The sequence below is a fragment of the Elephas maximus genome, chromosome 6 (assembly GCF_024166365.1).
Source record: "Elephas maximus indicus isolate mEleMax1 chromosome 6, mEleMax1 primary haplotype, whole genome shotgun sequence".
NCBI classification, from domain to species: Eukaryota; Metazoa; Chordata; class Mammalia; order Proboscidea; family Elephantidae; genus Elephas; species Elephas maximus.
Genome location: NC_064824.1, coordinates 114,041,952 through 114,330,309, shown reverse-complemented (window position 1 = coordinate 114,330,309; position 288,358 = coordinate 114,041,952). Strand labels below are relative to the sequence as shown.

The 288,358-nt window shown below is 40.1% G+C and overlaps 1 long non-coding RNA gene and 1 pseudogene across 1 annotated transcript; one reads left to right on the top strand and one right to left on the bottom strand.

Moving 5' to 3' along the window:
* The first annotated feature begins 51,993 nt into the window (after window positions 1-51,993).
* Window positions 51,994-253,144, top strand: LOC126078063 (uncharacterized). Its single transcript, XR_007517950.1, has 3 exons — window positions 51,994-52,176; window positions 184,350-184,464; window positions 253,054-253,144. It is a non-coding gene; the product is annotated as an uncharacterized LOC126078063 (long non-coding RNA).
* On the bottom strand, window positions 213,436-213,999 carry LOC126078062 (protein tyrosine phosphatase type IVA 1-like; annotated as a pseudogene).
* Window positions 253,145-288,358: the final 35,214 nt, after the last annotated feature.

Genomic DNA, 288,358 nt, shown 5'->3' with positions numbered 1-288,358 from the left:
AGCTAAAGGATTCGGATAGAGAGTTTTACATGTCCTGTCTATGGTAGAAATGAAGACTTCTATTATTCTTAAACAGGGATAAGTTTGTTAGAGAATTGAGCAGAGACTAGCACAGTGTCTGCAATGTGGGGTGGCAGTATCGGCCCCTGGATGGCATTTTGGAGAATTACGTAGTGGGGAGGGGAGAGATTAGCTGTCACAAAAATTGGCAGAGGCCAGTGATGCTATGCTGGGGCTTGTCCTGTGGAAGGAAGAATTGTCCCCTGTCTCGCAAGTCTATGAACTTCTTCACAAACTTTCACGTAGATGTAAAGTTTGTTTGTAATTATCTGAGTCTAAACCTTAACTCTATTTTACATATAAAGGCAAAAATTTTCCAGATAGTGTAAATATACACTAACTTTTCTATGAACGCAATTACTGTGCAAGCAACAAATACTGCACTTGTTGTTTGGACCTCAACTATGAGAAGTGTACCATTTTGGGTGCATGTCCAATGCCCACAGGATCTGAGACGGGAGCAGCATTCAGTGTTTCTATGAAGAGAGGTAGCATGTCTACGAGTGTATGGAGCTTCCATCTTCTAAACGATGTTTCCTGTATTTCTCATTGACATTTCAATTGGGTCATTGCATTTATCTATTTTTTAGTTTTTGTTGTACAAAAACAGTTGCTGCTGAGTTGATTCCAAATCATGGTGACCCATATCTATCAAAGTAGAACTATGCTCCGTAGGGTTTTCAATGGACATGATCTTTCAGAAGTAAATCTCCAGGCCTTTCTTCTGAGGTGTTTCTTGGTGGATTCAAACTGCCAACCCTTCAGTTAGTTGCTGAGTGCTTAAACATGTGTGCCACCCAGGGGCTCTAGTTTTTGTTGGCAGATAGGATGTTTTAGCTATGAATTTTCCTTCAGGATAATAAAAGGGATATTACAAAGTATTTATTAAAAGGAGACATTAGATGTGATGGGTGGGGTTGAGATTTACTGGACTAGCATCAGTCGAAGGAAGTTGGAACCCCAAATGGCCTCAAAATTAAATGAGAAAGATACTTAAACAACTGTCCATGATCTGGGAAGAAAACACAGGGGTTTTATTTTTGGCTTAATTTAGTAGTAATAAACTAGTTGCATTGATAAGAAAGGGCCCAACCCTTTTCCTTTAAATCTTCCTAAGCACACTTCTACATTCATAGTATTTCTAGTCTATAGTGTCAGATGGGTTTATTCTACATTGTAAATGCTGTCAGTCCCAGGCCCAAGAAAAGCAAAGTACCTTGCCTTATGTTGTCTGAGCCCAGGGAGCTACTTAATGTTAGGCAGAGCTTCCTTCCAAGGAGATGTTACCGGCAGCCACAGCATAGCTAATAGCTCCAAGGCTGTGATGGCCTATGAATGCCACAGGCTTCTTACCAGTCGTCAGCCCTTCTCCTTCCAATTTATCCCATACTCAGTGAGAAAATGAGAAAATCATTTAGTTTGTGTTCACAGTTATTGCCATTAGAGCAATAGTCCTGAGAATAAAACAAACAACAACAACAACAACAACCCATGGCCGTTTAGTCATAGAAACCCTATAGAACTGAGTAGAACTGCCCCAATAGGGTTTCCAAGGCTGTAAGTCTTTATGAAAGCAGACTGCCACATTTTTGGCCTGTGGAGAAGGCTGGTGGGTTTGAGCTGCCAACTTCTGAGTTAGCAGCTAAGCATGTTAACTGCTGCACCACCAGGGCTCCATAGTCCTAAGAAGAGGGGAGATGATTCTAAAAGCTACCTGAGGAATAGGAGATCAGGGCCTTTATTCTTGGCACTAATGCTAGAAAGGAGCAGTTGATAATTCAATGAACTTCATGACTGAATAATCATGAGCCATCCCTAAGGTCATGTTCCAACAATTTTTGTTGTTTGTATTAGAAGTAGAGAATTTTGCATGCATATTTGTTTGTGGTCTGCTTTTTTTCTTTTATCGTGCTTTAAGTGAAAGCTTTCAGTTCAAGCCAGTTTCTCATACTAAAACTTATACACACATTGTTATGTGACCCTAGTTGCTCTCCCTTTAATTTGACAGCACACTCCTTCTTTCCACCCTGTGTTTCCATGTCCATTCAACCAGCTCCTGTCCCCCTCTGCCTTTTCATCTTGCCTGCGGACAGGAGCTGCCCACTTAGACTCATGTACCTACTTGAGCTAAGAAGCACACTCTTCACAAGTATCATTTTATGTCTTATCGTCCAGCCTAATCTTTGTCTGAAGAGTTGGCTTTGGGAATAGCTTTAATTTGGGGCTAACAGAGAGTCGGGGGCCATGTTTTCTGGGGTACCCCCAGTCTCAGTCAGACCATTGTCTGGTCTTTTTACTAGAATTTGAGTTCTGTACCCAACTTTTCTCCTGCTCCATCAGGGACTCTGTTGTGTTCCCTGTCAGAGCAGTTACTGGTGGTAGCTGGGCACCATCTAGTTCTGGTCTCAGGCTGATGTGGTCTCTGGTTTATTTAGCCCTTTCTGTCTCTTGGGCTAATATTTCCTTGTGTCTTTAGTATTCTTCATTCTCCTTTGCTCCAGGTGGGTTGGGACCAATTGATGCAACTTAGATGGCCACTTGGCTAGCTTTGAAAACCCCAGATGCCACTCACCAAAGTGGGATGCATGTGGTCTGCTCTTTTAATTACATAGATAAAAGGAATAAATAGTGAATTCCTAGTTATTACTGGTATTCTTTTGAAAGGGAAGAACACGCTTGGCATTTCTCAGGGTGAAAGAACTGAAGAAAAAACTCAAGCCTCGAGTTGCAATATTGAAGGATTCTACTGGGAAAATATTGAACGATGCAGAAAGCATCAAAAGAAGATAGCATATACCAAGTCATTGTACCAAAAAGAATTGGTCAACATTTAACCGTTTCAGAATGTAGCATATGATCCAGAATTGATGGTATTGAAGAAGGAAGTCCAAGCTGCACTGAAGGATTGGTGAAAAACAAGGCCCCAAGAGTTGATGGAATACCAATTCAAATGTTTCAACAAATGGATGCAATGCTGGAGGTGCCTATTCCTCCATGTCAAGCATTTTGGAGGACAGCTACCTGACCAACAGATTGGTAGAGATCCATATTTATGCCCATTCCAAAGACAGGTGATCCAACAGAATGCAGAAATTATTGAACAATATCGTTTATATCACACGCAAGTAAAATTATGTGAAAGATTATTCAAAAGTGGTTGCAGCAGTACATCGACAGAGAACTGCCATAAATTCAAGCCAGATTCAGAAGAGGGCACAGAATGAGGGATATTATTGTTGGTATCAAATGGATCTTGGCTGAAAGCAGAGAATACCATAAAGATGTTTACCTGTGTTTTATTGACTATGCAAAAGCATCTGACTGTGTGGATCATAACAAAGTATAGATAACTTTGCAATGAATGGGAATTCCAGAACACTCACTTGTGCTCATGCGGAACCCATGCATAGACCAAGAGGCAGTTGTTCCAACAGAAGAAGATGATACTGCATGGTTTAAAGTCAGGAAAGGTATGCTTCGGGGTTGTATCCTTTCACCATACTTACTTAATCTGTATGCTGAGCAAATAATTCAAGATGCTGGACTATATGAAGAAGAACAGGGCATTAGGATTGGAGGAAGACTCATTAACAGCCCGAGAGATGCAGATGACACAACCTTGCTTGTTGAAAGTGAAGAGAACTTGTAGCACTTACTGATGAAGATCAAAGACTACACCCTTCAGTATGGATTGCACTTCAGTATAAAGAAAACAAAAATCCACACTACTGGTCCAAAAGAAACATTATGATAAATAGAAAAAAAAAAAATTGACATTGTCAAGGATTTCCTTTTACTTGGATCCACAATCAATTCTCATGGAAGCAGCAGTCAGGAAATCAAAAGATGTATTGCATTGGGCAAATCTGCTGCAAAAGACCTCTTTAAAGTGTTGAAAAGCAGAGATGCCACTTTGAGAACTAAGGTGCGCCCGATCTAAGCTGTGGTGTTTTCAATCGCCTCATGCATTCAAAAGCTGGACAATAAATAAGACCAAAGAAGAACTGTCACCTTTGGATTATGATATTAAGGAACAATATTAAATATACCATGGACTGCCAGAGGAACGAACAAATCTACTTGGAAGAAGTACAGCCAGAATGTTCCTTAGAAGCAAGGATGGCAAGACTTCATCTTATATACTTTGGACATGTTATCAGGGGGATCCAGTCTCTGGAGAAGGACATCATGCTTGGTAAAGTAGAGGGTCAGTGAAAAAGAGGAGGACCTTCTATGAGATGGATTGACACAGCGGCTGCAGCAGTGGATTCAAACATAGCAAAGATTATGAGGATGACACAGCACCATGTAGTGTTTCCTTCTGTTGTAAATATGGTCACTATGCGTCAGAACTGACTGGAAGGCACCTAACAACAACAAGACATTCTGTTCTATTGTCTTTATATCCTATTTTTGGAATACGCTTTTCAAAATGTTTTTAGAGTGCTCAATATTTTCTTTTTTCAAAGCAAAGCCAAAAGCTGAACATTGCAAACTTAATAAAGCAAGGGTGAGTTGGGCAACAGTATCAACCTTTAGAGTATCACAGTGGACATTTCCATTTTCAATATTCCCTTTATGGCTGTTGGTATGTGTTGAGCAATTTTGAGGTAATAAAATTGTAATGAACTTTCTAAATGAGGATGCCTTTGCTGAGTGCCAAGAAAAAATGGGAGTCATTTGGGAGAATTGAGGATAGTTGCTGCTTTCTCTCTCTCTCTGTCACACACTTGCATTCTCTGCTCTCAGTGTTGGCCTGCCAATACCCCTTTGTTCTTGAAAATCTCTTATCAGCTTGAAATCCTAGGCCTATGAAATGATGCTTTTGTCATGCTATATGTAGTCTGTTCACTGGATTGTGAGAAGACAGGTTCTCTTTTACCTTCAAGTTAGAAAAAAAAAAAAAAAAGATAGCTGGATTTCTTCAAGGAAAGGGCAAGAAGTGGAAAAGCTGAATTGCTCCAAAAACGATCCAGGGAGGGGTGTTACGTGGATTTTTCCAGGGAAACGCTGGAAGAGGATTCTAGTGAGCATGCACATTTCCAGATGAGAGGACCGCTCCCTGGACTGGAGGGTTCCCTAGAGTCTTGGATGGCAACTTCAGGTTAAGGCAATGGTTCTGTGCTTTACAATTTCCTGAAAGGAATTACTTTGAAGTTATACCTTTCAAAAATTCCACCTAGATCCGTCTAACATGATTATCAGGTATGAAATCAAAGACCTTTCTTCCCTTCATCTGAGTCATTTTTGCAGGATTGGGAGTAGTTGTCATTTCAAACAGGCAAAGGATAGAGGTCTAGATTTTGGCTATGAAAGGGGTGAGAGTTCTGTTAAAAAGCTTTGAAGTGGCAACATTCTTCTAAAAGGTGCCCTTTCTTTGATTAACAAATATAATGCTTCTGAGGAAATGCTATCTTGAATTGCTGTGCAGACATTTTCTGACACAGCTGCTGGAGCCAGCAGGATTTAAGGTGGGTGAACTCCCCCCTCCTCATTACTCACTGTAGCCTGTCTTGAACTCGTACTGCTCTGCACTCTTTCAACCTATGACACCCTTTAACACTTAATTATGAATCACCTGGAACTGCTGCCTGTACTAGGCATAACTCTTTCAGGTAAGAGATAGAAACGTAACTCAATCCACTTTTAAAAAAGGAAACTTAGTGACTCCATAACAGAAAAGTCCAGGGCTCAGCTGAAATCAAGCACATTTAGATTCATGGGCTCAACTGAAGTGCCCAGGTTCCATCTCTCCTAAACTCTCAGCTCTGCTTTCCCCCTTCGACACCTCCACAACAAAAAGACAATCAAAGGATAGGAACAGACACTTCACCAAAGGAGGCATTCAGGTGCCTAACAGGCACATGAGGAAATGCTCGCACATCATTAGCCATTAGAGAAATGAAAATCAAAACTACAGTGAGATACCATCTTACCCTGACATTACTGGCACTAAAAAAAAGAAAATAACAAATGTTGGAGAGATTGCAGGGAGACGGAAACTCTTATGCCCTGCTGATGGGAATGTAAAATGGTACAACCACTAGAAATAGAAATAGTGTATGATCCAGCAATCCCACTCCTAGGAGTATATCCTAGAGAAATAAGAGCTGTCACACAAGTAGACATATGCACATATGCACACCCTTGCTTATCACAGAACTATTCACAAAAGCAAAAAGATGAAAACAACCTAAGTGCCCATCAACGGATGAATGGATGAACAAATTATGGTACATACACACAACGGAACAGTACCCAACTGTAAAGAACAATGATGAATCCATGAAACATCTCAAAACATGGATGAATCTGAAGGGCATTATGCTGAGTGAAATAAATCAATCACAAAAGGGAAAATATTGTACAAGACCACTATTATAAAAATTCAAGAAAAGGTTGACACACAGAAAGAAATAATCTTTGATGGTTACAAGGGAGGGAAGGTGTGGGGAGGAAAATCACCCACTAGATAGTAGACAAGTGTTAACTTTGGTGAAGGGAAAGGCAACACATTATAGGGGAAACCAGTACAACTTGACCAAAGCAAAGTCATAGAGGCTTCATAGACACATGCAAACACCTTGAGGGACTGAGTTACTGGGCTGAGGGCTGGAGACCATGGTCTGGGGATACCTAGGCCAATTGGCATAACATAGTTCATAAAGAAAAATGTTCTATGTCCTATCCTGGTGAGCAGCATCTGGGGTCTTAAAAGCTTGCGAGCAGTCATCTGAAACAACTATTGGTCGCATCCTATTCTGGAGCAAAAGAGAATAAAACCAAAGACACAAGGAAAATATTAGTCTCAAGGACAAATGGACCACATGAACAATAGCTTCTACCAGCCTGAGCCCAGAAGAACTAGATGGTGCCTAGCTACCATCACCAACTGCTCTGACAAGAGCCGTGATCAGCAGTCTCAGATGGGGCAGGAGAAAATGTAGAATAAAACTCAAATTCACAAAAAAAGATCAGAGTTACTGGTCTGACAGAGACTGGGGGAACCCCTGGACACCCTGCTAACTCAGAACTGAAGCCACTCCTGAAGTCCACTTTTCAGCCTAAGATTAGACAACCCAGTAAAAACCCAGTGCCGTCGAGTCGGTTCTGACTCATAGCACAGACAGGCCTGTGCGGAAAAAAAAAAAAAATAACGCATGTGAGGAATGTTCTTATTAGTTCATTCAAATATACAAGACCAAATGGGCAACTCCTGCCTAAAAGCAAGATAAGAAGGCAGGGAGGGACAGGAAAACTGGATGAATGGTCATGGGGAACTCAGGGTGTAAAGGGAGAGAGTGCTGACACATTGCGGGGATTGCAACCAATGTCACGAAACAATTTGTGTATAAATTTTTAAATGAGACACTAACCTGTGCTATAAACTTTCACCTAAAGCACACACACATGCACACACACACATACACAATTCAGAGCCAAGAGATAACTGAGCTAAGGTTTGAACCCAGGCAGTCTGACTTCAGAGCCTGTTAGCTTAACCACTATGCTATATTGGAATTGAATCATGTTGCTTGGCTTGGCTTATGTGCCCATCCCTGAATCATTTACAGTATCTATAGCTAGAATGCTCTGATTGGCCAAGCTTGTGTTACTGACTGCTTCTGGACTGTGGGTAAGGTCAATTCAACACAGAATAAATGGATTGAGAGTGCATAAGAGATGTGTTTTCCAGCTTGGTGCTGGTACAACAACAGATATATAGACCAATGGAACAGAATTGAGAATCCAGATGTAAATTCATTCACTTGTGGGCAGCTGATATTTGACAAAGGCCCAAAGTCTGTTAACTGGGGAAAAGACAGTCTCTTTAACAAATGGTGCTGACATAACTGGATATCCATCTGGAAAAAAAAAAAATGAAACAAAACCCGTACCTTACACCACACACAAAAACTAATTCAAAATGGTTGAAAGACTTAAATATAAAATGATAAAAATCATGGAATTAAAAATAGGGACAATGCTAGGAGCCCTAATACACAGCATAAACTGGATATAAAACATTACTAACAAAGCACAAACACCAGAAGAGAAACTAGATAGCTGGGAGCTCCTGAAAATCAAACACTTATCCAAAGACTTTACCAAAAGAGTAAAAAGACAATCTGCAGACTAGTAAAAAAATTTTGGCTATGACAAAATCTGATCAGCATCTAATCTCTAAATCTACAAGATACTGCAAAACCTCAACAGCAAAAAGACAACCCAATTAAAAAATGTGGAAAGGATACATACAGGCACTTCAGCAAAGAAGATATTCAGGCGGTTAACAGACTCATAAGGAAATGCTCACGATCATTAGCCATTAGAGAAATGCAAATCAAAACTACAATGAGATACCATCTCACCCCAACAAGGCTAGCAATAATCCAAAAAACACAAAATAGTAAATGTTGGAGAGGTTGTGGAGAGACTGGAACACTTATACACTGCTGATGGGAATGTAAAATGGTACAACCACTTTGGAAAACGATATGGTGCCTCCTTAAAAAGCTAGAAATAGAAGTACCACATGATCCAGCAATCCTATTCCTTGGAATATATCCTAGAGAAATAAGAGCTGTCACATGAATAGATATATGCACACCCATGTTCACTGCAGCACTGTTCACAATAGCAAAAAGATGGAAACAACCTAGGTTCCCATCAACAGATGAATGGATAAACAAATTACGGTATATTCACACAATGGAATACTATGCAATAATAAAGAACAACGGTGACTCCTCAAAACAACATGGATGAATGTGGAAGGCATTATGCTGAGTGAAATTAGTTAGTTGCAAAAGGACAAATATTGTATGAGACTGCTATTATAAGAACTCAAGGAAAGGTTTAAACACAGAAGAAAACATTCTTTCGTGGTAATGAGAATAGGGAGGTAGGGAGAGGGGTATTCACTAACTAGATGGTAGGAAAGAATTAGGTAAAGGGAAGGACAACACACAATACAGGGGAAGTCAGCACAACTGTACTAACCCAAAAGCTAAGAAGTTTCCTGAATACATCCAAACACTTTGAAGGATAGAGTAGCAGGGGCGAGGGTCAGGGGACATCTAGATCAATTGGCATAACAAAGTTTATTAAGAAAATGTTCTGCATCCCACTTTGGTGAGTGATGTCTGGAGCCTTAAAAGCTAAATATTGACCATCTAAGATGCATCAATTTGTCCCAACCCACCTGGAGCAAAGGAGAATGAAGAACATCAAAGACACAAAGAAAATATTAGCCCAAGAGACAAAAATGGCCATATAAACCAGAGACTCCATCAGCCTGAGACCAGAACTAGATGGTGCCTGGCTACCACCAATGATGGCCCTGACAGGGAATACAACAGCGAGTCTTTGATGGAGTAGGAGAAAAGTGGGGTGCAGAGCTCAAATGTTAGTAAAAAGACCAAACTTAATGGTCTGACAGACTGGAAGTTTCCTGAAGCCAACTCTTCAGACAAAGATTAGACTGTACTATAAGACATAAAATGATACTTTGGAAGAGTGTGCTTCTTAGCTTAAGTAGACACCTGAGACTAAATGGGCAGCTCCTGTCCGCAGGCAAGATGAGAAGGCAGAGTTGGACAGGAGCTGGCTGAATGGACACAGGGAATATGGGGTGGAAAGGAGGAGTGTGCTGTCACATTATAGGGAGAGCAACTAGGGTCACGTAACAATGTTTGTATAAACTTTTGTATGAGAAACTAATTTGAGCTATAAACTTTCCCTTAAAGCACAGTTAAAAAAAAAAAAAAAGAAGTGAGTTTTCCCAAAGCAAAATCAGAAGAATGGAAATGGCTTCTGGGTAGGAGAAAACATCTCATGTCCTCTACTTTGTCTATTGTTTCACATGGGTTGATTGTCTTTTCATAACACACAGCACAGTATTAGGCACATATTAGATGTTTGTTGATTGATGAATTATTCTTTTAATATTTCTTTTAATTGAGGGAAATTCTTTTAATCACACGGGTTTTGAGATTAACTCGCTGTTTTTGAACTTGTGATATATCTGACTGGAGGTCAAAGACGTTAAGTCACGTTTGATTTCACAATGGATCATGTTAGGGACTAAGAGCTTGGCAATCAGTGTTTTGTAGGAAGACTATAAATAACATATTTGTACATATGCAAGTGAGAATCCTGGTATGTTCAATATGGAGTTTCCTAAAATGTATGCAAGCAAGCCAGTACTGAGTACAGTAAAGATATTCCTGGGAGAAGGCCTATGGAAGGTTGAGGGAGGAATTGTAGGACTGTGAGAGAAAAGTGTAAAGGATTATGGAGAAAGCCACCCTGCCTGGGGCTGGGAGGGGTGCTGGTTGATACAAGCTGGGAAGGATTGAGGGAAAGATTCAACAGCAGTCTAGAACTGCAGCAGAGATTCATGTTCTGGCAACAGGTCAGCTGTGTGATTTGGGTTGGTCGTTGGCTACTTCTTTCTTGTTGTTGTGTGCTGCTAAGTCAATTCCAATGAATAGTAACCCTATAGGACAGAGTAGAACTGCCTCATAGGGTTTCCTAACCTGTAATCTTTGTGGGAACAGATGACCAGTTCTTCTCCCAAGGAGCCACTGGGTGAGTTCGAACTGCCAACCTTTCAGTTATCACCCAAGCTCTTAACCATTGTGCCATCAGGGCTCCTTCATTGGCTGCTAGAAGACTAGTGATTAGTGATATAAGTGTAAATATGAAATATGGGAGGATAGAGCCTACTGGCATACTACAATTTCATCACCCATTCACTCATTTATTCATTCAGAAAGGAAGTATAATAAGCATATTAAAACAAACAGACAAACCATTGCCATCGAGTCAATTCTGACTCGTAGTGACCCTACAGGACACAGTAGAATTGCCCCATTGGGTTTCAAAGGGGCGGCTCATGGATTCAAACTGCTCACTGTTTGGTTAGCAGCTGAACTCTTAACCACTTCGCCACCAGGGCTCCAAACATACTAAAGATGAGTAGGACTTCACCAAATCCAGGAATTAGGAGGACAGGAAGAGAAAACAGTTCTTTATTCTGTGCAAAGAGAGTGGTAGGAATGGCGAAAACAAAATCCAGATTTTCTCACAAAAGGAAAGCAGGTATATTTACGCTGAGTTTTTTCATTTATTTTGCATATCACACATGGTCATAAACTTTTAATACCTCCTGATACATTTTGCACTGAACATTATTTTAGCTGATCCTTCATGAACTATAAACTCTTTACAATTTTTCTTCACACAGGCTTTTCTTCCCAGTGGGATTCTTGCAGATAATTTTTCACAATCAGCTCTTTTTCATTTGTTCTGTGTGATGTTATCTTGAATAATAAACAGCTACATGGACTCAAGGCAAGTACATTTTGAAGACAATATTTTGCCCTTTCTTAGCTTTGTAAAAGTAAAATAAAAAGTCCCAAGCCCACAACCTCGTTTAGTATTAAAAATAAGTTAAAACCACCAAGTAGGCAGATCAGTTTATACTTTTCTCAACATGGTATTAATTCACTTGTCATCTATTTTTCGGCTTTTGTCTTTGTAGCTCTTTTTACCCTTCTCCTCCCCAGTTTTCCCTCAACTTTTGGCAGCTGTAGGAACCAGCAACAAGACCTGCTGCAGGTGGTGTCAGTGGGTGGCAGGTCTCAGGAAATCCACCAAGGGTTAACATTGCCTTAGAAAAAGGCTGGGAAACCCTGGTGGCGTAGTGGTTAAGTGCTAAGGCTGATAACCAAAAGGTCAGCAGTTTGAATCCGCCAGGTGCTCCCTGGAAACTCTATGGGGCAGTTCTACCCTGTCCTATAGGGTTGCTATGTGTTGGAATCGACTCGACGGCAGTGGGTTTGTTTTTTTGGTAGAAAAAGGCTAGTGCAGTGATCCCAAACTCTGTTGTCCATCGAGTCCCATGAGGAGCTTGTTAAAACCACAGATGTTAAGCTCCACCTTTTGGGGGCCCTGAACTGGACATCTGGTGTCAAGTCTGGGAAACTGTTTTAACAACCTTCCATGTAATTATTCTGCATGCCTATGTTTGAAAACCACAAAGTTAGACATTTTTTTTAAATCAGATCTTGCTTGGATTCCAACTATTTCATTTCTTTTTCTACAGCTGATAACTACTGTCTTCATCTTGCTTATCACTTTTAACTATGGGTTCAGGTCTTCCTGAATGTGAGGGGGTGTGTGTGTTTGTGTGCATATCTAGGGCCAATCCTGGCCTGAAAAGAAGAGATTTCAGAAGGGGTGATGTTCAAAATATGTAACAACTGGTAGATGACTATAAAAAACCTGGGTCATGCAAATGGTTAATGCACTTGGCTGCTAACCCAAAGGTTGGAAGTTGAAGTCCACCCAGATGCACCTCAAATAAAAGGCCTGGTGATCTACTTTTGAAAAATCAACCCCTGAAAACCCTGAGGAGCACAGTTCTACTCAGATACATGTGGGGTCGCCATAAATTGGAATCAACTGGATGGCAACTAGTGTATATATCAGATTGTAAGCTCCTTGAAGACAAAAGCTCAATTAAAGTGTCTTTGTGCCCCTTTTATCCAGCATGATGCCTGGCGTACAGTAGTAAAAAATATATATATATATATATTAGAATAAAAAATTTGTGTAAGGTGGATACAATGAATGAAAATTCATGGTCACTGAATGAAAGGGATTTGTTTATAAACTAGGTGAAAGGAAAAAGTAAAAACAAATTATAGGTAAAATTACATTCAGGCTATAAAAGGAACTCAAGACAACAATGTTGTCATATTTTAGACTCTTTGTGACTGACAAATGTGAAATATAGATATTTAGTTTCTTGGGAGTTTAGAAGAGTAAGAGAGCCTTTCAGACCAGGGGAGAATTTCTGTGGAGAAGCCAAGAGTTAATTTTATTCTTGAGAGATGAGTAGGATTTAGATAGTGTTAATAAAATCTACCTTTGGTTGTTTTGCAACTAATGAGCTCTGCCTCTGTGATATATTGATTTTTTTTTTTCCAAAACAGAAACTACTTAAAAGTCTTTAGATTTCTAAACTGGGTAGCATTTTAATTGGCAGCATTGTCAAATTAAGGAGTAACATGAACAAAAGCAAAGTAAATTAATAACTGCATACTTGAAACAATTTTATGATTTATTACCCTTTGCATATAAAGGGTATGATCCATGAAGTTTTATAAGATAAAAAGATGTGATTATCTTCTTTCTATCTCAAGGGAATGAAGAAAGGAATTGGTTTGGGTTTTGATTATTTCAAACTTCATTTGGAGAATTCAGATTCAAATTTTAAGTCCTTTTGTGCTGTGAGAATAAAGTTCTATCTAAGGACGAAATTCTCTGGATGCATATCGGGTTTATTTCTTAGGGTGCTAATGACAAGTGAATATTTTGTGCTTCACATGACTGAGAACTTGCACCAGGAAATCCTGCCGGCAAATGGAGAAGCTTGAGTGATGCAATTTCTCAGAAGCCTTGAGATTTTCTAGGACTAAATCAGGTCACTAAAGTTGTTCAACAAATTGAAGAAGAAAAAGAACATCACAATCTCTACTCTTTGATTCAGAAATTATCTAAAATTAGCCTGACCAGCTCCAAAGGGGGGGAAAAAAAAAAGTATATTGGCTCATAAGGCCATGATGTATATTTCTAAGTCAATATGTTTGCAGGATGTATATCGAGGAAATGTTCAGGTTCAAAACACATCAGTGGAGCTGACTTAGGGGAGTGATGATGGGACGTCACTACAAGTTCAGGTTAGGGGTAAGAGGAACCAAGTGGACTGGGCAATGCAGGGAAGGGTAGAGATTTCTGCCAACTAGTGAAGAGGACCCGAAGCACTTACTGTTGAAGATCAAAGACCACAGCCTTCAGTATGGATTACATCTCAATGTAGAGAAAACAAAAATCCTCACAACTGGACCAAGAAGCAACATCATGATAAATGGAGAAAAGATGGAAGTTGTCGAGGATTTCATTTTACTTGGATCCACAATCAATGCCCATGGAAGCCACCAAAAAAAAGCAGCAGTGAAGAAATCAAATGGTGCATTGCATTGGGCAAATCTGCTGCAAAAGATCTCTTTAAAGTATTAAAAAGCAGAGATGTTACTTTAAAGACTAAGGTGTGCCTGACCCAAGCCATGGCATTTTCAATTTCCTCATAATGCATGTGAAAGCTGGATAACGAATAAGGAAGACTGAAAAAGAATTGATGCCTTTGAATTGTGGTGTTGGTGAAGAATATTGAATATACCATGGATTGCCAGAAGAGCAAACGAGTCTGTCTTAGAAGTACAGTGAGAATGCTCATTAGAAGCGAGGATGGTGAGACTTTCTCTTACATACTTTGGACATGTTATCAGGAGGGACCAGTCCCTGGAGAAGGACGTCATGCTTGGTAGAGTAGAGGGTCAGCAAAAAACAGGAAGACTTCCAGTGATGTGGACTGACACAGTGGCTGCACCAATGGGCTCAAGCATAATGATTGTGAGAATGGCACAGGACGGGGCAATGTTTTGTTCTGTTGTCCATAGGGTCGCTATGAGTTGGAACTCACTCGACAACACCTAACAACAACAACAAGTAGCCCTTGTTTTGAGGTCATTTTGTCTGTGAGTGGCCCAAAGTTTAAGCACTGGACTACTAACTGAAATTTTGGCAGTTCGAACCCACCCAGAGGCACCTTAGAAGAAAGCCCTGGTGACCTTCTTCTGAAAAGTCACAGCCTTGAAAAAGGTTTGACTCTACAACACACGAGGTTGCTGTGACTTGAGATTGACTCAGTGGCAACTGGTTTGGTTTTGAAGTCCTTGGGTGGTACAAACAGTTAATATACTCAGTTGCTAAAAGAAAGATTGGAGGTTCGAGTCTACTCAGGGACATCTTGGAAGAAAAGATTGGTGATCTACTTCCAAAAAATCAGCACTGAAAACCCTACGGAGCACAGTTCCACTCTGACACACATGAGATCGCCATGAGTCGGGGTTGACTTCACAATTGGTAAACTGGTAGGGGCTTTTAGCTGCTGCTCTGGCCTTCTCTGGGCACGGTCCTTGGTGTTGCCTGATACTGTTGCCTACAAACAAACAAAATACTGTTGCCTAGCCGTTACGTAATGGGCAGATGGTGTTTCAGCAAGGGCTCCTTTATCAGACGCTAAGCCACCACAAATTGCAAAGGGAAAAGAAAACACAGCTCAGGAGAAAGAGTTAGGGATCAGGTAAGTGGCTTATTTGTTAAGCTCAGATGAATGACTTGCTGAATTAAAAACATATTCATGGAGAACTTGTCAGAAACAGGCCACCTCAAGACCCCAATTTGTACCACACCATGTTATGTTTTGATTTAGGTGGCAGCCGGTTTGACATATCTATGAAAACAGCCTATTTGACATGTCTGTGAAAAGAAAGAGTGTTGATTCTTTCACTCATGAAACCTGCATGAACTTCCAGAGCTCTCAAATCCTCTGGTAAACAAAAGAGTGTCTCATGTTATTTTTTCAGCTGGAGTCTGTTTAGAATAAAATTCAGCTATTTCTCCAATGGCTAAAAAAGAGTCACTGAACATTACTCAAACAAGGATGAACACGTGGTCTCAAGTTAAATGTATTAACACCTATGTTTTCTTGAGACGTTAGCTTGTGTTTAGGCCTATTCATCATTTAAAAAACAAAAACACTCCTTAGGTAAGTCATGCCCATTAACAATGTCCTCACAGTGTTTTTAAATGATTCATATAAATGAGTGAGCTTCATGCATTAAATTTTAATGACAAAAATATACCTGATTTTAAGTAAATATTTCTTGTTGTTCTGGGCAGGTAGCCTAATTCCTGTTTTCCTTTGGTCCTCTAAAGTATTTTTTTGTTTGTTTTTAATGTTGAAAACTGATTTTTCAAAACATGGCATATTGTTTTGTTTCAGCACGCATATGCCTAGTTAGATAGCTTCTCACCAAAGGATGTTGCATCTGTTGTCTGCAGTCTTGTCAAATTAAGTTCAGAGATATCAGCCTGACTGATGTTTGGTATTTGTAGGCAAAAAAGCCAGTAGATGTACTAATTTCTTTTTCTTTTCTTTTACTTGTATAGATAGAATCTGAGGAGCCCTGGTGGTGCACTGGTTAAGTGCTACAGCTGCTAACCAAAAGGTCGGCAGTTCAAATCCACCAGCTGCTCCTTGGAAACCCTATGGGGCAGTTCTACTCTGTCCCATAGTGTTGCTATGGGTCGAAATCGACTTGACGGAAACAGGTTAGAAAAAATCTGGCCTAGTCCAGAAAAAATAAAGCCAGGTTAGGAAATATGGTCGTGTGGTTTGCCTCTGATTTTAAAGGATGTCTAGCCTTCCTTTAACCAATTAAACATCTTGACCACTAAGTCCATACTGAATGTATGAAAATCAAGGGCTGGTAGTTACTAATGATAACTTTCATTTATTGAGTTCTCAGACGCTTTATAGACATTTTTCATCAATCCTCACAAGTGATGCTAGGAAAAAAGGTATATCGTTCCTATTTTGTATACGAAGGCATTGCGGCTTTGAGAGGTTAAGTGATCTTCCAGTTAGTGGTGGAACCTCGGTTAAAATCCCATTTTCCCTGTCTGTAAGTCACAGTCCCTTGTTGTTACTCAATAGTTCTCCAACTTTTGAATTTCCCGCACCAGTAAAACTTCAAAAAGCCAAAATAAAAAAAATCCTTAGAACCAAAATAAAGTTGACATTTTTTAGTATAGCTAAATAAAGAAAAAATAAAAAGAAGCTACTATCATCTACTCTTAACATCATTTTGCAAAAGGGAGGGCATTTGATTGTACTTATTATATTTAAAAATGTTAGCATGTAATGATATTTCCTATTCCTTTTTGGGTTTGAAAGGCCAGAGGTGGTCGTATACCTGATCCCGATCTCTGGAAGAAAAGCCTGCTTTGAGCACGTGTGTAGATAATGTAGCCTGGGCTATTTCAATCGCAAAAAAAGAAGAAGGTCTCGTTTCAGAATAAGGTGAATTCTTCCTGGGAAAGGACAGTTGGTAACCTTATACCAATATACTTAGAGAAACACTCTGTCTACCTTCTGGAGCCCTGGAGACATAATGGTTAAAATCTCAGCTGCTAACCAAAAGTCAGTAGTTCAAATCCATCTGCCACTCCTTGGAAACCCTCTGGGGCAGTTCTACTCTGTCCTGTAGGGTCGCTATGAGTTGGAATCGACTCGACAACACCTAACAACAACAACAAGGTCTACCTTACCGTCGTTAGGATCCATTAAGGCTATTTTGACTCAGCAAGCTCGTGAGACAGAGTAGAACTGCCCGATAGGGTTTTCTAGGCTGTAATCTTTATGGGAGCAGATGGTCAGGTCTTCCTCCCATGGAGACACTAGGTGGGTTTGAACTGCCAGCCTTTTGCCATAGAACAGTGCAGGTATGAGAGCAAGCATTTGGGTACCATGCAGAATAAAATGGCTTTCATCACCTGTGTTTTTGAGACAGGGAGGTAGAGAATCCTCAGGTGTAAATTTCATTATCACCTTCTAGGTCTACAACATTAAAAAAATGAAAAAGGTCTGCTCCCATGCCTATGGGACTTCAATAGGCCCTTGGTATCTTCTACAGATTGCCCTGTGTTATCAGGAAACACAGACGTTCCCTATTCCCTAAGGCAATGGACTGATTTGGGATTGTCTTTCCATTGTATTGTTTTCACATGTTTGCCAACTCTCAACTGGCCGTTTTCTTTCACTGATAAATTTGGAGAAAATTATAGTCTCTGGCACACAGAAGGCCAGAAGTGTCCCCTCAAGCTTTTAGATAACAAAAAGGGACTGTTTCTTTCCACTCTGGGATCAAAGAAACAATTGAAAAAGGGGTAGCTCCATCATAGGAGTTGAAATGATAACTCCAATGCTAGGAACAGCCACAGTAATGTAATAAATTAGTTTCCAAAGCTCGTAAGAACCCGAGAAGTAGTTTTCCTCAGACTGTCATTGCTGATTTAAATTCATTTAAGGACAATGTTACTTACATATGTGCAAACATAAAACTTGGTATAAAGTCCTAATGCTTATAGCTTTTCTAATTATAAAACTAAAACAAATTTACAAACTAAAGAATAAGACTCTAAAACCAATAAAATTCAAATTAGCAACATTAATTTAATGTGACAGATGAAGTTTTGCTGACAATTGCTACTCACAATATGAACATGTTACTGATTGCCTTGGTGCAAGGTTTTTGGAATTTGGCATGCCTGTTGTGGTTAGGTGCCATCAAGTCGGTTCTGACCCGTAGTGGCCCTGTGTCCAACAGAACCTACTGCCCAGCCCTGCACCATCCTCACAATTGTTCTTTCGTTTGAGCACATTATTGCAGCCGTTATGTCAATCCATCTTGTCTTCCTCTTTTTCGCTGACCGACTTTACCAAGCATGGTGTCCTTCTCCAGGGACTGATCTCTCCTGATAACATGCCCAAAGTATATGAGACAAAGTCTCATCATCCTCACTTCTAAGGAACATTCTGACTGTATTTCTTCCAATACAGATTTGTTCTTTCTTGTGGCAGTCCATGGTATATTCAATAGTCTTCACCAACACCATAATTCAAAGGCATTCTTCTATGGTTTTCCTTATTCATTGTCCGTCCAGCTTTCACATGCATAATAGATGATTTAAAATACCATGGCTTTGGTCAGGCACACCTTAGTCCTCAAAGTGACATCTTTGCTTTTTAACACTTCAAACAGGTTTCTTGCAGCAGATTTGCCCAATGCAATATGTTATTTGATTTATTTTGTTTTTATCGTACTTTAGATGAAGGTTTACAGAACAAACTTGCTTTTCGTTAAACAGTTACTACACATATTGTTTTACGACATTGGTTAACAACCCCACGACATGTCAACGCTCTTCCTTCTCAACCTTGGGTTCCCTGTTACCAACTTACCTGTCCCTTCCTGCCTCTGGCCCTTGCTCGTGAACTGGTGTGCCCCTTTAGTCTTGTTTTGCTTTATGGGCCTGTCTAATCTTTGCCTAAAGGGTGAACATCAGGAGTGACTTCATTACTCAGCTTAAAGGGTGGCCGCGGGTCCTACTCTTGGGGTTTCTCCAGTCTCTGTCAGGCCAGTAAATCTGGTCTTTTTTTGTGAGTTAGAATTTTTTTACTACATTTTTCTCCAGCTCTGTTTGGGACCCTCAATTGTAATCCCTGTCAGAGCAGTCAGTGGTGGTAGCTAGTCACCATCTAGTTGTATTGGACTCAGTCTGGTGGAGGCCATGTCAGTTGTGGTTCATTAGTCCTCTGGACTAACCTTTTCCTTGTGTCTTCTTCATTTTCCCCTGCTCCTGAAGGGGTGAGATCAGTGGAGTATCTTAGATGGCTGCTCACAGGCTTTTAAGACCCTAGACGCTACTCACCAAAATAGAATGTAGGACATTTTCTTTATAAACTATGTTGAGCGAGATGTTCCCTGAGACCATGGTTCCCACAGCCCTCAGGCCAGCAATTCAGTCCCTCAGGGAGTTTGGATATGTCTATGGAGCTTCCATGACCTTGGCTTGTACAAGTTGTGTGAGCTTCCCCAGTATTGTGTTCTGTCTTACCCTTCACCAAAGTCACCACTCATCTATTGTCTAGTTAGTGTTTTTCCATCCCCGCCCCTCCCTTCCCTCTGTCATTTGATTTCTTGACTGCTGCTTTCATGGGCATTGATTGTGGATCCAAGTAAAATGAAATCCTTGACAACGTCAACATTTTCTCTATTTATCATGATGTTGCTTATTGGCCCAGTCGTAAAGATTTTTGTTTCTTCTGGTGGAGTTGTAATCTGTACCAAAGGCTATAGACTCTGATCTCCATCAGTAAGTGCTTCAAGTCCTCTTCACTTTTAGCAAGCAAGGTTGTGTCATCTGCATATCACCCGCAGGTTGTTAATGGGTCTTCCTCCAGTCCTGATGCCCTGTTCTTTTTCATACAGTCCAGCTTCTTGGATTATTTGCTCAGCATACAGATTGAATAAGTATGGTGAAAGGATACAACCCTGACACACATCTTTCCTGATGTTAAACCACACAGTGTTGTCTTGTCTATGTACAGGTTCCACACAAGCACAATTAAGTGTTCTGGAATTCCCATAATTTGCAATGCTATCCATAATTTGTTATGATGCATAGTCCAATGCTTTTGCATACATAGTCAAGAAAACACAGGCAAACATCTTTCTGGCATTCTCTGCTTTTAGCTGAGATTCATCTGACATCAGCAATGATATCCCTCATTCCATATCCTCTTCTGAATCTGGCTTGAATTTCTGGCAGTTTTCTGTCAATGTACTGCAACAATAGTTTTTGAATTATCTTCAGCAAAATTTTATTTGCGTGTGATATTAATGTTATTTTTGGATAATTTCCACATTCTTTTGTATCACCTTTCTTTAGAATGAGCACAAATATGGATCTCTTCCAGTTGGTTGGCCAGGTAGCTGTCTTCCAAATTTCTTGGCACAGATGAGTGAGCGTTTCCAGTGTGGCATCCATTTGTTGAAACATCTCAATTGGTATTCCATCTATTCCTGGAACCTTGTTTTTCCCTAACACCTTCAGTGCAGTCTGGACTTCTTCCTTCAATACAAGGCCTATACCGTTGCATAAAAGGAGCCCTGGTTGTGCAGTGGTTAAATGCTCAGCTGATAACAGACAGGTGGATGGTTTGGATCCACCATCTGGTCCAAAGGAGAAAGATGTGGCAGTTTGCTTTTGTAAAGTTTACAGCCTTGGAAACCCTATGGGGCAGTTCTCCTCTGTCCTATAGGGTTACTATGAGTTGGAACCAATTCGATGGCAATGGGTTTTACACTGTTGCATGCAGTGCACTGGTCCCAATTCTTCCACTGTATCTGTTTGAATTACTGAGAAGCTTTGTTATACAAAGGCTTCCAACTGGTTAGTTCTGGTTCCAACCCCTACTGAGAATTTACACTTCTAACAAGCTTCCAGATGATGCTAATGTTGGTGATTAAAAATCAGGGACCAATTATTAGAACCACTAGTAGAGCCAAACCTGAAAACCAAACCCATTGCTGTTAAGTTGATTCCAACTCATAGCGACCTTATAGAACAGAGTAGAACCGCCCCATAGGGTTTCCAAGGAGTGCATGGTCAATTCAAACTGCCGACCTTTTGGTTAGCAGCTGTAGTCCTTAACCAGTATGCTACCAGGGTTTCCATTAGTAGAGCAGGGGTTCTCAAAATTTATTATACATAAGAACCACTTGGGAATCTTGTTAAAATATAAATTCTGATTCAGTATATCTGGGATGGAAATGCAAATTCTTGGCCGGGGTTCGAAGCCCTGGTTATACCCTGACTTCATTTGCTTTCATCTGGCATCTTTTACTTAATAAGTCTGTCTCTGTCTTTATCTCATTAGCCTATGTCAATTAAAATACCACTTGGCAGCAAAGTGATCTTAAACACAAACACAAAACCAATGAAATCGGGTTTAAAAAAAATTAGCACAAGGGCCACCTTCTTTTGCAGCCTTTCCTGCTGCCTGGTCCTAGAAGAACTGACTACTGCTGTACTTTTGAGCAGGTTTCTATGCTGGCATCTGTAACAATTTACATGCTCATCTTCCTCTGCTACCTAGGTCCTCCTTGGAAGAAGAGATTGTTTCTGCTTTCTCTTTATACATGGTGACCCAGTGGGTTATAGAGTAGAACGACCTCATAAAGTTTCCTAGGCTGTAATCTTTAAGGAAGCAGACTACCACATCGTTCTGCAGAGCAGCTGGTGGGTTCGAACTGGAGACGTTTCAGTTAGCAGCTGAGCACTTAAACACGTTGCCACCAGGGCTCCTTACAAGGACTCATATTTTTTGCATCCGTTGAATTTTTTTTTTAAGGAAGCTTCTGGAAGATAGGTTTGACAAAAATGAGGCAATAAACCGTGAGAGAGAAAGACATGGAATTTAAGGGATTCTATACATGGTTTTTTATACATGGGAACAGAGAAGGGAATTCCCAGGATGTCAGCTGTTCACCAGACCAGGAAAATGGAGGGGCGTAGGAAGAATTGCAAGGAAAAAAAAAGGCCCTATTTCCGGTATTTGGAAAGTTATTATTAGGGGCTTGCTAAATGAGTTACGGCATTTGAAAAATTAGTCTTTTTTTATTTTAATGTCTAGTTTGAAGAAATCTGTGCCTCCTTCAAGGTCAAATTCGTAGCAATTGAGTAGGTCCTCACATGATTTACCGATTCAGTTGGGTGCTTTGATTTTGCTGGTAATTCTTTCAAGTATTTGCAGAAAGCAGCTTTGATTACCTGTTAATCTAGCTTCTTTATCAATTAATAACAAGCAAACAAAGAAGCAAAAATCACCTTCCTTTTGTCAGTATTTGTAAATGCTTGTTTCTTCATTCCCTTCAGTTTGGCTGGTATGTCACTATCTGCTGTTTTTATTTTTAATCTTTGTTCTTTTGTAGATGGTGAGGTCTGGACCTGTTCATTTATTTGTAACTCTAGCCCTTCAGAAAGTCCAGCTGATAAAATTTTTTAAAAACCACCAAAAGATCCAATAAAATGTTCAGTTCAATTTTATCTCCAAAAGGGAGTGGTGGAGCAGCTTTTGGAATGAGGCACGTGGTATCCTCACCTGCCCTGACCAACAGGGAGGAACGGCTGCCCGTTGCACTTGTGGCGGCCAGACTGCTCTGATGGCCAGCGTGGGTGTGGCCCAAGCAGTGATCTGGAGCCAGGGAAATCACAAGGGCTACAGCCCAGTTGGGACCCTTCTGCCATTCTGCAGTTAGGCCACTAGGCAGCTGCTTCATAGGGGGAAGCCTGAGGCTTGTTGCAAGTCCCTGAAGTGGTATGAACCTTTTCTCTGCTTCCAAAGCCAATTATTTAAGAACATGGCTAGCTCCCACTTACAGAGTGGGTTCCAACAGTTTATTTCAAAGTCAGTTGTTTTGAGCTTGAAAATAGTTTTTCTATCAAAAATAATAAAAGAAAAGGAAAGAAAGGTCAGCCCTTAGAAATCTTTTTAAATCCAAACCTAGATGAAAGAATGTACATTTGCAATGAAAAGCAGTAGAAAAACTAAACCCTGTAGCTTAGAAATGAAGGTTATGTGTGCAAATGCATAATTATAACTGGAAATTGCCAAATGAATAAAAATAATTTCTTATTTGTGATTGCATGGTTTTGACAGCGGCATTTTTAATCAGAAGAGGATGAGAAGGACGTTGGAGACTTGTGGAGGTTATCATGGGGAAATTCGAAGGACTCTCAGAGGCTTTAGAAGTTGAGTAATTTCACTTCAAAACGTTGACACTGTGCTTTACTAGCATCAATAAACTGTCATAAGGTTTATTTTTAGTCACAAAGAAGGAATGAACAACAACAAAAAAAGAGGGAGAATGTTGTAGGTTGGATTTGCTGGAATTCAGACTCTAAGAGATTGGTGTACAAGAAAGTTACTGGGGAGGGTTTTCTGGATCGATCCTGTGGGGGAGAGCAGGAAGGAGGTCTAGGGAAAGGGGGAGGTTGGGCTGAGAAGCAGCCACAACAGAGGACTCAGCTGATACCATGGGGAGCTCCGGTGCAGGCATGGCTCTTCAGAGTTGTCACCTCTGGAGGCAATGGGTCAAGGTTTATATCTCCTCACTGACCAGTCACTAGATATGGACCACCATCAGGAAGAGATGGTGATCTTGAGCAAGGTAGCTTCCCAGCTGAGAGCTATTCTCGGAGAGGGACTCAACTGCGAGCTGTCAGCTGCCAACACTCCCAGCCATTGAACAGACTGGTCCTCAGTCCTGAAATCACATAGCCACTACAGAGCAAGGTGTCTCTTCTCTGAGGTAACTGGGCGAGAATTACATGAAAGTGGAAACAATGTGTTTATGCAGATGTGTGTATATAGCTCATTGCTGTTGATTCTGTTCTGACTCATTGCCACCCTATAGGACAGAGTAAAGCTGCCCCATAGGGTTTCCCAGGAGCCCTTGGTGGATTCAAACTGCCGATCTTTTGGTTAGCAGCCATAGCACTTAACCACTAAGCCACCAGGGTTTCCAAATAACTGTATGGCAGGCAGTTATTTTTGATGCTAAAGTGAAATTAATTGTATTTGTTAATTTTTTAAATTAACCGTGTTTTAAGGATTTTGTGATATCTCTGAGGCAACTGGACATACCACATGTTGTTGCAAAATATATTGGAAATTTTTTGATTCTCTTGTACAGAGCACTGACTGTGGGAGATACAAAAGAAGCAAACATAATGGTCTTTGCTTTCAAGGAGATTATGACTCAAATGAGAAAACACAGAATGCAAAGTACACCACTACTCTTAATGTCAAGGAGCATTTTATTTTCCAGAAAAAGCATCTTTTAAATACAGAGAACACTCAGGGGGAGACCGAAGAGAGAGGATCGTGAACAGATCCTTCTTTCCTTCTATATCTAGAAGGATAAACAGCCTGAGCCTTCCAAAGTGAGCCAGCATGCCATCATGTACAAATCCCTGAGCTTCTCAGGTTTTTAAGTATTGCTTTCCTATTTATTTAGTCCGTGTGGTATTTGGGGATGTGCGTCCCTCAGATATCTGAGAGGCATTCTGTAACCTATATTCCAGAAGTTGTCTTTGAGGTTAGTTGATATATAATTGCCTGGGAGGCTTTTCTGAAATCCAGGTTTATCTGTGTTTAGGAAACAATTGCTTGACATATAGGCAACTCTACTTTTTGCTTCTTTGTACTATTTTGTAAAAAAAAAAACAAACAAAAAAAGCCATTTGTACTTTTTTTTTTTTTTAATTTTACCTTAGCTCTTATTACCTGACAAATAGCATACTTGCTGCCTAGGAAATGACTTTTGCAATTCAGTTTGGTGGGAATGGCGAAGAGAAAACATGACTGTGGCCAAGAAGAGGTCTGTTTCTCTTTATCTCTTGCTCCATTCTTTCTGGGCCCCAGAGACTCCTCAGAAGGAACCCCAGACCAGTCACTTTCCATTTCTCTCCACTGATTATGCTTCAAGCAGATGTTTATGTTTTTATTTCTGGTGATATGGTCGGGGGCGCTCTTGATAAACACAAGATGTGGGAAAAGCTTATCTCTGGGCGCTTGCAGCCTTCTTACAGAAAGCTTTTCTTCTTGTCCACCCCTTGAAACTCCAGTCTTGTTACTCTTTTTCGGCCACAACTTCCTCACTTGTCCTTCCATCCGGACCCACTTTTGTAGGGGGTGTTGCAGCCTCTCTACCGGCTTCCTGTCCCTTCTGCTGTGTTCGGTTTCATGACTGCTGTTTGATTCCATTACTTCAGCACCTTGTTGGAAGATTGGCCATTTCTTCTCATAAATCCAGTTCATGCCAAGCTGGTAACAAATGATAAAACTCAACCAAAAATAGGCGTCCCCTCACAAAGAGCCTGTTTCCGTTGTGCCTGGCTACGGTCTTCAGTGCTTGAACTCCAGGCTTCCCGACCTGGCCTGTGCTAGGGAAAAATTCACAGGATAAACATAGCACATTTTCTTGGACCTTCAAATTTCTTGAAGATTTGGAGTGGGAGGGTACCCAGATTATTTTCATATGAAAGCAAATATAGATACATATATTAAAAAAAAAAAATTTTTTTTTTTTTTTTTATTGCAGTAGAAACCAAAATTCCTTGTATTTTAAAAATAAAACATGAGACCACAAGGAAGTTTTACTTTTGGTAAATTGCTCTGAGCTAGGTCTCCAGATACCCTGGGATTTGTTTTCACTTCCATCTTCCATCAGGGATTCTTAGATGAAAATTTTTGAGGGGAGGCTAAAGCCAAAGGAGTTTCCATATGTCCGAATTCTAGGCATTTTAGGAGGTCAGTGGGAAGGTTTTTTTTTTTTCTTTCTAGAAATTCTGTGATCGTTTGCCCAGATATGGGGTGTGTTTGGTGGGCTAGTCATGTGGGCAGGGACATATTTTTCAGGCCTGGACATTTCTTGAATCTTTCTACAAAGTTGAGCTTGGGTTTATCTGTGTTTTTGCCAAAGTGTCTTGGTTGGTGAACTAGAGATTTGAATGAAAACATTTAGCAAAAAGGTGACGTGGAGGGCTTTAAAAATTGCTGAATTATTTACTTAAAACAGGCAAATCAAGGCCAAACAAAAGAATATTCAGGCAACTTTGAAGGCAGGTTTAAACTTTTAAATATGCACATTTGTTTAATTTTATAATAAATTGTGTTCTTTAAAGAGGAATTGCAATGAGGAGCTACAAAATTAATGGGAATTTTCTTTTTTAAGTGAGAGAATTCCCTAGATAGGACTTATTGTAGACTTGGACAATAGCTGGAATTACTCATGCTTTGTTGCTTTAATGCCCATTATGTCCAGCTGTGACTTCATAGCTCATGTGCTTTCTTTACAAAAGAGATCAGCTTAATAGTAAAGTCAAAACATTACAAAGTCATTTCCTTTGTAGGAAATTTTCCATTTTTATATTGTTTTCAATAAATAATTTACTGTAATTATCGATTGAAATATGCTCACCATCTTTCGCCAGAAGTGTTGGGGAAAAAGTATATTTTATCTTCCTGTGAAACTACACAGTAAGCATTTCCATAGAGATTATGGGGGGTTTTGGGGAAAAACCTTACTTCAAAGCAGTTTTCCTATTTTCATGCTACTTCATGAAATCTACTAATGAAAAAGCCCATCGAGTTGCTTCCGACTCAGAGTGACCCCACAGGATTTCCAAGGCTGTAAATCTCTATGGGGCAGACTGCCACATCTTTCTCTGGTGGAGCCGCTGATGGTTTTGAACTGCTGAACTTTGGTTAGCAGTCAATTGCTTTAACCACTGCACCACCAGGGATCCTTATACCTATTCCCTGTTGCCATCGAGTCTATTCTGACTCATAGCAACCATATAGAACAGAGTAGAACTGCCCCATAGGGTTTCCAAGGAGCACTTGGTGGATTCGAACTACTGACCTTTCGGTTAGCAGCCATAGCTCTTAACCACTATGCCATAGGGTTTCTAGGCTCCTTATACCCAGTGCCATCGAGTCGAGGTTTATTATTCCAAATTAAGGGACATTCTGGAAGGTTCAACCCCTCAAATCACTTATTAATCATTCAAACCTTAGTCTTAATTTGTTTATCAGCAGCTTTACCGTTGACACTTCAGAGCTATTATTAGGACTATCTGTTGCCTAGTCAAGAAACAATATTATTACAACATTCAAGGAAATGGAAAAAAGTCAGTTGATAGAAACAGTAAATAACCTAGGAGCGTACCACTCTAATATAGAAGTTCACCTTTGCGGTTTCCTTCCTGTCTTCGTCTATTTTCACACTCATTTTGAACATTGATGTAATCTCAGTGTTTGCTCAACTGTACGCAGTTGGGGAGTGGTCGGTGCTGTGTGGCGGACTGTGGGCCGCACAGGAAGACAGAGCGACAACAGTGACTGCGGAAGCTTCCTACCACGGACTCTGGCCAGTCTTCCTTTTTGCTCTGCTTTCACTTCATCCTCCTCCCCATTGTCTGTGCCTTTAGGTGAGAGTGAATTCAAATTATTATTATTTTTGAATTTAAATATGTTTATAATTATTGGAGTTTTCAAATTGAAATTGCAAATCAAACCACCAAATCCAACTCCTGCTCTAATTGTCCTCTTCTCACTCCGCCCCCAGCTGAACACCACCACCACACCGATTGCCAGCAAGTCAATTCCAACTCACGGAGACCTTGTGTGTCAGGGTAGAGCCGTGCTCCACAGCGTTTTCAGTGGCTGGTTTTTCAGGCATAGATTGCCAGGCCTTTCTTCTGAGGCAACTCTGGGTCGACTCAAACCTATAACCTTACAGTTAGCAGTTGAGTGCGCTAACCATTTGCACGACCCAGAGACTCCTATCTTTGCAGTAGATTACTAGCAATGGGACAGCTGGGTCAATATTTAGCAAAGTATCCCCAAATTTGCCTCCAGAAAGGCCACAGCATTTTGTATTCCCAGAAGCAGAGTGAAAGTGCCTGTTTCCCAAGGCCTTACAAACGGTATTGTGCTGTCAAACTGTTGGGTTTTCCCCGTTTGATAAATGAGAACTGGTATCTCAGTGAGGTTTAAAATCATAATTCTTTATTGTTACCAGTGTTGAGCTTTTTGTAGGTCCCTTCCATTTGCCTATAAACTGATTCTTAGTCTCTTTTGACAATAGAGGGTTGTCAGTCTTTTCTTCTCAAATTATAGAAGCTCTTTTTATGTTATGAAAATTTACTCTTCATCTGTCATGTAAGTTCTCATATTTTTTCCCAGTTTGTCATTTGTCTTCTTTTTACACTACTTGTGGTGCTTTTTCACATGTAGAAGTTTTTTTTTTTTTGGTCATTATTTTATATAATCAATTTTATGAATGCTTTCTCTTTCTGCTTCTGGATTTTGAGTCATGGTTAGGAAAAATTTTCCCAGTCTAATGTGATAAACTAATTCACTTGTGTTTTCTTCTAGTAATATGTGGTTTTATCTTGATAAATTTCTGATCCTTTGGAATTTATGGCATGAGAAATGGATCAATTTTTCCTTTTTTACATAGCTATCAGTGCCACTTATATGAAAGTCCACTCTTTTCCCAACAATTTGAGATGCAATTGTGCTCACTTCAGGATTTTCTTTATAGATGATATTACTAAGTGTTTTGACTGATGTTCAAATTCTAGTTAAATGAGTATGCAGACCCCATGTTGCTCAGAGCAGCAGGAGGAGGGGTATAAAATGGTGTTAGCCGTTGACCCGCTGACCGAGCAAGATAAAAGACCTGAACTATTGTGGGTGCCTGATGAATATCTAGTTCATGAATGACTCAGTAAAAAATAAATTAGTGCGTGGTTAAAAAATACATTTGAGATATATATTTTGAACAAGACAAGGCTTCTATGAAATAGCCATTAGTACGGTAAGGAGCCCTGGTGGCACAGTGGTTAAAGTGCTCCGCTGCAAATGGAAAGGTCAGCAGTTGGAACCCACCAGCCGCTCCACGGGAGAAAGGCGTGGCAGTCTGCTTCTGTAAAGATTTACAGCCATGGAAACTCTATGGGGCAGTTTTACTCTGTCCCATAGGGTCGCTATGAGCCTAAGGTGACTCGATGGCAGCGGGAATAGTAAATGGGAAGAAAACTAACAGTGCGATTTATAACGAATCTATTTAAACAAAGAATACATTTGTTATACAATTTTAAACGGGAAACTCTGAGAACTTGTGTGCAAATCTTAACAATCAGATCATTTTAATTATATTGGAAAGCCTCGCTACTGTCTTTAAAAGAAACCAATGATAAATCCTTTTGCGAAGAGAATAATCCTTTTGGATTATGGATAATTATGCTTTAAATGAGATACTTGGTTCAGATTTTGATGTGTAAGACCCTTTTTATAGTAAGGCACATCGGCATATCTTCACAAGAGAGCGTAACAAAAATCGTGACCAGTAAAACAAAAACAGTGACCATTTCTCCTTCCAAGAATGAAAGTAATGAAATGAAAAAGTATTGATCTGGGTTTTCATTATACCAGGAAGACAGTTCCACAGGGAGCGCTGTCCAGAAAGTCTTGGACAAAAAGCCTAATTAGTGTTTCCAGTGTCACTTAGGAGTAAGAGCAAGAACGCTGAAGATGTCGTCGTCCTAAGGCTTTGAAAGATTTTCCCAGGTAATGCAACATCAGCTCCCTCCTCACACACACCCCTGCAAAGGAAGTTGGTTAATGGTTTTGTAAATAGATCACTCTAGGAGGTGCACAGGGAAATTAAAGGCCAGGAAAGGAAGGAAAAGCATTAAGTGAGAAGCGAAGCTGACAAGACTGAGAAAAGACTTCTCCATCTGGCTAAAGGCTCAGGGCTCAACATTTTCTTTCTGGCTGTGGCTGAAGTGTGTGAAAGGAAATTACAAAGCCAGTTCTAACTAAGCACTTGGAGAGGACGACTCTTCATAGAGTGTAGTTTTGCATTAGGTCACTGGTTTTTCTTGCTCTGGGATGTTTAATCAAGAAGTACTGAAAGAGTAGTTTCTCTTTTTATAATCTTCCAAGCCTGAGAACCAGCAGTAAGAAATGCAGAAAGCAGTGAATTGAAAAATAGCTTGGGAAGGGCAGCCTACTTTATTTTCAACTGAAGCTTGAAAATATTTTTAAGAAGAGGCCCAGGTTTGAATTGGCTCAGTTCATATTCATCTGGGTTTACCACCCTTCCTAAGTGTATTTAACCTGTTTGTTGGACATTTTCCACTTCTTTCATTTCTTTTCCTTGAACCAGCCTTTGGATTCAGGACACTGGCTGCTCACCCTTAGGGGATGAAAGTAACTTGAATTAACTTCAGTGTTTGAACGTACAGTAAACCTTTTAGATTTGGCCACATTTGCCTCTGGGACACTGGTCATATGACTAAATGCATGCCAAAAAGGTTTTGAAAAAATATTTCCCCCTCTCATTTCCCCTTATATCAAATGGATAAATGAATTTGTACGAAGTATTATCATCACCCATACTTGTTCTCCCTGAAATCTGAATTGTAATCCCAGCTCTCGAAAATGGGAAACTTCTTCATAAAAAAAATTCATACTTCTTTGCAAATTATAATTCATATCTGTGAACAATATCTTGGCAGATCATGAGGGAATTAGATGGCTTACCGTCCTGATTAAGCTTATGTGCTGTATCTAAGGCGAAATGCACGGCGGTGGGGTCAGATGAAGGCCAACAGAACAGGTAGGGAAAACAGAAAATCTCTTTTGTACTCTTTTGCACACCTAGATTTGCTACAGTAGCTTCGTAGGACTCCATTGCTTTCTTTTCCAGGGGGCAGATTTTTCTGCATCTAGAAATTTTACACTGAGTTTCAGGTTCCCACTAGAAGAAATCTTTGTTCTTAAGTATGAAAGAAACATTTTAGATTGTAGCTATGCTTTGAAAGCTGAGATAGACGTACAGTCCCAACACTCAATGAAAAGTGTGTGTATCCGCCAAGCTTCCAGTAGGAAACAGGTGGCCCACTCAGAAGAACGACTAAAAAGGACAGTTAAAAATGTGTGGGCAAGGTTAAGAAAACCACCAAGGGATGGCGACAGGGACCAGCACCAGCAAGAAGTAGTTCCAGGCCCAGGAATAAAGGAAAGCAGGAAGTGGTCACTAGAAACTGGTACAAACTGGAGCTCTCTGGTGAGAGAGACCCCACCAGACAGGAACTGGCAGGGAACAGAGAGGGACAGAGAATGGTGGAGAGCAGGTCTGCAAGGACAAGCACTTCCCTGCATGGAATGGCAATGCTGCGACCTTCAGTGTTCTAATGGATTAATCTCTTCAGAGAACAGTGGACAGAAGGGACTGACTGACATAGACCTGCTTATACTCTCACATCTTGCAACACATGTGTCCACAATGCTTACCCCCGCTTTCTTCAAGGATCGCATGATCAGTGCATTAAGAAAGTCAAAAGCAACCTTCAACAGCATTTTAAGCTGAGGAAGTAGGTGTAAAATTGTTAGCGGGTTTGCAGGGCTCAGGAAACTGGGATGGAAGAAATTTTCTATTCAAGGTATAGAACGTATAAAGTTGCTTTTGTTTTGCGGATTGTATTTATCAAATGCATAGTTTAATAATCACATGTGCTTAGGAAGTGGAAAAGAGAAAATCTGAGATCTTATTACATTTAATGATAAAAAAAAAGTTAGTAGAATAATATTCTGTAATAAATCACCCAATACTCCACTACTGGTGATACTCAAATGCTTGGGTAAAAGCCCATAAAATAAGGTAGAATAACTAACTGGTGCTGATATTAGATCTGTATACGCTGGTGAATAGGCAGCTGCTGCCTTCAGGGTCCCTCGTCCATAAGCTTGAGGAGTAAACCTTGGGCTTCAGGAAAGAATGAGGAATGTAACACCATCAGATCAGTATAGTTTTGTGTAGGCCTTTGCTAGAGCTCTGCTAGAAATTACCCTGAAGCTCAATGCCACCATCTCCTCTCCCCACTTCTTCTCCCTTTCCTTATTAACGTTTTTCCCCTTTACTCTCCCTCATACTCTTTGCCTCCAAAGGCTCAACAAGGATACGTTAGCCCCTTTCTTTTTTTGCTATCCCATAAAACCTTATCCTAGCCCTGGTGGCACAATGGTTACGTGCTATGCTGCTAACCGAAAGGTTGGCAGTTCAAACCCACCCAGTGGCTCTGCTGGAGAAAGACCTGGTGATCTGCTCCCATAAAGGTTACAGCCTAGAAATCTTTGCGGGGCAGTTCTACTCTGTCATATGGCGTCGCTATGAATCGAAATCAATCCGATGGCACCTGACAACAGCAACATCTGGTGATACTCCCCTGGCACCAACCCATTCACCGACGCCACCTTCCACCTGATGCATGAAGGCTCCCTCTTGGCAAAAGAAATCATTTTTTATGGCCCAAAGTGGAGCTGCTGCACCTTCCCCTGTGCCTACGGCCCCAGGCCTCTGGAATGTCTCCATGCGAACAGCAGTATTAAGTAAGGCACAGCTTTCTGTTTTCCGAAAGTGGGGAGTTAAGTACAACTGCAATAAGGGTGTTGGAGACTTTGGGCCCAGGCAGAAGACCATATTTTAATACCCATGGCTGAAATGAAACTATAAATCTTGGAGAAGATTGTAAATGCTTTGTTTTACAATGCGCAAATAACAGAATGTGACCATCCATTATGGTGTTAACTTGCTAAGCTTAACTTGGTCTTTGCAGACTTATAATTATGTCAGTGACTAACTTGATCCTTTAAAAGGAAACAAGCATTAAAACAAACAAAAAAACAAAACAAAACAAAAAAACACACCTCTTATGGCGTAAGCAAGCTAACTTGTAGTACTTCTGGTTTCAACCAGGTCTATACATCTCCTTTTCTCCTGGCTTTGCTTGAAGTGCATTTTTGTGTTATAAGCTGTGGGACTCTGATGTGTGTACTGTGCGATGTCAAAATGATATTTGATCTAGGTTTCTAATGGTTGTAATAGAATCTTGGGGACGCATGGTAGGTGACACAGAAAGCAGGCCGGAGATTTTCTTGGGAACGCCAGCTCAGTGGTGTGCTGCGACTTAGGCCTCCCCTGCCTGGTTTGCAGTTAAGCCACACCATGATTGACATGAAGGGGGAGAGCTCCTGTTATGAATCCATTTGCTGCTCAGTCAATATCTAACTAACTGTCTCTGCTAATTGGAGACGTCTTGGTTTCAACAGGAATAGATGAGGATGTACATTTATGTAAGCTCTCAGTTACCTTTCTGAAACCATAATGCAGGTAACGAAAATAATTTAAGTGGCAAAGCTTGTATTGATAAAAACAATTTTCACTTAAGGATTTGACTTTTTAGGCCAGTAGACATATCTGGAGAAAAAGGAAGGAAGAAAGAAAGAATGAAATAAATAAAGGAAGGGCAAGGAAAGAAGTTGCATGTTTATTTTAAAAAGCCCAGCTTAATATTCTAGCAAAGAGGAAAAAAAAAAAAATCACAACAATTGGTCTCTATTTGCGTAGAGCAACAGAGGAAGAAGGAGAGTCAGGAATAGGTGGAGGATATAGAATGTGTGGCTAATTGCCTCCATGAACAACTGCCTCCTTTCCCATGAGATCAGAAGAACTGGATGGTGCCCGGTTGCCATTACTGAACATTTTGGTCAAAGATTCTATAGAAGAATCCTGATCAAAAGAGGAGAAATGCAGAACAGAATTTCAAAGTGTTACGGACTCCACACTTTCTGTAGTCATGGAGGCTGAACCCCTGAAATTATTGCCCTGAGATAATCTTTAAAACTTGAACCAAAAATATCCCCTGAAGTCTCCTTACAACCCAATTAACAGTTTAGCTGAACTAGTGAAAAACGTCTGCCTTGAGCTTTGTGCTCTTTTAAGAACTATCTGTAAGGGATCAAATTGACAACAGCAACTCAAATAATTAGATAGAAACCATAGGTGGCAGTAAGTTTATGTTAACGGGGACGGGGAAGGAACAACTTAGAAAAGGAGGGTGAGAATGATTATACAACTTGAAGAATGTAATCAATGTTACTGAAATATACATGTAAAAATTTGCATTGGTGTATATTTTGCTGTGTATATTCTCAAAAACAACAAAATAAATAAAAAAAAAACTTTTATTGTGCTTTAAGTGAATGTTTACAAATCAAGTCAGTCTGTCACATATAAGCTTATATACACCTTACTCCATACTCCCACTTACTCTCCCCCTAATGAGTCAGCCTGCTCCCTCCTTCCAGTCTTTCCTTTCGTGACGATTTTGCCAGTTTCTAACCCTCTCTACCCTCCTATCTCCCCTCCAGACAGGAGATGCCAACACAGTCTCAAGTGTCCACCTGATATAATTAGCTCACTCTTCATCAGCATCTCTCTCCAGCCCACTGTCCAGTCCCTTCCATGTCTGATGAGTTGTCTTCGGGAATGGTTCCTGTCCTGAGCCAACAGAAAATTTGGGGACCATGACCACCGGGATTCCTCTAGTCTCAGTCAGACCATTAAGTATGGTCTTTTTATGAGAATTTGGGGTCTGCATCCCACTGTTCTCCTGCTCCCTCAGGGGTTCTCTGTTGTGCTCCCTGTCAGGGCAGTCATCGGTTGTGGCCGGGCACCATCTAGTTCTTCTGGTCTCAGGATGATGTAAGTCTCTGGTTCATGTGGTCCTTTCTGTCTCTTGGGCTCATAGTTATCGTGTGACCTTAGTGTTCTTCATTCACCTTTGATCCAGGTGGGTTGAGACCAATTGATGCATCTTAGATGGCCACTTGTTAGCATTTAAGACCCCAGACACCACATTTCAAAGTGGGATGCAGAATGTTTTCATAATAGAATTATTTTGCCAATTGACTTAGAAGTCATCTCAAACCATGGTCCCCAAACCCCCGCCCTTGCTCCACTGACCTTTGAAGCGTTCAGTTTCTCCCAGAAACTTCTTTGCTTTTGGTCCAGTCCAGTTGAGCTGACCTTCCGTGTATTGAGTATTGTCCTTCCCTTCACCTAAAGTAGTTCTTATCTACTAACTAATCAGTAAATAACCCTCTCCCACCCTCCCTCCCCCCTCCCCCCTCGTAACCACAAAAGTATGTGTTCTTCTCAGTTTATACTATTTCTCAAGATCTTATAATAGTGGTCTTATACAATATTTGTCTTTTTGCCTCTGACTAATTTCACTCAGCATAATGCCTTCCAGGTTCCTCCATGTTATGAAATGTTTCACAGATTTGTCACTGTTCTTCATCGATGCATAGTAATCCATTGTGTGAATATACCATAATTTATTTAACCATTCATCCGTTGATGGACACCTTGGTTGCTTCCAGCTTTTTGCTATTGTAAACAGAGCTGTAATAAACATGGGTGTGCATATATCTGTTCATGTAAAGGCTCTTATTTCTCTAGGGTATATTCCGAGGAGTGGGATTTCTGAGTTGTATGGTAGTTCTATTTCTAACTTTTTAAGAAAACGCCAGATAGATTTCCAAAGTGGTCGTAACATTTTACATTCCCACCAGCAGTGTATAAGAGTTCCAATCTCTCCGCAGCCTCTCCAACATTTTTTGTTTTGTGTTTTTTGGATTAATGCCAGCCTTGTTGGATGGAATCTCATCGTAGTTTTAATTTGCGTTTCTCTAATGGCTAATGATCGAGAGCATTTTCTCATGTATCTGTTAGCAGCCTGAATATCTTCTTTAGTGAAGTACGTGTTCATATCCTTTGCCCACTTTTTGATTGGGTTGTTTGTCTTTTTGTGGTTGAGTTTTAACAGAATCATATACATTTTAGAGATCAGGTGCTGGTCAGAGATGTCGTAGCTGAAAATTCTTTCCTAATCTGTAAGTGGTCTTTTTACTCTTTTGGTGGAGTCTTTAGATGAGCATAGGTGTTTGATTTTTAGGAGCTCCCAGTTATCTGGTTTCTCTTTGTCATTTTTGGTAATGTTTTGTATTCTGTTTATGCCTTGTATTAGGGCTCCTAACGTTGTCCCTAAAAAACAAACAAACAAAAAAAACCAACTTCGTTATAGATATTTAATATTAAAAATTTTAAATAAAAATATTTATTTGCAATCATTAAAAAAACTCTAAGAGACCCTACTCAAAGCTTTAGGAGAGGAATCTAAACATTCATAGATTTATAAGCCATTGAGTTAGAAGGAACTTTCAAATATCATCTAACCCACCTGCCTCATTCTCAAATGAACAAACTGAAAGTTATGACAAAGATTCTAAAGGAGTCCTAGATAAGAAGCACCAGCCACATACACGTTTCTTTCATGCTCTGTAACCTCTAATGCCAATACTGGTATTTGATATGCCTTATGTTTCCCTTATGAAAACCATGGTGGTGAAGTGGTTAAGATCTACAACTGCTAACCAAAATGTTGGCAGTTTGAATCCACCAGGCACTCCTTGGAAACTCTATGGGGGCAATTCTACTCTGTCTATAGGGGTGCTATGAGTTGAAATCGACTCGGTGGAAACAGGTCTGATTTTCTTTGTTTTATATTTTAGTGCAGTGATTCTCACTAACGTAACTGAGGAGAGTTCTAGTCTAGGAAAAATGCCTATCGATGGCACTAAACACCAGGAAATTAGTACAGCGGAAAATGGATTCCAGGAGATTTGAGTCCCCACAAGGAATTTCACCAGGAGCTTCCTCATATCTGAGATTTTGAATTTAGTGATAAAAATAGCTCTTTACGAGCATAAAAAAAGGAGGTACTGAACCACCCTATTTCACCACAGAGCGGGTCTCAGGGCACTTTGACAAGTGAATCCCTTCTCTTTGGACATAAAGGGAGTATGGGGTATTGTAAAAACACAGAAGATTGTCCTTGCTGGTGGAAATGTGGCATCTCAGTCATGATTTTTTATTTTAAGAAATGGCTTACGACGTTCTTTTGACAACTTCTGTACTCCACGGGTGAGGATAAGCCCTAAACTCTAGTCTTGTAGGCAGCAAAGGGAAAATCTATTTAGCATGCTGTTAACCGCTGTTGAGTTGGCTCCAACTCATGGCTGCGCCATGTACAACAAAACAAAATGTTACCCAGTCCTGCACCATCTTCATGATTGTTTATATGCCCAAGTCCATTGTTGCAGCCACTGTGTACTTTGAGTGCCTTCTAGCCTAGGGGGCTCATCTTCCAGCACTATGTCAGACAATGTTCTGTTGTGACCCATAGGGTTTTCATCAGCTAATTTTTGGAAGTAGAGCTCAAGGCCTTTCTTCCTAGTGTGTCTAAGTTTAGAATCTCTGCTAAAACCTGTCCACACTGGGTAACTCTTGGTGGTATTTGGAATATCAGTGGCATAGCTTCCAGCATCCCAGCAACACCAAGCTACCACAGTACAGGTAGTCCCTGATTTATGATGGGGTTCTGTTCCAACAGCTCTGATGTAAGTTGAATACCTCTTTTTTTTTTCTTCTTTTCATTACCATTGCCTTTTATTATCAGTATCTTTAAATATCTGATCTTTGTCTTTGGGGGTTGGGAACATCATAATAAACATCTGCAAAGGAACATTTGAGAATGGTAATACCAGCAAATTATGTACTGCAACATTGTATGTAGTACATATTAGTAATGATATCCCCCACCCAAAAAAATAAAAAACAGTCAAAAGTGTGGTCCGTGTAACTCAAATGCATTGTAAGTCAGGGACTACCTGTATAGCAAACTGGTAGACAGGTGGTGGCTATTAGCATAAGTAAAAAAAAAAAATAGATCCCTGTAAACAGGCTGTGAAAGACACTAATCTATGAATTGTTTTCAACTGTGAGAAAAAGAAAACTTGTGGTCTCTCCTCTAATTCTTCAGCTTTGTTCTTCAGCAAATATAAACTTAATGAGAGGCTGGGGAGTGACAATGTGAATAAAGCACCAAGGAAAACAGGAAGTTTGAGAGGCTGGGAAGCTGATTAGCACGTTTGTCTTTCAGGAGAGTTTGGGGTAAATAAAAACCTTCCATCCACTTTACACACATCACTGCCTAGCTTCTTCTGGTCTTCTTAGAGCTGTTGGGCTGAGTGGCAGCCAGCACAGGGCTGGGAGCTAGGGTCTTTGGCACTGCATTTTGTAGGTTTGTGCTCAGAAAAGACACCAAGTTTGCCAGGGTTCAGGACTGCTTGGTGTTTTCTCACTTTCCTCTGAGAAGCTCTTGCTGGGTCTGCAATGAAGTTAACCTGACAGCCAGTCGAAAAGCAAAATTCTATTCACGGTGGACTCAGTCGCTCATTGCTGTTGGCGAAAGCAGGTGAGGGGAAGAACAGCAATGACTGCGGTCAACCTGCCTGGGTTCCATGCCCTCTCTTGCTAGCTGTGGGGATGGGGCTGATTTGCTTAACCTCATTTATCATCAGTTTCCTCCTTGGTCATAAAGATACTATTAGCTCTTACAATTGTCGTGAAGATTCACTGAGATGGTACACGTTAAGTGCTCAGTACTGCAGTGCCAGGGACTCATAACAGGCCAATGCTGATTACCCAGACACGGTCTGTGTTCTCAACTTTAGAATGGCCAGACCACCTGCCTGCATCTAAGCAGATAACCTGTGTGCACTTACTCAACACCTTCATGCAACGCATCTTCCCCATTCAAAGCTCTCTGCTACCATATAATATTTTTTGAATTGCTTTAAGAAAATCAGTATGCAATAAGTCATTCTTGGCTCCTGTTGACTTGGACATGTTGGCTGGTATTAAATGTAGAAACACCTCCATGAAGAGTTAAAAGACTCCCTTGCTGACAAGAAGGCATACAATTAATTGATTCAAGGGCAAGTGTTTTAAATCCATGGCAAGAACATTAGAAGACAACTAAATGTTCTCACTGCAGTTTAGTACTTCTCAAAATGAGGAAAACAACAACAAACAAAAACTAAAACAATCCAACAAAACAGGCATTGCCATCTTGTAGAGGCAATTCTGAACTCAGCTCACAGGTCCAGTAAGGCAAATTCTTTAAATCCATCTGCTGCAGTAAAACAAAGCCATAGCTGTGGAAATTCAAAACAACAGGTTTTAACTAAGGAATTTTCATCCTGAAAATGCGTGTGTTTGGGCAGTTTCAGCAGAGCTGCCCCTAGACCCAGTGCTGCCCAGGAAAGTTCTGTGGAGATGTGGAAACGCACTTTGCTTTCTCCCATTCACAGGGGAGTCCTCACAGGCATGAGGCTCAGCTTATAGTTTCAAACACCAGGTTGGGACAGAGCCCTTCCAGGGCTGGGAAGACTGAGCATGTTCCTTGAGTGACTCTTGCATTTTCTTTTTTTGGGGAGGTGGGATTTCATAATTAATAGAGCATATCTGTTGGAGTTGGACCAATGTGAGTTCAAATCCTGGTTCTGCTTGCTTCTTTCTAGCTGAGTGATGGTGGAAGTTTCTTCATTTGTAAATGATGGTGAGCATCACCTTATGAGATTGTTGTGAGCACAAGATGAAACAACCCATGGAAAGCATCTTATATAAAACAGGTGCCCAATACACACTTTTTGGGAGGTGTGTTGGGAAGCATACCTTTGCCCATGTGTTACACAATGTAATGGAAGCTATGCCATGGGTGGTGGTATATTCCATGCATCAATTGTTTTAGTGTGGGGATAGAGTTCCCAGGCATGATGAGGTCAAGACCCCTTGGTTACTTTTAGACTGAATGTCCCTTTCCAGTTTAGCATTTAGAGTTCTGTCTTGGGAGAGCTATGGACAATGATGAGGACTCTCTTGACTGCTGCATTCCTGTATTCTAATAACTGCTTGAACTTTGAGAACTTTCACGGGGCTTAGATTCAGGCTGCTCTAATGCACCCTTATTGCAAAACAAAATACTGCCCAGAGATTCCAGAAGGTGCCACAAAGAGGGCCAAAGTTTAGTTGGGTGAATATCAATCGCTAATGGCTTTGGGATTCAGGATTCATTACTTCCAAACAGTCTTCAAAGAACCACAGGATTCCTACCAAAAACCAAACCCACTGCCATCAAGTTGATTCTGACTCATAGCAACCCTATAGGACAGACTAGAACTGCCCCATAGAGTTTCCGAGGAGCACCTGGCAGATTCAAACTGCCACGCTCTTTGTTAGCAGCCATAGCACTTAACCACTATGTCACCAGGGTTTCCATGGGATTCCTAGGAAAATTAAAAAAAGTTTGCATTTCTTATTCCTAGATGTCACCTCCAGGCCTTATCTGAGCTGAGTCCTGAGAGCTGGTTCAGGGCTTTGCTTTCCACTAACGAACTTTGTGGTAATGTTTCTCTAAGCCAAATTGCCTTCACTGGTAAATTGAATAAGGTATTTCCAATTGACTTCAACTTACGGTGACCCATGTATGTCAAGCAAAGTAGAACTGTGCTCTACAAAGTTTTCGATGGCTGATTTTTTGAAGTAGATTGCCAGGCATCTCTGGATGGAATTGAACCTTCAACCTTTTGGTTAACATGTTTTCACACCCAGGGACTCCGAATGAGGTGGTAGGGCTTCTTTATCCTGGCTGCCCATCAGTGTCATCTGGAGGTGCTTTTTAAACACTTAGGTTTGAATTCCCAGGATCAGCAACAGACCTATTTAATCTAGCTCTCTGAGGATAGGGTAGGGAAGGCTATGTTTAATAGCTCCTCCAGGCGGTGTTGATATGCATGTGGGTAGCATTCCAAGGGCTGCATGATCTCTGAGCCCAGGATCTGTTAGCAATGCTTCCACTGACGTGTGAGAAAGACGCTGCTTTTTAGCATATAAAAAGCCTCATTTTGGAGGGGAGAGTTGGTTTGAAGAAATTCACTCTGCTCCTTTCCAGAAGCCTTCAGATCCCTGAGAAGAACATGATGTTGTCAGAGATCAGAGCAGAGGTTCTCACCAGGAAATATAGACATACCTCAGAGACATTGCAGGTTTGGTTCCAGACCACTGCAATAAAGTGAATATCGCAATAGAGAGAGTCTTGTGAAATTTTTGGTTTCCCAGTACATATAGGAGTTATGTTTACACTACGCTATAGTCTATTAAGTGTGCAATAACATTATGTCTACAAAAAATGCACATACATTAATTAAAAAAAACTTTATTGCTAAAATATTCTAACCATCATCTGAGCCGTCAGCTCAAGGGTTGTCATATTTTTGCTGGTGGAGGCTCTTGCATCAGTGTTGATTGCTGCTGACTGATCAGGGTGGTGGTTGCTGAAGGTTGGGTGGCTGTGGCAATTTCTTAAGACAACAATGAAGTTTGCCACATGGATTGACTTTTCCTTTCACAAAAGATTTTTCTGTAGCGTGGGATGCTGTTGGATAGCATTTTACCCACAGTAGAACTTATTTCAAAGTTGGAGTCAGTCCTCTCAAACCCTGCCGCTGCTTAATCAACTAAGTTTATGTAATATTCTAAATCCTTTGTTATCATTTCAGCAATGTTCACAGTATCTCTACCAGGAGTAGTTTCCATCTCAAGAAACCACTTTCTTTGCACATCCAGAAGAAGCAACTCCTCAGGTTTTATCATGAGATCGCAGCATCTTCAGACTCCACTTCTAATTCCAATCCTCCACTGAAGTCTTGAACCCCTAAAAGTCATCCATGAGGGTTGCAGTCAATTTCTTCCAAACTCCTTCTTAATGTTGATATTTTGACTTTCTCCCATGAATCACAATTGTTCTTAATGGCGTCTAGAATGATGAATCCTTTCCAGGAGGTTTCTCAATTTAATTTGCCCAGATCCATCAGAGGAATCACTATCTATGGCAGCTATAGCCTTATGAAATGTAGTTCTTAAATAATAAGACTCGAAAGTCAGAATTACTCCTTGGTCCACGAGCTGCAGAATGGATGTTGTGTTAGCACGCATGAAAACAGCATTAATCTCCTTGTACGGTACATCTCCATCAGAGCTCTTGGTACATTATAAATGAGCAGTAATATTTTGAAAGGAATCTTTTTTTTTGAGTACTAGATCTCAACAGTGGGCTTAAAATATTTAGTAAACCATGTTGTAATTAGATGAACTGTCATCCTGGCTTTGTTGTTCCATTTACAGAGCACAGGCAGAGAAGCTTTAGCATAATTCTTAAGGGCCCCAGGATTTTCAGAACAGTAGATGAGCACTGGCTTCAACTTAAGGTCACTAGCTGCATTAACCCTTAAACAGAGAGTCAGGTTGTCCTTTGAGACTTTGAAGCCAGGCATTGACTTCTCCTTTCTAGCTGTGAAACTCCTGGATGGCATCTTCTTCCAGTATAAGGCTGTGTTGTCTCCATTGGAAACCTGTTGTTTAGTGGAGCCGCCTTCATTGGTTATCTTAACCAGAGCTTCTGGATAACTTGGTGCAGCGTCTACCTCAGCATTTGCTACTTCACCTTACACTTTTGTGTTACGGAAATGACTTCCTCCCTCAAACCTCATGAACCAACATCGGCTAGCATCCAACTTTTCTTCTGCAGCTTCCTTACCTCTCTCAGCCTTCATAGAATTGAAGAGAGTAAAGGCCTTGTTCTGGATTAGGCTTTGGTTTAAGGGAACGTCGTGCCTAATTTGATCTTCTATCCAGACCAGTAAAATTTTCTCCATATCAGCAATAAGGCTGTTTTGCTTTCTTATCATTCTTGTGTTCACTGGAGGAGCAGTTTTCATTTCCTTCAAGAATTTTTCCTTTGCATTCACAACTTCTCTGTTTGGCACAAGAGGCCTAGCTTTCAGCCTTTCTTGGCTTTTGACATGTCTTCCTCACTAAGCTTAATCATTTCTAGCTTTTGATCTAAAGCAAGAGACGTGCGACTCTTCCTTTCACTCGAACACTTTGAGGCCATTGAAGGATTATCAATTGGCCTAATTTCAATATTGTCACATCTTAGGGAATAAGGAGGCCTGAGGAGAGGGAGAGAGACGGGGGAATGGTCAGTTGGTGGGGCACTTACAACACATAAAACATTTGCCAATTAAGTTCACCATCTTATATAGGTGCAGTTCATGGCACCCCAAAACAATTACAATGGTAACATCGAAGTTCACTGATCACAGATCACCATAACAGATGTAATAATAACAATGAGAAGGTTTGAAATATTGCGAGAATTACCAAAATGTGACAGAGACGCGAAGTGAGCATATGTTGTTGGAAAAATGGTGCTGATAGTCTTGTTCAGTGCAGAGTAGTCACAAACCTTCAATTTGTAAAAAAATGCAACACGTATGAAGCACGATGAAGTGAGATGCAATAAAATGAGGTATGTCTGTACGGTCAGAAAAACCTTCTAAGAACTGGAGGAGGGGCCTGTCCCTGAGTGGGCAAATTCCCACCTTGCCTTTAAACCACTTCTCTCTCCTGTTCTCCTCCTCCCTGGAAGTACTTGAGGCACATCAGAAGGGATGTACCGGTCCCTTCCACTGACCTGTGGGCTTCCAACAGGCTGTGCATGGGGTCATAGGAGTCACCATCTTCTCCGTGGCCAGCTGCTGGACAGCCCCTACCTCCATTCTGGGCCCCATATATGGCCAGCTTTCAGCTGCCCTCCAACTGAAGGAAGGGTCGGGATTGATAGGGCAAGGTCCTGGTTCACTCATTTTTTCAAGACATAGTTACTGAATGAGTGAGCTTGCCATTGGCAGGGCAATTACCACTGAGAGACCCAAATAGAGAGACTATGGATAAAGCCTAAGAGAGTGCAGAGGTAATACAACCATATAAAAAGAAGAAGAAGAAGAAAAAAAGAGCCAACTAGAATTAAAAATCGCAAAATTATTTTAATTTTAAATGGGCACCAAGAGGATCCTGATAGATACATGATTTATGCAAATATATGCAAATATAGGCACCAATTAAGCAAAAGAGGATAGGGTGGCATTTGTAAAGACCAGCCATGTTCTAAGCTGTCACCTGCTAGACTGCTTCTCCCTGGAGTCAGACCAGATGGCAGGAATTAGAAATGAAGAAAGTTCTTTCCTTGAACCTTCACCTTCAAGTCTAATTTAAGCATCCGTGAGCCTGGAAGTCGTAGGCCTGCTGTGGTTAGCATTCATAAGCTCTTTTAGGGATGCAGTGGACACCGATTCAGGAGGCAATCATACTTGACTGTGTAGGTTTTGCTAAGCTCTTGCACGGCCTGCTGAGATAATGTCTTTATGATGCTTTGCCCTTCTTAGAATAAGACAGGGAGTCCCTGGGAGGTGCAAATGCTTAATGCACTTGGCTGCTGACTGAAAGTCTGGCAGTTCAAGTCCATCTAGAGGTGCCTCAAAAGACAGGCCTGGCAGCCTACTTCTGAAAAACCCACCATTGAAACCTTCTGGAGCACAGTTCTACTCTGACACACATGGAGTTGCCATGACTCAGAGCTGACTCGTTCGCATCTGGTAGGCATTGTTAGAAAAACAGCAAATCAGAATACCTCACCAAATAAAAGAATTCATTTTATAGGTGTACATTTTACAACAGAGGGCATATTGCAGGTGTACACCTGCACTCACAAATAACACCCTCTCACCATCCCCTTAAAAGGGAGCTAGCACAATTCCCCCAGTGAACCACAGCTCTGCCTCACTTAGGGCTGGCAGGGATCATACAAACTATATGATCTTCCTTTGTAAGAGCGTTCTCTCTAAGGCTACTGAGGCAGCACCATCCTCCAAATAAATTTCTACTAAATTTTGTCTTTAGTAATGAAAACGACTAGTTGGGGTCACTAAAGGCTGGGCTTAAAACGTGCCATCCAAAGGCAAAATGTGAGGAAACTGAAAGCTTTAACAAAATTGCTATTGTGTTTGCCTATTGACTTTCAAAAACAAGACTCTGACTGTTATTAAGGCGATAAAGTTTCACTAGAATGTTCTGGCCACCAGCTCCAGAATTGACAGAGTTCAGTGTAATACAAGGCATTGCTGGATAGAGGAGGGGGCCTAAGAGCCTGACCCAGGGACTTCTGAAGAACTTTCAAGGGGTGCAATGAGTGAGGAATGCAAGGTCCTAGCAAATACTCTCTGGGCTGATAAGGGAGGCTAGGGTGGGGTGCCTTCTCTTGGAGATGTGGCGAGAAGGGCTTTCCCAGCAGATCAATGTTGGAGATCTACCAGGTGCAGGATGCCTTTTGCACTGTAAGCTGGAAGGGAAGGCTGACAGAATGGAGTCCAGATACTCAGGGCTGCACTTCACCGTGGACCTGGCACAACCCAAAAGCCGGCCCACACTAAGTCAATATGGGAAACCCTTCCGCAGGAGGCTCCTCTGGTGTGAGGTCTCAACACACGCTGAAATGTCCAGGGGAATCATGAATCGTATTGTCTGATGGGAAGCAGAAGCTTCTCTGAGAACAATTCTTGCGTTTTCCATTGATGTGACCGAGCTCAAAGCACTCCATATCTCTCGGAGAAAATGGCATATATTGGAGCTTTTATTAAACTCTAGAGCAACTTCTAAAGTCTGTTCTGGGATAACTGTTCTCTAAGAGATGAGCTCATTTATGTTGCTGAACTTCTCTTCCACATAATATGAACATGTGTTACAAGAAGCAATGTGCTCAGCCCCATGAGTTAAGTAGATGCTACAGCAGACTCCTTGGTGAGTTCAGGAAACAGCTCTTACAGTGGACTGGGGAAAAAAGAGGCTCTTGATTTTTGTTCTTCAGTTTCCTCTTCTAGACAGCAGGGCAGGGGTGGGCCCAGCCATAAGAGGAGGTAGGTGCCCATTGTCTTTGAGGTTTTCCTCAAGTTTCCATTTGGAGGAGTACTTGATTTTTCTTCATTCTTCCAGAATCCTTGAGGCTTTTTTCAGGCTTTATGTTCTAAGAGTCCAATTTCTTGGAAGAGACAAATGTCTTCATTTCTTAACTGTTGGGGGTTGACCCTGAATGAGAATAAGAGTGTAAATCACCCAATTCAATTGTGGGGCTAAAGACCTTAAAGTGCTTTATAATCATTTAAGTGCTCTACAAATATTTATGTATAATGCATTTTTTCATGTCAGTTTTATACACAAAGTTTATGTCAATTAATTATAAATATGCTTCACTCTGAAATTCTCTAAGGCTTAATCAGAGCCAACAAAAACTCAAAAATAATAATGAAAACCACATCTTCATCTAACTGTCTTAATTCTATATTTCTTTAAAAATTAATTTTATGTACCTTAGGTGAAAGTTAGTTTCTCATTCAAAAATTTATATACAAATTGTTTTGTGACATCAGTTGCAATCACTGCAATGTGACAGCACTCTTCCCCTTTCCACCCTGGGTTCCCTGTGTCGATTTGTCCAGTTTTCCTATCCCTTCCTGCCTTCTCATCTTGCTTTGGGGCAGGAGTTGCCCATTTAGTCTCGTATATTTGGTTGAAAGACGAAGCACATTTCTCACGTGTTGTTTTATAGGCCTCCTAATCTTTGGCTGAAAAGTGGGGCTTGGGAGTGGCTTAAGTTCTGAGTTAGCAGGACATCCAGGGACCATAGTCTTGGGGGTTCCTCTAGTCTCTGTCAGACCAGCAAGTCTGGTCTTTTTTTGTGTGAATTTGAAATTCATTTTACATTTTTCTCCTACTCTGTCCGTGACTGTCTATCGTGGTCCCTTTCAGAGCGGTCAGTGGTGGTAATTGTGCACCATCTAGTTCTTTTGAGCTGAGGCTCGTGGAGGCTGTGGTTCATGTGGTCCTTTAGTCCTGTGGGCTAATATCTTCCTTGTGTCTTTGATTCTCTTCATTCTCCTTTGGTCTGGATGGGATGGGACCGATAGATGTATCTTAGATGGCTGCTTGTAAGCTTTTAAGACCCCAGATGCTACTCACCAAAGTGGGATGTAGAACATTTTTTTTATGAACTATGTTATGCCAGTTGACCTAGCTGTCTCTTGAGACTATGGTACCCAGACAGCAGCAGCAGCATTTCTGACCCTCAAGGTGTTTGGATGTGTCTAGGAAACTTCTATGACTTTGCCTTGGTTAAGTTTTGCTGACTCCTCCTACATAGTGTCTTGTCTATTCCTTCACCAAAGTTGATGCTTGTCTACTATACAGTTACTGATTTTCCCTCCCTACTTCTCCCCTCTCTTGTAACCAGCAAAGATTGTTTTTTTTTCTGTGTGTAAACTTTTTCTTGAGTTTTTATAATAGTAGTCTCATACAGTATTTGTCCTTTTGTGACTGACTTATTTCACTCAACATAATGCCCACCAGATTCATCCATGTCGTGAGATGTTTCACAGATTCATCATTGTTCTTTATCATTGTGTAGAATTCCATTGTGTGTATGTACCATAATTTGTTTATCCATTCATCTGTTGATAGGCACTTAGGTTGTTTCTATCTTTTTTGCTATTGTGAACAGTTCTGCAAGGAACATGGGTGTGCATATATCTCTTCATGTGATGGCTCTTGTTTCTCTAGGATATATTCCTAGGAGTGGGATTGCTGGAGCATATGGTATTTCTATCTAATTTTTAAGGAGGCACCATATCGTTTTCCAAAGTGGTTGTACATTTTACATTCCCATCAGCAGTGCGTAACAGTCCCAATCTCCCTGAAGTTTCTCCAACATTTATTATTTTCTGTTTTTTTGATTAGTGCCAGTATTGTTGGGGTGAGATGGTATCTCATTGTGCTTTTGATTTGCATTTCTCTAATAGCTAATTATAGCGAACATTTCTTCATGTGTCTGCTAGCCACCTGAATGTCTTCCTTGTTGAAGTGTTCGTTCATATCCTTTGCCAATTTTTTAATTGAATTATTGGTTTTTTTGTTGTTAGGGGTTGAAGTATTTTGTAGATTTTAGAGATTAGACACTTGTCAGATACGTCATAGCCAAAATCAGACCCTTGTCAGGTACATCATAGCCAGTCTGTATGTTCTTTTTTTATTCTTTTGGTGGTCTTTTGATGAGCATAAGTGCTTAATTTTTAGGAGCTCCCAGTTATCAAGTTTATCTTCTGGTGTTTGTACATTGTTAGTTATGGCTCGTATTGTATTTATTCCATGTATTTGGGCTCCTAGTGTTGTCCCTATTTTTTCTTCCATGATTTTTATTGTTTTTGGTTTTATATTTAGGTCTTTGATCCATTTTGAATTAGTTTTTGTGTGTGGTGTGAGGTATGGATCTTATTTCATTTTTTTTGACAGATTTTGCCAGCACCATTTGTAAAAAGAGACTGTCCTTTCCCCATTTAATAGACTTTGGCCCTTTATCAAATATCAGCTGCCTGTAGATGAATGGATTAACGTCTGGTTAATTCTATATTTTTATGCTTCTTCCCAGTCCAGATCTATGAATACAAATCTGAGTCTATCTCCGAGAGAGGTAGTATACTGGTTAGCAATGTTTTTGCCCACAAGTAACAAAGGAATCCAAAAATAGCTTAAACAAATAGAAGTTATTTTTGTTCATATCATCAAAAATTTGAACATAGAAGTTTTCTCTTGGTTTGTGAGCTCGATATTATCAGGGTTGGTGTTTCTATGATTCTCTTGGCTTTTCCCTCATGGTTACAAGATGGTTTTGCAGCTCTGGGCATCAGACCACATATTCAAAGGAAAAAGTTGAGTATGGTGGTTTTAAAACATAGCCCAAATTTTTTGACACATGTCCCACTGAGAAATTAGGTTTGTGTCCTCCACCTTGCATTTGGGTGGACTTGTTACTGTTTCAACTAATAGAGTGTGGTGGAACTGACGCCATGAATTCTGAGGCTAGGTCATAGAAGTCCCATGCAGTTTCTGCCTGGTTCTCTTGGAATACTTGTTTTCTGGTTTCTTTCCTTGGGGCTCTTTCTCTTGAGGTTGTTTTTTGTTGTTGTGTGCCACTGAGTTGATGCCTACTTATGGTGACCCTATACGACAGGGTAGAACTTCTCCATCAGGTATCCTAGGCTGTAATCTAGGTCTTTTCTCCCACAGAGTGGCTGGTGGGTTTGAATTGCCAACATTTCAGTTAGCAGCTGAGTGCTTAACCACTGCACCACTAGGGGGTGCTCCCTCTCAAAACCCAGATACCATGATGTGAGAAGCCTAAGTCATTGACTTGGTTTCCTAGTACTGCCATAACAAACACACTACACGTGGATGGATTTAAAGAAGAATTTATTGTCTCACAGTATTGGAGGCTAGAAGCCTGGATTGAGAGCATCTGCTCAAGGAGTGGGTCCTTCCATGTTGGTAAACCTGGGAGTTCCTTGGAGATTTTTGGCTTGTAAGGGGATCTTCACATGGTATCTTCCTCCTGTGTATGAGTCTCTCCTTGTTGGTTTTCCCTTTTTATAATACTGTTCAGAAGGGATTAGGGTTATGACCCACCCTACATTGGTATGACCTTATTAACATAACAAAAGAAAACACTATTCCCAACCCAGGTCACATTTGCTTCTACAATAAGTTTGGAAGCCATATATTTCAGATGATGCAGGAAAAATAGAAGCATCCTGGATCCCTGAGTCATCCTTGAAAGAAAGCTGCATAGGAGAGCCACCAAACCTACATCAAACTGTGACCTGAGTGACAAACTTTCTTGTATTAAGGGACTGAGATTTGGAGTTGATGTATTATCACAGCACAGGCTAATTTACCCTACTATGCCCCTCAACAAGTACTACAACAGAAATTTAATATGGAGGAAAATAGAGGTAAAGAGAATTAGTTTTGTTTTTGAGATAGTGTCAGATTCAATGCTCTTGGTGACTCAAGCACACCTTGCCTGTGACTCTGGCTCTGTTTTCCCCTAACTTTTCTCATTCCACCGTCCATAGATTTCCTTCATTTTATTTTAAAGCCATTGAGTTAAAACTGGTTGCCTCCAGTTCAAAGCAGCCAAAGTATCGCTTTATATGAACCATTAGCTTTCTCCCTGCCTCTGTGTATACTACTACTACCTCCAGGTGCTGTCCAGGTGATTCTGACTCAAGGTGACTCAGCATGTGTCAGAGTGGAACTGTGATTCATAGGGTTTTCCATGGCTGATTTTTAAAAAAATATATCACCAGACCTTTCCTCTAAGGAGCCTCTGGGTGGACTTGAACTGCCAACCTTTCACTTAGCAGCCAAGCATTAACGGCTTGCGCCATCCCAGGACTCCTCCTCTCTGTATATTTAGTTTTTTTTCAGGAATGTTGACCACTAGGACAGAGGGGTCAAACAAAATACTAACCCCCTACACATACACACAAAAGGAGAAATCTTCAAGCAGACATTGTAATTAACTTAAGCAGGTATATCTGGGGCAGTTCCTGGCTGAGTTATGTAGTTGTTAGGCAGCCTTTCCCTCCCTAATGCCTTTCTCTATATCCTCTGAATACTGCCTATTTCTTTACTACATTTCTGGGTCACTGGCAAACATTCATACACCTTTCCCTTGCCAGGTCATACATACTACGTTTAAAGTACATCATAGAATCTTGAAATGTTGGCATTGGAATGAAGATTAGTGTTCTACACTAGGAGGTTCAAACTCAAGTTGTCACAAAGACCTGGCAGGTAGCATAAAAGAAAAGGGTGTCAGGTGGAGGTAGTAGGGAATGGTGGGTGCTGTGACCACCTTATGGCTGTGTATCCTTTGCTGATTGATGTCATATGGGAACGCTTGGTGTGGGGTTTTTAATGTTTAAAGGGAAGTCAGAAATCTCGAGTTTAGGTTAAATTTCCCAATTTTTAAATAACTGGGTGGATCAGTCTGAAAATCATTGACCTCTAAATGTATCCCATGGGACCGTCATCTGAATTTCCCGGGGAGATGTAGTGACTTGGCTGCTATGGAAGCAGTGAGGATGAGAATTCAGTTTACCCTCCTTGTTAGGACACATTATGTCTTTTAGTCAGTAATTTTTCATTTGGGTCTTGATTGATCCAGAAAGAGTTGTTCAGCCATTTTATGATTCAAGGCAGCCACTGTGTTTGTCTCTTTTTTTTCTGGTGGAGTTTCCATGGGTGTCTGTCACAGACAGGTGACTTAATTAAGACTTTGGAATCAAAATCCACATCATGCCAGCATTGCACTCAGACATCAGGATAATATTTTGAAATACCTCAATTGTTCGGTCTTTCATACCACTTAATGTTCTTGTTCTTTCTATCAACTCAAGATTCTGTGAGGAGAATTCTGGCCCAAACAATTGTCTGATAATTAATGCAATCCAGCTGGCATTCATTCCTTTTAAGTTGAGTGTCAAACTAACAATTTTGCTAAGTTCGGAGGGTGAGTTGGGGTGAATGTGAGTATGCAGTAGAGGCTCATGGATGAGCCAGAGTGCATTAAAAAGAATTAAAAAGTTAAAACAGCAATACTTCTTTGAGTCTCTGCCATCTATGAAGAATCTCTTTGAATATCATTGAACATCCTGTAAGTAAGCTCAGACTGAATACCACAACGAGGAGAGCTATCTTGTTAGAAGGCTGGTTATGCAATGGAAGATGTTTCTGGAGTTGGGGAACGTGAGTCAGCAACTATGCGTAATCGCGTTATGTTAAAAGAGCAGCAGTACCCCGCTGACCACAAAGTACACAGTAAGGCATTCTTGAGCTTTGTGTTTATGTTCTAACTGTACATGTTTTATTAATCAGTCTGCAAGGCTCAGCACTGTTCTCGGGAAGGCATTCTGCTTTCCCGAGAACAGCTGGGCTTTTTCAGAGAAGATGTAGACAAATCAGGAACTTTTTTCCTTTGCCCTCAGCAATGTAAGAATGAGTTGGCCGACGTGGTTTTCTCAGCGTTAAGGCTCTATTTTATAACTCCTTGCCTTCTAGAATATCTTTCCTTGGGCTCTGTTACTTTGGCAGTGCTCTTCTATTCTAATTACCTTTGAAAGACATTTCTTTCCCCCTTGAGCATATCTCTAATCCTCCCTTTGACAGCTCTTATTCATTATTTAACTTCCCACATTTTGTTCTAGTTTTCTCTTTCAACTCTTTGAAAAATATAGGGGGAAAGCTTGAAATTGTAGCCTCAGCATGTCATATTTTTGCTTACTCTTATTTTCCTAGTGCCTAACATGTTGTTGGGGGCCTGGTGGCACAGTGGCTAAGAGTTCAGCTGCTAACTGAAGGGTTCGAATCCACCAGTTGCTCCTGGAAAACCCTATGTGGCAGTCCTACTCTGTCTTATAGGGCCGCTACGAGTTGGAATCGAATCGACTGACAGCGACAGGTTTGTTTTTTTTTTCTTGGTTTAACTTGTTGTTAGAAGCACTGGTGGCACAATGATTAAATGCTCAGCTGCCAACTAAAAGGTCAGTGGTTCTAACCCACCAGCTGTGGAAGCCGGAGAAAGATGGCAATCTGCTTCTGTGAAGATTAAAGCCTTAGAAGCCCTATAGGACAGCTCTACTATAGGGTTGCTTTGAGTCATAATCAACTCAACGGCACCCCACAACAGCATGTTATCTTTGTGGGGTGCCACTGAGTTGATTCGACTTATAGCAACCCAGTGTGACAGAGTAGAACTGTCCCATAGGGTTTCCAAGGTTGTAATCTTTACTGGAACAGGTCACCAGGTCTTTTCTCCCATGAAGCCACTGGATGGATTTGAACTGCCAACCTTTCTGTTAGTAGCCAAGCATTTAACTGTTTTGCCACCAGGACTTCTTGTGCTTAACATAGAACCTTGCATATTGTAGGCATTGAAGAAATATTTTTTGAACGAGTAAATGAATGAATGAATGATTACATATTCATATGGAAGGAGTGGACTCAAACTAAACTGCTGCACAGAAATTTAAGTGAATAACTCAATGCAATGGATCAGAAGTTTAAGTGAGATTTTGCTGATATTCCATTATGATGTCTTGTGAGTTTGCATACTCATTCACTCATTCATTCACTCTACAGCATTTACTGAGTGTCTACTTTGTGCCAATCCCTGGCAATGGAGACAAGTCAGACCTAGCCCCTGCCTTGAGGCAGTCACAGTCTAATGGAGAGAGAGGCCCATAAAATGCTGTGTGGTGAATATACTGTGTTGAGGCAGGCAAATGGGCTATAAAAACCAAACCAAACCCAGTGCCGTCGAGTCAATTCCGACTCATAGCGACCCTATAGAACAGAGTAGAACTGCCCCACAGAGTTTCCAAGGAGCATCTGGCAGATTCGAACTGCCGACCCTTTGGTTAGCAGCCGTAGCACTTAACCACTACTCCACTAGGGTTTCCTAAACGGGCTATAAGCGTGGAAATGTACTCAGACTTTGGGTGGGTGGGATTTTGCTCTTATCTTACCTGTATCAGTTTATGTCATGGTATCTGAGAGGTAGCATAGCCAATGGTTATGTTTTTTTTTTTCTTGTAAAATCTTTTGACTTATTTTATTTTTTGTTTTTTACTGAATTTTAGATGAAGGTTTACAGAGCAAACCAGTTTCTTATCAAACAGTACATACATTGTTGCATGACATTGGTTAACAACCCCACGACACGTCAACACTCTTCCCTTCTCATCCCTGGGTTCCCTATTACCAGCTTTCCTGTTCCCTCCTACTTTCCAGTCCCCACCCTGAGGCTGGTGCGCCCCTTTAGTCTTGTTTTATTCCATGGGCCTGTTCAATCTTTGGCTGAAGGGTGAACCTCAGGAGTGTACTCATTACTGAGCTGAAAGGGTGTCTGGGGTCCATACTCACAGGGTTTCTCCAGTCTCTGTCAGGCCAGCAAGTCTGGTCTTTCTTTTTGAGTTAGAATTTTGTTCTATGTTTTTCTCCAGCTCTGTCTGGGACCCTCTATCGTGATCCCTTTCAGAGCAATCAGTGGTGGTAGCCGGACACCATCTCGTTGTACTGGACTCAGTCTGGTAGAGGCCATGGCAGATGTGGTCCATTAGTCCTTTGGACTAATCTTTCCCTTGCTTCTTTAGTTTATTTCATTCTTCCTTGCTCCCGAAGGGGTGAGACCAGTGGAGTGTCTTAGATGGCCGCTCACAGGCTTTTTTTTTTTAATTAATTTTTATTAAGCTTCAAGTGAACATTTACCATTCCAATCAGTCTGTCACATGTAAGTTTACATACATCTTACTCCCTTCTCCCACTTGCTCTCCCCCTATTGAGTCAGCCCTTTCAGTCTCTCGTTTCGAGGCCAATTTTGCCGTCTTCCCTCTCTCTCTATCTTCCCATCCCCCCTCCAGTCAAGAGTTGCCAACACACTCTCCAGTGTCCACCTGATTTAATTAGCTCACTCTTCATCAGCATCTCTCTCCCCACCGCTGACCAGTCCCCTTCATGTCTGATGAGTTGTCTTCGAGGATGGTTCCTGTCCTGTGCCATCAGAAGGTCTGGGGAGCATTGTCTCTGGGATTCCTCTAGTCGCAGTCATACCATTAAGTATGGTCTTTTTATGAGAATTTGGGGTCTGTATCCCATTGGTCTCCTGCTCCCTCAGGAGTTGTCTGTTGTGCTCCTTGACAGGGCAGACATCGACTGTGGCCGGGCACCAACTAGTTCTTCTGGTCTCAGGATAATGTAGGTCTCTGGTTCATGTGGCCCTTTCTGTCTCTTAGGTTCTTAGTTGTCGTGTGACCTTGGTGTTCTTCCTTTGCCTTTGCACCAGGTGGGTTGAGATCAATTGATGTATCTTAGATGACCGCTTGTTGGGATTTAGGACCCCAGACGCCACATTTCAAAGTGGGATGCAGAATGTTTTCATAATAGAATTATTTTGCCCACTGACTTAGAAGTCCCCTCAAACCACATTCCCCAGACCCCAGCCCCTGCTCCGCTGACCTTTGAAGCATTCATTTTATCCCGGAAACCTCTTTGCTTTTAGTCCAGTCCAATTAGGCTGACATTCCTTGTATTGAGTGTTGTCTTTCCCTCCACCTAAAGCAGTTCTTATCTACTGATTGATCAATAAAAAACCCTCTCCCTCCCTCCCTCCCTCCCTCCCTCCCTCCCTCCCTCCCTCCCTCCCTCCCTCCCCCCTTTGTAACCACAAAAGTATGTGTTCTTCTCCGTTTTTTCTATTTCTCAAAATCTTATAATAGTGGTCTTATACAATATTTGTCCTTTTGCCTCTGACTCATTTCGCTCAGCATAATGCCTTCCAGGTTCCTCCATGTTATGAAATGTTTCAGAGATTCGTCACTGTTCTTTATCGATGCATAGTATTCCACTGTGTGAATATACCACAATTTACTTACCCATTCATCCGTTGACGGACATCTTGGTTGCTTCCAGCTTTTTGCTATTGTAAACAGAGCTGCAATAAACATGGGTGTGCATATATCTGTTTGTGTGAAGGCTCTTGTATCTCTAGGGTATATTCCGAGGAGTGGGATTTCTGGGTTGTATGGTAGTTCTATTTCTAACTGTTTAAGATAACGCCAGATGGATTTCCAAAGTGGTTGTACCATTTTACAATCCCACCAGCAGTGCATGAGAGTTCCAATCTCTCTGCAGCCTCTCCAACATTTATTATTTTGTGTTTTTTGGATTAATGCCAGTCTAGTTGGTGTGAGATGGAATCTCATCGTAGTTTTAATTTGCATTTCTCTAATGGCTAATGATCGAGAGCATTTTCTCATATATCTGTTAGCTGCCTGAATATCTTCTTTAGTGAAATGTGTGTTCATATCCTTTGCCCACTTCTTGATTGGGTTGTTTGTCTTTTTGTGGTTGAGTTTTGACAGAATCATGTAGATTTTAGAGATCAGGCGCTGGTCTGAGATGTCATAGCTGAATATTCTTTCCCAGTCTGTAGGTGGTCTTTTTACTCTTTTGGTGAAGTCTTTAGATGAGCATAGGTGTTTGATTTTTAGGAGCTCCCAGTTATCTGGTTTCTCTTCATCATTTTTGGTAATGTTTTGTATTCTGTTTATGCCCTGTATTAGGGCTCCTAGGGTTGTCCCTATTTTTTCTTCCATGATCTTTATCTTTTTAGTCTTTATGTTTAGGTTTTTGATCCACTTGGAGTTAGTTTTTGTGCATGGTGTGAGGTATGGGTCCTGTTTCATTCTTTTGCAAATGGATATCCAGTTATGCCAGCACCATTTGTTAAAAAGACTATCATTTCCCCAATTGACTGACACTGGGCCTTTGTCAAATATCAGCTGCTCATACATGGATGGATTTATATCTGGGTTCTCAATTCTGTTCCATTGGTCTATGTGCCTGTTGTTGTACCAGTACCAGGCTGTTTTGACTACTGTGGCTGTATAATAGCTTCTGAAATCAGGTAGAGTGAGGCCTCCCACTTTCTTCTTCTTTTTCAGTAATGCTTTGCTTCTCCGGGGGTTCTTTCCCTTCCATATGAAATTGGTGATTTGTTTCTCTATCCCCTTAAAATATGACATTGGAATTTGGATTGGAAGTGCATTATATGTATAGATGGCTTTTGGTAGAATAGACATTTTTACTATGTTAAGTCTTCCTATCCATGAGCAGGGTATGTTTTTCCACTTAAGTATGTCCTTTTGAATTTCTTGTAGTAGAGCTTTGTAGTTTTCTTTGTATAGGTCTTTTACATCCTTGGTAAGATTTATTCCTAAGTATTTTATCTTCTTGGGAGCTACTGTGAACGATATTGATTTGGTTATTTCCTCTTCGGTGTTCTTTTTGTTGATGTAGAGGAATCCAAGTGATTTTTGTATGTTTATTTTATAACCTGAGACTCTGCCAAACTCTTCTATTAGTTTCAGTAGTTTTCTGGAGGATTCCTTAGGGTTTTCTGTGTATACGATCATGTCATCTGCAAATAGTGATAGCTTTACTTCCTCCTTGCCAATCCGGATACCCTTTATTTCTTTGTCTAGCCTAATTGCCCTGGCTAGGACTTCAAGTACGATGTTGAATAAGAGCGGTGATAAAGGGCATCCTTGTCTGGTTCCCGTTCTCAAGGGAAATGCTTTCAGGTTCTCTCCATTTAGAGTGATATTGGCTGTTGGCTTTGCATAGATGCCCTTTATTATGTTGAGGAATTTTCCTTCAATTCCTATTTTGGTAAGAGTTTTTATCATAAATGGGTGTTGGACATTGTCAAATGCCTTTTCTGCATCTATTGATAAGATCATGTGGTTTTTATCTTTTGTTTTATTTATGTGATGGATTACATTAATGGTTTTTCTGATATTAAACCAGCCTTGCATACCTGGTATAAATCCCACTTGATCAGGGTGAATTATTTTTTTGATGTGTTGTTGGATTCTATTGGCTAGAACTTTGTTGAGGATTTTTGCACCTATGTTCATGAGGGATATAGGTCTATAATTTTCTTTTTTTGTAATGTCTTTACCTGGTTTTGGTATCAGGGAGATGGTGGCTTCATAGAATGAGTTGGGTAGTATTCCGTCTTTTTCTATGCTTTGAAATACCTTCGGTAGTAGTGGTGTTAAGTCTTCTCTGAAGGTTTGGTAGAACTCTGCAGTGAAGCCGTCTGGGCCAGGACTTTTTTTTGTTGGAAGTTTTTTGATTACCGTTTCAATCTCTTTTTTTGTTATGGGTCTATTTAGTTGTTCTACTTCTGAATGTGTTAGTTTAGGTAAGTAGTATTTTTCCAAGAATTTATCCATTTCTTCTAGGTTTTCAAATTTGTTAGAGTACAATTTTTCGTAGTAATCTGAAATGATTCTTTTAATTTCATTTGGCTCTGTTGTGATGTGGTCCTTCTCGTTTCTTATTCGGGTTATTTGTTTCCTTTCCTGTTTTTCTTTAGTCAGTCTAGCCAATGGTTTATCAATTTTGTTAATTTTTTCAAAGAACCAGCTTTTGGCTTTGTTAATTCTTTCAATTGTTTTTTTGTTCTCTAATTCATTTAGTTCAGCTCTAATTTTTATTATTTGTTTTCTTCTGGTGCCTGATGGGTTCTTTGGTTGCTCATTTTCTATTTGTTCAAGTTGTCGGGACAGTTCTCTGATTTTGGCTCTTTCTTCTTTTTGTATGTGTGCATTTATCGATATAAATTGGCCTCTGAGCACTGCTTTTGCTGTGTCCCAGAGGTTTTGATAGGAAGTATTTTCATTCTCGTTGCTTTCCAAGAATTTCCTTATTCCCTCCTTGATGTCTTCTATAACCCAGTCTTTTTTCAGGAGGGTATTGTTCATTTTCCAAGTATTTGATTTCTTTTCCCTAGTTTTTCTGTTATTGATTTCTAGCTTCATTGCCTTGTGGTCTGAGAAGATGCTTTGTAATATTTTGATGTTTTGGATTCTGCAAAGATTTGTTTTATGACCTAATATGTGGTCTATTCTAGAGAATGTTCCATGTGCACTAGAAAAAAAAGTATATTTTGCAGCAGTTGGGTGGAGAGTTCTGTATAAGTCAATGAGGTCAAGTTGGTTGATTGTTGTAATTAGGTCTTCCGTGTCTCTATTGAGCTTCTTACTGGATGTCCTGTCCTTCTCCGAAAGTGGTGTGTTGAAGTCTCCTACTATAAATGTGGAGGTGTCTATCTCACTTTTCAATTCTGTTAAAATTTGATTTATGTATCTTGCAGCCCTGTCATTGGGTGCATAAATATTTAATATGGCTATGTCTTCCTGATCAATTGTCCCTTTTATCATTATGTAGTGTCCTTCTTTATCCTTTGTGGTGGATTTAAGCCTAAAGTCTATTTTATCAGAAATTACTATTGGTACTCCTCTTCTTTTTTGCTTATTGTTTGCTTGATATATTTTTTTCCATCCTTTGAGTTTTAGTTTGTTTGTGTCTCTAAGTCTAAGGTGTGTCTCTTGTAGGCAGCATATAGATGGATCGTGTTTCTTTATCCAGTCCGTGACTCTCTGTCTCTTTATTGATGCATTTAGTCCATTTACATTCAGCATAATTATAGATAAATAAGTTTTTAGTGCTGTCATTTTGATGCCTTTTCATGTGTGTTGTTGGCCATTTCATTTTTCCACATACTTTTTTGTGCTGAGACGTTTTTCTTAGTAGGTTGTGAGATCCTCATTTTCATAGTGTTTAACTTTATGTTAGTTGAGTCGTTACGTTTTTCTTGGCTTTTTTCTTGAGTTATGGAATTTATATTCCTTTTTGTGGTTACCTTATTATTTACCCCTATTTTTCTAAGTAAAAACCTAACTTGTATCGTTCTATATCGCCTTGTATCCCTCTCCATCTGGCAGTTCAATGCCTCCTATATTTAGTCCCTCTTTTTGATTATTGTGATCGTTTATCTATTGATTTCCATGATTCCCTGTTTTGTGTATTATTTTGTTTATTTATTTATTTTTTAGAATTAATCTTAATTTGTTTGTTTTTGTGCTTTCCCTATTTGAGTTGCGTTGATATCAGGACGTTCTGTTTTGTGACCTTGTATAGTGCTGGTACCTGATATTATTGGTCATCAGGCCAAACGATCTCCTTTAACATTTCTTGCAGTCTTGGTTTAGTTTTTGCAAATTCTCTAAACTTGTGTTTATCTGTAAATATCTTAGTTTCTCCTTCATATTTCAGAGAGAGTTTTGCTGGATATATGATCCTTGGTTGGCAGTTTTTCTCCTTCAGTGCTCTGTATATGTCGTCCCATTCCCTTCTTGCCTGCATGGTTTCTGCTGAGTAGTCTGAACTTATTCTTATTGATTCTCCCTTGAAGGAAACGTTTCTTTTCTCCCTGGCTGCTTTTAAAATTTTCTGTTTGTCTTTGGTTTTGGCAAGTTTGATGATAATATGTCTTGGTGTTTTTCTTTTTGGATCAATCTTAAATGGGGTTCGATGAGCATCTTGGATAGATACCCTTTCGTCTTTCATGATGTCAGGGAAGTTTTGTGTCAGGAGTTCTTCAACTATTTTCTCTGTGTTTTCTGTCCCTCCTCCCTGTTCTGGGACTCCGATCACTCGCAAGTTATCCTTCTTGATAGAGTCCCACATGATTCTTGGGGTTTCTTCATTTTTTAAAATTCTTTTATCTGATTTTTTTTCAGCTATGTTGGTGTTGATTCCCTGGTCCTCCAGATGTCCCAGTCTGCATTCTAATTGCTCGAGTCTGCTCCTCTGACTTCCTATTGCGTTGTCTAATTCTGTAATTTTATTGTTAATCTTTTGGATTTCTACATGCTGTCTCTCTATGGATTCTTGCAACTTCTTAATTTTTCCACTATGTTCTTGAATAATCTTTTTGAGTTCTTCAACTGTTTTATCAGTGTGTTCCTTGGCTTTTTCTGCAGTTAGCCTAATTTCATTCGTGATGTCTTTAAGCATTCTGTAAATTAGTTTTTTATATTCTGTATCTGATAATTCCAGGATTGTATCTTCATTTGGGAAAGATTTTGATTCTTTTGTCTGGGGGGTTGGAGAAGCTGTCATGGTCTGTTTCTTTATGTGGTTTGATATGGACTGCTGTCTCTGAGCCATCACTGGGAAACTAATTTTTCCAGGTAATCAGCTGGTACGCTGGCTCCTGGTTCTGAAAACGATCGCTGTCTGCCCGTATTTGTTCGTTCTCCGTCTCTAAGTCTGTGTTTGTTGTTCAGAGTTCGTAGATTGTTATGTATGTGATCGATTCACTCGTTTTTCCGAGTCTTTGTTGCAAGAGGGATCCGCGGTAGCGTCCACCTAGTCTGCCATCTTGGCCCCCCCCCCTCGCTCACAGGCTTTTAAGACCCCAGATGATACTAACCAAAGTAGAATGTAGAATATTTTCCTTATAAACTCTGTTATGCCAATTGAACTAGATGTTCCCTGAGACCATGGTCCCCACAGCCCTCAGCCCACCATCCCTCAGGGAGTTTTGGTGTGCCTATGGAACTACCATGGCCCTGCCTTGTACAGGCTGTGCTGGCTTCCCCAGTATTGTGTACTGTCTTATCCTTCACCAAAGTTACTGCTTATCTATTGTCTATTAAGTGTTTTTCCATCCCCACTGTTCCCCACCCTCATAGCCAAAAGAGATTGTTTCTCTTTGTATGTAAACCTTTTCATGAGTTTTTACAGTAGTGGTCTCATACAATATTTGTCCTTTTGTGATTGACTTATTTTACTCAGCATAATGTCCTCCAGATGTATCCATGTTATGTGATGCTTCACAGATTTATCGTTCTTTAGCATTGCACACATGATAGCAATACACCATTGTGTGTATGTACCATGGTTTATTTATCCATTTATCTGTTGATGGGCATCTAGATGGTTTCCATCTTTTTGCTCTTGTGAACAATGCTGCAGTAAACATGGGTGTACATATATCTATTCGTGTGACGACTCTTAATTCTTTAGGATATATTCCTAGGAGTGGGATTGCTGGATCATATGGTATTTCTATTTCTAGCTTTCTAATGAAGTGCCATATCATTTTCCAAAATGGTTGTATCATTTTGTATTCCCACCAGCAGTGCATAAGAGTTCCGATCTCCCTGCAGCCTCTCCAACATTTGTAATTTTCTGTTTTATTGATTCGTGCCTGTAATGCTGGGGTGAGATGGTACCTCATTGTGGCTTTGATTTACATTTCTCTGATGGGTAGAGATCGTGAGCATTTCCTCATGTGTCTGTTGGTTGCCTGAATGTCTTCTTTGGTGAAGTGTCTATTCTTATCCTTTGCCCACTTTTTAATTGAGTTATTCGTCTTTTTGTTGGAAAGGTGTTGAATTTTCTTGTAGATTTTAGAGATTAGACCTTTGTCTGATTTGTAATAGCCAAAGTTTTTTTCCCAGTCTGTAGGTTCTCTTTTGGTGAAGTCTTTTGATGAGCATAAGTTTTTAATTTTTAGGAGATCCCAGTTATCTAGCTTATCCTCTGGAGCTTGTGTGTTGGTGGTTGTGATTTTATTCTGTTAATGCTGTGTATTAGGGCCTCTGGCATTGGTCCTATTTTTTCTTCTATGAACATCATAGTTTTTGGCTTTATATTGTCTTTGATCCATTTTGAGTTAGTTTTTGTATATGGTATGAAATATGGGTCCTGTTTCATTTCTTTGCAGATGGACATCCAGTTTTGCCAGCACCATTTGTTAAAAAGACTGCCTGTCCCCCGTTTGATGGACTTTGTGGCCTCGTAGAAGATCAGGTGGCCATAGGTGGTTGGATTTACATCTGGGTTCTCAATTCTGTTCCATTGGTCAATGTATCTGTTGTTGTACCAGTACCAGGCTGTTTTGACTACCGTAGCTGTATAGTAGGTTCTCAGGTCAGGTAGTGTGAGTCCTCCTACTTTATTCTTCTTCTTCAGTAGTGCTTTACTTATCCGGGGCCTCTTCCCTTTCCATATAAATTAATGATAAGTTTTTCCATCTCTTTGAAGAATGCTGTAGGTATTTGGATCGGTATTGCATTGTATTTGTAAATTGCTTTGGGAAAAATTGTCATTTTCACAATGTTGAGTCTACCCATCCAGGAGCATGGTATGTTTTTCCGTTTATGTAGATCTCTTTTGGTTTCTTGCAGTAGTGTTTTGTAGTTTTCTTTGTATCGGTCTTTTACATCCCTGGTTAGATTTATTCCTAAGTATTTTATTTTAGTGGCTAATATAGGGTCGCTATGAGTCGGAATCAACTCGACGGCGCTGGGAGCTGGGTGGGATTATAAATGGTATTGTTTTTGTGATTTCCTTTTCACCGTTCTCTTTATTGGTGTATAGGAATCCAACTGATTTTTGTATGTTTATTTTGTATCTTGCTTCTCTGCTGAATATTTCTACTAGGTCCAGTAGTTTTCTTGTGGAATCTTTGGGTCTCCTGTGTATAGTATAATATCATCTGCAAATAGGGACAGTTTAACTTCTTCATCACCAATTTGGTTGCCCTTTATTTCTTTTTCTTGCCTTATTGCTATAACCAAGACTTCCACAACAGTGTTAAATAGGTGTGGTGATAAAGGGCATTCTTGTCTTGTTCCTGTTCTCAAGGGGAATGTTTTCAGTCTCTCTCCATTAGGAATGATGTTGGCTGTTAGTTTTACATAGATGCCCTTTACTATGCTGAGAAATTTCCATTCTATACCTATTTTACTGAGAGTTTTTATCAGGAATGTGTGTTGGACTTTGTTAAATGCCTTTTCTGCGTTGGTTGAGATGATCGTGTGATTATTTTCTTTCCTTTTATTTATGTAGTGGATTATGTTGATTGATTTTCAAAGGTTGAAACATCCTTGCATACCATTGGTATGAATTCTACTTGGTCACAGTGTATAATTTTTTTAATATGATGCTGAATTCTATTGGCTAGAATTTTGTTGAGAATTTTTGCATCTATATTCATGAGAGATATTGGTCTGTAATTTTTTGTGTGTGTGTATGGCGTCTTTGCCTGGTTTTAGTATCAGGGCTATGCTGGCTTCATAGAATGAATTTGGAAGTATCGGTTCCTTTTCTATGTTCTGAAATAGTTTGAATAGTACTGGTGTAAACTCTTCTCTGAATGTTTGGTAGATTTCTCCAGTGAAGCCATCTGGGCCAGAGCTTTTTTTGGTTGGGAGTTTTTTTTTTTATATTATTATTACCTTTTCAATCACTTCTCTTGTTATGGGTCTGTTCAGATTTTCAGCATCATTTTGTGTTAGTTTGGGTAGTGTGTCTCTAGAAATTTGTCCAATTCCTTTAGGTTTTCAAATTTGTTAGAGTATAGTTTTTCATAATACTCTGTTATGATCCTTTTTATTTCAGTTGGGTCTGTTGTAATGTCCCCCATTTCATTTCTTATTTGGGTTATTTACGTTCTCTCCTGTTTTCCTTTTGTCAGTTTGGCCAGTGGTTTGTCAATTCTGTTGATCCTTTCAAAGAACCCACTTTTGGTTTTGTTGATCCTTTCTGTTGTTTTTCTCTTCTCTATTTCATTTATTTCTGCTCTGATCTTTGTTATAGCCTGTCTTCTGGTGGCTGTGGGCTTCTTTTGCTGTTCTCTTTCTATTTGTTCAAGTGGTACAACTAATGTTTTGATTTTGTCCCTTTCTTCTGTTTTGATGTGTGCATTTAGCGCTATAAATTGACCTCTGAGGATGGCCTTTACTGTGTCCCAAAGGTTTTGGTATGCTGTGTTTTCATTCTCATTTGATTCTAGGAACTTTTTGATTCCATCTTTGATTTCTCCTATTACCCAGTGGTTTTTAAGCAGGGTGTTATTAAGTTTCCATGTAACTGATTTTTTTTCCCTTTTTCTTCCTGTTGTTAATTTCTACTTTGATAGCATTGTGGTCAGAGAAGATATGTTTTATTATCTCAGTGTTTTGGATTTTGTGGAGGGTTGCTCTGTGGCCTAAGATGTGGTCTATTCTGGAGAATGTTCTACGTGTGTTGGAAAAGAATGTGTACTTTGCAGCTATTGAGTGGAGTGTTCTATATATGTCTATGAGGTCAAGATGGCTGATTGTACTCTTTAGCTCTTCTGTATCTTGTTGAGTTTTCTAGATGTTCTGTCCTTTACTGAGAGTGGTGTGTTGAAGTTTCCTACTATTATTGTGTAACTGTCAGTTTCTGTTTTTAGTGCTGTTAGAGTTTGTTTTATGTATTTTGGAGCCTTGTCATTTGGTGCGTAAATGTTTATTATGGTTAAGTCTTCATGATGGATTGTCCCTTTTATCATGATATATTGCCCTTCTTTGTCTTTTATGGTGGATTTTGTTTTAAAGTCTACCTTATCTGAGATTTTTTTTTTTTTCATAGTATTGTCACTCCTACTCTTTTTTGGTAGTTATTTGCTTGATATATTTTTTTTCCATTCTTTGATTTTTAATAAGTTTACGTCTTTGTTTCTAAGGTGTGTCTCTTGTAGACAGCATATTGATGGATCCTATTTTTTTTAATCCATTCTGTCACTCTGCGTCTCTCTATGGGTGCATTTAGGCCATTTACATTCAGCGTAATTGTTGATAGGTGTGAGTTTACTGCTTTCATTTTGTAGTGCTAATATTTTCTTTGTTCCTCTTACTCTCCTTTGCTGAGTTCCTTTTGTTTGTGGGTTTCTTTTTCATTTCTTCTGTTTTTATTGAGAGACTTTATGTTTTTCTTCTTTATTTTGATGAGTAAGCTTGTTAACTTTCTTTGTGGTCACTTTGAAACTTACCCTTATCTTCCTAGGTTTGAACCAGTCTATTATTACTTGGTATCTTTTTTTTTTTTTTTATCACCTTGCCTTCCTCTCCATTAGAAAGTTCTACACCTATACCATTTATTCCCTCATTTATTGTTCTGATGTTGTTGTCATTTACAGATTAACCTCTCTGGTTCCCTGTCGTAACTGCTTTGGTTTTAGATAGTCCTTGAGAGTTCATTTCCTAAGTTGGTGTCTGGCTGGTACAATCTTGGCTCCTAGATTCAGGCTGTGGTTTGATGTTGTTTGTTCTCACACTGAAGGACTCCCTTTAATAATTCTTGTAAGTTTGGTTTTTACATACCCCCTGAATTTCTGTTTTTCTGGAAATTTCCTAATTTTACCATCATATTTGAATGAAAGTTTTGCAGGATATATTATGCTTTGTTGGCAATTTTTTTCTCTCAAGGCTTTATATATGTTATCCCTTTGGTTTCTTGCCTGCATAGTTTCTGCCAAATAATCAGAGCTTAGTCTTATTGTTTCTCCTCTGTATGTGACTCTTTGTTTTTCTTGAGCTGATTGCAGGATTTTTTCTGTTTCTTTGGTTTTAGCAAGTGTGATTATGGTATGCCTTAGTGTTTTTCTTTTGGGGTCTATCCTATATGGGGTTCATTGAGCTTCTTGGATGGTCAGCTTCTCATCATTCATGATATTAGGGAAGTTTTCTGTCAGCAATTCTTCAATGATCCTCTGTGTTTTCCATTTTCTCTCCCTGTTCTGGAACTCTGATCTCTAACAAGTTTTTGCTTTTGATCGTATCCCACATAATTCTCAGGGTTTCTTCATTTTTCTTTGTTTTTTTTTCTGATTTTTCCTCAAACAGTCGTATCCAAGTGTTTGTCTTCAATTTCACTGATTTTGTCTTCCATTGTTTCAAACTTGCTCCGCAGCCCTTTTATGATACTGTCCATTTCTGAAATCTTGTTTATCTTTTGGATTTCTAATTGTTGTTTTTGTATGATTCCTAGTTGTGAGTTTATTTCAGCATTTTGTTCCTATATTTTCTGAATTGTTCCATTTTTTTGTACATATTTTCCATGAATTTGTCTGCCTTTTCCATAAATTTGTCTATTTCTTCCTCATTTTTGTCTGCTTTTCACTTCAACTCTTGGATTGCTCTGAATATTAGAGATTTGAATTCCCTTGTCAGGTAGTTCTAGTGCCTTTTCTTCTACTGGAAAGTCATCTGGTGTTTTATTTTGGACACCTACTGGAACCATCCTGTCCTTAAAAAAATATATATATATATATATATATATATATGTTTTGGTATTGTTTGCTGTCTTCAGGACATTCAGTAGTTATTTTCTTCATTTCTTGATTGTAGATTTGTTTGTTTCATCCTGCCTTTTTGTTTTATTTGGTTATGTCTGAGCAGATGGGCTGTGTATTCTTTGTTGTTTGCACATCTATGGTCACAATACTTTTCACCTCCTTGTCTGATGGGCAGAGCCAGTCAATCAGCCATGGTGCAGCAGGACAGGTCCAGCTGAAGGGGAGGGGCTGGGATGGGTTGTTTGTGGCACGGAGTAGGGCCTATAGGGGAGGCTAGGAATCAGTGCCGGGCAGGTTCCAGTAGGCCGTGCTTGTGCTGCTCGGGGGTGTGATGTTCAGTGCATGGTGCAGGTAGGCAAGAAAGAGTGGGGAGGTTATGATGTGTGGAGCTAATAGGGATATAGGAAAGAGGAGAGAGAGGACAGAGAAACAGGAGCTAAAAACAAACAAGCAAAGAAAAAGAAAAAAAAGCACTAAGGAGCTTGCCATTAGAGTAGAGAGAAAAGAAACTGAGAAATGGAGAAAAGCAAAAAGGAAAAGAAAAAGGGAAATAGGAAGAAAAAAATAACTAGATAAAAATTTGGAAGAGAAAAAAAGAAAAGCCCCCAGGAGTCCTAGAGTCCCACTGGTGGGCCTCCTAAGACTGGGCAAGTCACTCCCAGAGTGCACAGTATAGCCTGGCTAGAGGGCATATAGATGTCACACAATACCAGGTATTCAGGAGACAGGAAAAGAAGATAAGTGTAGAGAGACGAGAACTGAGAAATGAGAAAGACAGAAGGGAAAAAGAGAGAGAAAAGAAATGCCCCAGAGATCTCACCTACGTGGCTGCACAGATTGGGGGAGTGGCTCCTAAACTGTGCAGTTTAGCCCACCTAGATGGGGCTCCCAAGCTGTGAAAAGAAAAAGGAACCAAACCAAACCAAAAAAAAAAAAAAAAAAAACAGAGCAAAGCAAAACGAGGCCAAAAAAAAAAAAAAAAAAAAGCCCTAGGCCCACCAGTGTGGTATCACAGGCCAGAGGGGTGATTTCCCAGTTAAGCATGACAGCTTCTCAAGAAGAAGCAAAGATGGCACCAGGAGCCAGATGTTCCAGAGAAAGGAGGGGGAGGTGGTAGGAGGCACGGAAGAAACCAAAAGAGACAGAAAGAACCAGCACCAGCTCAGGAGCCCAGCCAGTGTGGGCAGGGTGAATCCAAGCAGCCTGAGGCCAAAGCAGTTGGCTCCCAGGCAAGAGACTGCAGCTGGCAGGAAGCAGAGGAGGCTGAAGAGGGGAAGAGAATGGAGGGGTGGGGAGGATTAGGAAAGTGTATGTTGCTTGTTATCGGGTGCTCTGTCTCCTGATGGGAACTTCATGTAGCTGCTTTCCCGTACTCCCTGTCCACTGATCTCCGATGTGGGTGGGGCGAATCCAAGCGGCAGGGATGCTGCACTTCCCAGCCAGCCGAGCCACCGCAGCCAGCCAGGAAGCTCAGAGGTAGAGCAGCGGGGAGAGGATGGGGGGTGGGAAAGCGTGTATCACTTGTTACTGGGGGCTCTGTTTCCTCCTGGGTGTTCCGCAGAGCTGCTTATCTGTGCTCCCTGTCTGCCAATCCCTGACAGGAGTCCAAGATGGCAGATCCATTCTGCTTTAGCGATCAGGCCCTCCACAGGTATCTCTCCTTGCGCTCTGTCCCCTGTCAGTTTCTTATTCCATTCCATGCTTGGCTGAGTTCTTTATCTCTTTATTTGACATGTCAGGTTCCAGGAATGATGTTTGTCTCTGTTTTACTTAGTTTTTCCGGTCTTTGCTGTAAAGGGACGGCGTGGTGCTTCTGTCTATGGTGCCATGTTGGCCCGAAGTCTCTTCCAATGGTTATGTTTTTAATACTCATCTCTCTCTCTTCTTCTTTCCCAACACCCCCGTCTCCATCCTGGGAAATGGACACATTTTCCTTTCCATCCAGGGAGGAGAGATAGGGCCTGTGTTTCTAAACAGTAACCAAAAAGCCAAACCAGTTGCTGTCTGGTCAGTTCCGATTCATGGTGATACCATGTGTGTCAGAGTAGGACTGTGCTCCATAGAGTTTTCTGTGGTTGATTTTTTGGAATTAGATTGCCAGGCCTTTCTTCTGTGGAAGCCTCCCATTGCCAGCGTTCAGTTAGCAGCCTGGCATGTTAACCATTTGTCCACCCAGGGACTCCTTCTAAACACTAAAAAAAAACTAAGACCTCCCTATATTTTAGGTTGGGGATATGCAGGGTTGCTAATGGTTTGGCCTTAGGCTAAGGGATCTTCAACTTTTCCCAATGAAGCATCTCACCAAAGGTTCAGTACCAGATCTGAGGGGCCTGTTGTTTAAAGCCTGAGGCCTGATTCAGGGAGTTGTCCACAGCGGGTCTGCTGTCAGCTTGGTGCTCCTGGAGTGAGGGTAAGACTGCCATGAGGGGTACTGTTTGAGTGCCTGAGAGATGTGATAAATTGAGACTTCCCCAACTGACCTCTTAGTCTTCATGTGTGTGAGCACTTGGCATGCCTGCACTGGAGCCCTTTCACATTGACTACCCAGTTAATGGCTGAGTGGCCAAATATCAGTCCTGCCTGAACCCACATCCTCAGTGGCTCTTGGAAGACACCACTCTGCAATGCCCAAGCATTTGTAAACTGAAGAGGAACCCTAGATATCCTGAGAAAGAGTGCCATACATGTTCTTTCAGGCCAAATGCAGAAATCCAGGTGACCCGTATCTGGGAGAGTCGGAAGGGGCACTTCCAGTGCAATTAAAGTATATTCTGAATCCCAGAGCTTGTATTCAAATCCTGCCTTCACACTTACCAGCTGTGTAACTTGTAATCTTGGGCAAGTCACTTCACGTCTCTGAGCCTTAATTCTTTCATCTTAAAGTGAGACCCTAGTACCTATTACATTCAGTGGTTGGGAGGACATAGTCACCTCTTACATGCGCAGCAATGATGACAGTATCTGGCACATAGTATATGTGTGATGTATGATGTTGTTCTTGCTGCATTTTTGTTGTTGCTGTTGCTCTTATTATGATGATCAAGAAGTCTTCAGAGGATGTTTCAGGAATATCTAAGCCTCTCTTGAGTCTGAAGAAGAGATTTGGTCTCTGAGTTTCCACTCATCTACCTATTCCCAGCCGTTATTTGGGGGCCTTAATCTCCTCTGGAGCCCCTGGGTAGTGCAAATGGTAAACAACATGCTCAGCTGTCAACCAAAAGGTGGGAGGTTCAGGTCCACCCTGAAAAGCCTTGGAAGAAAGACCTGGGAATCTACATGTGAAAATTCAGTCACTGAAAACCCTGTGGAGCACAGTTTTATTCTGACACACATGGGATCACCATGAGTCAAAGCTGACGCAATGGCAACTGAAAGAAGACTCTGCTCTCCTCTGGGTCTCACTTTAGGATTGGTCTGGGATCAAGGCATCTGTTTATCTTTCTTTTTTCTTTTTCAAATTTGACAATATAGAGTCACCATGAGTAGGAATTGACTCGACAGCAGTGGGAGAGAGAGGGTATCCAACTGGACCGTAAATTCTAAGGTATGTTTTTAAATGGATGCAAAAGGTCTTTTTCTTCCCCTAAGTTTTCCTTGCCCTGTTTTAGCCAGTCTGCCATGACTACACTATTTAGTGTCTGAGGCCATTCTGTTTATCTCTGCCTAGTATCCTGCTCTCAATACCATGAGAAGAGATTGCAAATGGCTCTGAGGGCTGGGATTTCAGGCATTGTCAGTATAGAATTGAGACCTGACTTCTGCCCACAGACTTTCAAAGCTAGAATAACGGGAAGGGAGCATGCTCTTACGCTCAGTGAAGTCTTACTCAGAAATGATTACTTTATAATATTTCAACTCCATTTCTCATGTGTTCTCATTGACCTTCTTGTTGTTATGCTAGGTTCAGTCAACACTGTTGATGGTTTACTCTGGGATAAAATGTTATGCTTTCATGTACAATAAATTCCCCAGTTCTCTTATTTCTATTACTTGGGAAAATGCCCCAGGTTTCCAGTTATTCAATTAATGGAGCGAAGGAAGAAGACATTCTACAGAATGCTAGTAATGGGCTGAAGAAGTAAATTACTAAGAAGAGATTTCATATTTTTTATCTTGTCCCAGAAAACTATCTTGTTCAGATTCCAAAAGTCACTTATTTTAATCTGTCTTGAGATTCCATTTTTAAAAATAGATACCATTCTTGAATTATAGACAAAGAGTGCGAAAACAAAAGGAATTTTGATGTTACTGAATTACATGTATTCAAGAAAGTGACAATGGGCATCTTATTTATTTCTACAACAATGGCAACTGGGTGCCTTTGGCTTGCTGGGAACAATTCTGCTTGATTTTTAGCTCTAGTTTGTCATGGGCAAAGAGCTGGGTATATGAAAAGCTGCAATAACTTTAACATGTAATCATCCTGGTAGATTACCAAAGTGCCTTGTTCTTCCAAAAACAGTTGGATAACTTTTTTTCTAAGGGAACTGTGACCTCAGCACCAAGGCCAGAAGAGTAAAGGCTTGGATAAAAGAAAACATCGTATTGAACATGAAACAGCTTGAGAGCCACCAACTACTTCATTTGGATAAAATGAAAATTTAAACTGCAAAGAGACCAAAAAAAAAAAAAAAAAAAAAAAACTAGACATATTTGGATAGCATTAAGCTTGATGGAAATAAATTTTGATTTGTGACTCAGAAACTCTCTCAAGTCTGTTGTAGTTTTAGCCTATAAAAACATCCAAGAAAACAACAACATATTCTAATTGAAGAGGGAAAATAGTTATATATGTTTATGAAGGAATTTTGACCTAGAGATTTGATCATATATAAAGAAGCAAGTAATCTCACTAATAGTAAAACAAAGGACAAAGAATTTGGGATCTCAAGATCTTGGACTGTAATAGAGTCAGATCTTACCATAGTTCCTGAAATATAGTTTCCTGTTTAAATAAAGAAAGAGTGAAGAAAATGACTCCAGAGTGCCAGCCAGGGCAGGAGCTGGAAGGCATTGATTAGTTATGGAGTTCCTGGGTGGTGTAAGTGGCTAACTGCTCAGCTGCTAATTGGAAGATTGAAAGTTCGGATTCACCCAGAGGCTGCTTGGAAGAAAGGCTTGGTGATCTGCTTCTGAAAAATCAGCCATTGAAAACCCTATGGAGCATAGCTCTACATGGGGTCGCCATGAATCAGAGTCAACTTGATGCAACTGGTTATTGGTTTTAATTAGTTATGTAGATTTCTCTGAAGATTTCGCTCGGTTACATACTGCAAGGCAAATTACCTAAATTTTTAATCTTTCTTATCTGTTTCCAAAGTCTTCTCTTTCCTATCATGCTGTTTAAGGAGGTCTTCTACATTCCTACCTTGATGGCCTCTTTCCTTTACCACCTGGAGTCCCATCGTCTCAATTCTCACTGGCCTTCCCCCTTTTTTTCCAGAGCCATTTAGCCCTGTCCCAGTTTCACCCTCCAAATGGGCAGCCCCACATCCTTTTCTGTGTGAAGAAGACCAAAGACCCTCCAAAAAACAGCAAAAAACCAAATTTGTTCCCGTCGAGTCGATTCTGACTCATAGCAACCCTATAGGACAGAGTAGAGCTGCTTCATAGGGTTTCCAAGGAGCGCCTGGTGGATCTGAACTGCTGACCTTTTGGTTAGCAGCCAAATGCTTAATGACTGTACCGCCAGGACCCCAAAGACCCCCCAGTTACTGTAAAACATTCCCCACTTTCCTTTTCTATAACTTAATGTAGTGAAGATTCTGGGCTACTTCTCTGAGTCATAGACCAGGGATGTTTCCATGTTTTACTTCTCACCGTTCCTGTGTCAGCCCTTCCCCTGCAGTATACGCTCTCGAGAGTTAGCTTTTGACACCTTGAAAATGCTGAGTGTTTGTTGCTCCTGGAACTCCCTGGTTTAGTGAAGGTTGCTGGGATTGACAGCTAGACAAAAAAACCAAACCCATTGCCATCGAGTCGATTCTGACTCATAGCAACCTTATAGGACAGAGTAGAGCTGCCCCATAAAGTTGCCAAGGCTGCAAATCTTAACGCAATCAGACTGCCACATCTTTCTCCCACAGAGAGGATTGTGAGTTTGAACCACTGATTTTTTTTTTTAAATTTTTTATTTTGCTTTAAGTGGAAGTTTACAAATCAAGTCAGTCTGTCATATAAAAATTTATATACACCTTGGTATATACTCCTAGTTGCTCTCCCCCTAATGAGACAGCACACTCCTCTCCACCCTGCATTCCCGTGTCCATTCAGACAGCTTTTGTCCCCCTCTGCCTTCTCATCTCCCCTCCAGACGAGAGCTGCCACATAGTCTCATGTGTCTACTTGAGCCAAGAAACTCACTCCTCACCAGTAGCATTTTCTATCCTATAGTCCCATCCAATCCCTGTCAGAAGAGTTGGCTTTGGGAATGGTTCCAGTCTTGGACTAACAGAAGGTCTAGGAACATGACCTCCAGGGTCCTCCTAGTCTCAGTCAGACCATTAAGTCTGGTCTTTTTACGAGAATTTGAGGTCTGCATCCCACTGCTCTCCTCCTCCTTCAGGGGTTCTCTGTTGTGTTCCCTGACAGGGCAGGCATCAGTTGTAGCTGGGCACCATCTAGTTCTTCTGGTCTCAGGCTGATGTAGTCTCTGATTTATGTTGCCCTTTCTGTCTCTTAGGCTCATAATTATCTTGTGTCTTTGGTGTTCTTCATTCTCCTTTGCTCCAGGTGGGTTGAGACCCATTGATGCATCTTAGATGGCTTCTTGCTAGCGATTAAGACTCCAGATGCCACTCATCAAAGTGGGATGTAGAATGTTTTCTTAATAGATTTTACTATGCCGATTGACCTAGATGTCCCCTGAAGCCATGGTCCCCAAACCCCCACCCAGGCTACGCTGGGCTTCAAAGTGTTCAGTTTATTCAGGGAACTTCTTTGCTTTTGGTTTAGTCCAGTTGTGCTGACCTCGCCTATATTGTGTGTTGTCTTTCCCTTCACCTAAAATAGTTCTTGTCTATTATCTAATCAGTGAACACCCATCTCTCTCCCTCCTCCCCAGTCTCATAACCATCAAAAAATATTTTCTTATCTATTTAAACTATTTCTTGAGTTCTCGTAATAGTGGTCTTATACAATATTTGTCCTTTTGCAACTAATTTCACTCAGCATAATGCCTTCCAGATTCCTCCATGTTGTAAAATGTTTCACGGATTCATCGCTGTTCTTTATTGATGCGTAGTATTCCGTTGTGTGAATATACCATAATTTATCCATTCATCTGTTGATGGGCACCTTGGTTGCTTCCATCTTTTTGCTATTGTAAACAGAGCTGTAGTGAACATGGGTGTACATATATCTGTTTGTGTAAAGGCTCTTATTTCTCTAGAATATATTCCAAGGAATGGGATTGCTGGATCATATGGTAGTTCTATTTCTGGCTTTTTAAGGAAGTGTCAAATCGATTTCCAAGGTGGCTGTACCATTTGGCATTCCCACCAGCAGTGTATAAGTGTTCCAGTCTCTGCACAATCTCTTCAACATTTATTATTATTCTTTTAATTTTTCTTGTGCTTTAAGTTAAAGGTTACAAATCAAGTTAGACTTTCATATAAAAATTTATAAAGATCTTGCTATATACTCCTAATTGGTCTCCCCCTAATGAGACACCACACTCCTTCCCTCCTCTCTCTCTTTTCGTGTCTATTCGGCCAGCTTCTAACCCCCTTTACCCTCTCATCTCCACTTCAGATAGGAGATGCCAACATAGTCTCATGTGTCTACTTGATCCAAAAAGCTCATTCTTCACCAGTATCGTTGTCTATCCCATCAATCCCTGTCTGAAGAGTTGGCTTTGGGAATGGTTCCAGTCTTGGGCTAACAGAAGGTCTGGGGACCATGACCTCCGAGGTCATTCTAGTCTCAAACCATTAAGTCTGGTCTTTTTACGACCAACATTTATTATTTTCTGTTCTTTGGATTAATGCCAGCCTTGTTGGAGTGAGGTGGAATCTCATCGTAGTTTTGATTTGCATTTCTCTAATGGCTAATGATCGTGAGCATTTCCTCATGTATCTGAACTGCTGACCTTTAAGTCACCACCTAAGAGCTTTAACCCCTGCTCCATCATGGCTCCTTTGGGTTGACAGCTGCTGCCCTTGATAAGACAGTTTCAGGATCACAGAAGCAGCTCTCCAGCCCCCAGGCACATCCCTACTAGACAGTGTTAGGGAAAGTGAGTCTCTGCTTCTACTCAACTTCTTCATCCAAAGCACGTGATGTAGGGAACACAATTACTTGCTTTATTCATACTGAGACCAATGTGCTTGCCATGAAATGAAGAAAGGATGTAGGATTTGGTGGTGGTGCTGGTGGGTGGTCAAACTGACCTGGAATTACTAGCAGGAGGTTTTATGGAGGAAGTGGGACTTGAGTTGAATCCTGAGGTATGGGCAAAGTTTGAAGAAACAGAAGGGATGAAGAAAGCATTTACAGAAGAGCAGTCTGAACATTTTTGGAATAAATATTGCTCCTTTGAGAGCAGGTAGGAGAAAGTCTGGCTGGAGCAGAAGGTGGCAGGCCTGGGAGCTGCTGCAGTTATCCAAGTGAAGTGGCCGTGGGAATGGAAATTAATGACCACACGCAGTAAAAGCTGGTTTGAGCCTTGTCCACAACCTTCAGGTTTTAAAAAGCTGCCACTCTGTTGAATGGTTCTCAACTGGAGCTGAATGATTTGGAGGGAGTACAAACCTCTCATTGCTATTGGGTTTCCATTACGTCACACTTCTCAGCAGACTTTAGCAGACACTGTTGGAGCCCCTGTCCCATTGGCACTCCCCTTCGCAGTGTATGTGGGTGGCATCTCCCACTGCAAGCACAGCAACCCTGCTTCAGGGCTTTTTCTTGGCCTACACGTGAACAGGAAAGAATTGCCAGGGAGTTAATCTACCTGGGAGGAGCCTCATCAATGATGAAAGAGAGCTGGGGAATAAATACCCCCATTTCCTGGGGGGCTCAATCAGTTGAATGCTCAACCACTAACCAAAAGGCTGTTAGTCAGAGCCTACCCAGAGGCTCCTCTGAAGAAAGCCCTGGCAATCTGCTTCTGAAAGGTCACAGCCTTGAAAATCCTATGGAGAAGTTCTACTGTGTAACCGATGGAGTCACCAGGAGTTGGAATCAACTCAATGGGAACTGGTTTGGTTTTATCCTTCCCCTACCGTGGGACGACTCTGAGACATGATCCACACTGGGTCTCAGATATATCCGGAGGGATCGAGCCTTAGATACCCACTGCGTCTGTACTGTGTATTATGTACTACGCATCTTGCACTATGCAATATATACTATGTACTGTGCACTATGTGCTATGTGGAGCCCTAGTAGCACAGTGGTTAAGAATTTGGCTGCCCTTCAAAAGGTTTGCAGTTCGAATCCACCAGGCGCTCCTTGGGAACCCTATGGAGCAGTTCTACTCTGTCCTATAGGGTCGCTATGAGTCAGGATCAACTTGACAGCAACAGGTCTGCGTACTATGTACTGGCTTTCTCCCTTGCTCACTTTCCCAGTTGCCTCCTGGTGCTTCTTATGATCTCCTTTCATTTAACTACTCGCATTTAATTCATGGTCTCGAGATCTGCTTCTGAGGAAACCAACCTGAATACTGGGACCCCCTCCCACCCTATCCTTACCTCACTCCAAAAAAGTGCCTGTCATCACTTGTCGCTATTGATGCATTCTGTTTTGACAGATGGCTCCCAGTCTTATTGACTATGTCGGAATCAATCGGCTGTCTTTCATCCCCACCTCCAAACTGGCCCCTGAGCCATTTTCACTTTCAGGGAGAGAACAATGTGCAGCAGTGTTGAGTGTGGCCCCTGCACTGTTTTCTGTTTGAGCAGCCTCCTGTGGGAGCTGACTCATACAGCTGATATAAAGCAGCACCTTGCTGGCTCATGTGAGGAAACAGCAAGAGCGATATGTCCAGCTCAATAATTCTGGCAACACTCACTCCATGCATATCCTGTAGACTACCAGCCAAGGTCTCAGCCCTTTTGTAGTCATTTTATAGCTAGCTTGATCTTCGACGTTTTCGCCTCTTATTGGAGGGACTTTTGAAGGCATAAATTGGTGAGTAAGTTTGGAAATGCTAGCAGAATTTTGGATCTAGAAATTAACCCTACATTGGGGCTCTCAAAGGGTTCTGTTTGCAGCCAACCAAAAGGCACAGCTTTGTGGGTCCAGTTGGGAGACTATACTCAGCAGAAGAAATCATAGTGACTAGAACGGAGCTTTTTAATGCTGGTGTAGCCATTCAACAGAAAATTTATATCCCTCTAGTGCAATCATTACACATTCATGGGTAGATTTTTACTAATAAACAATAGATGGAGACATTATAATTGAGATTTAGGTATTTACCATGCCATGGGCCTCAATTCACTCAGACATCCACATGAAAGCAAAATGCTATGACTTCTCTGTAATGGTTGGTCAGCCTAGTAAATGTCTGTTGTACTTCATAAAGCTCTCTTTGTGTGGGATCTGGTGGTCTCAACTTAATTGTCACCAGTTGCTCCATGTGGCCTGGCTGTTGAGACCTGGGCTAGAGGCCTGGGAGCTTGAATGGAGGCTGCACGTGTGCCTGAGAATGATGCCAGTTTTCACATATGCGTAATTCTGCTCAAAGAAGGAGGTGGGAGGGGCCAGCAAACAGCTTATTCCAAAGACTTTTAATTCTGGCCAAAGATCTGTCATTTGGTGTTGATTATGAGAATTATAGAATTTAATGCCTGGAATGAACTTCTTAAGTCATCTTTTCCATTTTGAAGATGAGAGACTGATGCTTAAAAATTTGAAGGAGGTTGCTCAAGGCCATTCAACTACAAGGTGGTCGAGTTGGGACTACAACCCCAGGCCCTTTCTCCTTGACCTTTATACAAGTAGTTCTCAATCCTGTGTTTGAGAATAGTGACAGAACCAGTTGCTATCAAGGTGATCCCGGCTCATGGCAACCCCAGGTGTGTCAGAGTAGAACTGTGTTCCATAGGGTTTTCAATGGCTGATTTTTCTTTCCCTAGAAATAGATCTCCAGGCCTTTCTTCCAAGGCACCTTTGGGTAGATTTGAACTGCTAAGACTTTGGTTAGCAGCCAAACACATAAACTGTTTGCACCACCCAGAGATATATGAGAATAAGGACCCTCTTTTAAATAAATGAAAAAGTTTCAACCTCTGAAGGATAGTGGCGGTGGTTTTTAATAGTTGTTGCTTGGGAAGACACATATATGCACATATATGGTGGATCCTTTGTGGTGCTCAGCCCATAGTACATCATGGACCCCTAGCAAGTGCAGGGATTAGCTGGCTCTTTCCTTTTCTGCTCTGTGGCCATTTCAATGGCTCATTGTTCACACCTTCACTGGAGGTGAACAGAGGCAAGAAATGGAACTGAAAAACCCTCTTTGACTTCCCTGTCCTTAAACACCTACATTCAGTCAGTCACCAAATGTCGCTAATCCTCCTTCTGAAACAGCTTGCAATCAGCTCCTCCCATTCCACTCCCACTGCCACCATGCCAGTGCTGGTTTTCCTCTCTTCACATCGGAATCACTGAAACAACTTCCAAATGGCATCCCACATTCTGTTTCCTTCCCCTTTAATCCATCCTGAGCACCATTGTTGAGCTTATCTTCCTAAAACACCAGTTTCACATCACTCTCCTTAGAAATCTCCAGTACTCAGAAACCTCTATTGTTTCTAACATAAAAATTAAAAAAACACCACCACTAACAAAAAAACCCCCACAGCTTAGCTTTTAAAATCTTACACAATTGGTTTTCATTCTTTTGTAGTAATTGCCCTATTTTACTTTTATTTGTGTTTTTATGAACATTGTTTCTTTTGACCTCATGAGAGACACCTTGGTATGAACATTGTAGACTTTGGAGGCAGACAGATGTGGGTTCCAATCCCAATTAGCTATGAGACCTTGGGGGCAAGTTTTTTACCCTCTCTGAGTCTGTTTTCTTACCTGTAAAATGATGACAGTGATGCTTATCTTTCAAGGTTTTCATGAGAGTTAGAAGGAAAAAAAAAAAAATCTAACAACTGACTTGATTTTCTCCAACACGTCCTCTTCTCTCTAGCGAGACCAGTGTATTCACTGACTTCTAAATGTGCTGTGCTTGTTCCAGACTAAATTTTAGTAAGTTCTTGTTGTTTCTATTGGAAATCCCTTTCTTCCCCCCCGCCCCCCCGGGTCTATCCAAATTATGGAGTCCCTGAGTGGCGTGAAAGGTTAAGTGCTCAACTACTAACTGAACGGTTGGAGGTTCAAACCCACCCAGAGGCACCTCATAAGGCCTGGTAGTTTGCTTCTGAAAGGTCACAGCCTTGAAAACCTTATGGAGTCCAATTCTACTCTGCAATGTATAGGGTCACCATAAATCAGAATTGACCAGATGGCAGTTGGTTTAGTTATCCAAATTCTATTTTTCTCTCAGGATTCAGTTTAGATTCAAGCTTTGTTGGAAGTCTTTCTCCAACCATTCCACTCTGTCTCTGTCTTCTAAACTTCCCAAATGAGTAGAACAGATCATAAGTTATTGATCACGTAGCTCAATGTTTCCCAAGGTATGATTACTGGCAGATTGAGGTACACAAAAAGGGTTTCATTACCAAATAGTATAGGAAATATTTGTATCCTGCATCCCTGTCTTATAGCTTTGCATTTCACATTAGCACAGTCAAGGTGCTGAGAGATCCTGCCATAAGGAAAATTATTTACCTTTGTTCAACCTGGCAATTTTCAAATCTATTTGGGTGTAGAACTGGTTTTTTTTTTCAAATGTTGTCAGGTGCCATCGAGTTGATTCTGAGTCATAGCAACACTACGTACAACAGAGTGAAGCATTGCCCCGGTCCTGCACCATCCTCACAAACATTGTTATGCTTGAGCCCATTGTTGCAGCCACTGTGTCAATCCATCTCATTGAGGGTCTTCCCTTTTTCACTGACCCTCTACTTTACCAAGCATGATGTCCTTCTCTAGGAACTGATCCCTTCTCATAACATGTCCAAAGCATGTGCAACGAAATCTTGCCATCCTTACTTCTGAAGAGCATTAACTATAAAATTAAGAGTGTGTGTTCCTATGAGCACACTATGGGAAATTCTGACTTAAATCATTTCGTAATTTTTTCCCTGTGGGATGTTAGTCCTTGGAAGATGATGATCGTCTCCTATATTTTTATGTTTCCATCAGCATTTAGCCTGTGCTAGGAATTTTTTTAGGAATCTTCTAGATGCTCAACAAATACTAGTTAAATGAAATAAAGTTTGGAGTTGGGAAATCCGTGGGTGGTGCAAACAGCTAAGATGCTCAGCTGCTAACCAAAAGGTTGGAAGTTCGAGTCCACCCAAAGGCTCCATGTCTAGCCTCGGAAGAAAGGCCTGGTGATGTACTTCTGAAAAGCCAGACATTGAAAACCCTATGGAGCGTAGTTCTGCTCTGGCACACATGAGGTTGCCATGAGTCAGAATTGACTACATGGCAAATGGCATTTTTTTCTTATCATTAGCTGCTGTAGTCAAATTATGAAAAAATGAATACTTAAAGTGGTGCCAGCAATAAGTTTGGGAACTGTGGGTTTCAATTAATATGCCATCCTTTTACTCCATTTGTTTAGAGGAGAGAGAGCTGATTAAAATATACTTATAAATTCCCATTTGTTTTCTTTTTTAAATAGACTTGGAATAAGCTGTTTAAAAAGTTTTGAAAGCTTGTGAGGATAGAACCATGGCTATAGAGGAAGCAAGCTTGTGTGTCTATTTTTAGATTTGCATATGTAGTGTCTATTTATATAGCTGACACACATCATTTATGGTGGATTTCTTTTAAAAGAAACTTGAATATTATTTTGATTTAAAAACCATATTTTAAGGCAAACACTGAGAAATAATGAGACCAAAATGATATAATACCATAAAGTTACGATCATATAATGGCCTTTTCCCTGGATATGCTAAATAAAGTTTGATTTATTACATGACTTTGTAACCATACTCTTAATTCACTGCAGATATTCGAGTTTTAAGTTTGGCTTCATTCTTATAGTTGAGATAGAGCCCAAATGCCATATGTGTATCCTGGCACATACATATTATCTTATAGAAAAGACTCTTTCATTTAGAACCCTGAAGAGTAGAAGGAGAAGATGATCTTTGAAGAAAAAAAAAAAATTGAGAGACATAACATTACCTACCAAATGCCAGAATATCTAAAGGAAGTTGAGTCTGCTGAAAAGAGTCTCTGTGTTCCTAAGACGGATTGGTTTGGGGCAAGGAAGGTCTTTGGTTTTGTAGTCTTTGGGTTGTGCCTTTTAAAGAGGAATGCTGCCACTAGTCAACCAAAGGCCAGACATTGGTAGGGTTGTGGTTCACGCCATGTTCAGCCTGTGGACCCCTGGATGACCTTGCATTAGTCATGTCTCCCCAGGCTGGTCCCTTGTCTCATTCCCTGTGGGAGGGTGATGCTTCTCTGAGGTTCAATTTTGGATGAGTTACTGACCACAGTGAAGCACCCCTCTTGAATCAGTCCTCTGGATGGTGGAGCAAAATAAAAGTGGCCTTCATTCACATGTTTTTCCATCAGTCTCACTTGCCTGGGTGTGGTGCTTTCACTTCACCAGATGAGGGGCAGAGAATCTGTCCATCTTGTTCAGATTTAAAAACAGAAGGCATTGGGGGATAAGCCCTCAAGCATATAAACCCTTAAAGAGCATTTCTATAGGTGTGGTGTTTAATGTATAATTAGTAGTGCACCTATCTTTTTTTTTTTTTGTTGTTGTTGTTTTGTTTTTGTTTTTGTTTTTTTTTATAATAATTTTTATTAAGCTTCAAGTGAACGTTTACAAATCCAATCAGTCTGTCACATATAAGTTTACATACATCTCACTCCCTACTCCCACTTGCTCTCCCCGTCTTGAGTCAGCCCTTTCAGTCTCTCCTTTCTTGACAATTTTGCCGGCTTCCCTCTCTCTCTATCCTCCCACCCCCCTCCAGACAAGAGTTGCCAACACAGTCTCAAGTGTACACCTGATATAATTAGCTCACTCTTCATCAGCGTCTCTCTCCCACCCGCTGACCAGTCCCTTTCATGTCTGATGAGTTGTCTTCAGGGATGGTTCCTGTCCTGTGTCAACAGAAGGTCTGGAGAGCATGACCGCCGGGATTCCTCCAGTCTCAGTCAGACCATTAAGTTTGGTCTTTTCATGAGAATTTGGGGTCTGCATCCCACTGCTCTCCTGCTCCCTCAGGGGTCCTCTGCTGAGCTCCCTGTCAGGGCAGTCATCGATTGTGGCCGGGCACCAACTAGTTCTTCTGGTCTCAGGATGATGTAGGTCTCTGGTTCATGTGGCCCTTTCTGTCTCTTGGGCTCTTAGTTGTCATGTGGGCTTGGTGTTCTTCATTTTCCTTTGCTCCAGGTGGGTTGAGACCAATTGCTGCATCTTAGATGGCTGCTTGTTAGCATTTAAGACCCCAGACGCCACATTTCAAAGTGGGATGCAGAATGATTTCATAGTAGAATTATTTTGCCAATTGACTTAGAAGTCCCCGCAAACCATGTTCCCCAGACCCCCGCGCTTGCTCCGCTGAGCTTTGAAGCATTCATTTTATCCCGGAAACTTCTTTGCTTTTGGTCCAGTCCAATTGAGCTGACCTTCCATGTATTGAGTGTTGTCTTTCCCTTCACCTAAAGCAGTTCTTATCTACTGATTAATCAATAAAAAACCCTCTCCCACCCTCCCTCCCTCCCCCCCTCGTAACCACAAAAGTATGTGTTCTTCTCAGGTTTACTATTTCTCAAGATCTTATAATAGTGGTCTTATACAATATTTGTCCTTTTGCCTCTGACTAATTTCGCTCAGCATAATGCCTTCCAGGTTCCTCCATGTTGTGAAATGTTTCAGAGATTCGTCACTGTTCTTTATCGATGCGTAGTATTCCATTGTGTGAATATACCACAATTTATTTACCCATTCATCCGTTGATGGACACCTTGGTTGCTTCCAACTTTTTGCTATTGTAAACAGAGCTGCAATAAACATGGGTGTGCATATATCTGTTTGTATGAAGGCTCTTGTATCTCTAGGGTATATTCCGAGGAGTGGGATTTCTGGGTTGTATGGTAGTTCTATTTCTAACTGTTTAAGATAACGCCAGATAGATTTCCAAAGTGGTTGTACCATTTTACATTCCCACCAGCAGTGTATGAGAGTTCCAATCTCTCCGCAGCCTCTCCAACATTTATTATTTTGTGTTTTTTGGATTAATGCCAGCCTTGCTGGTGTGAGATGGAATCTCATCGTAGTTTTAATTTGCATTTCTCTAATGGCTAATGATCGAGAGCATTTTCTCATGTATCTGTTGGCTGCCTGAATATCTTCTTTAGAGAAATGTGTGTTCATATCCTTTGCCCACTTCTTGATTGGGTTGTTTGTCTTTTTGTGGTTGAGTTTTGACAGAATCATGTAGATTTTAGAGATCAGGCGCTGGTCGGAGATGTCATAGCTGAAAATTCTTTCCCAATCTGTAGGTGGTCTTTTTACTCTTTTGGTGAAGTCTTTAGATGAGCATAGGTGTTTGATTTTTAGGAGCTCCCAGTTATCGGGTTTCTCTTCATCATTTTTGGTAATGTTTTGTATTCTGTTTATACCTTGTATTAGGGCTCCTAGGGTTGTCCCAATTTTTTCTTCCATGATCTTTATCGTTTTAGTCTTTATGTTTAGGTCTTTGATCCACTTGGAGTTAGTTTTTGTGCATGGTGTGAGGTATGGGTCCTGTTTCATTTTTTTGCAAATGGATATCCAGTTATGCCAGCACCATTTGTTAAAAAGGCTGTCTTTTCCCCAGTTAATTGACACTGGTCCTTTGTCAAATATCAGCTGCTCATACGTGGATGGATCTATGTCTGGGTTCTCAATTCTGTTCCATTGGTCTATGTGTCTGTTGTTGTACCAATACCAGGCTGTTTTGACTACTGTGGCTGTATAATAGGTTCTGAAGTCAGGTAAGGTGAGGCCTCCCACTTTCTTCTTCTTTTTCAGTAGTGCTTTGCTTATCCGGGGCTTCTTTCCCTTCCATATGAAATTGGTGATTTGTTTCTCTATCCCCTTAAAATATGACATTGGAATTTGGATCGGAAGTGCGTTAAATGTATAGATGGCTTTTGGTAGAATAGACATTTTTACTATGTTAAGTCTTCCTATCCATGAGCAAGGTATGTTTTTCCACTTAAGTATGCCCTTTTGAATTTCTTGTAGTAGAGCTTTGTAGTTTTCTTTGTATAGGTCTTTTACATCCTTGGTAAGATTTATTCCTAGGTATCTTATCTTCTTGGGGGCTACTGTGAATGGTATTGATTTGGTTATTTCCTCTTCGGTGTTCTTTTTGTTGATGTAGAGGAATCCAAGTGATTTTTGTATGTTTATTTTATAACCTGAGACTCTGCCAAACTCTTCTATTAGTTTCAGTAGTTTTCTGGAGGATTCCTTGGGTTTTCTGTGTATATAATCATGTCATCTGCAAATAGTGATAACTTTACTTCTTCCTTGCCAATCCGGATACCTTTTATTTCTTTGTCTAGCCTGATTGCCCTGGCTAAGACTTCCAACACGATGTTGAATAAGAGCGGTGATAAAGGGCATCCTTGTCTGGTTCCCGTTCTCAAGGGAAATGCTTTCAGGTTCTCTCCATTTAGAGTGATATTGGCTGTTGGCTTTGCATAGATGCCCTTTATTATGTTGAGGAATTTTCCTTCAATTCCTATTTTGGTAAGAGTTTTTATCATGAATGGGTGTTGGACTTTGTCAAATGCCTTTTCTGCATCAATTGATAAGATCATGTGGTTTTTGTCTTTTGTTTTATTTATGTGATGGATTACATTAATGGTTTTTCTGATATTAAACCAGCCTTGCATACCTGGTATAAATCCCACTTGATCAGGGTGAATTATTTTTTTGATGTGTCGTTGGATTCTATTGGCTAGAATTTTGTTGAGGATTTTTGCATCAATGTTCATGAGGGATATAGGTCTATAATTTTCTTTTTTTGTAATGTCTTTACCTGGTTTTGGTATCAGGGAGATGGTGGCTTCATAGAATGAGTTGGGTAGTATTCCGTCATTCTCTATGCTTTGGAATACCTTTAGTAGTAGTGGTGTTAACTCTTCTCTGAAAATTTGGTAGAACTCTGCAGTGAAGCCGTCCGGGCCAGGACTTTTTTTTGTTGGGAGTTTTTTGATTACCGTTTCAATCTCTTTTTTTGTTATGGGTCTATTTAGTTGTTCTACTTCTGAATGTGTTAGTTTAGGTAGGTAGTGTTTTTCCAGGAATTCATCCATTTCTTCTAGGTTTTCAAATTTGTTAGAGTACAATTTTTCATAATAATCTGAAATGATTCTTTTAATTTCATTTGGTTCTGTTGTGATGTGGTCCTTCTCATTTCTTATTCGGGTTATTTGTTTCCTTTCCTGTATTTCTTTAGTCAGTCTAGCCAATGGTTTATCAATTTTGTTAATTTTTTCAAAGAACCAGCTTTTGGCTTTGTTAATTCTTTCAATTGTTTTTCTGTTCTCTAATTCATTTAGTTCAGCTCTAATTTTTATTATTTGTTTTCTTCTGGTGCCTGATGGATTCTTTTGTTGCTCACTTTCTATTTGTTCAAGTTGTAGGGACAGTTCTCTGATTTTGGCTCTTTCTTCTTTTTGTATGTGTGCATTTATTGATATAAATTGACCTCTGAGCACTGCTTTTGCTGTGTCCCAGAGGTTTTGATAGGAAGTATTTTCATTCTCGTTGCTTTCTATGAATTTCCTTATTCCCTCCTTGATGTCTTCTATAACCCAGTCTTTTTTCAGGAGGGTATTGTTCATTTTCCAAGTATTTGATTTCTTTTCCCTCGTTTTTCTGTTATTGATCTCTAGTTTTATTGCCTTGTGGTCTGAGAAGATGCTTTGTAATATTTCGATGTTTTGGACTCTGCAAAGGTTTGTTTTATGACTTAATATGTGGTCTATTCTAGAGAATGTTCCATGTGCGCTAGAAAAAAAAGTATATTTTGCAGCAGTTGGGTGGAGAGTTCTGTATAAGTCAATGAGGTCAAGTTGGTTGATTGTTGTAAGTAGATCTTCCGTGTCTCTATTGAGCTTCTTACTGGATGTCCTGTCCTTCTCCGAAAGTGGTGTGTTGAAGTCTCCTACTATAATTGTGGAGGTATCGATCTTGCTTTTCAATTCTGTTAAAATTTGATTTACGTATCTTGCAGCCCTGTCATTGGGTGCATAAATATTTAATATGGTTATGTCTTCCTGATCAATTGTCCCTTTTATCATTATATAGTGTCCTTCTTTATCCTTTGTGGTGGATTTAAGCCTAAAGTCTATTTTATCAGAAATTACTATTGGTACTCCTCTTCTTTTTTGCTTATTGTTTGCTTGATATACTTTTTTCCATCCTTTGAGTTTTAGTTTGTTTGTGTCTCTAAGTCTAAGGTGTGTCTCTTGTAGGCAGCATATAGATGGATCGTGTTTCTTTATCCAGTCTGTGACTCTCTGTCTCTTTATTGGTGCATTTAGTCCATTTACATTCAGCGTAATTATAGATAAATAAGTTTTTAGTGCTGTCATTTTGATGCCTTTTTATGTGTGTTGTTGACAATTTCATTTTTCCACATACTTTTTTGTGCTGAGGCGTTTTTCTTAGTAAATTGTGAGATCCTCACTTTCATAGTGTTTGACTTTATGTTAGTTGAGTCGTTACGTTTTTCTTGGTTTTTGTCTTGAGTTATAGAGTTGTTATACCTTTTTGTGGTTACCTCATTATATACCCCTATTTTTCTAAGTAAAAACCTAACTTGTATCGTTCTATATCGCCTTGTATCACTCTCCATATGGCAGTTCAATGCCTCCTGTATTTAGTCCCTCTTTTTGATTATTGTGATCTTTTACCTATTGACTTCCATGATTCCCTGTTATGTGTATTTTTTTTTTTAATTAATCTTAATTTGTTTGTTTTTGTGATTTCCCTATTTGAGTTGATATCAGGACGTTCTGTTTTGTGACCTTGTGTTGTGCTGATATCTGATATTATTGGTTCTCTGACCAAACAATATCCTTTAGTATTTCTTGTAGCTTTGGTTTGGTTTTTGCAAATTCTCTAAACTTGTGTTTGTCTGTAAATATCTTAATTTCACCTTCATATTTCAGAGAGAGTTTTGCTGGATATATGATCCTTGGTTGGCAGTTTTTCTCCTTCAGTGTTCTGTATATGTCGTCCCATTCCCTTCTTGCCTGCATGGTTTCTGCTGAGTAGTCAGAACATATTCTTACTGATTCTCCCTTGAAGGAAACCTTTCTTTTCTCCCTGGCTGCTTTTAAAATTTTCTGTTTATCTTTGGTTTTGGTGAGTTTGATGATAATATGTCTCGGTGTTTTTCTTTTTGTATCAATCTTAAATGGGGTTCGATGAGCATCTTGGATAGATATCCTTTCGTCTTTCATGATGTCAGGGAAGTTTTCTGTCAGAAGTTCTTCAACTATTTTCTCTGTGTTTTCTGTCCCCCCTCCCTGTTCTGGGACTCCAATCACCCGCAGGTTATCCTTCTTGATAGAGTCCCACATAATTCTTAGGGTTTCTTCATTTTTTTTAATTCTTTTATCTGATTTTTTTTCAGCTATGTTGGTGTTGATTCCCTGGTCCTCCAGATGTCCCAGTCTGCATTCTAGTTGCTCGAGTCTGCTCCTCTGACTTCCTAGTGTGTTGTCTAATTCTGTTATTTTATTGTTAATCTTTTGGATTTCTACATGTTGTCTCTCTATGGATTCTTGCAACTTATTAATTTTTCCAGTATGTTCTTGAATAATCTTTTTGAGTTCTTCAACAGTTTTATCAGTGTGTTCCTTGGCTTTTTCTGCAGATATCCTAATTTCATTTGTGATATCATTAAGCATTCTGTAAATTAGTTTTTTATATTCTGTATCTGATAATTCCAAAATTGTATCTTCATTTGGGAAAGATTTTGATTCTTTTGTTTGGGGGGTTGGAGAAGCTGTCACGGTCTGCTTCTTTAAGTGGTTTGATATGGATTGTTGTCTCCGAGCCATCACTGGGAAACTAGTTTTTCCAGAAAATCCGCTAAAAAAAAACAGCAGTCAGATCCCTATCAGAGTTCTCCCTCTGGCTCAGGCTATTCAGATGTTAATGAAGCCGCCTGGGGAGGGTGGGGGAGGGAACAGAGAGATAGGAGAGTAGCACCTCAGAATATAACCAGAGTTGCTTGTCTTGCTTGGAATGACTATTATATCTGAGATTCCCGCGGGCGCGTCGCCTATGTGTGCTGGCTGTGTGGAGATTGCCCCCAGGGGGTCTGGCCCGCTGGAGTCACGGTCAGATCCTCCGCTTCCAGCCCCACGCCCAGCGTCAAGGCTCCCCTACTGGGACGGAGTGCACCTATCTTTTAAAGGTACCATAATCATTGTGCACGATGGGGTTTGTGACATACTTTGTGGAACTATATGTGCATTGCTACATGCATTGGGCTGAACCATATACAATTGCTGATGTTTGACCACTTTCAACTTATGAAAACAGCAATTTCATATGGTTCAATGTAGTATAAGAGCAAAATTAGGCCTGGTCTTCTTTCTCTTTAATGCATCTTCATTTTCCTGTTGGTGCAGATTGCCTTCACCTCCAACTATAAATCAGGAAGGAGGAGGACTCAGCCTCAGAGCTGTTGACTGGGTCATCATAGCTGGCCTGGGCTCTGGGGTGAGGATGGCTAGTATTGGGTACTGTTAATTCATCCATAGAAGGAAGAAGACACTGAGTAAAACATCTCAATGGAGTAATGGATTTAGATGGTGTCAGGAACATCTAAACAGCACAGCAACTGCTTCTATGTCAAACATGACATTTGGCAGTGAGGACAAGTTTACAGAGACGAAGCTAAGCTCAGATCAAGATCTGACACTGTGTCAGACCATTGTGACATCATGTTTACATAAGATCAGCCACGCTTGACCCTTTAAAGGTTGTTGTTAGGTTCCACTGAGTCAGTTCTGACTCATACTGACCCTATGTGCAACAGAACATTTAAACACTAGGAGACTAAAAATATAAGAGAAACATAAATCCTATGGAAAAAGATACAAGTAGAATTATTTTACTACATAGGAAGATGGAGGTGGAGTTGGAGAATGGAGATAGGAAAGAGAGTAAAGGGATTAAAGAGAGGAGTGGGGATAACTGCCAAGGAATTTAGCACCATATGAGGTCAATATGTTCCTGAACAATGCTAGTGCCTATGGCAGGAGGGAAGAATGATTTGAAGAGTTTGTATCCCTTCTGCAGCATTCCCCCAAGTTCAGAGAAGTCTCTATTGTACCTTACTCCCTCTTCTCCCATACCCCCCTGGGCTTCCTCATCCTTAGGCTGTTTCCTGCCGTCCTCACTAGGGAATGCTGGCCAGACTTTCTTAGAACAGAACTTTGGGATCTTCATCTACCTCTACTCCTAGGTTCATAGTCAAAATTTTCCTTTTGAGTAACTCTCATTCATTCAGCATGTCTCCCTAAGCCTGATCCAGGCAAGTTCTGATAGACAAGTTCATAATAAAGGACCCAAGGTGGATCCTGGGGGACTGATCTTTTAAAATTTTAGATAAAACCTCAGTCCAAAGGAAAAAAGCATCTAAAGGTGGGGAGACTACTTTTGGTCAGGAATCTAAATCAGATTCCTCAAACCTCACTGTATAAGCGAGTTTCCGTTTCTGCTTAGGGCTATAGAATAAATCTTACTGGGCCCAATATGGAAAACAGATCAAAGTGCTGAAGGGGAGCTTAGTCTCACCCACTCTGCTCTTTCCAATCCTCCTGCTTTACTGGAAAAATGATTGCACAGAGTCCTGGGGATCGCATAGGGCATAGAGTTAAAAAAAAACAATGGTATGGTGGACCAATATTCCCAAATACAATCCCACGGGTGTTTTAAGATTTAAGATCCACATTATAAGTGTAGATTTGCATAGATAAGATAATAAGATCAGATGAATGAGATAAGAAGCTTGTTGTTACAGACCTGGTTCAATACACCTTGGGTGGATTAGGAAGCTTTCTGACCCCCTAAACATCTTGAAAGGAGCCCTGGTGGCACGTTGTTTAAATGCTTGGCTGCTAACAGAAAGGTCGTCAGTTTGAACCCACCAGGTGCTCCACAGAAGAAGGATGTGGCAATCTGCTTCTGTAAAGATTACAGCTTTGGAAACCCTATGGGGCATTGCTACTCTGTCCTGTAGGGTCACTCTAAATTGGAATCGACTCAATGGCACACAGCACCAACAAACATATTGTACAAATGGATTGTGAATGTAGGCTTGGAGAGAAAGATAAATAATAAGATAAAGAACAGTAATAGGTTTGGGTCATTCTATCTTGGGAAAAAAGGAGCCCTGGTGGCACAGTGGTTAAGTGCTCAGCTGCGAACCAAAAGGGTGGTGGTTCAAACCCACCAGAGGCTCTGTGGGAGAAAAGATGTGGCAATCTGCTCCTGTAAAGATTATAGAATTGACAACCCTATGGGGGCAGTTCTACTCTGTCCTATAGGGTTGCTGTGAGTCAGAATTGACTTGATGGCACACAATAGCAATCTTGGGAGAAAGAGGGTTTTTGCTCACTCACTAAAGAAAGAGCTGATGAGCCGCAATCTTTAGCCCAAACACTCTCGAAGATGGCTGACCAAGTTTTAGCACTTACTGTATGCCAGACGCAGAATTCTTTCTCCTCTAAAAACTTATAATCTATTTGGGAGACAAGACATAGGCAGATGAAACAGCTGTCAATACAAGCTGCAGTCCATAGTAAACAGTTATAGGAGAGGCAGGGACTCTCACTGCTCGAGGGTTGTGTGGATGTTGAAACAGTCAAGGAAGATTTTCTGACTAAAAATTCCTTTGAGAAGAAAAGGAGGAGACTGTTAGAGAGGATCCTTGTGCCACGCATGTTCTTCCATTTGTAAGGAATAGATCTTGGTGGTTCAGGGGTATACATGAAAATAAGGAATCTTAGACATGTGGTGAGGTCTCTTGTACGCAGGAAACATTGAAGAACTAAGGCTTCGTGGGAAGATCAGAAACCATGGAACAGCCAAGTCTTACGGCAATCAAGAAACTCAATAGGCTATTGTCTTACTGTGCTGGCAGCAGCAGTGGTTTGTGGAGGATCATTCTAGGGCTCAGCATTCACATGACTTAGCCATGTTGTGTTTACACTTCCAGTTCTTCTGCCAACTGCCCGTTTCTGCCTGCAGCTCACATTCAGAGGCTACTGGTCATCTTAGAGATTAGACGATCTTGGTGAAGGACTCATCCTGCTCCCTCAGTTTTGGCCAAGTGGGCAGATTCACAGAGTACAAACATGGAAAGTGGCAACTCTTAAGGCCACTTTCTTCCTTGTGGGGTAGTGGCAGGGACCCAACCCTTGGCAGGCCCTGAGGCTGTGGCACAGGCCGTGTCCCCTGAGTTCCTTTGGCAAGTGTGCTTATGGACCTTCTGCCTTTGCTTAGCAAACCCTGATATCGTTTAATTTCAGAGGTGAGATGTGTTATATCCTAAATATCCCTCGTGCACACATTTGAATCAGGGAGCACCAAGTGTCTTAGACTGGGTTCTCTAGAGAAGCAAAACCAGTAAAATGTGTAAATATACATATAGAGAGAGATTTATATCAAGGAAACAGTTTATGCAATTTTAGAGGCTGGAGCGGCCCAAGTCTGAGGATCAGGATAGAGGTTTCTCTCAATTCACATATCCACAGGGCCTGGCGAATGCAAGATCGGCAGGTCAGAGGGCAGGGCTCCCTCTCATAGGCTGTGAAGTTTGATGAATCCCAATATCAGCCGGTAAGCTGATAGCTCATGTCCCAAGAACCAGAAGTCAGATGAACAGGAGGCAGCCACAGGATCTAGAGTGAGCAAAAAGTCAGAACACCTGCTTGTATTAGGATGCAGGCCACACCCCCAAGGAAACTTCTCTTCAACTGACTGGCTACTCACAGCAGATTCCACTGTGGGAGTGATCACATACAAACACTGAGAAGCATGGCCCAGCCAAGCTGACGCACAATCTTAACCATCACAACCAACTAACTGATTCTGTTTTATTTTTCGTATTTGACTTTAGGACTTTTTTCCCCCATATATAGACATATGTATAATATGTATATTTTATGTATATATATGTGTGTGTGTGTGTGCATGTCTACATATATATCAATATCAATACAATTTTTTTATAAGATTGTCATGATTTATTTGAAAAGGAGGATTGATTTTACTGATATGCTAATACGCTGAGATTGCCTATCTTACATTCTCGAAAGATCTTCTGGAAGTAGGAGGAAGTCTACCATTTCTTCCCTAAATGATGGATTATTATTAAAGTAATACAAAACGTTCTCTGAAGGTGCCAGAAAGGCCTTGGAGAGAAGTAAGCATTTTAATACTAATAAGAGAACTGTTAGCTTTGAAAACTGGTCATGACCCCTCCCAGCCATCTTGCTCCAGCCTGGGAAGAGTCCACGGAAGTCAGTAAGTACCCTTTTGAAGCTGGATAGGGAGGCTGAGACTGCTCAGGGTCCCTTGGACTGAAATCAAATGAAAAGAGTCTGAGCATTTTGGGAGAGATGAGAGAGAGGGAGAGAAGCATTTTGCTAAAGAGAATCTTGTGGACAAAATGTTCAATGGGCTGTTGTGGATGGGAGAGGTGACTTTCAATATGTATTAATGGCCAGGAGAGGAAGAGAAGGCGGTGGATAGAATTCCAAATGTTTAAACCTTTGGCATTAGCCACTGTGAATCTCCTTCCCTTAAGGCTGTAATTTCTTGTCAGCATTTTCTTCCCAGCTCTTCTCAAACTGCTCCTCCCCATACTTACCTTGTGTGTTTTTAATTTCTGTTATTGGCTTTGCCTCCTGCTACATGTTCTGATTTAAGTGTTCTAGCTACTTTGGAACAAGTCTAAGCTACTTTGGAACAATTCTAAGAGGGAAGCATTTTAGGAATGAAAGAATTAACTCTATTCTTCCCCTGTGACATTCAGTGCTATCGTTTCTCCATCGTATTGTTTTTATCAGAAGTGGCTTAGATTCATTATACTATGGATTTAGCATAATACAAATAACTAGAAGGCTATTACATCCATAGACACATACATATATAGGAACCCTGGAGGCACAACAGTTAGGTGCTTGGCTGCTGTGATTGTTAAGATTGTGTGTCTACTTGGCTGGGCCATGATTCTCAGTGTTTATATGTGATCACCCACATGATGGGATCTGCTATGAGTAGCCCATCAATTGAAATTTCCTTGGGCGTGTGGCCCACATCCAAATATAAATGGGTGTTCTGGCTTTTACCCTCTCTGGATCCTGCAGCTGCCTCCTGTTTGACGGGCCTCTGGTTCTTGGGACTTGAGCTAGCAGGTTACCTGCTGAACTTGGAATTCATTGATCTTCACAGCCTGTGAGCAAGAGCCCTGCACTCCAACCTGCTGATCTTGGGTTCACCAGCCCCTGCGGCTATGTGGATCAGGAGAAGCCTCTATCCTGATCAACAGACTTGGGACATTCCAGCCTCTACATTTCCTTGATACAAATCTCTCTCTCTCTATATATTTATATGCTTTACTGGTTTTACTTCTCTAGAGAACCCAGCCTAAGACAGCTGCTAACTGAAAAGTTGGTGATTTGAACCCACCAGCTGCTCTGCGGGAGAAAAACCTGGTGATCTGCTTCTGTAAAGATTACAGTCAAGAAAACCCTATGGGGCCATTCTACTCTGTCACATGGGTTCACTATGAGTCAAAATCGACTTGACAGCATCCAACAACAATAAGTTATGATTGAACAGTGACTTTTCCTCCTAATCAGCTCTGCTTCTATTCCTCATACATCCTCTTTGCTTTGGAATTTATTTTCCCAAGGGGTTGCCATCATTATCTCATGTTATCAGCATATAAATTATTTTATTTGCACATTTATTATTTAGAGGGGTAGTGAGGTGCAGGGGAGAATTCAAGTTATGTGCTATGTGCTTTATATATATTTTCTCATTTAGTCCCCATGATAATCGTTTGAGGTAGGTACTCTTATTTCCATTTTACATGTGAGGAAACTGAAGCCCAGAAAGGTTTTAGTAACTTTCCCAATCTCACCCAGTTGGTAAGTGATAGAGTTATATATCAAACTCAAAGCCTGTGATTTAATTACTGTGTTCTACTGCCTCTCCATGTGATGATTGCCATTTATGGGGTACTTACTACAGGGCCCCTGGGTGGAGTAAACAGTTTGCACTCAACTACTAACCTAAAGGTTGGTGGTTCAAACTTACCCAGCAGTACCATGGAAGGAAGACCTGGCGATCTGCTTCTATAAAGATTACGGCCAAGAAAATCCTCTCAAGCAGTTCTACTCTGTAATACGCGGGGTTGCCATGAATTGGAATTCACTTGATGGCAACGAGTTGGGTTTGGTTTGGTTTTACTATGTGTCAAGCAGTTTTGGATACATTCTCTTGTAAATTGTCTAACAACTATTAGGATTTAAATGACTACATAGGTTCCTAGCTGTGTGATTCCTAGTTAATGTGCTTGAGCCATACTTATCTACATAATAATAATAATGATAATACTTGTTCTATCTGTCTCGTACTTACTGCAAAGATCTCATGAGAAAATGTATCTGAAAATAATTTTTAAACCATGAAGCATGGTGTAATGGTAACCTCATTTTATCCATTAATTAAACAATTTTCCAGATGAGAAATCCTAGAAACAGAGATAGATATAAATTTAGCCTATATTTGTCAAGTGTCTGTTGTGTGCCCGATACTGCCCTCGGTACTTGGTAGAGTGGTTTGCTCAAGGTCTCTTGATTTATTAGGGGAAAATCTGGAGTTAGAACTGGGTGGTGCAGTGGTTAAATGCCTGGCTGTTTACTGAAAGGTTGGCGATTCGAACCCACCAGCCACCCTGTAAAGATTACAACCTTGGAAACTTCATGGGGGCAGTTCTACTCTGTCCTATAGGCTAGCTTTGAGTCCGAGTCAACTTGACAGCAATGGGTTTAATTTTGGGGGGTTGGCACCATAGGAATAGAAGAGGACTTTCTAAGAAATCTCATTTATAGAGATGAGAACTAAACTGGACTGAGTATATGAATGGAATTTGTTTCCTGCTGACTTTCTTTCCTGGAGTTTTGTACTAGACTTATGACTTTTGGTGGACATTCTTCTAGTCTTGGATGATATACTTTTCCAGTGTAATAGATAATATCCAGATTTCTTTAGCTCTTTTAGAGAAGACTTGCTATGGAGTGCTGGACCTGGAGCGTCTTCTTATTCACTCATTGGTTTAACTTTTAAGCAAAGAAAATAGAAGCAAGATGTCTGGTTTGAAAGTACTCATGGTTTGAGTATGCAGCCATGCTTATTTGCTGGTCCCTAAGTGCTGCATGTATTTTCAAGGGAACTCAGCCTCACCCAAAGTAAGGCTCAGGCCACCAGTTTAGTTTTTTATCTGCTGGGGCATACTCTGTGGGGAGGAGGAGGAGGGCCTCCTGCCCTCTCTCCCAGATAAGGAGATGAAGATGCCCCAGGGCGCTAGACAGGGACAAGGAGCCCCTTCATTATCTTTCCACTTCTGTTGTTGACTCTCACTGTGTCCTCAGATGGGGGAGGCTGTTACATTGCTTCAGACGGAACGATGTCTGAAAGAACATGGCCGCAGTTTCTAAGCTAGAATGCATTTGAGATAATGAGAAACAGTCTTCCATGAGGGAAATGAAGCATTTCATAACTGACCTCTGAGGCTCATGCTGAACAAACTCAACCCTGAGAGAATTACCGACAATTAAAAGAAAAATTTAAAGTCATACTTGAGTTACAATTTAAGAAGAATAAAAAAGATTATTTTAGCAAAACAACAATGTTTAGAATGCAAATGTTTTCATGGGTTACTGCAGAACTATTAACCAATAACATGAATGCAAATTTTTATTAAATGGTTCTACTGTCAAGTTATAGAAAATTTGTGACTTCCCTAGAGGTAAAATTAGCACTTTATATTAAAAATAATCTAATTGCATTTAAGATTCCTTTGCAGGGGGTATGTGTGTGTTTCTAATATGGTTTAATTTATTAACTCATCTCGAATAATAGAGAAGTCTATAGTTTAAGTGAAATATGGTTTCAATTAGTCCTGATCTGTTTTTCAGATTTCTTAATCTTTTCAAAAGGATGTGAGAAGAAGAGATGGCAATAATAACTATATGGTAACAATAATAGTAATATTTGTATAGTGCTTTACAAAGTTTATCTCTTTTGACTTTTAAAACTCTCAAAAGAGTTTTTAACCTATGAATCCAGCAGGGCAGGTCTTATTATTTCTTATGATAAAGGAGCTATATACTATGATAAGATAGCTAAGGAAAATGAAATCTTTTTTTTTTATATCCATATAAAAATCTAAGTTGAATATTTTTTAGTTAATAAAGGGAGTAGAGTTTTATTTTAGAGTACAACGGCTCTCTGCAAAACCATTGCCTCAGTCAACAACAAGCATTATGCCAGAAAGATAATTAAACACAAAATGCTATGTAGCTCTTTGAAAGAGCGTAACACATGGTTGGTGCTCAAAACACACTCATTTCCTTCTCACTTGAGCATGGCTATGTCATTAGTGCCCAGCACTGAGCTGGTTATTGGGCGGACACAGTGTGTCTAGGATATGCCCCATATCTAGTCCCCAAGTTACAGACAAAACCCCTTCCTTAATATGTCTTTAAGTTGAATTTGTAGGTAAGTTGGAACAGGTGCATAAGGTTCTTATTTAGCCTTACTTTAGTGAGAGGAAAGGCTCAAAGCCTTTTCAATGATTTAAAAGGTGCATGTGCAGGAAGCGAAGGTGATTGTGATAAAGAATTTGTTGTGAGTAGAGGCTGATTCAGTTGTTTCAAAGTGAGGGAAAATTTACATAACATTAAAGGGTAAGTATGAGTTGTCTGTAAATTGTAACCTGGGGATTTACTGTATATTATTTAACTGGAGAGACAGCTTGGCCATTCCTGATCCAATCACTGTGGGCAGCACTGCCTGCCTGAGTCATGCACCCACCCTGGAGCATGCGGGATGGGCAGCAGGTCCACTCAAACCACATACAGTGAGATTGGGAGGGAGTTACAGTGTTTTTCCACAAATAACGCACACTTTCTATGTTTGTCTGCCAACCATGCCCTCTCCTGCAAGGTTTTTTTTTAAGTGCACTGTGCTAATTTTTTTTACAGCAACATGTAAAAAAAAATGGCACATATAGCTCTTACAAAAATACCTCTGGTGGGGGGGCGCAGTTGGCAAAAAAAAAAAAAAAAGAAGTTGGGCTTTATTTGTGTAAAAATACAGTATTTTTCAAGAGTAAAATCAAAGTCCTGATACCAGATGAAACATGAATGGATGATGGCCAGGAAAGACAAAAGAAGTCCACTGCAGGTGCTACTTATGATGTCCATAGAATAAAGAAGTCTCAGGTGTCCCTGCTATCCAAAGTCCTCCCCCTTACCCTCAACTCTCCTCCCTCCCAGTGCAATACTGGCATCTCTAGTTGCAAAATGGAATGCATTTCCCCATATACACAGGGTTAAAATGCTGGTTAAGCGCAGTTAATCCGGTGCCATTCATAGTACATATTTCAAATACATTAACTTTAAAGAGTCTTCTGTGGGTAATTTTGAGGATGTAAATACAGTGTCTTTGGGAAAATGTGTGCCGAGAAACCAGACAATCAAATCAATGCACAAACTCTTGGAGTATAAACTGGGGTTGTATGAGTGTAATTGAGCACTAAATGGTGCAGTAAAACATGGAAGGGCTGAGACCACTTAGAGAAAAGAGAGTTCCATGAGTGTTCTGGGCTCAGGGAAAGTTAGCACAATGCTATTAATCCATCAGTCTCTTGATGGCAGCAAAACCCGATTGGTTTCCCCTACAGATGATCTTTAAGGAGGCCTGGTGGCACAGTGGTGAAGTCTTTGGCTGCTAACCAAAAGGTCTATGGTTCGAACCCATCAGTCACTCCAAGGGAGAAAAGACATGGAAATCTGCTTCTGTAAAGGTTAGTCTTAGAAACCCTATGGGGCAGTTCTACTCTGTCCTATAGTGGTGCTGTGAGTCGGAGTCGATTCGATGGCAATGGGTACATACGATCTTATGTATATAAAGGTGACCTCATAGCAACTGATCTGTGGCTGACTGGATAGTACCCTCTTCCTCCCTCATTTCCCCAAGTATGTCCCTCTTGGAACTACATCCTTGCCTGAACTATCACCAAGGAGTATATGTTGATCAAAATATTTTTTTCTATTTGTTTTAAATCTTTTAAACATAAAAATTCAAGAAAATATGAAAAAAGTTTTATATAGAGCATAAAAGTGAAAGCTTCCCTAACCCCAGCCTCATTCTATTCAAGAGAGGTATCCACTTTGTAGTTTCAAAGGTGAATTTTATAAAACCTGTTTCTTCATGTGGAAATGAATTATATCTTCTAGGTTCATCAAAATTAGGTAATTTTGGGGGAAATTATCTATAATAGTTCAAGCCTTTTTCTAGCCCAACCCAGTGGTTTATTACATTCTGAAGGATGATGACGGTGACGTTGATGGAGGGGGAGGTAGAATGTCAAATGAGTTGAATCAGTGTGGTTTAAAAAAGTTCAGCATATTGTCTAGTAGTGGTATCCTCCTTGCTCTGAAAATCATTACTGCCTATTTCAAAGCATATAGTGCCCCACTTCTCCAGTGTTGGAACGATAAATGGATTGTAAATTTATCTGCTTTAAATTGGAAGAGGCTGAGATCTCTTGAAATTCTTTAGGAATTTTTTATTATCAAGTTTATTCTCCAGAAATCAATAGGACTTGGGGCTGAGAGCAATAGGAGATCCTTGTAGGATAATAAAGAAAGTTGTCTTTCTTCATCCCGTACCAAAAAAACAAAACAAAACAAATTTATCTGTGTTGTAGTGAGCCAAGTTTGGTGCCACTGTGTATGTATAGCTGTCATGGATTGAGTTGTGTCCCCCCAAAAATGTGTGTATTAACTTGGTTAGGCCATGATTCCCAGTGTTGTGTGGTTGTCCTCTATTTTGTGATCGTAATTTTATGTTAAGAGGATTAGGATGGAATTGTAATACCACCCTTACTCAGGTCACCTCCCTGATTCACTGTAAAGGGAGTTTCCCTGGGGCACCACCTTTTATCTCTTAAGAGATAAAAAGAAAGAGACGTAAGCAGAGAGTTGGGGACCTCATACCACCAAGAAAGCAGCACCAGGAACAGAGTATGCCCTTTGGACCTGGGTTCCCTGTGCCTGAGAAGCCCCTTGACCGGGGGAAGATTGAGGACAAGGACCTTCCTCCAGAGCCGACAGAGATAGAAAGCCTTCCCCTGGAGCCAAAGCCCTGAGTTTGGACTTTTAGCCTGCTTTACTGTGAGGAAATAAATTTCTCTTTGTTAAAGCCATCCACTTGTGGTATTGCTGTTATGGCAGCACTAGATGTCTAAAACAATAGCTTAAGGAGCCCTGGTGGTGCAGTGGTTAGGTGCCCAGTTGCTGACCAATACGTTGGTGGTTCGAGCCCATCAGCTGCTCCATGGGAGAGAGATGTGGCAGTCTACTTCAGTAAAGATTTACAGCCTTGGAAACCCTATGGGGAAGTTCTACTCTGTCCTATAGGGTTGCTATGAGTCGGAATTGCCTTGATGGCAATGGGTTTTGCTTTTGGGTTTTATGTATAGCTTATTCTAATCTTCCCTCATGCTTCTCCTAGCGTTTCCTTTTTGGATCAGAAGTATCTTGGCATGGTATCGACAGGCCCACACTTTCCTTTTAATTGTCAGGTTTTATATCAGATGGAATGGAACAGAATCAGATAATTTCCACAAGGCATATGGAGTATATTCCAGTGATTCATCACTTCCCATGGGTGTTGGCCCAGGCTGTGTTTGGAGCCTCTGGTCCAGTGTTTGGTCACTGTGGGATGGTCAGTAGCTTACAAGATCCGTTTCTTCACTTACTCATTATACCAGGTGCTGGGAGGAAATGCCGTGTAAGATTCTGGTTGAGTTTTGAATCTAGTGGGAAGACAGATAGGAAAATAAATAACTTGGACACAATTTTTGAAGTGCTATAGTAAGGCCTAAGAAGCCCTGGCGATGCAAAGGTTAAGTGCGTTCTTGTTAACCGAAAGGTTGGCAGTCCGAACCCATCCAGTGGCTCCAAAGGAGAAAGACCTGCTCCCATAAAGATCACAGCCTCGAAAACCATATGGAGGCAGTTCTACTGTGTTACATGGGGTCACTATGAGTTGGAATCTACTCAGCTGCACACAACAACATCACAAGGCATATACAAGCAGTGATAGTAGGAAAGAAGTTAGGCCATTCATTTTGTGCATTCTTAAGCCCCATTCTGCCTCTTAAAAATGCCTGATGCTGGTGACAAGTTTAGAAGAGGGAGTGGTCACAGACTCAAATGCATACAGGTGCAAGTAACAAAATTAAACAAAGTAGGCTTGTGTTAATTCAAATCGAGCAAATAATCCCAGTCATGCCACATCTCCTAATTTTTTAAGAGAAGCTAGAACATGTTGTTTTGAAAACTGCTAACAGTGCCAATATTTAAATGTCAATTAAAAACATTAACACAAAATCACCATGCAGGACAAATAATACCCACTGGTAGCCATATTTGGCCCAAAGGTCACCACGTGCAAGTGATGATATAAACGGGGTGGCTCAGTGCAAATCCACACATATGGACAATGAGAAAATACCAGTGTTTCCATTTGTAGTCCATTTCTGAAGTGTACCCAGTGTACTGACCAAGGCTTGAGATATTGTCACCCAATGGTAATTACCGATTCATGCTCTCTCGACAAGTTCCTTACTTGCCCTTTTCCATACTTTTCTCACACTGCCCTCTCTGTGGACTCTCTTCCCTTATCTCTGTTGATGAAACCATCTTTATTCCCCAGCTGAGTTTAAGTGCTACCTGGTCCATGAGAATTAAATACTGCACCATCTGGTCCTGTATTGTTTACTTCTCATTCTTTACTTTGTATCACAGTTCATGTTTCTCTCCCTCATCTTAGTATCATTCAAGATAACTTACACCGTAAACAATTCTTGAATTAGATGGAAGTCAAAATCTTGTACAGGGCACGGATCTTCTCACCACCTTGTCTTTATGCTTTTCCCTATTTAAACCTGAGGGATCATATTCTAGAGAAATTTGTGGTGCCCTACCCGAATTCCTTCTCTCTGCACGTTCTTCCTATACCTACACATGTCTATTAAAAAAAAAAGAAAAAAGAAACGTTCAGCCACATGTATTCTGCCAGTAACCACTAGCAAATTCTTTTTTTTTTTTTTTAGTTTTAATTGGCTTTTTGGCCTTTTAAACCATAGGTCTACTTGTCAGAAGCAAATCCGAGTGGCGCAAACAGTTAGGCACTCAACTACTAGCCAGAAAGTTGGTGGTTCCAACCCACCCAGAGGTGCCTCGAAAGACAGGCTTGGCAACCTGCTTCCAAAAGGTCACAGCCTTGAAAACCCCCATAGAGCACAGTTCTACTCCGATACATGTTGGGTCGTCATAAGTCAGGACCAACTCTAAGGCAGCTAACAACTACTTGTTAGTGAAAGACTGGATTGTTGGTTCAATTAACACTAAATTGTTCCATTAAGATTCACCTTTTTATTATTGCATTATGAGATAAGCATTTATCTCCTTGTAAATCGTTTTTCTTCTTATGCATGTTGGACTTTTTTAATGCTTAGATTTACCAGTTTTCTTTCTGTTTGAAAGAGAGAATTCATAACAAATGTTTAAAAATTTGAACCTAGTTCACAGCTACTGTGAACACTTCTACTGTGATTCCTTGTTTTTTCTTTTTCAGTAGCTTCTGAAAGCTTCCCATGGATTTTACAAGGCAGCTCTGAATAAGGGAATAAAATGACGAAATCTAAAAGCCCAGGAGGTGGTCCAGAGATGTGAACACCTGATAGGCCTGTCTGAGCCAACTGACCCCTCCTGTGCCTGCCAAGTACAGACTCACTCTTCTCTAACCCTTTTCTCTGGGCTTGTTTGAGTGGAGTCTCCAGGGAGTCATAATTATACAGCTGAAAGGGAGGAGCCTTGGCCAACAGACCACACAGATGGGCGAATTCACTGTCCTGGAGATAGTGTTCATTGTGCAGAACTCCAGAAGGATTCCTTTCACTTAGATCAGACTTAGCTTGGCCAAATAATTTTAGATGACACTGACTACAGCCATCAAAGTTATGTCAAACTGCAAAGTAAAAAAAATCTGCATGACTGTCCCCTTTTCTTTGTTGTAGTTGGGTGTCATCGAGTCAATTTTGATTCATAGAGACCCAATGTGACAAGAGTAGAATTGCCCCATAGGGTTTCCTAGGCTGTAATCTTTACAGAAACATATTGCCAGCTCTTTTCTCCTGCAAAAGCTGCTGGATGGGTTCGAACTGCCAGCCTTTCGGTTAGCAGTTGAGCGCTTAACCACTGTACCACCAGGGCTCCTTTCTCTGTAGCTGTCTTCATATCCAAGGGATATCATTGCTGATGTCAGATGAATCCTGGCTGGAAGCAAAGAACACCAGACAGATGTTTACTTGTGTTTTTTTATTGACATTGCAAAGGCGTTTGACTGTGTGGAACATAACAAATTATGGTTAACGTGGCAAAGAATGGGAATTCCGGAACGTTTCACTGTGCTCATGAGGAGTCTGTACATAGACCAAGAGGCAGTCATTTAAACAGAAAAAGTGGTTACTGTGTGGTTTAAAATTAAGAAAATTGTTCATCAGGGTTGTATCCTTTCACCATACTTATTAAATCTGTATGCTGAGCAAGTAATCTGAGGATCCAAGGAAGACTCATTAACAATATATGATATGCAGATGACACAATTTTGCTTGCTGAAAAGGAAGAGGACTTGAGGTACTTACTGATGAAGATCAAAGACTAAAGCCTTCAGTCTGGATTACATCTCGACATAAAGAAAACAAAAATCCTCACAACTGGCACCATCATGATAAACGGAGAAAAGGTTGAAGTTGTCAAAGATTTCATTTTACTTGGGTCCACAATCAACACCCACGGAAGCAGAAGTTAAGAAATCAAATGGTACACTGTATTGGGCAAATCTGCTGCAAGAGACTTCTTTAAAGTATTAAGAAGTAAAGATGTCACTTGAGGAGCTAAAAGTGTACCTGACCCAAGCCATGGTGTTTTCAATAGCCTCATATACATGTGAAAGCTGGACAAATGAATAAGAAAGCTTGGAGAAGAATTAATGCCTTTGAATTACAGTGTTGGCCAAGAATATTGAATATACCATGGACTGCCAGAAGAATCAACAAACCTGCCTTGGAAGAAGTACAGCCAGAATGCTCCTTAGAAACAAGAATGGTGAGACTGTGTTTCACATATTTTGGACATGTTATCAGGAGGGATCAGTCTCTGGAGATATTATGCTTAGTAGAGGGTCAGTGAAAAAGAGGAAGACCCTCAGTTAGATGAATTGACACAGTGGCTGCAACAATGGGCTCAAACATAATGATTGTGATGATGGCACAGGACTGGACAGTGTTTCATCTGTTGTATATAGGGTCCCTGTGAGTTAGAACCAACTAGATGGCACCTAACAACAACAATCAGCAGGCATTCCTTGGTTCAAGTCTCTCTGCTCTTTATTCCTATTGTACACCGAATTTTTCCTATTACAGCATTCATTATACTTGACTTTAATTATGTCTTTATTGCCTGTATCCCCAGGTAAACTAAAATTTCTAAAAACAGGCAGTATGTGTGTCTTACTATGATATTCTTAGTACTCAGCACAAATGATGTACCTTGTTTAAGGTATACATTAAACAAATCTATTCTTGAAAAAATACTTGTTGAAGGAGTAGATAAATATCCATATAATACATGCTTCATTTACAGATATAACTAAGATTCCTGGTGATAAATTATTTTGTGGAGCTGGTACCTGTTCATAATTAACCCATTTATGGTACCAAAGGATATTATATATACTTTACATATATATTATGAAAGCTCGTTATTTATATATATATATTATTTATATAAATATATATATATATAATGAGCTTTCATAATGTAAATAGATGCTGTGGAAATATTTTGTGTAGAAAAAATAAAAGAAACCAGCAGTTAAAGGTCTTTGTTTTCTCATTCTCTCCCTTCTCTTTGGTTTTCCTCTTTTCCCTCCTTCTTTTTCTTCCTCTTCCTCTCCACTTTCAATTTTTTTGTCTCCTGCCAATTCCATCAGCTTGCCAATGACGACCCAAGGCATTGATTATTCTCACTACTAATCAATTAAACAGTGCTCTGTGTGTGTGTGTATGTGAATAGATACATATATATGTACACACACATATATACACACACACAAACTTAGCCTTATGTGTGTGTGTTTGTATGTCCATCTAGAACCAAAACCAAAAAACCAAACCCATTGCCTTCCAGTTGATTCTGACTAATAGCCACCCTATAGGACAGAGTAGAACTGCCCCATAGGGTTTCCAAGAAGCAGCTGGTGGATTCAAACTGCCAACCTTTTGGGTAGCAGCCAATCTCTTAACCACTGTACCACCAGTAACAGTACTGTAATTTGTCAAATTTAAGATAATATAAATTGTACAACACACTACTATTTTGTGTACCACTAAATAAGAGAAAATATCCTGCCAATTACAGCATGACCCAATGTTTTCTTATTATTTATTTAAAAAAAAAATCAGGTAGGGTAATGACTCATTTTATAACTTAATGAAATCAGTGCTATCTAGCTAAATGGGAACACTGGTAGCACAGTGGTTAAGAGTTACAGCTGCTAACCAAAAGTTTGAATCCACCAGCAACCCCTTGGAAATCCAATGGGGCAGCTCTACTCTGTCCTATAAGGCCAGTATGAGTTGGAATTGACTTGATGGCAATGTCTTTTAGTTTATGTTAGGACATGGTCCAAATGGAAGAGATTAAAACCAAAAATGGGCACTGGCAATCAGTGATATAATTTTGAAAAATTGAAGCCCAAATAATTTTAAGCTTTGTTGTATACGTATTACCAATTAAGGAATACATAAAAATCACTTTTCGTTGCTAACAAGTTTTTAAAAAGTTGTAATACATTTTTTAGCTTCTCAGAGAATAAATGCAAGAAAAATGACATTTCCCTCTTGAGTATATCCTTTTTCTTATTTCATGACAAAAACATTCATCTCTGGTCTTTCTAAGATTTGAAATAATTTTATATTGTGAAATGTTCTCTTTGCTTCCTGGTCTTCTCTAGAAAGTGGCACTAAATATTTTCCATTAATTATTTTCACAATATTCTGAAAGAAGGGAATTTGTTGTGGGAAGAAAAAGAAAATTCTAGACTATATATATTTTGTGTTTAAATAGGTCACAGTATCAGGGGTCAGCACTCTTTAAATGATTAGTAGTGAGAATAACCAACGCTTTGGGTGGTCATTGACAAGTTTATGAAATTGGCAGGAGACAAAGAAATTGAAAGTGGAGAGAAAGAGGAAGAAGGAGAGGGAAGGGAAAAAGGAAAATGAAAGAGAAGGAGAAAATAAAGACCATTAACTGTTGGCTTCTTTTATTTTTCCTACACAAAATGTTCCCAACTGCAGCTATTTGCATTATGAAAGCTCATGGTTTATCTAGAATTTGAGAGTATTGCACAAAATGTTTTGATGTGAAAGCCATGTTTTGGATATTGTACTGTGGTTTTTTTTTTTTTTTTCTTTTTGCTTTTCTCACCTTTTGTAAAGCCTGTTATTAATCTATGATATCATTTGCTGTTCCTTGGAAACTCTATCGGGCAGTTCTACTCTGTCCTATAGGGTTGCTGTGAGTCGGAATTGACTCAACAGCAGTGGGTTTGGTTTTTTTGGTATCATTTGCTGCAGTTCATTCTCTTCTCATTGAAATCTTATTTTCATTTGGCTTCCATGTTTTCTTCCTACTACACGGTTTAAAAACAAAAAAAACTACACGGTTTACTTAATATGAATTTGAATGTCTATTTGAACGTCTATTTCACATCTCAAACTTACCCTGCCAAACTACTGATTTCTACTTTCACCTTCATCAACCTGCTCTTCTAGATCCTGGACCATGTGTGGTAGACTGTTCTGTGCCATCCAGGTCCAACTCCCAGCTCACCCCTTTTGGGACTGGAACATTCTTTCCCCAGCTGCTGAGAGTGTGGGCAATGCTGGCTTGAAGCTGAGCTCCCTCTGGAGAGTGCCCATGGCTGAAAGACAGACTAGGAACGAGAGTCACATTGTCTTCCCCGAGGGCAGCCCATGTGGAAAGGCTGCTAGTGCTGAGGTACAAATCTCAGCCCCCTTTGCTTCAATAATGGACAATTCTTCATGGTTGCCCTACTCCAGAACTCTCTGTGGAATCAGTTGAGGTTTTTGTTGTGACTGCATCACAGCTCAGTTTCTCTCTCCGTCCATTTCCACTTCCTCCATAGGTGATGTTCCTGAGAGCAATACCCAATAAACCTCCCGTTAACCCTGTCTCAGGATCTACTTCCTGTGGAAACTGACCTGCAACACTATGGTTTGGGTTTTAAGTACAAATTGAATCCATAGAAGGCTTTTACACAGCAGTAGGACAAGATCTGATTTACTCTGGCTCCTGATTGGGGAATGGATGGTAAGTTGGCAACAGTGGAGGCCCTCTCCTTACAACTTCTAGACTTTATGGTATGTTCATGAGGAGAAGTATCTATTCTCGTTTGAGCTATTTCCCAGGAGATTGGGGGCTAAAATGGATAGACTGGCTGAAAGGACATGTAGACCCAACCATCATGCTGGAGGAAAAACTTTCAAAGGCCAAGAACTACGGCTTTTACAGATTAGTTCGGATAGGACTATTGATGTTTTACATGGGCTTTTCTCTAAGACTGAATAACTGGATTTTGGGAAATGTATCAGATAACTGTGTTTTAATGTTATTACCCTGTTGGGACTAGAAGGGAAACCAAGAAAGAGGTTGAAAATGGTAGTCATACTACTAATCACCCCTGAAAAGAGGCACTTCCTGGGGAAGAAAATGGGGTCCTTGAAGGCAGGATGGGCTTCTCTTGTATGAACCACAAGGATTTAGCAGTGGAGAGGATCCTATCCAGCCTGAGACCAGCCTTTTTCCATCCTCTGATCTGCTTGGGCTTCTCATTGGCCAAACCTAGTCAGAAACTGGAGGACATGGAAGAGAACAAGGTGGAGAAAGGTAGAGACTGGATCTGGAGAGACAAATGGTAGATACTGGCAAACCTATGAAAGTTCCTCAGTGTTGAAATTCATGCTTCTCAAGCTTTAATATGCCTATAATAACCAAGGATCCTGTTAAAATGCAGATTATAATTTAGGAGGACTGGGTGAAACCCTCCTTGGAAACTCTATGGGGTAGTTCTACTCTGTCCTATAGGGTAGTTATGAGTCGGAATCAACTCGACGGCACTGGGTTTGGTTTTTGGTAGTTTGGGTGAGACCTGAGATTCTGAATTGCCATCAAGCTCCTAGGTGATGCTGAGACTGCTGGTATTTGGTGCACATTTGGAGTAGCAAGCTTATAATTCTCTTCTGTTATCTCGGAACCTTAAACTAAGTCTTGCCAAAACTTAACAGCTTTGACTGTGTCAGGGAAGCATCTCTTGTACACCTGACAAGGAAGAAACAGGGATGAGCAACATCTCTCTCTTCCCTTCCCTCCATAACCATGGAAACCATGCGATCACAACCACATTGCATGGAAATAGCATCATTCACCAGAGGCAGGTCAGCAGTCCTAGAAGAGTAAGAGGCAGCTGGCAGTTGGCCCATGTGGCCCATGGACAGAGTAGAGATTGATGGCCTGAGCCCGTGGAAGCAGAGACCAACTGACTCAGGAAATAAAATACCACCACCACTGAGGATTCCCTGCAAAGGAGCTGAGGCCCTGCTAATTTGATAAATGGAGTCTTGAAGTCGTTACAAATAATGGGAAAATGACTTTATTTATGTCTAGAGGCTAGGGAACCCTGGACTTTGAGGGAATGAATAAAGTTTGATGGTTCAGGCTCAAAATCCACTGCAGAATATGCTGTGTTTTGCTGTGTATTTACTCCATTGTTAGCAGGCTGCCTTTCACAGTTGGTATTTAACCTGTGATCATTGAAAACAAATAACCATAAATGGGCCAGGACTCAATAGTAGGGCCTTCTGCATTAACAAGGCACAAAAACATGTTTTGACCACATGCAGGCTGCCTCTGCCTTTTGCTACATTGCATGCCTGGAAATGCCATTGAAAGCAGCAAAATGGCAATAAATGAATCATTTCTCTTCTTTGGTGTAGCCTGTACTTACCTTCTTTTTTTCCATTCAGTGGTATTGTTGAATTGGTAAGGCAAAATGTTGACAAGTTGACTTTGAGACCAATGAATCAGCAGGGGAACTGTTGAATGAATGAATGGATGAAGTGAAAAGTGAAACATAGAGGTTTGTCAGCACCATCGAGACAGCAGTGGATGAAATGGAAGAGGGGACAGAAGTGAGTACTGCTTTCACATTTGTCTTGCTCTTGTTATTAATAATTGAGAGTAGCTTAATCTTCAAGTTCCCTCTCCAAGAGCTACATAAGGAGAAAAAAAATTTTTTTAACTTCCTTACCTGTGGAAACAATGATCTTAATCAAAGAATTCCAAGTACATTTCTGCAGACCATAGCTCCTGGGTAGTGAGGGGTTCAAGGGTATGAGAGAAAGGTGGAATTGACCGATTGATGGACAGGGTTTCTACATCAAGGATACTAATATTGACGGAGGTACTTCTAATAATAATAGCGAATACTTAGACAGCGCTTGTGATGTGCCAGGCACTGTTGTAAGGGCTTTTCACAAGGAAGCCTGGGGTCAAAGCTGCAGACATCCCCATCATAGGAACTTTGAAGGTATAGGTCCACTTGTTTAGTAGCTCTTGTCCAGACCCCTCCCTCAGCCTGAAAATACAATAGGCAGGGGCTGGAGGAATGGGGAGACCAGATTTATTTATCTTTTTCTGGCAACTCACAAGCTTACCAAATACTGGTTAAACAAATAAAACAAACCAAACATGAGTTTATTCAGTCCATATTATATACTCAGAAAAGGTGGATTAAAATAGGAAGAAGAAGTTTTAATTTCTTCTGTGAAGTTTGACGACAAATTCTTTTGAGCCTTACGTGGCTCTCTGGCCCTGTCTGATATGAATCCCTCCACTCTTCAATTTCCTGTATCCTCTCTATCTATTCTCCAACCAGCTTCTCCAAGCATAGCTAAAACCTGGGACTGATCACACTGATGAACCTAATCCAGGGGCCCTCCGAGAAAATATTCATTCAGAATTACCTTACCTTTGCCAGATGCTACCCTGGTACCACAGCGCTTAAGTGCTTGGCTGCTAAGTGAAATGTCAGCAGTTCAAACCCACCAGCTGCTCTGAAGGAGAAAGATGTGGCAATCTGCTTCCATAAAGATTACAGCCTCAGAAACCCTATGGGAGCAGTTCCACTCTGTCCTATAGGGTCACTACGAGTTGGAATAGACTCCTTGGCAAAGGATTTTTTTTTTTTTTTGGTCAAATGCTAAATAAAAGTCTCATCAGACAATGTACACTGGAACCAGTTAGTTTCTAAAGACCCTTGCAAACCTGTTTTAGAATGTATCATCGATCCTATTCTCTCCAGGGGGGCCAAGCCATCTATGCCTTCCTTGCTGAACCTTGGTCTCAGCCCCTTGGAAGCATGTACCTCATAGAAACTATAGCTATATCCTGGGGCCTGGGAAACCCTAGTTATGCTGTTTCACAGGGGTGGCTGAGGAGTGTGGTGGGAGAGGGTATTTAAGAGAGGACAGACATCGGATAATTAATTAATCCATCCATGAGAAATTTTGACTAACCATCTTCAGGTGAATTTGGCTTCTTTTAACTCCAGGGACATGAGGAAGGTGAATACTGGGCTTCCATTTGGTTCATCTTAGAAAATACTGTGCAAAAGTCCCAGCACATTCTGGTGGCCTTTGAGAGACCTGCCTATGTGGAAGGACACAGGGGAAGCAGTGTCTGAGGACAGCTAGCTGTGACTTGGGGATTCTGTCTATGTCTGGTCTATATATTTAGTAAAGGGACAAACGTTTCTGAGACAAGGGGTTAGGAAAGTTTTCATGCACTTCATTTTTATCTTGATTTGGCTACGTTTCTGAGTTGCCATGAGGAAATAAACAAACAAATGCTGCTCTCCGTTTTCTCCACCCCCACACACCGCTCTGTGGGGGACGAATGTTCCAGGCTGCTGATGGTGACCCCTTCCTCTGACTTACCTCATCCTTCCCTGCTTCCCTTTCTGCATGGCAGCTCAGGGGCTGAGCAGAGGCCCCAGGGCCATGTCACTCTGGAGAGGAAGACTGGAGAATCACAGTGTGAGCATTGTACTGCCTGTACTCAGATCCCTGCTCTGTTATATTTGTTCCCCGCCTGCTGCTTCAGCCCCCTCCGGACCCTGGGACCAGACCTGTCCCTTGTTGGGGAAATTAAGGAATTTAGCAGTTCAGGCCATGCACCTATGAGTTCTCCTGCTCTGACCTTATGCTCCAACTCTGGTGACAGGACTTCTGCTTTGAACGTTGTCTTGTCACCCCACGCTTGTGTTCTTGTCCTGAATTTTGTCCTGTGTCAGTTTGCCTAAGCCTGAGGTCATTCCTCTGAACTTTAGCACCTTGGCAGAAACTCTGTTTGTAGCTGCCAGACCTCTCCTATTTTGAGCATTAGCTGAGCTTCTTGCTTAACACTTTGTGTTTTGCCTTCTCCTTGGTGCTCATTTGCTTGTTCCTCATGGCTCCTGCTTCCCTGATGCTGACTGTCCCCATACTCTGCTCTGTGGGGTTTACCCTAATCACTACCTAGTTTACTTAGGTGATTTTCCAGAGTTCTCACTGTCACTGTAGGGTAAAGCTACATACAGGGAGGGCATTCAAGCTTCCTAGCTCTAATTCCTATACTCTACCATTTGTCCTGCTGTTGAGGACCTCTTAGAAAGGAATGCCTGCTGCCACTAGGTATTAATTGGTTAAAGGAGGAGAAACTGACTCTGTCTAGTTTAAGTAGAAAGGAGAATTTATTGAGAAGATTTGAGTTTTAAAACAGCCCCAGGAAAGTAAGAAGTAGGGAAGCTCTAAGTATCTTAGCTGCAGGAGTTCCTGGACCTTTGCTTTAAAACACTCTGTAGTTTAGCTCCATGAACCCCAGCGGCTGTTTCTCTTAATCCAAATCTTCACATTCCCAGGAGAGACAATCTGATTGGCCCAGCTTCATTTGGGCATCCACCCCTGAACAAATCAGACCTGTTTCATGTCACCAAGTAAAGGCGGGGCCGCTGGGGCTCACCTCTGTGAACCAGGGCCAGTGCTCGGAAAAAGGGTCAGCGATGTGAGCACATAGGGTCATGCTGGCCTCATGTGGCAGGCCTCTCCCCTTACCATACCAGCCCAGCGTAGATCTTAGTTCCTCTAGAAATCTCCAGTATCCTCAAAAGACTTCACTGAAGACTAGATTTTTAACAAAAACATTAAAAGAGGAACACATAACTAGAAATCTACTTTGTAAAATAAGACTTGTTCAATGTCAGCTTGGGAGATGTTGCAGGGATGTCTCCTTGCCTTCCTCAGGGCTGGGTCTATGTGTCAAATGCCACCTTTAAGCCTTGTACAAGGAGTGCCTGCAAGCCAACTGAACCTATTCAAGGTTCAAAGGGAGAGCCAAAGAAATACTAGAAATTTTCTTTCTTATCTGGCTGAGGTCTGCCTTCTGAGTACAACTTCTTGACTCTTGCCCAGATAATTGATACTGAGGACTAACCTCTCTTTTAAAGAGTGATCCTCTTCCCCTTCTGCTAGAGTGTGGTCTGGCCTGATAGCCTCAAAAGTATAGTCTACCCAGAGCACTATGTAGGAAGCCCAGTGTTTATCCACAGGTTACCAGCGAAAAAAATATAATAGCAGGAGTTTTTTTCTGTTACCTAAATGCCAGGGTCTCTTTGGAGGGAACATCTATGATTTGGGTCCTGGCCTGTCCCAATGTGGCTTGCTGCCATGACTACTATGTTGTGATCTGATTCAGAGTCAACACACACTGATTACATGTGGTGACCTGCCAGGTTCCGTGGGCAGGCATTTGTACTTGTGTTATCTAATTCATGATTTCCCCAAGTGTGTTCATTGCAACACCAGTTTAATGAAATTCTCTTGGAAAATGAGCGTTGTGGTCAAATACATTTGGTAATATGTTTTCCTCTTGCAGATTTGGAATGCTCAGTTCGTCACTGGAAACTCTAAGAAGATGTAGGAAGAAGGCTTGTTTAAATCTATTTAATTGGCATTTCTCGAAGTTAATTGGTAGTGGAACCCTTTTTCCTGCAGAAATAGCTTTCAGTGGAACACTCTTAAGAAGATACAGATTTAATTTATCCTCCCAGAATTCCAGAGAAGAAGGCATCACTCTCGTCTTACAGATAAGACAGAGGCCCATCTCAGAGAGCTTGTATAGCTTGACCAAAGTTTACCCAGGTAACAAGTGGCTCTGTGGAGCACTGAATCTAGCTCCTCTGACCCAAGTCCAAGCCTCTTTCAGCCGTGACCATTCGCCAATTCTGAGACTTAACAAAAACCCTTAGGGGACTGTTTTAACTAATTCTGGCTGTCTGCCAGGTACACATGCTGATTATGGTTTGAATTTTTGTTACGTTATGAAATTGTAGCTTTGAGTTGCAAATCATTAACCAACCAGAGAGAAGCCATTGAAAGGTGACTTTCATTTTTTCCTTTTATCTCCTGCTGCTGCCTCCACCCACCTCCATTATCTCAAACCTCCATTTTAACTTGGTAGAGGATACATCAGGCAGATTTCTAAGATTTCTTCCATTGAGTGTAAGCTGGGCCCAGTGAATCCTAACAATAGAATATGGCAAAAGTGATAGGATGTCTCCTCCAAAATTAGGATACAAAAATCTTCTGTGACTTCTCTCTTATTCACACACACACACACACGCACACTCTATCTGGCTCTTCTTACCTGCTGGTTCTATTAAAACCAGCTGCCATGTTGTAAGCTGCCCTGTGAAGAGGTCCACTTGGGAAGGACTGAGGTAGCCTTCAGCCAACAGCCTGTGAGGAACACAGGCCCTCACTTCAATAGTCTGTAAGGAACTGAGTCCTCCAACAACCATATGAGTGAGCTTGGAAGTGGGTCCTTTGAGAAGACCACAACCCTAGCTGACACCTTGATTGGAGCCTGTGAGAGACCCTGAAGCAGAGGACCCAGTTAAACCATGCCCAGATTTCTGATCCACAGGAACCATGAGATAATAAATGTTGCTACTTCAAGGCACTAAGTTTTGGGGAATTTTTTTTCTCAGCCATAGGTAACTCATACATTTCCCATCCATTGGCTTTTTGCTCACGAATAGAGCCTGAGGGCAGCAGACTTCTTTGTTCCTTTCATCTGCTATCTCCCCTCAGGAGAGGAGCTGCATAGGGTTTTTAAAATGCCTATCTCCAATCTTTTTACAAAGAAGGCTGTCCAGATGGCTGAACAAGTTCTGCCTGTGGCACTTAGATAGTATAGTTTAGGGAAGAATACTTAAAAAAAAAAAAAAAGGCAAGTTCAGAGGAAACAAAAACATTTCTTTTATGAAAATTTTATACCGTCACATCATGCATGTTCCCATTCTTCCCATCACCCTCACCACATTCCCATCACATTCTCACCAGCGATGTATGAGGGCTCCAATTTCTCCACATCTTTGTCAACACTTTTCTCCTTTTTTTTTTTTTTAAAAATATCCATCCTAGTGGGTGCACAGTAGTATCTCATTGTGGTTTAGATATGTATTTCCCTAATGACTAATTAAAAACCCTTAGGTTGGAGCCTTGGTGGTGCAGTGGTTAAGAGCTCGGTGGCTAACCGAAAGGCTGATAGTTTGAATCCACTAGCTGCTTCTTGGAAACACTATGGGGCAGTTCTACTCTGCCCTATAGGGTCACTGTGAGTCAGAATTGACTTGACTGCAGCTTGTTTTTTTTTAGGTGGCAGAGTTGGTGTTCAACTATGAGCTTAAAGTTTGAAAGTTGAACTCTCAGTGGTACTTCAGAAGAAGGGCCTGGTGATCTGTTTCCATAGAGATTACAACCAAGGAAGCCCTATAGAGGAGTTCTAGTCTGTAACACATGGTTTCACCATGAGTTGGAATCAACTTGACGGCAATCAGTTTGGTTTTTTTGTTTCTTTGTTTAATGACTAATGATGTTGAGCATCTTTTCATATGCTTACTGCCCATTCGTAGATCTTCTTTGGAGAATGTCTATACAAGTTCTTTGCTCATTTTATAATTAGGTCGTTTGCCTTTTTATTGTTCATTTGTAATACAGCCAGCTTTGAATTTGGAGTTTCCTCAATTGCTAGCTTCCCAAATATCTAAGTGTCCTGCGTCAGTTTCTACATCTATAAACTTGTGTGGTGATTCCTCACAGAGTTAATGTGAATATGAGATAATCTTTCAAAAGGACTAGATGGGATAACATGTAAGCAAGTGTATACTGAAGTGCCTGGTACATAGTTATTGTTACTAGGTGCCGTCCAGTCAGTTCCGACTCATAGCGACCCTATGCACAACAGAATGAAACACTGCCCGGTTCTGAGCCATCCTCACAATCGTTGTGCTTGAGCTCATTGTTGCAGCCGCTGTGTCAGCCCACCTCGTTGAGGGTCTTCCTCTCTTCCGTTGACCCTGTACTCTGCCAAGCATGATGTCCTTCTCCAGGGACTGATCCTCCTGATAACATGTCCAAAGTATGTAAGACACAGTCTTGCCATCCACACTTCTAAGAAACATTCTGGTTGTACTTCTTCTAAGACAGATTTGCTCGTTCTTTTGGCAGTCCATGGTATATTCAATATTCTTCGCCAACACCACAATTCAAAGGCGTCAATTCTTTGGTCTTCCTTATTCACTGTCCAGCTTTCGCATGCATATGATGTGATTGAAAATACCATGGCTTGGGTCGGGTGCACCTTCATCTTCAAAGTGACATCTTTGCTCTTCAGTGCTTTAAAGAGGTCCTTTGCAGCAGATTTACCCAGTGCAATGAGTCTTTTGATTTTTTGACTGCTGCTTCCATGGCTGTTGATTGTGGATCCAAGTAAAATGAAATCCTTGACAACTTAGATCTTTTCTCCATTTATCATGATGTTGCTCATTGGTCCAGTTGTGAGGATTTTTGTTTTCTTTATGTTGAAGTGTAATCCATACTGAAGGCTGTGGTCTTTGATCTTCATCAGTAAGTGCTCCAAGTCCTCTTCGCTTCCAGCAAGCAAGGTTGTGTCATCTCCATAACACAGGTTGTTGATGAGGCTTCCTCCAATCCTGATGCCCCGTTCTTCTTCATATAGACCAGCTTCTTGTATTATTTGCTCAGCACACAGATTGAATAGGTATAGTGAAAGAATACCACCCTGACGCACACCTTTCCTGCCTTTAAACCAGTCAGTATCCCCTTGTTCTGTCTGAACAACCGCCTCTTGATCTATGTAAAGGTTCCTCATGAGCACAATTAAATGTTCTGGAATTCCCATTCTTCGCAATGTTATCCATAATTTATTATGATCCACACAGTCGAATGCCTTTGCATAGTCGATAAAACACAGGTAAACATCCTTCTGGTATTCTCTGCTTTGAGCCAGGATCCAACTGACATTGGCAGTGATATCCCTGGTTCCACGTCCTCTTCTGAAACTGGCCTGAATTTCTGGCAGTTCCCTGTCAATATACTGCTGCAGCCGTTTTTGAATGATCTTCAGCAAAATTTTGCTTGTGTGTGATATTAAAGATACTGTTCGATAATTTCCACATTCGGTTGGATCACCTTTCTTGGGAATAGGCATAAATATGGATCTCTTCCAGTCAGTTGGCCAGGAAGCTGTCTTCCATATTTCTTGGCGTAGACGAGTGAGCACCTCCAGTGCTGCATCTGTTTGTTGAAACATCTCAATTGATATTCCATCAATTCCTGGAGCCTTGTTTTTCGCCAATGCCTTCAGAGCAGCTTGGACTTCTTCCTTCAGTACCATCGGTTCCTGATCATATGCCACCTCTTGAAATGGTTGAATTCTTTTTGGTATAATGATTCTGTGTATTCCTTCCATCTTCTTTTGATGCTTCCTGCATCATTTAATATTTTCCCCATGGAATCCCTCACTATTGCAACTCGAGGCTTGAATTTTTTCTTCAGTTCTTTCAGCCTGAGAAACGCCGAGCGTGTTCTTCCCTTTTGGTTTTCCATCTCCAGCTCTTTGCACATGTCATTATAATACTTTGTCTTCTTGAGATGCCCTTTGAAATCTTCTGTTCAGTTCTTTTACTTCATCAATTCTTCCTTGTGCTTTAGCTACTCGATGTTCAAGAGCAAGTTTTAGAGTCTCCTCTGACATCCATCTTGGTCTTTTCTTTCTTTTCAGTGACCTCTTGCTTTCTTCATGTATGATGTCCTTGATGTCATTCCATGACTCGTCTGGTCTTCGGTCACTAGTGTTCAATGCGTCAAATCTGTTCTTCAGATGGTCTCTAAATTCAGGTGGGATATACTCAAGGTCATATTTTGGCCCTCATGTACTTGCTCTGATTTTCTTCAGTTTCAGCTTGAACTTGCATGTGAGCAATTGATGATCTGTTTCACAGTCGGCCCCTGGCTTTGTTCTGACTGATGATATTGAGCTTTTCCATTGTCTCTTTCCACAGATGTAGTCAATTTGATTTCTGTGTGTTCCATCTGGCGAGGTCCATGTGTATAGTCGCTGTTTGTGTTGGTGAAAGAAGGTATTTGCAATGAAGAAGTCGTTGGTCTTGCAAAATTCTATCATTTGATCTCCGGCATTGTTTCTATCACCAAGGACATATTTTCCACCTACTGATCCTTCTTCTTTGTTTCCAACTTTCACGTTCCAATCACCGGTAATTACCAATGCATCTTGATTGCATGTTTGATCAATTTCAGACTGCAGCAGCTGATAAAAATCTTCTATTTCTTCAACTTTGGCCCTGGTGGTTGGTGCGTAAATTTGAATAATAGTTGTATTAACTGGTCTTCCTTGTAGGCGTAGGGATATTTTCCTATCACTGACAGCATTGTACTTCAGCATAGATCTTGAAACGTTCTTTTTGACGATGAATGCAACACCATTCCTCTTCGAGTTGTCATTCCCAGTATAGTAGACTACATGATTGTCCGATTCAAAATGGCCAATACCAGTCCATTGCAGCTCACTAATGCCTAGGATATTGATATTTATGCATTCTATTTCATTTTTGACGATTTCCAATTTTCCTAGATTCATACTTCGTACATTCCAGGTTCTGATTATTAATGGATGTTTGCAGCTGTTTCTTCTCATTTTGAGTCATGCCACATTAGCAAATGAAGGTCCCGAAAGCTTGACTCCATCCATGTCATTAAGGTCGATTCTACTTTGAGGAGGCAGCTCTTCCCCAGTCATCTTTTGAGTGCCTTCCAACCTGGGGGGCTCATCTTTCAGCACTATATCGGAAAATGTTCTGCTGCTATTCATAAAGTTTTCACTGGCTAAAGCTTTTCAGAAGTGGACTGCCGGGTCCTTCTTCCTAGTCTGTCTTCGTCTGGAAGCTCAGCTGAAGCCTGTCCTCCATGGGTGACCCTGCTGGTATCTGAATACTGGTGGCACAGCTTCCAACATCACAGCAACACGCAAACCCCCACAATATGACAAACTGACAGACACGTGGGGATGGCAAATAGTAGTAGCTGAAAAAGTGGCAAGTTCTTTCATCTTTTAGGTGTGGAACTGTTCTTGTTTGTAGCAAAAATTTTTTTTTTTTTTTTTTTATGGATGAGTTTAAATTAACCTTTAGGTACAGAAATAAAAATGTTCTATCAAATTTTGCTTGGAAAAAAAAAAAAAACCTGGTGGCCAAAGTCAATGACTTGCCCTAGGTGATTCAAGTTAAGAAGTTTGCCAAAGTGAAGTCAAATGTGAGGAGCCAGACATAGGAGAGAACATTGGGTTAGCCCGTCATGGAGATGGGCTAAACCTTGGGACCTCAGACCTGCATGCCTGGGAAGTTTATTGTCCAATGAGCCATAATGTTGCTTGCAGGCATATCTCCTGTGCCAATGGGAACAGGCTCCAACTATAATACAAAGACCCTGCAGTCTGGGGCACTACCTGTCAATGAACATTTTATTGAGGTCCATTTGTCCATTGGTATTGCTGTGATGCATTGGCAATGCAGGGTCATTTTTAAGCCTGAGATACTGGGATGCCCATTTGGGGAGAGAACATACAGAATATCCCACACTGTGGAGCCCCTGCCACATGCCCAGCACTGGAGGATTTGCAGAGAGTCTTGAGACTTCCCTGCACTGCAGTGCGTTCTTTGTTCCCTGGAGGTGTCCAGAACCTTCAGGGTTCCTGCTTTCTTTGGGGCCCAGCATTTAGCACTTCTGCTATAAAAAGTAAATTTGTCATTTCCCCCACTCCCTACCTCAAGGCAGTTGCTGGTGTCAGGTGTTCACTTCACCAATCAGAAGTTCTAGGGAGTAGACCAGGCCTAGGATGGTATATGGGCAATAGCCCTCCAGACACTAAAGAGGGAGGGAAGTGCTACCAGAGGAAGAGTGGATGGTTGGCTACCAAAAGTCTTCACAAGGTACTCTTTCATTGGTGACAGATTTTTCAGTCTTGCCAGTACAGAAGCAAAACTCCAGGATACCTAGAGATGGATTTGCATAATTAACTTTGCCTGCAACTACTGGAAAAATAGAACATTCATTTATACACTTACTGGGGAGGATGTTTCTTCCAAAGGTCAAGAATATTTACATCTTCAGTCCCTGGTGCCTCTCCCCACTACCATCATCACCCTTCTCTGCATCAAGGCACCTGGGAAGCTGAATGAACAAATAGAGGGTTCCTTGATAATGGAACTTTACTGAGTAAGACTTCATGCAGGCCATGGGGAAAGCTCAAGAAATATTCCTGCCTCTCCATCAAGAGCACTTCTCTCTTGGCAAGCATGCCCCAGTGGCCCAGTGCCCTGATTCAGAATCCCTGTCTCTTTCCTGGGTACAGTAGGCATACATTGCTAAATTCTCTTCTTAGTACCTTGGTTTTCTATGCTGACATTGCCCTTCTGTTGGCATATTCTTTCTTTGGAAGTATTAGCTAGAGTAGTAGCTACCCAAAATATATATGGATTTAATTAATTTAACTTCAAGAGGGATCAGTGAAAGGAATTAAGGTGAATCATTCCAGAGTTCTGGGTGGGGATGACAAGGAGAGGAAGATCAGGGTTTTGGGGAAGTATTTATTGTTGAGAACAGGAAGATGGGAAGCAAACCTTTGCTGTTATCTTAGGAAGCAGGAACTGGGGTCTTTTTCTAAGGTTGTTGTTGTTATGTGCTGTTGAGTTGGTTCTGACTCATAGTGACCCTATGTACAACAGAATGAAATACTACCCAGTCCTGTGCCATCCTCACAATCATTGTTATGCTTGAGCCCATTGTTGCAGCCACTGAATCAATCCATCTTGTTGAAGGTCTTCCTCTTTTTTTGCTGGCCCTCTACTTTACCAACCATGATGTCCTTCACCAGGGATGGAACCCTCCTGATAACATGTCCAAAGTATATGAGACATAGTCTCACCATTGTTGCTTCTAAGAAGCATTCTGATAGTACTTCTTCCAAGACAGATTTGTTCATTCTTTGACAGTCTATGGTATATTCAATATTCTTTGCCAATACTGCAATTCGGTGGCATCAATTCTTCCTTATTCATTGTCCAGTTTTCACATGCATATGAGGCAATCGAAAACATCATGGCTTGGGGCAGGTGCATCTTAGTCTTCAAGGTGACAACTTTGCTTTTCAACACTTGAAAGAGGACTTTTGCAGTAGATTTGCCCAGTGGAATACATCATTTGATTTCTTGACTGCTGCTTCCAGGGCTGTTGATTGTGAATCCAAGTAAAATGAAATCCTTGACAACTTCAGTCTTTTCTCCATTTATCATCATGTTGCTTGTTGGTCCAGTTGTGAGGATTTTTGTTTTCTTTACGTTGAGGTGTAATCCATATCGAAGTCTGTGGTCTTTGATCTTCATCGGTAAGTGCTTCAAATCCTCTTCGCTTTCAGCAAGCAAGGTTGTGTCATCTGCATAATGCAGGAGTCTTCCTCCGATTCTGATACACCATCCTTCTTCATATAGTCCAGTTCCTTGGATTATTTGCTCAGCATGCAGATTGAATAGGTATGGTGAAAGGATACAGCGCTGACGCACACCTTTTCTAACTCTAAACCATGCAGTGTCCCCTCGTTCTGTTCAAATGACTACCTCTTGATCTGTGTACAGGTTCCTCATGAGCACAATTAAATGTTCTGGAATTCCCATTCTTCCCAATGTTATCCATAATTTATTATGATCAACACAGTTGAATGTCTTTTCATAGTCAATAAAACACAGTAAGCATCTTTCTGATATTCTTTGCTTTCAGCCAGGATCCATCTGACATCAGCAATGATATCCCTGGTTCCATGTCCTCTTCTGAAACTGGCCTGAATTTCTGGCAGTTTCCTATTGATATACTGCTGCAGCCGCTTTTGAATGATCTTCAACTTTGCTTGTGTGTGATATTAATGATATTGTTTGATAATTTCTGCATTCTGTCGGATCACCTTTCTTGGGAATAGGCATAAATATGAATCTTTTCCACTCGGTTGACCAGATACTGTCTTCCAAATTTCTTGGTATAGACGAGTAAGCAGTTCCAGTGCTACATCCATTTGTTGAAACATTTCAATTGTCTGTCAGTTTGTCCTACTGTGGGGGCTCGCATGTTGCTGTGATGCTGAAAGCTATGCCACCGGTTTTCGAATATCAGCAGGGTCACCGATGGCAGACAGGATTCAGCTGAGCTTCCAAGCTAAGACAGATTTGGAAGAAGGACTTGGTGGTCTACTTCTGAAAAGAATTAGCCAGTGAAAACCTTATGAACAGCAGTAGAACATTGATTAGGGCCAGAAGATGAGCCCTTCAAGTTGCAAGGCACTCAAAAGATGACTGGGAAGAGCTGCCTCCTCAAAGTAGAGTTGACCTTAATGACATGGATGGAGTCAAGCTTTCAGGACCTACATTGGCTGGTGTGGCATGACTCAAAATGAGAAGAAACAGCTGCAAACATCCATAAATATTCAGAACCTGGAATGTACGAAGTATGAATCTAAGAAAATTGGAAATCGTCAAAAATGAAATGGAATGCATAAACATCAATATCCTAGGCACTAGTGAGCTGAAATGGACTGGTATTGGCCATTTTGAATTGGACAGTCATATGGCCTACCGTGCTGGGAATGACATCTTGAAGACGAATGGCATTGCATTCATCGTCAAAAAGAACATTTCAAGGTTTTTTTTTCTAGGGTGGTGGCCCAGAATTTGCCAGATCTCAGAAGGAGAATGACAACTCATTGTCAGTTCAGAAAAATCCTGGAGGGCAGCTGTGAAGAGCGTTTCTGCTTCTCTGCTGGGTAATAGGTCCTGGCCGACAGGAAGGGCCAGCACTCATCGGTGTCATTGCATATGATCATTGGTAATGGCAGTGATTACATAAGGGAAGGAAAAGGGGTGTTTCCCCTATTTTACTGAGCTACGTAAGTCTGAGGTTTATGATTATGGTCAAGGGGTACAGGCAGGGAGGGCTGGGAAAGGGCTATGTGAAAAATTATTGATGGTGGATTCTCCACAAACTGTGGTAGGTGTAGGGTTAGCCGGTTGTAAATTGATTTAGAAAAAAGAAGAATTGTGATTTTCTTGCACTCTAGTCTCAAGGAGAAAACTCTTCTGAGGGCCCTCATAGTTAATGCCCTAGATGTGAACAGGAACATCTTACGGGCTAACACACTCGGGTTGAGCCAGGAGGCTTGGGTACAGGAGTGCCTATGCACTGGAGCCCATGAAGGGCTGTACTTTCACCCATTTAAGACATCCTACTCCTCCTAACACCTTACCTCCCTTCTAATCCAGCATCAAGTTCCTATGCACTACCCTAGCTTTAAGAGGCAAAGGAGGAAGCCACTAGGTATTGCCTATGGGTATCCATTGGTTTGTCTCTGAGGCAGTAGCTCTCAACTCTGGTTGCACATTAGAATCACCTGGGAAGATCTGAAAAAAAGGACCGTGCCTGAGAATCTCTAGAAATAGGGCCCAGGCATGGATTTTTTTTTAAAACTCTCTCTATAATTTTAACACCCAGTCAACGAGAAACACTGGTCTGGAGCTCGAAGGTAGACTATAGCAATGTAATACAGAGCTAGGGGCCCTGCTAGAATAAAGTGTCACTAAGTTGAGAAACAGGCTCTCTTTTAAAGTCTGGATAGTTACTGTCTAAGAATAGGAGATGAGTAGACACAGGTGCTTGACCGTTTGGAAGAAAGGCCAGCCAATGAGAGAGGGGGGCTAGTATAGCTTTGTTTGGCAGTTGGCAATGTTGGAAACTTTGAGTCTTTTGGAATATGCTTACTGCTTATATAATGTCTGAAGGTCGAGGCTGATATGAATTATTTAGATCTTTAGGGAGACTCTTTGCAATGGAATCAATTTTCCTTATCCTTCCTCTACATAGTCGGACTGAAAGGCTCAAACCTCCGGAGTAAAACTGACTTTACAAATAGCAGCAAAGCCAAAGTTCTGATGTTTGCTACTGTGTGGCTGATAAAACTAAAATTGATTGAGAGGCTTCTTGGGAGATCTCGAGGAAACCTAAATCCTGTTGCTATGAAGTATTATAATAATTTTCTTTGTATGTCCTAAGCATGACATGTGTGATATGCGTTTAATGAGAACTCAGACAAGGGGCTACAAGTACAGCAGAATAAAGATTCAGAGGCTATGTTGAAACTTCATGTTTTCGTCTTTCCTGGTAGGTTTTGGTCTTCTGGCACAAAGAAGTGTCAGGTTCAAGAGCGTTTTAGCTTTTGGTGTGAATAGAGTGGCTATATGTCTTGGTTTTCTCCAAACAGCTCCAGTTTACACTTCTTTGCTCAGCCTAATTATCGATAGCCCATCTTGTCACTTTCAAAAGTGTGCTGGTTTAGGTGATAAATCACATGGTCACCCTTGTTATGACATAGTGTACCTCTGGACTGGGAAGAGGATTCTAGTGCTATTTCTTCCTCTGACTGGCTCTGTGCTCACAGGAACTTATTTTTCTCTTAGGGGATCAGTTTCCTTCTTAGTCAAGCACAACCAGCTACCATCGAGTGGATTCTGACTCATGGTGATGGCATGAGTGACAGAGTAGAACTGTGTTCTGTAGAGCTTTCAATGGTGGATTTTCCAGAAGTAGATCATGAGACCTTTCTTCTGAGGGTCTGTGGGTAGACTTGGACCTCCAACCTTTTGATTAGCAGCTGAGCACATAAACCATTTGCACCGCCCAGGGACTCCCAGTCAAGTAAAGGGGGATCTAAACCAAGGACCCAGGGATTGGTCTCCTGGCCAGTGCACAGTATTACATGCAGATTTTTATGTAAATGTATGTATGTCTGCAAATACATATCTGTATCTATCTATGTTTGTACATTGTGCTGGGAAGAATTTCCATAGCTGTCACCATATTTTCTAAAGGACTCATGACCCTAGCATAGTAAAGACTCAGATTGGATAAACCCTGCAGCCCTATAATCCTCCAGAATTCTGTGTTTCTGTGGTCATAATGCTTTTAAAATAGAACGTGGGAGCCAGTTGAAATATTGTTTGAGAACATCTCCACAGTGAGAATTGTATCAGAATTGATTTTCTTTGTACCAAACAAATAAATGAAATTTTATTTTTAGAGACAGAACAGCCCACACACTGCAATGATAAAAGGACTCTCAGACAAGATGTATGGGAACCCTGCAGTTGGGATTTCAGAGTCTTCTCCTTTGGGAAGAACACAGGAAAGGAAGGAGAGCTACCCCAGGGAGAGAGATATGGGCCTTTGGGAAGTAAGGATGATTCACAAGGCAACAAAAGGGAGGTCTTGACTTCCTTGCCTATGGATGATAGAAAAAGGATGGGAGATAAACTCTTAAAAAATGAATTATACAATAGAAGAAAGGACACTAAGTTGAGTGTCTAGAGACTTATTTTCAGCTTTGCTGCTAAACTGCACTGTGACCCTGGGTGGATCAGTTTCTTCAGCCACAAAACGAGAATGAACTGCAAGATATTTAACATTTCTTCTTGCTATGACTCTAATCCCTGCATTTGCTCATTTTAGTTCCAGGATTGATATTGCTATCACTTGACCCCGTTCAGTGACCCTGGAAAATCTTTCTGCGTCTATTTTCTAAGAATCAATGCACTTGCCAAAGCCCTTGCTATACTCTATTTTTTTTTCCATAAATCATGCCCCATTGAAAACATTTAATATATTTTACACGTATTTATTGTAGAAAGAAATTTTACTTTGAAATTATGGCCAGATTTTCTTAATGTTTTTCTTCTGGAAGAGTATATCCTTTGAGCCAGGCATCCTAGAGGTTGATTTTTCTGGTTCAGAATGGCCACCAAACGAATTATGGAATTGGCTACAAACTGATGAAAAAGTGATTTGGGCAAAATTGTTCAAAGGATCAGACTGGAGTCTGGGAAACCCCAGAGGTTTACCATGATGATAATGAGAAATGTTTGGAACTAACTCATTTCATTAGAATCTTTCATTAAGTAGCTCATGGTGATTTTGAAGGTTAGCTATTTACCTTGTGTGCACAGCCATAAAACAGTAAGAATTTTAGGTATAATAATTATATGCTGGGACAACTAAAATCACAAAAGCGATAGCTTTTCGTTCAGCAGCATTATACAGTAGACTAGGTTGGTGGTCTCTGGAGTGATCACCTTAGTGGAGATGCAAGATGATCCATTAGATTATGGGAAAAACATTAAACTTCTATTTAAACTTCTGCTAGGTGAGCTGAAAGATATTTTAGTGTACTATAAAAAAAAATTAAAATTGAAAAAAAATTTTATTCTTTTATCAAAAATGTTTAGAGAACCCCTGGGCTAAGCCACTGTCTAGTCTACACAAGGTGTTCGTCTTGGAGGATACACATATACAATGTGCAATCCTATGTCAAATGATAAGATTTCTACTTTGTGAGAGCCTTGGCTTGGAGAATATGTATTAGGGCATCCCTAATGTGACAAAGATTGACCTGGTTGTGCCTGACATCATGTGATGTCGTTCTTAGCTGCTGTTCAGTTGGCCCTCTATGCTGGTGAACCCATGTACAATGGAATGAAATGCTCACCAGTCCTGTGCCATACCCATGATCAATTGCAGATTGGACCATTGTGATCCATAGAATTTTTATTAGCTAATTTTAGGAAGTATATTGCCAAGCCTTTCTTCCTAGTTCGTCTTAGCTTGGAAGCTCCGCTGAAACCTGTTCGACATAGCAACACACAAGCCTTCACTGATGGATGGTGGCTGTGTGTGAAGTGCATTGCCCAGGAATCAAACTTGAGTCTCCCGCATGCAGGTGAGAACTCAACCTCTGAACCACTACTGCTTTCACTGAACCATCAGAGACTGCCATGTGATAGGCTGAAGACATTGAGAAAAGTGGGTTACACAAAATGGATGACCGATGGACCGCAGGTGTAATGTATGGTCTCCTGAAAGCAACTTTTGAGGTGAGAGTCACAAAATCCAGGCATCCAGAGACTCTGGCAAGTGTCACCATAATCAACATCCTCTACCCCCTTAAAACAGCTTGTGCCCTTCTTTCTCTGTTATTTTTTTTATCAAGTGGCAAGCAAAACAAATTCTCAGCTTCACCTTAGCTCTGGTATCAATTATACCAGTCATTCAAAAGAGTAAAGAGTGCAGGGGTGGGGGTAGACCAACCCCGAGGTAGAAAAAACTGAATCCAATGAAAGCGTAATATACAAGCTAACTCCTAACCTTGGTCTAGGCCAGGGGTTCTTAGTCTTTGTTAGAATCATGCGGGCAATTTTAAAAAATGCTAATGCCCGGCATCAGCATTTCTCAAAAGTCCCCTCCATGATTCTGATGTTAACTGGGGTTGAAGACCACTGGTCTAGGCCTTAGAAACTCAATCTCTCATGTCCTACTGATCTTAGAACCACAAGGCAGGCCCTATTGTCCATCAGTTTCTATGGTAAACGTCAAAATATTCCAGCTCTCTTTCTCACTGACTCTGAGCAGAAATTGTTAGTTTCCCAACCAAGTGAATATCCAATGCCTTTGAGAACTAACAAAGCTAGGAGCTGCCGCTTACATAACTTAAAAACTATGTTTGAGAAAGTGAGAGACTTGGTATTCAAAAGCAGAAATACTGGTTCTTCTGTGAAAAACTATTTTCCCTCATCCTGTTCCTCTAGAGAAACAAACAAAAAAACAAACCCAGTGCTGTCAAGTCGATTCCAACTCCTAGCAACCCTATAGGACAGAGTAGAGCTGCCTCATAGAGTTTCCAAGGAGCACCTGGCGGATTTGAACTGTGGACCCTTTGGTTAGCAGCTGTAGCACTTAACCATTATACCACCAGGGTTCCTCTACAAAGGTACTTTCTAATTTAAAATCCCTCCTCTTGCTCTATTTTACTTGAGTGTAAACATTAACTTCTTCCTTGCCTGCTGGCACAACTCAGTAAAGAAAAATGTTGATGAAAGACGTAATGTTGGGAGAACAATAGGAATAAAAAATGAATTGGTTACCTCAATTCATCTGTCATTTTTCAAAGGAGATGAATGTCTGAATTTCTTTTTTTTAATTATTGGCTGGTTTGGGGGTGATGGGAATGAAATATCAGGGGTTTCATCGTTTGGGTGCTTTCCCTTTGTGGTATACACTTTTTTTTTTTTTTTTTTTAAGTCTCTGCTGATGACTTATGGAGCCACAGATAATTTGGGAAACAAAATTGGCTTCTACGTAAAACAGTAGTATAAACTTTTTGGGATTCCTCTATTTTGGCTTATTTCTAGGTACTTCAAAGTATAAAAAAATAGGGATATCAAAAGGACAGCAGTTGGCATAAAAGTGGACAAAGAAATGATTGCTCTCCCATTCTGTCCACCCGTATTGATGACTTATGTATCGAGGGGATTCAGTCAGGAGAATAAAGCCCATGCCAGGTAGAGTAATCAAAGAAATTTAATATGGGGAATTAGTTTTTAAAAAATATGGCAGTGCTGGAAGGACGGAAAAACCAAAAAGGGGAAAGGGAGACAGCACAGGTATTAACAACTGCAAAAAGACACTACCAGGTGTGGACGTAAACCCATTGCCATCAAATTGATTTTGACTCGTAGGGGCCTTACAGGAGCAGAACTGCCCCATAGGGTTTCCAAGGCTATAACCTTTATGTAAGCAGACTGCCTTGTCTTTCTCCCATGGAGTGGCTTGAAGGAAGTAGAGAGGAGCTAGTGTTACCAAAGGCAGGAAATCAAGAATACTGGATGGAAATGGTAACCGTGGTGGAAGGTTCCAGCAGAAGCTGGGTCTATGGAAGGCAGAGCTTTTTGGCTACAGCTAAAACCAAGAGGAAAAGAGGAACAGATCTCCTGACCTCTCTTGTCCTGCCCTTCAATATATCTACAGTGCCTTCCATGGGCTGAACCTAACAGGAATCCAGTTGTTTCTAACTGCAGTGTGATTTTAGCAAATAACACAAATCGTCACGTTAATCTTGTTAATTTGAAATGTATTGGTTTGGTAGTTTTATTTCTAATTTGTAAATTCCTTTTGGTGTTATAGCTGTTTAACGTAATGAGTTTATATCCGGTTTTAAATTTGTATATATATATTTAAGTAACATTCTAATGAAAGTAATTTGTTAACATTAGGGCTTATGAGAATATTTTTTTCCTCCCCAAATCAGCATACATTATTTAACAATAATAGTTAAAAATTCCAATTGCAGGGATTATCTAGGATTCAACTGGGGGAACTGGGTACAAGCATCTGAAGGTTGCCTAAGATTTGAGTCACAGAGAATAGAGAGGTTCTCGATTTGCCTAGGACAACTCTTTCAAATATTGTTGTTGTTGTTAGGTGCCGTCGAGTCGCTTCTGACTCATAGCAACCCTATGTACAACAGAACAAAACACTGCCACCCTCACGATCTTGCTATGTTTGAGCCCATATTTGCAGCCGCTGTGTCAATCCATCTCGTTGAAGGTCTTCCTCTTTTTCCCTGACCCTCTACTTTACCAAGCATGATGTCCTTCTCCAGGGACTAATCCCTCCTAGTAACCTAAGTATGCACTTTAAACAGGGAGGACCATTTACCAAAACTCCAATTCACAGGCAAGTTCTTTTTATATGAGAAGAGTTTAATAGCATATTTTTAAAAGAGGGGTCAATATGAATGTGGTCAACCACAAGGCCTGTCCCAGGGGTTGAGGCTGTATGTGGGTGACTTTTGCAATATGTTCTATTTTCAAATGATGGGCTTTGCAGCCTTTTCTGCTCATCAGCAGGAAATATTTTTGACAGACCTGAGAGTGACCTCAGAGAGCAGGCTGGAAGCAGCTGGTCTTGAGCCCCAAGCGTCAACGGGATATGGAGATTTAGGATAATAAGTTGCCCCAGACTGGATGATATATTATATTTGCTGATAGAAGCATTTTGTCTAATTTCCTGTCTATTCCACACAGAAAACAAAACCAAAACAAATTCCCACCAGTTGTCTGTTATTGAGGTGCAAATAAAATAGAAAAAATAGCTTTCTTTTTGAATGAAAATAATTAAAAATATTTCAAGTATGCATTAAAAAACAGGCAGTAGTGTATCCAGAATCCCCCTTTAAAAATTGCTATTCTTTTGTTATATTCATTTCAGATCTCTCTTTTTCTTAAAGAAATAACATATTACAGACACAACTGAGGCACCAATATTCATTAGTAACCATTTCTTTACATGCTAATTGTCCCTAATGGGTTCTTCTTTGATCCACGAATTATTTTGGAAATGAAAAAATTTCCAAATGCCTTTTAGCTGTCTTTTGGTGGCATTGTGGTCAGAGAATATAGCCTGGGTGATACTAATTCTTTGATAGTTTTTGAGATTTGCTTTGTTGTCTAGTAAGTAGCCAATTTCTACGCTTGCTTTATTTGTGCTTGAAAATAATGTTTAAAATCTAATTGTTGGGGTAAAGTTCTATACATTTCCATTAGATATTGTGGTGTTAAGGTCTTCTATATACTCATTAATTTTTTTTTCTTTTGGTCTATTCACCTGTGAGAAAGAGGCATTAAAATATTCCACTGTAGTTGTGTATTCATCAATTTTTCCTTATATTTTATTTTTTTATGTTTTAAAGCTATAATGTTGGGCAAAAGTATGCTCAGGATTATGTTATCTTCCTGGAGAATTATAGGTAACAGCTTTCTTTATCCCTCAAAATGAAGTCTATTTAATCTATTAGGTATTTTTGTACACCGGCTTTCTCTTATTTAGAATTTGCCTGGTATATATTGTTTCCCCTTTGTTTTCTGCCTTTTAGGTCATTTTGTTCTAAATGTGTCTCCTGTAAGAAGTATTTGCCTGGATTTTTTTTTTTTTTTTTTGTCTGTTTAATTTTAATCCAATCAGAAAGGCTGTATCTCAATCCATTGCCTTCTAGTCAATTCTGACTCATAATGACACTACAGGATAGAGTAGAACTGCCCCATAGGGTTTCCAGGGAGTGGCTGGTAGATTTGAACTGCTGATCTTTTGGTTAGCCACCAAATGCTTGACCACTGTACCACCAGGGCCCCAAACCAAACCCATTCACCTCAAGTCGATTCCAACTCATAGGGACCTTACAGGACAGAGTAGAGCTGCCCCGTAGGGCTTCCAAGGAGCAGCTGTTGAATCTGAACTGCCGACCTTTTGGTTAGTAGCCATAGCTCTTAGCCACTGCACCACCAGGGCACAGTGCTCTGTCTCTTAACAGATGTTTAATCATATTACATTCTTTTATGATTACTTACATGGTATATTTTATGATCTCTTCATTTTTTCTGAAAGTGACTTTTTAAAAAAATCTACAGATGTAACTATAAATAATACTTAGGATCTATAACGTATTTGGTTTTAAAATGGATTATATATATATATTTATTCTCTTCATCATTTTATTGGAATTTTTTTTTCTACTTTTCTATTATATTGACTTAGAAGTTCTATATTCTTTGGCATTCTATATAATGCTTTTAAGTGATTTCCAGTACATTTTTGACATGCACACTTGACTCACAGAGTCTCAATAAATATCTCTACCCTCCTCCTGACCAATGAAAAGACCTTAGTACATTTTGCCTGTAAATAATTTTTTTCATGTCTGGCATTTTATCTCTATCTTATTTTTAAACTCTTCAAATAAAATATTGATTTAAAAAAAATTCAATATTTGGATTTACATACATAATTACCACTTTCTTTGCTTAACAGTCTTGTTCCCATTCTCTCCTTAATTTAATTTTCTTTTATTCCGTGAGTTTCTGTGTGTGATATTTCTCATCCTTTGTTTTTCTGAACATTAAAAAAAAAATTTTACCCTCATTCTTAAATGATAATTTAGCTCCATAAAGAATTCTGGGTTGATTATGAGGGAGAGGAGGGGTGGGTACTGAATTACTGGGCTGAGGGCTGTGGGGACCATGGCTTCAGGGAACATCTAGCTTAATTGGCATAACATAGTTTATAACGAAAATTTTCTACGTTCTACTTTGGTGAGTAGCATCTGAGATCTTAAAAGCTTGTGAGTGGCCATCTAAGATACTCCACTGGTCTCACCCCTTCACAGGAAAGGGAGAATGAAGAAAACTAAAAACACAAGGGAAAGATTAGTCCAAAGGACTAATGGACCACATGTACCATGGCTTCCACCAGACTGAGTCCAGCGCAACTAAATGGTGCCCAGCTACCACCACTGACTGCTCTGACAGGGATCACAATAGAGGGTCCTGGACAGAGCTGAAGAAAAATGTAGAACAAAATTCTAACTCACAAAAAAAAAAAAAAAAAAAAAGACCGGACTTACTGGCTTGACAGAGACTAGAGAAACCCAAAGAGTATGGCCTTCAGAAACCCTTTTAGCTCAGTAATGAAGTTACTCCTGAGGTTCACCCTTCAGACAAAGATTAGACAGGCCCATAAAACAAAACAAGGCTAACAGGACAAGGACTAGAAGGCAGGAGAGGACAGGAAAGCTGGTAATAGAGAATCCAAAGTCAAGAAGAGACAGTGGTAACATGCCATAGGGCTATTAACCATTGTTGCAAAACAATATGTGTATTAACTGTTTATTGAGAAGCTAGTTCTGTAAACCTTCATCTAAAGTACAATAAAAAAAAAATTCTAGGTTGGAAGTCATTTTCCTCAGTACTTTGAAGACACTCTATTTTCTTCTGGCCTCTGTTTTTGCTGTCGAGAAGTCTGCTGTCAATCCAACTGTTGCTTCTTTTGAAAAGGATTTTCTCTTTTTGGAGTACTACAATTTTGCTCTGATGCGTCTAAGTGTAGATTTATTTTTAGTTTTCCACTTTTGGCTTCTCTGTGTAACTTCTTCAATGTGAAGATTCATGTAATTTTTCAATTCTAGACATTTCCTTCTTCATTTTCTCTATGCCACTTTCTAGTAATCCTATTAACCAAACCAAACCTGTTGCCGTCAAGCTGATTCCAACTCATAGAGACCCTACAGCACAAACTAGAACTGCCCAGTAGGGTTTTCCAAGGCTATAATCTTTACAGAAGCAGATTACCACATCTTTTCCCCATGAAGTGGCTGGTGGGTTTCACTGCTGACCCTTCAGTTAGCAGCTAACTGATTAACCACTGTGCCACCAGTGCTCCTTGTAATCCTATTAAATAGATGTGTTTTGGACCTTTCAGTCTTTCTTATTTTTCCATCTGCTATATTTTATTAAAAAAAAAAAATTTCTGCATGCTACATTCAGAGTAATATCCTTAGATTTTTCTTCCAGTTATCTAATTTTCTCTTCATCAGAGCCCAAACTATTATTTAACTAATTCACTGAATTTTTAGATTTCATTTTTCAGATTTTTATTTGGTTCTTTTTAAAATTGCACATGCTCTCTTTAGTCTCTTGCTCTTTCATTATGAGTTTTATTCCTTTTTAAATCTCTTTAACCATTAAAGTGCTTATTCTTTTACTGTTTTCCAGATAGTATAAAGTTGTTTGGATGTGATATTTGCTTTTCTGTGTGTGTGTGGTGTGGGGCCTTTGGACCCTTACTCACATTGGATTTTTACTTCATATGTTCTACAATTATTTTTTATTGTAACCTTTTATTTACTCTGTGGGAATCCCTGTGAAATTCCCTGTGGGAGCTTTGCATCTGCTTCTATAGGGAGCTCTGGGCAACCAGTTCTGGAACAATATTTCTGTTTATGATATGGAATCCCATATCATACGGAAAGTGTAAATCCAGATTCCAGGCCTATAAGTGGCATGGGATTGAGCTTTCGGTTTCTTGTGGGAAACTATTCTTTTTCTTCCCAGTACCTAGGGCAGAGACAAGCCTCTTTGCTGTTTCCTTGGGCTGGTTGGTAAACTTTGTCTGGTTCCTTTATACTGAGGTTGTAGTCCTTTAGGGTCCCAGCTTCATGCAGTGTCTCATCAGCAAGCATTCTCTTTGCAGAGCCTCAATGCCTCATAACCCATCCTGGTGTAGATATATGAGAGCCTAGTTCCAACCTAATCTAGGCTGTCACTGCCACGTCAGTTTGTACACTCTCTGCCTTTCTTGCATCTCTTCATTTTTGGATCCTTAAAATCCTCTTTCTTTAAAAAAAAAAAGAAAAAGAAAAATTGTTGTGTTTTATCCTTGTTTGAGTCAGTGTTTCATATAAGTTAGCCACATTGACAGAACTAATTTATTTTCTACAGGAAAATACACCTTATTTTATATCCTATAGGCTCCTAATAAATGCTCCTAATAAAAACTCACATACATTCATATAGAGAGCTGAGATATACAATGCCCAAACCTACCAGTTATTTAAATGAAAAAATATGTTTAATGGAATGTTTGACACCAAATACCAAACACCTTCTTTATTAACTTTTCCCTTTTTAAACTTTTAAAGCCGTAATTTTAAAAATATTTTGCATTTCGTAGACATATCTAAATTACCCGATTAGTGTAATGTGGTTACTGCCTTAATATAGGGAGAAAAAAAGAGTTTAAATAAATTTCTACTTATTTGTGTTTTGTGATCAGACACTGTTCATGTTGTTGTATATGGAGGGGCAAGTAAATCGTTTTAGAGTATGAAATGAATCACATGGAAACATCGATCCACCAAAAAATGTGTATGGAGATGCTTCCTCAATAAAACAGATTCTAAAAGTAGCTACTGAATTCTTTAGAACATAGAGAATCGGGGAAGGATGAAGTAGCACAGACAAAACTCTCAGTCCAGTGGAAGCTCTGTATTAAATTGGCATAGTGGGTCAGGACTAATCACAGAGTGTCCTTAGGGGTCAGAATGGGCATTCATTGTCTTCTGGCCACTCATCATTCATTCTACCCTCTTTGATAATAGCGCCAATATCCTTTGAGGAATCAATTCTCCAGGAATCTAAGTAGTCACCGTGGGACTGTATTTTAAGGTTCTCTAGCTTCCTCCAGGCGCTCCTTGGAAACTCTTTGGGGCAGTTCTACTCTGTCCTATAGGGTCGCTATGAGTTGGAATCGACTTGATGGCAGTGGGTTTGTTTTGTTTTTTTTGTTCTGGCTTCCTCTGGGCAAGTGCTCCAAACTGGCCTCATCAAATCTTTTATCCTGGGACTTTGAAGCTTGAATGAGTGAAAAAGGTCAGAAAGATTATTAACAGTGGTGATTTATATCAGTTCCTGCTGTCTGGATTCTCAGAGCTGCCTTCCTTGTTCTGGGCACTGTGGGGCTTTTTTGAGCTCTGTTTCTAGCTTTACCTTTTATTTAGTGACCTGCCCAATATTCTTAACATAATTTCCTTTTAATCTTATGCTAACCAAAATCATGTCTGTTGCTGGCCATCAAAGAACCCTTGGGGTACCTTGCTTTATACAAAAAATATATGGAAATAGCTTTTTGGTAAGTTAACTCCATTTTAAAGCTACCATTTAAGTGAAACCAGTGGTGAAACGAATGCAAAGTAATTGTCTCTTAATATATTCATCTTTTGGTGAACAGAAGTTGGAAATCAGGTATTTATACACTTTGAGTTTTCATTAAGTGGGTTTTGCTGTATTGTGCTTATAACAAATGTAACAAAAGACTTAGAAGACATAATTTGATTTGGAGTTTATCTAAAGCTATATAATATGTTTTGGTGTACATATGAGGGTCCACTCTATTCATTAAGCAGAAATGCTCTTATCTTATTACAAAACTTGTTCAAACAAGGCTGAATGGGAGTTGTGTGCAGGATGGCCAAGTACCTCTTGTGGTTATGTATTTGCTGAGTAAAAAGAGTGGATTTGGTTCAAGTTCCCCCTTTTTTTTCCTGAACTTTCATAATTAAGAAAGACCTCTCAGTGTTTTATCGTTTTGAAATTGCTGGGTGTAATAAGAACTAATGAATCACTTTGTTGTTATGAAAACCAAAGTATAATTAGAATGTTGTTTTGCAAAAGTACTTTGGCAGTGGTCCTGTTCAGAGTTGTGTAAGGTGCTCTACGTGTGGATGTTCCACAAATGTTTAAATATATATACACCCTGATTTCAAGCCTCTGTGGCTTGGATCGGGGTGTTCTTCCTGTCTGGAGTGTCCCCTCCACTACTCCCTTGTCTGCTGAAGTCCTACACGTCTCTCAAGGCCAACCCAAACATTACCTTCCCCAGGAACCTTCCTCAATTCCAGCCAGCAGAATTAGTCACTCTGCCATTTGGGCTTCCTAATCTTTTCTTCAGAAATCCTGGTGCATTGTGGTTAAGAGCTATGGCTCCTGATCAGAAAATCAGCAATTTGAATTCTCCAGGTGCTCCTTGGAAACCCTATAGGGCAGTTCTACTCTGTCCTTCAGGGTCTCTATGAGTCAGAATTGACGGTAACAGGTTGGTTTGTTGGTTGGTTTAATCTTTTCTTCATTCCACTTGAGAGCCTATCTCCTCATCTAAAACATTGTGAGCAAGTTGGGAAGATGCAAACAGTTAATTGCTTGACTACTAACCAAAAGGTTGAAAACTCCTAGAGATGCCTCAGAAGAAAGGCCTGGCAATCTGCTTCCAAAATATCACAGCCTTGAAAACTCTATGGAGCGCAGTTCTACTCTGCAACACATGGGGTCACCAAGAAGCAGAATCAATTCAATGGCAACTTTTTTTTTTTTTTAATTTAACCATTGGCACAAAGTTCTATGCAGAGTAATAGCTCAATACCTGTAACTAAGTTAGATTATCTTCTTAGAAACTGATTTTCCATCCTCCTCATTTATACAGAAAATCCCTTTAATACATTTCTCAGAATATCTAATATGTGTAATATCGCAAGGGACTACAATGGCCTGCAGAAGGATCTTAATAATGCCCATTGTGGATGCCAACATATCCCCATTTGCTTTATTCTTTGTTTCAATTTAAATATTAGAAGAATTTCAACCTATCAGTCATACTGGAGGCTTGAGGAGAGACGCATTTTGGTTACTGTTTTTTTCTTTCCTAACTTAAAAACAAATCTGTCCCTATCTGGAGTTAGCATGCTCATGCTCATGTTTGGACGATTGAATAGATCCCTACAGCTCACATGATATAGTCCAGGGCCTCCACATGCGTGGTCTCTCAGAACCACCCTAATGAATGCCTGGTTTGCATTTTATTTTTCATGCCCACACTGTTCTGTCTCTGACTGCTGTACTCTTTCTATTCCTGAATTCTGTGACTGGAATAGTCTACGCTTAGTTTTTTGCCTGGTCAAACCCTATTCATCCTTCATGACTCTACTACTACTCTATGATTTATTTTCAAAAAATATTTTGTGAATGCCTATTATTTTCCAGGAGGAAACCCTGGTAGCACAGTAGTTAAGTGCTACAGCTGCTAACCAAAAGGTCGGCAGTTTGAATTCACTAGGCGCTTCTGGGAACTTTATGGGGCAGTTCTACTCTGTCCTACAGGGTCACTATGAATCAGAACTGGCTCGACAGCAATGGGTTTGGTTTTTTTGGTTTTTGGTATTATTTTCCAGAGCTCTGGTGGCTCAGTGGTCAAGAACTCTGCTGCTAACCAAAAGGTCAGCAGTTTGAATCCACCTGCCACTCCTTGGAAAGCCTATGTGGCAGTTCTATTCTGTCTTCTAGGGTCGCTATGAGTCAGAATCAACTGGACGTCAGTGGGTTTGTATGTTTGCTTGTTTCCAGGAATACAAATCAGATAAGGAGGCTTAAGGACCCTGCCCGTAAGGGAGAGGGATTCTATTAACGGAGAGAGATAAGCGAGTAAAAATAAATAAGATAGTCATCCATTATGACACCTGCTCTGAAAGAAATGAACAGTGTGGTGTGACAATGTGTCTGGGAGCAGAGCCTCTTTAGGTATGTTGTATGGCAAGGCCTCTCAGAGGAGGTGACATTTGAGCTGAGCTCCAAGAGGGAAATCTTCAGAGAATCCTCTTTACTACGTTCACCCTCCCTTTTTAGTGCTCTCATTACATTTTATGCATATCTTTAGCACTTACCACATTGTTAGCCATACTTATGTATTGCAGTAGTACATAAGTACGTGTTTAACGAAGAGCTCTGATTTATGTAGAGTGTTTGCCAATTTCCACGGTGTAAATACCACCACCATACCGTACCTGTTGCCATCAAGTCAACTCTGACTTGTAGTCACCCTGGCTGATTTTAAGCTGTTAACCGAATGTCATAGAAGCAGAACTGGGAAGAGATGGGCAGAATTGATTCTTGGGAGCCAGAACCGTTGGAGGTCCAAGGACGTGCTTGAGGAGCTTCCACGGGATGTGAGAATGTGAAGCTGCAACTCTGAGTCTCTGCACCCCTTTTCTGCTTCAACTAGAGGGTCCTACTCTCCTCTGCTTTATAATATAGTTTCTATGCAAGATTTTATATGATGAAAGACTCCCTTGACAAATAAAGGATTGAAAAGAACAAATCTGTACTAATTTTAAAATATTTGTGTATATAAGTATCATCTGGGGAGCTTGTTAAAAATGTCGACACCTAAACCCTATCTTGAAAGACCCTGGAGGTGGGGCCAGATAAGCTGCATTTTAATCTCATGATAGGTTATCTCATGCAACAGTCCAAGAACTTTGGGAAACACTGTACAGCAGTGTTTATATAACTGCTATACACTGCTAGGAGACCCTGGTGGCGCAGTGGTTAAGAGCCACAGACAGCTGCTAACCAAAAGGCTGGCAGTTCGAATCCACCAGGCGCTCCTTGGATACCCTATGGGGCAGCTCTATTCTGTTCTATAGAGTCACTATGAGTCGGAATCTATGAGCTGGAATCGACTCGACGGCAGCGGGTTTGTTTGTTTTATACATACTGCTATACAGTGTTTTCCAATGTGTAGGATTTACAATATAATTCTAAGTAGTACCAAGATGATCTTGAGTGGCATTAAATAAAACTGACATGACATTAAATAAAACAGAATTACTCAAGATGAAAGTTTTTCCTTTGCATCCTCTTTCGATCATTCTGTATATATTAAGAAGAAGTCTCAGCTTGGTCTTAGTATGTCTTTAATGCCTCCCTAACTTACTTTTATGTTAATCTCCCTTTTAACAACAGAACAAGCCTCAGGGTCAGAGCTTTTCACAGGTAATAGGAACTAGTTAAGTTTTAATAACATCATTTGTTTTTATTAGGTTTATTTTTGTGACTACCTTCTAAAAAAAAAAATTTTTTTTTTTTTTTAGTTATGAAAAATTCTGTTGAAATTTTAATTATGGTCGCAATAGTACAATTTCTTCATAAGTAAGTACAAAGACAAAGAAATATTAGAAATGAGTAAACCAATCACTGTGAAATCGACTCCAAGTCATGGCGACCTTATGTGTGTCAAAGTAGAACTGTATTCCATAGAGTTTCCAGCGGCTGAGTTTTTGGAAGTAGGTCACCAGGCCTTTCTTCCAACATGCCTCTGGGTGGACTTGAACTTCCAACCTTATGGTTAACAACTGAGTGAGTTAACTATATAGGTGTTATGGGGATGAGACTAAAATAGTAAAGGTAGAAGTCAAATAAATCAAATCTATGAATCATTTGGACCATGGGCTGCTGCTGTTCAGAAATAGCAGGTTGAATTCAGAGCTGGGGAGGGGCTGGGGGACAGGTATGCGGAACAAGGGTGGAGGTAGCTAAGAAGTTTTGAGAACAGCTTTGGGACACTATGTCCTTGATGGAGGGTCAAAGAAGGAAATTCTTCATCTTCATAATTCGCCTTGTGGCTCACACAGCCAGCCACCTTTACTAGGGTGATGCTCTTTGCTGTTTATTCTTGCAGATGATTCAGGTTAAAACAGAACAACTTATGTCTATCTCCAGTGACACATACGTGATTCTTTTCAGGACTTAGGAGTACTAGGACTTGCCAGCTGGCAACCCGGTATTTGGCAAAGCGTTAAAGATGCTGCTTTGAGAAATTACAGACAGTTTCCTTCTGCCTCTTCTCTAATGCTTTGGAAGAAAAAAACATTGCTGAGTCACCCTGCCATGTAAGGCATAACGAGATCTTGAAGAGAGGTTTGTAACGGGTTCCCTTTTAAAGAATGATAGAGACAGGATTACTATTGACTAAGAAAGTTCCAGTTAAATACTAAACCCATTAAAATACTGTGGATTTGAAAAAGCTGATACTAAATCAACAACCATGGCGTTTTCTGAATGAGTGTTTAGAATTCCCACAAGATGTGTTATTTATGATAGCAATTTTCCCTCTCATAACAATCATTTACCTTACTAGCTGTAGTCTACCCTATTATCTAATTTACTAGACAGATCTGCTTTTTAAAAAATGTTAAATCTTTATGTTTAGTAATAAAAATCATAAGTGGAGAATATCTGCCACCGTAAATTAATAATAGGATTCTTCTACTATTCTCATTTGCGTGTAGGCACAGATACGAACTATAAGGAAAAATGACTACTATGGTCCTGTAATAGTTTTATCACTCACAATCAGGGCTGAAAGTTAAGCAACAGAAACAAATCTCCAATGCAAACCCACTCCCAGTGCCTCCTTCCTTTGTGTCATTCTCTTGGAAGTTGGGCATCTCCTAGAACTATGAGTGGATCACCCTGGAGCCCTGGAGAGATTGGACACCTTGGGTTAGGCCTTGTTTTCAGAGACTATTATTTCATTAAATCAGTTTTCCTAAGCTCCATTCTCTCTTTCAGTCCTTAACATTAATGTGTCCTGAACAGGAAGACATCTTCCTTGTCCCTCTTCCATTTTTCCTCCAATGTCCTGTACCAGCTAACAGATTGGCAGAAGTAATTTTCCATCTTGCTTTGTTGGAGCTCAATCCTCTAGGTCATTGGAGTCTCATTCTCCAGAGACCCTGCCTTCAGGATTTGGAGTGGTGAAGGAAGAGAGAGAAGACCTTTTACCTACTCAGTGCTATCATAAAAAGCAATTATCATATAACCTTTTTAACCTGGAGTTGCTGTGGGACGTCTTTACGGGGGACGAGTGTTCATACCACGTTAACACCAGTGTATGCATGGTGGAAAACTCATATTCACCACATGGCAGAAATGTTGGCCTTTGCCCTTTCACCAAATTTGTTGATGGAATAAATGGTAACCCTAGACTTTATTGGAAATCCTCGTGATGTGGTGGTTAAGAGCTTGGCTGCCAACCCAAAGGTTGGCAGTTTGAATCCACCAGGCACTCCTTAGAAACTCTATGGGTCCGTTCTGCTCTGTCCTATAGGGTCAGTATGAGTCGGAATTGACTTGACGGCAATGGGTTTTCGGCTTTATTGGCTTCTTTGGTCTTCCACCTGAGGGGCTTGAAAGCTTGATGAAATGGAGATCCTGTGGCATTTGATGATAATGATTGGAAGTGAGAGTAAGTGTGGTAGCATCTTCGGATGTGGTACCAGAATTGTTACAAAATGCTTCCAGCTGCCATTTCAGAGGAATCACCTCTGGTCCCATGTGTGGTTCTCCTCCTTTCATCACTCTCGTGACTGACTCTAGGTAGGCAAGGTGAAGCTGATGAATTCATTAGAGAGTTTGTCTGGCAACAGTTTCTCTCTTCCTGAATGTGTGGACATAGCTTTGGTTCTCCTTCACCCACACACTGCTCTGCCACTCCCACTTCTCCCATTAGGACACAGCAGATTACTCATCAGGTGAGTTGTTGCACATTGTTTGATTTTTAACAGCAGATACCCTCCTGTCAGAGATAAAGTCTGCTTGGAGTGTCGGTGGTTCTAAGTTTGAAGTGAAATGTCAGTATGGCATTTCAGCACTTTCATTAGGAGCTCCTAAGAGCCAAATAAATCGTATAGCAAGGTTACAAGACACTACATTTGACTTGAAATATTGCCCGAGCAGATGATTCTGCTTTACCATGCCAGAGGCCAAGTTCATTCTGAAGCAGCCATAGTGAAGAATGGGGTGGGCTTCTGGAGGAGAAAGATTTGGGAGAAGTACATTGGAAGTCATCGAAAGGAAGAGTTGATTCCCCAGCCAGTCCCTACCCAGATGCAAAGGCTCTTAAGGCTGGCGTAAAACAGAACCAAGTGTGGACTCTCTTCTCTACCTTCTTCTTCTGTGATCTTGATAACCTAGACTAAATTCAAAACAAGCATGTTTTGAGAGGAATCCAAGTTATGGAAATAGTGGCCATGTGCCAGTTTGGCATATGCCTAAGCATGTGATTTCTCTGTGGTCCAATAACCTTTATTGTATATATAATTGTGGTGCACATAATTCCAGTTTTCCTTAGATAATGTCAGACAGTGTGTAGTCTCCAATGTTCCTGAAGAATGCTGTTCCTTCAACAATCCTGGAGACTGTCAGCTCGTATGGAGAATATCATACAAGCTGACAATCTGCTAAGACTGCTACTTTAAGGAAGAAGTATGGTAGTTATATATATAAAAAAAATACCATGATCAAATTCATTGGACTTAGACTCAGACCCTATAACTTGAGCACCTTAAGACCCTTTCACTCCCATTTTGGATCAGGTTTTTTCTGTGATTGTGTGGCCAGGAAATAACAGCCCTCTTGGTTTACCTATTGGTTGGATTGAGAAATGGTCTCCCTTTAGAGATTAGCTCTGGTCTTCTTTTTGGTATTTGCCTGATCTTAACTCTTGAGCTTTGTGCTCCATTTCTCTCATCTCTTGGTGTTTTAGAGCCCTGGAGTTAGGACCACTATTAATCCCTCCAACCCACTCCTTATACTCTGATGATTGATAGTGTATTAAGTTCAAAGGAAAATCTTAGGCAACATTTAGGGTCCTCATATGAAACCGTATTTTGATTAGTCCACAAAATATAATTTTTAAAAAAGCCATATAAATTCTGCCACTTTTAATGCAAAGGGGTAAAAATGCTTCACGTCATGCTTCTAGGGCTTCTTAAAAATTTCATATGAAAAGCATTTTTTACTTTCTAGGCAGCCAAGAACTTCAGCTGATTTCAGCTGCTGTTATTTGGTGTGTGCAAAAAATATAGATCTTTCCGAAGAAATTTGTTATCAGTAATGCTATGCAGCCTGGCATAACACATTTGACAATATCAAAAGAAATGGTATCATATAAATGGAACAGGGAGCAGAATGAAGTTCAGTTTCATGATTTGACCAGAAGAAAAAAAAAATACCCTGAGTGACCTGAGGCAACCTGACTTCATTAGACCCCTGGTCCTTGTACGCATTACAATTTTGCCCCAATAAAGAGATTAAAAAAGAAAGGTTACCAGGGCTTTCAGGAAAGAGACCCTATTCTTTTCAATTACATCTGATTTATGAACTGTTTAAACCATTTCCCAAAGTCTGCTTTCACAGTCTGTCTGATAAACACTGCACAAAAATCCTACTGGTTTGCAAAATCCAACCCTTACATGTCTGAGGTCCCCTTTTGGACCCTGAGAGGAAGGAACACTGAAGTCTCCAAAGAGCTGCTGGTGACAAATGTCTACTGTATTTCCTGGTAGCAGAGAACAAAAGCAGGACTTGAAAAAGAAAACATACATGCTCTGGAATCCTCTCTCCTTCAGCTCCTTTGGAGCCAAATGCTGACCTATCAGATTTTTATACCCTCACCACCCCCTCAGCCATTCTCCCTTTCACATTGTGGTCTGTTCTCCAGAAATATATCCTTTTGGTTTCAAACTAGATTGAATTATAGAAAACAAACTGTGCAAAGTTCCCAGGCCCCCAGTTTTCTCACAGCCAGGAAGGGAGTAGACAAGAGGACATGGACTCTCCTTCTCCCCTGCCCCCACCTCCCAAGTCCCCACAACTGTCTTTTCAAAAGCAAGTTTTTTAAAGAAATATAGAGAGAGCATAACTTGTAGTCATCTGGCAATGGGTGAGCACGATCATCTTTCAAAATAATAATGACGCCAAACTTTGTAGAAAGGGGAAACTGCTCTCTTTGTTCCAACGACCCTACAATGTAGATAAATATCTCTCAAGGCATAAATATAATGACATTTTTAGAACAGGTCTATCAGCTAGTCTAGACTTCTAGGAAGGCATCATAAAACTGTTACTTTCAATGGCCAAATTCTTTTCCAGCGCAACCCTATCTGCCCCAGGATGGAAATTAATCAAGTTTTAGAATGAACTTGGCAACCCTAGGCTGGTTCTTTCCCCATTCATCTGATATAGATCTTGATTAACATAATATTAACAAGAGTTTAAAGGGTTTTGTGTCTGTGTGTGTTTTGTTTTTAACAAGAGAAGGGTCTTCCACCTGAGACAGCCGAGGGGAAGATTTCTCAGGCTCTGCTGAGAAAGGACTTCTGGGTGTGAGATAGTGTGAATGTCCGGTTGGAAATGCAGGTCTGCTCTCCTGGGACCTACAACTTTGGTCTTAGAGGGCATTTTCTAGGGTCCCTGTGCCCCTAGCACAAGACGTCAGTTAATATCATTTGCAGCATTAGGGTGTTGGCTCAAAAGAGACAGAGCTTATTATTCCACAGGGAGAAAAAATGAGAACATCTGGGAATTATGAGGGTGTTTATGAGTAACATCACTGGTAGACACATGAGGTCAGCGTTCTTCCCAGTCCTTGCCACCACTGAGGACTTGGGGGTGGATGGACAGAAGGGAGGTGGTGTGGTATGGCAGCAGCTGGAACACAAAGTGGGAATAATCACTTGGCTACATTTAGATCCTATTCGCCATCTCTGGGTGAGGCTATCCCAGCATTTGGTATCCATGGGTGCTTATCTGTGGCCAAATCTGGCTTCTTATTTTTAAGGGGAAAACTCCAGAGACTTATTTAAGAACAACTCAAAAGTTTCCTAGGGCATCAATAAATGTTAAACAAAAAACATATTGATGAACTTTTAAAATATATGAACCAGAACTGCATGGAATTAATTTTGCTATTATGATCCATTAAGTTTAAATATCAACGAGCAAAGTCTTGGGCATTTGACATTTGTTTTACTATGATATCTTCCAATTCAGAAGACAATAATGTTTTTATATGTTTCCCTGGATTAGCGATGAGAGTGTTAAATTTTAATCTTTGCTTAGAAAACTAGAAGATAAGTTATTCTTCTGACTGTCTAGGGTACTACATTTTATATAAGAAGAAGCAGGCCCAATGGTGGGAGCCTTATGTTTTTCTATGGTCTCTGGCAGTGATTTAGGGTGGTTTTATTAAACTCTCCTGCTTGTCTGGGCCTCAATCGTTCTTTCTGTAAAGAGGGACTAACAGGATGTGACATTTACTGCCCTCACTGAAGTGTTACAAGGAGTGATGACATTGTGGGCATGGAGTGGGATTTAACAAGAGTGATGTTGACTTTCCCTCTCTCAATGTCATGTACAAAGTGTGAACAGAAGCAGAAGCAGCGGCGTGTGTGCGTGTGTTTAGAGCTAAAGGTGGGGTCAAGGATGGGAGGACTACTGCAAGTGTCACTGCTTTCTCTTCACTAGAAGCCCTCTGTTGTTGAACCTGGGAAGAAGGTAGCCAAGGCTTTCCTTAAGACATGGTCAAGTGCTCTTTTCTGCTACTGTGGTAGGCTTTCAAACAGGAAAGCCATTCTTTCAGATGTATGTGAAAATTACCCTGCAATGATGTGTCTCCATTAGGAGGTGAGAAGTGGTACTGATGCTGAAGTGGTCTAATGAAGGAATGGCCTGAGACAGGGATGGCAAACTACCTAACAATCTGGCCCAATAATTCTGATCAACCTGTAGTGCTTCTGGGGAGCTGTTGAAGATTATGCAGGTGAACACAGACCAGCTCCAGAGGAAAGGGTCATGATCAACGATTAACGCTTGCCACAAGTGTGAGAGGACAAGTGGTGGCCATGTGCATGTAGTTGTCATCACCATAGTGGAAACAAAGAAGCATAATCAGACTGATCTGACTTTATATCATGTTTCTTCCATGGGTGGGCTGTGTGACTGTGAGCAAGCGACTTGACCTCTCTAAGTCCTGTTTTCTCAAATATAGGGTTAATAACAATATCTTCTCTGTAGAGTTTTTGTGAAGCTGAAGCAAGATAATACGTTTGCTCTTATTTTTATAACTGTGACTGGTAAAAGGTAACTAGAGTCAAGGGCCTGGGCTTGCATCATTCATTTGCATTAATGTGAGGAGTCTTTGATAAGAAACCCAAGTCATGGAAGGATCCAGTTCAGATTTAGCACAATCATTTTCCCCAAATAGGGTCACACTCATGTTAATAGAAGCAGTATGAGTTTCTCAGATGGAGTTGATGGCATAGTCTTTGTTAAGAAATGACTCCCCACAGTAGTATACTGTGTATGCTTTTAGATATGCAGGGAAAAATCCAGCCCCATTCCGGAGTGTTGCCTGTTATTGTCTCTCCTATCCACAGGATCAGAGCTTTTTTTTTTTTTGAGACTAAATCCCATTTCTCTCTTCAATGGAGGAGACATGAAAGTTGTGACATTCAGGATCAGGAATACTAATGAGATAGGGCTCTAAAGGCAAAGAAATGGAAAGAGAAAGAAAGGGGAGACTCAGGATCCTAGGGGAGGTCCATGAGATCACTCTGAGAATTCTCTTCTTGTGACATAGAATTCGCATAGAGATATCTCCCTATTCCTTGACTCTGTATGGCTTGGGACAATTTCCTGAATGCTTGAACCTTTACCAGGGCCCAGTGCATCATTTGTTCAGAGAGAGTGGAGAGGTGATTTTCAGAAATGGTGGTGGGGAGATCTGCTCACTGGTAGCCTAATGGACTTTGAAAAGCACCATCATTGTGAGCCACTGGGCACCATGGAGCCTCAATCTGTGTCCACCTACCAGCTGGAGAAACAATACATCTGATCCCCTCTGAGATCAGGTAGAACACATTATGTGGAATAGAGAGAAAGAGACTTATTTAGGTTACATTATTCTTTTTCTTCCACCTCCTCCCTGTCCTTCCCGTCCTCTTATTCCTCCTCCTTGTCCCCTTCATCATTTGCAGTCTAAGGAGACCTCTCCAGTGCAACTGAAGGGACACACTGAGTTAGAGATCATCTCTCTGGAGTTCCCTTGATTCGTAAATTATCCTCACAAGTTTGGGACATCATGATTTCCCTAATCCATTCTATTTTTGTCCCTAGACTTGGACTCTCCCTAAGATACAGAGTGAGGGCAGGGACTGTCTTGGTTTCCCAGCGAGGAGGACAGCTTAGCATGCACCTCGTAACCAGTAATAGAAGAGTTCTCTACATGCTCAGAACAATGACTATATGACTTGTGTGAAGTTTACGTTATCCGCATTCCTCTCCATGTTTGTTATTCCCAGTCTGTTTCTCTGGAGTTATTAATAAAATCCTAAGAAGGGAAAAGATTTGAGGATGGGTAGGAGGTATGGAAGGGACTTTAGAGACTGGGGAAACCAGGGCTGGCCCATTTCAAAGAGAAATCATAAAGAACAGTCCATAAGATAGAATGACAGTGAGCTCTGTGGATCCTGTGGAAAGAGAATGAAAGGTGACATCCCAGGTGAGAGAAGCTGGCTGGGGGCTTCCTAGCTGGGGGCTAGCAGTGTTGCCCCTGAAAGTTTGACACCCATTCTCCCATAACTACAAACGACGCCCTTTATAAGATGTTCTGAGCTCGGATTCACCCCAGCCAGTTGTACACAGGGTTTAGCCAACCTTCTAACTTTCCACTTTCTACTCCTGCCCTAGCTGACCAATCTCTTGTGTTGTAGTTGTTCGGAACCACTTCCATTCACATAACATAATGCCTATTGTTGCAATTTAAGCATACACAATGACAATTAAAATGCTTTACTTTTGAATGTTTGTGGTTGACAAGTATCGTTTCAACGAACATTTTTATATTTAAAGTGTAGTGAACTAATTGTTTAGTATAAGACCAAAGTAAGAAGGGGCTTCTCCTCCCCTTGGTACCCCCTTGCTTTTGTCCTCCTCTGCCTGTTTATCTTTCTCCTTCTTTGATCTATGAGATGGCTGTGGCATTTATTATTATTATTTTCTATTCTGCAACCCATTTGGGTAAATCCTATGATAGGAATTGAGAGCTCACATTTAGAAAAACCTCCTAAAATCTTAAGCTCTTTAGTTAATAAATATTGCAAGCACTGTAATTTATAGATGGGATTATAACATTCCAACCTCTATTTGGGCTCTGCTTTTCCAACCCTCCAGGGTAATGAGATGATGAATGAGTTAATATTTGTTCTGGGCTTTGAAGAAAAGCAATATCTTAAATGCTTAGGTGTCTTTGACCTCACATTGCATTCCAGCAGAATTCTCTTTAAGTGAGAAAAAGGAAGGAGATGGTGGCAGACAAGACATAAAGCAACTCTTTCCACTTCTCCTTGAACTTCCAAAACTGTGGAGGAGGCTAGGAAGTGGCCGTGATGAGAGCGCTTGTTCAAGAATGATTCTTACTGTGGAGCTGGACCTAAGGGAAGGGTACGATCATTCCTTAGTGACCTTTAGCCCTTCCTGGGGAAGTCCACTTTGCCCTGACACCCAGGATGTTCCTAATGTCTAATGGCCATGATCCCTCCTTCATCAGCACTCCTCAGCCCCACGTTTTCTCGGCTTTCTCCTCTTTCATTCTCAGGTTCATATTATAGTATCAAAAATTCTCTGTCTTCTGTATCTTTCCCTCAGAGCCTGGCTAGATGACTGAGCATGACTCTGCTAAAGTAATTCCACCCAGGGAGTTAATCTCTGCTAATATCTCAGGAAAGCCTTCTCGACATTCATTATGGTAACAAGAACAAATACCAAAACACAATGAAAAGGGTAATAATAGTGTCACTCATCAGGTCCTGACCGTGGATGAAGGCCTGTGCAGAGTCCAGACATTATCTCATCAATCTGACAGCAGTTCTGCAAGTGGAGATTACTAATATCCTCATATTACATACAGGGAAGAAGGGGAGTCCCTGGGTGGTGCAAATCGGCTCAGCTGCTAAATGAAAGGCTGGTGGTTCGAGTCCATCCAGAGCCACCTCGGAAGAAAGACCTGGTGACCTACTTTGGAAAAATCAGCCACTGAAACCCCTACGGAGTGTGGTTCTGCTCTGACACACATGGGGTTGCCATGGGTCAGAACTGACTCAACAGCAGCTGGTTCCATATAAGGGAAATAGGCTCAGAGAGGTTCACTAACTTGCCCCAAGTCGCACAGCTTGCAAGCAGTTGGGCTGGGATACACACCACCAAGCCTTGGGTTTTTTAAGCTATAAATTCAAGATTCGTAAGTGGCTGTCTCACCCCAAAAACTTGGTACATGCCTTGAAAATAGCCAAAAAAAAACCAAACCTGTGGAGCTGATCCTGACTCATGGTGACCCCCTGTGTTACAAAGCAGAACTGCTGCATAGGGCTTTCTTGGCTATAATCTTTACGGAAGCAGATTGCCAGGACTTTCTCCCACAGTCGGAAACTCTGGTGGTATAGTGGTTAAGAGCTATGGCTGCTAACCAAAAGGCCAGCAGTTCGAATCCACCAGGTGCTCCTTGGAAACCCTGTGGGGCAATTCTACTTTGTCCTATAAGGTTGCTATGAGTCAGAATCGACTCGACAGCAATGGTTTTTTATTTTTTATTTTTTTTATTCTCCCACTGTATTGCTGGGTGGATTCGAACTGCCAAGCTGTAGGTTAGCAGCTGATCACAAGCTGCTTGTGCCACCCAGTGACCTACCTTGCAAATGGAAGGGGATAAATAAATGTTTATTAAACTAAATTGAATTGAATTGTTTGCTCTGTGATTTAGGGAAATCTCCAACTTTTCAGGACAAATGCTTTACATTTAACGTAAAAAAGGAGTAAATATTATTTGTATTTTAAGTCCTGTGGCTGGGTCGAAGGGAAGGTAATTTGGGGGCCAAAGTGTTTCTCACTCATTCAACTAAGAGTTACTGAACAAAGTTTTTTATGTGTCCTTTGAACACATTTGACATAAACCATAGGTGCCTGACTACATGAAATGTTATCCCTGCTTGACAAATATCTTAGAAAACCTTAGCTGCGGCAACTGAATGAACAAGCGTTTACTAAGCACACAGACTTGCAGGGTTCAGGGACAAAGAAACACGGGTCCTGTCTTCAAGGAATGCATAAGCCAAAAGAGAGAACCTCAGAGAACTTCCTGTGTCTGGTTTCATCTTCAGCCACGCCCTTGACCACCACATAGGGAAACTATGGAAGTAAATTCTAAGGGGATTTAGGACTCCTTTGTGTGTTTTTAGGAGATGTGAGCTCCTGTTTGCCGAGTGGTGAGTTTCACTTTCCCCCCTATGTCAAGAGAATGAGGAAATTCCAAAGGAATGTGGTATTGTAATGCATCCAGCAGGAAGCCCACGTAGACCATTCCTTTTCCTTCTGGACTCAGAAGATGAAATGGAAAATTGAAATGTTCGCACTGCAAGGCACCAAGCTGTGCTTTTACAAGCAAAGGCTGATTTATGATATTGACATAATGCGGTATCACGGTACACGGACACTTCCCCAGGCTCCGTGTATAACCAGCAGCAATTCCACCAATCCTACCTGAAGCTATTCTTCATTTCCTAGTGGGCCTCCTTAAGGTCGATTCAGCTCAAGGAACATTCGTTGGAAAAGGCTCTGAGACCCATGCTCTTTAATGTAAGGATTAAAAAAATGAGATTTGTCAGCTGTAGTGGTCCTCCCGCCTTTTCCAGAGAAGTGTTTATGACTCCCCAGAAGATGAGGCCTGGAATGCCTGATGGGACATGGGCTCTCTTTCTGCAGCAGGTGGATCCATTTAGAAATTCTTTTACAAAGGGGTGGACCATGGATGCCTCCTTAGCTTAACTTGGCAGGAGCCCTGTAAATTGGTCAGGGACTAGGTCCCATCCATTTTGTGTGTGCTTAAATGGCACTCTTCCTCAAACCAGACCCAAAGTGAACGAAAAGGAAGATTCATGGAGTTCTTTTACTGAAAAGTTGAGTAGATGTCACAGAACAATGCAGACCAGGGCCGGAAATTGTGACTTCGTCTGATTAATTCACATCCTTGTACCACTCAAGTCTGAAGCATTTAGAAGGAATCTTCTCTCTTCTCAGTCTTCTACTTGGAGTTCAGTACCCTACCCCCTCCACCTCTATTCCTCACCAAGAAATAAACACCAACCACTGTGGTCCTTTCTTTTGATTTCTAAAACTGCAGACTTGAGGTTTGGGCCACAAGCTAGTTGGTTCTGCTTTGGTTTTGCTCGCCCTCAAGGGCTGGGTGGATGAGCTGAGATCTCTTGGCTGGGAAGGGAGGAAGACAATTCAGTTTTTCCATCTTTGGGGTGGAAAATTAGGATTCATTTAATTTCCTTACAAATTATTTAAGAGTAAGCACACCTCACAACGGTGAGTATTTTTTTCCTTCTGAGGATAATATAAGTTAGTCACAAATGAGAAAAGTGTATTCTTCCCCTTGACTTAAACCTTATTTCTTATGAAATAATATTTCTGGAAGTATCTTTCTAAGTCTCACCAGGGGCCTCCCTGAGCCTGCTCGCATTATGAAAACTAGCACATTACCTGTGTGAACCAGTAGCATCAACATTGTATAGATACTTTATGATCCCCAAATCTTGCCTCATAGAAAGTTCCTGTGTCGGGGTAGAAGTCTCCATTCATCCTGTCATGATTCAATAGAATGTTTTAGGTGCTATATGGGATATATAGAGCTGTGGGTAGGAGGCGTAAAGAGAGATTAATTCTGATGTGTTGTCATGGTTTGAATTGTGGCCTCCCAAATTATGTGTATCAATTGGTAGGCCATGATTTCCAGTGTTGTATGATTGGCCACCATTTTGTCATCTGCTATGATTTTCCTATGCGTTGTAAATCCTATCACTATGATGTAGATGAGATGGATCAGCGGCAGCTATGTTGATGAGATCTACAAGATTAGATTGTGTCTTAAGCCAATCTCTTTGGAGATATAAAAGAGAGGGGCAAGCAGAGAGACATGGGGACCTCATACCACCAAGAAAGTGGCACTGGGAGCAGAGTGTGTTCTTTGGCCCTGAGGTTTCTGTGCTGAGAAGCACCTGGACCAGGGGAAGATTGATGACAAGGACCTTCCTCCAGAGCCGACAGAGAGGTAAAGTCATTCCCCAGAGCTGCCACTCTGAGTTTGGACTTATAGTCTCTTACACTGTAAGAGAATAATTTCTCTTTGTTAAAGCCATGCACTTGTGGTATTTCTGTTATAGCAGCACTAGATAAGTAAGACACTTGGCCTTTAGGAAAGTTTCCTTATCCTTCGAGGGTAACGTTGGAACTGGGCGTTATGGAAGAGGTAAGATTTTGATGGGAAGAAATGGGATGGAGAGTAGTTGGCAGGCATGGGAGAACTTAGGGAATTAAGTATGACAATGCCTAGAGACATTAATGTTTAATAATAATATTAATAATTAATCTTAACAACTTACACTTATTAAACACTTAACTGTGTGCTAGGGACTGTTGGAAGCAATTTTTATGCTTAAACTGATTTCACTTTCATGACAATGGCAAGGCCCTAAGTGCAGTTTGGGAGGAGGTTAATTGGATTGGGTGTAGCAGGTGAGGCAGAGGAAGGTTTTAAGAGGTGGGGCTAGAAAGATGGGCTGGAGCCATATACCTAAAAACCTTGGCCTGCTAAGTAATCTGTCTTTTAATTTTTTTTTGCTGTAAGAAGATAGGCATTCAGGTTTTTTGTTTGTTTTGTTTTTGAGTTTTGGATTTTTAATAAAGTAGTTAAGTGACTGGAATTGTGCCTGAGGACAATGTCTCTGGTTGCCACATGAAGGATGGGTTGGAAGGAAGAGTAACTTTTGCAACAGACAGATGGAAAGATCAGAACAGTGCCAGCAGTAGGGAAGAAGAAAGGAGGGAGCTTGGTTTCTGGGGTTCCTCTGGACGCACCAGTTCTTTATGGATGCGTATAGCTCTGACTTTGAGAATCACCTTCAGAAAATGCCACTGTGTTTATCAGCAATCACACAATAGAAGTTCCTGAGATAAGGACAGAGTTATTTCCTGCTTCAGTGTTTAAAAGCATATTTCATTGGTTGCTGGGATCATCTTTTAAAAGAAAAAGAATTAAATATTCCTCCCCAAACACAACTGAAAGAACTTGAAAATGAATGAACTTTCCTTGTCTCCTGTTCTTCAGCCCGATATTCTAAAAGTGCTATCTGCTCACAAAAGTATTCAGTGTTCACGAAGAAAAATAATGCCTTGTATGACCTCAAACAGCAGATAATGATACTTATACGCACAGCTGATATTTAAGAAAAAAAAAAAATTTCTTGAGAAAAACACGCCTTTATGAACACGAGTTTCGGAATGAATTGCAGAAAACCCAAAGCAATGTGAACTTCTAATTTTAAACGCTGTAATTGGGTGCCTAGTGCCGAAAAAGAAAATTGGCTTAGTGGCTTTCAAACAAATCAAAGTATATTGCATATTTAAGTTTTTTTAAGCCCCCCAGAAGATTGTTTTTTTGAATGTATTGATTTGTTAAAATGAAATTGAGTTGAATATACCTGAAATACCTGGGGAACATATTCAAGATTACATGCACATTATAAGTACAGTGTCTGTTATGTACAAATGTTTTATGTATGTGTGTGTGTGTGTATTTATTATTTAGTTTGAGTTTTTTATGTACCAAGCAGTCTGCTTGGCATTGTGGATGCACAAATGGATAATGCATTAATTAATAATGCATATACCAGGATTATGTCTGTGTTATATATATACATACATAATCCTGGTATATGCATTATTAGGATCGCTATGAGTGGGAATCGACTTGATGGCACTGGGAAAATACCAGGATTGCCTTTCTGTTTTAGGTGTAGACAAGATTGAACTGAACTCCAGTTCACAATATGTGAAAACTCCAATGCCTTTGGGGATGATGAACATCAAGCTGAAGTTGAGGGTTATATCTACGGTGAGAGGGAGATGTTATTGGATAAGATATACAGTATGCTTCAACTATATTGATAGTGTTGTGTTTCTTCAGCTAGCATGTATTTGTTGTATTCATTTATATATATATATTTTTATATGACTTAAATGTTTTATAATAAAAATTTTTAAAGGTCCAATTTCTTTTTCAGGATTTTTGCAAATTCGTAGGTGTCTTATGCTTGTAAGACTTTCTTCTTATTCCAGTAGTCTACGTTTGTTCATGGTTACTTCTTATTTCAATAGTCTACGTTTGTTCTATTTAGAACACCATCTCGCCATGCTGATTGGGTTGTCCCTCTTCCCAAATGGCTAAATGCAAAGTGAAATTCAGCCCGTTTCCTTGATTCACACAGACACTGATCTCACTAATGTAGTAATTTCAACATAAGTTTGCAGAAATAGGAGCGTTTACCTCTCAAAAATGCAAAGAGCTTAAAATTCAACGTTGTAGCTCTCAAGGAGTTTTGGCCATTCTACAACCAGGAGTGTTGTCACTAGCACTGCCAGCCTGTGTAGCATCCTAAACTTTCACACCCTCATATTGATTCATTTTCTTCGTCCTCAATCCTTCCCTCCCAGGTTGTCCCTATGAACTTCAAATGCTTCTTGTTCTATTATGGAGAGCAATTTACGTCTTTCCAGTTCCAATATCCAACTTCACATCAAAGACATCCAATAGATATTTGTTGGAATAAAACTCTGTTCCTGGCCTACTTGTGCACTTCAAAATTGCCAATATTCTCAAAACGTCTATAAACGAAGAAGGCCGAAGTCCTGAGATTTGCTTTGGTAGATGCTAATCCTCTCAGAAGGAATTGAGGTTTTAAGTAGAAAATTTTCATTTTTCCCATTCTATGTAGTAAATTATGAACCCATTAAGATGTTTCAAATCTACTTATGATGACAGGGTATAGGTGTACAATATAAACATTTAATGCCAATAAGTAGTAGAGGTAAAGATTAGAGAAAGTTGCAGGACGGAATCCCTGCTGAAGTTGAAAGCAGTTGGAAAAGATGATTTAGAAGGTAGATTTGATTAGGACTTGAAATAAGGGTGAGACAGACACTGGAGAGGGGAGGGCATTCTAGGGAGAGAGAAATACGTGAGCAAAGGAAAGGAACAAGAGAGAGTTTATTTTTAGGATGTTATCTATTAATAAACTCAGAAGGAACTGGTAAAAAGGGAATCATTGGAAGTGTGCGTGCGTTTGCACATGGCTGTGTTTTAGAGAAGAACGTGATCATACATTAAACTAAGTTCCTGGAGAAAGAGATGAAATTGCAAGTATGCGAGTGTTGTTAAGTGCTGTCAAGTCAGTTCCAACTAATAACGACCCTACGTACAGCAGCACGAAATACTGGCCAGTCTTGTGCCATCCTCACAACTGTTGCTATGTTTGAGCTTATTGTTGCAGCCAGTGCGTCAATCCATCTAATTGAGCGTCTTCCTTTCTTTTGCTGACCCTCTACTTTAGCAAGCAAGATATCATTCTTTGGGGACTGATCCCGCCAGATAACATGTCCAAAGTATGTGAGATGAAGGCTTACCATCCTGCCATCGTTGCTTCTAAGGAACATTCTGGCTGTACTTCTTCCAAGACAGATTTGTTCTTTCTTCTGACAGTCCACGGTATATTCAATATTATTCACCAACACCAAAATTCAAACTCATCAATTCTTTGGTCTTCCTTATTTATTGTCCAGCTTTCACATGTATATGAGGCGATTATTAAAACCATGGTTTGGGTCAGGCGCACCTTAGTCCTTAAAGTAACATTCGTGCTTTTTAACTCTTTAAAGAGATCTTTTGCAGTAGATTTGCCCAATGCAATACATCATTTGATTTCTTGACTGCTGCTTACATGCTTAGTTCAAGAGTAGCCTTTTGTAAAACTAAAAGACATATCATTCTCTTAGAAAGTGTAGTTTTGAAATGTGCCATCTGTTTGTTGCTGAGACCCTAACTAATAACCTTTACAAAGACAAGATCTCCTATGTATTCATGCTTTTCTACTAAACTGGTAGGTGGAAGTTTATTTGGACTTTGCATCTCTTTTTATTTCAATGGGTGGAGTCATAGAACTTCTCCACTCCTATAAAGTCACCTTCTTCCAGAAAGGCCATGTGGGAGAAGACACACACCTCTTCACCACTGAATGTTATAATATGTACATGTGACTTCTGAGATTACAGAATCATCTTGAAATAATGAAGTGAGATATTGCCCACCAGCTGAAGATATGAGCTCAACAGCCAGCCCTTATGCAGATGTGTGCATTGAATTCACACAATATGTATAGTTCCAAAATCTCCAAGTTTGAAGTGGTCTTAGGTTGTTAGTGTCCTAAGGAAGAAGCAAATACAAATCTCTGGACAAGTTCACTTTAAACCTGATCCTTAAGGAAGTACGACAGATAAAGTTCCAGTGAGCATAAATTCACGATAAAGATATTGATTTACTTTACATTTTAAAATTAAATAAAAATATTCAGATTTCTAGAGTTCCTAGTAAGGGATTACAAATAGAATGTATAACTTCAAAATTAAGACAGCATAAAATTTGGAATGCAGGGGAATAATTTAAAAAGAAGGCAAGAAAGGACAGAAAAGAAAAAAAATACAAAAAATGTGAAATGAATAGAAAGTACAAGATGAAATGATAAAGATAAGTCCTAATTTATAAACAATATAAATGGGCTGAATTATCCAGTTAAAAGGTAAAGTTATCAAATTGAAAGAAAATTCCAGCTCTATCTATTTATGTTGTTGTTAGGTGCCATTGAGTCAGTTCCAACTCATAGCAACCCTATGCACAACAGGACAAAACACTGCCTGGTTCTGTGCCATTCTCACAATTGTTGCTATGCTTGAGTCCGTTGTTGCAGCCACTATGTCAGTTCATCTCATCAAGGGGCTTCCTCTTTTTCTCTGATCCTCTACTTTACCAAGCATGATCTCCTTCTCCAGGGACTCATCCCTCCTGATACCATGTTCAAAGTACGTGAGATGTTATCTCGCCATCCTTGCTTCTAAGGAGCATTCTGGTTTTACTTTTAGGCATACCTAAAAAATAAGGACAAACACGATAAGTTGAAGAATAAGTGAAAGATATGCACCGGTTGTGGTGGTTGTAAAATAAACCTGTAAATTGTTTGACAGTCTCCCCTTCCAAAGGTGGAGTATAATCCCTTTCCCCTTGAATCTGGGATGGACTAATGAATAGAATATGGTGGCAGTGGTGCTATGTGGCTTCTGAGACTAGATCATAAGAATGATATCATTTTTGTATGACCCTCTGCCTTGGATTATTTGCTCTGAGTGTATCCAACCACCATGTTGTGAGAACACTCAAGTGTCCTACAGAGAGGCCCCTTATGTGGTGAGAACACTCAAGTGGCCTACAGAGAGGCCCCTTATGTGGAGGAACTGAAGCCTCCTGCCATCAGCTAGCACCAACCTGCCAGCCATGTGAGTGAATAACGTTGGAAGCTACAACTCCAGCTTTCAATCAGGCCTTGAGATGACTTTCTTCTCAACCAACTTTTTGTCTCCAACCCCAAGCTAGAACTGCCCAGCTAAGGCTCTCCAGAATTCCTGACCCAGTATCTGAGAAGATCATAAATGTTCATTGTTGTTTTAAACCACTACATCTTGGGGTAATTTGTTATGTAGCAATAAATAATGTCTTATTTTTTTAGGCAAACACTATAAAAATGTGCTGATGTAGCTATATTATTAATAGATTAAATAGCATAACTGCAAATAAAGAGGATAACTGCATAATGATGAGATTTTGGTTCAGTGGAAGAAATGACAACTATAAACCCATATGCACTTAATAAGATAGCTTTAAAATACATGAAGTAAAAATTGACATAACTATAAGGAGAAATTTAAAAATCTGTCATGGTGGAAGACTTTACAATACTTTTGTCCATAATTTATGTATCAAAGACTAAAAAACCAATGGGATATAAAATATTTGAAAACACAATGAACATACTTGATCCAATGAGCACTGCCTTCAACGATTGGGGAATTTGTGGGGGTACCTATTTTTTTTTTAAGCAAACAGAACATTTACAAAAGTTTGACCACATATTAGGATAAAGAACACCTATAGATTTCAAATAATTATCTTAAAAACTATAGGGGACTACAGAGAATATGCAGTGATTCCACACTTTTGTGCAGCTGGGGAGTATATCTCACAGAAAAGAGAGAAACAGTAGAGTAGGTCTACATGGAAACCCTATGGAGCAATTCTACTCTGCACTCATGGGGTCGCCATGAGTTGAAATCAATTAGAGAGCAACTAACAACAACAACAGGCAAGCAGCCCAACCAAACCAAACCTGTTGCCATCGAGTCGATTCTGACTCATGGCAGCCATACAGGACAGAGTAGAAGTGCCCCATAGGCCTTCCGAGGAGTGGCTAGTGGATTCAAACTGCTGACCATCAGGTTGGCAGCCGAGCTCTTAACCACTGTGCCACTAGGGTTCCAACATGTAAGCAAAGTAGGCAACAATTTACATAGCTTCGTTTGAAAAGTACGAACATCTAGTAAATGTTTTTGAAAAACATCTATTCCATTTTCTCTGCCAGTGCCTAAAAACTTTCCCACCATTTTTCCTCATTAGCACTGAAAGCATTTGTTAAAATGTCAGTGTTATCTTAGAGAACTAACCCACGGGGATATGTCTTAGACTTTTTTTTTTGGTGTTTGTTTTATCAGATTCCCTAGCCAGGCCACTGGCAGGACCTTGTATGGGGACTGAAGAGAGAATTTTTATGTGGGGCAAAGAAGAGACAATTGAGCTAGGTCCAGCACACGGGCTGTTGCCAAGCCAGAGTGCAGTTCTGCAAAGAGGGCTTGAGATACAGCAATGAGGACACATGGTGGTTGGGTATGAGGGTACAAAAAGGAGGAGGGAGATAGTGCATTTCAATATCTACGTGTCCCCACCTAATTGCTAAGCCAATCTGAACTGGAAGCAAAAATATATAGTAGCCTCATCTGCACAAGGTGGTAGAATTTGCAATTATTCTTGCTTTCTCAGCCCATATCGTCTGGTGTGCCCAAATACTCAGTGAGAGCAGGCTTCTCTTGTAATAAAAAAAAAAAAAAAAAAAAAATTTTTTTTTTTTTTCTAAGCCTAGCCCCTGTGCATGGGCTTAACTGCGTTCTTCCCTTCTCTCCTGCTAGCACAAAGCTATTCCCTGAACCACTTTTTCTTTTTTTCCTGTGGAATTTTCCTTGGGGCTTACTTTTAATCCATAGATGTCCTGCATGGAACCTCTCTGAAAAATTCAGTTGCGTGTTCCAGATTGAGATTATCTTTCATTGATCCCATGTTTTTCAGGGTCCCTTAGTCAATTTAATTGGGACTGTTGACTGCCCTCCTTGGGAGAGAGCCAAAGAGCTCAGTAAATCCCTCTAGACTTCGTCTATTTGTTCTTACCTTCTCCAATTTCTAAGATGACCATTGTTGAGACCCTATCATACATTACAGTTTATCTACCCATGAAATAATGAAAAAAAATGGAAGAAAAAGACACATTTACCTATATTATGGATTGAATTGTGTGTCCCCCCACCACTGCCCCCCTCGCCAAATGTATTGTTATCCGGTACCTGTGCATGTAAACCTGTTTTGGAATAGGGTTTCTTCTGTTATGTTAATGAGGCCATATCAGTGTAGGGTGTGTACTAAACCTAATTACTTCTGAGAGATATGAAGAGCAGCATAGACACAGAGACAAGCAAGCACAAACTGAGGAAGAGAGAAGCACATGTGAGAATTGCCAAGGAACTCAAGAATGCTGGCGCTTTGGAAGCTAAGACAAGGGTCTTCCCCCACAGCTGACAGAGATACAGCCTTCCCCTAGAGCTGGGCCCTGAATTCAGACTTATAGCCCCTAAACTGTGAGGAAATAAATTTCTGTTCTTTAAAGTCACCCACTTGTGGTATTTCTGTTACAGCAGCACTAAGAAACTAAGGTAACATATTTTAATTTTTCTCAGGAAAAACCAGATCATCCCGAGGTCCCATGTGGTCAAGTCTCTGATCAATATCACAATGAAAATCATATCATTAAGCAGGAAAAAATAAATACAAGTAGTTTAGTAGAATTTGTATCTCTTTAAGATCACTAAGAACTCAATTCATATTTCACGGTGACACTTCTTGAAAGACCTTTTTATTTACTTCTAGCCTTTATTTTCTTTCATATCCCAAAACTGCTTCTGAGATTTTCTCTTCTCCTTTATGAAACAAATGACTTTCTACCTATCTTACTGAAAAAAGTGACTGCTGGGACTCCTGTTTCTATTCTCATTGTCACACCGAGACACCCCAGGACCTATGGGAGACCCACCCCTTCCTGTCTTCAGCAATCCTTGATCTCCCCTGAAAAACATTTGTGGAGCCTCTGGGGGAAGTACATTTTCCCTCTTTGGTTATTTTTTCCCTAAGAAATTCTTCCATGACCCCAGCATCAAGCACTAGCATTTTTCACATTTGTTTTAAACTAGTAACCTCAAGCAAAAATTAACATAAAATAATAATGTTCTAAATAGTGGGAGCCAGGCTGTGGCAGAGCAGAGCGGCTGGGCTTTGGAGTGACTTTGAGAAGAGCCTTAGGAAAGGTCTGGAAGGAGGATAAACAACATATTCATCAAACCCACAAATGCTCCTAAACAGAAGCAGGCTGCACATATTCAACAAGTGCAGACGAGAGCTGTAAATAAGGAAATTTGGAATCCCTAGTCCCAAACAAGAATCAGTCTCTGATATATCCACACTAAACCCATTTAGCTCAAATAATCCTCTAAAGGCTTTTTATATTGGAAAGAAAATGGATAATTAAGGTAAAAAAAAAAAAAATACACACTAAGACTCAAAGAAATCAACCTGTCCAAGGCCAACTCTTTCTGTTGCCTCCTGATCAGATCCTCTGGAATCTTGCTTCGTGAATTACCATTCTTTTCTCCTTTATTTTTAACCACTCTTTCAGGCATCCTTCTTCTCAGTCTATAAAAATGCTCAAGCCTTTCCCATCCTAAGGAAAACATCTTTTGGTTCTTCATCTCTTCCCCTCTCCCTTTCCTATTAAAACTAAACTTCTTTAAATGGTAATTTATACTCACTGCCTTGTTCACAGTTCACTCCTCCATTTACTGCAACTTGGCAAACATTACCAAGGAAATCTTTATCATTAGGCACCATGAACACTTCTCAGAATTTATCTTACTGGGCCTCTTGCTGGCCTTTGATTTGTTACCACTTCATTCTTCTTGGTACTCTGCTCCCTAGATGTCCATAATATTGCCATCTCTCACAATCATTCTGTCTAGGTCTTCCCACTGTCTCCTCCTTAAGTGTTGCTAATCTTTGATGTTCTAACCCAGAGCTGCTGCTCATATTATCCTACATGCTTTCTCCTGGACTATCTGCTCCATTCTTGGGTTGAGTATTTCTATATATTTGTCAAAGTGATTTTTCTAAAATTTGAGTTTGAGCATATTTCTCCTCTGCTTAATCTCATGATTGGCTCTCTGCTAACTACAGGAAAAGTTGGCATTCTTTATTATGTGATAGAAGGACCTCCTTGCTCTTGCACTAGCAAACTATTTTTCCAATGGTTTTTTTGTTTAGTGAGTGAATGGATGACTCATAAATCTCTGTCTCTAGGCCTGGGATTTTCTTTGAGTTTTAAACTTGTATACCCAGATCTTGCTAAATAGCTCCAGTTGGATGTTGTACTGACCCCTGAAACCCACCAGACTCCAATCTGAGCTTATCACATTCCCACCTGCTTCTTTTGCTGTATTCTCTAAGGTATTACCATCTGCCCAAGCACCCTGATCAGAAATCTGATAATCAATCTTTTTTACATTTACCAATTTCCCCACATCACTGAATCTTACTGATTTTCATCTCAAATGCTTCTGAATTTGTTCCAACCTCTGTGGTGCCATTATTCACATCTTCATCATCTTTAACTCAACTCATCTCCTTTATTACAATCTTACCTGCTACCAACCTCATACCCTCCACACTGCCATCAAAAGGATCTATCTACAAACTTTTTAGTCTCCTCTCCTTAAAATCTTTCAGTAGCTTCCTGTGTTTCTAGGATAAAATGCAAACTTCTTTGCACAACATACAAAGTCAGCTGTGATCTGACTCTTCTCTGTAAATCCAGACTCATCTATTTTCTCTCTCAAACTCCATAATACAGAATACTTAGGATGGTCTGCATTTGCCATGCTGTTTCATAGCTTGGAACATTTGCTCATGTTGTTCACTGCTCTGAGCCAGGCTTCTACATCTTTACCCATTGAACTGCTACTTGTCCTACAAGATTTGTATCAGGCATCACCTCCACCTTATCCTCTAGCTGTGGCTAGGCCTACTGCCACCATGTGCCCCTGTGTTTTCTGTGTTCCAGAAGGCAGGATGCTTAGTGGTTGACGCCCATTCTGCCTAGTGCTTACCCCAAAATCACAGTTTACCGGCTGTCCAACTTTGAGCAAGTTACTGAGCTCAATCTCACTCTCCCTCAGAAAGCAGTGATGCAAATAGTTAACATGCTCAGCTGCTAATCGAAAGATTGGAGGTCCAAGTCCACCTAAAATCACCTCAGAAGAAAGATGTGGCAATCTACTTACGAAAAATCAGCCACCGAGTACCCAATGGAATACAGTTGTACTCTGACACACACGGGGTTGCCATGAATCGGAATTGACTGGATAGCAACTGGTTTTGTTTACTACTCTTATTATCACAGGAATCTCGGGTGGCACAAATGGTTAAGCGCTCATTACTAACTAAAAGGCTGGTGGTTCAAACCCACCCAGAGGTGCCTTGAAAGGAAGGCCTGGTGACCTACTTCTGAAAGGCTGCAGCCTTAAAAGTCCTATGGGGAGTGCAGTCAACCATGAGTCCAAATTGACTAGATGGCAACTGGAAATTATTATCGCTAGTAGTTCTTCTTTCTAGTGTAGGACAAAACCCACCCTCTGTCCCAGGAATGTCTGAGAAGGGTTTAGAAGGACTTTGTTGTGTTCTAGGCTGGTAAATATCTTCAAAAGAAAAAAAGGAAGTGTCTGAATGGGGAAGCAATGTGAATCACCCCTTTCTCATTCTTGTAATCTCCCTCTCAGCTAAATTTTCTGCTGGGGGCAGGTGGGTGAGGGGACTCATTCTTCCCTTCTCTTTGCTTTCTTTGCCTTCAGTGTGTTTATCCAGCTCCTCTTTTTTTTTTTTTCTCCACAGGGGAAGGCTAGTGATTTCATTTGTTTATGTGACTCAAAATGTCATTCATCCTATGTAACATCATTATTTGGGCTTTTTACTAAAAATGACCATAGGAATAAGTTAAAACATAAAATCGATTTATGTTGAGACCTAAGACTTAAAAAAAAAAAAAAAAATCTATGTAACAGCTATATACATTTGATTTGTTTGAGCAGTTGAATCCAAGGTAATTTTTTTTTCTCTGAAATGTCTTTCAACTTCCCTGATTTACATTCTCCCCTCAAATAAATCTTTTAGCAGAAAGTATTTAAGCAAATCTAAAGTTTTATGTACAAGTCGTAAGAAAGTCAGAGCCATTGGTAATTGGACCTAGAAACTAAAACACCTATTAAGTCATTACACCCCACTCCTTGCTTGAATCAGTGTTCACAGAGTATTTTCCACCTCTAAGTCCAAATTCATTTTTTTTTCAAATCCATTTTTAATGGCCCAAATTATGGGATTTGGATAACTTCCTTTGGCAGCTTTTTTCAGAGTATAGTAGACTTCACCACTGGGCAACGTCTCCTGATATTTAAACTAATTGTTTTGTTTTGTCAGCTTCATCTCACTTTTCTGGGTCACACTGTACCAATTTAATTCTAGCTTGATGTTTGAACCCTTCAGTCTGAAAATGGCTAAATCGCATTACATGTCCATGAATAAACTCTCTTGTTTTACATTTGATGGTACCTATACCATGTTGGAAACCCTGGTGGCATAGTGCTTAAGAGCTACGGCTGCTAACCAAAATGTTAGCAGTTCAAATCCTCCAGGCGCTCCTTGGAAACCCTAGGGGACAGTTCTACTCTGTCCTATAGGGTGGCTATGATTCAGAATCAACTTGATGGCAATAGCTTTGGTTTTTTTTTTTTTTTAGTAATCATGTTAAACCATGGCAACCTGAAATATTTGATAATGAGTGGCTCTGGATAGTCAGGTGGCTAAGAAGAGTAAGAGTTGGCTCTTGTAGCATCAGTCTTTCTGTTCTTGTATAATTACATCAGCTATTTTATATAAAAGCATTCTAAAATATGGTACATACCACCCTAACTTATTTATCATCACCCCAAAGCAATAGTTGTACTTTACATTTGATTAGTAATCTATAGATTTTAAGGGTTCTCATGTGGATCAACACATTCTTTATGAATATTTGAGACAATTGCTATGGTAAAATAAATCCATGAGATCAGATTTTGTTAGCTTAGTTGTTAAAATTCTGAGTTCTTAAAAAATATCGTATATGTGTTTACAAAAATAGAGGCACACCCATTTTAATTGATTAATCAGGTTAATCTGTCCTTCTCTGTCTTGGTCATCTAGTGCTGATATAACAGAAATACCACAAGTGGATGGCTTTAACAAAGAGAAGTTTATTTTCTCACAGTCCAGTAGGCTAGAAGTCCAAGATCAGGTCACCGGCTCCAGGGAAAGGCTTTCTCTTTCTGTCGGCTCTGGAGGAAGGTCCTTGTCATCAGTCTTCCCTTGGTCTGGGAGTATCTCAGCTCAGGAACCTCAGGTCCAAAGGACACACTATGCTCCCATCACTACTTTCTTGGTTGTATGAGGTCCTCAAGTCTCTCTGCTCACTTCTCTCTTTTATATCTCAAAAGACATTGGCTTAAGACTCTATGTAATCTTGTACATCTCATCAGTGTCACTGCCGCTAATTCATATCACTAACATCATAGTGATAGGATTTACAACACTCTGGGAAATCACATCAGATGACAAAATGGTAGACAATCATACACTACTGGAAATCATAACCTAGCCAAGTTGACAGATATTTTGGGGGGATACAATTCAATCCATGACACTTTCTGTGCATAACCTTGCAATTAGTAGATGTTTGAGTCTTTTGGAGGCCGGACAATGCATAGATTGTACCTACACAGTCTGGAAAATGTCAACCCCCTGTGTAGATGAGGTGCGTTGATTATGATTCTCCCCTATAGCACAGAAAACTGGAACCTTTAAGCCACTGCTCTTCCAGCTGGGGAGAAGTAACACTTCAAGGCTCAATGACCCTTTGAGTGAAGATTCTTTTACTTGTTTGCTTGGAAGGGTTATATGTAGGTATTGCTATTTTGTTATTCTGTGTTTGTCCCCCTCTTCTATCACAATGATAACCCAAACCCAAACTAGTTGCCACTGAGTTGATTCTGACTCATGGTGACCCCATGTATATCAGAGTAGAACTGTGCTCCATAGGTTTTTTTTTTTTTTTTTCTTAAATTATATTTATTTTGTTGCTGTTATTGAGAGTATACACAACAAAACATACACCAATTCAACAGTTTCTACATGTACAATTTAGTGACATTGATTACATTCTTTGAGTTGTACAACCATTCTCATCCTCCTTTTCTGAATTTTTCCTCCCTCATTAACATAAACTCACTGACCCCTAAGTTTCCTATTCAATCTTTCAAGTTGTTTTGTCAATTTGATCCCATATAGATAGTTCTTAAAAGAACTCAATGCTCAAGCAGACCTTTTTGCCTAGTTCAGCTAAATTACCACATTCAACTTACGGAAAGTGCCCTTAAAAGAGTAATCATGACCTTCTTTTGCGTTTCTTTCTTCTACGGGCTGGAAAGTGGGTACTGTACCTGGAGCTCTAGCAATGATTTTGAGCCATGAAGTGACCTTTGGTGGGAATCTGGGCTACCACTTAGAAGGAATCTTGGTCCCTGTCACTTGAAGCTGCATGCCATTTTTAGACTTCCTGCATAAGTAACTATTTTGGGTTTTCTCACAGGAACCCAAACCTAATCTTAACTAACACAGTTATCAATATAGACAGATTCCATTCTACCAAAACCTTGATGTCTTCTCTCATTCCTTTTTGAATAGCCACCATCCTCAGAGGGAAGGTTCTTGTTATATGAAAATGTTCTCATACAGTAAGCTCAATATTTATCTGTCCTTAGAAAATCTACCTATTCTTATTAAAAATATTTATGTTTCATTATTGTTGTTATTAAAAGTATTATTTTCCAGGAGGAGTTAGGTCTAGACAAAACAATTACATAATTCCAAAAAGGCCTTAGAAGTTATCCGGTCTGGTTGCCAATCTGGAATCCTGGAACCTTGATACCTTAGAAGACTAATGTAGAAGTCGTGAAATGATTATTATTTCAAAAATTCTTTCATCTCTAGTATTACTGCCATCAAAATCACTTGTGGACTAACTAAATTTCAAGTAGTTTGTTTTTAGTAGTGGTACTGGCATCACATATTGAGTAAAAACTCTGAAAGGAAGAAATGGATATATTATTACAATGAATGCAGTTGTTTTTAAGACAAATACTTTAAAGCATAAGGCATACATTAGAGAATATTTCAAATGCTAAAAGTTTGTTAACCTCCTTCAAGACTTTTTTAATCATTTATGTGATTTTTGAAAGGCATCGTAACACCAATAATATCGAATAGAAGTTGGCATCATCCTGACGCTATGAACACAAATAGAAGACAGAGTACTGAGTGGAAGAGTCAGCTGCATCAATTCTTACTTTCATCTTAATTTATCTTGCTGTAAGCAGTCATAAAAGCATGGAAGGAGCATACTTGAGTAAAGCTATTTGCTGTAAAGTCAGTGAAAGTTATATTCATTTTTGATAAAAACTTTCATATTTCACTCTGGGAATAGTTCTATATTTTGTTAATTTAGAATAGCTTACTCCCTCACTTTATTATGCGACAGTGGTGGATAGGTCAGTTATACTCTATCCTATGTGGTCACTATGAGTCAGAATCTACTTGATGACAACAACAACAAATACGTAGAGGTTTAGATCTAGATGTAGATATGGTTACAGATTAACACGAGTATTCGTGGTTTCTGTTCTTTCCTTTAAATTGTAGATATTCTGTCTTTGTCTACTTTATGGGCTCCGGAGACTGTGTTATGAGGTTAGGGAGTCATAGCTGAATAGATATTGAAAAGATTGAGAAATATTGTGAGAAGAAAACAAATACATTTATAAGCTGGAGAAGAGGAAAACAAGAGAAGCTACATGGGCTGAGTTAGAGGCAGAGATCTAGGGAATTTCAGAGAGAGGAGAGATAAGTTGGAAAGACAAATTCCTTGTTTCCAACATCTGTCAGAGAACAACACGATTATTTCTTAGTGTTTGTGTGACCAAATTAGGTCCTAGGGCAAGGAAAATGCAAGACCAGTATTTTTGGCTCAGCGTCTAAGAATATGGATCCTCAAGAGTGCAGCATAAGAAAAACACTCATGTATAGACAAAATGTAGCACATACAGACAATGGGATACTACTCAGCCAGTAGGAGGAACAAAGTCTTGATATATGCTACAATATGGATGGAGCTTAAAGACATTATGCTGGGTGAAATAAGTCAATCACAATAGGACAAGTATTGTATGAACTCACTTATATAAAGGCAAGGAAAAATAAATGTATAGAGAACAAAGTTTATTAATACCAGGGGTGGGAGGGAGAGTAAAGGGTTGGTTAAGAGTGAGGAAAAATCACATTGATTAAGGGTAGAGGTACACAGGCGATTATTGTAATTCCTGTCAATAAGTTGTACAGCTGTAAAAAGCTGAATCATCAAAAGTTGTGTGATAGATATATTTACAACAATGACAAGAAAAAAAAAAAGGAGTAGCTGCTGAGGCAGCTTATGTACAACCAAAAACCTCATGGGATTTGGTTCCTTGATTTGGAGGTTTAGGGCCATGGTTTCATGGGACATCCCAATTAATTGCCCTAATAATGTTTTTAGTATGTCTGTTCTACCTCCTTGTTTGTTGTATAGTACCTGGGGTCTTAAAAGCTTGCAAGCAACCATCCAAGGCAGGACAATTGGTTTTTATTCATCCAAGGCAGGACAATTGGTTTCTATTCATCTGGAGCAACAGAGGAAGAAAGAAGGTCAGTAATAGGAGGAAGATATGGAATGTGTGGCTTATTGCCCATAAACAAGTGCCTCATTGGCCATAAGATCAGAAGAACTGGATGGTGCCCAGCTACCGTTACTGAACATTTTAATCAAAGATTCTATAGAAGAATCACGAAAAAAGGTAGAAAATGCAGAACAGAATTTCAAATTCTCACGGACTCCAGACTTTGTGGAGCCATGGAGACTGGATGAGCTCCTGAAACTATTGCTCTGAGATAATCTTTAAATCGTAAACAAAAAAAAAATCCCCTGAAGTCTGCTTTAAACAAACAATAGTTTAGCTTACCTAGTAAAGAATGTTTGCCTTGAGCATTGTGCTCTTTTAAGAACTATCTATATGGGATCAAATTGACAACAGCAACTTGAAAGATTAGATAGGAACCTTAGGGTGCAGAGAGTTTATGTTATTGAGGGAAGAACAACTCAGAAAAGGAGGGTGAGAATGGTTGCACAACTTGAAGAATATAATCAATGTCACTAAATTGTACTTGTAGAAATGGTCGAATTGGTGTATGTTTTGCTGTGTATATTCTCAACTACAACCAAATAAATTAAAAAAGAAAAACAATCATTCAACAGTGAAGCTGAGGGATATAGGATCCTACTTTGATATTCCTAAACTGATTCCATTATTTTCCTGTGTGATTATCCTTGGAAAAAAAAGAAATGACATCCATGGAGGTAGAGAGGTTGGAAGCATGGGTGAGTAGTGAGGAAATGGGATGATATGAGAATACCACAAAAACAAACCTGGTTATAATTACTTCCTATGAATTCTAGAAAGCAGCTCCAGTTATCATCAACATAGAACTCTGGACAAAAACATCTGACACCAGATTCTCATCTGTATCCTTTAAAAAAGTCAACTCGCATTTTTCTGATTCCCTTTGATTCATTTCTGCTTAAAAAGACCCAGAACTTGACGTAAAACAAAGACACTTGTTCCTGAATCAGCACTTTGAAACTTGAATACAAAATACAGCCCACTTGCTTTCCCTCAGTCACATTAAAAAAAAAGGGGGGTGGGGAGGAGAGGGAGGAAGCAAAACCCAACTCCTACCTCAAAATCGCTCATGTGTGCTCCCACCCAAAGCTGTCCTATTCAATCCTTAGATTACTAAACTAAAAGATTAAAAATATAATTCAAAGTCCACCAGGTTCCTAAATCACACCCACCTCCAGCAAGGATAAAAAACTGATAAAAGCCAACAACCAAGAAACTATCTGCAGCTGTTTAACTTCATTGTTTTCAAATTAGTCATTCCACAACAAAGTCAGCTTGCCCGCGTTGTTCTAGTTCCATCCCATCCACAACATCCGCAGGTTCGCTCAGAAATGGCAGTAAATATGTTTCCCTGACGCAGGAGGGTGGACATAATCGCCTTTCTAAGAGCTGAGTAGCAGCAGCACAATGTTTGGCACATGGGAAGTGGTTCATAAATATTCATTCTTCATAATGCAAGAAGCTTCTGGTGGGCTGTAGCCCTAGCCTTGGCCTAAACACTCACTCACTGTGCTGCAACTCAACAAGATGTTTATTCTAATAACAACCAGTTCCTGCTTGAAATGAACCATAAGTGCGATGAAATGGGTGACCTTTTCTTGTTGTTGTTGAATGCTGTGTTCTAGTGCGAGAACAGGGCCTTACACATGGTAGGTGCTAAAACAAAACAACTACTTTGGTTTTTGAATACGTGAATGGGTGTATGAATAATTGGAACCCTGAGTCAGGTGCCAGAATGTCGTTGTTAGGTGCAGTCAAGTCAGTGCCAACTCATACAGACCTTATGTATAACAGGAACAAAACGTTGTCTGGTCTTGTGCTATCCTCACAATATTACTATGTTTGAGCCCATTGTTGCAGCCACTGTGTCACTCCATCTCATGGAGGGTCTTCCTCTTTTTCGCAGATCCTCTCCTTTACCAAGGTATGCTGTCTTTCTCCAGGGAATGGTCCCTCCTGATACCATGTCCAAAGTATGTGAGACAAAGTCTCACCATCCTCGCTTGTAAGGAGCTAAAGAACTGGATTGGAAATTTAGAGGAAGAGCTGATACCACAGCACAGCAGTGGGTCCCTGATGGAGTTATTTGAAGTTATGTGCCATTATGAAGAGGCATGGTTCTCAGTCTGTGGTCTGGGCCCTCCGTAAGAGTATCCATCCATGGACAGTCCAAAAGACAAGTGAAGGATGAGCTAATATCTAGATAAAATTTACAGGCAGCATAAGGAAAGGTTGGTAAATGTTGGAAATTCGCCAACCATGATTTGAAAAGATAAAACATGTTGTGGTCTCTTATTTTCCTATTCCTCTTCCTCTCTTTCACCCCCACCCCACAGAGAGCCCTGACTTGTAGCCAGTTGTCCTTATCTCTGTTCCTTGAAATGATATGAGATCAGGTCATCAAATAAGCCAGAAGATGAAAATTGAGAAGAAAAATCTATTCCAATAGGCTGTGTGCCCAGCTAGGGCTGCTTTTGGCAGCTGATTCTTAGATGAGAAAACAAAATGGGAAAATATAAAACTTTTAATACCTTTGATGACTTAAAAAAAAAAAAAAGATCAAATAGCTTTGTTTTATCTTTATAAACTCTTCACTGGGAGCAAGTTTCCGACAGAATCTCTGAAAAACATCATATCATGTAACACTACCATCAGCAGGTTTCATAATTAAAGAAGAAAAGCACCTTTCTGGAGGTAGCGCACACAACCCCCCCCCCCCCCCACTTTGATGCTTCTTGTATTTGCTCACAAACGATTAGCGTGTCCACTGGTTGGTTGTTGATCGAGGTTCTCGCCACGCTGGCTGAAAGGATGTTCTGTTTTCAAACTAATGATTAAGCCACTTTAAAAACACTTTAACTTGTGCGTTTGCCTCACTCTATTTGAGTCCATATTTCACAATAATGTAATGAAGCCAGCCCTGTGGTATGGTCTATGTCATCTTAAATTTATTAGAAAAACCACAACCTTGTACATCTCTTCCAAGGGTCCTTTGTTGTTATTGGTGCCACTGTAGCTATGTCCAGTGCCACCTGGCTTCTTTCTGGCTTTCTCCTTGGTCTGGGTTCCAGGCCTGAAGATTCACTGCAACAACTCAACAAGACTTCAGACATTCGCTTGACATTTTTCAATCTAGTCTGCTCCCTATTCACGCTGTCAAGTTTCAAGCACTTCTGTGGTCTTCCAGGAACCGTTTTTCTTGTAAGAACCCATCGGAGTCCCCAAAGAGCTCTGAAACATTTGTACCATTTTTCTGTCTGCTCAATGGGTATTTTGTGTGAATGGTGAACTTGGGAAACATAAAAAGAAAAAAAATTAATAAGAAATATGTAGCCTGTGTAAGAATCAGCAAGGAAACCATGAACAATGTTTCAGTGAGTAAGCCATGAATGTGGAACACATTTAACTAATTCCGTATTTTCTTTATATGTTTTCTTTAGGATTTGTTCCTCTTGGGATGACTGAACATTTATTTAGATTTTAGATATGATCTTCACATTGTTTAACTAATTGGTTGTTTTACTTTAGAATCATTCGACCAATTTAAAAAGGCAATTAATTATGAAAAAATGGATTTGAAAAGACATCGCCGGTCATTTCTTTCAGAAATATTAATTTCCAAGATTTTTCTGATTATTTAGAGCTCACAGTCCATTCAAATAAAAATGGCCCACAAAATGCATACAGCCTTAATTTCCATTCATGATTTTATACTAATTACCGTTTTTTGCACTTCTAAATTCCAATTACAGATACTTAATGTTTTAATATACTTTGTAAAAATGAATTCAGAAAATTACAGATATTTCTTCATAGCTAATTTCTACTAATGATAAAAAAATTCAGTTGCCTGCATTTTGATAACAGAACAGACATAATACCTACCCTATCTACAAAATGTTTTAAAGAACAATTGTCAAGTACTTAATACAACAGAAAGTGAACCTGACTGAGTTGCTGTGTGATCTTCAGAAAGTCACCCAACCTCTCTGGGCTTTGGTAAGATAAGGGAGGTTAAACTTAAAACTCTGGTCTTCCACATTTTCTTAATTTTTGCTGCACATGAATAAAAATATTAACTTTTTTTAAATCAACTTTGGGAAATACCACATTAGATGAATTTTTAATGTTCTTTGCTTCCTTAAGTCGTTAGTTTTCCTCTTTTTAAAATCCCATTCTATGAAGCCATGAGCTACATATACTGAAGCAGCATTTCCTTTCACCCACTTTTACCTGACCAGGTAAACAATCTACTATTGCATAATCAAAAATCTTTTTTTCATAGCATTTATCTCATGCTCAAAGAAAATAGAGTTTAAATGGCAGAATGAAATAGGTTGTATACCAAAGTGAAAATTTTTGTCCTTTTTGCTTATCCAGAAAAGCCATGTCTCCTTTAACTGATTATTTATTTGTAAGAATTCACATTGGTTTTGTTCCTATCTTCGTATTAAGTTTAATCTTCCTTATAAGTGCGGGTCCTCTTCTCCATCTCTTCTCAATACTATTTGTGGCTCCTAGACCTTCAGGTTTCTCTCTTATGATATATTAAATTCTTAAGATTTCTGTCCAAAAAGAAGTAGTCATTGCAAGGCATTGTATTTTTCAAAGAAATCTGGAAGTTTTGCCAAAGAAAATTATGAGACTGCTGAAAAAGCCAGAGTTATCCTATAGGAAGCCAAAATGTGCAAAGAAGGGGATAAGAAAACCTCAGGCGTTACATGACACCCAAGACTTACATTTTTTATTTTGGCAAATCTTCCTGCATTTTTTTTTTCCTCCTGATTTATTAATTTTGGGAGCCAACACTGTTCACATGCAGCCTTTCAAATAAACCTCGTTTTTACCCTTTTTTAGAAAGAGAAGCTTCTTCTAATTTTCCTTAAAACTTGAGTCACTGGATGAAAGCAGAGCAGGATGGGAGAGGGGAGCAGAAGGCAATAGAAGAGACAGGAGCTAATAATAAAGGGCCGAAGCATCTCCAGTGAGGATTACCCTAGAGATGGGTGCTTGTTCTGTGGACCAGCTTGGCAGCAGGATGCAGGGTCTGCTACTTGAGGTTTTCTGATGTAAATAAGTGAAGCTACAATTTTTTTTTTTTTTCCCCAGTGATGGATTTGTCCTAAGTTATAAACATTCTCTTGCCTGGACTGGACTCTACTCTAAATAGAAACAGAAAGAATGTATGTATGTGAGAGAGAGAAAGAGAGGGAGAAGGGAGAAGGGAGAAGAGGAGAGGGGAAAGGGAGGACAGGAAGTGGGGAGAGAGAGAGGAAGAGAGGAGGGAGAAGGTGAAAGAGAGGGAGAGAGAAAGAATGACAGAGGGAGAGAGAGAAGGAAAGGTGGAAAGGGAGAGGAGGGGGGTGGAGAGGAAGGGAAGGAGAGGGAGTGAGACAGAAGGAGAGAGGGAAAAAGACACATGCAGAGAGATAGAATGAGACAGAGAGAGGAAGAGAGTCAAAGGGTGAAACCCATCCTAAGAGAGGCTGATTTGATTAGATTGGAGTGGAACATAAACATGGATATTTCTAAAAAAATATTGTGTTTTGGTGAATGTTTACACAGCAAATTAAGCTCTCATTTAACAATTTCTATACACCTTATTCAGTGAGATTGGTTACATTTTTCACAATGTATCAGCATTCTCATTATGTCCATTCTGGTTATTCTGTTTCCATTAGTCTAGCGCCTCTGTTTCCCCTTACCTTGTCATCTTTGGTCTAGGGTAAATGTTTACTGTTTGGTTTCATTTAGATGATTATTTGGAGGAATGCAATACTCACGGGAGGTATTTATTTTATGGGCCAATCTGCCATTTGGCTGAAAGGTGGCTTCTGGGAGTGGTTTGAGTTCCAAGTTTAAAAGGTAGCCCAGGGCGATAATCTCAGGGGTTCATCTAGCCTCTACCAGTCCAGTAAGGCTGGCCTTTTTTTTTTTTTTAAGGAATTTGTATTTTGTTCTATATTTTCCTCCTATTCTATCTGGGACCATCTATTGTGTCCCTGGTTGAAACAGTCGGTAGCCGGGCACCATCTAGTTCTTCCGGCTTCAAGGTAGGTGAGGCTGTTGTTTGTCTAGACAATTAGTTTTCAGACTAGTTTCTTCTTTGATACTTTGGTTTCCTTCTTTCTTTTTTGTTCTGGATGAATACAGGTCAATAGTTGTATCTTCAATGGCTGCTTGCAAGCTTTTAAGAGTCCAGACGCTACTCACCAAACTAGGGTGTAGAACATTGTCCTTATGGACTGTACCATGCCAGCTGACTGAGTTGCCTTATGAAACTACGGTCCTAAGCTCTTAAACCCAGTAAAGGAATCCCTTGAGTATTTGGTTATGTCTAGAAAGTATCCATAACTGTGCCCTGTATGTGCTTTATTTTAATATATGTGCAGCACACATAAACACAAATATACACAAGGCATGGATATTTTTAAAAAGCTCCCAAGGTGATTTTAATGTATAATTAAAGTTGAAATCCATATGTATAGAATGAAGGACTGATTCTTAGCTTCTTTTCTTTGTAATCATAGTTATTGGAGTTTTTTAAACAAATGGTGTTCTGTGTCAATACTCCTTTCCCCTAACTATTTTCAACCTGTTGTGCAAACAACAGAATATAATGGCTTCATCAATTTAGGCCATTATTTACATAAATAAATAAATAAATAACAATAAACAATGCTGAGCTACCCTATCTTCTAATTCTGTCAAATCCTATGTACTGCTTTCTTCCTCCAAATGAGTTTAGTATTCTGTGCTGAAAATATCTAAGAGAAAAATAAATGTAGTTATGAGCCTGTTGGGAGAAAAGTATTACAAAGAGAATAAAAATTCTAGTTTACACTCTGGCATAAAATTAATTAACTTGAAATATGTTTAAGTTCCTTAACCTGATAAAGGATGTTTACCCAATACTAATACAAACATAATATTTAATAATGAAATATAAGAAATATTTCCTTTAAATTCATAACTAGGACAAGGATGCCTACTCTCTGTGCTTCCATTCAACATTATTCAGAGATTAGTCATAAGTATTTGAAATAAATAAATAAAACTTTTAATTCATAGATGATATACACAGAAAACCCGTGAAATCTACTGACAGATTATTAATTACAGAGTACAACAAGGCTTCAGAACACAATATCAAGATACAAGAAACAATTATCTTCCTCTAGAGCACTGACGGAAACCCTGGTGGTATGGTGGTTAAGTGCTATGGCTGCTAACCAAAGAAGTTGGCAGTTCAAATCCACCAGGCACTCCTTGGAAACTCTATGGGGGCAGTTCTACTCTGTTCTCTAGGGTTGCTATGAGTCAGAATTGACTCAACAGCAATGGGTTTTGATAGTACTGACAAATAGAGAAATTTGATTTTTAAAAACTTGACATTTACAATACCTGCAAAAAATGCTAAAGAATAAATCTAACAATTTGAGCTAGAATTTATGAATAAACTTCTGAAACTTTATTGAAAGACAATAGCGAAGACCTCAGTAAATGCAGAGAAAAACATTTACAGGAACTCTCATATTATAAAGATGTTGTTTCTTCCCAAATTATCTATAAATTCAATGCACTCTTAATCAAAATTCTGTAAAAGGTACATGATAACCCAATTCTAAAATATGTATAAAATAACAAAGGCCTAAGGAAAGTAAAGCTGATTTTGAAGAAGAACATATTAGAAATTGCCCTAGCATATATAAAAATTTATTATAAAGTTTTAGTAATTAAAATGTTAGGGTACTAACAGAGAGGAGACAAATATACTAATAGAAATGAATAGAGATATATGACAGAAGTGCCATTGCTAATTAGTGGTGAAAGGATAAACTATTAAATGCATGATACCAGGACAATTGATTATCCATATGGAACAAAATGAAGCCAAATCCTTACTAGCAATACAAATCAATTCCAGGCAGGTTAAATGTTAAAAACAAAACTTTATAACTTCCAGAAGAAAACATTAAAAAAAAGCTTTATAATCTTAGGAAAAGGTGTCTTTTAAATAAGACATGAAAAGCTCAAACAAAGTTGATAAATCAACTATTTTAAAATATTTAAAAATATATGCATAGTAAAAGACTGTATAAACAAAGAAAGGAGCCAAGTCACGGACTTTGAAATTACGTTACCGGTGTACATATTAGTATCCGAAATATATAAAGAACTTTTACACTCAATAAGAAATGAAAAGCAAAAGAACAGGAATAGATAATTCATAGAAGAGGAAAATCAAATGAATAATAATAATAAAAAAACTAAACCCACTGCCCTCTAGTTGCTTATGACTCATGTTGACTCCATGTGTTACAGGATACAACTGCTATGTAGGGTTTTCTTGGCCATGATATTTATGGAAGCAGATCACCAGGCCTTTCTTCTATGGTGGTTTCGGGTAGGTTTGAACTGCCAACCCTTTGGTTAGTAGTCAAGTGCTTAACTCTTTGCACCACCTAGGGAACTTTGAAAGACTAACCCACAAAACCAAACTCATTGCCATCAAGTTGATCCCAAATCATATAACCCTGTAGGGCAGAGTAGAACTACCTCAAGGGTTTCTAAGGCCGTAATCTTTACAGGAGCAGACTACCGCATCTTTCTCCTGCAGAGCAGCTGCTGGGTTTGAACCATTAACCTTCTGATTAGTAGCTGAGCGCATAATCATTGTGCCACCAGGGCTGCTACAGGTACCACAAAATCAGCAGATTATAAATGGAGTGCATCATTACTCTGAATTCACCAAACCCACCTTTCTCCTGTATTAACCAGCTCAGTAAATTTCAACACTGTTCACCAAGAAGTATTCAGTTACATAAATCATCCCTGACTTTTATTTCTCCATCCCATTATCAAGCCATCATGATTTGTCAGTTCTCCCTTCTTAATATCTCGTGCATCTATTCTCTTTATTCTCATGTATCAGTTAGCTGTTGATTAGCAGTCACTTTGTATACATTTTTCCATCCCCTTACTTTTTTTTAAAATAATTTTTATTGTGCTTTAAGTGAAAGTTTACAAATCAAGTCAGTCTCTCACATAAAAACTTATATACGCCTTACTACATACTCCCAATTACTCTGCCCCCAATGAGACAGCCCACTCCCTCCTTCCCCTCTCTCTTTTCATGACCATTTTGCCAGCTTATAACCCCCTCTACCCTCCCATCTCCCCTCCAGACAGGAGATGCCAACATAGTCTCAAGTGTCCACCTGATGCAAGTAGCTCACTCCTCATCAGCATCTCTCTCCAACCCATTGTCCAGTCCAATCCATGTCTGACGAGTTGGCTTCGGGAATGGTTCTTGTCCTGGGCCAACAGAAGGTTTGGGGACCATGACTGCCAGGGTCCTTCTAGTCTCAGTCAGACCATTAAGTCTGGTCTTTTTATGAGAATTTGGGGTCTGCATCCCACTGTTCTCCTGCTCCCTCAGGGGTTCTCTGTTGTGCTCCCTGTCAGGGCAGTCATAGGTTGTGGCCAGGCACCATCTAATTTTTCTGGTATTAGGATGATGTGGTCTCTGGTTCATGTAGCTCTTTCTGTCTCTTGGGCTCGTAATTACCTTGTGTCCTTCATTCTCCTCTGCTCCAGGTGGGTTGAGAGCAATTGATGCATCTTAGATGGCTGGTTGCTAGCATTTAAGACCCCAGATGCCACTCTCCAAAGTGGGATGCAGGATGTTTTCTTAGTAGATTTTGTTTTCACAATTAATTTAGATGTCCCCTGAAACCATGGTCCCCAAACCCCTGCCCCTGCTTCACTGACCTTTGAAGCATTCAGTTTATTCAGGAAACTTCTTTGCTTTTGGTTTAGTCCAGTTGTGCTGACCTCCCCTGTATTGAGTGTTGTCCTTCTGTTCACCTAAAGTAGTTCTTATCTACTATTTAATTAGTAAATACCCCTCTCCCACCCTCTCCATCCTCTTACTTTTAACTCTTCTAGATAATATTTAAAATGGATTTCTGATAGATGGCTAATATTTATTTATTTATTTATTTAAATCCAATCTGACAGCCTCTGTCTTTTAATTGGTGGGTTTGAGCCATTTACATTTAATGTATTTATTGATAACAAAACAATGCAACCCACTGCTGTTGAGTTGATTCCGACTCACAGCAACCCTACAGGAGAGAGTAGAATTGCCCCATAGAGTTTCCAAGGAGCGCCTGGCAGATTTGAACTGCCTACCTCTTGGGTAGCAGCCATAGGGCTTAACCACTACGCCACCAGGGTTTCCTATTTTTTGATACAGGTGAATTTAGATCTGCCATATTATTGTTTTCCATTTGTCTCCTCTGCTGTCTCTTTCTTTGTTTCCACCTTCCTGATTTCTTTTGGATTACATGAATATTTTTAAGTTTTTCATTTCAATTTATCAGTTGGTTTTTTTAGGTATATCTCTTTGTATTATTTTTTAGTGGTTGCTCAAGGAATTATAATATACGTACTGAAATTTTCACAGTTACTTAGAATTAATATTTCACCACTTCATGTAAAATACAGAAACCTTGCAACTATATAGATCCCTTTAAACTCCCTCCTTTATTTTATAGTTTTAATGTGTATTATATCTACATACATTGAAAAATCCACCAGACAGTGTTATAGTGTTTGCTTTCAACCATTGCACATGTTTTAAATACTTAAGAGAAGTAAAATAGTCCATCATATTTCCTGAAGATATTTACCATTTATAATGCTTTTGTTTCATTCCTGAAGTTCCTAGTTTCCCTTGATTATTGCTTCTCTTCACTCTGAAAAACTTACTGTAACATTTTTTCTTTTTAGAACATACATGCCAGTGATGAATTCTCTTAGTTTTCCTTCACCTGAGAATGCCTTTATTTTGAGTTTATTCCTGAAGGATATTTTCAAGTTGGCAGTGCTTTCCTGTGAATACTTGAAAGATGTTGCATGTCTTCTGGCCTCCAAGGTGCCTGGTCAGAAATATGTCATCTTTCAAGTTGTTTTTCCCTACAAATGTGTCATTTTTTTCCCCCTCTGACACCTTTCCAACTTTTTTCTTTATCTTTGGCTTTCAAAAGTTTGAATTTGATATATCTGGACATGACTTTCTATGTATTTATTCTGTTTGGGGTTTGCTGGGCTGTGAAGATACATCTTCATATTTGGGAATTCTTTAGTCCTTTTTTTTTTATATATTTATATATGTATATTTTGCACTGGAACCTTTGTCTTTTCTAATTGGGACTCCAGTGACACATGTGTTAGATATCTTGGTATTATCTCAATGATTCCTGAGGCTCTATTTATTTTGTAAACCCCTCTTCTCCATTCTTAGATAATTTGAGTAATGTCTATTGATTTGTCTGCAAGTTCACAGGCTCCTTTATCATATCTATCCTGCTATTGGAACCATCCAGTGAATTGTTTATTTCAGCTATTATATTTTTCAGTTCTAAAAAAATTTTTTTTTTTTGCTTCATTTTTAGAAGGTTTTTTTTTTTGTGTGTGTGTGAATTTATGTTTTTCCACCCTCTTAAAGAGTATTTACCTTTACCTCATGGAAGGTGGTTACAATAATTGTTTAAAGTCTTCATAAAAAATTCCAACATCTGAGTCACCTTGTGTTTGGCCTCTGTTGATTATCTTTTCCTTGGAGATTTGTTCGGATTTCCCTGGTTCTTTGTATGCCCAATAATTCTGGACTAAATCCTTCACATTTTGAGTATTGTATTGAAAGTCTCTTAGTCCTTTAAAATCCTGTGAGGAATGTTGATTTTTATTTCTTTTTTTTAGCAGGCAAACAACCCAGTTAGGTCTCAATTTCTGTGGATGATGAGTCCAATTCTTAGTCTTTACTGTGCTTCTTTATGTCTTTTCCCATATTCACTTTTTAAGGATGAGCTTGAAACTTATTTCATACACAGAATTAAGGGATACCCTTCTCCAGCTCTTACCTCACTAAGATATCCCCACACTCCCACTCAGGCTTCCAGGGTCTCCTTTTACTTGTTCCTCTTAGTTGCGTATTCCTGTGACTCAGAGGTCAAAGACGGGAGATAAAGCAGATTAAAAAAAACCAAACAATTAGAAAACTCACCCCTTATCCTGGTCATTTTCACATTTGACTTCATTCTCCAATCTACCTATTATTGTTTACTTTTCAGAATCCACAGGTAGTTGCTCTTTGCATTCTGTTCAGAGTTTTTAGTTGCAATCGGTAGGAGATATGGAGTGTGTAATAGCCTTACTGCCTGTCATGGATTTAATTGTGTCCCCCCAAAATATCTGTCAACTTGGCTAGGCCATGATTCCCGGTATTACGTGATTATCTACCATTTTGTCATCAGATGTAATTTTCCTATTTGTTGTAAATCCTACCTCTGTGATGTTAATGATAGGATTACAGGCAGTTATGTTAACTGGGCAGGACTCCACATACAAGACTAAGTTGTGTCTTAAGTCAATCTCTTTTGAGATATAAAAGAGAGAAGCAAACAGAGAGACAGAGGGACCTCATCCCATCAGGAAAGTAGTGCCAGGAGCAGAGTGTGTCCTTTGGACCCGGAAGTCCCTGTGCTGAGAAGCTTCCAGACCAGGGAAATATTGATGTCAAGGACTTTCCTCCAGAGCCGACAGAGACAGAAAGGCTTCCCTTGGAGTTGGTGCCCCGAATTTGAACATCTAGTCTCTTAGACTGTGAGAGAATAAACTTTTTGTTAAAGCCATCCACTTGTGGTACTTCTGTTATAGCAGCACTAGACACCTAAGATGCATCCTCTTGGCCAGCACCAGAAGTCTTTCAAATAAACTATTTCAAAATAGAATATAAGAACTCAAATGAGTGTTTCTTTCAAATAAAATTAATGATTATACAGAATATTCTTTTGCATATATTCTCCATAAATTTAAGTCTTCATTTTTTCGAGGTTAGAATTTGTACTTAGGAGTATCCAGTAGTCACATCAGATCTGACCATGAAACAGTGTGATTACATTAATACTATCATATAAAGTTAGAAAAAGTTTGTGTGACTTAAATGTTGAGCTTCATTTTTTCCCCCCTGAGGATCATAAACTGTCTTAAAGGAGATTCTCCAAAAAGTTAAAGATGTTTTGCTTCCCAAACTGACTACGTTGAGGAACCTCTATCACTTGGCCATTAAATTCACATACCTATATATTTTCTATACTGTATGATAAAATTTTACTAGTTTGTATTTGTAACTTACAGAAAAACAGAAAGTGAGGGTAGAGCCTAGGAATCTGAAGAATATCTCACAGTAATTGTTGTGTGTGCTAAGGTATGAAAAGCACTGTTTTAGGTAACTAATTCCTTAAGCTCATTTGAATGATTAGGGAATAATGGGGAGAATTTAGCAAGTGGAAGGGGGGCTAAATTGGAGTTAACTGACAGAGAGGAGATTGATCAGAGAAGACAGCTTGCAAACAAGGAGGAATGGGTGTGACAGCAGCTGAAAAGTCAATGTGGATAGTAAAATAAGGGTCTAACAGTGGCTGAAAGGAACCCTGGTGGCACAGTAGTTGAGTACTTGGCTGCTAACTGAAAGGAGAAAAGACCTGATCTGCTCTCGTAAAGATTTCAGCCTCGGGAACCCTATGGGGCAGTTCTACAGTGTCCTATAATGTTGCTATAGTTGGAATCAATTGATGGTGCATAACAACAGTGACTGTTGCATCTTTTGACGGTGTAAGATAGTGCAGACGTAAGGACAAAGGAACATATTTGTGCACAAATCATTTGAGGTAGTTATCTGGATATTGACATTACCAACTCCACATTGTTTGCTTAGCGTAAGGAAGTGGGGAACATTGTTTTCTGCATCTTACTGATGAATAGACAACACCTTTCAGTAACCTGGAAACCCTGGTGGCCTAGTAGTTAAGTGCTATGGCTGGTAACCAAGAGGTCAGCAGTTCGAATCTGCCAGGTGCTCCTTGGAAACTCTTTCGGGCAGTTCTACTCTGTCCTACAGGGTTGCTATGAGTCAGAATAGACTCGACAGCAGTGGGTTTTTCAGTGACCTGACCGAGATGTCCCATTAGCAAAGGTTGAACCTATAGTTGGGGTTGAGGTCCGTTACAACATTCTGTGATGTCAGTAATTGATAGAGAAGTCTAGACAACACCTGCTGTGAGCAGTTCATTACCAAGACTAATAACTCCAAAGATGAGGTAATAGAACATTGCTCTATTCATCTGGCAATACCTCCCTTGCCACCAAACTCTCAGAAACAATGACTGAGCAGATGGTAGTTGCAAAGACTGATCACTTGTTCAGATACTGTGAATCCTGGGGGAGGTGAGTCTTCAAAAACTCCCCTTATCCACTCAGCACTTTAAAAAGTACCTCTTTTCTAAAGACAGAGTTTTACTGTTTTCAAAAACTGGCTCACAGTAAATTGAAAATGCAGTCATTAATCAATCTCAAATCCCTTAGTACAGTTTTAGAGTGATTTGTCTTCCTTTCACATTGCAAGCAGGCAGAGTAGACTCTGACCCAAGGTGCTTGGGTGTAGCCATGTTTATATAATAATTAAAGTCGGATTTGAGCTTCAGCGTTGATAGGTAGTGCTAAGGTGGTGATAGCAACATCTCTGAAGCCAAGCTTTGCAGCTGAATATTGTCTCATTTATCTTATTTTAATAGCCCCATTTATTTTGCTTTGAAAAGCATTTCCATTTGGTTTTCTCATCTTGGTTTGCTGTGATATGCAAGCTTCAAAGGTCTAAAAATGAAAATTCTGAAAGAGGGATTTGGGGAATCATGAAGTAGAGACTCCCTAAAGCTATTTACATGGTAGTACAGTTGTCATCCTGGGTGTCAGGAACAAGAAGATCTCTTTTGCAGCAGGAGAAGGGAATAACATCAGAGCCCCGAAAGAAAAGTAGGGAGAGATGATAAGTTCCTTGGTTGAGTTCCATTACTGAGGTGGGATGGGACAGATGATTCTCTTAAGTCCAAAGGGGTAAGGACTAGGGTATCCCATCAACCTTGTGAAGTATAGTTATGGGGAGCCAGGCATACTGGGTGGTCTATTTTGGGAGAGGTTCTCATGTGTTCCAGACCTTGGCCAGTGTAGTGGATAATGTAGGAGAACAACATCCAGGGCTTGAGGAAGGGCTGGTCCTGGCTAAGAAGGCAAGAAGGCTTCAGGTCCTCCAAGTCCCAGGTAGGGTGGATGGTCAGAACTGAGGAGCAAGACCTTGGGTGGAAGCTCAAGCCTGATGGCAGGGCAGTGAGAGGTTTGTGTTTTGATGACAACATCCAGGGTGTGGCAGTGAAACACCTTCCCAGGGAAGCCTTCTTAAGGCTTCAGGTTCTGACTGTCATGGGAGCAATCTAAATACATAGCTTCCCTTTCGTGTCAAGCCATTCATTTCTTCTTCCTTGGAGTTTATTTTTATGCCAGATTTACTACTGATTAAGGGAAGCACTGGTGTCCTGGGTGGCACAAATGGTTAAGTGCTGAACTACTAACTAGAAGATTGGTGGTTCAAACCCACCCAGAGGCACCTCAGAAGACAGGCCTAGTGATCTGAAAAGTCACATCCATGAAAACCCTGTGAGCAGTTCTACTCTGTATACATGGGGTCACCGTGAGTTGGAATAGGCCCCATGGCAACTACAACAACAAGGGAGGCGTTGGTGATTCAGTGGTAGAAATCTCAGTTTCCACGTGGGAGACCCAGGTTCAATTCCTGGCCAATGCCCCTCTTGTGCAGCCACCACCCATCTGTGAGTGGAGACTTGCGTGTTGCTTTGATGTTGAATAGGTTTCAGCAGAAATTCCAGACTAAGACAGCCTAGGAAGAAAGGCCTGGTGACCTACACCCTAAAATAGGTCAGTGAAAATCTATGGATCGCAATCATGGGGGTAGTGCAGGATCGGGCAGTGCTCTGTTCTGTTGTGCGGGAGCCACCATGAGTAGGACGTAATCCCACTGCAACTAACGACAAGGGAGTAGCACCAGGTCCAAGAATCATGCCTTCACACTTGTGGTTTGTAAGGTCTTGCCATGCCCCAGCCCTGCCTGTCTCTGTGAGTCTCCTTTCAGACTCTCCAGCTGTGCAAACACTCCAGTATCCAGGCACAGCGTGGGTGACCATTCTGTCCTGTGTAAATGCACCCTGCCCTGCTGTCCCCACCTGGACCCTAGAGGGAAGGTTGGCCGATGAACTGAGAGTGTCATACAAGCCTATGCCAGGGCTAGGAAGTCCCAATACCTTGTCTATTGATGCCCCAGGATTTTCCTTGTGTGCATTTTTACCCTTGAAAAGGGACATATAGAATTTATGCTTTGTGTTTACCAGCTGGTGGATAATTGGGATAATTGTGGGAAAAAAATTTCTTCTTAAATTTTCATCCTGCTGTCTTCATGGCCCAATCATGTTATTCTGCCGTGGCTGACTAATACAAGGTTCTGGAGTAACAAATAATTTGTTTCAGGCTGTCTTACATTTTCTGACAAATTCTCTGTCAAATTTTGCTGTCCCTGTTAAGGCATTAATCCGAAGTGTCTCCTGGTTATGGTAGCGACTGTTGGTGTAACCTGTCACGGCTTAGAGAAAAATTCATGAGAAAAGACATTGTATCCAGTGTTTTTTTTTTTTCCCCCAACTTCTTTTTGTACTGCTGGTGCCAAAATAGCGAACAGCGTAACTTGTCTGAGAAGAGGATATTGCACAGAGACCAGATTTCATTCTCATTAAATAAAAAGAACATTCATACAATGTTTGTATCCTTAGCAGGGAGGCGTAGACGCTTCTCTCCAGCCTTCTACCCCAAAGGCAACGTGTCCGTGGGATTGTTATCAAGTGTGAAAACAGCTGGTTTTCCTCCTATGAGAATTATGTGTGTGCCAAGCACAGAGAGAGGCCAGAAGGCAGCCGTTTACAGAGCGGCCCCACTGTGGGTGTGTGCTGGTCATTTATCAGCTGCCCGATCAAGTTCCCACACAGAGCCTAAAGAAGTGCTGGAAGCGCTTTTCAACCACAGGGCATAAAAAAAATAGAGAGGTTTTCGTGACCTACCTCATATATCTTCTTGATTACCATCAAAAGATCTTCTCTTAGCTAGCTAGTGCTGCTATAACACGAATACTACCAATGGGGAGCTTTAAAGAACACAGATCTATTTTCTGAAAGTTCTGGGGGCTGAAAACCCAAATCAGAGTCTCAGGCATGTGGACCCTTTCCTTGTCGGTAGCCCCAGGCGTTCCGTGGTTCTTGGTGAGGCTCACATGGCATCTGTCTTCCTCAGCAGGTGAAGTCTATGCTGCTCTTTCATATAACTCAGAGGTCATTAGGTTTAGGATCCACCCTACTCTGGTATGACCTCAACTGGCCGATTGAGCGGATTACATTGCATTATGGAAGGTGACCCCACTAGATTAGATTACCTCTATAGGTTTAGGGGTTAGAATTTCAACACATATTTTGGGGGGACACAATTCAATCCGTAACAGGCCTTTGTTTACACCTTCACGCATCTGGTGCTTTGAGGGGCCATGTGGGGGAAAAATACCTTTACAGCCTGAAAACAAAGAGAATTTCCTTGGTTTTACATTGTTTTTCATCTCCTTTTAAAATTGTGACTTGGAAAGTCACTTCACAGAGAGGGGTTTGCTCTCAGAGATTAAGTTACCGGATGCGATTGTAAAGTATAATATAAAAATAAGCTGATAACAGCATTAGATCTGTGACCCGCATGCTGACAAAAAGGAGGGGAAGACGTTAGAAACATTCTCTTTAAATATGTTTCCCTGCAACTAGTCACTGAAATAGGTGATGATTTCCTGGGCAATGTCAGATTTCTCAGTTTTGGTTTTAATTTCTGAAATAGGTTTTAGTTTCTGAAATAACGTTGCTTGTGGGAGAATGTGGGTCGCTGCCATAGAATAAAGTGCGCTTCTGTTTCTTTTCAGGGAATCAACTGGACACCTGAGGGCTGGGCACACCTCCCTGAACTGTTGAGATTTGTTAGAAGGGCAGCTCCCAGCGGTGCCAACAGATCTTGCATCTCTGGCAAAAGGACAACATGTAAGCTGAGGAATCTCGCCATCACAAGTTCACACGTTCACGGTAGCTTTTGTCTGATTATCATTGGAGTCTTTCGGGATGAGCACTTCTGTCCAAGTTAGTAGGTCAGCCTGCCCTTCTGAACTATGATATTAAATGAAAGTCTTAAAAAAAAAAACAAAAACTAACCTTTAGAAATCTTGAAATGCTCCTCTCCCTCAACACCTTCAATTACTTGTTTGTCTTCCTCTGTCCTAGCTACTTACAGTGAAATAGTCAGTGATTATCCTGGACGTTATAGTGTCTTCTGAATCAATGGGAACAACTGGGTTTCTTCTGCTATTCCACTACTCAAAAATCAGAGAAAACTTGGCTCCTGTTGTCTTAGTTTTCTACTGAAACCTGTTACATACTTGAATTAGGGAAGGATTCAGAACCAAGCGATGGTAGAAGTGACTTTAACCAAAAAAAAAAAAAAAAAAAAAATCAAACCCTTTGCCCTGCAGTTAATTCCAACTCTGTTGTTATAGATTCTGAGCTCCGTGGCATTTCCTTGGCTGTGATCTTTACAGAAGCAGACCTCCAGGCTTTTCTTCTGCATCACTGCTGGGTGGGTTTGAACCACTGGCCCTTCAGTAGTAGTGAAGTACAAACCGTTTGTGCCACTCAGAGACCTTCTAAGTGACTTTAGACAGAGAGGAAATAAAAGGATAAGGTGAGGAGAGAAACTAAGAAAGTGAAAATAGCCAATGTCTTAAATTATATCCAACAGTACACCCCAGCTCACCAAGTGACCAGCTATACCTTAATTAAGTAAAAGGAAAATGTCAGTTCCAGCATTTTCATCAACTGTGTCAAGACTGTCCTAGCCTGCAACTAGTTCCATCATCAGTTTTCCAAGGTGCCAGAAAATCCCAAGAATATTTACACTTCAGGATGTTCTTTTTCTTCAGACATAGTACATGGAAAATGTTTGTTTAAGGTCATGAGAATTTCTGGTGGGATGCAAATATGGTAAAACCTACAAAAGCTGGAACCTGTGTAGGGTGGGAACCTATCAGAGAAGGAAAACTCAAATACAGGCAGTTCCCAGATTACAAATGAGTTCTGTTCTTAAGTCTGTCAGTAAGTCAAATTTGTACATAAGTCAAAACACTAGGTGTGGCTCATGTCTAACATCAGTCAAATGTTTTTCTTAGTATATAGCACACAGTGTACTTTTCTATGCATGGAAAACACTAAAGAAACACTTCCAGATACACTAAAATTTTTTTTGTAAAATAATACAATAATAATAAAGTTTTGATGTGTGTTGCAAAGTAGTCCCCATTTGTTATTATGAGCCATTGTATGTAGTTCAGATTTTTAATATAATAAGCTTTATGGAGGTTGATTCGTAACCACGGGTCGTACATAAGTCAGACATTCATAACCTGGGGCCTTTCTGTACAGTGAACCTGTGAGAGCTGAGACTTGATGCGGCTGCCTTGTTTTTTCAGTAAGAAAAGTCTCACCACTTTTCCATCTCCTTTTAGTGGAAAATATTTAGGTTTTCCTTCTCTGACAAGTTTCTCCCTTACACAGGTCCCAGCTTTTGCAGACTTTACTGTATTTTCCACTAACAGAGAGCAATAGAAAAGTGGTAAACTGCATCTTGTCGAAGGTGGAAAACTCATGAGACCCAGAAGAACAAGGCAGACCTATTGAGTTTCGGCTCTCACAGGTTTCACTACATATTATCTATGGAGAGCAACTTATTAGTAACTTATTAGACCAGTAATATCCTAGAAAACAATAGCTTATCAAGTTGCATCATTCAGTTAGGATTTTGGGAGAATGGGATGAGGGAAAGATCAGCTTTGAAGACTGGGTTTCGGTTTTTACTCAGGTCACTTTGTGGGTTATTTTGGGAAGATGACAGGACAAGAGGAGGGCACCAGGAAACTGGCTGGGAGTGATGCTCAGGAGGATAAGAAAGGGGGGAAGGAGAATATACAGAGATGCCAGTTAACTCAGAAGTTTTCCTGAGGGCTTTATTCTTGTCTTGGGTTTGCACATTGAGTGGACACATGAATGGAAGCTTGAAGAAGGCGGTGTATATGGGGGTAGAAAATAGAGAACTAAAAACATCAATTTCATTTTGCTAAACTGGCTGTGCTTTTATTCTAAATTATATGTAGGCAGAAAGGGTTATCCTTGACTGATGAGTAGTGTGTAAAGCAATCTGCAGAGACACTAGGCATAGCTCCCTTCCCCCCTCCCCGCTCTGCTGTGTTTATCTATAAACTGAAAGATCGAAATTTGCTTTCCTCCACACTGAAGGAGAATATTGGAGAGAATCTTTGTTGTTATTTGAGAAAATTATTTCGCTTATAAGCAGCCATTTGAAGCAACAGTAACCTTTAGTTTTTACTTAATAGAATTATGCTAATGAAATAAAACAAATATGATGCTATCTGTGGCTGTTTGCTGGTCTAATAAAAAAAGATTACCTGCTTTCACCATTCCATTATTTGTCTACAGTCAGTCTGCAAAGAAAAGGAGAAAGAAAAGGTGGAAAAAAAAAAAAAAAACCCCAAAACAAACAACTCATAAAGGTCCATTTTTACATGTGGTCATCAGGTTTGGTGGGAAAGGATGTTGAAAATCTCAGCAAAAGTGTAATTCGGGATTATCAGCAGATTTGGTTTATCCATGCTTTCTCTTTCCCCGGGAGCAAAGATAATCAAGGGTTGTCTATGCAGGAGATGTCACATTTAGTCAATAGACAGCAGTCATTATTACTGTGCAGTGAAGTGTTTTGTGGGGAAATGCTGAATAGGTAGAAAAAGAAAATGAAATGCCCTTCAATGAAAAGACAAACACAACCCAATCAATAGTGGAAACTGATAAATTAAGAACCATCTTCTCACCCAAACCAATAAAAAGGGAACTGTGTGATATTTTATTCTATTACTTTGTCTAGATCATTTGGTTAAGCCTAAACTATAGAAGTGCGATACCTGGAAAGGTCATTTTTTGAGTAGGACAGGTGGGTATACTGTGCCTGAGACAGTACTGGCCATGGAAGTTTTGTAGAAGGTAAGAAAGAGTAGAACACTCTTAGTTTCATGAATTGTAGGCCTTGTCAAAAGCATGCAATCCTACCTTATTACTAGAAAAAAATTTTTTCACTGAAATTCATACCAAACTCATAAGAAGTGTCGAATCATGACATTTCATTGCCAGCTTTTTTTTCGGATGGTAGATGTAACTATAAATTGAATCTTGTTGACTGTACTCTTATTTGAGCAGGCAAACAGAGCAAAATATAAGTCACAATGAAATTGAGGCTTCATTTCTTTCATGCATTAACTGCGACCTCTATTTTTTCTATTTCAAAACCGAAATCACTTTCATCAGCTGACTCCGGGTGCATTATAATAACACCTTTCAAACCCCACTTATAAACTGAGGCACTTCCAAATTTCATAACAACATTTGGGCAAATAGGAGAGTGCCATTTCATGGGACTCAAGTATTTCCTAGTACCTTGTCACAATTCTTCAATGTCTCCTTCCAATACCAAACATGAAGCTAGTTTCCTGTTCTCTCCCCAGGGTGGACTGTTTCTCACTCGTAGTTAACATTTAGCTTTGAGCCAGAGGGCCCAGTCTCACTTAGATGAGTCATGCTGTGAAGTTCTGAAGCAAGGTGCTGGCCAAAGAAACTGTTCTAAAAGAGATTTTGTCAGCATGGTTGACACGGCTAATTGATGATGGCAAATTTTAGTGCCTTAAGAGGCAGACACTTGGGTAAAAATAGCAAAATGGAGCTTTGGCGTCCACCATTTTCATAAGGATTTGCCAGCATCTTTGCTGTAGTAAACTAGGTTTTTTTAAATGACACCATTAAGGTTCTGCATAAAAACAAAATGCTTTCTGACTTTGTAAGGTACACTTGTTGATGTATCCTGAAACATCTAGAATATCATCTTAAGTTTTAAGTAGATCCAGCTGGGCGGATGGCTAGTCAGATCTATCTATCTGTGAATATTTTATGGGAAAATGTATCATTGAATTTAGACACTTAAAAGAATTTTAAGAATTTGAATATATGGGAAGAGGATCCTCTTATCCATGTGGAAAATGACAACATGGAATTTTGGGTGAGGAAAGAGAGGGTTGTTTCTAAGCATTGTCTCACACGTACACAATGGATTAAATAGGACCAGAGGGAGAGAATTTACTTTTTCCAAAATGTTAGAATCCCTTTTGTTATGGACTGAGTTGTATCCCTCCAAATACGTGTTGGAATCCTGACCCCTATACCTATGGGGAAGGAACTCTGGTGGAAGAATGGTTAAGTGCTTGACTGCTAGCCAAAGGTTAGCAAATTCAAACCCACCAGCTGTTCTTTGGGAGAAAAGACCTGGAGATCTGCTTCTGTAGAGTTTGTAGCTTAGGAAACCTTATGAGGCAGTTCTACACTATCGTATAGGATCACTGTGACTTGGAACAGACTCAATGGCACACACAACACACACATAAAAACAGACCCATGGATGTAATTCCATTTAGGAACAGGATTCTCTTTGTTAGGTTAATGAGGCCACATCAGTGAATGGTGTGTCTTAAGCCAATCACTTCTGAGATATAAAGAGAACAGATGAGGCACAGAGAAGCAAGCACAGAGGAAGGGGAAGATACATGCCATGTGGAGATCACTGAGGAATGCTGGGTCTATAGAAACTGAAAGAGATCTTCCCCCAGAGATGACAGTAAGAGAGCCTTCCCCTACAGCCAGAGCCCTGGTTTCAGAATTCTGGCCTCCTGAACTGTGAGAAAATAGATTTCTGTTTTGTAGAACCACCCACTGTGGTATTTCTATTATGGCTGCGCTAACAAACAAAAACTCTTTCTGATGTTCCCACTCCTCTTTCCCTTTTCAGTAGTCTCTTTGACTTGGTTTCTGTCTGGGACTCACCTGGACAAACTGATAGCTAAGGTTTGTCTTTGGTGTTCCCATCCCTGTCCCCATTAAAAAACCAAACCCTTTGCTGTTGAGTTGATTCTGACTCATAGCAACCCTATAGGACAGGGTAGAACTGCCCCGTAGAGTTTGCAAGGAGCACCTGGTGGATTCAAACTGCCAACCTTTTGGTTAGCAACCATAGCATTTAGCCACTGTGCCACCAGGGTTTCCATTAGCAGCATATTTTACAACCACTCTAAGGCCTAGGCTTTCTTGCTGTTTCCACTGGCCAGATTTCCCCTTTTCTGAGACCCTCTCATGAGCCTGACAGCTTCATCTCAGGCTGTATTCTGCTCTCCTAACTTCCATCAGAGACAGTTTGTTCTGTGTCTTGTCTCAAAGTCTTGATGAACAGATATATATGATGAGTGTTTGGTGCTAAGTTTTCAAAGGCCAGTTATTATGTCTTAGTGTGTTTCTGTGCCCCTATTTGAAAAAGCTAATTTGGGCCAATATTCTTGGATTCTAAGAGTTGACTCAAATGATGAAAATTAGATTTCACAGGTTCATGGTAGACCTGTGGGCTGGTGAGTCTTTGTTTCCTTAAAACATTCCTCTGAGATGACTGCCATTTTGTCTCAGACAGACCCACTCTTCCTCCCACTTAATTCTGTAACTCAGACCAGATCCCACTCAGAGATTTAGAATAAATCTTCCTGCGGGAGGAGCTCTGTCTAGAGGCTTCTCCAGAAGCATGACTCAGAGCTAACTTCAGTAAGAGTAAGAGGTCCTTGCTGACCCTTTAAAGTTTGCAAACACTTAAGACCTTGGCTATTTACCCTTCTGTCTCAACTGCTTCACTCTTCCTTGTGCATTGCTTAGTAGTGAAGGCATTTCCCAAAGCAGCTAAAGTAACAAATATCAGGTTAAGTAGAGAGGTTCACTTTTAATCTATTTACAGATGACTCCTTCTTTACAGTGGACCCCCCTAAGAGTATAAAGTTGCCATATACAAGGTAGATGATCTTTTAAAATCTTGGAAAGGAAAATCTTTCAGTTGCTTTTGAGGGGGATAAACATGACACAGAAAAAGAAAATCTGGGAAATTTTCATTCTTAATGCATTTGGCTATCTGGCTGACAGACTTCCAAAACATTTGGCAGCATAAATGTTAAATTTGGCTTAAAGAAGTCCCCTGTGAGAAATACTACCTAAGTATTGAAAAGGAAAAAAAAAGGAGTTAAAATTTTGTTAAAGGTTAGTAGTTAAATTTACAAGCCTGGGCATGTGTGAATTCAACACTTCAATCTGCTAATTTGCTAAGGCATAATTTACTCACAGTTCATAAACACACTGAAAGTCTCAGAAACACATGGTCTTCTTGAAACTTATAGAAGATGAAAATATCAATACTTGCCTGCCTTCGGGGAGTTTACAATCTAGGAAGAGAAAAGTTCACGAGTGTAATTTATAAATGGACGTTAGTGAAAGAGACTTGATGAATTTTAAGGGGCTTAATTAAGAATTATGCTTTACAAATTGGGGCTTGTTGTATTTAGAGGTGGGCATGTCAGTCAGTGCTTAAACCCTGGGAAGGACTTGGCACCTTTAGTGGGAGAACTGGACAGCTGTACCTTGAAATCTTTAGAAGGCCTGAGATTCTTAAAGCATATGTATTAATGCAAAAAAGTAGGTTTTATGGGCAGAAAGGAGGGGGTAATAGGAGCAGACGATTTAGGTGTCAAGGACACAGTTGTTGGTGACTTGTACCCCAGAGACAAAAGACCTGACTTCGTTCAAGGAAGAATTTACAGCCATTTGAAGAGAATGGGGATTTCCCCCCCATTACTAAACAATGCATATTTATTGTAGAAAGCTTACAAATTCTAGAAAAGCAAAAATTACAATAAAAGTTGTTTATAATCTCACCAGTCAGTGACAGTCAATACTATTTTGTTGATTTATATATCCTGTATGTATATATGTGTGTGTGTGCATACATACATACATAGAAGTAGAGGGCCAATAAAAAGAGCAAGACCCTCAATGAGACTGACACAATGGTTGTAACAGTGGGCTCAAGCATAACAACAGCTGTGAGGAGGGCACAGGACCAGGTAGTGTTTCATTCTGCATGCAGAATGAAACACTACCTGGTCCTGTGTATAAAAACAACCAAACCCAGTGCCATCGAGCCGATTCCGACTCATAGCGACCCTATAGGACAGAGTAGAACTGCCCCATGGAGTTTCCAAGGAGCGCCTGGTGGATTCGAACTGCTGACCCTTTGGTTAGCAGCTGTCGCGCTTAACCACTATGCCACCAGGGTTTCCATTTTTCTTTAATAGTAATGGCATCATTCTTATTAAACCTGCTTTAAGAATCAGCCTTTTTTTTTTTTCATTTAGCACTATATCCTTAAGGTCTGGAAAAAAAGGTATTTCAAATTGGCAGAATCAGGAAAAAGACTAGAAAGAGGGAAACCAGTGACAAGGAAATAGTAAACCAAAGATTTCTTATCAGGGCTTCAATCCAGTGAGATCATTGCCAGGGGTGGACCTCATTCTTTTTAAAACCTTTAATAGATGAAATTCTAGAATCCAGCAAAAGAATTATGAATGAATCAAAGCCCTGATTGAATCCCCAGCTCCTTCCCCTACAAGGTAAGTAAAAAACCAAAGCAGTTGCAATCGACTCTACCTCATGGCAGCCTCATACATGTCAGAGTAGAACTGTGCTCCACAGTGCTTTTAAATGGCTGAGTTTTCAAAAGTAGATTGCCAGTTCTTTCTTCTGAGGCATCTCGGATGAACTCGAAGCCCCAGCCTTTCGAAGTAGCTAAGCGTGTTAACAGTTTGCACACCCCAGGGGCACAAGCTAAGTACCCTTGACAACTCCCTAAACATTGCTGTGCCTTAGATTCCAGAAAGTTAATGGAGCATTTTATTATAAGTCAGAGTCCTAGGCGCATTTACATACACAGTCTTACCATCCTGACAATAACCTTGTTGGGAAGGAATTGTTAACTGTATTTTAACAAATGTAGGTAAGCAAATACAAGTGAATAAATGTTAATTTTCCCAACACACAACAGAGCCGGATGGCACACAAACCTGAATCCAAGTCTCTTTCCACAGCATCCTGCTGCTTCTCTCGGCCTCATGTGTAAAGGGAGTGAGATCACCTGTCATCCCCACCTCACTGTGTGCTGTGAGGATGCATGACCTAATGCATTTGAGCCTTTATGGACTGTTAAGCAGCACTCAAATTTTTCTTCTTATCATCTCAATGAAGAAGTCCCAGAGTGGCACAAATGATTAAACGCTCCACTATGAACGGAAAGGCTGGTAGTTCAAAACCATCCAGAGACACCTCGGAAGAAAGGCCTGGCGATCTGCTTCCAAAAGGTCACAGCCATTGGAAACCCTGCAGATGGCACTTCTACTCTGTAAACATGGTTGAAATCAACTTGACAGCAACTTTTTTTTTTTCCCCTCATCTCAAACAAATCCAATTTTAATCATCCACTTGAATGTATTCTCTGATCTCCAAAAATCAATCTTTCAGACATATCTACTTATGTGGCCCCAGAGAGGTGTCCTCGGGTTACGGCATGAGTATGGGTTTTGCCTGGCACAATGGTCCACAGTGGCCCTTTCATTTCTCCTGTTTTCCCCAGCAGCTCTGTGTCGCTACTCGGTGAAAGTTGGTGTTAGGGCTGACTCAAAACCTTAGCCAGTTATGACGTTGAGACTGCTGCAATGTGGGTAGAATAAACCACATTCCACACCTTGTCCAGACACTTTGAAGACATCTGAAATGATTTTTTAAAAGACCGCTTTAGGGAAATAGAACTTGAGCTAGCAAGACAGGCCCTTTCCAGATGGCCAGTCAGGAAACCCCAGGCGCAAGTGATTCAGCAGACAGTGTCCTCTGATCTGAGACAGCGCAGGACCCCTGTGTCCACATGCAGTGGGCTGTGGCTGTGCTCGTGGCCGTGTCTTCCTTCAGATGTGGCTGGGCTGAGACGGATTCAGGGAGAAACACTGCCTCTCATTGAGTCACAAGGCCACGCCGGGACTTAGCTGGGCTCTGCTTGGGTAACTTGCCCGGACCCGTGGTCCAGACATTCCCCAACAGGCAGCTGAGTCTGTGGCAGAGCAGGTGGCCCACCACGAGGTTAAGTTAGCTTTCAAAAAGTTTCGTCCATGCAGGAAGGTTTTGGGAAAAATAAAAAGTAAAATGCAGCAGACAGACCTGGGCAGAGACTCATTAAAAGCACTTCATCTCTGTTCTCATCTGGTCCTTTCACCAGGAGGGGGAATGACTTAAAAAGAGATCATCAGCCAGGCTCATTCAGGCTGGCTGATTTCGATTTCATCCTACTGCAATCTTTCTTTAAAGATTGATGTGCACTTGACAGGTCACGGTCTATGGAACCCATCCATTAATTCAGGTTAGTCAGTCTTTCTTTTAGTAAACACTTAGTGAGTTCTTCGGTGTCAGGCACAATGCTAGGCACTGACACGGTGAATGAGAGACATAGAATGGGCCTCATGGAGAGGAGAGATGAGGCGCCCTGGTGGTGCAGTGGTTAAAGCATTCAGATGCTCACCAAAAGGTCGGTGGTGCCAACCCACCAGCTGCTTTGCGGAAGAAAGATGTGGCAGTCTGCTTCCGTAAAGCCTTCCAGCCTTGGAAACGCTATGGGGCAGTTCTACTCTGTCCTATAGGATAGCTATGAGTTGGAATCCAATCAGTGGCGGTGGATTTGGTTTAGAGGAGAGATATTGTATATTTTTCTGTTGCCGCATCCTAAATTGCCACAAACTTAGTGGCTTGATCTAACAGCCTTTTATGATTTCACTGTCTCTGTGTATCAGAAGTCCAGGCACAGCTTAGCTGGGTCCTCTGCTCAGGGTCTCACAAGGATGTAATTGAGGCATTGGCCAGTGCTTGGGGTCCTCTTCCAAGATTCCTGGCTGTTGACCAGAATCAGTTCCTTGCAGCTATAAAATCATAGCAGCTTCTGTAAGGCTGGCAGAAAAGCAGTTCTGACTGCAGGGAATGTCTAGGCTTCTTTTAAAGAGTTCACCCGATTAGGTCAGGTCCATCCTGGATAATATCCCTTGGATTAATTCCAAGTCAACTGATTAGGGCCTTTAATTACATCTGCAATATCCCTTCACCTTCACCATATGTTGTTGTTGTTGGGTGCTGTCGAGCTGACTCCAACTCGTAGTGACCTCATGTACAACAGAACTAAACACTCTCCAGTCCTGCACCATCCTCACAATCATTGCTACGCCTGATCTCATTGTTGCAGGCACTGTGTCAAACCATCTCACTGAGAATGTTTCTCTTTTTTGTTGACCTCTATTTTACCAAGCATGATGTCCTTCTCCAGGGATTGGTCCCTCCTGATAACATGACCAAAGTATGTGAGATGCAGTCTCATCATCCTCGCTTCCAAGGAGCATTCTGACTGTACTTGTTCTAAGACTGATTTGTTCATTCTTCTGGCCGTCCATGGTGCGCTGATATTCTTTTCTAACACCATAGTTCAAAGGCATCAGTTCTTCTTTGGTCTTCATTATTCATTGTCCAGCTTTTGCACACATATGAGGCGATTCAAAGTACCATGGCTTGGGTCAGGTGTACCTTAGTTCTCGAGGTGACATCTGTGCTTTTTAACACTTTTAAGGGGTCTTTTGCAGCAGATTTACTCAATGCAACACAGGATTTGATTTCTTGACTGCTGCTTACACATGTATTGATCCAAGTAAAATGAAATCCTGGACAACTTCAGTCTATTCTCCATTTATCATGAAGTTGCTTATTGGTCCAGTTTTGAGGATTTTTGTTTTCTTTATATCGTGGTGTAATCCATACTGAAGGCTGTAGTCTTTGATCTTCATCAGTAAGTGCTTCAAGTCTCTTCACTTCCAGCGAGCAAAGTTATGTCATCTGCATATCGCAGGTTGTTAATGAGTCTTCCTCCAATCCTGATGCCCCATTCTTCTTCATATAGTCCAGCTTCTTGAATTATTTGCTCAGCAGACAGATTGAATTAGTATGGTGAAAGGATATAACCCTGATGCACACTTTTCCTGACTTTAAACTGTGCAGTATCCTCTTGTTCTGTTCGTACAACTGCTTCTTGGTCTATGTACAGGTTCTTCATGAGCACATTTAAGTGTTCTAAATTCCCATTTTTTGCAGTGTTACCCATAATTTGTTATAATCCACACAGTCAAATGCCTTGGCTTAGTCAATGAAACACAGGCAAACAACTTTCTGGTATTCTCTGCTTTCAGCTAAGGTCCATCTGACATTGGCAATGATATCCCCTGTTCCACGTCCTCTTCTGAATCTGGCTTGACTTCCTGGCAGTCCCCTGTCAATGTACTGCTGCAACTACTTTCGAATTGTCTTCAGCAAAATTTTATTTCCATATGATATTAATGATTAACGGTATTGTTCTATAATTTCAACATTCTGTTGAATCACCTTTCCTTGTAATGGGCACAAATATGGATCTCTTCCAGTTGGTTAGCCAGGTAGTTGTCTTCCAAATTTCTTGGCATAGATAAGGGGGCGTGTTCAGCATTGCATCTGTTTGCTGAAACATCTCAATTACTATTCTGTCAATTCTTGGACCCTTGTGTTTCACCAATGACTTCAGTGCAGCTTCGACTTCTTCCTTCAGTACCATAGGTTCTTGATCATATGCTACCTCCTGAAATTATTGAACATGGATCAATTCTTTTTGGTACAGTGACTATGTGTATTCCTTCCATCTTCTTTTGATGCTTCCTGCGTCATTCAACATTTTACCCATTGAATCCTTCAATATTGCAACTCGAGACTTAATTTTTTTTTCCAGTTATTTCAGCTCGAGATGTACAAGGTGTGTTTTTCCCTTTTGGTTTTCTAACTCCAGCTGTTTGCCACATAAGATTCCATAATCATGGAGTGACATCCTATCACATTCCCAGGTCCCATTCATAAACAAAGGGAGGGGTCTATGCAGGATTTATATACCAGGGCATGCGGATCTTAGAGGTCGCGTTAGAATTCTGCCTATTACGAATATTAAATATGTAATTACAATAAATAAATAAATAAATAAATAAATAAATAGAACTGTGCACAACTCTGTGAAGAATTATGGGCTCCCTCAGGAGAGTATAGGAAGTTTTTCCTTCCTCTGGGAGGTCAGAGGAGACTTTTTGAAACCTGCCAAATGAGCTAGCATCAACAAAGATGGAAATGGATATGGGGAAAGGAGGGAAGCAGAGCTGGAGTGAGATGAAAAATTGGGGCTAACTAATGTAGCCCTAAAACGAAAGTGAAGTTTGCACGTAAAAGGAGGCAGGCAGTAGATCCCAAAGTCTCCCCTTTCTGCTACCTTTCTTAGGGAACTCAAGGGTGTCTGTTGCAGGAGCTGGGTTTCTCCTACATCAAACATTCAAGGAGCAACAAAAGGTCAAGATCAGTGCTAGGAAGAGGTGGCATTGGGTGGTTCTTACACATATTTTACAAGCTGTGGAAAATATCTGCAAGCCTCAAGTGTTGGGTGGTTCCACACTTACAGTGCTGAATTAGAAAACGAAGGCATCATCCTCCGTCTGTCTTTGAATATGATGAGAGCCCTCTGATTAAAGAAAATGGAGAAAAGAGACTTTTAAAAACAGCATTCAAGTTGAAAACCAGAATGTTCTTGTCAGCACTCTGAGAAAACTAACAGATGGGAAGCTTCATGCCCACTCCTTAATAAATATGTGCTGATTTCAGCAAGGAGTTGTGAAATCCCACAGGGTCTCTGATGTACCCCTTCCTCTCATCCCAATAGCCAAGTTCAACTGGATTGCCAAAAGGAAGAGAAGATGAAATAACTAAAAATGACCCAAAACGTGTGAGTGCCTACAATGTATGCCAAATTTAAAAATGGGGAGGGTTTTGTTTGATTAAATTATAGGTGTTTTCCTACCAAATTCCCTTTCCATGCTTTACCATGAGTTTTAATTAAATGTCTTTTATTGGAAAGATTCTGGGAAGTTGATCTGGAATACAAATGTTTGAAAGTTGAAGTACAAAAATCCCATCCACTAACAAACGTCTCCAAAGAAGCCCTGGTAGAGCAATCATTAACCCTTTGGTGATCCAATTATCTTCTGCTTTGAATTTTTTGTTGATAGCATGTGTTTTCATTAATGGAAGCATGTTGAATCATTGAGTGTGTCTGAATTTTTGGTAGATAGGATGGGTTTTTTTTTTTCCCTATGTCCTCCCACAGGCCTACCCTAAGTGTTTACTGGTGCATATGAAGTACCTCTAACTATACCCAGAGTCTATAGGTACATATGTGTAACAAATAAAAATTTTCAAAATTTATTTTTCCTACCAAAAATTCAGACACCTCATACAATACCCTGTAAAAACAGTAATTTGCAGCACACACCCCTTTCTTTGGTTTCAAACAGTCATAAAAGTCCCTAACTTGCAACAGGCACATATCATCAGTGGTGCAGCAACTTCCCGATAAACCCCAGAGGCTAAAAAATTTGTGGAAGCTATATGTACCTATGAGTCGGAATCTGTACCTATGAGTCGGAATCGACTCGACGGCATTGGGTATATGTACCTCCAGGCATGAAAGGGTTAAGTGCCTAGCTCATCATTGGGTAAATATGAGAAACGCCCTTCTAGGGTATGTTCAGTTGAGCAAATTTTAATCCTTTTACTCCCTTGGCGACCTGCTCCCATAAAGATCACAGCCTAGGAAACTCCATGGGTTAGTTGGAATTGACTCTACCACACCTAACAACAATAACAACAAACTTCTCTAAGAAACTCCAGCAGAACACAAATACACCATAAAACCCATTGCCATCAAGTCAATTCCAACTCATAGTGACCCAGTAGGGGTGAGTAGAACTTCCCAAAGAGTTTCCAAGGCTGAAATCTTTATGGAAGCAGACTGCCACATCTTTCTCCCACAAAGTAGCTGATGAGTTCGAATCACCAGCCTTTTGGTTAGCAGCTGACCTCTTAACTACTGCACCACCAGGGCTCCTAAATATACCATGAAGAAGAAAGAGTAGTTAAGTCACTCCTCCTCCTCTCCCCTCCTCCCCCACCCCCCACCGTGGGGTATTGCATTTTAAAGCCTTTAGTTAGAACTTTAGGAGTCCCCGGGTGGTGCAAATGTTAAGAGCTGGGCTACTAACCAAAATATTGACTGTTCAAATCCACCCAGAGGCACCAAAGGCCTGGTAATCTGCTTTGGAAAGTTCACAGCCATGAGCGCCCTATGGAACAGTTCTACTCTGACACACAAGGGGTTGCCATGAGTTAAAATTGACTGAATGGCAACAAGCTTTTAGTTTTGTTTTATCTTTTATATATTTTTTAATATACGTATATACACACAATTTATTTTTGTTGTTGTTGAGAATATACACAGCAGAACATACGCCAACAATTTCTACATGTACATTTCAGGGACACTGATCACATTCTTCGAGTTGTGCAACCAGTCTTATCCTCCTTTTCCAAGTTGTTCCTCCTCGACTAACATAAACTCAATGATGCCTAAGTTTCCTATCGAATCTTTCAAGTTGCTGTTGTCAACTTGATCCCATGCAGATAAATCTTTTTTTTTTTTTTTAATTCTCAACTATTCTTTCCTACAGGGTTACTGCTACTATGATTAGGAATTAACTCGACAGCAATGTTTTTTTTTTTTTTTTTAATTCTTGGCTATCTTTTACCACATTCCTAGTATGGACCTGGCATAGTGGTTAAGTGCTACGGCTGCTAACCAAAGGGTCGGCAGTTTGAATCCACCAGGCGCTCCTTGGAAACTCTATGGGGCAGTTCTACTCTGTCCTACAGGGTCGCTATGAGTTGGAATTGACTCGACGGCACTGGGTTGGGTTTTCACTATGGCCCAAACACATTCCAGAAGTCTTGTTGTTGTTGTTGTTAGATACTGTCAAGTGGATTCTGGCTCATAGCTCGACCCTTTGTACAGCAGAACGAAGAACTGCTTGGTCCAGCACCATCTTCACAATTGTTGCTATGCTTGAACCCATTGTTGCAGCCACTGTGTCAATCTTTTTTCCTTTTTTTTTTTTTTAATGACAAATTTATTATTTTGTGGTTCTGGATGATCTCATATAGACAGATCTTAAAAGACTTTTTTGTTTTGTTTTAGTTAGAACTTTGATACCTGTGTCACTATCTGGTGGAATATAGAAAATAGATGAATCACTTTAACTCAGTGACCTCTGTATAAAGAAAGGCTTCTGTGTTCGAAGAATCATAAAATAGCCCTGGGTCCTATTTTTCACAAGCTCAATGGCCCTTCTTTTTTTCTGTGTTTCACAATGTTTCTTTATTCCCTTTTGTGGAGTGGCCCAGACCTTTACTTTCCACTCTTTCTCCTTCATTGACCCACAATACCCGAGCAAGAGGGATGGAGACCAGCTTTTTTGGAACAGCTGAGAATGGGTCTGCTGGGAGTCATCAGCCAGACTCCTTTCTTCCAGTTATGCTTCTATGACTAATCCATAAACACAGGCTTATGAGTCACCCCAAGTCCCCTAAACCCCTGATGACCATGTTAGGTAGGCACAGAGGAAAGACTGTGAGAGTCGAGCTCAAATATAGGCAGTGGTTCTGCCATCTACCAGCTAGTCTGCCATTATTTTCACACAGTTTGTAACAGGCAAAGCTTCCTCCTGTTGACATTTCAGGCAATATACTATGTTGTTCTTGGTCCTGCTAATGAACCCTGTTTACTAAGGTTTTGTTTCCCTAACTCACTGGATCATAAAAATTCCTGGGGGTTGTTAAAAATAAAGATTCTCAGGACTGTTTGCTGGGGATTCTGATTTAGGGATTAGCTCTGGGGGTCTATGTTTTTAACAGACTCCCCTGGGAGAGTCCTGTCATTGGGCAAATGTGAGAAACACTTACTCGGGTACATTCAATTGAGCAATTTTCATCCTTTTTACTCCCATAGCAATATTTTCTAGGGAAACCTTTAAGAGGAAAAATTTCCAACATGGGCAATTCATGGATCAAGGGGAAAGTTTAGAAGTAGGAACTTTCTGCCACTTGCTTTGTTTGATGGGCATGTCTGAATCACAAACTTTTATAGAAACTTAATCAACTTCCAAATTACAGAGTAAGCTTCTCAATAATTCTCTGTTCATTCATTTATTCGGCAAACATTTATTGAGCATCTGCTACGTGGCGGGGACTGTTCTTGACACTAAGCATACAGTGGTGAAGAGATACACATGGTCACTGCCATATGAAGTGTATTCACTGAGTAATGGACTGAACTTTAGTCCTTTCTCAAGCCATCGTCCCCATATATTGCTAATCCAAATATCATATGTCCTTTTCAGATAACACCCTGCAAAGCATAATGTAGAATCACAAATGTACATAATCCACTTCTCCAAGATATTTATTAAATACCTACCATGCAGCAGACATTGCTGGAGTTGCTAGGGCTACATCAGTGAACTCAACAGGCAAAGATTCTGCCCTTATGGAGCTGACATCCTAGGGGAGGATGAAGCAATAGATAGTAAACCTAATAAATGAGATAATGCATTATCAGGGTATTGGTACTACGAAAGAAAGAAAAAAATAATAAAGCAAGAAAAGAGGGATCGGATACCGGAGGAGGTTAGTCATAGCAAGCGTCACTGATAAAGTAAGGTTTTAACAAAGACTTGAAGGTGACAGATTTTGTCGAGTAGAACCTGGGAAGGGCATGTTAGGCAGAGCAAACAGCTGGAACAAAGTCTCTAAGAGAGGAGAGTCTGTTGTCTTTGAGGAGCAGCAAGTAGACCAGTGTAATTGGAGCAGCAAAGAAGAGAGGAAGGACCATAGAGGTACTGATGATGGGGATGGCATGAAGTCAGTTAGGGTCTTGCAGCCTATTTTAAATGAAATAGGAGCCATTGCAGAGTTCTGATAAAAAGGTGACATGATGTGACAAGTTTTAATTGGGCCATTCTGGTTGCTGTGTTGAGAGTAGTTGTAAGGAGACAAATATGGAGACCACTTATGAGGCTATGGCAGTAATCTAGGGAAGAGCTAATGGTGGTTCTATCCAGGGTAGCAGCAGTGAAGTCAGGCAGAAGTGGCTCGGGTTCTGGGTATATTTTGATAGTATTAGTGCCATCAAGTCTATTTCGACTCATGGTGATCCCCATGTGTGTTAGAGTAGAGCTGTGTTCCTTAGGGTTTTCAATAGCTGATTTTTTTTTTTTTTTTTTTGCAAGATCACCAGGCTTTTCTTTCAAGGCACTTCCAGGTGGACTCAAACTTTCAACCTTTCAGTTAGCAGCCAAGTGTATTAACTTTGCACCATGTAGAGTCAGCATAATTTCCTGACAAATTGGATGTGGGTATGAGAATTTTCCGAAGACTTCATGGATGTAATCTTCACCAAGCAGCAGTTTTGGTTTAGTGAAACTCTCAGGCGAAGAGAAAGTTTCCTTCAGAGATACAAAAAGATGGCCGGGGCACAGTGGACAAAGGTCTGAAAAATACTTAGGGGAATTTAGGGTTTTTATTGGAAATACAAGCAAAACAAAACTACGTGGAATATATAAATGCTATGCATGCTATTGTTGGAGGTAGAAATAGAAATAGATTTAAGAATCCTTAAATATATTGTGGTGATGTCAGATGGATCTTGGCTGAAAGCAGAGAATACCAGAAAGATGTTTACCTGTGTTTTATTGACTATGCAAAGGCATTTGACTGTGTGGATCATAACAGATTATGGTTAACATTTCAAAGAACTGAAATTCCAAAACACTTAATTGTGCTTATGAGGAACCTGTACATAGACCAAGAGGTAGTCATTTGAACAGAACAAGGGATACTGCATGGTTTAGAGTCAGGAAAGGTGTGCATCAGGGTTGTATCCTTTCACCATACCTATTCAATCTGTATGCTGAGAAAACAGCCCAAGAAGCTTGACTATATGAAGAAGAACATGGCATTAGGATTGGAAGAGGGCTCATTAACAACCTGTGATATGCAGATGATACAACCTTGCTTGTTGAAAATGAAGAGGACTTGAAGCACTTACTGATGAAGATCAAAGCCTACAGCCTTCAATATGGTTTATACCTCAGCATAAAACAAAAAAGCCTCACAACTGGTCCAATAAACAACATAATGATAAATGATGAAAATACTGAAGTTGTAAAGGATTTCATTTTACTTGGATCCACAAGCAACGTCCATGGAAGTAACAGTTAAGAAACCAAACAACATATTGTATTGGGCAAATCTGCTGCAAAGGGCCTCTTTTAAAGTGTTGTAAAACAGGGCTTCAAATTGGTTCATTCCAGTTTGAATCCCTACTGAGAATTTGCATTTCCACCCCAGATATACTGAATCAGAATTTACAGTTTAACAAGACCCCCAAGTGATTCTTAGGTAAAATCAATTTTGAGAACCACTGCTCTCCTAGTGGTTCTCAGAACTGGTCCCTAACCAGCAGCGTGAACATCATCTGGGAACTTGTTAGAAATGCAAATTCTCAGCAGCGGTTGGAACCAAAAAAAAAAAAAAAAACCGAGCTGGTTGGAAGCCCTGTTAGAAAGCAAATATGTCATTTTGAGGACTAACAAAGACATGCCTGACCCAAGCTACGGTATGTTCAATTGCCTCACATGCATGCAAAAGCTGGACAATGAGTAAGGAAAACCGATGAATTGATGAATTTGAACTATGGCGTTAATGAAGAATAACGAACACACCATGGACTTCCAGAAGAACAAATAAATCTGTCTCGGAAGAAGTACAGCCAGGATGTTCCTTAGTAGTGAGGATGATGAGACTTTGTCTCATTTACTCTGGACATGTTATTAGGAAGTATCAGTCCCTGGAGAAGGACAATATGCTTGGTAAAGTACGTAGAGTCTCACTGAAAACGAGGAAGACCCTCAACAAAATGGATTGACACAATGGCTGCAACAATGGGCTCAAACATAGCAACCATTGTGAAGATGGCGCAGGATCGGGAAGTGTTTCGTTCTTGTTGTACATAGGGTCACTGACTCAGAGTCAACTGAACAGCACCTAACAACAACAACAAATATGTTGCAACATACAATTAATTATCTTTAGCAATTATATTGTTAACATAGTAAGGATAATTTTTCTTCCTTTCTGTCTCTTTTTCTCCTGCCTTTGTTTAAGAGGCTTCTTTTAAAACAAATGTTTTCAGATTGGAACATGCATGGTGAAGAGCCCGGAAGTGGTGGTTTTAGTTCACTCACCTCTAGGTTAGTGGGAATTCAGGTGAGCAAGTTAGACCAGCAGTATTAGCATCAAACGGGAACTTGCTAGAAACCAAATTCTCAGACCCGTCCTAGAGCTACTGAATCAGAAACTGGGGATAGGATGCAGCAGCCCGTGGTTCAGCAAGTCCTCCATGAGTTTCTGGTGCACCCCCATGTTTGAGAACCACAGAGTGAGTGACGTAGAGCCTTCTAATCCTGGGGCAGAAACCTGAGAACGAATACCCCTAATATTTTGTTCCAATGTTGCAAGTCTAACTTCGGATTCATCATTTTAAATATAAAATGTTAATACAAGTATTAAAAAAGCCGTACATGCTTACAGGTGTTTTTCATTGATACTGAGAACAAAATGTTCCTTTGGATTTTATCTAAGAACACGTTTGGCTGCAGAGTCAATTTTGCATGACACTGCATTTTAAAGTAATAGGAAGAACAGCCAGACAACCACTGGAGAGCATTTGGCAGTGTCTAGTAAAGCTGAAGATTTACATGGCCTTAAAAAAAAAAACAAAAAACCATATCTGTTGCCATTGAGTTGATTCTGGCTTATAGTGACCCTACAGGACAGCATAGAACTGCCCCATCGAGTTTCCAAGGAGCGCCTGGTGGATTCGAACTGCCAACCATTTGGTTAGCAACTGTAGCACTCAACTACTAAACCACCAGGGTTTCCGTACATGCCCCAGATCCCAGCAATTCTGGACACTAGGAGAGAAACCCTCTCAATGTACACAGACAGGGGCAGGAATGTTCATTGTAGCGTTGTTAGTAGTAACAAAAAAGAAATAAAAAATAACATACATGTCTGTCAATGGGGAAACAATAAATAAACAATGGTCCACTCATACAACGAAACACTACCCAGCAACTAAAATTAGTGACTAGAGTTGCATTATCAAGGTGAATAAATCCCTTAAATGGAAAAGGGAGCAATGAAAATCAAGTGGCAGAAGGGTAGTTACAATATGATGTCAAGCTTAAAGTGCCACAATAATGCTATTTATTTTATGGCTATGTATGTATTTAGTAAAAAAAATAAAAATATCAACTGACAGATATCCACTTTATGATAATAATTTAATTACTACATCTAAAGAGGGAGAGAGGCAGATTATTTATGGAAGACTATAAAAAAGATTACAGTTGTATCTGTAATGTGTTCTCTCTCTGTCTCTCACACATACATACTATTAAAAAGACCCAAATAAAAAATATTTTTTATTAAAATAACAAATACAAACATTTCATTAAAATAAACAAGAGAAAACAAAATTAATTTTATATTGTAATACATTAAAAACAAACAAACAAAAAAAACAGTTAACTCTGATAGCCAATAGCCATTGTGGCGGTCCCATGTGTGTCAGAGCAGAACTGTGCTCTGATGGGTTTTCATTGGCTGGTTTTTTGGAAGTAGATTGCCAGGCCTTTCTTCTGAGACACCTCTGAGCAGACTCAAACCTCCAACCTTTTGGTGTGCAGTCAAGTATTTTAACTGTTTGCACCACCCAGGAACTCTGCAATACATTTGCCATTAAACTCGATTTCAACTCATAGCAACCCTATAGGACAGAGCAGAACAGCCCCATAGGGTTTCCAAGGCTATAATCTTTACAGAAGTATACTGCCAGATCTGTCGACCTTTTGGTTAGCAGCTGAGCCCATAACCACTGCACCACCATGGCTCCTTCCCAATACATTTAGGGACTCTTAAACCTATTTCTCTCTAAAAAAAAAAAAATTTATATATTCCATGTAGTTTTATCTTGCTGGTATTTCCAATTAAAACTCTATAAATTCCCCTAAGTATTATTTTTTAAAATCATTCTGCCTAGAAAAGATGTACTGCTTCTCCCAACACTGAACAATCTTTATAATGCTGGTAGTGCATGCCAGACATCTGAATGAAAAATAATGCTTGCTGATGTCGTTGCTTGATTGCAGCAGAAAGTCGCTTCAGCCAGACTCCTGGTTTATGAACCTGTGGTCACTGACAGGGCTGGGCAATTAGTGTCTCGGTCCCGAAGGCTCAGGTGGCTTCCTTCCTCTATTGTTTGGAAGAGCAGACTGGGAAGTTTAAAAACCTCAACTACTATTTGGATAGTTGTATTTAATGATATTAGCAGAGAAGAAACCTGAGCAAGGTGTACTTCAGCCAGCGACTTGTATGTTTGCTATTATATATTGATCATCCCCCCCACCCTCCCCAGCTTCCCCTTCTTTTGTATAAGACGCTTCTTTTAAAACAAGTGTTTTCAGATTGAAGCATGTCATGGCAAAGAGCCTGGAAGAGGTGGATTTAGTGCACTGAAGTCCTGTTTTCAATTATCTAGAATCCACAAAACCACAGGCTTGGGTTTTAGATGGGCCAATTTAAACGTTTGCCTTTCCAATGTAAATGTATAAAATATAAGAGGCTCAGCAGCACTAGGGTCTTTCTCAGTGACACGGGTCCCATCTCCCCAGCAGCCAGCCTGCTACACAGGCTTATCACAAACACAGGCTTGTAGAGCCTTCATTAATATGTCTGCAAACTGACACTGGGGTGTGCAATTCATTTTTTCTTGAAGCTATTACCCACCATGCATATTCAATTTAATATATTTCATTATGCTAATTTGAAAAAGAAAATGGATTTCTTTCTTACAAGTTCCAGCACATTTCCAAAGACAAGGAGAAACTGTTACTATTACCAAGGCTTTATTAGATTGTTATATAAGAGTTACCATTTTAACATGGAAAAGTTTCTGATTTGGGGTTATACAACACAGAAAAAAGTGGCGCAGACAATGGAAAGCAAAGAGAGGAAGGGCAGGAAAAAAATAGAAAAATCTGTGGTTTGCAGACCACGGATAGAAGCAACAATGTGCAAGTCTTAAGCTGGGTCCCACCCATGCCAGAAGCTCACTAGGTTGGACTTTGGCAGCAGTAGATCATGCTTATGCAAAATTTGACCTAGCTCGTTACTTGCAGCTATGTCCAGTGTTGCTTGTGTGGTTTTTTACTCCCTCCATCTGTTCCTCCCTTCACCCCTCCTCCCCTCCCTCCCCCTCCACCTTCAAGTTTATTAAGATATGGTAGAGTCCTTGGGTAGCACAAACTCTTAAGTGTTCGACTACCAGAGGAGCCTTGGAAGGCAGGCCTGGTATCTGCTTCTGAAAAGTCACAGCCTTGAAAATTCTATGGAACAGTTCTATTCTGCACACATGGAGTTGCCGTGAGCCAGAATTGACTCGGCAGCAACTAACAACAACGAAGCTCCACGGCAGCCATATTCTTTCACTATTTGTCTCACAGTTTGGTGGAAAGAGCAAGTGGTTTGGTCACATGTCGTGTAAACTGCCTAATATGTCTGAGAGACTCAGTTTCTTCACATGTAGTAGAGGTGATAGTAATACTTACCCTGTTGACTTCAGAATGTTGCCTTGAGAAATCAATGGAGATGGCGAAATAGTCTGTAAATGCTGCTGTGATATTTATCTTATCAGTGATATTGCTGCTAACAACAAAAACAAACAAAAAGCCAGCTGCCATCAAGTCAACCCTGACTCATAGAGTTCATGTATGTGTCAGAGTAGAACTGTACTCAGTACAGTTTTCAATGGCTGATTTTTGGGGAAATAGATCACCAGACTTTTCTCCCAAGGCAGCTCTGGGTGGACTCAAACCTCCAACCTTTCAGTTAGCAGCTGAGTGTGTTAACCATTTGCACTGCTCCTATATTGGGGACTCCTTTATTGCTGCTATGACTACTAAAATAATGACTTAGACCTAATTTATTTCCATTAGTGTCCAATGTATGGTCTCAAGTGTTTGGTTCAATGTGGTAGCCACTAGCCACATGTGGCTATTTACATTGAAATTAAAATGAATTAAAACTAATATTAAAAACTTGGTTTCTCAATCACACCAGCTACATCTCAAGTGTTACTAGCTACATGTGTCTCGTGGCTTCTGTATTGGACAGTATAGAATTAGAATGTTTCCATCACTGGGGAAAAGTTCTAGTGGACAGCACTGGTCTAAAGTTTTAAGGATGGACTTTCAATTTGCTTGAATACAGCATTATATACAAATATGCTTCCACACTTACAGCCTGTACCTGTGCAGATAGTTGTTGTTTGCTGTCAGGTCAGCCCTGACTTGTGGTGACTCCATGCATAAAAAAGCACAATGCCACTTGGTCCTGCACTATCCCTAGTCTAGGTTGTAGACTGGACCACCTGTGCCTGTTGTTGTTGTGTGCTGTCAAGTCAATTCCAACTCCTAGTGGCCCTTCAGAACAGAGTAAAACTGCACCATAGGGTTTCCTAGGCTATAATCTTTACAGGAGCAGATCCTTAAGTCTTTTCTCATGCAGAGACTTTGGTGGGTGTGAACCTCAGCGACCCATCACTTAACCATTGCTCTACCAGAACTCCTTCAAGTGCATATAAAACCAAAAAACCCATTGCCATCTAGTTGATCCAAATTCATAGTGACCTGTAAGACAGAGTAGACCTGCCCATAGGGTTTCTCCTGTTCATATACCAAAACCCGCTGCTGTCGAATTGATTCTGACTTATGTCCATATAAAAAAATTCCTTTTACTAAGTTTGAAGTTCACTTGTGGTCTACCTATGAGCAATTAAGAGCTCAAGCAATTAAAAAAAATTGTGGGTTTTTGTAGCTCATTGCAACAAACAAAGCAACAAAATGTTCTATACACCGTAAAAACCAGCCTCCAGCTTTGTTCGGTGGAACTCATTTAAATCTGATTGGCCGTGACTTGGAATTTAAGATTTAGGACGAGATTAATGAGCTGCTTTTGGTTACATCATCTTCGTGGATTGTCCGATGCAGGCTACACTGAAGTCACTAAGGACAGGTCAGTTCTATTCCATTGCTAAAGTAATGGAATGCTCGCTGTTTCCAAGTGACTTACCAGACAACACAATGGATTGATCCCACGAGGCATGCATTTGGCATGGCTCACACACTGCCTAGGCCAGCTTGAATGGTTGTTCAGATGGGATGTTTTACGTGATAACACTCAAGTTTCATGTCTTCTACTTACATACTTAAAAAAATCAATAAATATTGACATAAGATTTCTGACCTTTATGCTTTTGCTCTACAACGGAAAACTAAATTCTGTTAGGAAAGAAACTCTCCAAACAGTGATAATGTCCTGATCCATTTATTGATCTCACAAGAGAGGTCCTACTCCACCGAGTTTATGTTCTGAGAGGGCAAAGTGAGGGCTGTGCAGAATACTGGGTTCAGGACAGGCAGACTTTATGTTCTTCAGGTAGAATATGAAAGACTTGGTGTCTACTCTTGTTGAGATGTCCTGTTCTAAGAGGGCCAGGACACCAAAGAATTTAAGCGGGTTGTTAAGTTAACTGAAAGGTTGCAGGCTTGGGCCCACCTAGAGGCACCTCAGAAGAAAGACCTGGCCATCCACTTTTGAAAAATCAACCATAGAAAATCCTATGAGGGGAACATAACAGAGAATCCTTGATGGAGCAGGACAGCAGTGGGATGCAGACCTCAAATTCTTGTAAAAAGACCAGACTTAATGGTCTAACTGAGACTGGAAGGACCCCAGAGGTCATGGTCCCGAGACCTTCTGTTAGCCCAAGATAGGAACCATTCCCAAAGCCAACTCTTTAGACAGAGATTGGACTGGACTATAGGATAGAAAATGATACTGGTGAGGAGTGAGCTTCTTGGCTCAAGCAGACATATGAGACTGTGGGCAGCTCCTGCCTGGAGGGGAGATAAGAAGGCAGAGGGTGCAGAGGCTGGCTGAATGGACACAGGGAATACAGGATAGAGAGAAGGAGTGTGCTGTTTCATTACGGGGAGAGCAACCAGGAGTACATAGCAAGGTGTATACAAATTTTTGTATGAGAGACTGACTTGATTTGTAAACTTTCACTTAAACCACAATTAAAAAAAAAAAAAAGACTCTATGAGGAACAGGTCTACTCTGACACACATGGGGCTGTGGGTCAGAGTCGGCTCCCTGGCAACTGGATAAGCAGATGTTTGGACCAAAGATTAGGCAGAGAAACACAGGTAAGGGGATGCTATAGAAGACTTTGCCTACAAAGAGTGAAAAGCAAATGGTGAAAACGAGGTGAGAAGGTCAATGCAACACACGATGACAGTCTTGCTTGTCACATTTTGCTAAAAAGGAACAGAGTATGAGAAAGGTATAGACCAAGAAGAGGAAGCTGGTAAGATTTTGTGAAAAACTGAGATGACATTTTCACAGGTGGAAAGCAGCAGTGAGAAAGAAATTTGAGGTTGGCAAAGCTGGAGGCCAAAGAGGAGAACCAGGAAGGGGTGTTTCTGAAAATGAGTTAACGCCAGAGACAGTTTCCATTATCGGCATTGATGAGAAAAGAACAGAGATTCAAGTCTGGAATGATTTTAGCTTTTCTTTTTTTAAACATTTAGATCTCTTACAGGTTATGAGTTTTGGAGAAGCAGTGATGTGAAATCATCTGAAAGGATAGTACAAAAAGTCCACCATTTGGTTGGTAGAGTGGCAGTTTACTGCTAGCCAGGTAGACCTGAAAGATTATTCAGAGTCAAAAGGGAAATGTAATGAGGAATAAAGATTCATATTTTTTGCAATTCTATTCTTTAACAAAGAACCAAAGAGTATTCTAAGTCCTGTGTAAATAGTTAACAATTGATTTCGTTTCCAGGTTAACCAGTTCTAAAGAAGTGAGAAAAGACGAGATGCTAAAGGAAATCAATCGCTCAGTGTGTGCCCCCAGGTGAACATCAGACCTCCAAACGTTTGGTCCAAAACATCTGCTAATCCAGTTGCAGTGGAGTCAAGTCTGACTCATGGCAACCCCGCATGCGTCAGAGTAGAACTGTTCCTCATAGGCTTTCAATGGCTGGTTTTTCAAAAGTAGATCACCGGGCCTTTCATCTGAGGTGCCTCTAGGTGGACTCGAACCTCCAACTTTTCAGTTAGCTTAACAACCTACTTAAATTCTTTAGTGTCCTGGCCCTCTTAGAACAGGACATCTCAGCAAGAGTAGCCATCAAGTCTTTTGTATTCCACCTCAGGAACATAAAGGCTGCCTCTCCTGAGCCCCGTACTCTGCACAGCTCTCACTTTGCCCTCTCAGAACATAAACTCCTGGAGTGGGACCTCTCTTGTGAGGATCAACAAATAGTTCAGAACATTACCACTGTTTTGAAGAGTCTTTAAGTAGCAGCCTTTACATTTTTCTTTTGGGAGAAATGGTTTAATTGAAGCTCCCATAGTTAACGAAACATATTGACCCAGAAAGAAAATTCTGATGAAAGCAAAATTAGACCCACTGTGCTCACCACAAAGAATAAAACTAAAGGAAATGTAACCTCAGCAGATGTTGTAACATCAAGTATGTTTATGAATTTCTTTATGAAGTATTTTGGTCTTAAATAAGCTCTCATGGTGATGCAAGTGATGAGAAAATCATTAACAAGATTGTAGGATATATGTTGCCTGGGATGAGGAGTTTTCGAGATGTTTCTTTTAATTAAAAAATGTGAACTATTTTGGGAACCCTGGTGGCATAGTGGTTAAGGGCTATGGCTATTAACCAAAAGGTTGGCAGTTCAAATTCACCAGGAGCTCTTTGGAAACTCTACGGGGCGGCTCTACTGTGTCGTACAGAGTTGCTATGAGTTGGAAGCAACTCGATGGCAATGGATTTTTTTTTTTTTTTAATGAACTATTTCAAATACAGAGGAAGTTGCAGAATATAACAATGAACACCAAAGTACCTACCACCCAGACTGTCTTTTTAAAAAATAAGACATGGCAGATACAACCGAAGCCCTGTTTGTGACCCTCACTCTTCCCATTCCCATGCCTTCCTCCCTAGAGACAAATCCTATCACAAAACTGAATATCCCTCCTTTCATGTTTTCACACCTTCACTACATATACAGCTATTGGAGCCCTGCTGGCTCAGTGGTTAAAAGCTCAGATGCCAGCCAATAGATCAGCAGTTGGGATCCTCCAGCCGCTCCTTGGAAACTCTACGGGGCAGTTCTACTCTGTCCTACAGGGAGAGTTCCTATGAGTTGGAACCGACTCGATGGCAATGGGTTTCGTTTTGGTATAGTTGTTTGTATCTATAAACAATGTAAGGTATTGTTTTGTGCATTTTAAAACTTGATTCAAAAGATGACATACCGGGATCATATTTTGTATGCAGCATTTTATTTTTTTAGTATTACTTTTTTTTTTTTTTCCATGTCATCATTTATGTAGATGTTTAAGCTCTCCCAACTAAGTTTTTACAAGCTGGTGCACATTGACCAATTATTTTTTCCCACAGAATTATAACCACACATTCCCAGGCAATATAAATATATGGCTGAACTAACACTAGTACACATCACCATTTTAACAATTACGTAACAAAACAAATCATCAAGTATCCAAATACTAAGTTACACAGCTCGAAAGGCATAGAAAATTAGAGTCTGCTCGGTTCATTAGCAGAAACCCACTTCTTGTTTTGCAAGAGAGGTTGGAGAGAGAAGGAAAAAAAAAATTACATTTCAAACAAAAGTTGGTAAACAACTTCCAATTGATATAGGAAAAAAATGACAAGAATTTCAGAAATTTTATGATTAAGAATTGTTTTAGCTACGATAACAAAGTGTCTTTACTAAATTAAGGAGCAGATTCTACATGTTTTACACAAGACAAAGGCAGCATTTTACTAAAAATATTCAATAGTCCTCTCCTATTCTTTTTTCAGGCCCTCTATATTAAGGTGTACCCCAAAGTGCAAACAGTAAATTAATTGTAAGGTGTTTTTTTTTTTTTAATTAAAGACATGTAGATTTTTCAAAATGAAGGTCTTCCATAAAATCACAAAATGAGATTTGTAGAAAGACATTAAATAATCACTGTAAGACTTAGTAAAAATCCAGCAAAAATCAATGATTTCATAAACCTGATATATACTGGTACGAATGTGGGAGATATAAACAAAAAGTGAGCATGCAAATAACCATATAGGTTCTGCTTTCAATGTTTGAAATGGCTAAGGAATAAACCACGTAAGGTCTAGAGTGTTCATAGTTCCTGGGATTTTTTAGTTCCATATGATACTAAAAATACACAAGTATTGTGCTGGGTATTTTGGCACCAATTCTCTCTAAATTTCTTATATGTTAATAAGATTCTGGCATAGGAATAGATTTAAAGAAGACTTATAACAATACTGCATGAGTTCCAGGGAAGGTTAATTGGTGCAAATTGGTAAGCACATTCTAAATGCCGAACCGTAACAATCCTTTGCTAAGTGTCCAGATAGGGTGATTATAACCCAAACATGGAGGCTGCATTTCTGTCAAACTTGTCTTCTGGTAAACCTGCTTTCAATATTCTTATGGGAGCTTTGGAACCCTGGTGGCACAGTGGTTTAAAGACCAGCTGCTAATCAAAAGGACTGCAGTTCAAATCCACCAGCCGCTCCTTGGAAACCCTGTGGAGCAGTTCTACTCTGTCCTACAGGGTCACTATGAATTGGAATCAACTCAACAGCATGGGTTTCTTTCTTTTTTTTTTTTTTATTAGACATATTCACGAAACTAATATGTTGGTAAAATATGCATGACAAATTAGATCCTGTCTCAAGTTTCACTTCCAAGGCAACGCTATCAGGCACCCGTTTTACTGAATGCAACAGTTGTTTCTGGAATCATTGGAGTCTTTGAAGCACAGCCATGTTTTAGGACAATACTTCTCCAAATAGAAAAGTTAAAAAAAAAAAAAGAAACCATTGCCATTGAGTCGATTTTGACTCAGAGATGTTAAAATCTCCACACCACTTTTGCCTTATGAATCGCACCATATCTTCTTATCTCATTCTACCTTCAGTTAGTGCTAGGGGAACAAGCACTGGAACTTTCCCAAGACCTGAAATGCAATGAACAGCAATACAACAACCAGGTTCTTCATGGAACTTGATTTTTACAAGACTTAACCAGTCATCAACAACCTGGTTGGATGGCGGGGGACAATCATCATAAGGCCAACCGAGAACATGGATGCCTTCTCTTTCCACAACAGCAGTGTCGTAAGTTGCTTCCCATACCTGACTATTGTGGTAGCTCTGTATTTCTTAAGTTCCTCTATAAATTCGTTTAAGGTCACGTTGGTTGGATTGTGTGTAATCAGATATCTCATGTTCTTCTGTGTGATTTCCACAGGAGCTGGGTGGTTCATTAGAGCCATGTTCATTTAGTTAAAAAAGCACTCAATAGGGTTATGAAAGAATTTTAAAAAGTAAATACAGAAATGATGTAAAGAAACTGAAGCCTATTTCAAAATACTCGAAATTCTCAGTGCTTGGAGTGTGATGGTGGGAGGAGTGGAAGATGCAACGAACCTCCTAACAAGAAGCAATTCTTCAATCCAGTAATACTGAGGCAACAGAAAGGCAGCGCACTGAGGCTTACCCCATCTAGGACAGAGCTCTTGAAAATTGCTCTGAGGATTTCAATTCAACATTCTGTGTCCATGTTAACTCTTCTCATGGGGGCTTCTTGCTGGAGTAGTAATGAATTTCTACAGTTCACTTGTCTGCAGAGGGGTCATGCTGTGCCTGGTAGTAATCTCCATTGCCCTTCAGAATTTCATAAATGTGTGACCAAGAACAACACAGAACTGAGGAATATGTTTGCTCATTGAAGATGGTGGCCTAATCATACAGCCGTCCTGAGGCAGCGGCAACACAGGTGGCAGCAGTGTCAGCGGCTGTAGGGCCGGGGCAGTGGTGGTCATCGTGGGGAGGCGGGGGCACCAGGCTCTATCACGCAGTGAGTGGTCCAAAGAGACCCTGCATGCAGCTTCTTATATTCAATCTTATATATTTTTAAGCTTTATTTGTATCTGTCTCTCTCTATTTCCCTCCTTCCCTCCCTCCCTCTCTTTCTCCCTACCTATTTACCTGCCTGCCTGCCTGCCTACCTACATGCCTACCTGTCTATCTATCTCTATGTCTAGTTCATTTATTTTAACCTCTAGATTATATCTTTGTATAAATATACAATTCATTCAACAACAAATATTTGATGAGCGTTGTTCTAGGTACTTGTGATACAGCAACGATCAAAACAAAGATCCCTGTCCTGAAGGAGCTTACATTCTAGTGGAGAATTTAAGAAAATTAAAAAAATAACGTAATAAATTATATGACATGTTAAAAGATGTTAATTGCTGTAAAAAAAGAAAAGTTAGAGCAGATTAAGATGGTTTGGGGGCATATGATTAGAGAGTGGGTAGAATGTTATTTCAATAAGGTATTCAGTGTAGGCATTTTATTGCTTTGGCTATGATCTCCAAAACCATGCTTGTGGATAAAAGTAAGAGCAGAAAATTTTAATATTGACTTTTGTGGTTGTCGTTGTATATGAGACAAGCTGTGGCAGTGTTTTATTAGCTAAGAAGATGGAATTCTTCACACAAGTAATGTTGAGCATTAGACTGGAATGTTGGCTCTAACAAACCTTCCAGAAGCTCTTCAACGACAAAACAGTATTAGCTTTGCCAACCTGCACAAAGCACAAGAATCAATATTCTGGTGTTATTAAACAAAGCCTGTAATTTATGCCCTCCCCCCGCCCAAAAATTAATGACTAATCCATTTATTAAACTGAATGGAAGTGGTACATAATCTCCTTTACCTTGTAATAGCATTCAAATATTTGAAAGGACATAACATTATTTTAAATTCCATCTTTCATATGGTAATTGTTTTCCCTCCCTACTTATATATAGGACAGTGGATAGAGCTCTAAATAATAATAATGACCTATTGTGTAACATACACTATGGTAAGCACTTGACATCGATGGCCTCACATATACTCTACTCATTTTGATGAGGAGGATACGGGGGTTTAGACATCAATTTGCCAGAAGTCAATCAGCTAGAAGGCAATGGATAGGATTTGAATTCAAATTAGTTTGACTCTAAAACCTCCTTTCTTAACACTATATATTTCCTTGTGTTTAATAATGATTAGACTCCTTCTATGAAAAGAATATGAATCTGACAAATCAGAGATAGACGGCCTCCTAAAATATCTTCTGGTTCTTTATTTACTACCACATCAGTTAGTTATAGAAAACTTGAGATAGTTAATTCTTAGCAATCAGGAAAATGCCTGTCTGAATTGTTCTTTTTATTTTATCTTGAGAAAGTGATACATTAGCTATTGTTAACTTCACTCAAAGATTCCAAATGTTATACATCCTGCAAAAAATAAATTTCCAAATTTCAGTCAAAATGCTATTTTAAGATCATTCTTTGATATTTCCTTCTGCTCCATGTAAATAGCAATGATAAAAAAGAAAAACTAAAAAGCCATAGTTGCACCCCCAAAAGTAGATAAACATTTGTATGGCCTAGAATTAGAACAGAAATGCAAAAGAAGAGCAGAAGGTAAAGCTAAGGGCCTGCTCAGCTCTGGAATGGGAAGACAGCTGGGCATTCCCATCCTAGGCCTTCAGCTCCTCAAAAATGTTGGGCAAAAAGTCTGCCTATTTTATGTCATTATTTGTTATTTTGAAAAAAATTTTCCCAATCATTTATAGCTTTAAACAAAAAACCAAACCTGTAGCTGTTGAGTTGATTTCGACTCATAGCAACCCTATAGGACAGAGTAGAAGTGCCCCATAGGGTTTCCAAGCAGTGGCTGGTGGATTTGAACTGCCAACCTTTTGGTTAACTGCTGAACTCTTAACCACTGCACCGCCAGGGCTCCTTAAAGAGTCTAAGCACCCTCATTTTCAGGACTCTTTCCCCATTTCTCCACTATTTTAATCTTAGCTGGGTTGAATTAATCTTTGAATAGTTGGATTTGTTGGCCGTCTTTCCCAGGTTTTATTTCTTTCTGTATTTGAGTAGTTTGTAAGCTTTTCTCCTATTGCAAGATCTCTATCTCTCCTCACCCCACTCCCAACCATCGTCTTCCATTTAGGAGTTTTATGGTTGCCTTCACATGATCATTTATAACCTTCCAATCCAGAGCCAGTTTAGAGTATATTGAAGGTTCTTTTGCCAAGCCAGAGGGTGACTTGCCTTAATTTCTGACTTCTAGGCTGTGTGTGTGTGTGTGTGTGTGTCTATGTGTGTGTGTGTGTGCGTGCATGCACATGTCCTCCAGCCTCTCTAGGCAGACAGCTTCATATAAACTGTGGCCTTAGGCAGCTTATCCCACCCTTCTTTGAGACTTTTAGCCCCAAGATTTCTCAGGAGCTGAGACTTACAACAGCAAAGATTTATTTTTTGCTCATGTTATGTGTCCATCAGGGGTTGGCAGGGCTACTTTGTTCATTGTGGTTGTTAAGAACTCAAGCTGATGCCAATCATCACACAGGTAGAAAAATCAAAGGGTGGGGTGGGAGAGAGGGAAATTAGAAATGCTAAAGATAGAAAAACATAGTCAATAAGATTTCAAACCATTCAATAAAAAAAGGACCAAAGGTCTATAGACAGGTGAAGATTTTGTGACATGGGTGGTTGTCCCGAGGAATTCAGAAAGAATGCAACATTAATCTATAGAATAAATGTATGAAAGACAAGTTAAAGACACAATGCAGAAATTGTCTCCATCATACTTTGAACAGAAGCTCCAGGGGAAGAGAATATGGGGGAAAGGCAGAGAGCTTTGTTGGAAGATAAGTGATGGGAATTCACCGACATTTGAGTTATCCTAGAATTAAAGGCAATATCTAACAGACATGCAATCTGAGGTCTGAACGATAGCTCTATACAGGACAAGCAGGATCTTAGGGCTGTCTGGTGCATGGTGGTGGAATTCTTGCAAGAGAAGAGAGGCAGGTCTGACATAATTTGTTTGCTTCCTTAGAAAAGTGGATTGCCTGGAATCTAGCACTGAGTCCCTGACTGGGGAGCCCAGTGTGTTTTTTTATTGATTATACAGCAGGAAAACTCCCAAGAGTGGGCTTGGGGCCATTGAAATGAACAATTCTACTTCAAGTTTAACTGACCTTGTGCAATAACAATTCCCTCAGGAGAAGAAAAGTAGGATTAACACTCCTCGTTAAACCACCCCAGCCAAGGTTCAGAGAAATACAGAAAAGTGATTTTTGAACATTTTCATCTGAATTAAAGCCTCTTGGGTGATACAATTGGAAAACAACATTTCTTTACAGTGAAAATGTATTTGGCAGCCCCTTTATATACAAAGTTCAACTTTAGGGCAAAGAAAAAAGAAACATTCATTATGTAATCAGGCCAAATTATTGGTTATTGAGAAGAAGAGTTCTGGTTTGGGATCTCAGCTGCTAAATGAAATAGATTTTAGATCTTTTATTCTGTCAGTGCCATTTTCATCACAGTAATTCTTTAGTCTAAGTACTTTAAGCTTGGAGACATTTCCCTGTGGCTTCTTTTATTTAGACATTGTTCGGTAAGATAGACAATAGTGTCACTGAAGGCCGGATTGACCCCTTCTTCATTTTCACAGATTCAAAAATGAACGAATGAAACTAGTTCTTTAAATATAAAGGGGTAGCTTCTAGATGCCTGGTTCAAGAGGGACGTGGGTAAGAGGTGAAGAGTTCGGGCGAAATCCCACTAAATTACAATGTAGGTGATTGAGAGACCGATGCAAATATTCTTTTTTCTTCTTTCTTCTCTTTCTCTCTCCATTTAACGCAGTCTTCGCAAATCTCAATGCATGCGCTTTGACTCTTTCTACCTACAGCAAAATTCACAGACTGGCATCATGTTGGCTGGATATGACCTGTGTATTGCTTTGAAAACTTTTGAACCGTATGATCAAAAGTCAGAGATTTTTATCTAAAAATCCAGATTTTCAGCTTCTCCTGAAAAATCATTTGTGTTGATTCTCAGCAGTGATATTCAGAGACTTGAATAAAGAGATCTGATTCCCCCGGGGCCCACAGTCCACCAAGGCCCCGACTGTCAAGTTTTGGGTAGTGGCAAGATTTTCCCACTATTGGGAGATTAATTCAGCCCAGATAAGCAACGTTGATGGCTTCCCTGGTTATATTAACAGCTGGGTTGTAGGCATTTCAGTTGGCAATCCCTGGCATAAAGCCAATCTTTGCCTGCATTTTTATTTGTCCGTGCAACAAGCATTTATCAAGTGTCCCGTTAAGCATTCTGAGGCTACAGCAATAGACCAACAGACAAGGTCTCTGACCTCTTGCATTTATATTCAGGTGAGAAGAAACGGATAATAACATGTAAAATACAGGATGGCAGGTGAAAAGCCATATAATGAAAAATAAAGCATGCTATGCGAGCGCTACTCTACCTACTGGGAATCACAAGAGGATGGTACTTCCCTGCCCACTTGTAGTTTAATGTGGCTTTAGTCAATAAAAATGTGAGTGGCAGTAACCTGTGTCACTTCTGGCTGGAAGTCTTGATTTGCCGGTCTCAACTCTCCATCTTATTTTTACCTTGTTGTGACAAGTGTGTCAGCACATATTGGTAAGGGCTATCATCCCTGGAGGAAACCCTGGTGGCATAGTGGTTAAGTGCTACAACTGCTAACCAAAAAGGTAAGGCAGTTCAAATCCACCAGGTGCTCCTTGGAGACTCTTTGGGGCAGTTCTACTCTGTCGCATAGGGTCGCTATGAGTTGGAATCGACTCGATGGCAATTTTTTTTTTTTTTTTTATCATCCCTGGTGGCACAGTGGTTAAGAGCTCGGCTGCTAACCAACAGGTTGGCAGCTCGAATCCACCAGCTTCTCCTTGGCAACCCTATGGGACAGTTCTACCCTGTCCTGTGTTTTTGCTATCAGTCAGAATTGACTCGAAGGCGACAGGTTTTTTTGATTGTTTGCTTTTCGTTTTTTTTTTTTAAATCTTAATTATGGAGGAGAACTGCCTGGAAGAGTAGCTCAGACCCTTAGTAGATTTTTCATAAGTGACAAACTTTTTGTTTTAAGTCACTGCGATTTGGGGATTGTTTGTCATGGTGGCATAACCTGGATTATTTTGACCAGAAGCATAGTGAAGAGTCAGGGTGTGATAGTGTGAGGTGCTGAAATTGTAGATTGGATGGTCTGGGAAGTCCTCTCTGAAGAGGTGACATTTAAGCAGACACTTGGACAAAGTGATTGCAGGAGCCATTGGAACATGTGGAGGAAGACCATTCCAGGTGGGGGGACAGCAAAGAGGTGTGCATGTTCTCATAACATAGACTTGAGCAAAATGATTTTCAGGGTTTAATTTCCTCCCCCTGCCCCCCCCCAAGGTTTTATTAAAATGAACATACTGAAGTAAGTGGTAGAGTCAGTAATTAGTGCTAACCTTTTGTTCCCCACCTAGAGTTTTTGGATAGCTGCACCTACTTTCCATCTGCTCTCAGCCTGTGATCAGATACTGCAGAATCCATCAGCACATTCATGTTGACTCTCAGCAGCAACCAGGGCCAGATGGCTTTCATCGCTATGTTCAGATCTGAACTTATTCCTAAAGGGGGCGGGGAGGAGGAAGGCAAAATAACACACTCTATTTTATTTTGTTTCCACTGGCCTGTTACGACTCTGTTTTAGAGAACTATGTAAAGTAAATCAGCTCAAAGATCAAGACAATTTATGTGTTTTTCAGCCATGAAAATTGTCTGGGCTGTACGCAGTTACTTTTTCCTCTCAACGTAAAAACGTGTCACACTGAGGTGTAAGGGATACCAGAAGTAGGCACTCTTTAGTGCCCTACTCATCAGCGCCATCCTGCTCTTTAGCGTATAATAATCTAAATTCTGATTTGTCTCATTTAAACACACAATGTGTTCTCTATATTTTGCTACATATACTTTAACTCACTGTGATAAACTCAATGGTTTTGTGTATTTTTTCAACCAAATTAGAAGTGAGTTGTGATAATAGTGATTAAGAGGAAATGGGTAAATCCTTTTTCAGTCTTCTAACTTTTTCTTTTTGCTCTCTATTCTCTTCATCTTAGAAACCACCTGGGTTTAGCCATTTGTGGATTCTACATTTGTCAGTGTCTTGTTTTCATTCATTCTGGGAACTCAAGAACTGTCTTCTTCTAGCTCCTCCCTACTGTGAAGCACCATGTACACAAACGTAGGAAAACTCCCAGCTAAATGAAAGATTGTGGAATTCCTTCACTCACCGAGAATTGGGGTTTGATATTTTAAATACTGCATTCATTGATTCTGTCACCCTTTGTACTTGTTTTATTTATTTCTTTGTTAGTGGTCAAGTGAGTGAAAACAGGGTGAAAACAGCCCTGAGTATAGAAAAAAGGAAGTAAGGCAATCAAGTTGAAATAGCATAAATATGTGAAGCAGATGGAGGAAATATGTACCTATACGCTCTTCTCAATAACGCTTTTCCCAAGACGGGAAAGCAAGCACACAGAGAACGAAGGTGGGAAGTAGACCTGTCTGGGCAGTAGTTTTCCATCTATAAAAAAACGGTACTACTATTTCATTGTTTTATATTTGGATTTTAGACTGGAAGATTAAACAATATTTTATGAAACAGAATATATACTAAAATAAACATCACAGGTTAGCACTGATATTTTTGTATTTAAATATTACAGAATTAAATGAAATGTGGATTTTTTTCCACCCTTTCAGTCATGTAGCCTGAAATATGACCACCCAAAGATTCACTTAAATATATGAGAGCTTGTTTTAAAAATGTAAATTCTCTGAATGAGGCTAAGATTTCAGTCAATTACACTACTGTTTGAATTAGGTCAATCAACTTGTTTTTCTTCTAATTCTTAACTAAGGTCAGTAATACTAAGAAACTTGGAGTTTTCAAGAGATCCCAAACTACGTGGCAAATTATTGCAGGCTGGGACATGGGAGAGAACAAAAAATATCTTTATTAATTTTATCTCATATACTTTGGACATGTTATCAGGAAGGATCAGTCCCTGGAGAAAGACATCATGTTTGGTAAAGTAGAGGGTCAGCGAAAAAGAGGAAGACCTTCAACAAGATGGATTGACATAGTGGCTACAATGGGCTCAAGCATCACAACGATTGTGAGGAGGGTACAAGATGGAACAGTGTTTTATTCTGTTGTACATAGCTTTGCTATGAGTCACAACCGATTCATCAGCACTTAACAAGAACAAATTAACTTCACAATTTTGGGTTAGAGTAGGACTCTTTCCAGGATAGTTAGGAGAAGGGTTTATAGATGAAAACTGGAGTAGGGGTAGGCACAGGTTTCCAGTGGTATCCGTCACAGCTGAATGGATAAGTTGTCTCCCATTGGATAACTGCCAAGGGAGGAGAAAGGGAGGGGAGGGATAGGTAAATGAGAAAGCTTGGCCTCTTGGTTTTTGTTATTAGTCCTTCATTTTGCTGGACTTATAATGGAGGCTTCAGAAACATGGAAAAGTCAAAGAATGTAGAGAATGAAGGGCAAGTGGTAATGTGGGCAGCAGGTGAAGGGCAGTCAGAAACCAGTGCACCCATCTGCAGAGCGGAGCATATGCCTGTCTGCTGTGAAGCCCAGGAACTACTGGCTTTTTGGCTTTGGACCTTTGCTCAGAGACAGGAGGCTGAACCAAAAGGCCTCTTAACAAACTCTTATACAAACCTCCCACTCTGTCATGGTTTACATTTATTTCTCTTGCTAACAGCTTGGATATATTAAAAAATTGACAACAAATCATGTAGCATATGGTACAAAGAAGTCACATAAAGACCATAAATTGTTCAGGACAAGCATTTCAATTTTTATAAGAGGAGAGACCTGCATGTAGAATTGTTTGTCATCCATCTCCATCTATCTGGCCTCCCCTCTACTTTCCATTCAGTATTGCCAAAAGTAAACTCATCATTTTCTTCCTATGCCAGTTCTTCCTATAAGATTACCTGTTTCTTTAATGAAGCCATGAACTTCTTTATCTCTCAACCTCCAAAATTGGAGCTTCCATTCAACATCTCTGTTATCCTCACTTTACCCCTTCAAATCGGTTTCCAAGTCCTGTTGGCCCCTCCTGGATGCATCTATTTTGCTGTTCCTTCTGATCTGCTCAATGGCCTGAGGCTGGATTGCTCTTCTAAAGGCACAGATAAATTGTGTCACTTGCCCGTCCACTCCCTATGAGTCCATTTATGCTCCTTCTTTAACTTCACATACTGTTGTTGACATGTATTTTACCTTTACAAATGTTATAAACCCTACAATATGCTATTGTTCTTTTTCTTTTTTTTAAATTTTTATTGTGCTTTAAGTGAAAATTTACAAATCAAGTCAGCCTCTCACACAAAAACTTATATACACCTGGCTACATACCCCCAATTGTTCTCCCCCTAAAGAGACAGCTTACTCCCTCCCTCCACTCTCTCTTTTCACATCCATTTCGCCAGCTTCTAACCCCCTGTACCATCTCATCTCCCCTCCAGGGAGGAGATGCCAACATAGTTATTATTGTTTTTCTTTATTTAATCGAATTTTAACAAATTTAAGAAAAATATTTGCCCATATTTTTGCTATTTTCAGTGCCTTCATTCCTTTCTGAGGAGGCTGGAGGGAGCAAATGGTTTGCCGTTGACTGCCAACCTAAAAGTTGGTGGTTTAAACCCACCCAGTAGCCTCAGGGAAGAAAGTCCTGAGGAACTGCTTCCATAAAGATTATAGCCAAGAAAACCCTGTGGAGCAGTTTTACTCTGTAATAAATGGGAGGCCAACTCGACTGCAGCTGACAACAACATTTCTTTCTGTAGATGCAAATTTCCATCTAGTTATCATTCTTATCAGAGGATGGACCAAAACACAAGGGTCTTCCAGACAGGCGCCTACTAAAGAGAACCACAAGGGGATGAGCAGACTGTGCTGTTTCTGTTCCCAAACTCGCGGATTAACTCTCTGTGGGAGGAGTAATGGGTGTGGACAGAGGCCAGGAGCCTGGCTTTACCCTGAAGTTCTCGACATGGAAACATAAAGAAAGGAGAACAAACGTTTCCCTCCTAAGTATTACCCATCATTCAGGGCATGCGCAGTTGTCTTTCTTTGCAAATCCTTCCCTGAGCCTTTCTGAAGGGATGTCAACTCTCCTTACTGTGAATGCTCCGTTTACTTTATCTTCACTTTTCTTTGTAGCATTTACTCTCTCTTACCCAGTACCCAGTCTCTTGTAGTGTAATAATTTATCTATCTCACTCTGCCCCTCCTCCTCGTTCCCATAATCTCCTTAAAGATGAGGGCTATTTATTACCATTCATATTTTAATATTCCTCAATTATTAATACATGCAAAAAAAAAAAAGTACCTGACAAACGGTGAGCTGTTAATGAGGATTTATTGAATGAGAAAATGAGTGAATGAAATGAAAAAATGGTCCATGAAAATAAAAAACGGTGGGTGGCCTATCCCAAATGAGCTCAAATATAGAGTGATCTAATAATTTCAAAAAGAATAAGCAAAGCCATCATGGAAATGAAAGAGTACATTTTTGTTTAAAGTAGTTAATTGCTTCTCGCTGGAGAAGGTGGTCGTGTCTTCACCAGCATTCTGATGTTGCTTGCAACCATCACCTTCTAATCTGTAATGTAAGAGGCTCCTGTAGCAGGTGTGCTTAGAATTGAACTTGGGGTACGTCTAACAGCACCTTCCTGGAGGCTCAGGACAGCTTTTTTAGAGAAACCTTTTTTAAACTTCTTAAATTACATAAGAAATGAGAATGACAGAAACGAATGGATTAAAATGGGAAATAGAATTCCTCAGGAAGGTTAATTTGAGATTCTTCCTTGGCTATGTTTTAATCACGCTCTTTTTTTTTTTTTAGTTTCGAAATAATTATTCCTCTTCACCTTTATCCTTAAAAAAATCCTTAGGCACTGACAAAGAATATATTTAAAAAGAAAGTTTTAAATCAAAAAGTATATTTTCACACTTTTTCCTTTGACAGAATTGTTCTGTATTGTGTGCCTTTTAAATATTTTTAGGAATTTCAAATATTAGATATAATTCTTATTTTTATACTTAAGTCAGGGTAGTATTCTGGTTCAATTAAAGTCTTATAATTTTCTTTTTGTATTATAAAAGTTATATAAACAGATGATTAAAAAGAAGAAAATATAGATGAACACAAAGAAGTACACAATACTCTCTGACCTTACCAGCAGTGATAACTAATGCCAATGTTTTTTTATATATAATCTGCCATCTTTTTTCTATTTGTGTGTATGTATACGTATATCTTGCTTTCTCTCTACATATATATGCACATTTGTATATAAATTGTAACATTTAGGAAAATTGTAACATATGCTCTTCTTTAAAAATAGTTTTTTAATTTTTAGAGGAGTTTTAGATTTATGGAATAGTTGCGAAGGTAGTGCAGAGAGTTCCCGTCTAATCTACACCCTGTTTCCTCTATTATTATCATCTTATATTAGTGAGGTACACCTGTCACACAATTAAGGAACCAATATTGTTACATTATTACTAAGTCTATATTACATTCAGATTTCCTTAATTTTTACCAAAATTCTTTTTCTGTTCCAGGTTCCTATCTGTTGTTGTTAGGTGCCGTTGAGATGGCTCCAACTCATAGCACAACAGAACGAAACACTGCCCAGTCCTGGGCCATCCTTACAATCGTTGTTATGCTTGAGCTCATTGTTGCAGCCACTGTGTCAATCCACCTCATTGAGGGTCTTTGTCTTTTCTGCTGACTCTGTACTTTGCCAAGCATGACGTCGTTCTCCAGGGACTGATCCCTCCTGGCAACATGTCCAAGGTATGCAGTCTGGCCATCCTTGCTTCTAAGGAGCATTCTGGTAGTACTTCTTCTAAGACAGATTTGTTCGTTCTTTTGGCAGTCCATGGTATATTCAATATTCTTCGCCAGCACCACAATTCAAAGGCATCAGTTCTTCTTTAGTCTTCCTTATTCATTGTCCAGCTTTCACATGCATATGATGCCACTGAAAATACCATGGCTTGGGTCAGGTGCACCTTAGTCTTCAAGGTAACATCTTTGCTCTTCAACACTTTAAAGAGGTCCTTTGCAGCAGATTTACCTAATGCAATGCCCCTTTTGATTTCTTAACTGCTGCTTCCATGGCTGTTGATTGTGGATCTAAGTAAAATGAAATCCTTGACAGCTTCAATCTTTTCTCCGTTTATCATGATGTTGCTCATTGGTCCAGTTGTGAGGATTTTTGTTTTCTTTATGTTGAGGTGCAATCCGTACTGAAGGCTGTGGTCTCTGATCTTCATTAGTAAGTGCTTCAAGTCCTCTTCACTTTCAGCAAGCAAGGTTGTGTCATCTGCATAACGCAGGTTATTAATGAGTCTTCCTCTGATCCCAATATCTCCTTCTTCATATAGTCCAGCTTCTCGTATTATTTGCTCAGCATACAGATTGAAGAGGTATGGTGAAATGATACAACACTGACACACAACTTTCTTGACTTTCCTCGCCTTGTTCTGTCCAAACAACTGCCTTTTGCTCTATGTTAAGGTTCCTCATGAGCACAATTAAGTGTTCTGGAATTCCCATTCTTTGCAATGTTATCCATAATTTATTATGATCCACACAGTCGAATGCCTTTGCATAGTCGATAAAACACAGGTAAACATCCTTCTGGTATTCTCTGCTTTCAGCCAGGATCCAACTGACATTGGCAGTGATATCCCTGGTTCCACGTCCTCTTCTGAAACCGGCCTGAATTTCTGGCAGTTCCCTGTCAATATACTGCTGCAGCCGTTTTTGAATGATCTTCAGCAAAATTTTGCTTGTGTGTGATATTAAGATGATATTGTTCTATAATTTCTGCATTTGGTTGGATGATCTTTCTTGGAAATAGGCATAAATATGGATCTTTTCCAGTCAGTTGGCCAGGAAGCTGTCTTCCATATTTCTTGGCATAGACAAGTGAGCACCTCCAGAGCTGCATCTGTTTGTTGAAACATCTCAATTGATACGCTGTCAATTCCTGGAGGCTTGTTTTTCATCAATGCCTTCAGAGCAGCTTGGACTTCTTCCCTCAGTACCATCGGTTCCTGATCATATGCCACCTCTTGAAATGGCTGAACATCGACTAATTCTTTTTGGTATAATGACTCTGCCTATTCCTTCCATCTCCTTTTGATGCTTCCTGCATCGTTTAATATTTTCCCCATAGAATCCTTCACTATTGCAACTTAAGGCTTGAATTTTTTCTTCAGTTCTTTCAGCTTAAGAAACGCCGAGCGTGTTCTTCCCTTTTGGTTTTCTAGCTCCAGCTCTTTGCATGTGTCATGATACTTTACTTCGTCTTCTCGAGCTGCCCTTTGATTTCTTTCATTCAGTTCTTTTACTTCATCATTTCTTCCTTTTGCTTTAGCTGCTGGATGCTCATGAGCAAGTTTCAGAGTCTCCTCTGACATCCATCTTGTTCTTTTCTTTCTTTCCTGTCTTTTCAATGACCTCTTGCTTTCTTCATGTATGATGACCTTGATGTCATTCCATAACTCGTCTAGTATTTGGTCACTAGTGTTCAATGCATCAAATCTATTCTTCAGATGGTCTCTAAATTCAGGTGGGATATACTCAAGGTCATATTTTGGCTCTCATGGACTTGCTCTGATTTTCTTCAGTGTCAGCTTGAATTTGCATATGAACAATTGATGGTCTCTTCCACAGTTGGCCCCTGCCTTGTTCTGACTGATGATATTGTGTTTTCTCATCGTCTCTTTCCACAGATGTACTCAATTTGATTTCTGTGTGTTCCATCTGGTGAGGTCTGTGTGTATAGCCGCTGTTCCTTTTGATAAAGAAGGTATTTGCAATGAAGAAGTCATTGGTATTGCAAAATTCTATCATTCGATCTCTGGCATTGTTTCTATCAACAAGGCCATATTTTGCAACTACCGATCCTTCTTGATTGTTTCCAACTTTCGCGTTCCAATCACCAGTAATTATCAATGTATCCTGATTGCATGTTCAATCAATTTCAGACTGTAGCAGCTGATAAAACTCTTCTATTTCTTCATCTTTGGCCTTACTGTTTGGTGCGTAAATTCAAATAGTAGTTGTATTAACTGGTCTTCCTGGTAGGCATATGGATATTATCCTATCACTGACAGCATTGTACTTCAAGATAGATCTTGACATGTTCTTTTTGACAATGAATGCAACACCATTCCTCTTCAAGTTGTCATTCCCAGCATAGTAGACTATGATTCAAAATGGCCAATACCAATCTGTTTCAGCTCACTATGCCTAGGATATTGATGTGTATGCTTTCCATTTCATTTTTGATGATTTCCATTCCTAGATTCATACTTCATACATTCCATGTTCCAATTATTAATGGATGCTTGCAACTGTTTCTTCTCATTTTGAATCGTGTCACATCAGCAAATGAAGGTTCCAAAGCTTGACTCCATCCATGCCATTAAGGTCAACTCTACTTTGAGGAGGCAGCTCTTCCTCAGTCGTCTTTTGAGTGCCTTCCAACCTGGGGAGCTCATCTTCTAGCACTATATCAGGCAATGTTTGCTGCTATTCATAAGGTTTTCTCTGGCTAATTCTTTTCAGATGTAGACTGCCGGGTCCTTCTTCCTAGTCTGTCTTAGTCTGGAAGCTCAGCTGAAACCTGTCCTCCATGGGTGACTCTGCTGGTATCCGAATACCAGTGGCATAGCTTCCAGCATCACAGCAACACACAAGCCCCCACAGTAAGACAAACTGACAGATATGTGGGGGGTTCCTATCTAGGCTACCATCTAGGCTGCCACATTATATTACATTATATTTTCTTAGACCCCTCAGACTCTGATAGTTTCGCAGACTCCCTTGTTCCTGATGACCTTGATGGTTTTAAGGAGTACTGGTCAGGCATTGTAGAATGTCCTTCTGTTGGAATTTATCTGATGTTTTTCTCATGACGAGACTGTGGTTATGGGTTTTGAGAGAAGGGCCACAGAAGTAAAGTGCCATTCTCATTGCATTATATGAAGGGTACATGCTATCAACATGACTTAACCACTATTGACGTTAACCTTGATTGTCTAGCTTGGATAGTGTTATTCGATTTACTCTCATTTCCCCTTTTTCCATATGATACTCTTTGGAAGGAAGTCACTATGCAAAGCCCACATGTTAAGAGGTAGAGTTATGTTCCCTCTCCTTCAGTGAGGGGTATCTGCATAAATTATTTGTAATTCTTCTGCATGAGAGATTTGTCTAGTCTCTTCGTTTATTTATTTATATCAGTTGGACATATGGATATTTATTTTCTATTTTGGGTTATAATCAAATATGTTATTATTTACTTTGTTGCTCTTATTGTTCTAGCTTTAGCCACTGGGAGCTCTTTCAGTTGGCTGCTGTGTCCCTTTGACATGTCCCAATTTTTTTTTTTTTTTTAATACTTTCTTACTTTCTGGCGCTACCAGATGCTCCAAACTTATCATCTATTTTCTCTGCCCCACCCTTAGAGTCCAAGGAGCCCTGGTTGTTTTTATTGGAGAATGGTATTAGAAACCAAGATACGGGTGCTGGGTGTGCTCTTTGCTACTTGAGTGTTGTTGCTTTTAGGCCCTCTCAGTGATGGAGCAAGTGAACATGCTTGTGTATACTAACTGGTATACGTACGTGTATCTATAATTATTTCTATGTATTTTTCTGTATCTATATTCAGTTAAATATGAGATCATATTCATATCTCAACTCTAATTCAATAAAATATGGGTCATTCTAGACTTCCTTCCTTGCTTGTCTGTAAATTAATTCCCACTCTATAGTAAGAAACCTAGCTTCCATCATCCACTATCCATTTACTTAATTGTTCAATTCCAGCACGCATGTATGGTGGCTTCAGAATTGTTAAACCCTACCGCTGTGGGAAACAACTTTAGCAACTAGAGTACAATGACTATGTACAGTTGTTGTTGTTATTTTTTAATTTACTTTAATCTTACAGTTTCCACTTATTTCCAAAGTTATTTAGGTCAGCACTTTTCTCCCCATCTACTTCAGTGAGGTCATTTCATACATTTGTAATACCCTTTGTCATAGTCTGCATTCCATCCTGGGATCCCCTGACCTCCTAAATGATTTTTTTTTTTTTTTTAATTTTCATACATTAAGATTCATTCTTTGTGATGTAAGTTTCTAAGGGTTCTGACAAATGCATGGTGTCTTTTAGCCACCATTACAGCATCATACAGAAGACTTTCATTGCTCTAAAAAAAAGAAATTTCCTTGTGCTTCACCTATTGAAAGGTCCTGGTTATCCAAATCCCTAACCCAGCGGCTAAAACAACCATTAATCTGTTTATTGTCTCTACGGTGTTGCTTTTTTCGGAATGTCATCTAAATGGAATCATACAGTTTGCTGACTTTTCACACTGGCCTCTTTCACTTAGCAATATACATTTAAAACTCATTCATCTTTTTGCATGGCTTGATAACTCATTCCTTTTTTACCAGTGACTAGTATTCCATTGTATGGCGGTATCACAATTTGTTGACATATATTTTCAAATCAGTTGGATTAAAAACTTAGGAACATGATTGAGGGAGCAAAATGAGGCAGTCTGATTTTGTAAAGATTTATAGCCTAGGAAACTCTACAGGGCAGACTACTCTGTCCTACAGGCTCGTTATGAGTTAGAATGAACTCAGCTGCTGTGCGTTTGATCTTCTAGGAGGCCTGCCCAATAGTCATCCTATCTCAGTTGGTGGCTCAGAGTGAAGGTGCTTAATGAAGAAATCTGAATGGTATGTGTGGACAAGGGGAGGCTCTTGAAACTATATTTGCCCTGATATGGAGTTTTTTCTGTTTTTGGGCACCTGGGGGAACTGAGTGGCCCCTTTATGCTGCCGTTTGCCTTCCCTCTTTCTCAAGCTGGGCTAGTGTCCCTCCTCTGCATTCCCATGACATTCTATCTGAGCAACTACTTCTTTTTTTTTTTTTTTAATTGTATTTTAGATGAAGGTTTACAGAGTAACTAGTTTCTCATTAAACAATTAATACACATATTGTTTTCTGACGCTGGTTGGTGTCTTAGTCATCTAGTGCTGCTATAACAGAAATACCACAAGTGGGTGGCTTTAACAAAGAGAGATTTATTCTCTCACAGTCTAGTAGGCTAAAAGTCCAAATTCAGGGTGCCAGCTCGAGGGGAAGGCTTTCTCTCTGTGTCAGCTCTGGAGGAAGGTCCTTGTCATCAATCTTCCTCTGGACTAGGAGCTCTTTAGTGTAGGAACCCCAGATCCAAAGATGTACTATGCTCCCAGTGCTTCTTTCTTGGTGATATGAGATCCCTCTGTCTCTCTGCTCATTTCTCTCTTTTATATCTCAAAAGGGATTGGCTCAAGACACAATCCAATCTTGTAGATTGAGTCCTGCCTCATTAACATAACTCATCATCAACATGGTAGATATAGGATTTACAACACATAGGAAAATCACATCAGATGACAAGTGGTGGACAATCACACAATACTGGGAATCATGGCCTAGCCAAATTGATACACATATTTTTGGGGAGCACAATTCAATCCATGACAGTTGCCAACCCCATGACATGTCAATACTCTTCCCTTCTCAACCTTGGGTTCCCCATTACCAGCTTTCCTGTCCCCTTCTGCCTTCTCGTCCTTGCCGCTGGGCTGGTGTGTCTATTTAGTCTCTTTTTATTTTATGGGGCTCTCTAATCTTTGGCTGAAGGGTCAACCTCAGTAGTGATTTCATTATGGAGCTAACAGGGTGTCCAGCGGCCATACACTTGGGGTTTCTCCAGTCTCTGTCAGACTGGTAAGTCTGGTCTTATCTTTTTCTTTTTCTTTTTTTTTGTTAGCACCTACTTTTTAATGTTTCTGCCCTTCTATGAGATTTTGAGTATCTTAAACTGAGCTACCCGAAAGTCTTATTTTCTTCTTTTAAAAATAGAGTAAACAGATTTTTTTTTTTTTTTTAATTCCACAACATTCCCCAGGAACTGTTATAAAACAGGCTTGGGAATCTCTCTCCTGGAGTGGAAGACTCATTAAGTTTCTGCTTTGTTTTATGCACCCGGTGTAGTCTATAATCTCTACTTTGGGCAGCATTTACCTAGACTTTGAGTAGCAGAAAAAGAAGGCTGTAGCAAGAATTGGACTCACTAGCCTAGCATTTATTTTAGCTTCTTAGATTTGGTTTCGTGCTGCCAGATGCTGCTTCTAACCTTTGGCCTACGGTAGTATTGACAAATATGGAGGCCGTTAGTCAAAGGAACGCTGTCTCCGTGAGAATGCGTTGCCACACATTTAACTCAGAGCCATGTCAGTTGAAGCAGATCGTGTGCTCTAGCAAGTACCTTTATCTTGGGGAGAATAAACGAGTCATGGCTTTACAAGCCTTTTAGGGAAAGCTACTGCCGTGCTGTATGCTCTCCGAGCTTGGGAATGCACAGCGGTGCTGGATGCCAAGAATAGAAACAGGCAGAACAACGTGTTCAGCATTTAGGAAATACAGCTGCATCTAGCAAATGCGTACGACAGAACTGACTCTATGGCCAAAGAAATTTCCTTTGCACAATTACCCACTTATTTAATGCTGGGCTGGAAGTCCTAACACACCACTCCAGCTCCACACGATTTTGAATCTGTGCTAATTGGTAGGGGTGAGGGGAGGCTTATACTGTTTTAAGTGGTGTTTCTGAGTCTTTCCCTACATTATAGATGTTTTAAGGTATAGGATCATGTCAAAACTACTCTGTAAATCCTGACAGTCCCTGCCCTCAAGGAGCTCATGTTTAGTCAAGAGGCAACTTAACAACAGTCACAATATATATAAATTCAATAATCAAATGTACAAAGTATGCTGAGCACATCTTGCGTGTATAAATATCTTCCAGGTGAAGAGCATTTCTTACATTTTCTGTTAGAAACCACATTTCCCGTGTTAAGAAAAATAAGTTGGGCTCCATTCAAATTATCAAGCCCTAATTTTTTTTTTTTTAATTAATCAGTCTCTAGTTGTTGCTGCCCTGTCGGTAGACAAGCTATAATTCTCCATTACTGAAATCTACTGACACATAGCCAAACCCAATATAATGGAATCCTAGGGGAAAGTATCACAGTTCTCTGGGTATGCAGTTGAGAAAACGTCATACTTAGAATCGATGGCATTTTTATTGCATAACATCTTGGGGAAATCACATCAGGCTGCGTATTTACTAGAAGGTATCCCACGGTAACCATGAGAATTTGCTTTGCTCTCACATAGCTGAACATAAAAAAGAATCCTGGCTTATCATATGCCTGGAAGAAGCAGGGACAACAAAAACTATTCCATCTCCTTTGCATTATTAAATTAAACACCCCCTGTGCTAACATGAGCCCTTGCAGAGCAAGAAACCTTTTATCTCGCACTAGGTCCCTTGTGTGTAGTAGATGTTCTTCATGTTTGATTTTTTCCCCCAAGCTTTAGTGGAATGTGTTTCTCTCACGTTTAGGGTAGTGTGGCTCAAACCCACCCAGCTGTGCCACGGAAGAAAGATCCGGTGATCTGCTTCCATAAAGATTAAAAAAAAAATAGATTACAGCCAAGAAAACCCTACGGAGCTGAGTTCTACTCTGTAACACATGAGGTCGCCATGAGTCAGAATTGACTTGACAGTGATGGTTTTCTTTTGGTCCCTGCCTTAAGGAGCCTTGGTGGCCCTGTGGTTAAAGTGCTCAGCTGCTAACCAAAAGTTCAGTGGGGTTTGAACCCCATTGCTCCCTGAGAGAAAGATGTGGCAATATGCTTTCATAAAGATTTCAGCCTTGGAAACCCTATAGAGCAGTTCTACTCTGTCCTATAGTGTTGCTATGAGCCGGGAATTGACATGACAGCAATGGGTTTTGGGGTCCTTGCTTTTATGATGACGTAAAAGATACTTCAATGGCTGATTTGATTTCTTCACTCCTATAATGGGTTCTACCCACCCATGCCTCCTAGACATTGGGTGAGGATTCATCAAATACTGGGGGCTTTTGAGTTTACCGAGCTGAGGCTCCAGAATACTACAGTGTGCAGTCACTCTTCCCCCCAGACATGTTGGTTATCTCTTTCTATGCACCAATGTGCCTGGGCCGGGGTCATTTGTAACTGAAGGAGGGAGGATATATTTTGGAGGCACAGGCTGAGAACAGTGAGGAAGCAGAGGTTGGGGAGAAGGGTGGAGCATCTTCTCTCTTTCCTGCAACTCATACTGAGTTGGTGCCCTGGGAGTTAAGATCTCTGGCAACCAAAAGCTGATGCACCACTTTAATCAGGTATTTTATGCATGTGGGCCAGGTGGCAGCCAACAACACTTGGAGGACTTCTGGAGGCTCTGAGCAGTGCTGCTCTGGGGCACAAGTGACAAAGTGAGAGACAGAACTGGGCACAGGCCACAATTCTCTCTACTTGGAGGGACACGTCAAAGGTCTTCTCTAGCACCCTGAGGACTGGCTGCCAAGAAATCCTGGAAACACTGGTCCTTTCTGAGTGAGCACCTCAGAGAGGCAGTGGTGAGGAGCCTCGTGGTTAGTGGACAAATGAGGACTGAAGCATGGGCAGCCTGGGTGGTCACAATTGTAACTGATGGATTGGTTTGTGGGCCCACATGAGACCCTTGTGGGGACCTTTGAGGAATAACCATGGTTACTTTGAAAGGCTGTTTAATCTATTCCTTCTGCACTGGAATTTATGTACTTTCTCCAGATTCTAAGTGTTTGCTCAACAAAATTTTGAACATTATGTAGGCTAAATAAAATATATCCACAGACCAAATTTGATCTGTAAAACTACCGTTTCATGACCTCTCCACATATCATCAGATTATCCCAGAATTTCCAGTTTTTTGAATAATTAAATATTGAGATGCATCCTAAAAGCACCACAAAATCCTTTGTCAGACCATGAGGCAGTAACTGCTAACTGGCACCCAGTGTCTAGTCTTCTTCTCTCTTTGGTATCAAAACCAAGATTTTTTGTTGTGGTGGTGGTGGTGGCAATGACTCTAACTAAAAAACTAAGTTTTCTAATATCCCTTATTGCCAGAAGTAGACATGTGACTATGCATTGGTCAATGAAATATGAGTAAAATTGTCATGTGGAAGTCCTGAGAAGGTATCTTAAAATGGAGCTGGCTCAACAGGGAGATGGGCCTTTTGTTCTTCTCCTCTTCCTCTTTCCCAAAGCCGTGACTGCAGACAAGATGGCTGAAACTGGTGCAGCCCTCCTGCATCATTAAATAACCTTGAGGACAGAAGCCATGTACCGGATGGTAGAGCAGAAAGATAGAAGGAATCTATCTTTAATAATGCCAAGCCTCCAGATCAGCCCTATCTCCAAAATTCTATTACTTAAGAGAAAAAATTATCTTGTTTAAATGATTGCTTTCCTGAGGTTTTGCTATATGCAACCACCTAATCCTTGTAAAAGGAACCCTGGTGACCCAGTGGTTAAGTGCTCAGCTACTAATTTAAAGGTCGATAGTTCGAACTTACCAGCTGCTCTGTGGAAGAAAAGACCTGGCAATCTGTTCCCATAAAGATTTCAGCCTGGGAAACCCTATAGGGCAGCTCTAATCTGTCCTATATGGTCACTATGAGTCAAATTGACTTGACAGCACAAAACAACAACGATTTTTACAAAAGGGGCCCTGGTGGTGTAATGGTTAAGCACATAGCTGCTAAATGAAGGAATGGTGGTTTGAATCCACAAGCCACTCAGTGGGAGAAAGACCTGGTGATGTGCTTCCATAAAGAGTACAGCCTAGGAAACCCAATGGGAGCAGTTCTACTCTGTCACATGAGGTTGCTATGAGTCAAAACTGACTCAACAACAACTAACAATAACAACAATCCTTGCAAACCATATCTGTGACTTGGGCTTGGAAAGTATGGCTGCCTTCAAATAGCTTATAATTTAGTCAAAAGGTTATTATGTATGTATTTATACATACAGGAAGTTAAATAATAAAAATAGCGTTTAAATAGTAACTCAAGACAACAACGTAAGAGACTTCATCTGACTGTGGATAGTTAATTGTCAGATAAATAGGGGAATACCATAAAGGGTATAAGATTTCCATCTTTGGCTGAGATGGTCAGAGCAGGCTTTTCCAGCAAGTGGAATTTAAGCTTCACAGGTAAAAAATAGAGATTTATGAGTGAGGGGAATGGTATGAGTAAAAGTGTGAGTAGAGCAGCAAGTATGTTTGTGAAACAGTAAGTAAACTCTCTTGGCTTGAAGGGAATACAATCATTGTACTAGGTTGAATAGTCCCCCTCCCCTGCCCCATTCACATCTACCCGGAATATGAATGTGACCTTATTTGGAAATAGGGTTTTTACAGATATAATAAAATTAAAATGAGGTCATACTGGATTAGAATGGGCTCTAATTCAATGACTGGTATTCTAATAAGAGGGATATTTAGCCAAAGCGACATACAGTGAAGATAATGTCATATGAAGATGGAAGCAGATATTGGAGTGATATGTCTACAAGCCAAGGAATGCCAAAGATTGCCAGAAACCACCAGAAGCTAGGGCAGAGGTAGGAAAGACATTCTTCTTCAGAACTTTCAGAAGGAACCAACTCTGCCAACCCCTTGATTCTGGACTTCTAGCCTACAGAGCTGTGAGAGAATAAATTTCTGTTGTTTTAAGCTATTCAGTTTATGGTAATTTGTCATGGAACCCTCAGAAACTAATATAGTCATGTTCTTATATTCATGCTAGAGGGCATTGTTTTATAGACACCCAACATGCCCTCTCTCAGCTTTCATCTCCTCAGATTGAAAAGTTTCAGTCTATTCCTAATTTGCTTTCATAGGGTGTTACAGATTGAATCACATCCCCCCAAAATACGTGTTGTAAACCCTAACCCCTATGCCTGTGGCTATAATTCCATTTGGGAATGGTTTTCTTTGTTTTGTTAGTGACAATACCAGTTTAGGGTATGTCTTAAATCAATCTCTTTTGAGATACAAAAGAAATTAAACAAGCAAGGAAGTAAGCAGAAATGGGGGAAGACAGGTGCTATGCCACATGAAGATCATCAAGGAACAAGGACTTTCCCCAAAAGCAGACAGAGAAAGAAAACCTTCCCCTAGAACTGACGCCCTGAATTCGGATTTCTAGCCTCTTAAATTGTGAACTAGGAAGAAGGACCCAGCAGTCTACTTTTGAAAAGAATTAGCCAGTAAAAACCTTATGAATAGCAGCGGAACGTTGTCTGATATAGTACCAGAAGATGAGCACCTCAGGTTGGAAGGCACTCAGAATATGACTGGGGAAGAGCTTTCTCCTCAAAGTAGATTCAACCTTAATGAAGTGGATGGAGTAAAGCTTTCGGGACCTTCATTTGCTGACGTGGCACGATTCAAAATGAGAAGGAACAGCTACAAACATCCATTAATAATCAGAACCTGGAATGTACAAAGTATGAATTTAGGAAAATTGGAAATCCTCAAAAATGAAATGGAACCTGTAAACATCAATATCCTAGGCATTAGTAGGCTGAAATGGACTGGTATTGGTACTATGCAGGGAATGACAATTTGAAGAGGAATGTCATTGCGTTCTTCGTCAAAAAGAGCATTTCAAGATCTATCCTGAAGTACAACACTGTCCGTGATAAGATAATATCCCTGTGCCTACAAGGAAGACCAGTTAATACGACTATTATTCAAATTTACACACCAACCACTAAGGCTGGAGATGAAGAAACTGAAGATTTTTACCAACTTCTGCAGTTTGGAATTGGTCAAACATGCAAACAGGATGCACTGATAATTACTGGAGACTGGAATTTTTGAAAGTCGGAAACAAAGAAGAAGGATCAGTAGTTGGAAAATATGACTTAGGTGATAGAAATGATGCTGGAGATCCCATGATAAAAATTTTGCAACCAATGACTTCATTGCAGATACCTTTTTTCACCAACATAAACAGTGACTGTACACGTGGACCTCTCTAGATAGAATACACAGGAATCAAATCAACTACATATGTGGAAGAAGACGATGGACAAGCTCAATATCATTAGTCAGAACAAGACCAAGGGCCAACTGTGGAACTGACCATTAGCTGTTCATAGGCAAGTTCAGGTTGAAACTGGAGAAAATTAGAACAAATACATGAGAGCCAATGTACAACCATGAGTATATCTCACCTGAATATAGAGACCATCTCAAGAATAGATCTGAGGCATTGAACACTTATGACCGGAGACCAGATAAGTTGTGGAATGACATCAAGGACATCACACATGAAGAAAGTAAGAGATCATTAAAAAGACAGGAAAGAAAGAAAAGACTAAAATGGATGTCAGAAGAGACTCTGAAATTTACTCTTGAATGTCGGGTAGCTAAAACAAAAGGAAGAAATGAAGTAAAAAAGATGAACAGAAGATTTCAAAGAGTGGCTCAAGAAGACAAAGTAAAGTATTATAATGACATATGCCAAGAGCTGAAGATAGAAAACCAAAAGGGAAGAACATGCTCGGCATTTCTCAAGCTGAAAGAACAGAAGAAAAAATTCAGGCCTCGAGTTGCAATTGAAGGATTCTATAGGGAAAATATTAAATGATGCAGAAAGCATCAAAAGAAGAAGGAAGGAATACACAGAGTCACTATACCAAAAAGAATTGGTCAATGTTCAACCATTTCAGGAGGTAGCATATTATCTAGAACGAATGGTAGTGAAGGAAGAGGTCTAACCTGCACTGAAGGCATTGGCAAAAAACAAGGCTCCAGGAATTGATAGACTGCCAATTGAGATGTTTCAACAAATGGATGCATTGCTGGAAGTACTCTTGTCTATGCCAAGAAATTTGGAAGACAGCTACCTGGCTAACTGACTGGAAGAGATCCATATTTATGCCTATTCCCAAGAAAGGTGACCCAAATGAATGTGGAAATTATCGAACAATAGCATTAATATCACACACAAGCAAAAGCTTGCTGAAGATCATTCAAAAGCAGGTGCAGCAGTATATCAGCAGGGAACTGCCAGAAATTCAAACCAGATTCAGAAGAGAACGTGGAACCAGGGATATCATTGCTGATGTCAGAGGGATCCTGGCTGAAAGCAGAGAATATTTGAAAGAAGTTTACCTGTGTTTTATTGACTATGCAAAGGCATTCAACTGTGTGGATCATAACAAATTATGGATACCATTGCGAAGAATGGGAATTCCAGAACACTTAATTGTGCTTATGAGGAACCTGTACATTGATCAAGAAACAGTCTTTCGAACAGAACAAGGGAATAAATACTGCATGGTGTAAAGTCAGGAAAGGTGTGCATCCAGGTTGCAACATTTCACCATACTTATTTAATCTGTATGCTGAACAAATAATCAGAGAAGCTGGACTATATGAAGAAGAATGGGACATCAGGATTGGAGGAAGGCTCATTAACAACCTGCATTATGCAGATGACACAACCTTGCTTGCTGAAAGTGAAGAGGACTGAAAGCACTTACTGATGAAGATCAAAGACCACAGCCTTTAGTACACCTGAATTGCCCCTGAATTGCCCCTCAACATAAAACAAAAATCCTCACAACCGGACCAATAAATAACATCATGAGAAACAGAGAAAAGATTGAAGTTGTCAAGGATTTCATTTTACTTGGATCAAAAATCAACACCCATAGAAGCAGCTGTCAAGAAATCAAATGACGCATTGCATTGGGCAAATCTACTGTAAAAGCCATCTTTAAAGTGTTGAAAAGCAAAGATGTCACCCTGAAGACTAAGGTGTGCCTGACCCGAGCCATGGTGTTTTTAGTCACCTCATATGCATGTGAAAGCTGGATGATAAATAAGGAAGGCCAGAGAAGAATTGATGCCTTTGAATTGTGGTGTTGGAGAAGAATATTGAATATACCATGGACTGCCAAGAGAAGGAACAAGGCCATCTTGGAATAAGTATGATCAGAGTGCTCCTTAGAAGGAGACGGTGAGACTACATCTCACATACTTTGGTCATGTTATCAGGAGGAATCAGTCCCTGGAGAAGGAAATCATGCTTGGTAAAGTAGAGGGTCAGGAAAAAGAGGAAGACCCTCAACAGGATGGACTGACACAGTGGCTGCAACAATGGGCTCAAGCATAACAATGATTGTGGGGATAGCACAGGACCCGGAAGTGTCCGTTCTGTTGTACATAGGGTCGCTATGGGTCGGAACTGACTAGATGGCACCTAACAACAACAACAAAACTGTGAGAAGATAAATTTCTGTTCGGTAAAGCCACCCACTTGTGGTATTTGAATCCAGCAGCCACTCCTTGGAAACACTATAGGGCAGTTCTACTCTGTCCTATAGGGTCACTATGAGTCGGAATCGACTTGAAGGCAGTGGGTTTAGATAACTAAGACATAGGGCATCTCCTGCTCCCAGCCCTTCCCTGGTCCTTCCCCAGCTCCACTCCTCTCTCATCAGGCATGGCAACCAGAGTGGTACATGGCACTCCTGGTGAGGAAGTCTTTTGGTTTGGAACGAGAATAAGCCTTCTTCTTTACTGTTTTCAGTAGCCTTCCTGACACCATCCAGCATTTGCTGAACCTCGTTGGGTATAACGTGAGCTCACATCCATCTCATATGGAAAGGATCACTATTCTATGGAAGAAATGGAGACACTGATCATGGGCTCAGCTCTTGGCTTCCCTACAGACCGTGATTCATGAGCATGCCATGACAGTTCTGCACCCTCCTCTGACCATGCTGCTCTATCTGGCCAAGCTGCATAACACGCTGTACACAGAGCGGGAGCCGTGAGATGGCCTGAAACCTTGCCATGCTGAGTTCATTAGCAAATGGCTTTAAATTCCTAAAGGAAGCTTCTTTGTTGTTGCCTGGAAAAGTGGTTCTGTGCTTCATAGTTCTCACTTTCAGGAGCTGTGCTCATAACAGACAAAAATGGGGAGGAGTTTCATTAACATTCGCAGCAGCTTTTACAAGGCAACAACTGGAAACTGTGCCTCTGACAATTACCTTTTTCTAGCAGCGTGGAGATGCAGGCTAACAGAGAGCAGCATGGCTGACGTTTGCAGCTGGCCTAACGGCATCTTTTAGCTTTTCCCCTCCCTGGCGGCTCACTCATCAGAGGGGACAGTTCACATGTGCCATGCTGACAAGGCATTTCACTCATGGAGCTAATTAAAATCCTTCAGAGGCTCAACAGGACAGGCCCTTTAGACTCATAAATCAGAAACCACTAGCAAATGCCATTCCTTTTTTGAGTGCCTTCTCTTTTTTAACATATTGATTTACTTTTGTTATTCCTACTCCAAAAAACAAACCATAAAAATACTGAGGAGAGTGACTGGTGCCCTGGCTTCAATGCCTTTTAGGCTTTCTGAACCAGCAAGCCAACAGTCAGGAAAACTGGTGGGGTGGGGTGGGGGGGACCTCACCCTCGCCTTTCAGGGCACCAACATCAGAGGAAACTAAGATTGCTGAAAATCAGACAGCCACCTATCGCCCACAGACAGACGAGTCACTCCAGGGCTGGATTGAGACAGACTCAGAGTTACCTGGAGAATACAAACAAATAACCTGGCCAAAGTCCAGACACCCCAGTGACCAAACAAAAGGAAATTCCAGTGAGGAGGAGGAGAAATCAGACAGAGCTCTGGCAGCGCCCAGCCCCCATGAAAAATGACTGTGGAGAATCCCCATTAAGGATATTCGAAACCACAGTTCTTATCTTCCCCTCCTTCCCCTTTTCTCAGCTGGGAACCAGCAGACTATCTCCTTGCTCCAACCTTAGCCCGCTTGCCAGAGGCAAACTGTGCTCACTTGGGTCAAATCTGGTCAGGATGGAGGGATTAAGTTACTGCTCCCAGTTGATGAGAAAACAGCAGCTTCAAAGCCGCTTAGCTTGCCAGTTCTCTCAAACAGAACCACACCCAGGCAAAATAATTCTTAAATTTGCTCTATGGAATGAGAGCACCTGAAAAAATGGAATTTTTTTTTTTTTTTTTTACTTTAAAGCTCCCATATCAAGTTCAAATAATACAGATCATTAGCAGCCTGGAAGAATGCCTTGCAAGATTTTGAGGAAAGATTGACAGAAAGAAAATAGCTGAATATTTTTTCATTAATTCGTAGCCATAACAGTCCTATCCTTTGGAGCTTTCTTTTCACAGCCATGTAATGCCTGATTTTGCAAACACTAATTTCCTGTTACTATTTCTGTTCCTTGTGGGATTTATTAAAGGGAAGAAGAGTATAATTTTCTAGTTATTGTGTGGCTGCCAGATAAAGCATCTAAAAATCGAAATGAAAAGTTTGCTTAGATTTACTACGCCTCCGTGGACGCAGACACCTAAATTTTAAAATGTAATGGTTGAAAAAAAGCCAAGGCATATCAGTTATATTCATGGGAATGTATATTAAATTCCAAAAAGATTTTAATGAATAAGTAGAATCCTTGCGTGGTATAAGGAGACCATGTCAGGTGCCTTGGATGCAAACATCACTAATAGAGAGATTCCTTCTAAGAGACAAATATCAAGATTAAGAGAAGAAGAATCCCTCCTCTAATATCAGTCAGGGTCCCATGAGGAAAACCTAAATCTCACTAAGTATTTCAACAGAGTGGGTTTAATTTAGGAAATTGGCCCTCCAGGTACCAGAGGGTCAAAAGAGCAAAAAGAGGTTCAGAAGTAAAAATCTGAAAGCAATAACAACAGAGAGCAGCTCCCCACTGCTCCTGCTATTTCCCTCAGGTCAGTCCCGACCCTAGAGGACAGAATAGAAGTGCCCCATAGGATTTCCAAGGAGTGCCTGGTGGATTTGAACTACCGACTTTTTGGTTAGCAGCCCTAGTGCTTAACCACTGAGCCACCAGGGCTCCAACGTCTCACTACTCCTGGGGACATGTAACACAGAGGAAGAAGCTGGGATTAGCAGAACCTAGGGAGGGTCCTCAGTGGGGCCTCTCAGGCCTCTGAGAGTTGGCTCCTCTAAGGGGGCGTGTGGCTGACTCTGGAAGTCCTAAAAGAGAAGACGCTGGGGCTGGAGCCAACTGCTGCTGGTAGGACGAATTGCCAGTCCTGTGGTAACACTGATAGGACTGGCCATAAAGAGAATGGAAGCCACTTTCCCCTTCCTCTGTCCTCCCATTCTCCTCTAACTGCTCCCAGTCAGCAGGACCTAACAGAAAGCCAGCCAGTACAGGAGTCTGGAAAACACAGCAGAATCCCAGTCCCGTTATAGAAATCCCAGGATCCAAAAAACAAGCCAGTTGCCATCCAGTCAGTTCTGACACGTGGTGACTTCGTGTGTTGCCATCCAGTCAGTTCTGACACGTGGTGACTTCGCGTGTTGCCATCCAGTCAGTTCTGACACATGGTGACTTCGTGTGTTTCAGAATATAACCGTGCTCCACAGGGTTTTTGATGGCTGAGATACTTTTGGAAGTAGATCACGAGGCCTTTCTTCTGAGGCACCTCTGGGTGGATTCGAACCACCAAACTTGTGGTTGTAGCTGAGTGCATAACCATTTGAAAGGGTGAATGGAGCCAAGAGGCAATAGGTAAACAACCAGCATAGTTCCTTACCTGAAAAAAGGGAGCCACTGAATTTACGACGAAAGAAATTGGGAATTGATTTTAGAGCTTAGACCGGAGCCCTGGTGGCACAGTGGTTAAGAGCTTGGCTGCTAACCAAAAGGTCAGCAGTTCAAATCCACCAGCTGCCCCTTGGAAACCCTATGGGGCAGTTCTACTATGTCCTATAGGATTGCTACGAGTTGGAAATGACTTGACGGCAATGGGTTTAGAATTTGGTCTGTCCCAGGACTTTGTTTCCTAGGCAGGAGTGTAGAAGATAAAGACAGAAAATGCAAACAGAAGCAAGAAACTTAAGTAAAGATATTTGTGGCTGACTACTTGAAGATCAGAGCCCTGGTGGCTCAGTGGTTAAGAGCTTGGCTGCTAACCAAAAGGTCAGCAGTTTGAATTCTCCAGCCTCCTCTTGGAAACCATGTGGGGCAATTCTACTCTGTCCTCTAGGATCAGAATGAGTCAGAATCTCTTGATGGCAACTGGTTTCGGTTTTTTTTTTTTTTTTTTTTTGGTTTTTACTCAAAGATCAAGTGCCCCTCCCAATGTCATAGCACTACATTGCCCCTGTCCCGCCCTGCTCCATCAACTTAGATATACCCCAAGAAAGACGGAGTTGGCCTCGAATTGACTGAGGTTAAATTTTGGTTTCCAAGACATGCTACATGTCCATTAAGGGTCAGCAGGGCTACTTTGTTCATTGTAGTCTGTCAAGGATCGGATTTGATGTCAGTCATGAGCCAGGAAGAAAGAACCGGGGAGAGTTATGTGCTGGTTCATAATCTGCTTCCCAGAACCCAGAAGCCTCACAGACCAGATCCAGACACATTCTGTTTGCCAGTGCAAGTGCACGTCCAAGCCCAACTTCAGAGGGCGTGGAAGCACAATTCAACACGTGCTGTAGCGGAGAACGAGAAAGCTTTCGTGGAATTGATCATGCTGTGTTGATATCCAGTTCCAGTAACTATGAGATTTGCGTTTGTCCATTTGTACCTGTGTATTTATTTATTTATTTATTTTGCCAGGACAAGTTGCTGTTGAGTCAGTTCTGACTCATGGCGACCCCATGTGTGTCAGAGTAGAACAGCTCTGTAGAGTTTTCAATGAGTGGTTTTTTGGAAGTAGGTCATCAAGCCTTTCTTGGGAGGCGCCTCTGATAGGACTTGAACCTCCAACATTTGTTTATCGCCTGGACACTTTAACTCTTTGTACCACCCAGGGACTCCCTCCTAAAATATGTTTTTGGGTGTTGGTCACTTTATAAATGCTAACTGGAATGTATCTTTGCGTATGACCTCTTCCTTCTGGAATCTCAGGCATCTTGCTATCTATGGATATCTCTTAGGCTAATAACACAGGGTATTTACGACAGATTTCAAGATAGATACAAATTTTAAGTCCCCACATCATTGTTTTTCCTGGGAGTCAGGCCTCTCTCAAAGTTAAATTGTCTTTCTCTTCCTTTTTTGTTCCTTTTTTGATGAAAGAGTTTTACTATATGCATTATGTCGAAAAGGGCTACGTGGAAAATAAAGTGCCTAACCTTTTTTTTCTGTTTCTTTCGTTTCATCATCTTTATCTACCAGACTTTTTTCCCATTGCCTGTGTTTGATTGACAAAAACAGGACTTTGTATGAATCTCTGGAACAAGTTCTTCAAGGCTTTCAGCGTACCATTTCTGCCCAATTTTCAATATCAGTCATATCCTGCCTTCATAGGGCCAGATTCTGGTGCCAACAGGCAGAATAAAGAATTTGTGAAAACTGCAAATCAGAAAATGATTGGAATTAATGTTTTCTTGTCAATATGAGACAGAAAAGACCACATTCCTCTTTTTCTTCAGAAAATGCATAAGGTTTAGAACACATTATGCAGTGGAAAGCACAAATCCTGGAAACTCACTGGCTTTTTTTGTTTTCTACCCAGTCCAGTTCTTCCCTTGGCACCATGAGCTCACAACCAGGCTGCAGGCTTCAATGGGAGAGCAGAGGGAGAGAGATGGAACAAGCGGAAAATGGCTACTATTGCAGAAATGATACGTCACCATAGTGCTTGATAGAAATATTGCTTTTTTTCCTGTTTCCATAAGCATTCCTGTCTTCCCCTTTTCTGCTGAGCTCTGCCCAAATCGCAGGTTCATGAACAACGTCAATATTGTTCATGTTTTAAGCCATGAGGTTTTGGGGCAATTTGTTACACGCCTGCATTGTCCCAAGAAAAACCATTGCCGTCGAGTGAATTCCCATTCATACCAACCCCATAGGACAGAAGAGAACTGCCCCATAGGGTTTCCAAAGCTGTAGCCTCTATGGAAGCAGACTGCCACATCTTTCTCCTGTGGAGCTGGTGGGTTCCAACTGCTGACCTTTGGGTTAGCAGCCGAGCGTTCAACTATTGCGCCACCATACTGACCTTGTATTACGCATGTGTATATTTACATAATGAAGCCTTTTCAATGTTTTGTAAGGTCTTGATTTTTAAGGTTAAAAGTGAAAATCTTCATCAATGTGGGTCAAATTAGACTTTAGAAATTTCTGAAAAACAGTATGTTTAATACCACAAAGAACCGAAAAATCTGCAGCTTATTTGTCTGAGAGTGCAGAATTTTCTTGAGTATATTGTTAAGATTCAAGTTTCCATTTTTTCTTATCCTGAATTTTCACGCAGTTAAGCATTTTTTCTCCCTTTAAAGTTGATTTAAACACACAAGCTTATGTAGGTTATATGGGATTTAGTTCCACAGTAGCTCGAACCAAAAGAAACTCAAGAGGGTGATCTGTGTTAACTCTATGCATCCATGTGTGTATTTATGAAGCTGAAAATCAAGTCTGAAATTTTATGTGCCCCTTCAAAGAGAAAAATCTTCAGAGAGAAGCGTGTTCCTGCCTCTATAAATACCACACCAATAGCTTGTGCATCTAATAACAATAATAAATATTCCCCAGTCAAAGACACCGACGAGTTTGCAATTGATTTTGACCATTATTCCACACTGAATAACTGCAGGAGGCAATTTGTTCCCAGAGTGATGATGTAGACCAATATGCAAAGACAATTTGCACTTAATCTGAATAGACTATTTGACCCTACAAATGGCTGCTGACAGAGACAGTATTTTTAGGTACTGAAAGGCTAAAGTACTAAAAATAAAAGACTGATTTGTTGAGAAAGACAGGTTAGAATAAAGATAATGTTGAAATATTGTAAGTAGTCTCAAACATAGCGGAATAATAAGTGGTATATTTAAAAAAAAATTTTAATTGTTGTATGAGGAGCAAATTAACTATGAATGAAGGTAACTTAAGAATTCTGGAAAACAAGAATATAAATGGAATTCATTTTATAGAGAAAAATAAATTCCCTTTCCCAAGAAGAGGAGCCCTGGTGGCACAGTGGTTAAGTCCTCGGCTGCTAAATGAAAGGTCTGAAGTTTGAACCCACCAGCTACTCCACGGGAGAAAGATGTGGCAGTCTGCTTCGCTAAAGATTACTTGTTGCTGCCAAGTCAATTCCAACTCATAGTGACCCTGTAGGACTGAGTAGAACTGCCCCATAAGGTTTCCAACTCGCGGCTGGTAGATTTGAACTGCTGACATTTTGGTTAGCAGCCAAGCTCTTAACTGCCGCACCACCAGCCCCCCTCCCTCCCCACCCCATAAAGATTACAGCCTTGGAAACTCTATAGGGCAGTTCTACTCAGTCCTACAGGGTTGCTATGGTTCTGAATTCGGCTTGATGGCAGTGGGGTTTGATTTTGGTTTTTTCCCCAAGAAGTATTATTTCTTAAACCAATCTAAAATGATAATATGCTGAAGTGGTGGCCTAATTGCAAAAGAATTCTTTTTAGTTTATTGGAAGTCCGCTTGAAGAAGTCACTCTGAGAACTGGGGAATTCCATCATTGGTCAGATGGCTTCTTCACTCACCATTGGAGACGTGTTCAGTCTCAGGTCACTAATGATCAGCAGGATTCTTGGGTTTGGAAAGTACAATCTGGTTGGTGCTTATGGGACTAGGACCAGGGTGGAGTGATTGGGAGGCCTGGAAGGGAGCTGGTTCCCACAGGGTTCTCAGACCACATTGAACCCAGCCCCTTAGCTGCTTTGGAGTTGCTCCAGGCCCCAGAAGTAGAAATAAAGGCCCTGAATGGGTCCACTCTGCCTGCATTAGGAGGTTTGGAGCAATCGTATTAAATGTTAGCCGTCTTACACAGAACAACAAAACTATTTTTAAAACCAAAACCCAGACTTTTTTGAGCTAAAGAATGGTAAAATATACCCTTGGTAATAGAGTGAGATAAAAGTAGTTTATGTTTTCTTTCTCTTTTACTCACTTAGGCTATAAAATGCACAGATTTTAAGTGCACAGCTCAGTGGATTTTTATATATGCAAAATCTCATGAAACCAACACACAGAAGAAGATAGGGAAAATTTTCTTCCTCTCTGGAAGTTTCCTTGTGCCTCTTCCCAGTGAATATCCTCAAGGAAATCACTATTCTGACCTTCATTGCCATAGATAAGTTTTACTCATTCTTGGAAAGCAAAAGGGTATTTGAAGTGTTTAATATAAATGTTAATAGTTGCTCATCTCCTAGAAATATCGTAGATGATATATTTCTCTTTTCCCCCTCATTCATTCATTTGTTCAAAAACTTTACTTAGCACCAACTTTGTCCATCAGGCATTGAGAATAGAGTATTGAATAAGAAAGAATCAATGTCTGACCTTTGGAAAAATTAAAGTATATGGTGGAGTACACACAAATAAACAGGTAAAAATGGTACAGTGTGATAAGTGCTATAAAATGAGAAAAGTTCTAGATCTCAAGAAGAAAGGGTGCCTCATGTGGACTTGGGGGTCAGAGGTGGTTCCCCAGAGCAAGTGGCATTCAGATGGAGATGAGTAAGGGCTAACCAGACGAGAAATGAGAAATGAGGAAATACAGAAGCAGACAGAACAGCAGGAACAAATGCTCAGAGGAAAAAGAGAACTGCACATATTTGAGGACCTGAACAAGGGGAAAAAACAAAAATTCCTGTGACTACACAGGTGAACTTAGGTAGAATTTGAAGGGCTTTGTTGATCATGTCTCAGAGTTTATTCTTGACTTTAAGGGTTTTTAGCAATGGACTGTCATCATATTGGCATTTTTTTATGTTGAGGAATTCCCCTTCTATTCCTATTTTGCTGAGAGTTTTTATCATGACTGGGTGTCGAATTTTATCAAATGCCCATTCTTGTGTCAGTTGATAAGATCATGTGATTCTTGTCTTTTGTTTTATTTATTTGATAAAAAATTTGGATTACATTAATTGTTTTTCTAATGTTGAACCATCCCTGCATAACTGGTATGAATCCCACATGGTCATGGCGAATTATTTTTTTGATATGTTGTTAAATTCTATTGGCTACAATTTTGTTGAGGATTTTTGCATCTAAGTTCATGAGGGATATACATCTGTCATTTTCTTTTTTTGTGGTATCTTTAGTGGGTTTTTTTTTTACCTGGTGTTGGTATCAGGGATATGCTGGCTTCATAGAATGAGTTTGGGAGTATTCTGTCCTTTTTTGTGCTCTGAAATACCTTTAGTAGTAGTGGTGTTAACTCTTCTCTGAAAGTTTGGTAGATCTCTGCAGTGAAGCCATCTGGGCCAGGGCTTTTTTTGGGGGGTGGTGAGGGGGTAGTTTTTTGATTACCTTTTCAATCTCTTCTTTTGTTATGGGTTTATTTAGTTGTTCTACCTCTCTTTGTGTTAGTTTAGGTAGGTAGTGTGTTTCTAGGAATTCATCCATTTCTTCTAGGTTTTCAAATTTGTTAGAATACAGTTTTTCACAGTTATCTGACACGATTCTTTTAATTTCAGTTGGGTCTGTTGTAATATTGCCCCTCTTATCTCTTATTCAGGTTATTTGCTTCCTCTCCTGTTTTTCTTTTTTCGGTTTGGTCCACGGTTTATCAATTTTGTTAATTTTTCAAAGAACCAGCTTTTGGACTTGTTGATACTTTCAATTGTTTTTCAGTTTTCTATTTCATTTAATTCTGCTCTAATTTTTATTATTTGCTTTCTCCTGGTGTCTGACGGTTTCTTTTGTGGTTCTTTTTCTATTTGTTCAAGTTGTATGGATAATTCTTTGATTTTGGCCCTTTCTTCTTTTTGGATGTGTGCGTTTATTGATATAAATTGACCTCTGTGCACTGCTTTAGCTGTGTCCCAGAAGGTCTGATAGGAAGTGTTTTCATTCTCATTGGATTCTATGAATTTCTTTATTCCATCCTTCGTGCCTTCTATAACCCAGTAGTTTTTGAGCAGGGTATTGTTCAGTTTCCAAGTGTTTGATTTCTTTTCCCTGCTTTTCTATTGTTGATTTCTACTTTTATGGCCTTAGGGTCAGAGAAGATGCTTTGTAATGTTTCAGTGTTTTGGATTCTGCTGAGGCTTGCGTTATGACATAATATGTGGTCTATTCTAGAGAATGTTCCATGTGCATTAGAAAAGAAAGTATACTTGGCTGCTTTTGGGTGGAGTGTTCTGTATATGTCTATGAGGTCCAGTTGGTTGATTGTGGCCTTTAGATTTTCTGCGTCTTTATTGAGCTTCTTTCTGGGTGCTCTGTCCTTCACCGAAAGTGGTGTGTTGAAGTCTCCTACTATTATTGTGGAGCTGTCTATCTCACTTTTCAATGCTGGTAGTGTTTATTTTATGTATCTTGCAGCCCTGTCATTGGGTACATAAATATTTAATATGGTTATATCCTCCTGGTATACTGTCCCTTTAATCATTTTATAGTATCCTTTTTTTTCCTTATCCTTTGTGGTGGATTTAACTTTAAAGTCTATTTTGTCAGAAATTAATATTGGCACTCCTGCTCTTTTTTGATTGTTGTTTGCTTGATGTGTTTTTTCCCATCCTTTGAGTTTTAGTTTGTTTGTGGCTCTAAGTCTAAGGTGTGTCTCTTCTAGGCAGCATATAGATAGATTAAGTTTTTTAATCCATTCTGCCCCTTTCTGTCTCTTTATTGGTGCATTTAGTCCATTTACATTCAGCATAATTATGGATAGATATGAGCTCAGTGCTGTCATTTTGATGTCTTTTTTGTGTGTTGTTGAGTTTCTTTTTCCCAGTTAATTTTTTGTGCTGAGTAATTTATCTTTTTATATTGTGTTTTCCCCTTATTCATTGTATTTGATTTTGTTTCTGCTGAGTCTGTTTTTTTCTTGTGTTTTATTTTGATGAGTAGGATTGTTAGTCTCCTTGTGGTTACCTTAATATTTACCCCTATTTTTCTAAGTTTAAACCTACCTTTTATTTCTTTATATTGCCTTGTCTTCCTCTTCATATCCAAGATCTATGACTGCATTTCTTAGTCCCTCTTTTTTGTTTTAATGTTGCCTTCTTTTACATAATGACATCACTGTTTCCCTGTTTTGAGCATTTTTTAATCTTGGTTTATTTTTGTGATTTCCCTATCTGGGTTGACATCTGATTGCTCTGTCCAGGGTTCTAGCCTTGGGTTGATATCTGATATTATTCATTTTCTAACCAGAGAACTCCCTTTAGTATTTCTTGTAGTTGTGGTTTGGTTTTTACAAATTCCCTAAACTTCTGTTTATCTGGAAATGTCCTAATTTCGCCTTCATACTCGAAAGACAATTTTGCTGGATGATTGTTGGCTGGCAATTCTTTTCCTTCTATGCTTTATATATGTCATCCTGTTGCCTTCTTGCCTGCATGGTGTCTGCTGAGTAGTCCGAGCTTATTCTTATCGGCTCTCCTTTGTAGGTGACTTCATTTATGCCAGCTGCTCTTAAAAAAATTTCTCTTTATCTTTGGTTTTGGCAAGTTTGATTATAATATGCCTTGGTGACTTTCTTTTAACATCTACCTTATGTGGAGTTTGATGAGCATCTTGGATATCAGATATCTTCTCATCTTTCATGATATCAGAGAAGTTTTCTGTCAACAAATCTTCAACAATTCTCTCTGTATTTTCTATAATCTCTCTCTGTTCTGGTACTCCAATCCCTCGTAGGTTATTTCTCTTGATAGAGTCCTACTTGATTCTTAGGGTTTCTTCATTTTTTTTTTAATTCTTTTATCTGATTTTTCTTCAAATGTATTGGTGCCAAGTGCTTTATCTTCAGTCTCACCAATTCTGCCTTCCACTTGCTCAGTTCTGCTCCTCTGAGTTTCTATTGAGTTGTCTAATCCTGTAATTTTATTATTAATCTTCTGAATTTCTGGTTGCTGTCTGTCTATGGATTCTTGCAGCCTATTAAATTTTTCATTATGTTCTTGAATAACCTTTTTAATTTCTTCAACTGCTTTATCTGTGTGTTCCTTGGCTTGTTCTGTGTATTGCCTGATCTAGTTCCTGATGTCTTGAAGAGTTCTGTATATTAATCTTTTGTATTCTGCATCTGGTAGTTTCAGGAAGGCACCTTCATCCAGAAGATCCCTTGATTCTTTGTTTTGAGAACTTGTTGAAGTGATCATGGTCTGCTTCTTTATGTGATATTGACTGTTATCTCTGAGCCATCTATAAGTTATTGTATTAGTTTATTTTATGTTTGCTTACTGTATCCTGGCTTCTTGCTTTTTTTTTTGTTTTGATATGCCCAATAGGTAGCTTGAATGAGCTAGCTCGATTATTTTCACCTTTGAAGGTCGAACGTCCTGTCACCAGATGGCTAAAGCTATTATCAGGTATATCAGCCTAGCTGTCCATTCATTTTTCTTGTATGGATTCAGATCAGGTGTCCAGGTAGCTGGTCACCAAGTGTGTGGTTCAGGCTCTGTCCTACAGTCTTAGAGGGGCATGAGTGTTTGGTGTAGGTACCCGTATCTGGTTGCAGGAGGGGGTCACTCTCTGAACTAGACGGGGGCTAAGAACTGTCCCCCAAGTGTCTCTGAGGAAAGTGCATCCCTCTTCCCGAGAGTGTACAGGTGGGTGGGTTCTGCAGATAGACCATGGGCACCCAATACTTTTGGTTGTAAGGACTGGAAGGTACCAGTTTTCCTTGTACCCCTGTCGTGGGTGACTGGGTGATCTGAGTGGAGTCACCAGTCCTTTGGCCCCTGACGTGGGTAGGTAAGGACCCTGTTTAACAGGCAAAGGTATGTCAAACATCAAACACCCACCTCTTCACCACATAGCTGAAACAGTTGTTGTCTCCCAACAAGGGCCTAGTCTCTTGAAATAGGCCCACACAGGTCCATGCAGTGGGGAAAGGCATTCAAAGTCCATGGATGGTTTGTGCCTGGACAGCAGCTGCTTCTGTCCTGAGCATTGCAGGTTAGTGAAGCTGGCAGATTATCTTTTCCCCCAGTTGTGAATTTATTCCTTCTCCAAGGCTGGGAGAATCTCTCAGAGTGCTCAGCAGAGCCTATCTCAGCCCAGGAAAATCAACAGCTAGTGAAGCTGGCTTGGGGCCTGGGGGCATGGTAAAATATACACAAGCACTTAGTTTTTGCCGAAAGCGTCTTTCTTCTGTGGTTCCAGAGGTGTGTGTAGGCTTTGCAGCTGGCTGTTTCTCCCTGAGGAAATCGTGGCTGAGCACTACCACTAGTCCTCGGCAGTCACTCCTGGGAATGGTGTCTGAGGGTTCCCAGCAACTGAGATCCTGCAACTCCTTTCTGCTGAACTGTCTCCCTTCCCCTGCTGCTCAGTCCATTTTCTAACTTTGCATTTTAAATTCAGGGCTTCTAGCTTGTCATAAATGTAATAATTGCACTTGTTTTTTTCAGGTCTTTGTTGTAAGAGGGATCACTGGAAGCGTCTGACCACTCCGCCATCTTGGCCCTGCCTCCTGATTAACTGGCATTTGTTTTAAAGAAGTACATATTAGAGAAGATAACCACATGGGGCAAAAAAAAGGTTTGAAAAACAAATTTCCTTTAAAGCCTTTGTTTAGTATTAAAAAACTGAGTAGCACCCCTCCCACCAAGCACTATCTTTATACATTATTATTTGAGCACAAGTGGCAAGAAAGTGTGCAATGAAATATACCAAAGAAATAAGCCGTGCCTAATGGAGCAGTGGTTAATAGCTTAGCTGCTAACCAAAAGATCGACAGTTTGAATCTACCGGCCACACCTAGGAAACCCTGTGGAGCAGTTCTACTCTGTCTTATCGGGTTGCTATGAGTCAGAATTGAATTGACAGCAATGGGTATCAAATATAAAGTAATGTTTGGATGATGTGTTGCTTAAATTGTGTCTTAATAGAAAGCCATCAATATTGGGAGTGAGTTAAGAAATGTACCAAAGTTCATAGTAGCAGGTGAAGGATTCATATTTGACTTTAATATCTCTGTATTAAGATTCTTCCACCTCACGTGGAATTTCCTATTTTACATGTTAAGCTTTATCTAAATTTTTTTCTGATGTCTATACTTCTGTGATAATCTTTATTAGCCTAAAAATTCCAGGAGAAAAGTCTCAAACTCGTCTCTACTAATCTCTCTAATGTCTAGGCCCACTTCTTTGAAGCCATATGTAGATTAATGTTCTGGATAATTCTTTCAAACACCTGCCCGGTTCACTTGGAGCTTAATGATCCAAATGGATGTCTAAGCTGATTAAATTAACCAGATAATCACCAAAATCCCACTTGCCTAGTGTCGTGTAGACAAAATTTAAGTGGTAAATGCTTTGCCCTCTCAGGTGTGATAGATTGAAATGCAATACTTCAGTCAATATCGCTTTTATTTCCCTATTCCTTACTTGGATGAGATCCATTTTTGAGCCTTTTTACTTGCTGCCTTACACTAAAAACCATGTAACACTTTCTTATAACAGTATTAGTCATCTTTTTGTCAACGTTGAAATATTTGCAAAATACCAAAGTACCTGCAAACCAGTTTTATTTACTACCATGCTGACAAATACTGAAGCTAGCAGTTGGTAGGTAGATATTATCAGGAAAATTCTTGCTATTGAAAGAAATTCCAGTGTAATTTCCTCTTAGGAATTTATTTTTAACAGACTCCAGTACCTCTCTCCCTAAGTGGATTATAAACCCCTGGAAGACAAAAGTTATGGCCCACACATTTTTGTGTGCCCCACAGGGATTCATCGTTCAACATTTTGCACACAGAATCCTTCACTATTGCAACTCGAGCCTTAAATTTTTTCTTCAGTTTTTTCAGCTTGAGAAATGCCGAGCATGTTCTTCTCTTTTGGTTTTCTAACTCCAGGTCTTTGCTCATTTCATTATAATGCTTTACTTGGTCTTCTCCAGCTGCAATCACCTCATATGCAAGTAAAACCTGGACAATGGATAAGGAAGGCCGAAGAAGAATTGATACATTTGAATTATGGCATTGAAGAGGAATATCGAATATACCATAGACTGTGAACAAATCTATCTTGGAGGTACAGCCAGAATGCTCCTTAGAAGCAAGGATTGCAAGACTTCATCTCACATACTTTGGACATGTTATCCAGAGGGAGGAGGTCCCTGAAGAAGGACATCATGCTTGGTGTCTTAGTCATCTAGTACTGCTATAACAAAAATACCACAAGCAGATGGCTTTAACAAAGAGAAGTTTATTTCCTCGCAGTAAAATAGGCTAAAAGTCCAAATTCATGGTGTCAGCTCCAGCGAATGGCTTTCTCTCTCTGTTGGTCTTCTTATCAGTCTTCCCCTGGTCTAGGAGCTTCTCTGCGCAGGAACCCCAGGTCCAAAGGACACACTCAGCTCCCGGGGCTTCTTCCTTGGTGGTATGAGGTTCCCCTTCTCTGCTCACTTCCCTTTCCTTTTATCTCGAGAGATAAAAGGTAGTGCAGGCCACACCCCCAGGGAAACTCCCTTTACATTGGATCAGGGATGTTACCTGGGTAAGAGTATTACAATCCCACCCTAATCCTCTTTAACATAAAATTACAATCACAAAATGGGGGACAACCACACAATACTGGGAAATATGGCCTAACCAAGCTGGCACATATTTTGGGGGGACACAATTCAGTCCATGACAGTTGGTAAAGTAGAGAATCGGTGAAAAAAGGAAGACCCTCAACAAGATGGATTGATACAGTGGCTGCAACAATGGGCTCAAACATAGCAATGATTGTGAGGGTGGCATAGGACCAGGCAACATTTGGTTCTGTTGTACATAGGGTCACTATGAGTTGGAACCAACTTGACAGCATCTAACAACAACAACAACAGGAATTCATAAACGTTGGCTCAATTGAAGTTGCAACTGTATACCCAAGGAGACCTGAACTGAGCCAGCAAGGAAAATGATGTGCTTGGAAATGTGAATTTGTGAAATTGTCCTCCTAGTCTCAAGATATGCACTGGGGAGTATGCTGAGGTTGGTAGTAGTGCTTACACCCAGTAAGCAGACAGGCACGTGGCCAGAGCACCTGTTCCTTGGTCTACCCCAACAAAGAAGCTTCTCGATGTCCCAGATGGGAAGCTGCCAGCAGCAGCAGGAAGCTTCCACAGGACAGAAGCCTGGGAAGCTGGACCCTTCAGGGCTGCTGCTCTTCTCCAGTGCTATGCGGGCATGTCATGTGTGATTGGATTTATCCTTCACCTATGTTAAGATAATTTTTACCCTTCGGCCAAGTGTACCCTTCACTCTTCCACTAGGACTCACGAGAAAAAGTTCATGAAGCCTGTCTTAAATGAGCCTCCACTGAGATTAGAAGGAGAAGCCAACCAGCAACTGAATGGCATGGGAATATATACCAGGGAAAGCTAGGTAGGTCTAGTTTTCACCTTTTCGTTTTATGAAGTCTTTTTTTCCCACTAAATGTAACATGGATGTTGCTTAAATTAGCTTTGTCTCAACTGTGGACCCCAAGGAAGAAGTCATTGCCCTGGAGGTGCCATCTTGTTATTTTACAGTTGGTTTGTGGTGAGGACAGTGGCGGTTCAGTGGTAGAATTCCCGCCTCCCATGTGGGAGACCTGACTTCAATTCCCAGTCAATGCATTGCGTGCACAGCCACCGCTGTTTATCATGGAGGCTTTCACGTTGCCATGAGGCTGACCAGGTTTCAGCAGAGCTTCTAGACTACAATGGACTAGGAAGAAAAGCCTGGTGATCTACTCCTGAAAATCAACCAGTGAAAACCCTGTGGATTAAAATGGTCCCATTACAGGGATGGTGCAGGGCTAAGTAGTGTTTCTTTCCTTTGTGCATGGAGTTGCCATAAGTCGAAGGCCTACTCGACAGCAGCGAACAATAACAGTTTGTAGCGATCCATATATACATATATTTTTTACCCATATGACATTCGTACCATTAAGTGTGCAAAGTGTATAAATCTAAAGTGGACAGCTTGATGACATTTTATATATGGGATGCAATTGTGTCACTACCCAGATCATCAAGGGCTAGACATTTATAGCTCCCCAGAAAAATTCCATTGCATCCGGTCAAGGCTTTTGCATGTGCAATTTTTAATTAACCCCAAGTTACTTTTTTCCTAACTCTGATGACAAAGAATACCTCTGTACTAAGAATCTATGCAAGTTCACAAGGAGTGTAAAATGTAAACGCTGGTCCAAAGCTTATTGTATTACCTCTGTATTGTCTGCATATAGCAGAGTTTGCAAACTGGCTGCCTACAAACACGGTTTGCATGGACTGCAAAATGTCTTATAAAAATTGAACCCAAAATTTTAAATCAGGCATTGCATATGAAAATCCACATTTGGAGAGGAGATGGGGAACAGTCACTGGGGCTGAGTAGCGGTTACCCCTCTGACATGAATGGGAAGAGAGGAGCTCCACTTCTCACCGTCACTTATACAATACATGCATATGAACACATGCCTGCTGACCTGCTTGGTCCCTGGGCCAACTACAGCTAGACAAGATGGTAAATGTAAGGCAGACTTTTAGCAGGAGGCTAATTTTTTCCCAGAGAAGGGGAAAACGTATCTGTGGTACTTCTGAAAATATTTTTAAAGGAAAGTGGAAAATGGAATTGGATTTTAAATGACTACACTATTTCTTAAAACTCTTTGCAGTGATTTATTCTCTGAAATGGCTATTGTTTATTATATAGCCATTCCAACTAGTTTCACACACATATACACACACACTCAAGTTGATGATGTCTAACATCTGGATGCTGGCAAATGTTTAAGTTTTAATATAACCATTATCCTGGAAAACACTGATTTGTAACGAGACCAGACCTTCAATTTTGGTGTTGTATCTTTTCTGTTTAGTTTCCATTAGATTTAAAATGGGGGACAACCATCTCAAAGATGTACTCATATCATGCTGTCATTTCAATGTTGGATATACATATACCTGATGATCATTGATTCTCGCAGGGATGGGGATTCTCTGTGAATGGCATTTGAACATAAGGCATAACTATTGTTGTTCATAAAAACCTAGGTACTTCTACAGTCTTATTATAAAAGTCCCTCCTTCAAATACAATACAAAAGAGAATTGCCATTTAAAAAGAAAACTACATGGAATGTAGGTTGTGAATGAAGAGTGTCTCTAATTCTTGGCTTTGCTTTTCTACTGAATGACTTTCCTCCTTTTATATTTTATATTTTGCTCAAGCTTGTAACAGTAAGATTATAATGTTGCTGCTTTCCATTTTTTCCTACAACAAAAGCACCCACTTGCCAATGCTGTCTTATCATGAATGACTTGTGAGCTGAGTTTCTTTCTGGTAAGTCAAATTGTTTTTAAGCAACTTCAGAGTCTTCAGAGACAGTAATTTGTAAAATCAACAGACATGAAAAGCATAGACACAATGAATAATATGGGTAAAAAAGTTAATATTAAATACCTTTCAGGATTTACAGGTAGTCCCCAACTTACAACAGGGTTCCATTCCGGGGTTATACATCTTAAGTCAATTCTGATGTAATTAAAATAGTCCTTTTTTTCTTTTAGTTTTCATTATTATCGCTTTTTATTATCAGTATATTTATAAATCTGATCTTCATTTGTCTTTAGGGCTCGACATGAGAATGATGACATGAGCAAATTACATGCTGCAACATTCTATGTAGTGCATATTACTAACAATAAGATCTGAAAAAGAAAGGAAGAACAGTCGCCAAGTGCGGTTCGTTATAACTTCTTAAGTCAGGGACTACCTGTATTTAGCTATATTTGAAATTGTCATTTCATGCACACACATATGCACTTCTATGTAAACACAGGCACACACACCCCAGCAGTTTTCTAAGTCCGTGTGAAATTCTCTATGTTCTGTTACTGCCTCCCAAAAAATCTTTGCTAAGTCAGTTTGTAAGCACAGCCGCTGTTCTTCAACTTTTCGGTTACCGTGCCTTAAAATGAAGTTTTTTTTTTTTTTTTTAAATATAAGCTCTAATATTGTTAAACATGATTTTCATTCCAAAGGGAAACTTCCAGGTTTAGGCGGAGGGAGGGTGATCAGTGAGATGCATGCAAGGCCTATAGCCATAGACCCTAAAGGTAGACTTATTAATTATGGCACAGCCAAGCCAATAGATATCTGCTCCTAAAATTATGCCAGAAGTCCCAAACACATCTATTGGGCCTTTCTTCGTCTTTCCACTATAGTATGGATTTCATAGTAAAAGCACCCCACAGACCCTGCAGTATCCTTTCTTTTTCTCTGCTCCTCTTTACAGAGATACTTCTACAGTAAGTTGTCCAAACTAGTCTTAGGCTGAATTCCCTAGAGAAGCAAAACCAGTAAAGCGTATAAATATATAGACAGAGATTTATATTAAGGAAATGGCTCACATGGTTGTAGAGCCTGGGATGTTCCAAGTCCGTGGGTCAGGCTGGAGGCTTCTCCTGATTCAAGTAGTTAGAAGGGCTGGTAAACCCAAGATCGGCATGTCAGACAGCAGGACTGTGGCTCACAGGCTGCAAAGACTGACAAATCCCAAGATCAACAGGGAAGATGGCAGGTAAACTGCTAGCTCAAGTCCCAAGAGCTGGAGGTCAGATGAACGGGAGCCAGCTGCAGGATCCAGTGCAAGCAAAAGCCCACAAGCCTTGCCAGAAAATCCACCTATATTGAATACACGCCACACTCCCAAGGAAACTCCCTTTCAACTGATTGGCTACTCACAGCAGATCCCATCATGGAGATGATGACGTTATATCAAATGTCGTCATGGAGGTGATCACATCTGTCTTCATTTACTAGTGCTGCTATAACAGAAATACCACAAGTGGATGGCTTTAACAAGGAGAAATTTATTCTCTAACAGTCTAGAAGGCTTGAAGTACAAATTCAGGGTGCCAGCTCCAGGAGAAGGCTTTTTCTCTTTATTGGTTTTGGGAGAAGGGCTTTGTCATTAATCTTCCCCTGGACTAGGAGCTTCTCAGTGCAGGGACCCCAGGCCCAAAGGACACACTTTGCTCCCCGCACTACTTTCCTGGTGGTATGAGGTCCCCCTGTCTCTCTGCTTGCTTCTCTCTTTTATATTTCAAAAGAGATTGACTCAAAATACCACCTAATCTTGTAGATTGAGTCCTGCCTCATTAACATACCCACTGCTGTTGAGTCAGTTCCAACTCATAGCACCTATAGGACAGAGTAGAACTGCCCTATACAGTTTCCAAGGAGCGCCTGGCAGATTCAGACCACCAACCTCATGGTTAGCAGCTGTAGCACTTAACCACTACGCCACCAGAGTTTCCCCCTTGTTAACATAACTGCCTCTAATTCTGCCTCATTAATGTCATTAATATCACAGGGTTTACAACACACAGAAGAATCACATCAGATGACAAAATAGTGGACAATCACATAATACTGGGAATCATGGCCTAGCCAAGTTGACACAGATTTTTGGGGGACACAATGCAATCCAAAACAACATCATTATATGTCTGACAAACTACATCATATCTGCCAAACCACTGAGAACCATGGCCCAACCAAGTTGACACACAATGTTAACAATGTTGTTGTTGTTAGGTGCCATTGAACTGGTTCCAACTCATAGTGACCCCATGCTCCACAGAATGAAACACTGCCTGGTCCTGCGCCATCCTTACAATCCTTGTTATGCTTGAGCCCATTGTTGCAGCCACTATGTCAATCCATCTTGTTGAGGGACTTCCTCTTTTTTTGCTGACCCTCCACTTTACCAAGCATGACGTCCTTCTTCAGGGACTGATTCTTCCTCATAACATGTCCAAAGTATGTGAGACAAAGTCTTGTCATCCTTGCTTCTAACGTACAGCCAACAGAATTTGCTAAGGGATCAATTTCAGACTGTGGAAGCTGGTAAAAATCTTCAATTTCTTCATCTTTGGCCTTAGTGGTTGGTGCATAAAATTGAATAATAGTCGTATTAACTGGTCTTCTTCGTAGGCGTGTGGATATTATCCTATCACTGACAGCATTGTACCTCAGGATAGATCTTGAAATGTTCTTTTTGATGATGAATGCAACACCATTCCTCTTCAAGCTGTCATTCCCAGCATAATAGACTATATGATTGTCTAACTCAAAATGGCCAATACCAGTCCATTTCAGCTCACTAATTCCTTGGGTATCAATGTTTATGCATTCCATTTCATTTTTGACATTTTCCAATTTTCCTAGATTCATACTTCTTACATTTCAGGTTCCAGTTATTAATGGATGTTTGCAGCTGTTTCTTTTCATTTTGAGTCATGCAATGTCAGCAGATGGAGGTCCCAAAAGCTTTACTCCCTCCACGTCATTGAGGTCTACTCTAATTTGAGGAGGCAGCTCTTCCCCAAACATCTTTTGAGTGCCTTCCAACCTGGGGGGCTCATCTTCCAGCACTATATCAGACAATGTTCCACCATTATTCATTAGGTTTTCACTGGCTAATGCTTTTCAGAAGTAGACTGCCGGGTCCTTCTTTCTAGACTGTCTTAGTCTGGAAGCTCAGCTGAAACCTGTCCTCCATGGGAGACCCTGCTGGTATCTGAACACCGGTGGCATAGATTCCAGCATCATAGCAACACGCTAGCCCCACAGTAAGGCAAACTGACAGATAGCACTAGTTATTTCCAATTCTCCTCCTCATGAACACGCTCCTATTAGGTTTCCATCTGGCACCATTCTGATGATGGCTGTCAACTTTTATGCTGCAAAATCCAATGACCAGGTCTTCATGCCATTTCCTTCAGGAATTGTTTTCTTCTCTTGACTTTCCTACACCACACTCTCCTGGTTTTCCTCCTACTTCAATGGCTACTCTTTCTCAGTTTTCTTTGCTGGATCCTCCTCATATTTTCAACCTCCAAATAGGACTCAGTCCTCAAACCGTGAGCCAGGCCCTTTGATGCCGTGTGCTATGATCCTTGGTCCATCTCTCTGCTTCTCTGCCTAAGAACTTTCTCTAGTTCCGTGGGAACATCAAAGTGCCAAGGGTTTAAGACCCTGAGAAATGTCTCTCAATAAATGGCATCAGGCGTCGGTAGATAAATACTGCAAATTCTCATCTCTTGGTGGGACACATCTGAAGTGCGTTCTATACCGTTCCTCATAGGATCCTGAGAGGAATTGATCTGCAGTTGCTTTCAGTGGTAATCAGCTCATTATTGCACCCTTCCTTCTCTGTCTCATTTTTCCTACTTTCTCACTTGTGCTTTCTGGGGTCTCACCTCCCAGTTAAACTACATTCATTAAAGCCCTTGTCTTAGGAGTGTTTAGAGGAGAACTCAAACAAGAGGAATTTTTTCTTTTCTTTATCAGTGTTTACTCCTTTGGTGATAGGGAATTTCCAGTCCCAATTCTTTAAATATCATCATGTATTGACAATGTCCAAATTTATTCACTCAGCTAGGCTCTTTCTCATGAATCTTTGACTAGTGTTTCTGGCCTTCAATCAGATAGATTTACTTGGATATTAAATAAGCAGCTCAAAATTAAACTAAGCTGTTTTCTTCCTCCAAATCTGTTCCTTTTTTTCTTTCCAATTTCAATAAATGGCATCCCTCCTTTCAAATTTCTCAGGACAATACCTCAGAGCCCTCCTGGATAGCTATGCCTTTCTCTCACATCACACATCCAATCTCTCAAGGTGACTCTCTGTTCACTGTATGCCCAAAAAATTGTTTTCCACTTTCGTTAAGAGCTCAGCTACTAACCAAAAGGTCGGCAGTTTGAATCCACCAGCTGTTTCTTGGAAACCCTATGGGGCAGTTCTACTCTGTCCTATGGGGTCACTATGAGTCAGAATCGAGTTAACGGCAATGAGTTTTTTTTTTTTTTTTTTTGGTTTTCATCACTTCTACCCTGGTATCCCCATTTTTACTCACTTGCATTATTACGATAACCTACTAACTGGTCTCCTGGCCTCCATCCTAGACCCCCTACATTCCATTAATGACAAAACAGCCAGAACGACCCTGTTGAAACCAAGTTTCTGCCCCTCAGCTAAGAAACCCTCAGAAGCTTCCCATCAAATACTTAGAATAGAAAAAGAAAACGTTGTAATGGCCTGCAAGACCCTCCATAATCTGGGCTCCTTCACTCCTCTGACCTCAACTCCTCTACCACCTTCCTTCACTCTACGTGAGCCACACTGACCCCTCGTTAAACTTTGAACACCACAAGCATGCTCGTGTCTCACATCCAGTGACAATATTATTGCACGAGCCCTTTGCTTCAGCTATGATGTGTGTGCTTGTGTGTATTGGGGCCTACATACAGTATATTTCTCACTGTGGGCCCTAATTTTTAAAAATTGGAAAAACATTTGCCTAGACGTTCTCCTGAATCAGAGTACTTCACTGATGAAGGATAGAAAGTTTCATAAATTTATGTATTCAATATTCTTGACAGTAATCTATTAAGTATTTGTAATATACTGTTGCATACCAAAGATGAAAACAAAAACAAAACCTATCACCTCAATTTTTCAGCTCCTGAGACATGTGGTTGTAATTCCTTAGGCTCCTGAGATTACTGGGTACAGCAGATTTCCCTTTGGGGTCTTTATTCACTGGGTAAAAAGGCTTTACAGAGAATTTCCCAAAACTATGTAAGAATTGATTAAGTACCTTTCATCACCAAGAAAGTAGGCATGTTCTGATGTCAACACATGACCATTTGGAGAACCAGTAGCATAGTTAGAGAAAACATACAAAAACTCAAGTGGTATTTAAAATTTTCCATTTTGACTAGGATCCTGAAATAAGCAATCTTATTTTATTTTTTCTGTGTACCTTTATTAGTTCATTCTCAGAAGTTACTTGTGATTTTCATAATGGTCTCTATAAAGATTGCACAATAAGTAGGTGAGCAGAAAAATCACATTGAAAATATGGAAAGGAATATAAAGATTTGAACAATGTTAGCGAAGAGGTAACGCTGTTGCTATGATACTGAATAGGTTTCAGTAGACCTTCTAGAATAAGACAGATCAGGAAGAAAGGCCTGGAGATCTACTTCTGAGACTCAGCAGATGACAACGCCAGGGACCACAATGGTCTGATCCACAGCTGATTATGTGGACGGTAAAGGATCAGGCAGCATTTCTGACATTGTGTATGGGGTCATCATGAGTCGGGGGGCTGGTTCAGTGAGAGCTAACAAGACAAGAGGCTGAAACTAGATGTTGGATGTGGGTTGAGTATTACAAGAAAAAAAAAGGTGCAAAATATCAGAAGGAGAGCAGAGATTGGAAGGTAAAATAGGAAGACAGTTATTAAATAAATATTCTGACAGGGTGCTTTTTGTACCATCTTGGAGTGCCATTGACATAAATAAATGTGAGAGCCTTCCGTGATTATTATTATCATTATTGTACTCATTCAGGAAATTATAGCTTATTTGGTGCTTTAGTCCTCATATTAATGATGTGAAGTTTCATGGCATCTCACTAAGAAAATAAAAACGAAAATGATAAATCTGCCTGCGGTTCTCAAAAGCCTAATGGAATTCAAACACTTCCCGGTGGAAGATGACTCAGTAACACAGAATTGGCAGTTGTTTGTTTTGAGCTCATTGGTTTTTACTGGCCTTTTTCCTATTTTAAGAAGGCATCTGCAGAACCCTCCTTTCTCCCATAGCTTGTTTAGATTCATCTAAAGAGACGCTAGATTTGAGTCATCAACTGGAAAAATACAGTAGCTTAACTACCCTTTTCCAATAGGGTTTAAATTACACGGTAGTTTTTATTCAAAATACTGAATACTCCCATTTAAACAGCTTTCTTTTGTTCCAAGAAGGAGTGAGAGAAAACACCCATCTGTCATAAACCTGGGTAAGGGCTGTCCAGCTAGGTTTGTAATGACAACTTTGCCATAGTCTAAGGCGGAAGGGGCGTGAAGACAACAGTGCTTTTGAGTTAAATGCTCAAGTACACTCCTTATCCTGCCTGGCCTTTAGGAAATGAATGTTTGGAAAACGGGCTGTTGTGTTTCTAAACGTGGGACTATTGTCAAATGGTCGTTTTGTCTGTTTGAGGGGATTTTTCTCTCTGTAGGAGTATCTGTGGAGTCCTTGGCTGGTACAAATTGTTAACATGCTTGGTTGCTGACAGGTTGAAAGTTTGGGTCCACTCAGGTGCCTCGGAAGAAAGGCCTGACGATCTATTTCCAAAAAATCAGCCACTGAAAACCCTATGGAGCACAGTTCTACTCTGACACACATGGGGTCACCATGCATCAGAACAGACTTAATGGCAACTGTTTTTGTTTTTTTTCTGTAAATTGACCAGTCACAGGATCAGGAATGACTTTGGTTCCACATTGGCAGTGGACCTGTTACACCTTGCTTTTACCACCCAAGTACAGCTACTGTAATTTATGGACCTAGATGTTCCTTTGGCCAATTCAGCCCTATAAATAATTTTAAAAGATTTAAATTATCGATAATTTACAGTGTGTCATACATTATTTCATTTAGGTGGCACAACAGCCCTGTAATTGCTAATTTATCTTCTCCACGCAGTTTACAGAACCCTATCAGGCACTTCACTGAACATTCAGGATATGGTGGCAAGCAAGTCAGCTAGAGCTCCTCAATCAGCCTGTGTTCCAGTGAGGTAATAAACGAAACAATAATAAATTTTGACAAGTGGTATGAAGCAGAAAATAATAGGGGAGGTCAGGGAGGGCTTTTCTAAAGAGGTAGCGTTGAAACTAATCTAAAAGAAGGGGAACACATGGTGGTAAGAGCCTTCCTAGTTTAACTGTACAGTCTGTGCAAAGGTCCTGAGGTAGAAAAGAGCTCAGGATATATTTAAGGTTCTTAAAGAAGAACAGCATGGCTGTAGCAGAAACAGAAAGCAGGCAAATGTTAAAAGATGAGACATTATTTCTAGTTTAGACAAAAAATCTGGCATTTCCTAATAGGTAAGGGAATGGAAAGGAAGTCTGGTGGTATAGTGGTTAAACGCTTGGCTGCTAACCAGAAGATTGGTGGTTCAAACCCCCAGCTGCTCTGTAGGAGTAAGATATGGCAGTCTGCTTTCACAAAGATTACAGCCTGGGGAAACCTTTGGGGCAGCTCTACTCCGTCCTGTAGGGTCGCTATGAGTTGGAATTGGCTCAAAAGCAATGCATAAGAAAATGAAATTCAGAATAATTAAGCAAATGCACTCAAGACTGAAAACTAGTAAGATCCCCCAGGCTCTCAGTTCAGTCCTGTCTGAGTCCAACATTCTTTCTGCAAAGCTACACCTAAGTTATCCTGCTAAGTACTCACCAGCCTTTTAGATTGTGTAGACTAGTTTGGCATAATTTGAAATCAAAACTCATGTGGATGTGGTCCCTGTCAGCAATGTGACAGCTTCTGAATGGCCACTTTGCAGAAGTGCCAGTGGCCTCCTTTCAGGTGAGCAGTCTGAGAGGGCTGTCCGCCATATGGGGCAGGGTGTGAGCTTTTTGTGTCTCCAGCTGAACTGAAGATTTTACAGTATGAAATTTTACACTTTGCAGTCCAAATGCATCAAGTTTGTGATGTGATAATTTGGAGAAATTGTAAGATATTCATGGGAAGGCCTTCAAAAGTTGCTGAGTAGCACTATTTTTCTGCCTATTGTATGAATTGTGTGTACATATGAATATATATATTCAGATACGCATTATTTTTTGTTTTGAATCACAAATGCACATGTGTTAACTTTTCTAAATGATATAGTCAACAAGAACAATGATGTAATCAGTAATAAAAAGTTAAAAAATAAGAGCTTGCCTTGCAATTTATTTTTTATTATTGAAGATTTATTTCTATTAGCTGAAGGTAGTGAATACCAAAAACGCCAAATATTACACCAATCATTTTACATGTAATAGTTTATTTAATCCACTCAATAATCCTATACAGTGGTGTTTAGAGCACCCATTTTTTCAGGTGAAAAAACTAAGACTCAGAGAGGTTAAATAACCTGTTCCAGGTAACAGAGCCGGAAACTCCCAGTGCTGGGATTAGAATTTGAGTCTGTATGCGCCTCATCCTGCTGCTTTCCCGAAGACTTTTCAAAAATAGTTCCCTCATGTAGGGGAACCATTGAACTTGATGAAGCACATTTATCCTCCCATATTTCGAAGCATTATCTCCTTTCTGGTTCATGCCTTATGAATTATAAATATTTCTGTAGTGGTTGTTTTCAGACTGAAGGAGGAAATACTGCGGGCCTTTTATCTACACTTTCACTCGTCCCTTGAGATGAATTGCCTAGGACTTGCCAACTCTTCTCCTTTCATCAGCTGAAGGATGTAAAAATGTCTCTTACTCAGTGCTTTTTTTTTTGTGATAGTGGAAAGGGGAGAAAGATGACAAATTAATATTCCCCTCTCAACCAACTCATTTGAAGGACGTGTACCAATATGTGGCTTTGACTCCTCCATCAGAAATACAACACTTTTCTTTGTATTTTCATGATGACAAGCTCTAAAGAATAGTGTTTCCTTTTTCCCCTTGTTACTCTGTCTTAATCAGGGTTTTCTAGAAAAATAGAACCAGAGAGACCCTGGTGGCACAGTGGTTAAGTGTTCAGCTCCTAACCAAAAGGTTGGCAGTTAGAATCTACCAGCCACTCCTTGGAAACCCTATGGGGCAGTTCTTCTCTGTCCTATAGGGTCACTCCAATCCAAACCTGCTGAATCCAGTTGATTCTGACTCATAGCGACCCTATAGGACAGAGTAGAAAACTGACCCACGGGGTTTCTAAGGAGCAGCTGGTAGATTCAAACTGCTGACCTTTTGGTTAGCAGCCAAACTCTTAACGACTGTGCCACCAGGGCTCCATAGGATCACTATGAGTAGGAATTTACTTGACAGCAATGGGTTTGGGTTTGGGTTTGGTTTATATATATATGTATATACATATATATACACACACACACACACATAGAGAGAGAGAGAGAGAGAGCCCTGATGGCACAATGATTAAGCGCTTGACTATTAACCAGAAGATTGGCAGTTCAAATCCACCCAGCAGCTTTGCGGGAGAAAGACCCGGTGATCTGCTCCTGTAAAGATTACAGCCTAGAACACCCTATGAGGAAGTTCTACTATGTCATATAGGGTCACTATGAGTCAAAACTGACTCAGTGGCACCTAACAACAGCAACAACAACTATAGGTAGATAGAGAAAAAGGGAGAGAGAGAGAGAAGTAGAGAGAGAGACATTTACTTCAAGAAATTGGCTCACACGACTGTGGGGGGTGGTAAGTTGAACATACATAGGTCAGGTGACAAACTGAAGACTCCTGCAGGCTTGCGTCTCGAAATCCATAGGTCAGGTGATGAGAAGAGCACAGAGTAAAGACTGAAGTGAGAGTTCTGCCAAAATATCTCTTTATAGTTCTGGAGGCAGACCATGCCCTAGGAAAACTCTCTTTTCAACAGGTTGATTGATTATACATTTCACGTTATGGAAAACGATTACATTACATGTAAAGTAATTACATCAGTTTACATTATGGAAGGTAACCTGCCAGAATGACTTGGGGCAGAACAAATATTTGTAGACTGGCTATTAGGCCTTCAAGAAGTGGTCAGAGGAAGGAACCTTACAAGTAGAAGGGAAAAGGGGGATACCTAAAAACAAATCCAGGCTGCTCAGTTTTTTACAAAATAGAATAGACTTCTCCAGTGAAAGTAATGCAAAACCAAAGACCAGAACTTCTGCTAATATGGGTTGGGGACAATAAATAATCTTTGATTCCTCTGTGGAAAGAAGTCTTATTGATACAGACTGTGGGTAGATGAGAAAAGGGGATATCTATTCAACTCTCTTTCTTAGAGTAAAGCAAAGTATAATGCTATAATCATTAAACCCCCTGAGTTACTGGGAAGAACAAAGCCTATGTTTAGAGCCAAGTGCCTATAGCTTCATGGAAATAACAGATGGAGAAAATTATAGATATTTAGACTTGAAAGGAGTCTTACCTTATCCTTCCCCCATCCATTTTATAGTATCCCCAATACGCAAAACCCAGTTTTTGATTTAGAGGACTCAAAGTTATGTTCATCTCCTTATGAGGCAGATATTTCCTTGGTCATAAAGTTGGCGTTGTTAGAATATTCTTCATTATTTGAGTCAAAATGTAATATATCCATTGCTCTTAGTAATAATGCCTGAAATCACAAAGTAAAATTTATACAATCTATAAAATATGTTAGCTGCTCTAATATATGAATATACCTATCACATCTTCTTTAGTCTTTTCTTCTCCAGGCTAGATCATTTCTTTTTTTTCAGGTATTCTGCATCTCATATACTTGCAGGTCTCTCACAGTTCTGTTGTCTTTTTCTGAACGCTCTCTGGTTGTTCTTATGTCTTCATACTCAGAATTGAACACTATATTCTAGCTGTGATGTTTTAGAGTTTCCCAATTGAAGATTATACCCTCCCTTCCCTCTCCATCCCTGAGTTTCCCCTCCTCTATGTGAAAAGGTTTAGCAAATGGTAAATTCACAGCCAAATGGAAGCCAAAAGACACAAGAGGTTGGGGCTGGCGAGGGCTGCATTTTTACTTCGTGCTCTGTTAGGGACAATGTTATATGTAACTGCACTGAATCTGAACCCTCTGCTTAAAGGTGTGGGTTTTCAACTATCTGGATAGTTTCAGCTCCCTGAGTCTGGTGATGGGGCCACAAGACAGACAGGAATGCCTGAGACTTGATTCCATGACTCTTAAAGAAATACCAGACAATTATCCTGGGGCGATGGCAGTATTGGATGGAGATGAAAAGAATGTTCTGGCTACTTTTATAATTTTATTTAGGATTAAAATTGAGGGCCCATAATGACTTACAATAACAGCTTTTTTAGTTTACTTTTTTAAAAAGCCTTATGTGGGCTAAAGGCTATTCTTCCTAGTCTGTGTATAATGAAAGACACATACATCAAAAGAATGAACGAATGAAATAAACAGAGTGACTACCCTTTAACAAAAACTTTTAAACATGTTAATTATCAAACAAAACAAATTTTGAACAAAGCATCTTCAGGTGCTCTACAACACATGTATGTATGTATGTGTATGTGTATATATTTCCTGTTTCTTGTTAGGAACACTTAGGCCTTGGTGTACCGTGCCCAGAAATAATAGTCAAAAACCTGCATCGGCTTCTTGCCGATTTATTAAAAAAAAAAAAAAATTTTTTTTTTTTTTTTAGTGTTAAGGGGATTTTAGGGCCTGTGTAAGAGTCCCCAAACATATGGAGGAACTAATGCAGAGTACCACAGGACTACCAACCCCTAAATGTAGGAACTATAATTCTATTTGCTAAAACCTCCAGGCAATCTCCAATACCCCATACTTGTGTAAGTAATTTTTGAAACTATGTGTTCCTATTTGTCTCACATTTCCTTCATCTTGTTCACTTCAATTCACCTTTCCAGCCTATGAGGACTATTTTGAATTTAATTCTATTACATGCAGTATTGAATACCTCCCTTACAGTTTGAGTACTCTGGCAGTTTAATAAACATGCCTCTTCATTCCAACCATCAATAAAATGCTAAACAGAACAAGGTCAGGGACGATGTCCTGGGCACTTCCTTAGAGCTGTCCTTCAGATACATAGCTCCTCAATGTGTGGTGTACAGATTCCAATTAACCTCAGTGATACCTGGAGAACTAGCAATAAAGTTGACTTGGTGCTGAGTCATCTGAGTGTTGACCGAGAGTTCTTTAAGTCCTCCCCTTACTTAGAACAAGATTTGTCTCAACAGTCCATTAATTTTCAACGAAGGAGAAAGACAATTCAATGAAAAAAAGAATACTTTTGCAACTGATGGTGTAGGGATAACAGGATATCCACATGCAAAAGAATGAAGTTGGATGACTACTTCACACCATATACAAAAATTAACTCAATATGGATCAAAGACCTAAATGTAAGAGTTAAACTATAAACTTGTAGAAGAAAAGGTAACAGTAAATCTTTGTGACCTTGGATTGGGCAATGGATTCTTAGAAATGACACCAAAGGCATAAAAAACAAAATACAAAAAAATGGACTTCATCAAAATTAAAAACTTTTGGTGCAAATGACAGCATCAATAAAGTGAAAAGACAACCCACGGAATAGGAGAAACATTTTGTAGATAATATATTTGGAAGTGACTTGTATCTAGAATATATAAAGAGTTCATACAACTCAAAAATAAAAAGACAAGTGTTCCTATTAAAGAATGGACAAAGTATCTGAATAGATGTTTATCCAAAGAAGATACACAAATGGCCAATAAAAAAAAAATGAAAAGATGCTCAATATTATTAGCCATCAGGCAAATGCAAATCAAAACCACAAGGAAATGCCCCTTCACCCCCACTAGGATATCCAGAACAAGGGTTACAGATAATAACAAGTGTTGGCAAGAAAATGGAGAAATTGAAATCCTCATACAGTGCTAGAGGGACTGTGAAATAGATCAGTGCTTTGAAAAACATCCTGGCAGTTCCTCAAAAAGTTAAACATAGAGTTAACACATGATTCAGCAATTTCACACCTAGGTGTGTGCCTGAGAGACATGAAGACAATTGTTCAAAAAAAAAAAAAGTATACATGGCTTTGTATAAATGCCCTTTATTATGTTGAGGAATTTCCCTTCTATTCCTATTTTGCTGAGAGTTTTTATCGTGAATGGGTGTTGAACTTTGGCAAATGCCTTTCCTATATCAATTGATAAGATTATGTAGTTCCTGTCTTTTGTTTTATTTATATGATGGATTACATTAATTGTTTTTCTAATGTTGAACCATCCCTGCATAACTGGTATGAATCCCACGTGGTCATGGTGAATTATTTTTTTGATATGTTGTTGAATTCTATTGGCTAGAATTTTGTTAAGGATTTTTGCATCTAAGTTCGTGAAGGATACAGGTCTGTCATTTTCTTTTTTTGTGGTATCTTTAGTGGGTTTTTTTTTTTTACCTGGTGTTGGTATCAGGGATATGCTGGCTTCATAGAATGAGTTTGGGAGTATTCTGTCCTTTTTTGTGCTCTGAAATACCTTTAGTAGTAGTGGTGTTAACTCTTCTCTGAAAGTTTGGTAGAACTCTGTGGTGAAGCCATCTGGGCCAGGGCTTTTTTTTTGAGGGGGGTAGTTTTTTGATTACCTTTTCAATCTCTTCTTTTGTTATGTTTATTTAGTTGTTCTACCTCTGTTTTTGTTAGTTTAGGTAGGTAGTGTGTTTCTAGAAATTCATCTGTTTCTTCTAGATTTTCAAATTTGTTAGAGTACAGTTTTTCATACTAATCTGCTATGATTCTTTTAATTTCAGTTGGGTCTGTTGTAATATTGCCCCTCTCATCTCTTATTCAGGTTATTTGCTTCCTCTCCTGTTTTTCTTTTTTCGGTTTGGTCCATGGTTTATCAATTTTGTTAATTTTTTCAAAGAGCCAGCTTTTGGTCTTGTTAACTCTTTCAGTTGTTTTTCTGTTTTCTATTTTATTTAATTCTGATCTAATGTTTATTATTTGCTTTCTTCTGGTGCCTGATGGTTTCTTTTGTTGCTCTCTTTCCATTTGTTCAAGTTGATAATTCTTTGATTTTGGCCCTTTCTTCTTTCTGTATGTGTGCATTTATTGATATAAACTGACCTCTGAGCGCTACTTTAGCTGTGTCCCAAAGGTTCTGATAGGGAGTGTTTTCATTCTCATTGGATTCTATGAATTTCTTCATTCCATCTTTCATGTCTTCTATAACCCAGTTGTTTTTGAGCAAGGTATTATTCAGTTTCCAAGCATTTGATTTCTTTTCCCTGCTTTTCTGTTATTGATTTCTACTTTTATGGACTTGTGGTCAGAAAAGCTGCTTTGTAATATTTCAATGTTTTGGATTCTGCTACGCCTTGCTTTATGACCTAATGTGTGGTCTATTCTAGAGAATGTTCCATGTGCATTAGAAAAGAAAGTATACTTGGCTGCTTTTGGGTGGAGTGTTCTGTATATGTCTATGAGGTCAAGTTGGTTGATTGTGTCATTTAGATTTTCCGTGTCTTTATTGAGCTTCTTTCTGGGTGTTCTGTCCTTCACCAAAAGTGGTGTGTTGAAGTCTCCTACTATAACTCTGGAGCTGTCTATCTCACTTTTCAGTGCTGGTAGTGTTTGTTTTATGTATCTTGCAGCCCTGTCATTGGGTACATAAATATTTAATACGGTTATATCCTCCTGGTATATTGTCCATTTAATCATTATGTAGTGTCATACCTTATCCTTTGTGGTGGATTTAACTTTAAAGTCTATTTTGTCAGAAATTAATATTGGCACTTCTGCACTTTTTTGATTATTGTTTGCTTGATGTATTTTTTTTTTCCAACCTTTGAGTTTTAGTTTGTTTGTGTCTCTAAGTCTAAGGTGTGTCTCTTCTAGGCAGCATATGGACGGATTGTGTTTTTTAATCCATTCTGCCACTTTCTGTCTCTTTATTGGTGCATTTAGTCCATTTACATTCAGCATAATTATGGATAGGTGTGAGCTCAGTCCTGTCATTTTGATGTCTTTTTTTGTGTGTTGTTGACAGTTTCTTTTTCCCACTTAATTTTTTGTGCTGAGTAGTTTATATATTGTCTTTTCCTCTTATTCTTTGTTCTTGATTTTGTTTCTGCTGAGTTGCTATTTTTTTCTTGTATTTTACTTTGATGAGTAGAATTGTTAGTCTCCTTTGTGGTTACCTTAATATTTACCCCTATTTTTCTAAGTTTAAACCTGAGATTTATACCTTTATATTGCCTTGTCTTCTTCTCCATATGAAACTCTTTATTGTTTTAACGTTGTCTTTTTTACATAATGACATCGCCGTTTCCCTGTTTTGAGCAGTTTTTTATCTTGATTTATTTTTGTGATTTCCCTATCTGAGTTGACATCGGATTGCTCTGTCCAGTGTTCTAGTCTTGGGTTGATACCTGATATCATTGATTTTCTAACCAGAGAACTCCCTTTAGTATTTCTTGTAGTTTTGGGTTTTTTTTTTTTTTTTTTTGACGAATTCCCTAAACTTCTTTTTATCTGGAAATGTCTTAATTTTGCCTTCATATTTGAGAGACAGTTTTGCTGGATATATGATTCTTGGCTGGCAATTTTTTTCCCTCAATGCTTTATATAAGTCATCCCATTGCCTTCTTGCCTGCGTCGTTTCTGCCGAGTAGTCCGAGCTTATTCATATTGACTCTCCTTTGTAGGTGACTTTTCATTTATCCCTAGCTGCTCTTAAAATTCTTTCTTTATCTGTGGTTTTGGCAAGTTTGATTATAGTATGTCTTGGTCACTTTCTTTTAACGTGTACCTTATGTGGAGTTTGACGAGCACCTTGGATAGATACCTTCTCATCTTTCATGATATTACAGAAGTTTTTTGCCAACAAATCTTCAACAATTCTCTCTGTATTTTCTGTTATCCCTCCCTGTTCTGGTACTTCAATCATTCATAGGATATTTCTCTTGATAGAGTCCCACTCGATTCTTAGGGTTTCTTCATTTTTTAAAAAGTCTTTTATCTGATTTTTCTTCAAATATATTGGTGCCAAGTACTTCATCTTCAGTCTCACCAATTCTGCCTTCCACTTGCTCAGTGCTGCTCTTCTGACTTTCTATTGAGTTGTCTAATTCTGTAATCTTATTGTTAATCTTCTGAATTTCTGATTGCTGTCTGTGGATTATTGCAGCTTATTAAATTTTTCATTATGTTCTTGAATAACCTTTTCAATTTCTTCAACTGCTTTATCTGTGTGTTCCTTGGCTTATTCTGCTTATTGCCTGATCTCCTTCCTGGTCTTGTTCCTGGTGTCTTGAAGAGTTCTGTGTATTAAACTTTTGTATTCTGCATCTGGTAATTCCAGGAACTCACCTTCATCCAGAAGATCCCTTGATTCTTTGTTTTGAGAGCTTGTTGAAGCAATCATGGTCTGCTTTGTTATGTGATTTGGTATTGACTGTTGTCTCCAAGCCATCTATAAGTTATTGTATTGGTTTATTTTATGTTTGCTTACTATATCTTGGCTTCTTGCTTTGTTTTGTTTTGATATACCCAAATGGGTTGCTTGAGGGAGCTAGCTAGATCATTTTTGCCTTTGAAGCTCTAACATCCTGTCACCAGATGGCTAGAGCTGTTATCAGGTACATGAGCCTAGGAGTCCATTCACTTTTCTTGTATGGATTCAGCTCAGGTGTCCAGGTAGCTGGTTCTCAACTGTATGTTATAGGCTCTGTCCTACAGTCATAGAGAGGCAGGGGTTATTCGTGTAGGTACAGGTATCTGGTTGCAGCAGGGAGTCATGCTTTGAATAAGGCAGGGGGCTGACAACCATCCCCTGAGTGTCTGTGAGGAAAATGCATCCCTGTTCCCTAGAGTTCACAGGTGAGTGGGTTCTGCAGACAGACCACGGGCACCTAATGCTTTTGGTCATAAGAACTGGGAGGTACCGGTTATCCTTGGACTCCTGTTGTGGGTGGCTGGGTAAGCTGAGTGGAGCCACCAGTCCTTAGGCCCCTGATGTGGGTAGGTGAGGACCCTGTTTAATAGGCAAAGCGGTGTCAAACATCAAACACCCGCCTCTCCACTACACAGCTGAAACTATTGCAGGCTGCCAACAAGGGCCTATTCTCTTGAAATAGGCCCACACAAGTCCATGCAGGGGGAAAGCTATTCAAAGTCCATGGACTATCTGTGCCTGCACAGGAGCCGCTTCTGTCCTGAGCTCCCCAGGTTAGTGGAGCTGGCAGATCACCTTTCCCCCAATTGTGAATTTATTCCTTCTCCAAGGCCAGGAGAATGGCTCAGAGCACTCAGTAGGACCTATCTCAGGCTCAGGGAAATCAACAGCCACTGAAGCCATCTTGGGGGCTGGGGGTATGATAAAATATACACAAGTACTTAGCTTTTGCCGAGGGCACCATTCTTCTCTGGTTCTGCAGGTGTAAGTAGGCTGTGTGGCTGGTTGTTTCTCCCTGAGAAAATTGCAGCTGAATGCTACCACCAGTCCACAGTAGTCGGTCCCACGAATGGTGCCTGAGGGTTCCCCGTGATTCAGGTCTGGCAGCCACTCTCTGCTTCTGAACCATCTCTCCTTATCCCCTGCCACTCAGTCTGTTTTCTTACTTTGCCTTTGATGTTCAGGGCTCCTAGCTTGTCATATATATAATTATAATCATTTCACTTATTTTTCTGGGTCCTTATTGTAAGAGGGATCACTGGAAGCATCTGACTACTCTGCCACCTTGGCCCCGCCTCCCTTCTTTCCATCTTCTTTTGATGCTTCCTGTGTTGTTCAATATTTTGCCCATAGAATTCTTTAGTATTACAACTCAAGGCTTGAATTTTTTTTGTCAGTTTTTTCAGCTTGAGAAATCCTGAGCATGTCCTTCCTTTTGGTTTTCTATCTCCGTCTCTTTGCACATATCATTATAATACTTTACTTTGTCTTCCTGAGCTACCCTTTGAAATCTGTTCATCTCTTTTACTTCACCATATCTTTCTTTTGCTTTAGATACTCTACGTTCAAAAGTAACTTTCAGAGTCTCTTCTTACAACCATTTTGGCCTTTTCTTTCTCTCCCATCTTTTTAATGACCTCTTGCTTTCTTCATGTTTGATGTCCTTGATGTCATTCCACAACTCGCCTGGTCTTTGGTCATTAGTGTTCAGCCTGTCAAATCTGTTCTTGAGATGGTCTCTAAATTCAGGTGGGATATACTCAAGGTCCTACTTTGGCTTTTGTGGACTTGTTCTAATATTCTTCAACTTCGACTTGAACTTGCTACGAGTAATTGTTGGTCTGTTCCACAGTCAGCCTCTGGCCTTGTTCTAACTGATGATATTGAGCTTTTCCATCATCTCTTTCCACAGATGTAGTCGATTTGATTCCTCTCTATCTGCCTGGCAAGGTCCACGTGTACAGTCACCAGTTATGTTGTTGAAAAAAGGTATTTTCAATGAATAAGTCATTGGTCTTGCAAAATTCTATCATGTGATTTCGGGTGCCATTTCTATCACCAAGTTCATATTTTCCAACTACCAATCCTTCTTCTTTGTTTCCAACTTTCGCATTCCAATACCAGTAATTATTAATGCATCATGATTGCATGTTTGATCAATTTCAGACTACAGACATTGGAAAATGTCTTCAATTTCTTCATCTTTGGACTTAGTGTTTGATGTATAAAGGCAATTTGGGACCTTCTTTTGCTGATGTGGCAAGACTCAAAATGAATAGAAACAGCAGCAAACATCCATTAATAATCTGAACATGGAATGCAGGAAGGCAAATCTATAGAGAAAGAAAATACATTAATGGTTTCCGGGAGTGGGGGGAGGGGAAATGGGAGTGATTACTAATGGGTACAAGGTTTCTTTTGAAGGTGAAGAAAATATTCTAAAATACATAGTGGTGATGATTGTACAGTTCTGTGACTATACTAAAAACCTTTGAATTATACACTTTAAGTAGGTAAATTGTATGGTATGTGAATTATATATCAATATATAAATTATCTCTGGATCTGGGCAGTATTATCCATAAGGACAAAAAAAGAGGATAATTGGGTGACTCAGCTGTGTAGCTCTTAACAATCAAAAATTTCAAAGAAGGGTTAGAGTCAGAAGCTGTTGGTCAGCACTCTTTTTTATGATTTAAGGATATAGAGCTCACAGACATTTAGGAAAGGATGTGGTAAGCATTGGGAGCTGTTGAAAGTCCATGCTATATCAACACTATTTCCTCTTTGATAGATTGGGTAGATTGGGAGAGTACAGTAGACATAATGTGTCCTCACTTCAACTAATAGGATTCCATTATACTAAATATATTTCGAAGATGAAATTTTCCTACTTAAAGAATATTTCATCCTAGATAATACTTTCATGAATACCGAAAAATAATCATGGACTCTGCCTCATCAGAAGAAATGATTCATGGCTTCCCTAGTTAACTGAAACATGTGTGGCCAGCAAAAGGCTGGTGTGAGACTTGGATTAAGATAGGTGTAAGACTTGAATTTCTAACAGATGTAACATTTAGCTTCTGGAGACACTTACTAGGTGACATCAGTAATAATGAACAGCATTAAATAAGAACATAAATTTTCCTATAATGAGGCCATCTAATGCTGACTGTTATCCAAACTGTAGTCCCAGAAACCAGTGTCAAGAGGAAGAATTCTTATCTGGATGATTCTCTCCCGCTTTTTCGTTCACTTCCTCTCTCTTTCTCTTATATTGTAGTATAAAGTACGAACAAGAAGAAGAAGGGAGGGGGAAAAAACAGATATACAAAATATTTTGTGATAATTATAGTAATCATTCCATTTGTTGTTGCTGTTGTTGTTTTTGTTATTGTTACTAGTTGCTGTCCAGTTGGCTCCAACTTGAAGCTAAAGGGAATAGTGAGTCAAGCAGTGAGGTTGAAGTGCTAAAGTTGGCTTGCCCTGGCTTATAAGAATTGCTAGTGCTCATTTCTTCCCAATTCAGTGTTCAGTGATTTTAGCGGCTTGAAATAGTTCATGGTGGGAGGGTTTACATCACAAAGTTTGACAAATGCTACAAATCCGGGCTTTATTTTCCCTGGAGAGCCAGTTGTTAGACATTTACCAGCACACCACTGGCAAGTCTTTCAGTGTTGGCCAGCTAACGCAACAAGGCATATATTGTCTCTGAACGCAAACACTGTTCAAGTCCTGGCACAAAGACACCAAGATGAGAGCTGTAATAATGAGCAAACATTAAGCAACACGCACATCCATGAAGAACACACTGACTTAGAGTCAAGGTTAAAAGAAAATATCAAAGTTCTTTTAGTTAAACAATTGACAACATCCAGTTTAAAAGAAAGGCATACATTGTAGTAATTTTAGCAACCATTGCACTTGTTGTTGCTGTTGTTATTGTTAGTAATTGCTGTCCAGTTGGCTCCAACTCATGGCAATCCTGTGTATAATAGAACAAAATGTTGCCCACTCCTGCACTATCTTCATGATTATTTGTATGTTTGAGTCCATTGCGCAGCTATTGTGTCAATCCATCTCACTGAGGGTTCCCCTCATTTTCGTTGGCCCTCTACTTTACCAGACATGATGTTCTTTTCTAGTGGTTGGTCTTTTCTGATCATGTATCCAAAGTAAGCTAGTTGAAGTCTTGCCATCCTTGTGTCTGATGAAGATTCTGGTTGTATTTTTTCTTAGACTGATTTTTTCTACCTGCTCTAAATTCCTTTACAATGACTTTGCACAGTCATAAAATTCAGGAATTTATTTGCCTGTGTTCTTTAGGTTTTCTCCTTTGCCTCTGACTCACACAGTGGCAGGCATCAAAGACAGTACCTAGCTGATAAGAGAACATTTCTTATAAACCATGAGTAAATTAGTGAAACAATGTTTGGATTAAAAAGAATTATTAGAATAGAGAATTAGAGGAAATATATTCAAAAAAAGGTTCTTACGAAGACTAAAATGGAATTAGTGCTTATGCCCACTGTGGCTAAGAGTTTCGATGGAAAAACCAGCATCAGAGGAATTGGATTTTGTGTCCCAAAATGCAATGTCAGAAACAGTATGATCTGCTGTCTGTGGCAGCAGCATGCAGAGGCTTCCCTCCAGGAAAGGCAACATCTGTTTTAAGAAGTCCTTTGAAGCAAAAGCATATAAACATGTGGGAATGGCCTGATATATATACTTCCTTGCTTAAGGAGTTGCCAGAGGAAGTAGGGAATCAAGCCCCCAAGACAGAGGCCATTCAGGCTTCTTGGCTAAGGCAGCACCACCAATTCCAGCTTCTCTGGTGTTTAAACAAATCAAGAAAATGGAGAGAAATGGGCTTATGGCCAGAATTGATCTTGCCAGTTACCTGGCCTGATATCAGAGTTTGCTTAGTTGTACCTTTGCATATGAAAAATTAAAATTTGAGAAAAGGACTTGAAAGTTCAGCTGACTCTTCCATGCAGAAACCTGTCCTCACAACTAGCCAACGTGAAAGTTTAGCAGGTCCAATATTGCATCAAATCTTCCAGGCCAGGGGTTGGATAGAATTCAGGGAGTCCATGAACTTGGATTAAAAAAAAAAAAATCTTTATTTGCACTAACCTCTAACTGAAATTTATCATCTTTTTCAATTACGAATGTGAGCGACAAATCACAGCAACTATCACTGTGACTTCATCAGTGATAAAATCACAGATATTTTTGCATCTCTATGCAGTAGTTGCAGATAACTTCAAATACCATTTAAACTCACCACTGTTTTGAAGTTATGACAGTTACTAAACTTGCCACTATGTTTTGTTATTAAAGTGTTAACAAAGACCCACTTATATTACTACATCAAAAATTTGGTGATTTATGTAATGTTTTGAAAACTATATTTCAATATAATTAGTTTCCTTTGTGATTCTGTGCAATCCTATGAATTTTATTTTAAGCACTTAAAAACATTATTCTGCAAAGAGGTCCATAGGCTCCACTAGATGGCAAAAGGGGTTGGTGGTGCAGATGAAGTTAAGAAGCACTATAGGTAGATGTGGAGAGTCATAGGGCAATAGGTCTTTCCTGAAGACCCTCCTTCCTCATAGCTAGCAGGACATTTAGAGGTTGAAGACAAGGGTGATCTATATAATACTTCCATTCTTACAAAAGAAAGAAAAGAACAACCACCTAAATGCCAAGGAGGTAGGGGGAAAATAGGGAGAACATTTAGAAGTGTGAAAACTTTCCTTTTAGATCCGATCAGATAATCCTGTGTCACTGAGAGGGAGTTGAGGACAATGAATCATTTGAGGGCCAAAGCTGTGAGCAGGAAGCCAGAACAACTCTGGGGTGTTGACCAGCTATTACTGTACCTTCTTGTGTGACCTTGGACCAGTTGCACAACCTTTCCTGACAGCTATTCCATTCTCTTGGCCCCGCATTCCATTTGGCTGGCTATCAGAAGTCCCAAGATAAAGAGCTTGCTGAAAGAGAAACAGCATGGATGATTTTTTTAATGGAAAGACAATGCCAAGGATCTGCTTCCAAGCCTTCACTGATAACTCTGCTCCTAGTGTCACTCCCTACCCTTTGTCTTACATTTGTTCCTGGTTTCTCTCTTAGCTTCACTTTCCATTTGCCGTCCATCTTCTGTCTATAGCAGTCTATAGTGAGATAGAAACCTAACTTTACCTCACAAGGCTGCCTGGCATGCAGCAACAAAGGAAGGTACATTTGTCCTTGCTGTCTTCATCATTCTTGTACTTCTGTTTTTCTCACTGAGACCTTTCTTTCCCTCCTAACAAAGCCTGCCATCAGACCATTCATTTACACTGGGGTGAAAATCTGTGTTTCTAAATGTAACATAAGAATGCTCTTTAAAGGAAAAAGTTCTCATTCAGTGTCCTAGAAGTAGGTGTCTTTCAATTGCCAATTAAGAGTGCCAAAGGACATCAACTTTATAACTGATATAAATAGAGTATGATTGCCAAATAAGAATACAAAGTGATGTGAAAATATACAGTAACACCTGGGAAAGTAGGAACCTGTGTCAGACAGAAACCTGTCAGAGAAGGAAAACTCAAATATTTTTCACTAAAAGGAGAGAGAGAAGTGGTAAGGCTGCACTCTGTCAAAGGCAGAAAACTTGCGAGATCTGGAAAAACAAGGCAGCCCCATCGAGTTCTGGCTCTCACGGTTTTCACTGTACATGAAAATACCCATGGATCTGTGGAGCTCTGTGTGAAAAACACCAGCAAACATGCTCAATTACAGCTTCACATATTGTTAGTCTTTCAATGGTTATTTGTATTTTGATAAAGATCAAAGTTTTAAGCAAAAAGATGAAGCTTAGACGGTGAGATTTCAGACATCAGGAAACGAACGGGGAGAAGCTGTGGCAAAATGTATTCCTTTTGGACAATCCAGAATCACATGAGACGTAATTGCCATTGTGTTGACTCCTAAGGCTGGCCTTAACGAACTTTTCGACTGAGGTAACTTGAGATAACATTTAAAATAAGGCCACCATATTGCGTTGAAAGAGACCAGAGGTATCCTTGTTGTTGTTGTGTGCCATCGAGTTGGTTCTGACTCCTAGTGATCCTGTAAGACAGCCTAGAACTGCCCCCTAGGGTTTCCAAGGATCAGCTGGTGGATTCGAATTGCCGACCTTTTGGTTAGCAGCCAAGCCCTTCTACTGCACCACCAGGGCTCTACTGTACCCCAAAGACATGACAATTACAACATCAGTTCCCTCAGGGAAAACGCGAATTTAGTGTTGGTCATCAATACTCTGTTGTGCCAGTCTTGCACTTAAACGAATTTGAAAGATAATTTTCAGTTTATCCATTGAATTTTTGGGAAGAATCTCTGAAATTATTAACCAGAAATCAATCTTCTCATCCACTGTCCACTTTTACAGAATTAGCTTAGAGATTTTCCTCAAATAATTGAGATCATCATATTTTCCAGTGTGCATCTCATGAGGGCTACAATGGTTTCTCTATAAGCCTATTTCCCTTCCATTTCCATTTCTTTTTTTTTTTTTTCCAGGCATTAAACTCAGTTTTTTTTTTTTTAATCAAACTAATCTTTATTAATTGGATTTCCACCTGCATATCAAGCTTTTTACCAAGCAGAGAATATGTGAGGTTGAGTGGGGTCTTCCAATCATGGCAAAGAGAAGACAGAAAGGCCAGAATCAGAGAAACAAGGATTTAGTAAGATAAGGCTTTTGCTCTTACCATAATGACTTCTGAATATGTTACCACTTGGCAATCTGAAACTCACACAGATATACTGACCTGTGTATGGAATCTGTGTGCTCATTCACACCCAATTCTACTTTTTAAACCCTGCCTTCATTCCTCATTTTATGATGAGAGTAAACCTTTTTGCATGCAGGTAACTAAAAGCATCTGGCAGCCAGTCCAAAGTCAATTTATTAATCCCCTCCATTAGTAGATGGATATAAACCTATATAGAGACATGCCTCGTGAGTAGCGTCCATGAGCCAGAATCGCACTTCCTATTCAAAAGCAGAGCCTGGCTCACAGGTGTTCTGCTGAGCAGAAAGTTAGAAGTGGCCTCTGCCCTGAGGACAAACCACCAAGCAGCTGAGACTTCCCGGTGGTCGGCCAGCAGTACTACAGCCCACTCCTAAGGTGGGCAAGGTGTGGATGGCTGTGGCTTTGCACATGTCAGAAGACATGTAAACCATAGGTAGTTGATCTGCTATCATTGCTGAAAAATCCACTATCCCAAATGGTATCAGGATGAAGTTGATACGATCAGGGTTTGGGCAAAAATGGGTATATGACTACATTCTTTGGAATGTTTGCTCTTGTTCACCAGAATCAATTTATTTTTGAAACCCAGTTATTTTGGATCTCAAAGTAGACATTTGGGTTCTGCACAAATTTCTGGTTTGAAAATATTTTGAATTTTATTTCTCCCTCCCCCCACCCCCCAGAATTTGATAACTTACATTCATACATTTTCTTTCTGTGAGTACCTGAAAGGTAAAACTATTTTTTCTAACCACTAATTCTTTATTTATAAATAGTGTACTTAATGGACATTTTAACCCACCTGTTTTGCATTCATGTAGACACACTGCTTTCGGTGCATCCAAACAGAATCCGGTGAGAGTCATAACATCAGAGAGACATACACGTAAGTGTTTTGAGGCTTAAATTAACTTGTGCCAAAGGTAAACAAATCTGAGCTCTTAAAGTTTTACTTCATAAAGCATGTACTTCTACAAACTTCATATTTTCTTAGTTCAGTGAACTTTTTTATTTTCTTCAAAAAAAAGTACATTTCACCCCTTCTCAACCATACCGCCAAACATACATGCATACTTGATATCAGAGAAAACAGAAGTCTTAAAAGATGGTTAGAGCTCAATTACACAGGGAATGATTTTCCCTGAGCGTCATTACAGGTACATATGATGTCATGGATTCAATTGTGTCCCCCCCCCAAAATTTGTGTGTCAACTTGGTTAGGCCATGATTCCCAGTATTGTGTGGTTGTCCTCCATTTTGTGATTGTAATTTTATGTTGAGAGGATTAGAGTGGGATTGTAACACCACCCTTACTCAGGTCACCTTGGAGTTTCCCTGGGGTGTGCAGACCACCTTTTATCTCTCAAGAGATAAAAGGAAAGGGGAGCAAGCAGAGAGTTAAGGACCTCATACCACCAAGAAAGCAGCACCAGGAGCAGAGCACATGTTTGGACCTGGGGTTCCTGCCCCTGAGAAGCTCCTTGACAAGGGGAAGATTGAGGACAAGGACCTCCCTCCAGAGGTGACAGAGAGAGAAAGCCTTGCCCTGGAGCTGACACCCTGAATTTGGACTTGTAACCTACTAGACTGTGAGAAAATAAATCTCTCTTTGTTAAAGCCATCCACTTGTGGTGTTTCTGTTATGGCAGCACTAGATGACCAAGACATACGACAAAACTACATGAGAAAGAAATGTTTCCTTTCTTGCAAGAAAAATGAACAAATACTATAGCCAAAGAATAGTTAACCACAATGTACAGAATAATAGTGGTGTTCTGGTGAGCTGAGTTTCCTATATTATTTGAAAGTTCAAGTTTAAACTTTTAGTTTCAATCCCTTTGCTGAAAATCTTTCTGAAATGTATTTTTCTGCCTTAATAGGAAGGAAACTTTCTTATTCTTCATTTTAAAGAAAATTAAGAGGTGACTCTGTGATAACTTTTTCCCTCCAAATATTTATCAATTATAACAGGATAATTTAATTAAGTAATTTGAATTTAACTGTTTATTGTGGACATTTTCAAACATTCACACAGATATTACATATTGAAATGTATACATAGAAATACAAATAATGTAAGAATCTCTATTTTCCTATCATCCTGGCCCAAAAATTATCAATATGCTGCCATTGTGTTTCGTCTATATACCAGCCACCTTCATTTTTTATTTTTGCCAGTGGGATATTGTTGTTGCTGTTAAGTGCTGTCGAGTGGGTTCCAACTCATAGCAACCCTATGTATACCAGAACGAAAAGTTGCCTGGTTCTGCACCACCCTTACAATCGTTGCTGTATTTGAGCCCATTGTTGCAGCCTCTTTTTCAATCCATCTCGCTGAGGGTCTTCCTCTTTTTTCACTGACCCTCTACCAAGCATGGTGTGTTTCTCCAGAACAGGTCCCTTCTGAAAACATGCCCAAAGTAAGTGAGACTAAGTCTCCCCATCCTTGCTTCTAAGGAGCATTCTGGCTGTACTTCTTCTAAGACGGACTTGTTTGTTCTTCTGGTAGTCCACGGTATATTCAATATTCTTCACCAACACCATAATTCAAAGGCATCAGTTCTTCTTTGGTCTTTATTCATTGTCCAGCTTTCACATGCATATGAGGAGACTGAAATAGCATGGCTTGGGTCAGGCCATCCTTGAATATTTCAAGAAACCTTGGAATAACTTCATAGAAATAGGAATGCTTAATCAAAGAATAGAGAAAATATACTTTTTCTGGATATTATCAAATTTCTAAGAATTGTGCCATTTTGCATTTTGCCCAGTGATGTATGGAAGTGCCAGTATCCATACAGCTGGCAATAGTATACTTTGTCATACTTTGGACTTTTTGCTCAATCTGATATTTGAGAAATGGTATATCCTTGTAGTTTCATTTCTTTTATCATGAACATGGTTAAGCATTCTTTATAGGCTTATGGGTCATTTTCCTTTATCTGTGAAAGTTCTGCTTATAGTTTTTATTTCTTTTTCTCCTCAAAATATAAGCGCTCTTAATATACTTCACGTACTAAACTTTTATTTCATACAAAATTTTGGTTTTTGCATTTGTTTTCTTTCTTTGTTTATGGTGCTTTTAGCCATTCAAAGACTTTTTTTTCTTAATGCTATCAAGCTTACTAGTTTTTTTTTGTTTGTTTATGTGCTTTGAGTCATAGTTATATAAAGTTATAAAGTGGTTCATCCAAGTTTCTTTCCAAGACTTGTACGATTTTACTTTTTTACATTTTAGTTGTTAATCTATTTGGAACTTATCTTTGAGTACGATGTGAGGAATGGATCCAATTTCATCTTTTGCAGCCATCCCCAAGAAAGTTTTTCTTTTTTCCAGTTATTTGAAATTCGTTTTTATCATTTAGTTTCATATATTAAATGCTATCACATACTAAATATTCATGTGCAACTAGATATATTTCCAGATTTTCTATCCTGTTTGAGATTTTCTGATTGAAAATTGACTTCTCTTTCCCTAACTTCCTTTTCTTTTGCAGAGGCTAAAGAGTCATAACTTTTTAAAAGCAGAAATTAGGAAAGAAAATCATTTTATAGATTTTTATAGAGGTATTATATTCCTCATGCTAAATAATCACTCCACCAATACAAATCTTACTACTGAAAGTAATGGCGATTTTTCAGCATGCAATAATCCTTGTTCAAAACCTCAGATTTTTGCTAAAGTATTCTACCCCTGAGATTTTGTTGTACAAAACTAAGGGCCCAAGAAAATATGATATTAAGATCTGCTCAAAATTACTCTTTACAACAGAACTCTTTCAGGAGTAAAATTACCCATTGGTTGTCCACTAATTTTTATTAAGTCTGACTTTCTGTTAAGGCTGTTTACAAGTGATATCACTAGAGTTATTTTAAAATTTTATGTTTGCCTACTCAAAATTAGTTCAATATTGTACTTGAAAAGACCTTCTTAGCTTGCCTCTAAAGTCCTTCTACTTTCTAGATGGGAAAGGTTTACTCTGTAGATATCAATACATCAAGACAAGAGGCTCCCTGATTTCATTTCTTTCCACAAAAGGGATTTGTCAGTTTTGAGAATTTGACATTAATGCTTTTGGGGTTGCTATGGGATGCAATAGTATTTTCAATAACCGTATTCAGAGAAGTGGAAAGGCAGGATGGACCATCTGTATTTTTTATTTAAATATTTTATTAAATCAAGTTGAAGATAATTTAGGTGGTATTTTTAGAAAAGTACCCATAGCTAGGTTTTCATGAGTGAGTTTCTTTATTGAAAGATACTTTTCTCTATTGAAACTCACTCATAAAAGAAACTCACATAAATGGACAAGAGGTCCCTGGATGACCGTTTTTATAGGATTTCGTTCTGCAGTTTTCAAATTTGTTTTTGGATTAGCCATTCTATAAGTCATACACATTACCCACACCAAAAAGAAGAGATCTTAACAACTTGCATGTAACCAATAGGAAAGTGGGAATATCTTCAGGCAGCAGTCATAATTTTTCTTTGACTGGTAACATCTGCTTGCTAGAGCTTGCACACTTCCCCAGAGTGTTGGGGTTTGTAAACATTACTTGATGATGACATACAGAATATTACGAAAATGTGTCTCTCAATCCACACCCAAAACCCTCCAAAGAACATCTCATATTTTCAGACTGTGGTCAGCAGGCTTTTGGGGGGGATTATTTGTAGTTCCTTAACTAAGAGTTAAATAGATCCTTTATTAAAAATGAATTCCTGGGTGATACTAGCAGGAAACAAGATGGCCATAAGCCACAAGTTCAATTTTGAGTAAAACGCTATAGAAACAGAGGTTGTTTCTTGCATCTCCTGATAGGAATTGCTGCAAATTATAAGAGCAAATCATTTACCAGAAGGAGCATATAAATATTCAGACAGGTATTTCTTGGCTTTTACAGACCTCAAGACTCCAAAGCACTTTTAGGAGCCAAAAATAAACCTACAATATTGCCGGTTGGTTCTCAGTATTTAAGTCACAGTCATTTTTCTTTTCAGCAATATAGAAGATAGAGTTTGATAATGAGAATAAAACATACAATACTTCAAAGGTGGTAAAGCATAAATGCAGAATGAATATCTGAAATAAAAATTGTTAGTTTGAGAGATTCAGTACTTTTCTCTTGGCTGAAATCAATGAGACTGCCACAAGCAGGGAATATATGCTAGGAAAAGAAATCCAATTCGACCTCAATAGAGCCCTTTCCTATAACAAAATACAAAACCACATGATTCATGAGAATTATACTGGGTGCAAACAAGCCTTCTAAATGTAAAATTATGAGTGGACAGACTTGCAAGTCAAGGAACAAACAAAACAGTCAGGCAAATTTTTGTGAAAATCAATGGAGAGAGGAGAAGAGAGAAGAACAAATTGAAGTTGTCATTAAAAAGAACGTCATATGTTCACCCTTTTGTTGGTTGATTCTTTTTACTCTGTACATAATCACTATGAAAGAAGAATATAAGGGAAAATTTACCCAATGCTTAGACATAAATCATAAGAAAACCACCTAAGGACAATAATAAAATGAAAGTTATTGACATTTAACTGGAAATGATACTGAATTTCCCTGGTCCTTACACATTTTCTGATAACAATTTCTGACCTTTCCCATAATTAAGTTTATTAAATTATACAAGTGAACTAAAAGGTATTTACTAAATCATGTTGGCTTAAATCATGACTTATCTTTGCTCTAACAAGTTGTTTTTATTTTTGTGTAACCAAAATGAAGCTCATCAAAACCAAAGGTACAATTATGTTAAAAGCATCTTCCAGTTACAGATAATTGGAAAATAATAATTGAAGTATAAAATATCCCTCATTAGAATATAGACTCCGTAAAAACTAGTGCATTATTTTGTTCACTGCTATATCACCAGCATCTAGGACATTACTCAGTGAATACAAAC